The 243,793-nt window shown below is 37.4% G+C and overlaps 7 protein-coding genes, 1 long non-coding RNA gene and 1 pseudogene across 24 annotated transcripts; 2 read left to right on the top strand and 7 right to left on the bottom strand.

The window, feature by feature from the left end:
• Window positions 1–6,338: 6,338 nt before the first annotated feature.
• Window positions 6,339–39,069, bottom strand: LOC139959614 (uncharacterized). Of its 8 annotated transcripts, XM_071957359.1 has the most exons (14): window positions 38,936–39,052; window positions 31,293–31,316; window positions 26,587–26,710; window positions 17,644–17,722; window positions 16,557–16,639; window positions 13,983–16,253; window positions 13,538–13,626; window positions 11,800–11,967; window positions 10,475–10,864; window positions 9,823–10,278; window positions 8,646–9,029; window positions 8,163–8,285; window positions 7,921–8,005; window positions 6,339–7,717 (listed from the first exon to the last, which is right to left on the bottom strand). In XM_071957359.1, the coding sequence occupies exons 4-14, from the start codon at window positions 17,661–17,663 to the stop codon at window positions 7,053–7,055; spliced, it is 4,734 nt and encodes a 1,577-aa protein (XP_071813460.1). In that variant the 5' UTR covers window positions 17,664–17,722; window positions 26,587–26,710; window positions 31,293–31,316; window positions 38,936–39,052; the 3' UTR covers window positions 6,339–7,052. The 8 variants fall into 8 exon arrangements, with proteins under 8 accessions (XP_071813460.1, XP_071813458.1, XP_071813456.1 ...); XM_071957357.1 differs by lacking the exon at window positions 26,587–26,710 and having other exon boundaries at window positions 38,936–39,069; XM_071957355.1 differs by lacking the exons at window positions 26,587–26,710; window positions 38,936–39,052 and adding an exon at window positions 38,146–38,908.
• An 11,949-nt stretch (window positions 39,070–51,018) lies between these two features.
• Window positions 51,019–52,222, bottom strand: LOC139960008 (uncharacterized). The gene is made up of 2 exons (XR_011790279.1): window positions 51,322–52,222; window positions 51,019–51,281 (listed from the first exon to the last, which is right to left on the bottom strand). It is a non-coding gene; the product is annotated as an uncharacterized lncRNA (long non-coding RNA).
• Window positions 52,223–58,380: 6,158 nt separating this feature from the next.
• LOC139960107 (rhomboid-related protein 3-like) lies at window positions 58,381–175,676 on the bottom strand. Of its 8 annotated transcripts, none has more exons than XM_071958219.1 (10): window positions 175,498–175,676; window positions 167,281–167,567; window positions 145,467–145,490; window positions 121,394–121,558; window positions 111,157–111,390; window positions 84,755–84,939; window positions 81,635–81,747; window positions 74,939–75,039; window positions 69,740–69,794; window positions 58,381–67,796 (listed from the first exon to the last, which is right to left on the bottom strand). In XM_071958219.1, the coding sequence occupies exons 2-10, from the start codon at window positions 167,533–167,535 to the stop codon at window positions 67,549–67,551; spliced, it is 1,380 nt and encodes a 459-aa protein (XP_071814320.1). In that variant the 5' UTR covers window positions 167,536–167,567; window positions 175,498–175,676; the 3' UTR covers window positions 58,381–67,548. The 8 variants fall into 8 exon arrangements, with proteins under 8 accessions (XP_071814320.1, XP_071814317.1, XP_071814316.1 ...); XM_071958216.1 differs by having other exon boundaries at window positions 175,373–175,676; XM_071958215.1 differs by lacking the exon at window positions 175,498–175,676 and adding an exon at window positions 172,597–172,619.
• LOC139960725 (U2 spliceosomal RNA) lies at window positions 75,459–75,670 on the bottom strand (annotated as a pseudogene).
• An 8,757-nt stretch (window positions 175,677–184,433) lies between the features above and the next one.
• LOC139959554 (histone H1.0-like) lies at window positions 184,434–185,617 on the top strand. Its single transcript, XM_071957267.1, has one exon. The coding sequence runs from the start codon at window positions 184,546–184,548 to the stop codon at window positions 185,023–185,025; it is 480 nt and encodes a 159-aa protein (XP_071813368.1). The 5' UTR covers window positions 184,434–184,545; the 3' UTR covers window positions 185,026–185,617.
• A 4,730-nt stretch (window positions 185,618–190,347) lies between these two features.
• LOC139959557 (uncharacterized) lies at window positions 190,348–204,665 on the bottom strand. Of its 2 annotated transcripts, none has more exons than XM_071957271.1 (6): window positions 204,485–204,665; window positions 200,433–200,578; window positions 196,823–196,894; window positions 195,545–195,664; window positions 194,151–194,269; window positions 190,348–193,226 (listed from the first exon to the last, which is right to left on the bottom strand). In XM_071957271.1, exons 2-6 carry the CDS (start codon window positions 200,511–200,513, stop codon window positions 192,707–192,709), a joined length of 912 nt encoding a protein of 303 aa, XP_071813372.1. In that variant the 5' UTR covers window positions 200,514–200,578; window positions 204,485–204,665; the 3' UTR covers window positions 190,348–192,706. The 2 variants fall into 2 exon arrangements, with proteins under 2 accessions (XP_071813372.1, XP_071813371.1); XM_071957270.1 differs by lacking the exon at window positions 204,485–204,665 and adding an exon at window positions 204,166–204,392.
• A 2,961-nt stretch (window positions 204,666–207,626) lies between these two features.
• Window positions 207,627–237,440, bottom strand: LOC139959555 (TWiK family of potassium channels protein 7-like). Of its 2 annotated transcripts, none has more exons than XM_071957269.1 (3): window positions 236,973–237,440; window positions 209,516–209,911; window positions 207,627–209,002 (listed from the first exon to the last, which is right to left on the bottom strand). In XM_071957269.1, exons 2-3 carry the CDS (start codon window positions 209,892–209,894, stop codon window positions 208,251–208,253), a joined length of 1,131 nt encoding a protein of 376 aa, XP_071813370.1. In that variant the 5' UTR covers window positions 209,895–209,911; window positions 236,973–237,440; the 3' UTR covers window positions 207,627–208,250. The 2 variants fall into 2 exon arrangements, with proteins under 2 accessions (XP_071813370.1, XP_071813369.1); XM_071957268.1 differs by having other exon boundaries at window positions 209,516–209,908; window positions 236,973–237,439.
• On the top strand, window positions 223,208–229,232 carry LOC139960429 (uncharacterized). Its single transcript, XM_071958773.1, has 5 exons — window positions 223,208–223,347; window positions 223,674–223,736; window positions 224,162–224,230; window positions 225,546–225,617; window positions 226,258–229,232. The coding sequence occupies exons 1-5, from the start codon at window positions 223,287–223,289 to the stop codon at window positions 226,479–226,481; spliced, it is 489 nt and encodes a 162-aa protein (XP_071814874.1). The 5' UTR covers window positions 223,208–223,286; the 3' UTR covers window positions 226,482–229,232.
• Window positions 237,441–239,094: 1,654 nt separating the features above from the next.
• Window positions 239,095–243,247, bottom strand: LOC139959558 (alpha-(1,3)-fucosyltransferase C-like). The gene has a single exon (XM_071957272.1). It carries the CDS (start codon window positions 242,847–242,849, stop codon window positions 241,380–241,382), a length of 1,470 nt encoding a protein of 489 aa, XP_071813373.1. The 5' UTR covers window positions 242,850–243,247; the 3' UTR covers window positions 239,095–241,379.
• Window positions 243,248–243,793: the final 546 nt, after the last annotated feature.

Genomic DNA, 243,793 nt, shown 5'->3' on the forward strand with positions numbered 1-243,793 from the left:
GGGGCAAATTTTGACAACAGAATTCTAAATGTAACACCCTAGCACACACAATCACACATGCGGACAGCTATTTCCCCTCCCAGATATGAAATTCCGGTCATCATACCATTGCCGGGATCCTGTGAGTCCCTCCTCATGAACACAAATATACCAAAATATACCAACCAATTTGCAGTTCAGATAATAGGTTCCAATGGCCAGCCTACTACGACTATCTTATACTCCACATAAAGAGCAATTTTAATGGTAGGGAACCGGCATATTTGAAACATGTATTCTAAACGTCGATAAAACCAAACGATGTGACAAACCCGTGACTATATCACATTTTTACTCTTGTTACCGCCAAGCTGATCAGATAAAGAAAGACTGAATTTAAAAAAAAAATGTGAAAGCAGCGGACATAGTTATATTTTACCTATTCTTGATCTGAAAAGATTATTTATTACAATATACTGCATCAACCAGAGTCGTCAAAATTGCAGGCATGATATTAGTGCTGTTTGATCATGCAAAACGCGGGCACACGCACCTCGAAAACAAACAAGGTTAGTGGAGACAATACAATTTAGGTATAAACCAACTTGAATGGCTAGAGCAGACGAGCATAACAACGTTGCATGGCAACAATTGATTGGCAACGATGACAAAGAATCCCACACAAAAGAATCGTGTTTCTGTTCATCTATAAGAGAAAAGGCCCCGAAGCAATGTTAATATGGCTCAACTTTTCTATGCAACTCAATATATTGCATTAATCGGACCCCGACAGAGATTACAGTAAGCCACGTCGACAAACGAAATTGGAAACCAAAGGTTATGATTTTTGCTGGTATAAAACAAATGTTCTTTCCTTGTTTTTCTTATCATAGAACCTACGTCTATTTTGGCTATTATAGTGTAAGATGAATGAAACTGGACACTGCACCGCCCGTGGGAATGTTTGGTGCATACGTGTTTGGTGCACGCCCTTAACTGTGTGATTCACTCTGATAACTGGTATATTTTCTCAGAAACTGAGCCCATCGTGCCTAAGCATATAACTAAATCAACGCATTTCATTCACCATTGGACAATTTAAACCAATCTTGAGAAAAGGCCTCGTCAATTTTCAGTTAAGAAAGAAGTGATGATTATCCTTTTGGAAGCACATATCTTACTGTAGATTTACGCCCATAGCAACCAAGATAACCTGGTATAATTCTTGTCCCTTGTTATTTAACAAATCATATCAAATGGTTTTATAGTTAACATATTTCTCTAAAATATTTGTAAAATTCATTTTGATTGGACAGGAAAAACCCTCGTTATGTTGATATCGATTTGGAAACCGGCTTAGAAATCTCGAACCCTCTCTTTGTATTTCTTCGTTTTGGGATTAGGTACTACCTCATCCGCGTGCCCTTAACGATGACAAACGTAACCTGCATATTCCCCAATACTCTGCTCCGTTGTGTTAACCTATGATTTCATTTTCAACGCTGTTTTATTAACAAAATCGCTTTTATTCAATTTAGCTCTCTTTTAAAAGAGGAAAAAGTTGATATCAAACACTTGTTGACAACGTTTTTAAATAAGTTAACGGTCAACACCACTTTGTCCAGGGACTTTAACATTGGAGACGGTGACTCGTACACTTGTGAAACATATTACTTGGCATTTCCCAGAGTGAATTTTTTTCTCTCCCGTTCATGAATCTCTTAGGACAAATTTGGCAAGGCAGTTAATATTTGGGAAAGAAAATTTTGAACGAAAACTACCATAATCCTTCCCTGTGTTATAATGGAATTGTCCAACATCTTTGTTACGTGAGTTGCAACAGAACGGAGTTGTTTTTTTACGCACGATTACCTCAACCTCGCCAATTCACAGACCGATTCCGCGAAAAATCCTGCCATGCGCGATTTAGAGGTAAACATTCCAATAGAGGCACCTTTGTGTAAGAAGTACAGGTAGGCCTACTGTAGATGGCAGATAAGTTTATCCCATTTTTCTCAGAGATTACTAAATACGGCGGTCACCGCCATGTTATGAACAGTATTTTCTTCATGTGTAAATACTCATGGGTTTATGAGTATAGAACAAGGGCGTAGGAACCGGGGGGGGGGGGGGGCTGGGGGGGGCGCCAGCCCCCCCCCCCCCCAGTGAAAAATGTGGAGGGGCGGAAGTATCATTCCGCCCCCCCGCTCCGCAAGTCTGAAAACCCCTTTTTCATTTCCAAATGAGAAAAAAAATCTCATTTGGAGCACCAAATTGCATCTAAGGCCAGGTGAAAATACAAAATTAAGTTTACAAAATGGAGTGGGTGTTGAAGTGTGCTATATTGCACCAAATTGCATCTGAGGCCACCTGGAAATGCAAAAAAGTCCAAAGGGGAGGGGGACACCCCCTCCCCTTAGACCCCTCCCCCAGGCCGGCCATCAGTCTTCAGCCCCCCCCCCCACTCAAAAGTACCTTCCTACGCCACTGGTATAGAATTATGTGGTCTCAAACTCAGCTTCCAGTGTACATGAATGGGAAGGATTTGAGCACCGCGAGGTGTTTCGCATTTTAGACTGGGATGAATCCTCACCCGCGTACCTTCATTACAAAGTCATTTCAACTTGGTCAGAAACGAACATAGCTACTGCGAGAACGGTTGTGCGAACAGAAAGTATTTACCTGTAAACGTTCGGCGACTACAGCATACAGGAAGGAAGAACGTAAACGACGAACATGCCGAGCGAACATCGGTATACCGTGGATCTTTATCACTTAAGTTCTGACATCCCTCCGGTACATCAAGTAAGAAGAACATCGGTAGTCAACAACGATTTTGTAGGGCTTCTTCGGAGAGGCATATCATCAGGGATTGAAGGGGGAAGTCCTGGAGCTTTAGGTACCCGTAGCCTTATTAAAACAAACAGTGCACGTCAAATTAAATTAAAAATGTGATAGGCAACATGCGGGGACTGAACCTCATCGCACTAGTGTGGTTTCTCAAATTCTCGCTTTGGTGGCACCAATTACTTATTGGTCACCGGGCCCCGAGGTAATTGTGACGCCTCTGGATCCTACCATTTGAAAAGAACCCTCCATTGTATAAAAGCCGGGACTGAATTGATAAGTAGGCCTACGAGCATTCCACTGTTTAAATTAAAAGTCGGTTTGCAATGAATTACCAACGTTGGTTAATGTATTGTCTGCAATGAGGGCAAGGCCCTAAGGACTAGGGGCCAATTGGGCCACTGTCTAGGAACTATGAGTGCCATTACATCGGAGGCGCCAAGGTCGTGTCAGGTTGAGGATTGTATCCTCATGGATCGATTTCTGATTACCCATTGTAAATCAGTATGATTTGCGAAGCATCGTCTATAGCTTCAGCGTGTGTTTGTCCAAATCCTATCCGACCCTCAGAACTGTATGGCTCACCACATGAACGAAGTCTTCTTGAATGTTTGTGGCCAGAGGCTTCTTGGCCTTTTGGCTAAGATCATGTGTAGTATCTGTTCCCTTCGATGGAATCGTGATAAACACCTGAAAATGGTCACACAGTCAGTCTCGATGCAAGGAAGGGGACTAGGGTTGAGAGCGAATCAGTCATTCGGTTGTTTGGTTTTTGTGCCGAGGTTCTTTCCTGGGTGACTTTTTCTTATGAAGTATGTTTGTGACCAAGTACAGAGTAGTCTCCACTGCAATGCCGATGGGAAGTACTCCGTTCCGGTTATTCAGATTTGACGAGAAAATACCGTACATGTTGAGCTAGAGGGTTAAGAATGGCTCGTTAAGCCAAGTGTTGGCAAATGTCCCCATATATGCTGATATGTCACACATGTAGGTCTTTGGACGACCATACCTTGCAGTGAGCATTCGCTAGGGATGGGCCGATTTAGGTGGTACCCAAACTTGGTGGTCAAGTCTCAGCAGAGGGTTACAGGGCTTATTACATGTGTTCATTCATGTGAGTATAGAAAGCTCTACTTTAGGGCGCCCATTTAAGTGGTAGTAGATCCTCTATTCGACCAGTTTGGTACATGGTAAATCTGAAGTTCACACTGAACACATGAATGTGCTACTATTTTGGTTGTGGTGTTAACATGTTAACAAACGCAGCTTTAGGACACCTCAATGACGGGCTACAAGCGTATCAGTGAGGCAATCGGTGTACTACTTTCAATTCTCATCTGTTGATCGCCGGATGGCTATTCCTCACTGGCACGTGACACGCCGCGGAGAACAAAGAGTCAATGAAAACATTGACAGCAGTTTGCTAATGTAGCCATTGGCAGAACTGCAATATTTTATTGACATGCCGGCCTTGTAGTTTGGTATCTTCATTCGCGATGTTAAGAACACTGAAGTTCGTTTATGATAACCCAAAATAAGCACCACATAATAATCTGCAACCAATGTGCTGTCGAAGTTCATTACAAAGCCTAACGTCCCAAATAATGCTGCACACAGCGGTTGTAACTCCATCAAACAACTCTTGTATTTAGACGGACCCGCAGTCAATCATCACTGACAAAACGTTAGTCGGATGTCACTAGTCCTGCACGCAACAATCTGTCATGTAATTCCCTAGTGTTGCAATGGTATCATCTCAATACTACATGATATCGACATGCTTGGACGATATTCGTGTTGTAGACTACCCTATGACGAAGTGACTGCTGTTTAGCTGATCGGGTTGCAGAGGATGATGCTCCGTTCTCTGCAATGTAATCTTATACATGATCGCTTCTCGGCCTTTTGGCCAAGATCATGTGTAGTATCTATTCCCTTTCGAGGGGAATGGTGACACACACCCGACGATGATCACACAGTCACAGCCCCGATGCAAGGGGACTGGGTTGAGAGCGGACCAGTCGTTCGGTAGTTTGGTTTTCGTGCCCAGGTTCTGTCCTGGGTGACTTTTCTTAAAAAGTATCTTACATTAGAGCTATTCTCAACCCCAAGATTAGCAATGTGAGCGGCAATTCGGATATATTGACCGTGCAACAAGCGTGTCTGTCTGTACATAATGTCGACACTAAGACCGGTATCGAGTTCTTTCCATGTCCAGTATGATCTGTCAATAGTAGTTGCTGCTGGCGCATACCGGGGAGGTTAATTTGTTTAGTGGTAACCTCAATGATGAATTGGATGGTTATATTGACTTCAGTCATCCTTTCCTTACGCATGCGATGTTATAGTGATGTATTCAAATAACAATCATATCACATATGAATGCATCGTTAACGTGGACTTCCTGGGACTTGGAACAGCAGGTCCGTTTCCACATTCGACTCTCAGTAGTGGGGTTCAACTAAAGGAAAAATTGGTAGGAACTCACTTTCTTTAAAAAATGCTGTATCTGTGATGAAGTGCTTACACAAAGTTATCTTCCAAACATATTATCCATTACCAAACGTGTCATCCAGTATATGCGTACCGCCAACCTATAGACTAATCCAATGATCTTTGAGGGTTCGATTTTTTGTACGAAACCGTAGCACGAAACAAACAGCAGTGTCCAGGGGACACCTTCACAAAACTGACCGCGAAGACAAGGTACGCTATGCCCAAATTTCCATTTAACAGTGTCACTTACCACGTGTCAATTCAGTAACAAACGTGATGAGAAAAAATGTGTAACACATTGTGAACTTGGAAACAGGCAGTGACTCCATATATCGAACTTTCCACAGAGAAGCCTAGTCACGTTAGAAGATTAGAGTACATTAGTTTGGTAGTAACGTGATCCTGGATTCCAGATCACCGCTAGCCTCACGGCGTCTGTTCACATCCCATCAAAATTATGTTGCCATATTTGGCATCAGTGTTGTTAAAACCATAGTCCACTTATCAGCTGCTTGGTGTCATACTATCTTGTGAAAAGAGGAAGAATGGTCCTGTGATCTAGTTGCTGCTTATAACGATCTGCAAGTCAAGTTTCAAAATAAACTTCATTGGAGATTCCAAATTATATCAACTGGAAGGGATTTGTTGATGGCATACCATTCGCAGTAAAAGTGCCTTGGGTTATGGCATGCTATTGTCAGAAACAAAATGCATATTTAATAACCTCACAGCACTGCAATCTTACATTAACATCTTTTCACTGAGACCATGGGGTTTGTTCACGATTATCAGATCTTCATGGCAAAAATAATCTTACCATTGTAAGTGGAGTAAATTGCAACATCACAGGCAAAATTCCAGGTTTTGGGGTACTTGCTTCCAAAGTTGAATCCACTGCAAATCGATTTTAGTGTGCATCAGATATGAACAGTCACCCATTCATAAATACTCTTACTTTAAGCTAGTTCACTTCAAATTTGAAAGGTGGTTTTGAATAAAGACAAGACAATGGTACATAAATGTTCTAAATATATTTAAGAAACTATAACATAGGTCAAAAACTACAACATTGTAACTAAAGATATTCACAATTGTACAATGGGATGTAAAATCCTATACGCTAAACTCTTTAACACAAATTATACAACATGAAGCTGTTACAAACTACATGTTGTGAAAGTTAATAAATATGGTCATTGCTTATAGGAAACCCTGAAAGTTCTGTTTGGTGCTGTAGCGTCACTTAATCACAATGCCTTGGCTTGTATAAGTTATTCTATACACAGCCCCTGAAGCTTAGTGACATTCACTGTGAATTTTTCTGTGTAATTGAAACACACATACATATAAAAACATATGTCCAACAATAAGCATTTCAAATACATAAGGTATTTAAGCACTGCATTGTATATCATCAAAAGTATCACAACAGTGAAGTGCAATCTCCAAATTCTTTGTGCATACCAAAGTGATCATCCTGGCAAGTAATTATTATGATTCTGACAACAGATTCTGACTCATTTGTAATTTAAACACCAATACACCTGTGTCAAACATTCATATGAAATGCAGGCTGTTAAAATATTGTACATCATCTTCATACAAAAGAATTCAGTGAGGATGGCTTGAAACCACCATCATACTTGCATATTAGTCATATGATATAAATTAATTTTGGCACTTAACCAAACAATGAAATAGCTATTTAATTTTTCAGTGCACATTTAGTACTATGAGCGAGGGATAACAACTTCTTCTGTTTTACTAAAGTAGCCAGGCCTGTCATATACATCAACAGCACAAATAGCAAGGAAGTAAGTGCTACCTGGCTGAAACTGGTTAAGGGTGCATGCCATTGGAGGTGGCAGAGCGCCAACTTCACCAATACGTTTCCAATGTGATGTGCTTGGCGGTGTATTCAATACTTGATAAGCATACAGAAAATACTTTTTAACAGTTGGATGGTCCTGAGTAGTGGTAATATTCCATGACAACACTACACCCTCTGGACTATGAGATATACGGATACTTGGGGAAGGTAGGAGAGGACCTTTCTCTGCAACAGATGAAGATAATTGGAGTATTGGTAAAGATGCTGGGTGCTTAGCATTACCCTTTGAAATGATCTGATGACTAGGGGTTCCTTGGTTTTGCCCTGCTGCATCTCCTTGTCTGGAGTTAGGAAACCATGTCCTTCCAGTGATGACTTGTACACCTTTTCTAGGTTGGGAACTCAAACTTGTCAGGGGAACAAACTGTTTCACACCATTAACAACTTCCCTTTGTTGCAATATATTTGTTGACTGTGTCCGAACTGTGGATGTATTGATGTGATTAACTGGTTGTACTGTTACAGGAGCTGAAGAGTGTGCTGGAGGTGCTTGGTATCTATGAGCTTAAAAGCAAAGGAGAATTAAAACAAAGTCGGTTAATGATGCAAACAATGCACCTTTCCCATCTGAACTATACACCAGGACAGTCAGGAAAAACAATAGTGTATTGGCAAGTGCTTCAATTTAAAGCATTAGCAATGGGAAGCTATAGCAACATTCGTCATATCATTGAATGCTTAGGTTGAACGTGTGATGGGACTCTTACCTTGAGACACCATTTCAGATGGAGCAGATACTTTAAAGTTCCTGAAAGTCTGCATTTGCACTTTTTCACTTCCTTCCATTTCATTCTGAGAACAAGGAAAAAATCAATGAAAACTGAAACATTCTGAGGTATGACTGAATGATGCCTGCAATAAGATGGATATCAACTGCAAAGTGAACAAACACAAGTAATGTTTACTTTAAACATTGTAATGTGTAACTTCTCAACAACTTGAAACTCACCAAGCCACTTTTAAGCTGTGGAGCTTTTCCCACCTGTTTCTGAGCATTACTAAGTTGGTACGTTTGCTGGAACTGCCGCGACAGACCATCTCTTTTGTCATCAAGCATCGTTCCTTTCTTTTCCTGTTGACGAAATAAAGGCTATCAAAATTCTTTATTCTGCACTTGCTATCATACTTCAAGATTTACTTACCAATTACCACACTGATAACTGGAATGAAAACAGTCATATCAGCTAGTAGAAAGTTTCCCCAGCAAAAAATGGTGTGCAAGAAAAAAGACAGCAGCCAAAGAACACTCTCTGACAAGACTACTAGAGTTAAAATTCTAATGCAAACCCTCCCGAATTTCATTGCAAATTGTTATTGCTTGGATTTACATCTGTCTCTTTTTGTTGGCTTGGTTCCAATGGGAAAGTTTACATTAAACCCTCATTAACAACTTTATTTATAACATACTTAACATTACTATTACTTTACTCACCTGTAGTGTTGACTGCACCTGGGGATGGGCTTGGGGTAGCCTTAATGGTAAAGCTGTCACCTGGTGGGAACCACCAGGTAACATAATGCTAGCAGATCCTTGATAAGTTGAGAGGCCAGGCTGTAACATTCCTCGTTTGAACTCTTCAATGAGAACACTGTTTTTAACTTGCTGTTGTTGCAGTGGTGTAAGTCCATGGTGTTGAACTGCCTGTTGGGAAACCCTTGACAACACAAGATCTTGTCTTTGCTGTGGTTGAGTCCTCATCAATATGCCAAGGGTGGAAGATAACAATGGCATGTGAGAGGTCTGAGGTTTGCTATACACAGAAGCAGCAATGGTTGGTGCAGGCTGAAGGGGAGGAGGTTGAACACTTTGCTTTGACTGTTAAAAAAAGAGAAATGTGTCAACTCTCTAAGATTAACTTCCAGAAATGTCACTTATCACCACTAGTAAAGCTCTACATTCTGCACAGCTTCATAAAAGATTGATCGCATTTCCGTGCTTTGAAGAACTATGTGTAAAAGTAAGTGCGCCTGACGTTTCAAGCCTAGCAGATATTCTTCAGAGGCTGATTGAAGAACTAGCTAATAAAACATAGTAAAACATCAGATACTCTAGTTGAGTCTGTTTTGTTATGATAGTTCCAACCTGCAGTAAAATTGCCCATCTTCACGATAGCATTCATGTGTTAAGTTTTAATGCCCAAACACTTCCAATGTATACCAATATCTTGTGTTTAATATTATAGCTGATTTCAAAATCAAACAGGAAAAAAAAGTGACCTTCTTAGTACATGCAGTGAGACTTGCAGTGAGTCTTGCAGTGAGTCTTGACTTGCAGTGAGTCTTAGACTTGCAGTGAGTCCCAAACTTGCATTCTAGCATAGTTGCATGTACTTGGGTAATTCGGAATTCTAGCATAGTAACTGGTGCAAGATAACATACTTGCACTTGGAGTTCTTGCACTTGAACTTGGTTTTCGATTTGGCAAACAAACCAAATCTGCTTGTATATTGAACTCATACTGTTGAACTTGTAGTACATGTCTGCTTTCAAACGTGGAAACATTTACTTCCCATGTTCCCAGTGTGCACTGTCTCCAATTGAATTCCACAAAGGCAGATATCTTTTAACAAAGAATGCATTTTAACAAAACAATGTTTCAATGCCATTACCTGAGTGGCTACCAGCTGGGTGATCACTGGAGCAGCAGAAGTCCTATTCACAGAGGTTACAGGAAATTGGTTTTGCATTTGTCTGTGTGGCATGGATCTCTGCATGTTCTGCACAGATGGTAGAGATGTTCTTATGATGGCAGGCATGGTTTTCTCTGGTTGCAATGAACGGAGGGACGGAACCTGGGGAATACCAGCTTGTGATACAACTGGCCTGATGTTTGCTTGTGGTTGGTCTATGGCTAGGGATTTACTGTTAACCTGTAAAATATTTGGCTTGGATAACACAGGTTGTGAATTGTGACCTGAAGTTTGTAAGCCTCGATGATTTGCTACAAGCTTCAAAGGGGATATTGATTGCACTGGGGACTTTTTGACTTGTATTGTAGACTCGGATGGATCTTCTGAGTCAGTCAGGTCTATTACTTCAGTTGCTTCTGATGACTGTTCCGTAACCTACAACAGGTAATTAACAGAAAATATCTCGATAGTCTCGATGCATCCTGAAGTTTCAAGGATAAGGAAGTAACTATAATGAATTGACTGTGTAACATTTCATTAAAATGAATTCAGCAGGATATCTACATGTTATGATTAAATTGATATATAATGCAAATTACATCAAGCTAAGGAAAGGAAGTTATTCATTTACCTGTGTTCCATTTGTCATAGCTGTATGTAAACTCTGACTCTGCACTGGTTTGGTAAGGTTCACAGCACCATTTGCAACTGAAAGATCAGTTTCCTTTTCTGAAATGACCTGTGACGATGGTGATGCCACAGTTTGTGTTTTCATTGGCTCATGGAGATTTGAATTTGCAGCTGAAGATACAGCAGAACTTGTGCCTTGTTTGCCAGTGTTTTCATCAATGGCTATTGCATGTCCTTCAGTGGACTCTTGATATGGTTTGGCTGAGACTGTGCATGAAATAGCAGGGCTTTCACATTTTTCTGTCTGTGTAGCTTGTGTTGAAATTATCACTGGAAGTGCTGATGTTTCAGAAAATGTATTAACACTGGCATTCCTGGCATGCTTTTCGGGCTACATGGAAACAAACAAATTGATTATAATTTCTACTGGAATTACCTTGCATTATGTAAATTAATAAATATAGAGTTATTTGCGTAATTAAAACTTGGAACTATTTAACACAAGTTTCAAAATAATTCAACCGTAAAAGGCTGCTAAGCAATATATCATCCAATACTCGTAACACTCATAATTGTCTGCTGATATAAGAGCATTGGCATTTGTCCTTTTCATCACATCTCCTTTACAGTAGTTACATGATATTGACTGAATTGTAACCTTGCAAGCAAAGGTTTTATTCTAGTGAAGTTATCAACTTGCAGAATGAGTTCCTGCCTCTTGAGGGGCTCATCTTTACATACACACAGTCAGCATTCCTTCTTTTAATTGGCATATTGTCAAAAGAAACTGTTTGTTCTGACCACTTACTTCACCATCTTGGTGAGTGTGCCAACCCTTTAATGTGTTTGAACTTAGTGTGTATGAATTTTGCATAGTATAAGGATCTGGGCAAAATAGATGATGTGGCTGTCAGAGGCAAGGAAGAACAAATATCTAGGGAAGATGTCAGGGCAAAGTAGGAGAGGAAGGTTCATCAATTCATAATACAATAAACCTCAAAATAAGTTGCAGCTTTCTTGTAATACAATGACTACTGCACAGTCTTAAGCTGTATCCAGTGAAACTGTTGAACAAGCCAAGCATATCCCAATAGCATTTTACCCATAAGCTCTTAGCATTTAACTTAGGCCACTACTCAAAACACACTTTCAGCACCTCATATCCAGATCAGAGCATTTCTTTCCTTACTGGTACCATTCTCACTAACTAAACATTGAAAGCTACTTTACCATGGCCAGTATCAACCAGTTTTACCCTATCAACATACATCCTCATCAAGAGGATGGTAGACTATATCACACACAAAACTTTAAGACATTGCTTACCTCTTTCTTCTCAAGTTGCTGACGTAATTCTCGCAGCTGTCTACACAAGTCCTTCACCATGTTGCGCCATTTCTCTTCTTTCCCAATTTTTTCATCCAAAGCCTTCTTTAGTCTCTCCTTTTCCTCACATTCACTTTCAAACATTGCTGTGACAATTGGCGTAATTTCCTGCGTATTATACAAATACCTGAATTAATATCAGTCTTTAGGCCTTCCTTACAACACAGGGCTTACCATGCAACAATACCATTAGCTCAAACACATACACAAGGCCATTTTAATTCTTTCCACCTTCATAGGAAGTGTCTTCACCTCCACAGAAACCACTACAATCTCCCCATGAATATGGCTAGGAACCATGAAAGAAACACCATCATGCAGTGATACTGATTAACCTACTGATTACTGGACTGTCACCTATGGTTAAGTGATATAAGATCAAGCATGTTATTTACATCTTTGTTGAACAAATCATGGACTCTTGATGATGCCTTGAGGTCAGTTCTCATAAAATACATGTGCAGAGACACTTTAAAAAAAAACAAATGAACCCACTTTGCACATGAAACAAACTCCCCAGACATGATAAGCAATTCTATTGAGGACAAGTCTGCTTTTTTCAACCATTGTTTTGAACATTCTTCATGCACTACTTCTGCCAAGATATGGTGCCGAAGGTGGTCAGTACTATCTTTGCAGTAAGGGAGGCTGTGTTAATCAACATTAGTTTAACTATAACCAGAAAGCCAGTCGGCTTTGTGAATCCCTACCGTATAATCTGCTCATAATTGTAGAGCAAGTGAGTTGAATTTGTATAAGAATTAAGTGAGAAGCACAAGAGATCAGAGATTCCATCTACTATTGTAGCACTCACTTGTGGAAATTAATTAATTCACTGGTAAGGATTTTACAGTAAATACTTTTTATTCCAAAAAGTTTCAATATCCAGAAAGAACAGTCTTTGTAGGTGAAATATAGATGCGAGCAAATGGGCATTTTCTTGTAGAGTGTAACATGATATTGTTTATACACTGTGAAATAAGTTTACAACTCACTGCCAAAATTATCTAGTATGAAACAGAGAATAAGGCCAAATTTTGAGATTACCTGTTGACCCCTTGAAGCTGATAAGAGCCACTTGAACCTATTTAAAGCCCCTAACACAAGAATATCGACTCTCTGAAGCAGATTTCTTTTCCTGCATGACTACAAGTATTTTTGAAAAACCAGTTGAGAAACTGAACTGAAATTGACCAAAATATGTTAATTACCAAAAGAAAATCATGGCATGGGAGAACTTACAAGTAATTGCAGCTTTAATTTGAATTAGCATGTTTACAAGGATAATATACTTTGACACATGTTGACTTCATGTGACCTTTGACCTGTACAAACTGTGATATGGTTATTGCAATCGCCAAACTGGATCTACATACCAAGTAGGAAGTTCCAAATGTGTACTCTTTGAGTGATCATGTTTTCAAAGTTTCAGACTTTGACCTGTCGACCTTTGAACTTCACAGAAAAAAATATACCATTCTTGTACTCAATAAGATGGATCTAAATACCAAGTATGAAGTTAATCCACCAAGAACTTTTTGAGCTACCATGTTTACAAACAAGTGTCAAATACAGACACACACATGCCATCACCATCGCATCGTTCCTTTCGCCTATGGTAAGGAATAAAATACAAGCTCATTCCACATGCCTCAAGAAAGCAAAAATTTTAAAATACCTCTGGATCAATATCATTAGTTATACTGCTGAATTGCACTGATTGGTCCTTCATGTCAGGCTTCAATGACATTGTTTCGATGGCCACATCTAGGGAAGCAAAGGCAAATATTTTCAATGCTAATACTGTTAGCTCAAAACATTGATGAACATCGTTAAACTGATGAAATAAACAAACAGATATTCATTCAAGAGTATGCTTTGGATGCTCTACTACACAAGTTAAGTTTAACAGTTGGTATATAATTTCTAGTAATATTTGACACTTACATTAGTAAATGTATAAAATATCCAGGAACCATTTTTACGTGGTACCATCAGGGTTTGGCATGCATACCCAATAAAGAACAACAATAACCACACAAGCAGAACAATTCTCTGTTAAATCTCTCAAAGAACAGTATCTGCTCAATTTAGATTTTTGACATAGGAGAAATTATCTTTACCTTTCTTCTCCACCTGATCTTCAGTTTGTGTGAATGTTGTCTGGGTGTTTGCAACTTTAACTCTGGTAGAAACATTAAGTGGATTTCCTTCTTTGGCAAATACTTTGACTTCCACTGCAGCCTGCCTTTGTCTCATTTCTGCATCTTTCTCCTCTTGACTGGCAACTGGCAGTGCACACTTATTCTCTGGCAGGTCAAAAGTGCCCAGCACATCATCAGAAATTTGCACTAGTGATGATTTTGGTTTTGAAGCAGCTATTTCTTCAACCAACTTGTTTGAGGCATTTGGCGACTGTGTATGTCCTACTTCAGAGGAACTTACACTCTGTGATGAATTACTTTCATCTGGTGTAAATCCAACCTCATCCACAACTAAGAAGTTATCTTTGGAGGGAGTTAACTTTGCTTCAGGTATTTTAATAGATAGTTTAGAAGATTGCTTTGCTTTACTAAAAAAAACATCTCCAGTACTAGGTATGTTAGATGCTACTTTAGAACTTGAGACAACATGTGGGTCCTGAGACGTTTCAAAATCTTCATCACTAGAAATATCTTCTGGTTGTAATTTATTTATGTCATGAGAGACACCTACTGTCTTTGTAGAGGAAGCCTTTTCTCCTGCAACTTTCTGATCAGTTTGCTCTAAATTGCTCACAACACTTTGTGTCGATTTACCATTTCCTAAGTGTCTAGAAGTTTTCTTGGAAATGTACCTGAGGTTTCCCTTTAATGCTTGAGTTGAAGCTTTTGTCAGTGAAGGTGAAGACATGGCACTCTGAAAATCTTTCATCAATTTTGTTAAACCATCTTCAGAATCTGAGGATCTGGAGGTAGCAGTTAAAATATTTTCACACAAAGGTACTTTCAAATCTACTGAGCTGGTGGTTTTCTTCCTTTTACCAGGTGGGAGATCATCTTCAGAAATCTGTTGTCTGCTGTTTCTTTGGGCTTGTGTAGCTTCATGGGTAACAGAGCTTTGAACTTCAGTGGAATGCTTCACATGTGCTTGGCAGACGTCTGAAGCGCCCTTTTCCAAACTGGTCTTTTCCTTCCTTTGACTTATAGCATTTTTACAAGCATTTCTAACTTTTTCAAAATTCTTAGAATCCAATTTTATTGACTCTTTGCTTGTTTTAACAGGTTGATTGGCAACTTTCCTTTCAAGTTTTTTCTCAGATGACAGGGCAGGTACTACAGGAGAAGCACTTCTGTGTCTTTTTCTTGAAAGCCTTCCTAATACACTCTTCTCAACAAGAGATTCAGGGGTTGGTGTAGATGCACGCTGCCGTTTTAGGCCTGTCGTCATGGCCACCTTTTTGGGAGACTGGTTTTCTGTCATTGATGTGAACTTTTCTATATATTTGGAGCTTCTGGTGATCAATTTTTGGTCATCAGAGAGCCTTGTGACCTCAACTGATGGTGCACTGTCAGGTGTAGAGTTAGAAACATCGGGGCGAATATTTGTTGTTACTTCAATTTCATTTCCATCAGTAATAGTTCTTTCTCTACTACTTCCTGAGCTTGCAGTAGATGTAACTTTCAATTGCTTAGAAATTGCTGTTTGTTCCTTGCTAGAAAATACTGTTGGCTCCATTTTCTGTTTTAAAGAAGCTTTACTAGAAGGATGCTCCTTTGTTATTTGTACATCCTTCAGCTTTAGATGGTTTTCCTTGTTACCTACATTGTGCTTTCCTTTTTTCAAATCTTTGGCAACCTCAAAGTTAACTCTCTCTTTCTTCAAACTATCTTTAGACGGATGAACAGAAGAGTCACTCCTTTTATTGACAACTCTCTCAGTAACATTTTGCCTTTCCTGGGCATGTTTACGTCCAGCATCAGATGCTTTACCTTTCTTGGTCTCCTTCAATGTTTGGGATCTCTCAGACGTGTCATCATCTCTTTTACTCACACCCTTTGCTATTCGGAAGTCTTCTGATTGCACACTGCTAAGATTTCTGGCCCTTTGAGTTGAGCCTGCTTGGTTGACATTGTCCAAAGAATTAGGAATACTTTTCTTGGCAGTACTTGATACATTGTGTTTAGAATGTTGCTGGCCAGATTTACCGGCAGGACCGCCTTTCAGACCACTCACTGTGTGCCTCAAATTATTGCCTGTAGATTTCTTTGCAAAATGACCCCTCCTTGGTTGTGTGACTCTAGGCTGCAAGTTCTTGTCAACTACATGTTCACTTTCTTGGCTATGGTCATTCATACCTTCTAAGCCGTTCACAAATTTGGGGAGCGAAAACTGAAAGTGTCTCTTGCCAGATCCTGCAAAAAGACAACCACATACATATGGTTATGCTCAACATTCAACAAGTTTTCAACAGAGACGATGCAAAATGATTGAAATGAAATAAGGCAACAACTGCATGCATGATTTCCACTGCTTTTATCCATGCAATTTTATGTTGGATATAGAGCTATCTATCAGCTCTGGGTGTGCCAATTTAAGATGAATTTAATGCAGGTTAGTTATTTATTGAACTATATTTCAGAATCAAGCAAAGAAGAGTATGGCTGAAAGAAGTGAAATGATGATCAGCTTTGTGAGGGATTAAATTGTAAACTCACGGGTAATTCCTGTTCGAGGTGTTCCTTTTTCTTCAATAGAGTAGACAGAACGGCTGCCACCAAGAGCCTTTAGCATTAAAAGCCTGCAGCATGAAAATGAAATGCAAACAGTATTTCATTTTGCATACAAAAATGTTACACTGCATATGTGCCGTTCCATTTCTAGGCATACAGTTTCAAATTAAATTATAGTCAAAGTGATTGGAACTGGGATTTTTTATTTTTTTGTAACCTGTAAGAAGTTCAATACATGTCATCTACTTAAAAAAGAGAAGCACAATATACTGTACAAAGATAAAACTGTGGGGCAAAAATTTCAGCTTTTCTTCTTTTTTTGTGTGTGTAATTAAGAGTGATTCTTGGTTCACGTACTGTATATATTGGTAGTATGTATATACATGAAAGTTAAATGTATCAGGATGCCCAACAGATAGACTTTTGTACAAGTGCGATTTTAATAACCAAGCAATCTGTGCACCTGAAGAGATGGCAAGGCTATACATGATATGAGATTGGTGCTCTTTAAAGCTTTGCTATATTTAAAGTGAATAATAGCTCTTTATATTCACATAAAAAAGAGAGAGGAAAAAAGATAAAACCATGACAAATAATATTGAAGTTAATGAGTATAAAGGGAAGCTCAAAAGTCGAAAAGAAAGCATACAGTGAAGATGGATGGCCAAAAAAGAATTTAACATAACGGAATGATATAAAGCCATACCAACCTCAATAATCTGGATCAATGCAACCACTTTATGATATTAATCCTTTCAACAAATGCAATCAATGTAAACTTGAAAAGTTCTCTTCTGTGACAAATTCCAATTCTCAATTTACATGACTTGCTTTAACAGTAAACAAGCCATTCCACATGGTCTTGAATATGACCATTAACTTATGTGCTTTTTGGTTTGGGTCCTTGTTCAGTGAATTTCAAAGACCAATCCAGGGAACTTTTCACATTGACCATGATCTTCATTGAAAGAAGCCAAGACAAATGCCACAAGTCACTTGCAGTAACCAAAAAAAAAAAAGAACTGCGAGTGCGCATCTACTGTACAGCCAACAGGTTTTATTACAAACTTACTGCTTTCCGTCTCTTATCATGAGAAATTTCCGTCCCACTGGCAGACTACTTAGTTTCACTGATGATCTCCTTACTTGGTCTGCATGTGAGAAAGGTGAGAGAAACAAACAGCCAGGTAGATGTATTCATTTGACAACAGCTCATAACCAAACAAATGAAAGAAATCAGAAAATAAAAAGGTTTATTGGTTCCGATGCCCAAACTTATCCATAGTGTGGTATGCCATAAATGGTAATATGAACTCATTCAATCCAAAATGAAGGGGGATTATCTATTGACTAATGCGGCAACATATAAAGGAAGGTACCAGGAATTAGTTGTCATGTTGACAAAGTCTATTAGTGACATAGAATAAAAATAGAAACATGCATGAATGTTAATGAGGTCAAATTTTATGATCTCATAAGCATGTATCTATGGATCCACGTTCATGTATAATGCTAATTAGATATATCATTTCAGAGATATATGATGAAGAATTTTATGTTCACTGATTAACATTCCTGATATGTACACAGAAAACCACACGGTTGATTGTATGAATGTAGTGTGACAAACATAATACTGTATATGCCAAGGATGTCTTGTGTTTCAAAGCCTTTCTTGGAATTTGCAGAATGTTTATGATGTAAAGTTTGAGAGGACATGAAAATGTGCTTATTACGTATGAACATCACCATACCAGTATGAAAAAAGTTTATGTTAGTCCCTGCCCATGGCACGGGAACAAAAGCAATCTACTCATCACAGGGCATCTACCTACCAAGTTTAACATTGAATTCATCTTGTGGTTTTAGAGATATTGTGTGTAATAGCTGTTTTTGACTATTTCCCATTAAGCCTCACTCAGCATGCATTTTATTGCGTTAAAAATTGTTGTTGCTAAGAACATGTACATACTATGTAGTTACATCACCATATCAAATTTGAACTAAATTGAACATATATGGTTGCAGAGATATTGACATTAAAAAATGTTACATTGGTAAGTCCTGCCCACTCATCAATATTCATGAGAAGGGAACCCAAAAATTATCTACTACTAATGGGGCGTCTACCAACCTCAAATGACATTGATTAACATGTGTTTTTTTTTCAATGTCATATTTTAAAAGCTAAGCCGTCATATACACATGCATAAACACACACATTTTGGAAATGAGCCTTTGGTATCATAATCAAACAAGAGCATCAATGATGCAGTATCTCAATACTGGAAGTTTTAATTTTGATTCCTAATTTCAAATCTTTGCTCTGTCTCTACAATTATCAATATCAATCATGGTACAACAAATATATAACTTGCATTTTTGCTACTTTGCCACAAATAGTCTCTGCAGGTTACACTTTATCCTGCTAGTCTTGCCTTTAGCGCTTATTGCCTGTTAGTCGAAAGAACGACGTTGCAAGGTTTAGTAATGTCATAGAATATTTAAGAACTTGTTTTTCATGTGGTATCCTTCATCTTAGGTCAGTCTCTGTTGGACTTTTTGGTCATATAGTTTGATGTCAATGACAACAGCCAAATTAGAAGAGGCGAACAACTCGACCATATTCTTGATGCCTGCCTTGAGAGCTAGGCCTATTGACCTACTGTATGTTAATGTAGACTGTAGTGGTGACTACCATCAAAACTGTGTCCACTTCTAGATATCAAAACAACCCACGTTTTTCCATCTCAATTTTTCGGACATGAAGATTTCATGGATTTATGACTTGGAAAAAATAATGTAAAAGAAGATTACAAGTTTTTATATGCAAGTGATGGGTGGCCTCCTCTTCCCCTAATAGCCACCTCAGTTCCTCTCCATTTTGTTATTTTATTTTAATTCTTTGTACATTTGATGTCAAACATTACAGGTTCAGAAGAAAGCTAAACATACTTCTTATAACCTTATACATCTTAGGCCTATATCCTTATAAATAAAACATAACCTTATACAATTTTTATTGTCTTATCAAAGTTGTGATGCTATGGCCGGCTCCTCTTTTATACGTACCCATCAAACAAACTTACCCTGGTCCTTCCTAGGAAAAGCTGTCTGAACACCAGTACAATGCTAATGTGGCTATCACTGAAAGCCTAATAGGCCTAGTGGCCTATATATATATATTTTTTTTAAATTGCACTAGGCCTACAGTAAATAGCCTTCAGAAATACAAGAATGTGTATACGTAATTATACAAAATACATGAAGGGCAATCAAACAAACTTATCATGGCCCTTGCTCTGAAAAGCTACCTGAACACCATTATAGTGTTCAACCGATTATGCATAACAGAAAATACCGATTACTGATTATTTTTTCATAATCGTACCGATTCCGATTATTTGAAAATGAGAAAATATCCCGTTTATACGAAATCGGCAATAAAGTTTGACAGAAACAATTGTTGTGATTTTCCCCACTTTCCTTTTGCTTCGTTGTTATACAAGGCTCTAAGGTACCATTTTGTATGTACCAAATTACCTCTGGAGTTTCTCGGAAAGAAATTTTTTTTTTTTAAATTTCCAAAATACGGAGATATGACATCCTACCTAGTCAGCACTGTGCTAAGCGAATGGCCTAACCACCTCGACGTAAATGTCACCTGTTAATGGCTTGAAATGGGCTACGAATAGTTACTCAAAATATCCATCTCAAAAAGTATCTCAGACAAACCATCCATCTGCAATCTTTACCAAAGTGTAAATTTTAATGACATATTGCCTTCATTCCGACAATATTTTGTACTTATTTTCAGTATTATACCGTTTATGAACAAATAGAAATGTTACGAACTTGAAGTTAAACATACCTATTCGTTACCTATATAACTCCATTCAGGTTCAATTAGAATGTGTAAGCTTAGGCCAATCAAACTGAAAAGCAAATTGTACCATCGTAACTTGTTTAAAATTACTCTAAAATGTAATACCAGATTGATGTAAAGAAATAATAACAACTAGAAACTACTCCAATATAAAATATAACATTCCCTCTATAAGACATATCACTTACATTACCTTCCAAACAAATGCCGATTTCCAGCAAATTGAAAGTTGTAAACTAAGCTACGCAATTTTTTTTTTTTTTTTGCAAACCGATGGTTAGGCTACATTTCCCATTGACTTAGTGTGGTTGTTAGGCTAACATGTGGTCGAAGATTGCAGTTTCCGTGGATATTTTTAGTTTTAATTTGCGACACAACTAGAGCGAATAAACAGATGTCAAGTTCAGATTTCCATGCAGTTGATTTAGTGTGAAGTAAGGCTACTATGTGGTCGGAGATTTGTGAGGATTTTAGGTTATTTTCGCTGGTACTGCAGGCCGTAATTTACCACGGGAAGTTCCCGGTGATTGTGCGCGACCCTCTCGCACTGCTTCAAATTTTGATGCGGGGTGAGAAAACTGCGCGATTCGCGATGCAACTGCAATTCCTAGCTAAAGCAAACGCATGTCACAATTAATTTTACACAGACACCTGATATAAAGAGGGCGATTTTTTTATATTTCATTTTTCTTTTTCGCACTCGTAATTGTGCTTTAGGAGGGCTTTTTAGCACTTGCGAGGGCGAATCGCCCGTTGCCCCCGCTTATTTCCTACCCTGTCCAGCACATTCCTGAATTCGCGAAATTGCTATTGCTGCTATGCTTACTGTGCCAAGAAATATGCAGCCAATAACCACGAAGGAAGCAAAATCGGCGACCCTGGCAGCCTAATTTGATGAAAGTATACACTGTGAAAGACGTATAGGGGGTGCCTTTTTTTAATATTTCGTAGTAAAAGAACAAACCTAATTCATCAGTTGATATTTTCAACTTCCATATGTTTTTGAATAATGATATTTTCACCTTCCATATGTTTTTGAATAATCGGTATGACATAACTGGTACTCCACGTAATTTTTACCGATACCGATTATGTACCGATTACGCAATATTCGTACCGATTCCGATTAGGTTAATCGGTTGAACACTACACCAGTACTATCCTTAAATGGATGTTACGTAGAATTCAGCAGTACAGAATGTAATTAGCATGCAATACACTAACACCTCGCGTACCTAACTACAGAACAGAAAATTGTTCGCGAGGGTAGCCATTTTCGTATATCTAACATGTAGCTGTTATGAGTCATAGCCAATCTGCTACAAAACAGACTTGGGGGCGGGGCTTAATCATCAAAAACGGACCTTTTTACTAAAAGTAGGGGCGGCAGCTCAGTGTTGTTTTAAGAAAGAAAAATCATTTAAACATCAAATAAAGCAAATAAAAGCCATTAAATGTCATGTAGTAAAATTCTTATTAATACCTACCTGTAAACAACAAATGGAAGTTTAAAATTTTAATAAAATATATAATACATAGGACCCTATCTTAGACGATACCACTGTTGAAAGACAGTTCTATTCTATTCTCTTTCATAAAACATAAGTTTTGGAGCGTGTGCAAAACAGGTCTGACAAAGTGTGTTTTCAGTCCAAATTGGCCAGATTTGGACATAAATCGGTGAAAAAGTCACAGAATGAGATACAATTCTGGAATAAAAAATAGTAACTTTTGTTGGTCTATATGATATATTCTTGCTCTGGAAATTCCAGAGAAAAAGAACTTTGTTTGAAGACGCTGAAAAATTTTTAAGAGAAGAGAAAGTCCCACTTACTGTTACAATATCTCTATACATGTAATGTATTGAGATAAAAAGGAAAGCAGAACCAATTTTTGGGTACTTGTAAAGCTCTCTGGATCAGGGAGGGCAAACAATTTTTGACCTGAGGACATTCCTCTGAAATCTCAATTTTGATTGGTAAAACAATAACCTATCATTACTGAAATTAGTCCAGCCTTCAGCTGGAGCTAGTTGCAGAAGAGTCACTTAGTTGTGTGATCAGGGCTGTACAATTCTTGAGCTTTCATACATGGTTCACTAAGAGGGCCAGAGAAATCATTAGTTAGAGCAAAGGGCCATAAAGAATCAAATCTCAGCATTATACAACAAGATTGATCAACATGCAGATCAGGGAGGTAGGTGCTCAAGATTCAGCTTGCACGGAAAACAGTTTTAACACAGAAACCAGTTTTTGCCGACCAAATATCGGTACTATATTTTATTGTAAGAAAACCTAAACCCCCTCCCCCAAAAAAAAGATCAAAAGAAATTTGAATTACAAATACTGAAAAAAAAAAGATAAAGCTTCCATCTGTTATGTATTCATATTGGTTTCTCCTATTTACTGTTCTTTTTGCAATATGAAAGTAAATTGCAACAAGAGAAAGGTTTTCTGCTAGACGACATTCGCTATGATCGACACACACCATACATACAGTGCTTGAGAGGGATAGCTAGGCCTAAAATTAGGCGATGCAGCCCTTATACAGTATGCCTGCATCAGTTAGGGGAAGTTGTAGTATTGAACTGACCTTGTTGGCCAACATTAGTAGTAGTGAGAAGTACACACTCAAATGACAAGACGCAATTCAAAAGATATTGTTATATCCAATGTGTTTGAAGAGACTTTCTCCATATCCTCTGCGTTAAATTAAAGTATAATAAATAGAACAGCACAAAGCAGAGCATAGTTCGTGTTCAAAGAATGAACGTTAAAACTTGTAATTAGTCTTGAAAGGTACATTGCACAATCCACAATACCTAGTACTGTATGTACAGCTGTGCATGCAGCCGGCCCAGAAAAGCTAGCAGTGAGAAAACATTTGAGCAGGGCTCTGTGAGTTGAAAAACAAATGATGCAGAAAGTAACATTAGACCAATTACAGTCCATTATTCACAAGATACACCTTGCATCAGGCTTGAACCAGAAAATACTAAAGGAGTAAAAGGGTTGAATATTCTTTTTTGGCTAACAGATTTTATTATATTTTGAAGTTTACTTTCACTACGCATTCTTATCAGTTATCAGATTTAGGCGTCTTTCATTTGGCTGTTTGTTTATGTTCATGGACCACAACTTATTATCTTTGCTACCTAATCCCCGCTTTTGCTAGTGGCAGTTTTCAACTTGTGCTTGAAAGTGTAGACGGTAGTTTCTCTTCACTCTTTTGAGAGAAATTTCTTTTACCACTAAGACAACCCACCCGCAAACATGGCTAGAGCCTTGTGAAATTTCGTACCTTCTAACACCTTGTCAGCCACTATTGAATTTATTGGACCAATCATATTGTTAAGCAATTTTTTACAATCTCCTATTGGTCATAATCGAGTTACGCTCAGCCGAAGCCTCCGAAAATCCCAGCATACTCGTCAAGGGCAGCACCTGAACTCAGACTGTGCCCCCCGAAAAATTGATTAATCGCGCATCCAGTTTTTCACACCCATGAATCTGTAATCTTTTTTCACCCAGCTACACTGTTTACATATTTCTCTCTGGAATGATAATAATTGGTTTAATAGCGTGGATAGAGCAATTGAACAGAATCAGGGTAGAGCAATTGGGGGTAGAGCAATTGAACATATTTTCTCGGGAGGGGTTTTACAATAATATCTACATTTAGGAAGATTCTCTTTCTGGGGCAAAAAAGTTTTTGTGTTAACTAATGAATGCTACTTTGTCGTCATTAGCAGGTTAAACAGTAAGCAACCGACCTAGTTGCAAACTCTTCCTTAGTTAACAGAAATTCTTAGATGGTAGTAAGTACATATTTATTTGAGAAGTTATCTTGATGACAAGATCATCAGTTGATCGGGACGATGGTGAATGTATTTTTTTTCTGAACACGAACTTGAACGTGAAGTACAGTAAACACAAGACAAACGATAGGTGTACGTGATGTTAACACATAAGAAAATGTATCACTAACACATCATTTCTTTTCGCCATTTGAACAGTTAAGTTAACATTGATCATAGAAAGAGAGTCATGGAGACAGCAACTTTTCTTTAATTTTTTTGGGAGGGAAAAAAAAAAGTTTTTGAGCCAGATGCAGATATTTGGCTAGAAAGAAGGGTTTTTAGATTCCACGAAACCGTGCAAGCTTACTGTGCAAGATAGAGCTTTAAGGGTCTGCATGCCTGATTATTGATGTTCCGATTGTGGGTTGATTTATGCAAGGGCCTAAGTTAAATGTTTCATGGGACGTTAGCATTGGGCAGCACTGTAGAGAGGATTAGGGAGTTATCAATAGCTCTAGTAGTAAAGCAGTAGATGTAACCATGGAAGAGACCTTTCAATATAACTTTCTCTGCATCATGCAATTATGAAACTTGAAGGTCAGCAATAAAAGTCTATTGACACCACCTTAAAAGTAGTGTCTCACATTTCTTACTTGGACATGGTCAAAGTGTGAAATGTGACAAAATAGGGTTATTCACACTCCAATTGTGAGGATATGGTAGAACAATCACAACTTGGGTACATCAGAGCAACGTGATAAATTGGTCGAGGGAGGCAAAACTCCCTAACTATTTCATCACTGTTTCACCACGTAAAAGAACTTTCATTGCCCACCCACAGTGTATTCTATGTGCATGCATATATTGAAGCTGCCTACTACACACAAACTACAAAAACCCAACAACTTAAATATATGTTATCTGTAACAAATTGTCCAGAACATTAAAATCATAAGTTGATGCAATTAATTGATCCAAGTATGAACCATAATATACATTTGAAGTAATGATCAAATTTAAAGCAGCTTGTCAAAACACCTAAAGACTACATTAATTTAAGTCTAACATTGAGCACCTCAGACTTCTTTGTATGCAATGCTCAATTTGAAATTCACAATGTGACAGTATCATTAAACATGATGACTGCACCTATTTTGTCAGACAATTTCTTACAGTAGACAGGAAAGCACTTAAGGTTACTTAGGGAGGCCGTTAACCAGACTGTATTGCTAAGCCGATTACAATTTCTCTTATTCATCCCTATACCTCACTAATTGCGTGACCCCATGATCCGGTACTTCTCTTGTTCATCCCTATACCTCACTAATTGCGTGACCGCATGATCCAGTACAATTCTAACACAAGAAACTTCTGATGCTCCAAAAGAGAGCAATTCCTCACCAATGATCACACCAATTTGTTTCTCTTAATCTCATTAAATTTCCTGATCTTATTAATGTTCACATTGCTACTTTTGCCCACGGTTCTATTAATTATCATAAATCATCCTGTTTTCACAGATTATTTAAAGTACAGTAAAGATATACATAATCGTAATACAAGGCAGGCTGGTAACATGCAAAAACATGTCCTCAAACTAATATTATATATGCAGCTTGCTTAAATGTTATCGAAACTTATACTTGTTGGAATTTCTGACTAACACCATGAAAATTCATGCTTCACCGCATTTTTGACCTGTATCGACCTCAGATGAACTTTGACCTTAAGAATCAGTGATTTTTTTTAATCCTTAAGGTGCATCTAGCAAATATAGTTCAAAGTATAATTTTATTGTTATTGTGTTTAGAATGTTTTCAGACTAATACTTCTATTGACCTCAAATGACATTTGACCTCTACACAAATATGAGGATTCTTGTCCTCACCAAAGGTGGATGTTTATACAGTACAGTACAGTACCTATCATGCAGCTCATTCAAGTTTGAAAAGAGGAGTTGTGTTTATAACTTCTTCAGATTTTGACCCTCAAATCACCTCTGACGTCACTAAGAAACCACAAGGTTCCATAACTCACCAAGATGAATCCACACACCCAAGTGTCAATTGCATACAGACTTCAACTTTGGAGTTTGTTTAAAAGTATTCAAACTTTCGACCTATGTTGACCTCAAATGATGTTTGACCTCCACAAGAAATTAATAGGCTTCTTATGCTCATCATTACAGTAGATCCACATACCAAGTTATGCAGACCATCCAAGCTTGGCTTTCATAGTATCCATAATTTGCAAGATTTTTATAGACCTATGCTAAGGTCAGCCTGCATGACCTGTGACCTCCACCAATTTCATTATGTTCTTGTACTTACCAAGGGAGATAGATACCAAATATGAAGTTCAACCAAGTTGTCTGTTTTGAGATGTCCTGTTTACAAGGTTTTGACCTCTACTGACCTCAAATGACCTTTGACTTCCACCAATTCCACCAGAGTTCTAGTATTCAGTAAGACAAATGCACATGTATACCAAGTATGAAGTTCAGGTATCATGCAAACTTTTGGAGTTACTGTGTATAAAGGGGGGTCACGTCCACCCACACACACCATCATGACTGTATATATTACTTCTAAAGGCCTTTTGGCAAGGCATCAAAAGCACTTCATTTGACTTTCTTCACAGTGTACAGAGAATTAGTTTTCATTGCAAGTAAACCGCAAAGGTTGTAAAATGCTTTATCATACTAAATCTGGTAAAATGAAGTAAGATTAATAATATTACTAGTGTATTACAGGAGCACCAGCTAATACCTCCCTACCTGAAATGTAAATCTGCAAGCACACAATTGGCACATTTAAGGAATTATGAATGTACACAAGCTCTATTTCAGCATTTCACTTGTTAACCAAGTAGCTGCTACTGTAAGTAGATTTAACATATATGTGGTTAATTTCAGTTCTTTTAGATGGACTTCCAGGAAGGAGGCAGGTTAACAAACCACACACTTGGCACAAAACCAAATTTCCCAGCTTGAAGAACTACTAAATTATTGAGCATTGATGTCCACTTAAAGGTCTATGGACAGCTATGAACAGCATTGTCCTGATCACTCTAATAGGCATTAGAAATCATGAATATAGCTGCAACTCCCATCAAATATCTACCATTTTACAAGTAGCTAATTATGCACATTGATGAAAGCAAGGGAGTGACTGCCTTATTTTCAGTTATAATGTTATCCCTTTGTTTTTACAATTTTCGTTTCAAGGACACTAAACACAGGTTTGTGGCCTTTAGAAGGTGATTCTTTGAAACATTTTATTGTTTTCTTTGAAAAGAGGAACATTACATTATTCAATGATATTTTAAGGAACGCACAAGATGACTGAATGTCGAAGTGAGGAAACTTTCCGCGAAAGTTGTAATAATAAGTTTTAAAACTTTTGATCAAAGGTGACCATATTTGAATATCTAGCATATTTGGGGCTATTACAGCATGACTCTAAGGCAGGGATGGGCAACCTTCTTGAATGGGCCAGATATAAGGAGTGAAAAATTGACAGGGCTGCACCTAACCAACGACCTGCTGTTGATTTTAAACCTTTGATTCCGAGGACTTCAAGCAATAGGTGTGTGTACTTAATCTTTATTCACAAAAATACAGTACAGTTGATAATTAATGGGGATAATAGGCCTGCCTGACAGCATCATTAGAGCCGATAAATTCTAAGCAGCTAGCTCATATTTTGTGATGATGTAAAATAGATTGATTTTTTTCCTTTTTCTTGAGGCATCTCACAGGGCCGCAAAAAAAGTCACTGGAGGGCCACATGTGGCCCGTGGGCCATAGGTTACCCACCCCAGCTCTAAGGGCTAAAAATAAGAAATTGTGATGAGGGCAACACTCCACGTCATAGTTTGCACATATTTCATGCATCGTCACAGACTTGTCAAATCTTCAAATGTGTGTATGTCTTGTTCGAAAAATTTCAACAGATTTTGAATAAGCTTATCAAACACAACGTAGACGCTTATAAGGTATACTGTACTGTAGTAGTACTCTTATGTAGTATTGACTTAGGTTCACAAGTTTGATACATACAATAGCAGTACATTTCCAGCTATAAACCTTACTAAAGCAGTATGAAATGGTACTTGGAGAATTCCCTCAAGCATGCACAAAGCTATTGTTTCAAAATTATTCCTGTAAATAACTTAATGCCTGTAGGGCATGTATTCTTTATGAAAGTGATCCTGTTGCTCTGACTACTAGTGCAGCCAACAGGCACACACCAAGTTGTTAACATGCCTGATCAGGTTGCTGAAATTAACAATTCCACACTGCCAGCAGTGTGTTACTATGTTGCCTGTGATTTAACTACTGCAATAGGATGATAACTTCTTCCATACCAACAATGACTGCAAGATTTGCTCAGAACAGCTAACACAAATGATTAGTGCCTGTTCTCATGACCTTGGTGGGTTGTTACCTTAGTAACAGATCATCTTTGTGTGGTCAGGTAGACTGCTATGAAAGCTTTGTGGTGGAAATACTACCGTGACTGTCAGGAACATGTGACATTTATGCTGTTCTTCATACATGCTCACCCAATTACTGTATATATTACAAGCTAAAATTCATAAAATGCAATCAGCACACTGTAATAAAAAAAATCTTCAAAAGCTCATTATATTTACCTTGTCCTGGATTGACAATGGCCCATGTACAAACAAACTGTCACATACATATGAAATTAGTCTGTGAAGCAGTCTGCATAATGTATGTGTGTACACCACCAATCCACAACATATATGTACTGTATGTACTAGTCTAGATGTGCATGCTACACTGGGGTGAAATTTAGATTTTGCGGTGAATGAGCCAATTTCTGTGAAAGGTAGCTCCTAGGGCATGGGTGCTTTGGTAGACCTGGGACCCACTTGGTGTGAACCAGGCGCCAGTCTGCAATTTGTTTAAAGAAATATATGTCATCATCTGTGATTTGACAGCGTCATCAGTAGTTCCTAGAAATATCAGTTTTTCTTTCTGCTTAGCGTATGGGTACATCCCGGCAGGGTGGGTTTGCCAGGTCTGGAGCAACCTCCAAAGTCCAAATATTAGTAATAATACTAAGTAGTTACCAGTATTCAATAATAAGCTTCCAAAATGTATGTCTTGCTTGTCTTCCTCACCAATATAAAAATTCTATTGTCTGTTATGATTAAAAAATATTATCTAGCTAACCTGCAGGAGCTGTGCCCTTCACAGCTCGGTTAGGATTTTTCATTCTGACCATCATCACAACTTGCATTCAGATGTCGAGCCAGACAAAAGCACCTGCTGTGACACTAAATAATAAGGATACTGACTGGGCGGCTAATAAGGGTTGAAATGGTTCCACATATATGCAAGCTGGCCACTTAAACTTTCCATCGAGAATCTTAATTATTAAAACAATACCACTTACACTAATTGGTACTATCCAAACAGGACAACAGAACACAGAAGAACAGTAACAACCTTCACATTCAGTAAATTTGGTTTAATATAATTTGTGATAAAAACTGAAAGCAAATATGTGCCTGCAGTTTCATCAGTTCAAAAGCAATGCAGCAGTCTAAAGCAGGAATTTGTTAGTAAAATGACAATCTAGTAATTGGTGATATGGGAACATACACAGAGTTTAGTCTATGGAAAATACAGAAAAAATGTTTTTGACGGAATTTGGTTAGATACCACTTGAACACGTTTACAAACAAAAACAATCACAAAGCAAGCAAACAGTGAAAAACTCTGAACAAAGTCTGCAGTAAACTAAAATAAGAAACCACGTAGTTCTGAACAGTAGATTGGGAAAGAGGATTAAGTGGGCAGTGCCCTAAAAGTGGGGATGAAGTGATAAAATGTTCCAGTTATGTAGTTAAGCTAGACAGGAAAGTGAATATGTTATGATGCAGAAAGATATGAGTGGAGCAAAAGTAAATTCAAGAATGTTATGCAGCGGAATGGATCACAACGATTTGGTCACCCATGCAACAACATGTATGCAACACTGACACACACAAAAGGAAGGAAGAGTGTTGCTGCCCAGATGTTGGGAAGATGATGACAATAGCTTGCACATTGAAGGCCTAAATGTCTGATTTATAACAACAGAAAGCAGAGAGCAAACATCACCCTTGTCTTTTTAAGGTATCCCTCAGGGAAGGAAAACCTCTTTTTACCAGTATCCTCTGCAAAATGATCTTACACTAAGAGGATAAGAGTACAATCATCATGGTGAACAATGCACTGTTGAAGGATCATCATCATCATGATCTCTATTCCCATTGTAATCTTTCTACTTTTGTCTTTTAAATGATGTGGGATGATGATTGCAACAAATATATTTTCATTTATATTTTCAGTTGTGATTCACTACTCATGATACTGCCAATAGCATAAAGAGGGGGAGGGGAGAGGGGTGTTGTAGCATTAGAGAGATGGTGTATTAAGTGTCAAAACTATTTTAGCACTAACAGTGTTGAGAATGTTTCAAACATTGATGGCACAGTAAAACAACTTTTACAGTTCAATTTAGACACAAACAGTATGACTTCACACAGAAGACAATCTATCGAATTTGAGCACCTGCTCATGTTAAATAACTTGCAATGATGTGCTGTCACCACTTTTACTCAAGTTTAAGACACCCAAGATGGACCTAAATTTATTAAATTTAAATTTGTGTAAAAGTAAGTGGGCCTGACATTTCGATCCTAAAAGGATCTCCTTCAGAGGCAAAATGACAATTTTTTTCTTATTTTTTTTCTTTAAGTTTATATTTATAACTCCAAAAATGGTCTTTCTGAATCTGAAAATGCCTTCTACTGTACTGGAAAGGAAGTGGTTGGAGAATCAAGAGTTTGATGAGTGCCTTCACTAACGTTAGTATAACTAATGTGAACAAACGATGTCATTATCTGCCCATCACCCTCTGTATATGGTAAAGCAGTGTACAAGACGAAAACACCAATAGCGCAAGAAAACAATCACTGAAATGTAGCATAAGTACTGAAGTAAAGAGAAATTACAAACCTCCCGGCATTATTGGTCTGTGACCTGGATAAAGAAATGAAAACCAGTATAAAGCATTTAAAAGTAAGTCCCATAGGGCACTAAGCTAGTAGTACCTGTGCTGAATTACATTACGTACCACATATCACACTGTGAAGCTGTAAAGGGTACAATACATCAAATTATTTCAGTGACAGTGTATGACAGTATTTTACTATCAGATTTACTCTCACACAGGTTCACCTTTACAATATATGTGCTACTGTTGGCACACAAACACTCATCCTTGGCCTTAGTTTTTCTTCAAATAAATTGGAAAAAAAGGGTAGAAAAGATTTTCTTTAATGTTTTTCCTGTAATATTTGCTTAATCCCATATCATTAATGTGTGAGTGTCGAGTGGAGTTAACATTATGGATACCATTTTTCCCCAGGAAATTCAGGGACATGGTATTGATATTTTATTCTCTTACCCCCGCCCTCCCACAAGGCCATACTGACATAAAGAGTTATTCCCTGCAAAGTACATTTACGGGTGCTTTTAACACTAGACCCCGATATGATCTCCTGATCCTCCCTGTGCATTGTGACAGCTTGAGCAAAAGGATGCTGGTCATTGCCAAAGTTTGGAACACCTCATTCAGAAACATTAATTCCGAATTTCCAAGAAATGTAAAGAAAAAATAATCAATCCCAATAAACTTGATGGTAATTGGAAAACTCAACATTCATCACTTCAGTAATTATGTAACTAGAGAAAAAAAAAGTTTGCCTCTCGGTGACGCATGCCCCCCAAAAAGTTTGCGTCCCATAAAAAAAAAACTTGTGTCCCACTCGATCCCCAATTGTGTTTATTGCATGACCTACTGTACTTTTACTAGTGTAAAGATGCTATCGTACCACTGCCTAGATACTTTGGGAATGTTCTACACATAGGGAAGATGGCCCAGTGCCATAGCTTCTCATTTTACAGGGGCAGCCCGGCCGCCCCTATTTTTCGCCAACTCTACCCTTTCAACCAATTTTTACCCCAATCCCCCTCCCCCCACCCCCGTTTTTCATCCGACCTTGTACTTCCCTACGAGCCAACTCTTTCGTAGCTCGATGCTTTGACCTGCAGTGATTCCAACAATAAACTCTTCAAAAATCCCTGATTCCCTGATTCAGGAAGGAAGATGACTAAGTTTCAGTAAGTGTAGGCCTACTATGCCTGTCTTGAAACCAAAGGGCCAGCCACTTCATGTGAAAGTACAGTATGCAGGCCATTTACATTACAATATGTTATCAAGTTAGTACTTTTTGAATATTTTATGTGGGTAGAAGTCACAGTTACTGTACTATGTCCACATAGAAGTTGGTAGTTGGGATAATCTACAGTACAGTGGCAAACAAATGTGATACTCGCAGTGAGGCAGGGTAACATTTTCCTTACTGCTACTGTACCTGTAAACCATTCCGAAGAGTTTCTTTTTAACTCTCTATATTTGTTGTTTGACAGAAACTTATTTTCTCCAGAAAATGAAAGCACTTGCTGCAATAAATGTGTGGTCTGTGTTGTGATCATGTTGATATCTTTTCAAAGGTTCAATTTCTTTACATTTTTAACTTGTTCCCTGCAATGTGATACTTTCGTGGCATACTTGGTTAGCATTAAACTGGGTCAAATGTAATCCGATTTCAAGGCTCTTTTTAATGGTATTCTTCTGTGGGAAATTTATTCTAAAGTGCAAGCATATACAGTACATGGGCATTACATTCAAAAACAGCACTTTCACATTAATTGTTAGTCGTATACTAAATATGTTACAGCCACTTATATGCTGCCACGGAGGGACACATAAAAAATGCAAACTAGAATATAATGTCAATGGATGAGGAGAGGAAGGGGGTTGGCAGATCTGGGGTAGGGGAGATTGGTTATGGGAGATGAATGTATCCATTTCTCCCACTGACTAGTGTAAGGTATTTATTCTGCGACCACTTTGTTTTTTATAGGGGGGGAGGGGTGGAAGTAGGGAGGAGGTTGTAGATCCATAAAATTTCTATTGCAGATGACGCTCGTAACATATGGAGGAAGATTGTTTCCCTTTTACATAGACAATTAATGTGGAAGTGATGAACAACCATATATTGTGTGTGTAAATATGTTGCATAACATCTCTTTGAAATTACTCTCTATTAAACATGCATACTGTATCTGCTCTCCCTGTGAATAAAAAGTACACGTATGAGTATAGTCAGTTTACATTCCATGATACTGTCCAAGAATACCTTTTGCCAAATGATCTGTTGAATCTGAGACCGTATAATAGGCTTCTGTAAATTCCAGTACTACACACATTTGAACAGGTTCTAGAGCATAGAGCACCCCCCCCCCCCCCACCCACTGCTTTGCAGTTGTTAAACCATAACATCACCTACTGGGTACAAAAACATGAACACTGAGGCATCAAATGCTGTAACTGGATGAAAATTTGAAGAACTTGATTTTGCTCACAAGTTACCCCTAATGAGATATAATGTTCCATGGCTTCCAAAGTTTGCACTAATTGCAATGACACAAAAAAAGTTTTTTGCAAAACCTTGCATTCAGGGCAACTTCAAAAGACCTAACTGTAAATAGCCAAAATGTGCCTTGCAATGCACCATTTAAGATCTAAATTTAAAAAAAATCCTGTGCAGACCCCCAACCCACCCTCTACATTTCAGTCCCATACTTTAATCAGTCAGGAGAATTTTGAAAAATCCCCCCCCCCCCCCCACCGTTTGAAATCCTCTTCATGCCACTAGGCAAGACCGAAGTGTTGAAGACAACTAACTACCGACCGGTACACAATTGTGACCCAAATTGAGTGACTATGAGTTTAAGTCTTTTACTAAGAAAGAAATGTACTGTTAGTGTGCTTTAGTTAACAGTATGAAATAAGAAATCTAAAATTTTATAACAGACAGTATTTTACAGAGATATGAGCTGACCCAACCCCTTATCCTAGCTTCTGTACTGTAGTAGCTCAGACAGGAAGCCCTCCTATATCACACCCTTCCCAGAATGATTCCTTATAATATGTGTATTTCCTAGTTGATACATACAGAATGCATCATAAAATAATAAATACTTTTCTAACTTCTAAGTCCCAGTAGAACAATTACACTTTCGACCTCCACAGTAACCATCATTCTGCAACAAAACCTTACACCTGTTTGCTCATCTAATATTTATAAAGATCTATGACACAGATCTCTACCAAGAAAGTAACCTTCAGTATGATGTCATGTGTATGATGTCATAGTGTTGTCATTTCTTAGTAGCTCAACACCTTTTGTTCAAGGAGAAAGGTAAATAAGGGGGGGGGGGGGGGCGGAGTAACTTCTTGTCCCATTCTCTTTAATACTTTTGTCACAGAGTTATTAAGATGTTACTTTCATCAATTGTATTCGGTAGCTATACGCCCTGTTAAAATCTACATTTTTTTCGCGTCCTTATTGTTTGCTCACATACTGCCGTGACAAATTGGTGGAGTGCTGTGACGGTTCATACCGAATGGCTTCAATGACATAATTTGCAGTGGAAACACAGTGGTTTGAGTTATAACTGAATTTTCTAAATAAGACATACAGCGCTGCAAATTGTTAACTATGGACACTGATATGAGACTATGGTGCTGAGGCACAGTGAGAGAACTTGCATGTTCTGTCATGCACTTTTGCCAGTTTCCCATTCCAGTAATTAGATACATAGTTCCAAACTTGGGTTGTTGACATATCAGAATTTCCATATCGACATAGTAAATGTTGGTCCCCTCCACCAATGATATTGCGATATACTGAGCAAGCAACTCCCAAAATTATGTAATACAGTGTGAAATGCACCCATGGACAAATCATATCCATCGTAATATAGACTTGTATGTAATTTAAACTGGCAATCCTTTTCCAACTGACCTGCAGGAAACAGAAGAACACTTCATTTCAAAAGCATCACTTTATGTTTTTAAGTATCTATTTTTGGTTAAAGACCATCAGTTCAAAGCTTGCAAAAATGTTTCCGCTGATTTACATGGCAAATGAAATCTGAAGCAAACATTCATATCGATAAATATCAGTGATATTGGAACATCCCAACAATGCTTTAAACTCATGGAATAAATATTCTTTTTTTACAGTGTTTCAAACACCCACTAATCCACACCCTTGCAAGGAAATAACCATAGGGAATGTTGATCTTCTTAAAGGATATTTCCGAAGGAAGTGTTTTTCCTTTATACATGGAAACACAATTTCTATTGGATATACTTTTTACCAAATTATTGAAGCCCATAAAGTTCTGTGATAATAAGATGCTTTCAAATTAACAGTTGGAACACCTGTCACATATTTCATGAAATAGTCATCTTGATTTACACTTGTTAGGCTAAAATACTTACAGTACCTAGAGTTGATTTTAACATGTTCTATAGAATTAGAAGCATTCAAGTGGTACCGTATAAATATTAGCTCTAGACATGCTACTGAAGGTACGGTATTAGCCAGTTCGGAGATACCAGCAGTTTATGATTACGTAACAGGTCAAAGGGTCAACTGTAAATCGTGGCGTCACTTGACAGCTTGCTGACGCAATATATGCACACTACAGCGTATTAACTCCAAATGTCGATTATATGTACTGAAGTATTTTTCATTTTATTCGCAATGGCATATGAAATATCCATCGATGATATTAAGCTATGGACGGTTAAGGCTTCGAAGGACTTTCTAAGGGATCAGGGACTTAAATTATCGGGAAGAAAAGCAGAACTTGTTGCACTTGTTTTCGCTGCAAACAGATTGCCTCAGCTTGCCCCACACTTGCAACAACAACATACTCTAAAGTAGCGACATACGTGCAGAACCTATAGTATGCATCTAGGCCTACTGCATGAATATGATCTGCACAGACTGCACTGGTTGTAAAGGAGAAGTATTTGAAGTCAAAAATTGATCCAAATTTGTCATCTCATGATCATTCACATACAAATAAATCTTGGAGATGACTTTTTATCGGATTATCATGTTTTAGTAACAATATGACAAGCTATGACGATATTTCCCATACATGTATAATTCATTGGTGGTATCTTTCTATATATTCGCGTAAATACTGTGCGACAAATTACAAACTAAATAATCTTAGCTTTCATACTGTGAACGCAGTATCATTCTCATCCCCCGATGTCTTTAGTCGCAAAATTACATCTTTCCCAATGTACAGTAGGGAAATATTATTACTTAAATTTTTGGACTACCACAATAGAAATAATGTCCATTATCTTGACAATTTTCCCAAAAATTGTAGGCTTAATCTTGTTCGTTTTTACTACAGTATGCTCGCAACGACAACAACACAGATTGTATTCACAAATGACCCAATGCGTAAGTTGCATCTCCGAACAGGCTTATTCATAAATCCCATTATTAAAGGATTTGGAAAAACTATCATAAAAAAAGTGGTGTCAAACAACTACAAGCAAATAGCTTCTAGTCTCCATGTCTTCTTATCTATTTTTCCACTTGATAAAAGCAATAAAGGAGAAAGCAAATATATGCCATTTACAATAATGTATTCATTAAATGAAATTTCAGTTAACAGTACATTGGCATCATGCAGATGAATTGATGAAAAAGATTCAAAACAGGTGAATGTACTGTAAGTGATTAAGAGATTTCTCCTTGTGAAATTTAACAAAAGATGTGCCATTGCAACAACAATAATGTAGTGTTGCCAGAGTTACGCAAAAACTGATGTACACTGACTTCAAGCATTATCAGCTATCTGTAGGCTGCACAGGTCAAAGTGGACTCAAGCTTTGCCATGCAGCATTGCCCTCTAATGTTAGCATGCAAAAACATGTTCTGTACATAAGTTAGTTATCAACTCATATGCAGCGACTGGATCAAGGGTACTGGTATGCTGAATCCTAACATGTAATTTTTAATACAGCCTTGAACTTTAAAGCTAAGGTCAACATGGCTCACCTGAAGGACGGTGTCAGAAATATACCCCGCCTTATGATGAAGACACACATATATCACATGTGACAACTACCCTAGTATAAATTTTGTATGGAATGGAATTACTTTCACAAGAACGTACATAACTTGCTGCTGTAGTTGGCATAAGTTTGTCATACTGTACCTTACCAATGTTGCAACATTCATGCTACAGAACAAAATATAAGTTGTTGTGCACAATGGTAAATACTGCATGGGGTGAGCTTTGGAGGGCTGACAAATGAAGCACGAATGCCTGCCTTGGTCACCTGTAATGCACCAAGACTACTAGAATCACAATATTTCAACAGTGAGTGTTACTCATTGAGGAAACACGTGAGTTTGAATCAGCTAAGAAAATTATTGGTTGTAGGACAATCGTTTATATGTAAAAGAGTACAACAGTAATGAAAATATCTCTTTGATATGCATACGGTAATGTTTTGTCATTCAACTAGGTCGTGTGATTTCAGATGGCTGGATGGCATCACGTCAGATTGATACTAGTACTTGAAAGACAAACGAATAATGAAAGGAACGACTTTCCACAGCATCGCTTTTTATGTGTTAAAGCTTAGGGGAAAATTTGGGTAAATGTATTCAATTTAATGATGATGCGGAATACAAACTTGAGGTTTCTTTTGTACAGTATATGCTTCAGCCCATTATATTAGAGGCAGTGCATAAATGCTTTTGAAAAAAGTTATAACTTCATTCTTTCAATCATGGCAAGTAACAGTAGAGTCTATTAGAATTAGTGCAGCTAGCCAGTATAACACATGATGCCAAGTTATAGTACTGCACACCAACAAACTGAATGGTTGAGGCCATGAAAAGAGGGATTTCACCTGATGGTATCATGTACTGCTTGCAAAAGTGAGCGATGTGTATAACAAACATCACAACATGTGTGACTACAGCTTCTGGTAAGAAGTTGTGCATTCACATAGAAAAATGTTCCATCATGTCAGTTCACTCAGCAGCACTGTTCCACATGCTTTGTGTGTGCTAACCGGTATAAGTGTACGCTTGTCATATGCTATGGAACAAACTCGATTGAATGATCAATTCTGGCTGACAAAGCCTAGAATTGACTAAGTCCTGCGCTAGCGGCTTAGCAACACCTCAACTTGAGTTGAAGAGTAACATTTGACTCAAGAAGGTTTTAAAACTAGGCAAAAGTTAGGCTAATGTTTGGGTCTAACGTTCATCATAGGGCCTACATAATATCACAGGAAAACGAGTACGCCAAAATCCAACCTAACACACAAATACAGTCGCAACAATCCTTCGCTAGAACTCGAATACAATTTGCTTAACGTGAATACACGACAGCATAATAATCTAAACATTAACACCCCACACAGGTGATGCAGAAATGTGTTTCGCAGTGTCATGTTATTTCAAAATGTCCGATCACCGCACACATTCACGAATTCTTGTTATATATCCTACAATACAGAATGAAACCTAAATGTCATGTTTCGCAACTTTCTCAGCGTCCAATAATATCATTCCACGCATGGTGAACTTTGCACCTAAGCCCTACGGAAGCGGTTGATTATCTATTTACTTAGCGCTATCACGATGATTGCACTATCTCGTCTACCAATCAAACAAAGAAGAGACTTCACTGACCTTTCAGAAAGGAAACCCTTTAGCTCTTCCCTAGCACACGAAACTGTTCAAGGAGCATGCATAATAGTTGCTTGCGCTACGCTGACTCAGTTGTGAAGAGCAGGTAATTGGAATCTTGATCCATTATATATCACAATGATAGCGGCAAGCTCCGCCCTTGACGGTTTCTAGACCTCCAAAACCGCCTTGTCAATAATGCAATATATGCAGGCCTTTGATACTATGCCACGGGGCTGCTATTTTCCATAACGTGTGGGAATGCGTGTGTGTATTTGCAGCGTCAATTAATGGACGGCTATATCGACAGGAAAGGGCGTTCACAAATATACAAACGTGTTGCCTATGAGAACGTGGACGTAACGTCGGTATCATGGTCGGGATCCTGATCCACTACCGGGCGTGACCTGTACACGGCCATACTGCTACAGCAGCAGTAAAAGCCCAGGGCATGTATCCCCTGACCGTAGGTCGTGTAAGTGAGGGACCCCAACACAGGTTTGAGATGGGGGAGGGGAGGGGAAGCAGCAAATAGAATCACTGAATGCGGTACCATTTCCACATGACACTCACACGAATTATTAGAGAGAAGGGCCATGGCCCGCACCCCTCCTACCCGCGGTCGGGGTACTCTATTTGTGGCCTGTATATGCCGCTATTGTGCAATCTCAAATTTCTGCAAATTTCCAACAATATCGAACGTGTCATTGGCCAGCACTAATGGGGCCGCTATCAGCAGGACCAGGATATTTTACTCGGGGCCTCCAAATGGAGAGTAAAATATACGCTAACTGCAGGGCCAGGTGAATATATTCTAGTATGTGAAGCCACCCTATTACAGCAAGGTCATACCTTGCATGGCCAACACCTGTTGTAATATATTTTCTTATTTATATCCGTTGTCAGTGGAACTCCGGGAACTGACCCAATGCTCTATATGTCTATCGGTGAGTAGTCGTTACACATGCAACTGCATGTAGGCCCACATGGAAGCTGAGCTTGCTATTGCCACTGGTTCATTCTTTACCGGGTGTTTTCTTTTTCTACTCTCTCGTTTTCATTTTCTGTCTATGTTCGGTTTTACTTTAGTCCTGCATTTTCGAAATATCAGAATAATTCTTGCTACTGGTAATGTTCAACATGATACTGAATTTGCACGTCTGTTTGGAGAAACCTGTAACAGAATCTGCATAATAATAAATATAAAAAAAACCTGAAGATCATATGAAGTGTGTTATACATCAACTCTTTTTTTTATTACATTAAAAAATATATATATATTTTATAGAAAGCGCTATAGATCTGTTAAGTGTGAACATGTCAGGAACTTGTAAATTCCTTGCGGTCCAATAACACTATATGCAACGCAGAAGTCTCGATCTTTTGTTGCATGTGTGAATTATGAGGAGAAACCGCTTTGGCTGTGAGCCAAGTTTTTGAGTCGCTGGGTTTTGTTATCGAATAACGAACATCCTTGTGTTTATAAGTCTAGAAACCGTCTGTGCCTCATCAAGTCATTCGACATAACACCATGCGTTGTGGCCGTGATCGAAACTCTTTCTCATCGATGATTGGTTACCTGACAAGCGTGTGGTAAACGTCGCGATCAGGTTTCAAGCTGTTGTCTCGTTCCAGCAATTGATTTATACTGTAGATCAGTCTTCAATTCATGCAGGGACCTGCTGTATAAAAGGCAAATAATGCCATAGTCGATAACAAGTACTGTGTGTCGTAGTCTCTATTAAAGCCCATTGTTATTTCAGGTTGCGTATGAATGCAGTGGATGCCGTCTTGTTATGTAAATGATGCGGGGGTGCGTATTGTTTTCCAGAAAGAAGCATGTACGGTGGGGTTTGTGGGTTATGGCGAAAAATACTGTGTAACGTGCATATTCGAACAAAGAATGAACAAATGAATACGGACTAGACAAAATTCCGTTATAGCCTATAGTTGCGTTAATTTTGTGGATCGCTGACCGGAGTAACAGTGTGGAAAGAAGAAGATGGTGTAATGTTATTGAATATGCAAAAGATACACTTGTGCAAAAATTGCACTATACATTGTAGAACCTGCACCTGTTTGTTATTGAGCTGTGCATTTGCATATCGGTATATAAGTTAGAGCATGCCGTCTGCTCGTCCTTGTTCACCCTGCGTCTCCATCTGTCAACATGTAATCTTGGACATGTCGTCCTATAACTGTCCTGTACAGTATGACTATGTTACGCAATAAAATATAACAAGATGTTAATACTCAACGTCGACTGTGTTCTACTTGATTGCGCAAAGAAACATGACAGAGGGTTAAGGTGATGTCCTGAAGATGGGGCTAAGGCAACGATGGGACAAGCGATAACCAGAGAAAGGTGGTCGATGGGGTAGGCCCCGATGAAGGGCACAATGAAACACCTTAGCAGAGCAAGAGTTGAGATGAGTTACAGCCTCGAGCAGACACTGTCATTGTAGCATGCTGATGAGTTTCTTGCGAAGCTTCAAGGATGGGTATACGGACGTGAGCCTATAACATACAAAGATACACATTTAATATACAGAAACATTTATCATACTTAACCAATAAAAAATAACAGCCCCCATTGCAAGTGCACCTATGAATCACAAAATTATAGTTGTGTCCAAGAAAGGGGGGAAAAAAAACCCAACACACTTGCTTGTGACCTTGTAAAGTATCATTCCTGTGGCTAACACATCTATATATTGGCTACAGAACCTATCACTAGTTCTGAGCTCTAAAAATATGGCAAAAAGCTGGGGTATTACAATGATTTTCAGCTCTTCTATCCGCCCTAACATGGAATCCTATAGGTATTGTAGATTTACGTGAACCAATCTGATTGATCAACTTACGGCAGTCTACAATCCAAGACTTTAGAAGGCGGAGGCTTCGAGTGGTTACATCTTTATATTCCAACGTCTCTATGTTTCGACAATAAGAAATAATTTTTGGACTCCCTAATTTTTTTGGACCAAAATTTTTTCGGACCCAACTTTCTTTTTACCCACATTTTCATTCACCAACATGTTTTCGGACCCAAATTTTTTTTGACCAAAATTTGTTACCAACAATTTTTCTGACCAAACTTTGTTTGGACTCCAAAAAATGTTGACCAACATTTCTTCGGACCAAATTTGTTCATGGGTGTGTACCCAAGTACCCAATTCCCCTGACTGGTATCCCTTCCCACCCCACCACCACTCCCTTAACTTGTTTTCAAATTTCACCGACTGAGCCCCGAGGTTGAGCGGGACATGGCTATTCCCCCCCCCCCATTTGCGCAGGCCACTGCCCCCCCCCCCCCGCAAATACAATTGTAGGGCTACAACATATTTTATTCGAAAACTGATTTGGCCCAAAACGATGTTAATCCCAAAATATTTGAGTACAATCAATTAAATTTCGGATCACAAGCATTTATTGGGTCATAACAAACTTAGGCCCCCTTTTTTTCGTTAAAAAAAATGTGGGTCAAAAAAATTTGAGTCCCCCAAAAAAATTTGGGTCCGAAAAATATTGGTCCCAAAAAATAGGGGTCACAAAACTAGTTTTCTTGGTACAACCAAATTTTTGAATAAAAAAAAATGCTCAGAATTTTTTCTTTTTGTCGGAACATAGAGACGTCGGAACATAGGGATGTCACCCTTCGAGTTTCTAATGTCAATCAGGAGACACCAGGCTTCCCTAAAAGAAAAACAAATGGTAGGATAAGATGATTTTGCGTGTCCCCTTTGTCGCTGCACTGAAAGATAGCTGAAGCTGCATGCCGTGTTTGAATGCTAAATTGTAACGATTGTTTCGAAACACTTTTAAGGTAGCCTTTACAAGACCTTACCGAAAACTGCTAAAAATTGCTATACAGTGAAATAAAGGGACATCTCTCCTGCAATTTGAAGGTTATTCATTCATGCATGATTTCATGTTGCGGAAGTTGCGCTGCTTTAACGCAACCACGGCAATTATGGGAAACATGTATTTTTGTGTAGTGTACAATGCGCGTTGGCTGAAGACCCTGACAAGTATAATCTCATTCTGTCGAAATTTAATCAAACATCGATGTAATCACTACTGACGCAGAAGTATATCGTGGGGCACGACACATTCCGTTTCCGTATAGTGTAATGCAATGATGCAAATGGCCAAATTATGTCTAAAGCGTTGATTGCTATTGCTCTCAGTGAACTAGATTCTAATGTAAAACAAGCTTCAAGAAGATTCAAACTGCATATATTTCTTACAAGATATCTTGAAAGACTCTCGTGAAAACAGCTACTGGACAGTATATCTTTCAGATCTTTTGTAGCAAAGGCGCTTTGTTTGACAATAGCAGCCTGTACCATGGCCATGGGGAATTGGAGGTCAAGGTTTTGATGTTTGTAAGGTCAAGTGTGCTCAAGTATAGTATGTCAGAGTGAATTACCATGTATTATCGATTCTAAAGGCACTATTAACTGGGCTTAACTTGAAATTGGATAAAAATTAAATTAGCACTGTAGTTTACCTGTAGAATCTTAAGACATGTGTTTTCAAGGGTTTCAGGTGGAAGCTTTGCTCACCTAAAATAGCCATTGACCTGTCCAGAATTGTGCAAATAGTTATAAATTAATCTATGGGACATGTTGTGTCTCTGGATGTTTAGGTTCTGGATGTCTACTTTCTAAAATGTTAATGTTTTCAGATCTGCTGATTCCAAATGACCTTTGAACCCAACCAAAAACCAAATATGAGATCTGCTGTTGTTCCCTACCTGGAGAAACTGTGTATACAAGATTGTCGAGATTTGACCTCTTCTGACATTAAATAAACTTTGACCTACTCTACAGCTGAGTTTCAATGCTATGCTATATTGCCCTAATTATCTATCATGCCAATATGAACCAAGCCAATATGAAGTCTGTGGATGCTCAGGTTCTAGACATTACAAATGTTTTCACGATTCAAACTTTCAGCTTTGACCTTTAGTAACCTTTGACCTCGGTCAAAAGCAAAAGGGACCTTGCACTCAATTCACGGAAGACACATGCTACAAACGAGATCTACTTTTGTTACGTTTCTTGAAATATCGTGGTTACAAAGTTCTCAAGATTTGACCACTACAGACCTAAAATAACCTTTGACTTCTCGAGAATAGTGTAAAATTTTTACACAGTATAACACTAACCTACCATGCAAATATGAGCTTCCTTAGATGTTTGGGTTCTGGAGATAAAGGACATTTGCGATTTTCATGTTGTGGCCTATGCTGACCCCATATGACCTTTGACCTCCGCTATAAACAATAAATAAATTTGATGAAGCCCCTTCAAATTAGTGTTCATCAATTTTCCCACCTCCTTCAGATCCACTTAATAAGTCTGTAATTTTGCTACCGAAATCACTCCTCATCAATCATGGTCGCGGCGACTTCCGCAATTTTGATATATCCCCCCCCCCCATGAAAATGGGTGGAGGGGATGTAATACACCATATCCCCCCACCAAATGCCAGGGATAAGTATATTTATATGCCTACATTTATGCATCATCGTGAATGTACGGCTCTTTTTTAGCTTCATTTCTCGCCTACCATAAACGCAGTGCGATCTTTTCAAATAAAAAGTCTTTATCTTTATCACGATATTGATATAGTACATATATGCACCCTCATAGTATTCATATAGGGTGTTAATAAAACGAATGGCAATTGCGTTACACATTGTCAATGAAAATATGTTGTATACACTAAAAATTGCGTTGACTAAAACGAATGACAGTAATGACAGCACAGGCATTTGCTTCAACCGGATATCACAGTTCAGATTTCGTGGGTATCTAGATCTAGTAAAGTACGGACAAGATAAAAACGCACCTTATAGTAAGCGAAATTGTAAGTCTGATTTAAAAAAAATAACTTTAACGTCATTTTTCCGATATTAATTGTTAGAAACTAACAATAATCTTGAAACGGCTTCAGATATATTTCTATATAAATCTACAGAGGTAAAAAGCACAGCACTCAAGCGCATTCTCACACACAAACTTTCCCTGTGGTTTCTATCCGTAAATTACACCCAAACCCTGCAACCACGTAACATGCGATATTCCTCAAATCATTTTTGCGCAGAAAACCAATAACCGCATTTACTCCACTCCGTTAATCATTCTATCTCCACTCAACACTGTCCTTCGTTGTCCTTCGTGGTCATTCGTTGTCATTCGCTGTCATTCGCAAATGATAATTAACCCTGTACAAAGTCAATTGTCATTCGGTAATTCGCTGTCATTCGTTTTAGTTTGTCCCTTCATATAGGCCCTATATAGTAGGCCTACACACGTACATGTTAACTCGAACAGCTGAGAATCTCATGTTACCAGGATGCCCTAGCAATCGGTACCTAGTAATGTAACTATGTGTTATTGTGTATTGCATGTGTATAGGCCTATAATAGCCTGCATGAGGTCATGGAATAATATAAAAGAGCTCTCGAACATTCTAACGTAGCGCCTGAAACAAGATTGACAGGGGCAATTTTCCCAAAATAACACCCGAAATTAAAAAAAAAGTATTTTGGATCTTGATTATGAGATATTTCGGACATGACATCCCTATGGGTGGGTATATGCCACTTGGAAACCTTGGGAAGTGCCGTTTCCGGCCATCTAGAGGGTTTGTAAATGCCAAAATTTTCTTGTACGCTTCGCGCCAACCCATGGTGGCGCTACGCTTAGATAGTCAACAAGGTCATATCCCCCCCCCCACTCGGAAGTACGGATCGCCGCCCATGATCACGATCAATAACTGTTACACTTACGTCGAAGTTAAGTTACTGTTGATCTAATTTTACAACCAGACATAAACGTGTTGATTAATCTTAATAGTAATTATACGACTAGGAATAATTTCACAGGATGGAATGAGAAAATCAGTGGCGTAGGAAGGTACTTTTGAGTGGGGGGGGGGGGTTGAAGACTGATGGCCGGCCTGGGGGAGGGGTTTAAGGGGAGGGGGTGTCCCCCTCCCCTTTGGAATTTGTTTACATTTCCAGGTGGCCTCAGATGCAATTTGGTGCAATATAGCACACTTCAACTCTCACTCCATTTTGTAAAGAATTTTGCATTTTCACCTGGCCTTAAATGCAATTTGGTGCTCCAAATGAGATTTTTTTTTTCTCATTTGGAAATGAAAAAGGGGTTTTCTGACATGCGGAGCGGGGGGGGGGCGGAATGATACTGACGCCCCCATATTTTTCACGGGGGGGCTGGCGCCCCCAGCCCCCCGGTTCCTACGCCCTTGGAGAAAATAGAAACATAAGAAAAGAAAAGAAAATGAAGATAGACTGAAAAAGTTTATTCTTATTCTGGTTCCTCTACCATTCATTCTCTCTGTATTTTGGAATATATACTAGAGACAAACTCACTTGCTACTATCAGTAAAATTCTTAAATGATGTATTAGTTATGTTTGACAAGGATACCCTTATGCAAATTATTTTCTGTATTATGTGATAATGTAAGAAATAACGTGAATCGTTTCAACGTGATTTTTGATTTTGGCGTAGGCTACGTAAATATACCACTAATCCCGTAAGCGTATGTGTATGAAGGCCCCACGGTTGGTTAACTAACATACAGGTGGCTCCTTATGATGTCCCTACTCCAGTTTTCAGTAACTAATTAGTTTCACAAACTACATACTCGCCGTTTTAACGACTTAATTCAGCATCTTCTAAGCTCTGCAACGTGAATAGTTACACGCGAACATTGGTACGGGGATGGGGTGGGGGAGGGGTGGGGTGGGTTGGAGGGGCTAGTATTTATTTTATTTTCCATATGTAGGCCTTCATGATGACGACAAATTCATAACAATTGGCCACTACAAAAACCAGAATAGCGTGATTCTTCTACACACCAAATATGAAATTAGTCTGACCTTCCCTCCTTGAGATATCGTGTTTACAAGCTGGGCGTCACAAACGCACTCACACACACACACACAGGTGTGTTTTACATTCAGACCGAGGACCCCATTGTCTTTTTCCATTGTTCAAGTCCACGTACCCTAACTCTAACAATACCCCATAACAATAAAAAATTTTTAGAAATCACAACCGAGGACCTGGAATTCTTTGTTCCAAGTCCCCGGTCAGAATACAAAACAAGTGCACACACACATACGCCATCGTGAATGCAAAGGTTACGATTATCATCGAAACCAAGAAATACAATGAATCTCAAAGTACTGTAGTTAATTAAACCATAGGCCCTTACATCACTTGCCAAGAATGTCCACTCTAGCAGATACGTAAGAGCGGAATTACTGCATTAGCGTAATGTGTATAGAATTATTTGATGCCAACATGGAAAGGCGATATTTGTGTTCGGGTCATCAACTTCCGATGCTCCCATTATTCGTAACTACGTTCTTAGTGTTTTTCCCTGATTCTCATGAGGACATGTTGCATTTTGGTAACTACACTTGCGGTATGACGTAGACATTCTGATTCATTGAGAGTATGACAGCCTAAGCCATATTGATGACGTCAGAGAGGAACATTTTCCGTGTGGTAGACTTCCCGTGGAAAATATTCAGCTGTTGTTGCTAGGGCTAGAACTTGTGAAGGCCTTGCAATTTCCTATAAGCTCAACGCAGTTTAAAATATTAAAAAGGCACCTGAAGGTCTTGGTTACGAAAAAAAATCAAGATTTCTCTTTTCTTAAACTTTTCGCTTAAAAAGAAGACCTGGGTTACGCTTAACAAGCAAACTGAAGCTAGGCCCACGGTACGCTAAACAAGCAAACTGAAGCTAGGCCCAGGGTATGCTTAAGTAACAGTAAAAATGTAGGCTGACTGTAACGGCATACAGCATGCCTTGCCAGACTTAGGCTTTACTTAATTCCTATCCAATTCAAATGGAAGGTTCCTTGTGTGGCTACGGATGTCGTTCCTCATCAGTAAGGTAGCTCTTAGTACCTCTTTATTTTGGCAAACGGTTTCAAAGTCTGTATTGACTGTTAAACAGCCCGGCGTGGGATAAAAGAAGCTTCGCAAAAGTATCCACATCGTGGCAGCAAACACACTCCACCTCCGTAGACAATATCGCACAGATGCCAAACGATCCTCTTTTCCCTGTTAACTCTTACGTTTTCCTTGCCTGTAATTCCTGTGCTGTTAATATCGGATCAAAATCATAAGGTTGCGGCCCTGCCATTGAAACTTCTTTGATTTCCTTCGTTTTGGTTGAGAAATTCTAATAAAATTATTGTTTACTGATTGTGCTTTAGTCAGCGTATGTACGGAAAAGCGCAACTGCTCGATTGAGTTGTTCCTCCCTGACGTCATCAATATGAAATTTTAAGCGTATTACGTAATCAATAGCGGCTTACTGTGTATTGTGGTGAGGCCTTAGGAGCCAATTTTCAAAGCAAGCGTATTCAGTCAAACAGGAAACGGTTAACTTAAAAATCCAATATAAGGGAGTTTTGAAGTTTCTGATCAATATATGCCTTCGTTATTCATTTAACATTTCCAGCGAAAGAAATCGCCTTACCTAAGTCAGGGGTTCTTAGGCCTAGCTCTAACAAAAGTGCGTCTGTTCTTTCTCACGTTGTCAATCTCTCTTCTCCTACTAGTGTTGCCCTCGTACTTCCGTAACCGAAACCAATTTCCCCAAATTTCCCATGACAACTTCCAGCATGATCATAACTAAATACCCACTGTACCCGATACGAGCCCCTCGATTTAGGGATAACAAATAACCTCTTAACCTTCGTGTTACCGCCATAGCTTCCTGTCCTGAGGCTTTGATTTTACGGTCTAGTACACGCACGGAGACTGAGAACAGAATAATCTAAACAAAAGCAAGGTTAGCTGAAGTTCGCTCCTGATACGAATGGGTAAAACTAAATTTCTAAAGCTAATTGAATAGTAGGCAGGGCAGATCTACTGAATAAATTGCACAACGAATGGTATCATCATGCGTCATATCTGTGAATAGCCAACTTGTCGATATCTCGAAGAATCTTCGTAAAAACCAACACATGAACTTTTTTACTACTGCCGTTTTGGATGTCAGTTCATGAAACTATTCAAAGTGATACTGTAGGCATGCGAACAGTTCTCCAACGGAATCGCATCCTCGCAACTCTTCCAGGCTGCATCCCTCCCACTCCCCGTCTTCTTTCAGTATTTCTCTTCCTATCTCCAAATCCTCGCACATCTATCGTTGTCTTACGGCTTCGTCATCTACCTTCAGTCTGTTCCACCCTCCCCAAAGCCTCTAACGATCCCGATCTTATGGAAAGCCATTTTAACATTTAATCGGGAATTTTAGATATCTGAAATTGTTTCTTATTTCAGATATCTGAAATTGAATTCGAGATATCTAAAACAGATTTCGAGATATCTGAAATTCTAATTCAGATATCTGAAATTGAATTCGAGATATCTGAAATTGAATTCGAGATATCTAAAATAGATTTCGAGATATCTGAAATTCTAATTCAGATATCTGAAATTGAAATCGAGATATCTGAAATTGAATTCGAGATATCCGAAATTGAATTTGAGATATCTGAAATTCTATTTCAGATATCTTACATTTAATTCGAGATATCTGAAATTGAATTCGAGATATCTGAAATAAAATTCAAGATATCTACAATTCTAATTCGAGATATCTGAAATTGAATTCGAGATATCTGCAATTGAATTCGAGATATCTGAAATGCATATGCATAAATTCCCGATTAAATGTTAAAATGGCACGTATGGAAAGCCATTTTAACATTTAATCGGTAATTTTCATATATCTCTAATTGAATTCGAGATATCTGAAATTGAATTCGAGATATCTAAAATTCTATTTCAGATATCTGAAATTGAATTCGAGATATCTGAAATTGAATTCGAGATATCTGAAAATGAATTCGAGATATCTGAAATTTTATTTCAGATATCTGAAATTGAATTCAAGATATCTGAAATTGAATTCGAGATATCCAAAATTCTATTTCAGATATCTGAAATTGAATTCGAGATATCTGAAATTGAATTCGAGATATCTCGAATTCAATCTCATATATCTGAAATTCCCTGGTATTTCGAGATATCTGAAATTGATTTTAAGATATCTGCAAATATTTGTAGATATCTTAAATAAATTGGAGATATCTGTAATTTAATTTGAGATATCTGAAATTATTTCGAGATATCTGAAATTCGTTATTAAATGTTAAAACGGCTTTCCATACGATCTGCGAATTCTGATTCGTCTAGTATAAAACCTTCAGTCGCTGCATGAGAAGCCTACTTACCGCTACTAATGTAGCACACATCGCCCTCCCTCTGAAAATCCCCAAAGCACGGAAGATGACGGACGAGAACGTACATCTAACAAAACTTGGAGTTAGCCAGCCTGTCAACCAAATCCCTATCAAAGAGACTTTGCCAAGAGAAATCATTTAGTCTTTCGTCAACTTTCTCACCATACTGTTCTCTGACAGTTAACGGTCTAAACTAAATAGACATCGCTACGGAGACACCGTCGACGTAAGCAGCAACCACATCGCTTATCAATGTTGAAATCAAATTAACGAAGTTTCTTCACTGATACAGCGTCATTTCTTTTGACCTAATCAAATTTGAAGCCAAGATAATGTCTCCTCTAATCTTATACCAAAAGAGCGGACGTAATGTACGATATTAATCTCGAAGGAAGTTCCTTTCAAAACTGCATATTCATAATTAGTAAATAGCAAATCAAATTGTAGAAGAAGTAAATATCAAGCTATAGTCAGGGGCGTGTCGTTTCCGGGAGCCTTTTCACTGTCACCTTCCAAAAGTTGTTGAGGACAGAGAAAATACCGCGGCGTACGATTTGATTGAAAATGGAGGGGGTTATTGAAGAAAAAACAACAACAATAAACAATCCGTATAGTCGGTGTTCGTTCGAAGGAACGTGGTGCAAATTGAAGTGATGTAACCGTATAAAAAAAGGAGCAACGGATGGAATCAATTTACCTTGAACATATGTGTGAAATGAACAATGTGTTATATATATATATATATATATATATATATATATATATATATATATATATATATATATATATATTAGTGTTTACACGGGTCCAAAAATCGGGAACCGGGTACCCGAGGGCCGTTACCCGTCGGGTATCCGGGTACCCGGAAAAAATTGTTTACCCTCGTGTATCACGATTTTCAAGAAATTACATATTGGATGCTGTAATAAATGCATTATATTCTCTACTGACAATGTTTTCATGTTCAAATACGTAGGTTTAAGATAAGGTATAAAACCTTCCTCAATAATTTTTATTTGCTTTTGTTTCTTTCATTAACTTGTTAATGAATTAATTATTTCATTATAATTAGCATTACTACTAACATCGCACTGCCGCCGCTGCTTATGCTTGCTCGTGCACGTCTATTGGATCAAACCATATAAATATTCAATTTAGCTCTTGAACAGTTGTTACTACTACTATCTATTATGCAGGCCCAGGGCTCGCATTAGCCTCGAGATTGCGCGATTCGCGCAATTTGATCGCATTTGGAAGAAACGATTAGTAAAAAGCCACTTGCGATTACTATTTTTTAGTTATCCCGTCTATAATCCATAAACATCTCGTAAAATTCCTTGTCAGCCTTTCCTTCTATGAAATAAACGAATGAATAAATAATACTGGGCCACATGGTAGCCTAACACCACACTAAGTCAATGAGAAATCTAGCTAAGCCTAACCATCTGTTTATTTGCTGCAGTTGTGACGCAGTTATAAGACATCCATGGAATACTTTCGTTATTGCTGTTACGTTCGACCACATGGTTGCCTAACACCACACTAAGTCAATGGGGGAAATGTAGCCTAGCCATTTGTTTATTAGCTGAAATTGTGACGCAGTTATAAGATATCTATTATCTATGGAAAGCTTTCGTTATTGCTGTTATCTTCGAACACATGGTAGCCTAACAACACACTAAGTCAATGGGAAATCTGCCTAACCATCGGTTTGCAATTTTTTTTTTAAACAATCACACTTTGCGTAGGATTCGGGTATTAAATTAGGAACCGGGTAGTATTACGTCGGGCGGGTACTTTCGTTATTGCTGTTATCTTCGACCACATTGTAGCCTAACACCACAAAGTCAAAGGGAAATCTGCGTAACCGTCGGTTTGCCAATTTTTTTTTTCTTAAATCACACTTATCGTAGGATTCGGGTAATAAATTAGGAACCGGGTAGGATCGCGTCGGGCGGGTACCCGGATAACCCGTGCAAACACTAAATATATATATATATATAATTGAAATCGTAATGATTTGGAAAATCAAGAACAGTGAAAAAACTTCCAGCCTCCATCGGGATTCGAACCCGGGCCTCCCGCTTTATATGAATGTGGTGGAGGCTATGTGACAGTGAGATCCCGAATTGTTTAATTAGAACAGTTGATATAATTCTGTTTTGCGATAACAAATACGAGAGTTACGTCAACGTGCATTATGAAACCACACATATTTTATTCCTTCAATTTCTGTCTTAAATGCATCAACTTAACCGGTTATGATCTTGAGAATGTCATGTCGAAATTGAAATCAAAGTTCACCTGAATGTCTTGCAAGTTACGAGTTTGTTCCGTTTTCATCAGTCAAAAAGTTTTAGGCTCTGCACTCCCTTTAAAGAAATCCTTGTAATATTACAATTAACATATTGTCCACGGACGGATTCCAAACTATTTGGCCTTCATAAGTTAGTGGAGCGTTACCATATTTATTTCTCAGATTGTCTTTCGTAATTTCCCCGCGTGTTGTTGTGGCACTTGTGGGAAGCAAACTATAAGAGTGTCAAGGGCCTGTTCGAAGTTGTTGATAGAAACGCAAACTAATAATTGCAGCTATTAAGAAAGTTTAGTCAAATTGGGAAAATTTGACTAATTAAAAAAAGGGAGAAAAAAAGACAAGTTTGACAAATTGGAAGTACGACAAAGGTGGGTAAAAAACCAACAAAAAAGCAACATGAGAAACAACGATATGAGATAAACAAGGAACAAGAGAACTAACCGTTAACCGAGGGATGGAGAAGCTGAAACATCTTGGAGATTTAGGCATGCTGAAATCAAACTATGCCGATTCATTACTTTATTAAATACTGAACATATAATTATGCAATTATACAATATCTCAAGGGCAATCGACAGCTTTACTCAGAAATTTGCGATATCGTTTAACATATATCCCATTTACTCAGTATTAACGTCAAAACAGCCGTATGAATAATGTTGGTTTTGTTTATACTGTTTGCCAAATAAATTTCGACAGCAATACTTCTCCGTATATATATATATATATATATATATATATATATATATATATATATATATATATATATATATATATATATATATATAATGCTTTCACGCTTCTTAAGGAATTGAATGAAATTATTAATTACAGATCAATTCAAAAAGAAATGGTGAAAAACAAAATTACAGATTCTCTTAAACTTGATTAATTGCAATCTCCTTTAACGTAATGCTGATAGGTGAGGCAAAACCATGCAAAATACTGTTCAGTCATTAGTCTACTATATGATTGATGAAGTTTTTTTCTGCCGACAACCAGTTAACTTATATAAGTCTATAAAAACTACGTACGATAATGATTATTACAACAACTATATAAAAAACGGTTTTGTTTGTGTTTAACTTATCAAGATTAGCTACTTAATGAATAACTAATGGATGAAAAATGAAATAACTAATTTTCCAATAAACATACCATATATTCAGCTGCAAAACGTGATATTTCTGGGAACGAAGATTTGTCAGCAACGAGGAAGGTCAATTATGTGAAGTCCTACACTCAGATAGACTGACTTGTCTGCAAAGGTTACTTGGACAATTACCTAAAAGGTCCATGTCTTAAAAATCGAATTTTGGGGTTGGACACTATTGACATTTTGTTTGGTATTGTTAATTATACAACGAGAGTCCATGATTTGATCAGAATAAAGGGATTTCAAAGACAGAGATCTGCGACAGCACTTGTCAATTTTATTTCCAAAGTAGTGGCCTCAATTAGAAAGTGAAGACTGCATATTCATAATTAGTAAATAGCAAATCAAATTGTAGAAGAAGTAAATATCAAGCTATAGTCAGGGGCGTGTCGTTTCCGGGAGCCTTTTCACTGTCACCTTCCAAAAGTTGTTGAGGACAGAGAAAATACCGCGGCGTACGATTTGATTGAAAATGGAGGGGGTTATTGAAGAAAAAACAACAACAATAAACAATCCGTATAGTCGGTGTTCGTTCGAAGGAACGTGGTGCAAATTGAAGTGATGTAACCGTATAAAAAAAGGAGCAACGGATGGAATCAATTTACCTTGAACATATGTGTGAAATGAACAATGTGTTATATATATATATATATATATATATATATATATATATATATATATATATATATATATATTAGTGTTTACACGGGTCCAAAAATCGGGAACCGGGTACCCGAGGGCCGTTACCCGTCGGGTATCCGGGTACCCGGAAAAAATTGTTTACCCTCGTGTATCACGATTTTCAAGAAATTACATATTGGATGCTGTAATAAATGCATTATATTCTCTACTGACAATGTTTTCATGTTCAAATACGTAGGTATTTTTAGTTATCCCGTCTATAATCCATAAACATCTCGTAAAATTCCTTGTCAGCCTTTCCTTCTATGAAATAAACGAATGAATAAATAATACTGGGCCACATGGTAGCCTAACACCACACTAAGTCAATGAGAAATCTAGCTAAGCCTAACCATCTGTTTATTTGCTGCAGTTGTGACGCAGTTATAAGACATCCATGGAATACTTTCGTTATTGCTGTTACGTTCGACCACATGGTTGCCTAACACCACACTAAGTCAATGGGGGAAATGTAGCCTAGCCATTTGTTTATTAGCTGAAATTGTGACGCAGTTATAAGATATCTATTATCTATGGAAAGCTTTCGTTATTGCTGTTATCTTCGAACACATGGTAGCCTAACAACACACTAAGTCAATGGGAAATCTGCCTAACCATCGGTTTGCAATTTTTTTTTTAAACAATCACACTTTGCGTAGGATTCGGGTATTAAATTAGGAACCGGGTAGTATTACGTCGGGCGGGTACTTTCGTTATTGCTGTTATCTTCGACCACATTGTAGCCTAACACCACAAAGTCAAAGGGAAATCTGCGTAACCGTCGGTTTGCCAATTTTTTTTTTCTTAAATCACACTTATCGTAGGATTCGGGTAATAAATTAGGAACCGGGTAGGATCGCGTCGGGCGGGTACCCGGATAACCCGTGCAAACACTAAATATATATATATATATAATTGAAATCGTAATGATTTGGAAAATCAAGAACAGTGAAAAAACTTCCAGCCTCCATCGGGATTCGAACCCGGGCCTCCCGCTTTATATGAATGTGGTGGAGGCTATGTGACAGTGAGATCCCGAATTGTTTAATTAGAACAGTTGATATAATTCTGTTTTGCGATAACAAATACGAGAGTTACGTCAACGTGCATTATGAAACCACACATATTTTATTCCTTCAATTTCTGTCTTAAATGCATCAACTTAACCGGTTATGATCTTGAGAATGTCATGTCGAAATTGAAATCAAAGTTCACCTGAATGTCTTGCAAGTTACGAGTTTGTTCCGTTTTCATCAGTCAAAAAGTTTTAGGCTCTGCACTCCCTTTAAAGAAATCCTTGTAATATTACAATTAACATATTGTCCACGGACGGATTCCAAACTATTTGGCCTTCATAAGTTAGTGGAGCGTTACCATATTTATTTCTCAGATTGTCTTTCGTAATTTCCCCGCGTGTTGTTGTGGCACTTGTGGGAAGCAAACTATAAGAGTGTCAAGGGCCTGTTCGAAGTTGTTGATAGAAACGCAAACTAATAATTGCAGCTATTAAGAAAGTTTAGTCAAATTGGGAAAATTTGACTAATTAAAAAAAGGGAGAAAAAAAGACAAGTTTGACAAATTGGAAGTACGACAAAGGTGGGTAAAAAACCAACAAAAAAGCAACATGAGAAACAACGATATGAGATAAACAAGGAACAAGAGAACTAACCGTTAACCGAGGGATGGAGAAGCTGAAACATCTTGGAGATTTAGGCATGCTGAAATCAAACTATGCCGATTCATTACTTTATTAAATACTGAACATATAATTATGCAATTATACAATATCTCAAGGGCAATCGACAGCTTTACTCAGAAATTTGCGATATCGTTTAACATATATCCCATTTACTCAGTATTAACGTCAAAACAGCCGTATGAATAATGTTGGTTTTGTTTATACTGTTTGCCAAATAAATTTCGACAGCAATACTTCTCCGTATATATATATATATATATATATATATATATATATATATATATATATATATATATATATATATATATATATATATATATATATATAATGCTTTCACGCTTCTTAAGGAATTGAATGAAATTATTAATTACAGATCAATTCAAAAAGAAATGGTGAAAAACAAAATTACAGATTCTCTTAAACTTGATTAATTGCAATCTCCTTTAACGTAATGCTGATAGGTGAGGCAAAACCATGCAAAATACTGTTCAGTCATTAGTCTACTATATGATTGATGAAGTTTTTTTCTGCCGACAACCAGTTAACTTATATAAGTCTATAAAAACTACGTACGATAATGATTATTACAACAACTATATAAAAAACGGTTTTGTTTGTGTTTAACTTATCAAGATTAGCTACTTAATGAATAACTAATGGATGAAAAATGAAATAACTAATTTTCCAATAAACATACCATATATTCAGCTGCAAAACGTGATATTTCTGGGAACGAAGATTTGTCAGCAACGAGGAAGGTCAATTATGTGAAGTCCTACACTCAGATAGACTGACTTGTCTGCAAAGGTTACTTGGACAATTACCTAAAAGGTCCATGTCTTAAAAATCGAATTTTGGGGTTGGACACTATTGACATTTTGTTTGGTATTGTTAATTATACAACGAGAGTCCATGATTTGATCAGAATAAAGGGATTTCAAAGACAGAGATCTGCGACAGCACTTGTCAATTTTATTTCCAAAGTAGTGGCCTCAATTAGAAAGTGAAGAAACTCAATTTGACAAACCTCAATTAGAAGTGATGAGAAACTGTGTTTCATGTGCCATTTTATTTATACATCTACACATGGGAAAACTTTTCGAGAATTGTTATTTGCTTTTTGTCTATGTTTCAAGTTCAAATAAAGTATGGACCTTCAATGTTTGGTTAAGTCTGTTTTTAGAAGGTTTACTATTTTGAACATTTTAATGCGATTACATTATGACACGAATACTGAAAAATGTGCTTAAATGCCAGACATCGCAGGCGTATATCTAGCCATTTCTTCGTATATGTTGGTTAGGTATCTATGTGATGGCTTCAACTATTTTGTCAATGATTATCACAATTTTCATGCAAGGTGACTTGAATCAGCAAGGAAGGCTCTATTGAATTATGGATTTTTGATAAATTCGTTCCTATTACCAAGGTTTTGTATTTTTTATGAATTACAAGGTGTCAGGAATTGTCGAAAAAGTCAATCTCGTTCCATTTTGTGTTGGAGGGCAAGTTCCAATACCCAAACCAGGACTTCTGAACTACAAATGGAAAAAAAAATGCCCAAGGAATTTTCAAAAAGTTCCACAAATAAATTGCTCCAGATGGCCTTTTGTGTTTTAATTTAAGCATGAACTGTCACATGTAACTATATATGTATTTTAGATCCTCCTGCAAGCAGGAACTTGCGAAGAAGCCTCATTGGCTTATCAAAGCCGCAAGCTGACCGAAGTCAGTCTCTTAGATTCATATTTAACGTCCATGATTATGAATTGTCAACAACTCTGTAACTGGACGACATACATTAATCTTGGAGTGACTCGAACCGGGGACCTTATAATTGGAAGGCACCGGCGTTAACCACTGAGCTAACACCCCGGTAATGTAAAGAACTATTGACTACACACGACTACATTTTGGTTAAACAATACTAGTCAATGCAATGTATCGCAGATAGCTTTAGTACGTACAGCCATGCATGCAGCTAGTATGACGCCATTTTGCTTTCTTGCAAATATATATACTCAATTGTGAGGACAAGTTCAAAATTCACCTTTCCAAACGGTTTTGCTCCCTTTCACTAAATAGAAATACAACTCTCAGGTCACCGTGGCTACAGCAACATATCAGGATGATGGTCACCTTCCACGTCTGCCATTAAAGGGAAACTCTGCAGGCAAACTTCAGTAAGATCTCTACCAACGGGTTAGTTGTCCTCCTCTCCTAAAGCAATGCAGGGATGCCAGGATATATGGATGCATATTGATAATAAAACGAATAAATGAATTAACAATAGAATGTTCCAATTGTTTCACATTTATTTTTGATGGTCAAATTACACAAAATACGAACAGTTTCCTCCCTAAAAGGGATGACATCTCTTCCCCTTTCTGCGTGACTTGAAACTGAGATTCCGGAGGAAAAGCATCATGTACATAAACCCATCATACATCCCAAACAGCTGGAAAGCAAGCAACTGATTCACCATATATATAATAATTATATCATTACAAAGAAGCATCCAAAAAATTATGAAAATTTACAATCTATCCAGAAAAAAACAAAATTGCTCAAAGGACCTGCCCCTGGCATCAGACCAATGAATTTTCTTTTTCATACATTTGCTTAAGCTATGGGTTCGTTGTCGGATGACTGTTGCGTTTCACCATAACAAGTCTCACAGATGACAAGAAAAAAACTGTTGAAAACAAAACTGGGCTGTTTCGTTTCACCATAACAAGTTTCATAGATGACAAGAAAAAAATGTTGGAAACAAAACTGGGAAGTTCCATAACTTCGTATTACAAAAAGTTTGTGAGGGGAAAAGAAAATGAAAAACAAAAAATACTACTAAGTGAACTAGATTTATAAATATTGGTCAATACTGATAAATTATTTTACTCAGGGTATAAATATTGGTGAATGGTCTTCTTCACAACTGATGATGAAAATATTACACAATACTAGCTTTATAAAATAGCAATAAAATAAAAGAAACCTTTCGTAATTGATTGTTTCAACTCTTTATGAGTGGTGTGGTGCTGATGCCCTCTTCCATGTCTTGCTCTACTTCATTTAAGCTGATTATGACTTTATTCTTCCAGTTTAACTGTTTCACTTTCTTTCATTCTATTTTTCCTTTACCACTTACTAAGTTCAATGTCATCATCAATTTTGTGTTTATATAATTTGTAAAATGTTACCAGTCTCTAACACTTCACTTTAACACGTTTCACACGGATGACAAGAAAAAACTGTTGAAAACAAAATTGGGAAGTTCCATAACTACGTATTACAAAAAGTTTGTGAGGGGAAAAGAAAAATGAGAAACAAAAAAATACTACTAAGTGAACTAGATTTATAAATATTGGTCAATACTGATAAATTAATTTACTCAGGGTATAAATAATGGTGAATAGTCTTCTTCACAACTGATGATGAAAATATTGCACAATACTAGCTTATGAAATAGCTATAAAATAAAAGAAACCTTTCGTAATTGATTGTTTCAACTCTTTATAAGTGGTATGGTGCTGATGTCCTTCTCCGTGTTTTGCTTTACTTCACTTAAGCCGATTATGACTTTTTATTCTAGTTTAACTCTTTTTCACTTTCTTTCATTCTTACTAAGTTCAATGCCATCATCAATTTTGTGCTTGTATAATTTGTAAAATGTTACCAGTCTCTAACACTTCTATGATCATATAAACTTAAGAGAATAAAATTAAAACTAAAAGCTGCACTCTCAATCATTACCAACATACGTCTTGCAATGGGTAGATGCAAAAGAGAGGCTGATCTAATTCTGGCCAGTACATGTGATGTGATTACCTGATTGTACTAACACATATCCTTTTCTAATGTAGCCATGTGATCCATGTGCAAAGTCTACGTTCAAAGTTGAAGGTATTTACAGTAGATCTATAATTACCAATACAACTAACATAAGACCAACATTATTTCTGGGCTTTGAGGTACAAAATTGAAAAACTGCAATTTCCTAATGCAAACTGTAGCTGTCAACTGTAATAAATAAGAATGTCCACATGCATATATAAACTGCATATTTTATGGGATGTAATGATATTATCATACTCCTTTTATCACAAAATAAACTGTAAGGCATGCTTTAGTTAGTGAGTACTATGTTATATGCGACCCATCCACTTTTGCAAGCTGTTAAAATAAGTTAAGAGTGCCAGTTTTTAGAAGGAACAAAAGTATATATTTTCCCTGCTCTGAAAACTCAGTGTTTAACCCCACAGGATCCAAATTAGGTGATGCTTAAAGGTAAACACACAAAGGGTCCATTACAAACTGATATATGTTAACGATACATCGAAAACTGACGGGTAAATTTTAGACAATGGAAAAGAGCAACAAAATTTATTGAATCCTCTTGTAGCCTCAGAAAAGTAAAAAATTGTCTTTCGTAACTTAGGGCCCTACTCAAGTCTGAACCCTTAACCCTATTGAAATTGTTGTGTTGTACCCCACCCCACACTACACACATCTGTATTTTGCCTCATATTTGCAATCCTATTTATAAATTTAAAGTATTTGCATATATTCATACTGGAAAAAAATAAACTGAAATTGGCAGTAACTATAATTATTTCACAATAGTGTGCTACCTTACATTCTGCTCAAAAAACTAATCCCTACATGGCACTATTTCATACCACTCAGGGCTGATATTCAATTTCCTCACAGAGTTGAAACATTTGTCAGAGCATATTACAAAGAAATCTGCAAAATAAGTTGGCAAGACAGATGACCAAATGTTGAAAGAATCAAATGATCACATGGAAGTTAAGAGAGAAAAACATCTAAAAATATCTGATTTACCACAAACATCTATCTTATTGTATATCGGGAAATTGATAAAAAAATCCCTAGTTTGGTCCAAAGTTTGATTCCTGGTTGATTAAATAGATTGCCATTTACCTCCCAAAAGAATCTGTGAGGAAGGACAGACAATATGTTTCCTTTTCCAACAAATTAGCATACACATTGACTTCAATGATAAACAAGAATACAGCAAGAAAAAAGAAAAGAGATTATTCCAACTTCTTAGAGTCCACCAGATACAAACTGCAATTGTAGTGTACCAGTGACCATTTCATGAACATATTTTAGTTTTTCTGGATACTTAACATTCCCTGCATAGTCTCTGCAACATATTTAAGACAGTTTAGCATATTTTTTTAAACCCAAATTCCAAGTTTACATATTAACAATAGACTACATGAGATGGTAGTCACATCTTGATCCTGATCAATCATGAATATTGAACATATTATTTACCTCCAACACCCTAAAGAGATGGATGAACCCATGGTAGACAATAATAATTAGGAAAATGATCACTACACACTGCCTCTTAACTCACTACTGGTACTTACATGGCTGGCACATTTGGCACAAACTTATGCCTGGATTGGTAAAAAGGTGACTGAAGAATATTTTTGACTGATTTGTTTGTAGATAAGTACCTACTTTGTGTAACATCATAGCAACTAGTTGTTCTATTACTTTCTGAATATTAACTACTTTAATTACTGGATCAACAATAGCATAGTAATTCCTTCTACTATATCGACAGTATAGCCACTACTTACTGGATCAACAATAACAGTGGCCTTCTACTATATCTGCAGTGTAGTCACCACTTGCTGGATCAACAATAACAGTGGCCTTCTACTATATCTGCAGTGTAGTCACCACTTGCTGGATCAACAATAACAGTGGCCTTCTACTATATCTGCAGTGTAGTCACCACTTGCTGGATCAACAATAACAGAGGCCTTCTACTATATCTGCAGTGTAGTCACCACTTGCTGGATCAACAATAACAGTGGCCTTCTACTATATCTGCAGTGTAGTCACCACTTGCTGGATCAACAATAACAGTGGCCTTCTACTATATCTGCAGTGTAGTCACCACTTGCTGGATCAACAATAACAGTGGCCTTCTACTATATCTGCAGTGTAGTCACTACTTCCTGGATCAACAATAACAGTGGCCTTCTACTATATCTGCAGTGTAGTCACCACTTGCTGGATCAACAATAGCAGTGGCCTTCTTCTATATCTGTAGTGTAGTCACTACTTACTGGATCAAATAACAGTGGCCTTCTACTATATCTTCAGTGTAGTCACTTCTTACTGGATCAACAATAACAGTGACCTTCTACTATATCTGTAGTGTAGTCACTACTTACTGGATCAACAATAACAGTGGCCTTCTACTATATCTGCAGTGTAGACACTACTTACTGGATCAACAATAACAGTGGCCTTCTACTATATCTGCGGTGTAGTCACTTCTTACTGGATCAACAATAACAGTGCCCTTCTTCTATATCTGTGGTGTAGTCACTACTTACTGGATCAACAATAACAAAGGCCTTTTAACATATCTGCTGTGTAGTCACTACTTACTGGATCAACAATAGCATATAGTGGTTCCTTCTATTAGTCCTGAAGTGTAGTCACTTCTCATTGGATCATCACTGGATAGTTGTCAGTTCTAGTATTTCTGCACTACTTACTGGATCAAGCCCACGTTATTGCAACTCTTAAAATTTCCTGTGGGCTATATATAGATACTACTTACTGGATGAACACTAGCATATTTGCATTTTCAGTATTTCCTGTTTATTGATTCCTTGATCATCATTGGCATAGTCGTTTGAGTATTTCCTTTATAGTCCTCTGTCTGGAGCAAACTAGCATATATATAGTTGTTTCTTTTTGCACATTCTGTGTAGTTGCCACTAATATTCAATCATCACTAGGATAGTTGTTCCTGCAAGTATTTCCTGTATAGTCACTACTTCCTGGATCAACCCCTAGCATCATTGCATCTCTTAGTATTTCCTGTAGGCTATCTTCAGTACTTACTTATCCAACACTTGTATAAAGGTCACCTCTTACTGGATCAAAGGAAGCATAGTTCTATCTTTTAGTATTTTGTATAGTCACCACTTTACTGGATCAGCACTAGAATATAATTGCCCTTTTTAGTATTTCCTGTGTAGTCACTACTGTCACTGGATCAAAACTGACATCGTTGATGATTTTAGTTCTTCCTGTATAGTTGTCACTGCTTATTGGATCAACACTAGTGCATGTAGTTGCTCCTTCTAGTATTTCTTGTATAGTCACCAATCAATGGATCACCACTTACCCTAGCTGCATATCTAAGTATTTCCTGTATAATCACTGCTTTTACTGTAATTAAACAGTGGAATAGTTTACTTCTAATTACTGAACACTCACATGGCCAAATTGTTACATCTTGATTCACTTTTGAAATTAAGCTCATCTAATTTGATGTCTCACTACATCAATAATACAGGAACTTCATGCTCAGGCAGCAAAACAGCTTGATTGCTAATAAAAAAGGCTACAAAGTTACAATGAACATATTATGAAAATTCCAGAAATACTATTTGCATGATAGTCACAATTTTGTGACAACCATTGTATTCCCAAATCATCATGGTAACGATAACTATGTAAGCCAGCCATTCTCCACTGAAGGTAAGTAGTACCAACACGAGATGCTTGCTTTTCCACCACCTCACATTTTCTTTGAGTAGCATAGCTGCCTCTTGCGGAGGTGCTTTGACTCCTACCTTTCTTACCTCTATACTTTTATTACAGCATCTCTAACATGAGGACACTATTACCACTCATCTCTAACACATATATTTGCTCCTAAATTTCTCCATTAGCAAGTAGTCAAATTTGAAATATACCTCTAATAATCAAGACACTGGTGAATCCCTGCACAAACCAATTTTGCAGAGATGACATATTTACTTTCTCTCATTAAAGCATAGACATTAATCTAACTTGATGAGAAGTGTTAATGCATCTACTTTTTTTTAAGTGAACTCTTTTGTACAATAAATACAAAGTAGCACATGTTTATACAAGACACTTCTGGATCCATGCAATCTCGATATTAATTCTCGTGCTATGAAGCTAAGCATGAAGCACTCTCTACTCATTGCCCAACCTGAAACCTTGAAAATCCATGATTTATACTCATCATACCATATTCCACCCAAAAAAAATGAATAACATCCAACCTCAAAATATAACAAGGCAGCTATTGCAAGAATTGGAAGAAATCAGAAACACTTAACTTACTTAATTACAAACCTTCAACAATAAGTTATGGTTTTGTGATTTTCAAATTCTCTGTGTAACTCACAGCTGCATATATCCAACCATTAACTGTATATCCAGTGGCGGAGCGTCCATACAGTCAGGGGGGGGGGGCGGATGCCCCCCCTGACGGACCCAAATGGACTGCTGGCGCCCTTTTCAGCTCTTTAACACTTTTTACTTATTCGCGATTATTCACTTTTTTATTGCGCTCTCATCTACCTATTGACATTTGTCACATTTTGTTGGTGTAATTTGGCGATGACACCTATTTATTCTTCGTTTATCTGCAAATTAGCCAGGCCCGGAAAGGGTCATTTCCGGCGATCTAAGGAGTATCTTTACTCAAAAAATTTATGTATGCTACGCGCCAACCTGTGATGGCGCTCCGCTTAGATAGTGTCGAAAGCGCCCCTACAGACCATTCTCGCCCCTCCTGACCAATACCCCTAGCTCCGCCACTGTGTATATCCAACCATTAATGACATTGATAATCTGTACCAGTTGGTTTTCATTTTGAAAACAAACATGACACACTGTCTTGAGTCACACTTTACTTAGTGAGTGCAATTAGTTTGATGGAGGCATTGATTAATCCAATAGTCTAAGGTATTGATTAATCCAATAGTCTAAGGTATTGATTAATCCAATAGTCGGAGGCATAAATCTGTCACTCATCAACTGCCTTCAATGGTAACAGCCGTCAGCTGCAATTACAGCTTGGTTGTACCTCTGTGTCACCAATTAAAACCAACACATGTCATATCTTCATATAATATTGGATATTCATCAATCTGATGATGTGATACAAGTGTAGACATCCATTTGAATACCCACCCATAAGAAGTGAGTTATTAACAGCTTTCCAGAAGTGTCGAAAATCTTGCATGTAGCGCAAAATTCAATGTAGGTCTAATCTTTAATACCATATTTGGAAATCTCTGAAATTTTTTCATTTACCCAATAACATCAATATGGTGCAACTAATTAGTGGACAAACTTGAGGAATGGTGCTTATCCTTTCAAGAAACCATATGTCAATTTTTCCCATTGTATGGTTGAAAAACTTGTCCTAGCAGACTGACAAAACAGTGTATCACATTTGCATGACACACAGTAAAACCCAAGATGTCTTAAATCAACAACAAGTGTTCTAGTAAATGCATGAGCTGGACCGAAGCCAAGACTCATTCTCATGCAAACATCAATGATTTGAACTTATCAAAGATACTAGTTACCAAGGCGATTCAGCAATGCGCTAAAACTTCTTTCAAAGACTTTTCTAGCACATATTAGCAAATGTATATCTGTCTGTACATACCAAGCACCAAACCCACACAATTCTTTGCTCTTTTCAAATTTGTTTATAATTTCCAAGTCAGTTTTTCATATATATATATATATATATATATATATATATATATATGTATGTATATATATATATGTACATATATACATGAAAAGCCAAAATTTCTTTTGAACCACCTTCCTGTCACTTTCAGGGTTTTTTGGAATGAATATGTAAGCATGTAAGGCTTCTGACGGGCAACCCCAGCAAAGAAATGGCTACATAGGAATCACCACAAACAAAGGCTTGGTGAATAGTCATCAGTTGGTAGCACATAGAACTCATAATATTCATGAGGTCACTGGTTCAAATCCAATTCTAGCCGAACATTTCTTTGCTTTTTTTTTCAGTTTTGGTTTCTAATTTCACAGTCAGCTCTGCATTGTTCATTTACTTGTAAAGAAATAATGACTTTTATCTCTGAAAAAAAGCAAAGTTTCCAGAGTAACCAGTCTATTCCCATGAACTACATGAGTACAGCTGTTACCTCATGATGCATCAAAACCTTTTTGAATAGCATTTACTTACCTTAGAACTCTCTGCAATTATACTACATGCAAAACTCAACAGTTACAACACAAGGCCTTCATGACGTCCAGGTTGCTAAAGCCAATTTCTTTTTACGATCAATATTCCGTAAGAAATCTCCAAACATATTTTCCACTGAATTGCCACAAGAAGATTGTCAAATTTTACTTAAAATGTGAAGATTTTTCTTCAATTCAATCAGATAACAAATAATCTCAAACAAGTACATCAAGGTTATTAAACATAAAGAATTTTTTTTTCCAACAGAGTATTTGTTAATCTAATGTTTAATGAACACCAAGCTTCAAAATGCTTTTCTTTAAATTTGTAAGATTCATAAACCAACAAAATAAGAGCAAAACTAATTGACAATTTTTGAATGTTTGTTTCAACTCACTAAACAACAATGGAAATTTGACATCAAAACTCCTTATAAAGCTTTTTTTTCTGAACGTTTGTAATCCTCAAAACAATTTTTACTGACGGCAAAGTACAAATAATTGTTGTCTACTAAGTATTCATAATTTGTTGTCCACACGATCTGCTTAGTCCTCTACTGTACACTCTCATCACATATATTTTACAGAATATACCTTAACTTTTTCATCGCATACTGTCTGATTTTCAGCGACGCTATCTTTACAATTTCCTTGGTATCGATAAATGTATCTATCTGAGGACATTTTAAACCGTCCTATAAGCTATGTTGTCTTCAGCTGCCATTTACAAATATATCCCTTCCCAATTCCTTTTCTTCCATCGTCCTTTTGTCTCATAAAACTTTTGCAGTATTAAAAAACAGCATAAATCGCAGAGTAAAATTCTCTTAGTCTTTCTTATTACATTTTGACATAAAGTACTTTGTTTTGTTTTTTTGTATCAGATTTTCTTTTCTAAAATAAACATATTTAATTATTTCCAACAGAGAACATATTTCAACATAAATTCAACCAACACAAACCAGCTTAGTATCACAAATAATAATAATGTTAGACTCTTCTTCAACTTTTGATTCATTCTGCACCTTCAAGTAAGTACCTTATCTCTTTTTTTCATTTCCTTTCAAACGGTTCCTCTTTCAATCTACAGTACCTGGTGCTCACCATTTAGAATTTGCTGCCAAGGTCCCACACAACAACTACACTATCTCTGGCTGCTACCTGTTGATCACAATTAATACTCAGCATAATTTTTCTTCGTAAAGACTTAAATTCCTCCAGATGTACCTTCTGCTTTCTTTCTTTCTATTTGATTTGTCTTTTGTTTTGGAAAGATCTTGGATTTTATCTGAATAATCAGAGAGTCTTTCGATGTCAAACAATACTGGCAGGTCTTTCTGGTAAGTCTTTGGAAAACTTGGCGATGGACAACTTCAGAGAGTCAAGACATCCCAGATCTTCAGCTGCCTGGGATAGAGCCCACTGGATGTATGATGTTAAATATGACTACCAAAATGACAAAAACTATATACAAAGTGATAGCTAACCACAAACCTAAACTATCATGCAACTTTTGCTTGTAGTTCCTCAAGACAAAAAGTCCCAACGTGGGTCCGACGAGCAATCCTATGATGTGACCCAGGTATGAGAAAGGAGGGTCGTACCCGCCGTAGCGACGATAAATCCCGCAGGCAAAGTCCAGCAGAGCTGAGGAGAAAGAATGAGAAGGCTTAACTCGGGTTCCTAAAAACAATTTAGCAGATTGTTGTATAATAATATGAATATTAATATTAATAAAAAAAGTAATAATAGTCATAATCAGCAGTTATTTTTAAGACGCTCAAGCGACCACAAATGTGGGAGAAGCCCACAAGGGCTCATGGATTACAACTTACACGTTGGGTAACTTCCAATTCAACATTTTAACTCAAATTTTGAATCTTTTCAATTTAAGAAGTCGTTTCAGATGGGAAAACCGTATATTGCTCTTGGATAAAAAACCCACCTTACTATGACCGAGCTAGGTATCAAACCCGGAACCTTCCGATGGCTAAGCCTCATTACTTCAAATGCCACCGCCTTTATCCACTCGGCCACAGCACCGGTTCTCAAATATTAAAAATAATTATAAGTATGACTAAAAAATGATGGCACATTCCTATTTTGCAGATATTATGACATACTATCTGGTATAACCAAGATGACAGCTTTGGTTGAGATATGTTACAATACTCAACCTTATATCCACTTGATGTACACACTGACAATGTCCCCTATATTCAGTACTTCGTAAATAAAAAAAAATTATTAGTAGAAATATTATTCTCCACTGGAAATAAGTTAATTCAAAACTATAAAAAAAGAAAAAGGTTTTTAGTACAATGCCCTGAGCATGTCATCCAATCTGCTGTAGCCAAATTCGAAAATAAATCAAATCTTTGCCATACAAAATACTATAAGGATGTGGTTTTACCTAACAACTAAGTTCCAGCAAGTTTGTTGACCAATCAATTTTAGCCACTGGAGCATCCCTTTAAACGATTGCAGATGAAAAGCTAATCAAAGATCTCCACATTATTGTTGTTATCTGTGCCTGATCATGACATACAAAGGTGCCTACCAAGCAAAAACCACAGCTATGCCAAGGCTTGGAATAAAACAAGGAACTATCAGTAGCTCAAACTGTAAAGCTTTTGCTATACTTGAGACTATTATGAAAGCAGATTGCTTATAGAGTAAAAAACCACTAGGTTGCGGCTTTATAAAATGCTTTGCTGCACTTGCTGATTGAACGGTTGAAAGGGATACTCTCCTATGGAAAGGACAAGTCCACAGATGAAGGTGTATGAGCTTAATAATAGAACTATACAAAAAATGGGTCCATGGATGAATGTGCCTAAGCTTTAAAGTGACATATATACTCACTTATTGAAAGAATATGTTGAGTACTGTAGGTCTCTGAGCTTTCAAGTTACATGCATACTCACCTCTTAAAAGAATGGGTCCATGGATGAGAGTGCCTAAGCTTTGAAGTGACATATATACTTACATATTCAAAGAATGGGTCCTAGGATGAATATGCCTTAACTTTAAAGTGACATACATACTTACCTTGATAAGTATTCAATGGGTACTAGGATGAATGTGCCTAAGCTTTAATTTGTCATATAAACTCAGCTATTCAATGGGTCCAGGGATGAAAGTTCCTAAGCTTTAAAGTGACATATATACTTACCTATTCAAAGAATGGGTCCTAAGATGAATATGCCTAAACTTTAAAGTGACATACATACTTACCTTGGTAAGTATTCAATGGGTACTAGGATGAATGTGCCTAAGCTTTAATTTGTCATATAAACTCAGCTATTCAATGGGTCCAGGGATGAAAGTTCCTAAGCTATAAAGTGACATATATACTTACCTATTCAAAGAATGGGTCCTAGGATGAATGTGCCTAAGCTTTGAAGTGACATATATACTCACTTCTTGAAAGAATATGTTGAGTACTGTAGGTGTCTGAGCTTTCAAGTTACATGCACGCTCACCTCTTAAAAGAATGGGTCCATGGATTAATGTGCCTAAACTTTAAAGTGACATATTTTCTTCACCTACTGACTGTGCAGCTTGGTGTCTAAACTCAATGTACTCACTTATTCCATAGACTATTCCCAACCTCACAAAGTTCCAGTTTGCTGTCTGGTAATTCTGATGAACCAAAAAAACAAAAAGAATTTACTACAGTAACTTTCTAAAAAATACATTTTTAACAACTGAGCAAAAACAAAAACAGAAGTAGAAATGGAAAAAGTAAGAAATGTTTATTTCTGCATCTGACTGTAATATGTGACCATACTTAAATTGGAGTTGATGAATATGAAATTGTATTCCAATGCGTTGAAAAAAGACACAAACAGTTTTAGAAACAAACAAGGGGGAATCAAGCAATCAAGCATTACTTTACACACTGGAAGCAAATTGTTCTCAAATATCTGCCTCTTTTTTTTAATTTACCTGCAGAGCAGCTGTTTATCACATTATAAAATATGTAAATATGAAGGACCTTCCAGCCATCGGAAGTAAGAGTAATAAGCTTAACAGTATATTTCGTGAATTCTTCAAATGGAAGTCTTTTAAAGATTTTAGAAAATCTTCTGGTTGGAGACTCTGAAGCTTTAACTTATGAAGTTTATGTTTACCCTCAGCCTTACAGTAATCAGCCTTACAGATTAAGGTAGCTCTTTGTGAGCTTTTTTTGATTTATTAATTTTACCCAAACTACAAAAAATACTTCTGTCATTTATCATTTTCGATGCTAGCACGATCTTCTTCAGAGGCTAATTTCAGTCGAATAAAGTTAATGAACGACGTTTGGTAAATATTTTTTTGTTGAGGAAATATTTTAGTCTGTGTTTCCTTTTCCTCATCAGGACTAGATCTTGTATTGCAAAGTTTCTCAATTGGAGCTAAATCTTCAACAAACTGCCAGCTCATGCCTGGAATCAATAACACTTTGACAACAATAGCCTCTGCATTTCAAACAGGGCAATCAGTATATATATATATGTATGTATTGTATTGTATTGTATGTATTTTAGATCCTCTCCAGGCAAGCAGGAACTTGCGAAGAAGCCGCAAACTGACCGAAGTCAGTCTCTTAGATTCATATTTAACATCCATGATTATGAATTGTCAACAACTCTGTAACTAGACGACATACATTAATCTTGGAGTGACTCAAACTTGGCACCATATAATTGAAAGGCACCGGCGTTAACAACTGAGGTAACACTCCTTAATATATAGGAAATAAAGTCACCCACTTCTATAACGGATGCTACACAATATTTCTTACTAGTCTTTAATTTGTATAAAGCAAACAAGTGTGATTTCATTGATGCATGACTGCAAACAATATGTCATTGTGTTTCTTTAGAATATGAGTATGGGTGTATGCCAATATGAATTCACTCATGCTTATTAGTATTGTATAAGTTTCACAACCACTGTAGCAAATTTGGAACCGTGCTAAATCCAAGGTCAAAACTGTAACAAGTATGCAAAAATCTAGAACCAGAATGCAAAAATGCATTTTGGTTTCGATGATCTAACATGAGCAGTTTTCTTCATGAATACGACGTGAGGGTGTACATGTTTACAAGGGTTTCACGATTTGACCTCTGATGACCCCAAATGACCTTTGACCTCCACCAAAAACAATAGGCTTCTTTAGCTCAATGTGGTACTTCTAAACACTACATTAAAAGTCGGCCCAAGCTTCCAGTATTGAGATATTGTGTTTACAAGGTTTCCACAATTTCACCCCTGGTGACCCCAAAGTACCTTTGACCTCCACCAAACACAATAGGCTTCTTTTACTCAATGTGGTACTTCTACACACTAAATATGAAATTGGTCTTCCCTTCTTGAGGTATCGTGTTTACAAGCTGGGCGTCACAAATGCACTCACACACACATACACCATCATGAATGCATAGGTTACGATTATCATCGAAACCAAAGCAAATCATATTCATGTAGTTGCATCTCTAGGACATTAAATCTGCTTGCTCTAATTTCAGATTTACTATGGCAGGGCCCGTAGGAATGGAAGGGAAAGTTCACCTGAAGGCCTAGGTTGAGTTCCCCTTTCTACAAGCCAAAATATATTTAACTCTGAATTAATTTATTCCTCCAATATGTGCATAGCATGGAATATATCTATGTTTTAAGGGACCTTTTCTGATTAAAGTGGAGTTGAAATCATCTGTTCTTTTTCAGAGCCCATCTTACCTCACACCTATAATCATCTTGTATAACTTTCTGCAGCATCTAGCTAAAAAAAAAAAAATCAAATCAAGGAGTACAAAGTTCCAGAAGCAAAGCTTCAAAACTTTTCAGCAAATTTGAACACGGATGACCTTTTTTATGTCAAAGTTGACCTTTATTTCAATGAACTGTTTTATGCAATGTTGCATATGATGCCAGAATATGATTTATGAAAATGCCACAGGAAGAACGGAAAAAATTATATATTGAGGGAAGATAATCAAACCACTGGTGAGTTCTATGTATGATATTGTATGTAACAGACACCTTTTTCGAGTATTTTAAATCTTCTATTCAATGGGACTGAGTAATGCATTTATGTATTAACAAGTGGTAGCAACAATAAAATAAAAATAAAATAAAAAATGCATGGCCAATATTACATCAGTAAAAGCTGTATATTCTATTTGAAATCTATGCTATTGGTGCCACACAGGCCACATAGTTAACTACTGTAGGCATATAGAGCTTAACCATTCATATTTTGTCAATTAATATTCAACCTAATTTAAACAGTGAGTTATCCTTAATTGTGTTCCAGATGTTATTATTCGATGCTAAATTTCAAAGAAAGTGAGCAAATCCAACTCATGCTGATAGATGACCAAAGATGGTGGTAGAGATAATGTGCTCTAGTGTTTGTTCAGTTGTTATTATTGCCATAGCACAATGCGCCACTTGTTTTTGATAAAGCGTTACTTGCATGAAGATGTGAACAAAACTATATCCAACCTGCCTGCCCCCATACAATTAATGGTAATATACTTCTGTACCCTTGCCAGTCGACCCAAAAAAAAAAAAAAAAAATGAATTTAGGTAAAGATTAGTGAGCCTCTCAATCTCGTATTGATTATTTATTGCATAATTACACCAACAATTCTCTTCAATTAATTAATTAAACTTTGTTTAACTTCTCTAACATTCTGTGAATTCTTCATAATTTGAAAGTCACACTAACTTTATGTATGTTATAATGGTCTGATATGTTTGTTAACACTGCAATGTCTAGGAAGGGATTTTTTGGAAACAAGACCCAGTGATGGAGGCACTTGAAATATTTGGGCAGTCCAGACAAATTCACTCCGGGAAGAACACGACTATGTTCGTAAGGTTTACAAGTTTTGGAGATTGCGGTAAGTTTAAAAAGTTATTCCCTCTCAATTAACCTGCAAATCAGATAAGTATATGCTTTGGTGAAGTGTTGTTTTGTATTTTCAAGTCATCTATGCTTAATATGAAAAGCCTCACAACTATTCTTTTGCTGAACAGAACAATTCACACTGTACAAATGTAGGCGGCATACTTTTAACAGATGGTATTGAAAGTTAACTATTACTAGCTTGAACTCAACCATGACTAATTGCAAACAGCTCAGCACACAATAAGAAATATTTCACTTTTATTAAGTGCAAAAATAGTTTATCGCATGACCAAATAAAAATAATAAATTGAAAGGTATTGTGTATGCTGTTTATTATGTGTGATTTTATCTAAATACGGGAATTTGCTGGAACACTAGCTTTTGGTCTTATACCCATAGCTGCTGCCACATATGATAACCATTCAGATGAAACTTCTCCCCTCCCATCTCCCAATTACAAATAATAGGGGCTATGGCAAAGAAATAAAACCCTGTTGGTAAATAAATCTAATTATGGCAATGGTCTACCTGTTTGTATCCTGGCACCCCCAAATTTACCACTGCTTTTAAAAGGGAAACATATGAGATGTTTTCATTTTCATGTTGACTTTTAGTCATTTCTGAATACGGCTTGTAACCTTAAAAATTGTACCCTACAAGCAACCTATCATTGCATTGACGAAAGGTGTAAACTTCTTGTAAAGATATCCTTTTGCAGGATTGCAGAATTCTTTAAAGGGTGTGAAGACTCGCTCAAAAAGAAACGTCTAATTCCGGTAATCTGACCTAGTTTCGAATGCGGTGTAACAGAAGTGTTAGACACCACCATCGATCCCAGAAAATACGCACACAGCTTGCTACCTTCGGTAATTAGACACTAGTGTACAGTCAGTACAATCAGCTGCGGTCAATACCCACAGCAGTGTAAAAACGATACAGCGATGGACATCTCAGGTCCAGCTAAAGATAACAAGGTATCACGTTTCATTACTGTCTGCATTTTGAAGCGACAAGCAGAAAACTTCTCTTGCAAGCAACGGAAAGTTAACTTTTTCAGAGCGCGGCACACAGTTTGGGGCGAGTCTTCAATGCCTTTAAAGTATATGTTGGGGTATATTTTGGACATGATTTTCAGAAATTCAGCAATGGGGGAGTTAAGATTTATGCCCCTTTTAAGTACACTTGCATGATATACTTGTACCAGACGTTCCTATCCAATCTATTCTCTCAGCACTGTACTCAAAAAACGGTAGTGCTGCAGGAAATCAGCCAGGGCTGCGTTAAAATTGAGACTAAATGTAAAAATCTTTAGAAGCTTTGTTAGGCACCAATCTAATTACTACATGGTTTTGTGATACACCAATTACATTTGGCTGATTCCTACACTCAGGTGTGAAATGTTTCTGTGAAACTCTGGTTTGACAGTTCATTTTAATTTAATACAGCTAGGAGGGCATTTACTTTTGTTATAATTGGCTTGTTAGCTGCCTGGGAGTACAGAGGTCATGCATGGTCATTTTATATACACTGACCTGTACACTCATTGCCAGAAAATTGCATGGGGTTTCTCGGGGTACTACTTGCATGTATTTGATCAAATTTTCCCGCGAGGTGATTCACAACGTATCTTCATCAAATTGTACACTAAAATTCACTAATATCAAACATCAAAGGAGGAAGGGAAATATCTTTGAATGATGGAATTGTTTCTCCTTTTCATTATTTTGAAATAAAAAATGTAACTGAAAATGGAGAATGATGTTAGCGATATGATTCCATTCATTACAAATTATTTTGACTATTGCTTGGACTGGTTAGTCATTTTTATTGTCCCTCGGGTTCCCTGTTTCCATCGCCGATTTAAGTCCGTCTGAAAACTTACTGATAAGGAATTGGCAAGGTGAGCACTCAAAAATGCGTATGAAATTGTTGATGACCCGCAGAGATATCCATTTCTATCCAACAGGCTTGTACCCATGGCCCCTGAAGAAAAGGAGAGAAAAATAAAAGTTTCAGGAGGATGGTTAAACAATTAGTATTACTTAACCTTGCTACAGTATTTGATATGATATGCAAGCCTCCATAAAATGCACATGACTCTTTTTGACTACCAAAAATAAAAACATATGAAAACTTGGAGAAATACCATACTTTGGACAGAATTAATAAACAGTGCTTTACATTTCATCAAGGTTAAAAGGCACACTAGGCTAGATTTGACTTAATACAGTACATACTTTTTGCCTCTGTGCCAAAATGTGCCACTTCAACTTTGTCAAAGGATTTGGAATTGGGTGACAAGTTTTTGAAGAGCACTACATTGCATGTCGATCTATGATTTTTGTAATGACTAATTTTTACGAGAGAAAAACTGACACCATGACTCCCTGAATAAATCTCAAATATATTGTTACGTAAAATACTTTTTATGAAAAGTCACCCAGGAAAGAACCTGGGCACGAAAACCAAACTACCTAATGACTGATCCGCTCTCAATCTTAGTCCCCTTGAATCGGGACTGTGACTGTGTGATCATCGTCGGGTGTGTATCACCATTCCCCTCGAAAGAGAACAGATACTACACATGATCTTGGCCAAAAGGCCGAGAAGCAATTGTTACATAAAATGTTCAGTTGTTTCCAACTTTATAATCCACTATCTTGTGTTTCTTAAAAGTGTCATTCTATATTTACACACAAAAAAAACAACAAAAATACTATCTACTCTGTTCTCATTGTAGTAGTCATTATCTGCAAACAGCAATTATTAGGCATCATTTGAACTGTGAAAGTGTGTGGGTACTAAAATAGCTTATTCACCATTCAATGCAGGCTAACTGAATCCCATGATTCTGTCATGTGTCACTCTTTGTCCCTCTACAGTTTATCTCCTACCTCTCCTCTTCCTCCTGTTGGTTTCTTTCTTCTCTCCATCCCTTGTCTACTAATCCTCTTACATCTATCTCTTTTGTGTTCACCCTGCTCATTAACCTGTCAGTATTCTGTGTGTGTATTTTGTCCCATCTGTTTAAAACTGTTACTTGTCATTCAGCCTTGAAGAAGATCCTGCTAGGATCGAAATGTCAGGCCCACTTCCATTTACACATGTGTAACTGGTAATTGAGCAAACCTGAACAAGTTTGAGGGAAGTGAGGGTGCTATGCCACAATGGGCACAGTGAACAGAACTTGGCAATTAACAACCAATGTCATTGGGAATGAAGGGGATCTGGATATTTTAAGTTATTTGTTTAATACAGACATGTAACATGTGACATATTAAATTACTCTAATTTGTGATCAAATTAATTTAATTAATTATTTGAAATTAATTCACATTTTGGTTTCACTCATTATTTCTAATGTGACAAGATGGAAACTATGGAGCCAGACTTGCAAATCAATTCCAAAACTTATCTTCTTTTTGATGCATTTAAGTATATTCCCTTCTTGTATTTTAAATGTTTATCTTTATGTGCAATTTTTTGTTTGTATGCAGATGAAGATTGATATCTTGCCGAATAAAATAAAATCAAATCAAACTGATGGCTGATCTCAGATTCCGGAATAGGATAAAACTTAGCACGAGTACATGGAATCAGTCATTTGGTATCAAGTCCAACATGGACTCAACTGAACTGAGCGCTCATCTCCCAAAGTAAAAAGCCACAGGTGAATGACTAGATGGACTTTTGGAGTAGTTTTCTTTTGATAATACTGTGTGATTTGTTGCCTATGATTGTTAATAACGAACACCATTCAGTTACTTCCGGCTGAACAATACTGCCCAATGTCTATGTTCAACATTGTTAGCGTTTTGGCCCCACTGCAAAACTTGATACTAAATATCTTATAGGTTTCTCTCAATTAACTTCTAACAGGAACATGTAACACTCTCGTTTTAAACTTATAAGGTAGTGACATTTCACTGCTTGCTACATAGATGATGAATTGGAGCTTTGCTGAAACTAATCAATGGCGGAGCCACCTGATGATGCTAGAACGGTATACGACTACCATCATTCTAGCAGAAATTTATCAGCCAAGGTTGTATGAATTGCTCTAGTTCTCAGAGTATACAAAAAAAATACATTTGCCAGCTAGCCCAGCAACTATATTCCAGGATGAATTGTTGCAGCAGCTTGCAAGGTTACGATAGGGTAGCGCTCTTATCACAAAAGTAGGTGAAGCAAGGAAGGCCCAGGGAAACGGAGCACAGAGCAGCATCGCTCCATGGAATCCAGATTCGTGAGTTTTTTCTGTGAAATAACGGTTTGCTCAATCAACCTGTCAATTTGCCCACATCTGAAATAGCTGTTTAAAGTTCTTTCAAAGTTACAAATATTACACCTATAAATTACTAATTCCTCAAAGAAATTCTAAGAGAGTGTCATAAAGTTTGGAAGTAGAAATGTGACCATTTCTACATACCTAGCACTTTTAGAGTGACAGTTAGATATAGAAAGCCTTGCAAATAAGTTATTTTTTTCTTCAAAATTTTACAACAGATTCTCCCAAGGAAGTCAATCACAGTAGAGCAATCTTTCATGATATTCAAATTCCTGAGTTTAAAGGGTGTGAAGACTCGCGCAAAAAGAAATGTCTAATGCCGGTAATCTGACCAAGTTTTGAATGAGGTGTAACAGAAGTGTTAGACACCACCATCGATCCCAGAAAATACACACACAGCTTGATACCGTCGGTAATTAGACACTAGTGTACAGTCAGTACATACAGCTGCGGTCAATACCCACAAGGTATCACGTTTCATTACTTTCTGCAGTTTGTAGCGACACAAACAAAACGTCACTTGCAAGCAACAGAAAGTTAACTTTTTCAGATGGCCGCAGGCGGTTTGGGGCGAGTCTTCAATGCCTTTAAGGTTAAATCCATTTGCAGGATCAGCCTGTCACTTTGGTAACACCTAAAACAGTTTTGACGTTCCTTCAAATTTATGAATTATTACAGATTTAATTATACAAACAAAGACAGAGAAATTCACAAAGTGTGGTGTAAAATGTTCATTTAATGTGAACAGTTTAACATATCTAGCAAAATCTTGAAATGAAAGCCAGATAAAGTTAGAGTTTTCTTGCAAATAACTTTTTTCCAAAGTTTGTCAGCAGATTCTCCTCACAGTTTTCTGCTAATATTTTCATAACAACAGCTTGCCAAATTACGATAGAAAGTGTTGCATGGCCATGCATGATGACATCAGCATTTTGATGCATGCATCCCATGGATAAATTAGGCTGTAGAGACAGAGAGAATGGTTGATAAAACTTTGTTGATTCATACTTAGTAAAAATTCCTAAATCCTATTGGTCCATTCAGGTCAGCTGACCATGGTTAATCCTGTGAGTAACGCACGGTAAAATTACGGGGCATCACTTTAATAAATCTTTGGTTATATGTAACCAAAAATGTTTTGTTTTATGATTTTTCCCCCACACAAATGGTAGTGTATGAATGAACGGGGTTAATCAACGGTCTAGCGTGCATTACTCACATGATTAATGCACTCCGGGTGTTAATGCTATCGCTGGATGCACTCGGGCTCCGCCCTCCTGCATCGCTTGCATTATCCCCCGATCGTGCATTAATCCTGTGAGTAACGCACGCTAGACCGTTGATTAACCCCTTACTCTTCTTCAAAGTTCCCAGAATGGAAATGACATTTGCCAGTGGATTATGACAGGACCATCTGTTTCCATATCTGAAATAGCTATAATCACAGTCAACAAGCCATTATTCATCCTGCTATTTTCTCCTGTGTCATGACAAGCCCTCTGAATACAACAGTTACTTCTAATCCATCACTGGATGCCTGCATCATCATCATCATCTCATCCGCATGTGTGACTATTTCATTGGATAAACAATCTTCAGTTAATATGAGAAAAAGATATAGACATCTTCCCGGCAGTACAATATATTTACACGTTAAACATTTCCCTTTTTGTGTCTGGTTTTGGTTATGCACAGACCGCAAAGAAAATGATCCATTTTTGTTTCTTTTTTTTGGGGTGGGGAGGGGGGTGGGGGAAGGATGATATCTATATATTTTTTTAAGTAAGAAGGTCATCTCCGTCCGTGACAGGCCTGTAGACTGAAATCAAGCCAAAAGCATCAATTTTAAGCCAACTGGCTGTGAGGTTTAACGACAGTGCCAAGTTAAAGGACTAAGATGAAGTTCATTAATACCAAAGATCAAAATAAAAATAAATAAAATAAAACTGGTAGCAAACTGCTTATCCACTAGAGAGCCAATTTAAAAAAAAATTTAATACCAAAGATAACATTTCTATTTATAGCTGCCTTTCTTCTTTTTTTTCCCATTCATCTCAGTATTCATATCACACTGTGCCTTGTTAAAACATTTTTATTTTACTTTTGCTACTCAGCGACATCATTTTGCTTTGTTTTTTTAATAGATAATCGATATTAAATCCTCGGCAAGTGTTTTTTTTCTGGGGGCTTGGGAGTGCATGGTTATGAACATGCCACAATGTTTTCTCCTCTTGACATATTTGTTTTTATCTCTGCATCTATAGTTACTTTTTCAAATTTTAAATTAATCATCAGAATTATCATCATTATCATCATTGAATCAGCTAGCTATAATGAAGGAAGTTTGGTTTATGAGTAATCCTGTCTCTAATTGATCGATGATAATCAAATTACTCATTCCAACATTCGGGAAACTCATGAATAGGTAAAGGAGTTATGAATATTTTTTGCTGTGAAATTACAATAATTATGATTATTATTAAATTACCACATGATGACTTTAATACTTGTGTCAACTACTTGTGACTGCATGTGCACATATAAGTATTTTTGATATGATAGTATTTGTTAGTGGAGTTCATAGAAGTGTTTTGCATTTGGTCGGTTACATTTCCAACCTACTGTATTACGCAATAAAATTAATTACTTTAATTGTCATAATGACCTTAATACTTGTTTAAAATACTTGTTTATGTGCATAATTCTCTTCTATATGCTAGTAATTTAGCTGAATTCAAAGGAGCATTTTGTTTTGTAACTGCAAATTTTCCAAAATATTGTATAATTATATGAATAAAGATTACCCTTGGTCTAGATAAGACTCATGCAATATTGACCCAACAAAAGAAGGGTATATCAGCTTGTAATTAATGAATCCTTTTGATCCAGAAGGTTTTGTTACATAGATATTTTCATGTTGTTACTATAAACTCATGTACAGAAAGCAAATTTGAACAGTTTTTCAAAACCTTTAACTTCTTCCTGATTTGAAAATCACATCAAAAGGTTTATCAAAATCAACTCTGGATAGAGAGAGCTGCTTTATGTTATAGTCCAAGATGAGGGAAGGTCTCTCTGCTAATTATCAAATGAATAAAGTGATAAAGTATCGTGACAGTTGAAGGCTTCATAGATCTATAGGAAACAGATTAAAGTATCTCTCTCACACTTTCAAGTTTATACATCATGGTTGTTCTCCTTTAATGCAAATTCCATCCCCCCCTAACCATCCAGCTTATGCATCTGGGTTCTCCTTAATACTAGGTGCATTCCCCATCCCCACCTCCCTGCTTATCTTCTCCATTAGTACTATGTCTTGCCTTTCCCATCCGCATATGTCCCAGCTTATGCACCTTTCATCTCCATCCTCTATACACAAGCAGGATCACCGCTATATCAGAGCGAGAAAGATATAGAATATGAATATTTGCCTTAAAGATCAAATTCACTGCTCAGAAATAACGAATCTATTAAGATTCTCAAGTGACTTTGCAACCAAAACAGGAAATTAAGATCAAACGCCAACCAGCCCAGAACCACTAGTTATAATTATCTGATAATTTAAGCAGCTTCCAGGGGTTCTCATTCATCAGCTGGTTCAGTTCTAGAATCTTGCTGCAGGCATAAACAAGAAGCGAGGAGGACTATTAGAGGATTTCCCTGAACGCCCTCTATGTAATCAACGTGGAGTTGATTTCCTAGTTGTGCCTCTATACTATATATTACTATGTCTGGTGTGCTGGGTAAGTGATATACAGTTGGATATTCTGCAGTATATATATACACCTCTATGGAAATGATCATTGTTATTAACGACTCACTGCACATAGAGAAATTATACACACTTTACCTGTGACTGATGTGTACACGCTTGATATATAGGTTACTGTGCATACTTCTACACTAATACAACCCACATTATGTGGACATGTTCCGGGGACTGGAGGATGTCCACATATATGGAATGAAGAATCCAAATCTCATCTTCCCTGCGGCATATTGTACATACGTTACACATGATGATGCAAAATGCCAGATGGCTTTTGTAATCTTACCAAGGGTGACATATGGACATCATGAATGCCTTCTATATTTTTTCCCCGAACCTATTACAAAATGTCAGACCCATCGATCAGCTTTGCTATGTAACTTCCATAACCTGATACTGACAGGTATTTTTACTATGCATATGGATGCATATATATCTGTTCTCCAATATGATTGCAATACCCTGTCGGCGCACAATCCAGGTCATATAATTTAACCCATGTGATCGGCAGTAAAGCTTACCAAGGGTGACAGCTGCGACGTACATGCCACCTATCCTCCTGGAACCATGTATAATTTCAAGCGGAAAGCCAATCAGCAAGTGGATGGACAAGTTGAACAGTAAATGCTCAATTCTGAAGAAATAACAATGAAAAAAACCCAATGTTGATGAATTCAATACGTCAGTCAGATCAGCATGGTACTTGTAATCAAAGAGTAGCATGTTTATGTTTAATATGGGAGATTCAAGAAGATCCCAAATAATTATCTTCAGCAAATATCATAGAGCTGTTTGTGATCAACAGCTCCCCTAAACATCCAAGGGAAATTTGTCTGTTTGCATTGGGAGATACTGGGGTTTCAAAAGTTGTGTTGAGGCTGGCTGTTTATCAATTGATACATGTGTGATGACATATGTAGTGAAAGGCCTAACTGTGTGTGTTTTTTTAATTTTTTTATTAATTTACAAATCACAACATTTTCTACAAAGAAATAAGGTTTATATTTTTTTGTAAATAGAAAACAATTAAACTGGGAATACCTTAAACCCTAAATCAATATTTGATTTCATCACAATTCAGGGAGAATTTAATTAGAGAATAAAGAGGGAAAGCAACAAAAAAAGTGAAAGTAAAAAAAAGATGCATTTGTCTGAACTAACAAAAGGTACATCAGATTTTTTTCGGTAAATTTGTGATAAAATCGAAAAGGTAGGTGCAAATTTTGTCACTTAAATTTGCAAGAAATGGATGACCTGAGATGGTTGTGTGACTTTTTAATGTCTATAATAATCTTCTGTATTTGGCGATAATTAACAAGTTCACATGTTCTGTGCCATTTTGTTTTTTTTCTCCTAGGAAGAAGCAGTTGATATTGCGATCAAAGCCTCCACCAAGGAATCATATTTCATATATTTATTACCTCCATGGTTCGATAAGAAAAACAACAACTGTCGGTCATTATAGCGCCAATGTGCTCGATGAAAACCATTAATGAATTCTTATCTGCCAAAGAACTAGAGCAAGACCAATTTTAAAATCAGAAAGTTGAACAAAAAAAAAAAAAAAAAAAAAAAAGGGGGGGGTGAAAGAAAATAAAATAAAATTATACAAAACAAGTCAATTCAACTGGCATATAGAAATAATAAAGGAAAATAGATTTCACAGCTGCAAAATAAGTTAGCGTGGATGCACACACACACACACACTCACCAACAAGGAGAAGAAGAAGGCTAAAAACATATAAACTCTGTACTCTTATAAAACTACCTCCAGCCAGAAATGTGCATTTGAATTTCAAATGAGGTTTATTTCTAGATTTCTGGAACCCAAGATGTGCACTATAGATGTATATCTACTGCTTGCTTCGAGTTAAATATGTATGATTAACATTACACGACATGATTGAAACCATGTTCACAACGATATATCTATGTCAAAGGATTAATTATGCTCAAATTACAAATTTAATAATTGATCATCTTTTCGATTAGAGGTACTGTGGTCTAACGAAGAAACCGAACAAAATCTCGACATAATCGTGCAATCTTTTAAGATGTGATTTGTAAAACCTCCGCTTTCACGGCTTTACCTCCAGTCTCATAATAAATTTAAAGACTGGGGACCTATATATATTAGCTGCAATAAGCATATTATCTGAAAGGGATTCCAAGAATTAAAGTCGCATGCTTATCACACTGATTGCAGACATTCTGCCAGTAGAGTTGCTGATGGTATTAGTTTCCTTTGTGTAAACTATACATTTAAAAATAAATCATAAATATGTGACAAATATTTATTCCTGGCGAATCTTGATTTAGTAGGGGGTTTGGGTTTTACCTGCTTAAAAGGTGGTCATCAACTATCATCCTCAAATTTCAGCATGCAAAAATTGCTTACAAAAGCTTCTAGAGCCACTTTATTGGAAGTTCAGACCGTCTAGGTTCAGTGCCCTCCCAAAAACAAATTGTGCAATTTTTAGAGTTAAAAAAAACAATACTCAAACAAAAACTTTTCTTACAAAGGACGAAACTTATTATGTTATTGCACCGACCATCACAATAACCAGTTGTTTTCTCACTAACAAGGTCACATGAATCGCTAGTGCTTAAACTTCACCACTATCCTGCATGAATTTCAATTTCATATTTCAACACTCTTATTAAGATAACATTATCTAAGCAAAAGGATTTTCAAATTTCAAGTTTTTGTATAACTTTTTCATCCGTCTCAATTAAAAGCATGAATATCGGACAGTTTTTAGTCCAAAAATTCTTGAACATAAAGGTACTTCAAGTTACAAAATATAGCACCAGATTGCATCTAAGGACCCTTAAGTAATCATAAATTTTGCAATGGGGAGGGGGACACCACTCCCTTTAGACCCTCCCCCAGGGTGGCATTCACAAATAAACATTGTGCCGCCCCTAATTTAGTGCTGTGCCCTCCCTGTGCCCCCCAGTTTGAAATGTCTGGCGATGCCACTGTCTAGGTAACTGAAAGACATCAAGGATTTATCTCAAGTCGTTAATATAATCACCATTCTGTCTTTGGTCTGCTATTTTTAGAAAGCTATCAGTATTCTTCAAAATTAGATTGCAATTGATCCAAACTGTGAAAGACAACACCTAGATTTCTTTCATCAAATCAAAGATTAATGTGGCATAAATTAATGTAATAATGTAATAAATAATGCATGTAAATTTGACTGGATCCCCAACATGCCCTCACCCAGACAATTTTTATTGTCAGTACGAGACCAATTAAAGAATAGATTTTGCAACTTTTATTTCACTAGACTTTACTGATCAAACCTTACTATGATATACATGTAATACAAAATGTACATATATGGGATGGGATATATCTGACAGGTGCAAGATTGCGGTCGAAATTTTTTTCCCCCACGCTGAATTGAAAACTTTTGTGAGATAGATATGACCCTGTGGGCTATTGAGGACCACCGTTGCAGTGTATTCGGGAACTCTACTGATTACCTTTGAAAAACTTTCTGTTTTTGTCTGTGAAGGATAAAACTGTGTTCACACACAGGATTTAATTTGGAACAGGGCTACAATGAGATCAGAGTTAAAGGTTGGTATTAAACTTACATAGAGCGAGTGTGAACCCTTGTGATACTCACCCAGCGTGTATTAAGCAGTGAGTTGCAAACCTCCAAAACTGCAACTGATCCTTTGGTGAGTAGATCCATAGACTTGAATTAAGTACTGGACCAGCCAGTACAAATTCCCCCAAGGTCACGTTGTGGGTCGTATTCAAACGTCGCTTGCTGATGTAGTCTATGGTGGAACCTGTATAAAATGCAAACTGTAAAGAGAGAGAGAGACGAGGAGAGTAAAAACAAAAAGTAACTGAAATGTCTCGATCCTCTGACATTGTGTTCTAGCTGATAGTCATATTTTCTTCAATAAGTCTTCTGTTCTTTGTTATTAAACTGATTCCATTGTAGGAATCAACATCCAGGCATGATATGTGGAGGCATCATTCATGTAAAACTCAAGAGAACTATATATATAATACAAATATTGGATTTGTGAAAATACAAATATGATGGACCAAAAAAACTTAATTATGTACATAAAGCAAGAATGCAATATCACCCTGAGGTATATTGAAAGTTGAAATCTCTTCAGTTTTTGACTTTCACTAAAGTTTAGTAGGAAAATTTAGATAACGCTCCAGAGTGGGCTCCTTAATGGCAAAATGTTATGAGAGCATTGTGTAAAATAGTTATTATAACTGTATGTGCCAAATGAAGATAGAGTGAGCATAAATGAATGTTAAAGTAGCCTTGTAATATATTGCTCAAACAGCCCGCAAAATAAATTAATTAAATATGTAAACTTGTTTCAAGACATTCAGGGGGCTAGGAAGCTCCAAGGGGGGTGGGGGCAAAACATTAGAGGGGCACTGTCTCATTCCACAACCGCCACTTGTTATGCTATAAACCGATACACACCAGCCATATCACTTAAATATGTATCATGTGTTAGTATGCTATCAATGTTATTATGGTGCGCTGCAACCTTGATTTTTTATTTATTGAGTTTGTTTATTGTTAACAGTGCTACAAAAAGATATGGGATGCCATTTTAAAAATAGCATGTACGGACTAAAAATAAATTGTTAAATAAAATATTAAAATTTACAAAGGCTTAAGATATATCCAAAAGACAGTTCTTCATCAATGGGGCACATTTTATTTGCCAGTAGGGCACATTTGCTATTTTTGAAAAAAGTGTGGGGGCACTTCGCCCCCTTCCCCGGCTCCTGCCCCCTGAAGACATTGAATTTCTTTCAAAATTCCCAATCAGTACATGCAATCAACAATACTCTTAAAAGGTGCAAGCTGTTTAGTGTCCAAATGCCCCGGTTACCGACATGCCAGAGATCAGTGTTTCAAATTTTGTAGCAGTTCTGAAGTCTCTGAATTTTGTCCCAACATTAAATAATACATTGGTTTCTGTACACAAAAACTGCTTTACATCTTTTACACTTGTATAGCAAGTTGCCCATGGATCTTGCACATATATGCATTGTGTGATCTGATATCGGATGTATAATAATTCACAGCTGACATGGACAAACCTTTTATAACTTTATTCCTAGAAAACAATATTTAAACTGTACTCATGTATATAACTCTGATTACATCAGTAAACACTTTTACTTATAGCTGGTAGCTCTTCTACATCATTTACATTTATCTCATGCTAAGCTAAAACTTTCACAAACTATATCAGTTCCCTGCTAAACTATTAAGTTGACTCATTATTGTCTGAGAATTTCCAATTCATCAGACACACAAGGAAAGAAAAAGACAAATTGAATCCATTTGATCAAAAAAAAAAAGTCCAAAATATTCATACATGAAAGGGGCATATATATATTTAATCTGACTAGCATTTCCCTGGTCACAATAACTGAACAGCTGGCTTTGTGAATGATCCTCTCCAACTACTGAAAGTATCATTCTATTAGGAGGTGTGTAAACTTTCTCTCTGTATCTGTGCTTTAGGCCATTTTTTGTAAAACCAATTAATTAAAATGATCTCATAAATATTTCAGCATCTTAATTTATTGCAACAACCATTGGAACATTATCAAAGCAACCGTTGAAGAAACATTGAACCAGTGAAAAGTCTTACACATGGTAATTTAATAGTTTGATAAGCGAACTTTCTTTCTTTTTTTTGGTTGTGAACTTATGTAACTTGATTACTTGATACATAGACTATGTCCTGTTTCCTGTTAGTTGTCATGAGTTCATTGTTCCATTCCCACCCCTCCATGTCGTCTAGAAAACAGGGCAGGTTTGGATGGAGCAGAAAAGATACTTCTCTTAGACTTTCATAAAAATAATTTCTTTTCCAGATCTTTTGTTTTCATTAAATATTTTTATTTCAATCCATGCGAAAATGTTGTTCAAAGTCACACCTTGATGGATAGCATTGCCAATGCAATGAAACTATTTATTTGATGATATGCTGGTTGCTATGGTATTTCTTTAGATGATAGCTGCTTGTAAACAGGTCATTATGTTACATATTGAAAAGTTAAGCTTTGTTGCAAACATGATCCTTAGGAAAAGAACTTCATGAGCAAATGGACCAATCACCAACAATCATGGCACCACTGCAATGATGGGCATCATCGCCATGATGGGTGCCCCTGGCATGATAGGCACCATTGCCATTGCTGTGATGGGCACCACTGTTATTATGGAACATCATTGCCCAGATGGAGCGCAATTGTCATTGCTAAGATGGGTACCACTGCCATAATAGGTGCCAATGCTGTGATGGGCACCATTGCCATGAGTCTCATTTTCAATGAACACCATTGCCCTGATGGACTGCTTATTTGCCATTGCTTTGATGGTTATTACTGCCACGATGGAGTGAAATTGCGATGTCCTTGTAGAGTTATTGCTATGATTGAGTGTACCATTGTTTTATCATGGTGGATGCCATTGCTATGATTGGGGGACACTGCTACATTATTGGAGACAACCATTCCCATGATGGAGTGCACTTGCCATGTTCTGGTAGAGTTATTGCCATGATTGAGTACCATGTTTTTGTCATGGTGGATGCCATTGCTATGATTGAGTACCATTGTTCTGTCATGGTGGATGTCATTGCTATGATCGAGTACCATTGTTCTGTCATGGTGGATGCCATTGCTATGATTGAGTACCATCATTTTATCATGGTGGATGCCATTGCTTTGATTGGGGGATACTGCTTCATTGTTGGAGATATCCATTGCCATAATGGAGTGCACTTGCCATGTTCTTGTAGAGTTATTGCCATGATTGAGTACCATTGTTATATCATGGTGGATGCCATTGCTATGATCGAGTACCATTGTTCTGTCATGGTGGATGCCATTGCTATGATTGAGTACCATCATTTTATCATGGTGGATGCCATTGCTTTGATGACACTGCTACATTGTTGGAGATATCCATTGCCATGATGGAGTGCACTTGCAATGTTCTTGTAGAGTTATTGCCATGATTGAGTACCATTGTTTTGTCATGGTGGATGCCATTGCTTTGATTTGGGGACACTGCTACATTGTTGGAGATATCCATTGCCATGATAGAGTGCACTTGCAATGTTCTTGTAGAGTTATTGCCATGATTGAGTACCATTGTTATATCATGGTGGATGCCATTGCTATGATCGAGTACCATTGTTCTGTCATGGTGGATGCCATTGCAATGATTGAGTACCATCATTTTATCATGGTGGATGCCATTGCTTTGATTTGGGGACACTGCTACATTGTTGGAGATATCCATTGCCATGATGGAGTGCACTTGCAATGTTCTTGTAGAGTTATTGCCATGATTGAGTACCATTGTTATATCATGGTGGATGCCATTGCTATGATCGAGTACCATTGTTCTGTCATGGTGGATGCCATTGCTATGATTGAGTACCATCATTTTATCATGGTGGATGCCATTGCTTTGATTTGGGGACACTGCTACATTGTTGGAGATATCCATTGCCATGATGGAGTGCACTTGCAATGTCCTTGTAGAGTTATTGCCATGATTGAGTACCACTGTTTTGTCATGGTGGATGCCATTGCTATGATTGAGTACCATTGTTTTATCATGGTGGATGCCATTGGGGGACACTGCTACATTGTTGGATATGTCCATTGCCATGATGGAGTGCACTTGCCATGTTCTTGTAGAGTTATTGCCATAATTGAGTACCATCGTTTTTGTCATGGTGGATGCCATTGCGATGATTGGGGGAAACTGCTACATTGTTGGATATGTCCATTGCCATGATGGAGTGCACTTGCCATGTTCTTGTAGAGTTATTGCTACGACTGAGTACCATCGTTTTTGTCATGGTGGATGCCATTGCTATGATTGAGTACCATTGTTTTATCATGGTGGATGCCATTGCTATGATTGAGTACCATTGTTCTGTCATGGTGGATGCCATTGCTATGATTGAGTACCATTGTTTTATCATGGTGGATGCCATTGCTTTGATTGGGTACCATTGTTTTATCATGGTGGATGCCATTGCTTTGATTGAGTACCATTGTTTTATCATGGTGGATGCCATTGCTATGATTGAGTACCATTGTTCTGTCATGGTGGATGCCATTGCTATGATTGAGTACCATCGTTTTTGTCATGGTGGATGTCATTGCTATGATTGAGTACCATTGTTCTGTCATGGTGGATGTCATTGCTATGATTGAGTACCATTGTTCTGTCATGGTGGATGCCATTGCTTTGATTGAGTACCATTGTTTTATCATGGTGGATGCCATTGCTTTGATTGAGTACCATTGTTTTATCATGGTGGATGCCATTGCTATGATTGAGTACCATCGTTTTTGTCATGGTGGATGCCATTGCTATGATTGAGTACCATTGTTCTGTCATGGTGGATGCCATTGCTATGATTGAGTACCATTGTTTTATCATGGTGGATGCCATTGCTTTGATTGAGTACCATCGTTTTTGTCATGGTGGATGCCATTGCTATGATTGAGTACCATCGTTTTTGTCATGGTGGATGTCATTGCTATGATTGAGTACCATTGTTCTGTCATGGTGGATGCCATTGCAATGATTGAGTACCCTTGTTGTATCATGGTGGATGCCATTGCCATGATGAAGAGACACTGCTACATTGTTGGAGATGTCCATTGCCATTATGGTTGTGCAATTGACATGACAGAACTTCCTTCCATTGAAGCTTCATTACTATGATGGAGTGGCATATAAATTGCTATCTTAGAGTACCATTGCCACACTGACCTCATTCTCATATTCCTTCCATCAGAAAGTTTGAACATGCTGTTTGCTTGTAGCAATTGATATAAAATTATGCAACATCTGCCAGAGCAGATCTGTAGAGGGGGTGAGAATCTTCAGGATAAACCTTTGGCATTTTTCAGCGTGCTAACATTCTAGTCCCAATCCTGATGATCTATAAAGGGAGATTTTGGGACTGGCGACATACTCATATGTTATTAATAGAGTAACATGATATTTTTCTTTTCATTTTATGGAATAACTGACTTGAGTCACCACGCCTTAATGGTGCGGAATAGTAAACACCGTTCCCATATGAGTAAATCTGCTGGAAATTGAGAAAATGCATATGATAATACCGAATACAAGAAAATGAAACGTTAACGTTAACCATATATGATGTACTCTGCCATCGATGCCCATCAATCATTGTCTGTATAGGGCGATCTGGCCAGTTAATCTGCCAAACAAGGAATGCCATATGTGTAATCCTTCAACAATTTATGGATCCTCCCACAGTTGTGTTCGACTTGGGATGTTTTATGGTAAACAATCATTCATGCACATCTCTTACCTGTGATTCCTACCTGGAAGTAATAATGCCGCTGTTTATGAAACTAATAATAAACTTCGCCGGGCCTCCTCGTTGTGGGGATGAATCGCTCATCATATAGTACCCTTTACCTAGCTGGCATAATTGTTACAACATTCTGATGTATATATATATTTATCCAATCCCTCATTTGTAGAAGAATTGGTCAGGGCTCAAAATTTGGTTTAATTTACCTGCTATGTGCCGGTGGATTTCCTTGCTTGCCAGTATATAGAGGGAGCAGTTGCAGTTTTCTGCGGGCAGAGACATTATTGAACATATAGACACATCACAAATCAGCTGTCGCAGAATGTTCATGATTCGGCGGCACTTACATTAAGGCCCAGGTTACCTGAGAGCTTTTATCATCAGCAAAGATTCTCAGGCTGCTCCAATAAGCCCATACAATGTCACTGATAATGTGAATGTCTTTTATTCCGGAATATGCCAGAAACTTGATTCTAACAGGTAGGAGTTTATATGTAAAAGTGCTTGCTTTTGTAGCAAGTGGCCTAAAATTGTGAAAATCTAGGGGCTTGTTGGTCGGTACACTTTCTGTTTTCCCCAATGGGTCATTTTGAAAAGGGTTTGTATGGAGAATAGTCAAGTATAGAGAGTGGCAATATATCAAAGCACAACGGTATAATGTACTGAACGTACAGTAAAATGCCAGCTAAGATGGTTATAAAAGTCAATTATTACTTAAAGCAACTGAAGTCTGAAAGCTACAGTGTGACAGCTACAAGCATGTTATATATGGTCTGTTGATTTTACTGGTACATATGTGAATATCAAATCAAACATGCTATCAATCGGATTTTGAAGGTTTTCGCATGGACATCCAAAGTTTCATTTTTGCATTTTTATCACTTTTTTGTAAAAACATATCCAATAAAAACAAATGTACCTCAGTGTTGGATAGCAGGGACGTATTTCTGGTGATGGAGCAATGCATCCGTTCGTTAATGTATACCTCGTATATATACAAGATAAAGCAGAGTTAACCTGCTCCAAAGGACAAACAAAGCCTGATTGCTTCAGCTTTCCGCAAATTTTTCATCCCTTCCCCCCCCCCCAACCCCCTTTCTTCTTTCAGGTTTCTGCTACCGGCACAGCCACCAAATGGATTAAGCTATAAGAGCTTGCCAAATTGAGTAACCAAATGACTTGTCTCTCTGTTTGCTGAAGAGAACGATAAATTTGAAAAAAGAAACAAAGTAATCAGAACATCCAGCTTTATAGGCCTACAACTGTATATTAATACTGTAATCAAATACATGCAGGTGTCAGAATCATGATCCTTCACAGAAACCAATATGCCCAGCTAACTTCCTAATGAGATCATATTTTGAAATGCTTTCAAACTGTTCTTTAAAGGGACTATCCTAAAGATCTATCTTGCATTGGATCGGCCACCATTTTGATGATTGAACGAAGGAAGAGAACAAGAGTACATGCAGTATATAGACACAATCAATTGGCATAATGATTGACTTGCGGGCCCAGCTGGGTCAAGGATTAGATGGGGCTAGTCCTAAAGTGAGCAAAGCGAACAATTGCGAGACACATCAGCGCAATGAGATTTGGTTCCCCACATCTTCTTGATGTGACATTAAACCTCTCAATTTTGAAAGCTGGCAATGTGTTGTGTGCAACTTTTTTTCAGGTATCAGGGCCCGGGCCCAGGCAAGTCCCTGGGGCTACAGCCCCCTCTCGAACCCCTTGTGTGCATAGTACTGAACACAATGTTCCTTTACTCCACCAAATTTGCATCAGGAAAGATGAAATTATATTGGCATGATTTTAATGTTTGTGGATGTAGTATCATTAAATATGTCATAATTGGATTCAAGCTACATACATATATGCTAATGAGCGACAAAATTATTGTAATTACCTTCCACATGGCTCCGAAGGAGGGATTTCCAATTATGAGTGATGCATGAAGTATCTTGCGCACATTTGAGAATGCAAGCGAGAACGGACGTTTAACTTCGTAACTATAGTTTGAATTCTTGCATACTCAGGGTTAAGTCCCTGCAATCAAGATACCCCATTTGTAGAAGATCCAGTGCTCGATAGGGTCATCAAGAATGAAGTCTGAATGTATGAGGAATCATACATGTGACCCAAGAGCTCTGGTTACTTGCCGGCTTGTCTCTTCCTGATTTAAGAACAGACTGGCTCAGGTCTACTAAAGTTGGGCACACTGTAGAACTGAACATTACTAGCAATACATTTGTAAAAACTCATTGTTACCTCTTCCTGCTGACATAATTAAAGCACTTGTTCGACTTTAATATATAGCTTACTTACTTCCTCCCACCCCCCCCCTCCCAGAAGATCCTAATTCCTCTTGCATTCTCAAAAGTGGCCAGATGGTGCCAAGTTGCAACAAAAGCTTCAGCTCTACCGAACCTCAATTTGCTAGAAAAATATAGGAAAATAATTACAGCACATTTTAATTTAATCTAGCAGTTTTTTGGAAGAATTAGTTTTTGGGATATTCTTGTAGCTTTGAGAGAACCTCAATTGTTTTCCAAATGCTTGGATACATAGCACTACAGTAAGTGGTTCAAGAGGCTCATTGGACCATGGCCCCCAATGTCTGGGACCCTCCAAGGTTGGTTCAGATATTTTGAACCAATGGATCACAACTGACAGTCAAGTAAGATACTATAGCTAGACTGAACTTATGTGGTTCCTACATTTATGGTTTTGTGTCAAACAATTTAGATGAAGGGTTGAACGGTGGCCCCTGAAACCCTAGCTATGCCATTGCAAATACTGTCCATCTATTTAGACACTGGTTGATCAAGCTTTGCTGTGATTTGCATAAATACTTCTATACCTCTAAGCATATCTCTCTCTTTTATGCACTTCACATTTCCCTTTAAAAGTGAAAGGTTTTTTTTTGGTTCTAATGAACCTTGGAAAGAAATTTTGATGATAACACCTACTGACTGAAAAAGAATCATGGTTACTCATACTTGAGATGAATGAATTAATTACTAGATCTTGAACAAGACCTGTCAAGGCAATTAGCTGTACTGATAAACATGCATTTTAAATTATTATGACTATAACTCAGCAAAATAAAGAATTCTTTGACTACATAGCCTTCATAGTTCAACATAGAGCTTGGATAGAGCTGTCCAGAGTAGAATGTATGTTTGCATAATGAAAGCAGAACATATACTTAGCATCCTGGTCAAATCTTAAAGCAATTTCTACATCCAGTTTTTCGAGCTATCGTTTGTACCCACGCATTTCGTATAGTAATTGTGTATAGGTGTGATGTCATAGTTGCACAGTGACAGCAAAAAGTTTTGTTTTTCTTTATTTTTTGACCTTATTGGTTTGACCTTTGGATTGGATAGTGTTTCAACTCTGGTCAAGCGGGTGTGAAGTTATCATGCAATATCCCAACTTTAGGCATATATGTCAATCCTACTTTATGAAGATGAATATTGGATGTACATTTCATAGAATAACATCACACAAATTTGTCAGTAAGCATCTTTGACATCACACCTGTTTGCTTCAAGTTCACTAAATGGTGTGAAAAAAGGCAGCTTCAAAACTGTTGTCATCTTGAAACCCGATGATTAGACAGTTACTCTACATATTTTCCGTGTTTGCAGACAATAAATGAAATACTTGGTAGGTATGTAATGAACAACTTCACCAAGAGTACAAGAAGCATTTGCATATTCTTATTACTCGATTCAGACGGCAGTGTCGTCTTCTGCTATTGGTGCTCTTCAGTTTTGCAGACAAGTGACCCCCTTCCTCCCCCCCACCACTTCAAGAATTATCCCAACCACTTGTGCCATTGGTGCCAAGTTTCCTATTCAATCAAAATTTCAGACTTCAGAAAACAAAATTTGTTCAATAGAAAAGCATGCTTATTATTTCTAAGTCTAAGTGCCTATGAGATCTAGCAGAAAAGGATCACTCAAGATTTAATAATAGTTGGCAATGGACACCTGAAAATTCTAGAGTTTACATTGTTCTTTTCACACATTTAAAAAATTATAGAGGAACTCGCAGCATCCGGAGCATCGTTGGGTGCCCTTTGAAAATTTAAACTTCATTTAAAACATCATCACCATAAGTTAACTGACATGGGTCATGCTGGCATCCCCCCCCCCTCACACCCCTGCTCCCATAACTGGTGGCCCAACAATACCATACCCCTATTTCAAAATATGTTTTCATAAGTAGTTCTCATGCATGGTGACAAAAACTCAGCAAAGCAGCCAATCACTCAATTTTGGTATCACCAACTTGTGTGCTTCCGTTTTGCTCTGCTTGATTGTCCTGTTAAACTCTTCATAATTTTACTTCATTCACACGATATTCTTACATCTCATTTGGAGGTTTAAATCTAAGATTGCTCCATTAGAAATACATGCAGAATATGCTTGCACTCACACAATGTAAACTGTAATTGTAATGTTGATATAACTGCAATCAAAACACTGGCTGTTTTGATTCTCTCCCTGCAAAAGTACAAACCAACTTGGATGCTGCAATAACTTTAAGTTTACAGACAGATATTCCTTTCTGCAAAATGTTTGTAAATTATTATCCTCACTTCTGGACAGATGAAGTTGTGAGGGCATATAGTCCCAAGACTGATCAAATACAGTAAAACTACAGAATTTTTGCATTTTCTGCCACCACACATCATAATTGGGGAATTCCTGTATAAATAAACTGTTATGTATGAATCAAGGTGCCGATCGACAATGTGGTCTTTTGCTTTTTCTAATGCTCTCAACCCAAGAATGTTGATCAGATTGTACAGCAGATACGATCCAATTCTGACATTTAATATTCTGACGACGACGATCTAACGAGTTCTTAAAGGATCATCATCGAGAAAGTCTCATGATTGTCGTCCTGATTCAGGTTCAGGTGGATATGACTCAGTGGTTTATATGTACATGGTACAATTACTACCCCACGTCCTCGATGGTCATGAATCGATGACCACCAACGATCTCATTCGGTATGACTATCCTGACAGATGGTAACCTTCTCACCCAATAAATAATTCAGCCACTAAAGTCCGCAGCATGTACATCTAATCTAGCCGAGAGAGAGAGATAAGTCACTCGCACGAACAGATTCATTCCAAATGTATGAATGCATCCAGATAGCACAATATGTGTAAACCAGTACAGTGACTCAAAGTTCCTTCTCTCTCCCCCCCCCCCCCCCCCCCCATTCAACCGAGCTTTAGAGTAATAAAGATCAGTTCAATTTAAGGTAGATCTGCTTATTCTCATCTCGTGAATTTGTAAGGCAATGTCAGAACCGAATGGGGTAATACATATTTCTTCTCCACTGTATTAAAGAAAGTAAAGTTTTATTTTCTTTATATCTACTTTTCAGCACGAAGATAAGAAAAGGTTGTATTAGATTGGCTGGTATATATTCAACCTGTCCATGAGTCAGTAACATGGAAAAAAAGTAGCCAAGTAGTCTAAGGAACCAAGTAAATATAAATAATTAAACAAGGATGACTCAGGTAACAATATTGACAGATGTAATTAACTGAGAGATCAACAACACCTACTGCCTCTTAATTTTACTTCAAGCTGAAATTGTTCAGTCTTTTTTAAATATTATCTTTCTGAGGAGGTTCTGACCTGCCAAAAAATATTTCCAAATATTGAGGAGGGGGAGGAGGAGGGTAGGAAAAGGAATAGGAGAAGGCAAAGAGGGGCAGGGGAGAATGAGGAGGGGGAGGAGCAGAAGGGGAAGGATAAATAGGAGGATAAGTAAGAGGAAGAGAAGGAGGACGGGAAGGAGGTGGAGGAGGAGAAGGATAAGAATTAGGAGGGAAAGGAGCAGAAGGAAAGGAGAAGGGAAAGGATAAGTAGGAGGAAGAGGAGGAGAGTAAGGAGGAATGGAGGAGAAGAAGCATGTAATGTTTAAGGAAAATTAAAAGTATCTGTGTTGTTAAATTTATGTTTTGATATTAAATACTGTATTTCTTGCCCATCCATTGAAATAGTTGAATGGTCCACATTGGCAGCAGATCCGACGGGATGACTCATGTCCCCCCCCTAACCATCCCCCCTCCCACAGATTTTTGAAACGAAAACAAATATTCTGTTTCAAATTCTGTTTCATAATTAAATTAGAAGTGCCTATATTTATTAATGTCAAATACTCCAATTACCTCTTTTGTAATTTATGAAAAAGTGACAGTTTGATTATTTAAAAAGTGACCTTTTGCTGAGAAATGACAAAAACAGTAATAAGAGTGTCTTTTTGTTAGGGATGAAAAGAACATTTGTAATTTTAAAAGTGAAGATATTGATGAAAACTATTTAAATACTGGAATTTGTGTCACAAAATGCACAGAGCGTCCATTTTTTTTGGATCAATGTTCTGAAGTGGTCTTGCATTTCGCTTTTCAAATCAAAAGTATCATGTTTCTGCATATTCAACACTCTTCACAGCTAGCTCATTCCATACTCAATGGTTAATACAAAGTCACTAATAAACATTTGATTTAATCTTTGCTTGAAGAATTCAACCATCTTCACCTATGTGTGTTTATCAACTTTTGGAAAAATTCAGTTTTCTGGGTCTATAAAGTGTCGCAAGAAAAGACATGTGTAAACTACTTTATCTGACAGGTTAACAATCCTTGTAATGACATAAGATATTCACAAAGATTGACATTTTCTCGCTATCTTTCTTTAGTAAATCCTTATTTAACAATTGAGCAACTAAACTGCCGTGCAAACCTTTAAAGGATTGGTTCAGTTGTCATACATGTTTATGTTATATGAAAGAGGACAATAAAAGAAACACAATGGTGAAAAAACTGTTCAAATATCTTTTCGGTTAAAGAGATATTCACAGGCGCGGATCCAGAGGGGGGTCCAGGGGGTCCGGACCCCCCTGCTCTTGGCCCAAAAAAAAAGAGAGAAAAAAAAGAGAAAAAAAAAGAGAGAAAAAAGAGAGAGAGAAAAAAATAATTAAATTAAACGCCAATTTTAAACATGTAGGACGTCAGAAGGGCGGTTATCCTTACAAGTCAGCCAGGTGTGTCTTTTCTGTCAAATGAACTATAGTGTGCACACGTGCCAAAAATGCCTAAAAATCTCAATTTTCAGACCGAAAAGTTTTAAAATTGAGGTGGTGTTCGATTTTTTTTTGGGCGGTGAGGTGGCAGAGCGGTAGGCTGCATAGGATGCGCCAACGAATTCTTGAGAGATCGTGCTCTGCGGTGAGAAGGCATAAAACTGTTCTCCGATCAGCAATGGGCAAGGAACGTCTCACAGCCCTTGTTCTCATGAACACGTATTATAACACTCCTATCGACACTGACGAAGTGGTCCAAAAGTTCATTGAGCAACATCCACGGCGTTTTTTCTCTCCAATCTACCATGAATAGATCATCAATAAAACTAGCTAACTCGTACTGATGCAGATACATTTCGAGTGAGTTTTTGTAGGTGCTTTGACTGGCTAAATTGAAGGGGGTTCCCTGTTGTACTTATATATCCAAGAATTTCACAATGGATAGAGGGAAACCCACTCCCCTTTGACCCTAGGATCACTGGAGGCCAAACCCCTCACCCTCCCAGAATCCTGGATCCGGCCATGCATCAAACAGTGGTGACGGAACGGGAGGGGGATTGGGGGCTAAAGGCATTATGATTTTTGTATCATCTCAACTCATCTGATATGTATTACCATATTTCATAGATTGTTTTTTTCTCATCAATTGAGAAATTGCAGACATGAGATCCATATTTTCAGGCTAGGTACATGCAGCTTAGAATACTCGGGAAGTGTCGTTTCCGGCCATCTGGGGGGGTTTGTAAAGCCAAAATTTTCTGCTACGCTCCGCGCCAACCGATGGTGGCGCTCCGCTTAGATAGTCTTACGTTCAGGCGCGGCTGGACCAGTCAGACCCCCCCCCCCCGTCACAAATCCTGTATCCGCCCCTGATTCAAGTGTATCAGATTGTGCAGAAACTGCTGAAATCTGACTAGCTGTGATGTTACATCCTCACATTCCTGAAAAGTCTTTGTTTTTTTTCTCTAAATATTTTGTGAGATTTCATGACTTTCAACCAAAAGATATGTCAGGAGATCTCATATTTGTCAAAGGAAGTATTTGAGATTAAACATCTGAAGAATTTATTGATTATATTATTTTCAAATGTGTTAAAAAATGTAAATAATATTTAAAGAAATATATTCACAAATGTTAAGGAAGTGAGGATGTGACGTCACACCCTCACAGTAAGTCTTTCTACACCAGTCATTTTCAAAGAAATTTTGATATCTTCAAAGTGTCATATCTCCTTAACATACCATGCTATCATGGTAGTTTCTTCACTGTTCTTTTTGTCTTTTTGTGCTCTTTCATACAAAATAGACATGTCAAACACCTGAACCAATCCTTTAATTAGTAGTTTAAATCCAACTATGTTGTAGAACTGTGCAGGGAGATCAATTCTTTCATGTTTGACATCTTCTCTTGGTTTATAAAAAACTAATAGTATGCAGAGTTCTCTTCAAAACTAGTCAATTCAAAAGACATAATTAGGACTTGACAGGTAGGAGAATATTTCACCATCTGCATAATACATTAACACATTCCCATCACAAGTTTTGCCCAGAATTTGCCTCATCACCTGGGGTTCCCCTCTCTGTAAGAAGTTACCAGGTTACACAAAAATACATTTGCCATTAGTTCCTATCATGATTGTCTTCATATCACTTAAAGACAGACACATAGTAAGGGTTAATTTCTACAAAGAGGCCAGCTAAAATAAACAGCAGACAAGTTCTAGTACATACAACTAAAAAAAATAAAAAATAGAAGCTATGAGAAGCTATATGCTATGCATGGAATTAGCGTTCTTCCCGGCCAGTTTCGATTATTGTAAGATGCTAAATGCAAAATAGAAGAAGCTTGGGTCATAGCGTCGTGAGGCCACAGAGACTCGTATGATGCCAATATATATAAGCATATATATGAAATCATTTCGCATTCAAGGACGTTTAAATTCTTTTTCTTCTCTCGCGAGTACCGAAACTGGATTTTTTTTATCACCTATTCACACTCATGGTAGCAATTTAGTTCCGTTGAAATGGCTTTTTTCATTTGATCGACCATTTCCGGTAATTTCAAAACCTTTCGAGTATCGCTATTTATACAGTATTGCAAATGGTCAAATTTAGTCATCATCTTCCCAGACTTTGTCACCGTAGCAACATCATTTATTATCCAGTAATGAATGATTCCACGCCATGTAAAGAAGAAAATCCTCAACCAGACACTTTTCCATAATAACCACAAGTAAATATCAAATCGATGCGTTTCAATCTCTCCAATCTTTTATTTTTTTCCCCCTCATGTTACGATATGAAACTTGACTTATATCATACTAATACAAATCCAGATTTGTTGTATTTTAGTGTCACCAGATATGTATCAAATATTACTGAATAGTATATTCAATCAATTGTATTATGAGTTGATTTAAAGAACAATTGTTGCTAGGAGACTGAGAATAATTAATGCTCTCAGGATGTTTTCTTGGTTCTGGAAGGAGTTTTATATGCTATATAAAAGGCTGAGAGTATCAAATACTGAATGGTTTATAAAATCAATGCAAAGAGTAATTGCTTTTAAATACAATTGTTGCTTAGGAGACTGAGAATAATGACCAATCGAACTTACAATTCTGACATTTTGTTAGTTCAGAAAGGAGCTTACTTTATAGAAGTCTGGAGATTGTGTTCAATTTACTTCACGTGAACATTAAAAGAGCAATGGCAGAGCTAGGGGTATGGTCGGGGGGGGGGGCGAGAATGGTCTGTAGGGGCGCTTTCGACACTATCTAAACGGAAAGCCACCACAGGTTGGCGCGGAGCATACAGAAATTTTTTGGAGTAAAGATTCTCCCTAGATCGCCAGAAATGACCCTTTCTGGGCCTTGCTAATTTGCAGATAATGTGACAAATGTCAATAGGTAGCTGAGAGCGCAATAAAAAAGTCAATTAATCGCGAATAAGTAAAAAGTGGTAAAAAGCTAAAAAGGGCACCAGCAGTCCATTTGAGTCCATCAGGGGGGGCATCCGCCTCCCCCCCCCCGACTGTATGGACGTTCCGCCACTGTAAAAGAGGTATGTTGGCAGGAAAGGTAGTAAATATGCAATTTACTTAATTCATTGACTTAAAAAGTGTCAACATGTACAAGTCACTTTGATAACAAATGATGTATCTAGTCTCAGTCAAAAACTTAAAATTTCAGAGAACAAACTGGGCCAGAAGTTACTACTATTATCAGGAATTTAAAGCTGATAAACAACAAGTAGATTTCACAATTTTGGACAAACTCATAGCTGACTTGTGTTCACTGTAAATTGCCTCATGACTTTTTAAAACATTACAAGAAAAATATAAAAACTGTTTGTTTTAGAAGTGTAAGCAATTAAGGTGTTCAAGACAAATTTACTGTTCGACAAATATTGGTAAATCTGCATTTTGCACTTTGTTCAATTTTGGACCCATTCCAATTTCAATCCTAATAAGTAAGTTTAAAGGAATTGTCTGGTGGAAGATTTGATACATTGCCCTTGTAGTTCTCATCTTTCTCTTTCTAACCATGAAAAAATGTCCCCATTCAACGTTTTTTTTCTTGTTGAAATCTGGTTTTCAAATTCACCAGTTTCTCACCAAAAGTACCGTTTGTTTGAACGCATCAATTTGGTGATTGACCTATAGGCAAAACAGGCAACTTGAAGTTAGCACTCCCATTTCCGCAGCAAATACACTCTTACGTGTACACGCACAGGTGATTGCCTATTATACGTAGATATATCGTGAACCTATCCAACCATGCCCAGTTGGTATACTTGTATAGCGTTGCACATAATACACTTTCACACTCAAACCACAGTTTATATTAAAACTGTTCTTCGAAATCGCTGAAATCAAATTCAAGGATCAAATTTACAGTTAAAGGAAACTTAAAGTTTATGGCTTAGTTTAATTCTATCAGACGTGCTGAACATTTCTCAAACTCACTTTTGCAATGGAACAAACTAACACATGAAATTAATATGTTTTTGTATTAATGTTATGTTAATTAGTGAGTTATTAATGATTTCATTTAATCATATATGATTACATCTAATAACATTCGGAGACTTTCACAGATAAGAATTATAACTGAACTTCTTTCAAGATAAATGTGTTTGTCTTTAGTATTTGAATGAAACATATCTTAAAGAGACAAATCAACATTTTGTGCCATTAATTTTGATACTGCACCCATACCGAATATTCAGGGAACCAATTGAGAAACAAACATTTACAAAAACTGAGAGAATTTAGCCATACTAGCAAGTGAGTTCCTTTAATAATTCAATAACTCAATTAAGTTTTAAAAGAAAAAAATACATAAATAACATGCAAAGGAGGAAGGAGGATATGAAAGTTTATTGCACTTGTTAGGAAAAGAGAAAAAAAATTAAAGAACTACATCCGGTATTTTCAAGATTTTTGAATTATTTTCAGTAGTTCGAATGAAACACACATTGGACAAATCAACATTTTGATTTACCATTGTCTTGATACTGAATACCAATACCGAACAACCCAAAATATTAAAAAACAAATGATCAAAATATGCGAAAACGGATGATGTGAGAGTTGATTGCACTAGTTTAGGAATAATAACAGCTAAAAGCTAGAGCTATCAATCCTCAGAAAGTACTAATGACAAAAACATCCCATCGAAAAATTTAAAGAGCACCCATTAGATCGTTGAACCTTTATAATTTATGCGACAGTTTTAAGGATATACTGATAGATAATTATAGTTCATTCATACTTAGTAAAGATTCCTAAATCCTATTGGTCCATTCAGGTCAGCTGACCGTGGTTAATCCTGTGAGTAACGCACGGAAAAATTACGGGGCATCACTTTAATAAATCTTTGGTTATATGTAACCAAAAATGTTTTGTTTTATGATTTTTCCCCCACACAAATGGTAGTGTATGAATGAACAGGGTTAATCAACGGTCTAGCGTGCGTTACTCACATGATTAATGCACTCCGGGTGTTAATGCTATCACTGGATGCACTCGGGCTCCGCCCTCGTGCATCGCTTGCATTATCCCCCGATCGTGCATTAATCCTGTGAGTAACGCACGCTAGACCGTTGATTAACCCCTTATTTATGTTTCCAGGAAGGTTTGTGTTTATTTTAAGATTGATTCTGAAAAGAAAAGGTTCCAAAAGTGCAGGCAACTAAATGAAATCTTACTACCGTAGTTGCAAATTTGGGAGCAAAATAACGTTATCAATTTGATAATTATGCTAGAATAGCACTCAGAACATTACATGTACATAGCATGTACAGTTCATGTACACAGCATGTACAAAGCATGTACATTGCATATACATAGCATGTTTATACAGTGCATGGTGCCATAGTTCATTTAGTGTCCTAATTATTTGGAAAGTGACTTAGGAGAGATGAAATGGTTTTCATTCATACTGAGTAAAGATTCCTAAATCCTATTGGTCCATTCAGGTCAGCTGACCATGGTTAATCCTGTGAGTAACGCACAGTAAAATTACGGGGCATCACTTTAATAAATCTTGGGTTATATGTAACCAAAAATGTTTTGTTTTATGATTTTTCCCCACACAAATGGTAGTGTATGAATGAACGGGGTTAATCAACGGTCTAGCGTGCGTTACTCACATGATTAATGCACTCCGGGTGTTAATGCTATCGCTGGATGCACTCGGGCTCCGCCCTCGTGCATCGCTTGCATTATCCCCCGATCGTGCATTAATCCTGTGAGTAACGCACGCTAGACCGTTGATTAACCCCTTATTTAAAAGCATAAATCAAACGTGCAGAACATTTTGAATTTAATGGTGTAGCTTTTAGCTTTCATGAGACTTTTGATTACCCTAGTTGCTGTATGATTTAATTTATGAAATGGTTGTGAAATTAGTAATTGCATTGTGTATGCCTTTCAGCTATAATTCTGGTATCTGTTACGTTGAATCATCAGACACTACATGACATTCATAGAGCAATATAAGATGCACCATCTCGGCACAGCAATCACTGCATTTGATGTTGAATATTTTAGCCATATACCGTTAGAATTAGTGAATAAATTTCATTTGCGACATTTTTTCGGACACGATAATTGACTTCCTACCATTTTCAAACTCTCTCTGTTTTTGCCTTTCATTGCAATGTTAACAAGCATGCGGACTATTATTGTTTCAAACGTGATTGTAATTGACAAACATAAAGGCCAATGATCAATAAATATTGTCAAATTTTATACCACCAGACATTTGACTAGCAAGTAATTTCTTCTATCAAAGGTGACAAAAGAGAGGTTGTAATGTGTTAATATGTAAAAATGGAAAGATGTTAAACTTTATTGATCTGAGATGACTGTACACGATCAAAGCAATTTAAGAGAAGGATAATTCGTCCATCACATAGTGGCATTAGATGCCTCTAGCGCTTCTCTAGTTTTAGTGCCATGTGTTAATGGATTGTACAACAAAAAACTGAAGAGAAGGAGGATCATCTTTACGTCAATCAATTCATCAGGGATCAATTTGGTGTTCGAATTGCAATGAAAGTGAAATGGAAAATATTATAGAGCCTCTGGCTGGAAACAGCAAACACCAATGGCACTGAATGTATTGAATATGGAGTGTAGCAATGGGTTGCCTATTAGTTCCATGCTGCAATGCACTTCTAAACAATACTTTGGCTAGTGACTCATGCAGGACCGGAAAATTGTGGGTAAAGTAACAACAATAAAGTAGAATTTGAAAATAAATCAAAAAAAGTTCAAAATAAATAAACAACTTTCACACACCATTGATACAAGTCAGCCATGCCTAACGCTGAGCCAAAGGTTCAAACAAAACGGGATATCCATTTAATACGAAGGGATATAGAATTCACAAGATGTCAATGAGAAATGACCTTGGATTTGACTGCTTGAAAAGTTAGAGCAAATGCGCCTCCATTTTGAAAATTTTAAAGCAGCAGTAAGCAACATCCCCTTACAATAAACCCTTCGGACCAGTAAAATTTGACACCTAGGTCACAAAATGGTCGCCACAGCTTCTCTTATGTTTGGTTAATAGCCCCTGGTACTAACTGAACAGGTAAAGAAAGCTGATTGTGGGGCTTGCTACAAAAACATCAAATTCCAAATAAATGCTATAATAGCAAAAAGTACATTGCTAGTTTGCGATTACACACAATTTGAGTTCTATAGTATACATGTTACTAAACACAATGTTTGTACTCTGGTATGTGACTACACACAATGTGTGTACTATAGTATGTAACTACACAGTGTGTGTACTCTAGTAGATTCCAATTAATAGTCAAAAATATCTTCTGAAGAAAAACCTTCCGATTATTTTCACAAATATTGATGCTTAGGTAAGCCACCATGAATTTCGCTCCGCTTATGTTAAACTTCTATAACATGTGGAAAGACCGGAGTTTCACACACTTAATTCCCATTGACATTGGTCAGGAAACCTAAGCTGGTCATCAACATTCGAACTTGCTTAAGTTCATAGCATCATGGGCACGACACAAATCATTGCACATGATGGTACATTTTCCTGCCATCAGGGTCCAAAGCTAAACTCAACAGTGTAAATTTCCAGGAAATGTGGGCGAGTTAACATTGACTAATGACAGTTTGGCGAATGAAGTTTCATCAGTCGAAATATATGATTGGATGCTGTTTTCATAAAATGTTATCGTTACACATGAGCATAAGCGACCACGAATACTTTTCCTGTATGTTAGCGTTCCTATTTTGCACTCATGGCACGATGCCAAACAAAATATTTTGGAATGCAGTTTATTGCTTTTTCCACATGGGCCATTGCTGGTTATTTTATATTGAAAGTACATTGGCCTAGCCATTCAGAAAGTGTTGAAAAATCGTGTAAGGTGAATTGAAGATTTTTTTTTTCCGGTCAGAAAGAATCGCCAGGTTGTGAGCCATTAAGATACATTTTTTGTGTTATAGTCATCGTCCTTTATCTTTTAGTTTGGTCGTAAATACGGGAGTTGGGTGGTTTGTGAGGTGGTTTGCACCACAGGCACTTGTTACATTATCTAGGTGTATAGTATATATAAACAGGGAAAGGTAGGACACTCAATTCAAAACAAACGTTGCAAAGTCACCATTTTCAGAAAAAGTTACGTTCCCGTTCTGTGCCCGTCTTTCCTCCAATGGGATCATTCGTGACCAACCAGTGACGTCATTCAAAATGGCGAGAAGTGGATTGTCGTGATAATGGTACAGCTCAGCATTTTGACCGTAAATTTACGAATCATCTGTGCTACAGGAGTCTAATTGGAGTCAGATTTACCGCAGGTAATAATCTTATACTCAAGCTAATACTTACGCTGCTTTTGGTCAAATTGGAACGTAACTTTTTCTGAAAATGGTGACTTTGCAACGTTTGTTTTGAATTGAGTGTCCTACCTTTCCCTGTTCATATATACTATACACCTAGATAACGTTACGAGTGCCTGTGGTTTGCACCCCCCTGGCATTTCCAGACGGAATGTATTGATATGTCCAGGATAATGATTCTATTTAAGTATTGAAATATATACTATGTTATTCAGCATGTCCCCCGATTAGGACTTTAACAAATTATGCAAGTGGGTTAATTCTTTTGAGTGAAATGGCTTAAGAACATTTTTAAATTTATATATGGTTTTTTTTTATCGCATAGTAAATTACATTCAATCCTAACACCTATAGAAATGTATAATTCTTCACTTTAATAACACAATGACCATTAAAAGGAACATTTATCTTTTTATCATTCATCGTATGATGCTTTTCTTTTATACCTATCATCCATATACTATAGGTCATGTATTTGTGTATTCTAATGTTACTGTGAGTCATATTTATCGCACGCCACCCATATCACTCATACAAAAAAAAATGATATGAACACAACAGTAAGGGCAGCTCTACACTTTGTGGAGCTATTAAGTACTGTCTCAGCCCTTACATTATCGAATCACTTTCCTCCGTCTACGTCTTCAATGAAACTTTGCCAATAGAATTGATAACGAAAATTAACAACTCGCCCATATCATGTAGGCCCTACAGCTGCTATGAATTTGAAAAAAAAAGTTGTCTACTGTACACTTTGAATTGGCAAATCTCACACTTAGTGAATTTGGCTCAACAACCTGGCCACGTCAAAAAAAAATGCGGCTAAAAAAAGCAACGTAGAACGATAATTTCCCCCAAAAAAGATCAGATCGATCAAAACAAATGCAATGTTTTACAAAACACCCGCGTCTTTCTGTAACCAAGCAAAGTCTGTCAATCACTCCCGATAAACAATTCTTGTTGGCCGTCCGTCCAGGGTACATCATTCAGTGCACCTGTTGCTACATCTGAATCAAGGCAAAGGAATGCCTTCTTTAGGTGTAATATGCAAATTATGAATGATACTGTGTTGCGGGGTTACAACTTAATTTGCGACACACAAATTTTGGGAAGCTGTTGTAGAAGTAACTTTTGTATCAATGTAAAGTACTGTATGTTCTATAAACTATCAAAAGACATTTTTTTCCTCAGGTGGTAGGGAAAAGGGGTATTTCGCTGAACTCAATCTCTTTGTATAGTATTTGAATACTTAAATTGATCATGTACAGGCAGTTTTTATTTCTCTATAGTAAGCTCTACTTAGCATTTCTATCCTTTGTGGATCTTTATTGGATAAATACGAAATGAATTGTTTGGCGTCAGCATCTAACGGTAAGCCTTGCATTTCTTAAATTGTTTAGCTTCAAACACTTTACCTGCGTCCTCTTCGCTGCTAGGTGAATATCACGTCTTAAACTATGATGTAAGAAATGGCTGTTTCAAACATCTCACTAATTCTTTTGGCGACTTTCATCCCTATTCATCGAGCACAATAGCATTTCCTTAGTATAAAGTTGTACAGAGATTTTATGAGGTGTCTACGCAGCAATTTTTTGGTCAACATGTTTATACATGGTTGTATACTTGTTTATACGTCTTTATACGATCCTTTGCACGTACACATGTCCAGTTATACGTGAGCGGTACTGTATGTAAACTACACACAATGTGTATACTCTAGTATGTGACTATACACAATGTGTGTACTCTAGTATGTGACTACACACAATGTGTGTACTCTTGTATGTAACTACACACAATGTGTGTACCTAGTATGTAACTACACACAATGTGTGTACTCTTGTATGTAACTACACACAATGTGTGTACCTAGTATATATGTGACTACACACAATGTGTGTACCCTAGTATGTAACTACACACAATGTGTGTACTCTAGTATGTGACTACACACAATATGTGTAGGCCTACTCTATTATGTAACTACACTCAAAGTGTGTACTCTAGTTAGTGACTACACACAATGTGTGTACTCTAGTATATTACAACACATTTATAAAACTATGTACATAACATGTGCTCAAGCGTTCAAGAAAGTCACAAACCTAAAACATTTTCACATCTGCAAAAATGTGCCCAGGTCTAATTTAAATAATATTAAACTCTAAGGAGATGTTATTGTCATCAAGAACCTTTGCCATCCGGATCAATGCATTAGCTAGTCGAGTGAGAAACAGCTAGTCCATTGGGATCCAGAGGGATGTACCAGGTACCAATGAAAGTTATAAAACAGCGTTCCTTTACTTTGTCAAAATATAAAAACTTGCATGACTTTTCCATGATAATTCCATCAATGATCTTATTCACAAGACTTTGGCTGTGCTTTCCCTTTTTTTGCAAATCTTCTACAAGGAAACAATGCAGGTTGCATAGTCCCTTCTATATAGCTGCTACATATATATTAGGGTACTGTTCCAACATAAATGCTATTTAACATGTAAAACTTTCATGAGTTTCACAGATCCCACATATATTTATTGATTCATTTTTCCTATGTTAGAACCATGCAGTCCCAATCATGTGCATGTATGTATAGAGTCTTAAGACTTGCGAGGTGATACAAAGGAACAACTTGACAGGAGACATTATCTGCTTTCTTCAGTCGGAGGGGGGGGGGGGGGGAGATGCCCCCCTGACGGACTCAAATGGACAGCAGGCGCCCTTTTCAACTTTTTACTTATTCGTGATTATTGACTTTTTCATTGCACCAACCTGTGGTGGCGCTCCACTTAGATAGTGACGAAAGAGCCCCTACAGACCATTCTCGCCCCCCCCCTGACCAATACCCCTAGCTCTGCCACTGCTTTCAAATTAAATAAATTACATCATGCCTGTTCTTGTTACTGGCTGCAGAACTTGTGCATTTCAAGGTGTCATCTTTTAAAACCACTCAGCATTTATATATATCTACATATACATGTGTCCGAAGATTTTTCATCTACCCCTTCTACCCTTTGACTTAAGAACTGTATCAAATGTACGAAAGAAAATTTTATAGCTAACTAAATTGTCCTTCTACTCGTTGCTGTACCGAAGGTTTTCCTTGACCTTCCATGCGCCAAGGTTGCACTGAGTACAGCCTCGCGAAAGAAAAGTACACCTAACATATACAGTCTACTAATTCATGTAAACGAAAGGATAGGCTGCCTCATTCGTTGTGTCAGGTCGGTCACCCAGGGGATTTCTTGCAGTCAAGAAATACAAACTATAGTATAGATCGGGCAAGACAGAGCTATTGCAAATGTGCAATGATCTATCACATATTAAACAAACATTAACAGCCTTTATCATTCGTCTCTCCAGTTCAGAACCGATCATGCAGAAATGTAACAGTCACTGAGCATACCAACATGCAGTAACCATGGGGACGGGTTCCTTTGGATGGGTGTAACTTCAATAGGCCAAAGAAGCATTCCGTGCCACCTCGTGGTTGAAACTCCACAAAGTATATCGCATGGCTGATTAGATACGAATTATGACTAAGACTTTGACACATTCTTGTTCCTACGGTTAATTTTAATCAAATTCCATCTCAAATTTGTTTTTCGTAAGACCCCTTTAAAGTTAGATTTTGTGTTTGAATTTGTTACAATTTATCATGCACGACCAATGAAGCACAGATACAGTGACCAACGTGACGATAGAATCTGGTACTTTAGTACACCAAAATCACAACAGGAGTGATGTGGCAGGAATAAAGGCACAATGTTTGCAAATGAAACCAAAAAACAATTCCATTAAAATTTGTGGGACACAAAAAATCATCTCTGTATTAGACAAAGCTGTTAATAACTCTCTCATTAGGACACTAAACCACAAGGTATTGAACTGGCTGATCTGATACTAAGGTGGCTGGTTTTTCCTAAAACGCAGGTTTCGATCAAACAGTCTAGCTGACTGTGCATCATATTACACACTGGTTATACTGAGAAGGCAGTACCTGTGTATAGAGGCTAAATGTCAAGTCTTGCAATAAGAATCTGCATTTATTACAGGGAGGGTAACTTCATAAAATGTTAACAGACGTTTTAACTTCCCACTGCTTTATGGGACGACATGATTAACGAGACTATGTGTCATCAACAGAAAAGATGTGCACAGTAAAATTATTGATTGAGTTTTATAAATTGGCTAACACACTATATTGGCAAATGAAAACCTCAAGAATTAAACTTTGCCAAGGTTCATTTTTATAGAGAAGGCTCAGTCAAGCAAGATTGTCGTTTTTTTCATGGGCCCAAAACTTGTAACGTAATTCAGAGCATCCAAATGATTGCACGTTACAACCGCATAGAAATATAGATTATGAACATGATTTCCAACTTCATGAGTTCAATCCTGCCCAAGTGGAAAACTGAAGCCTTCAGTGTAATTTTAAGGAAGTGGAATTCTAAGAGTTATGTAGACACATACCCCCTCCAGCACACCCCACCCCACTCCACCCCCCCCCCCAAAGAAGGAAAGAAAGAAACAGACATTGACAAAACAAATTCATTGCTGTCTTGCACCAACCAATGTTCCCTATCTACTTTAAAGGATATTTTAGATTAACTAAATTACTGAATGCGATATGGACACAAAAGCTATTTAGCCAACTTCAAAGGGGCAGAGAGTGTAAACGTTGTTGTAATAATTAAAGAAATCGTCCTTTTATGGCTACGGTTTTGTCACAACCCCTTCCCTTCAAAATGCTACTTCTCATTCTTTGATTCAGAATACCTTAGCTAGTAACCATATCCAACTACATGCATCTTTAAACATCACAAATGATTGTGCTTCTAAAAGGCAGGTACTAGAGTACACTTTAGAATTAATTACACATTGGAAAACAATAACAAATTTGTTTGAAAAATGTCTTACTTTCTGTAATCCTTTCAAGAAGTCATCCATCTGGTGTTTGTTGGATTTTGGAATAATTAATTGTGGATTTAATAGTTCAAAACAGAAAAAAGTGGTCCTGCTGCCAATAGAATAAATAAGGAACTTGCAGCTAGATGTCAATCACATAAACCGATGTTTCTTTCTCTTTTACTCTCTTATAATTTTTGGCAAAATACAGAAGAAACAATTGTGAGCTAACCTGTAAAATACACATCAGCAAAACGATGACAGGAGGGAGGCACCAAGAGCAATTGTTGAGGAAGCTTGTTCTGTCAGTCTCCTTGGGAAGGTATTCATCAGCGATGAAATTTAAAAATCTTTGGTGTACTGGGAGCTTCTTGATGATTGGTGTCTGAGAGCCGATGTTTACTGCAAACTCATTGGTTGGTGGTCTTATTGCCATCGAAAAGCTGAGAGATCTCTTTTCACTCATCTGTCAAAGCAAGAAAATGATGTTGATTTTTATCTAGATGTAATATTCATAATTAGCAGAGTATCAATTTTAACTGTAAGTAAACACCCACAAAATATTAAACATAACAGTAAAATAATCTTGAAAACTTTCAAAACTACAATTCTGTTACATAAATTTTGATATGATGAGCCACAGTAGGAAATGTTCACCACTTATGAAGGGAATAAACTGTAAATGGAATGAATACCACAATTATAATCAAAGATAGAACCTTCAACCTTAAAAATGGGAGTATACTGGCAGAGGGGAAGGGAGGGGGGGATGGAGTAATTGTAGAGAAGATGCCTGGATGCCTGCGTCTATTTTATATTCAAGACACACTTTCTGAGAAAAGTGAGAGAATACAGTGGTGTTCCACTCTTCATAGTTTTTCTAGTCAGCCATCATGCAGTGTACCCATAATGTAACAGGGAGAATGGTTCCTCATAAATTTCTCGTCTCCTTGTCCAATGAGGATTCTCTTGACAGTATCTGACTTGACATCTTCAAGGTTATTGGTGACTTTCCAATGATTTTATGGTCTCATAATTTGATAAGACATTTACTTAAGCTTGTACCAATGAAGGTATGGACAACTGGATATATCACTGATGATATGTTCTAATCTGTACAATTGCATGCAAAATGACACAAAAACGGGTTTTAATATTTTGATACCTTAAGTAGGCTCTTCGCCATAGACATGTAATTCTCCTCTCAAACAGGTGAAACAATACCGAAATGTAGACGAATCCCATGGGAGAAGGGCAGAGGGACATGGGAGAGGGAGATGGGAAGGTGGGCATGGGAAGAGGGGGGACAGAAGAGGGAGGGAAGAGGGGGGCAGGAGAGGGAAGAAAGAGGGCCACAGGAAAGGGAAGAAATAGGATAAGGGAGGAGGTGGGGAAAATGACTAATGAGCAAATTTGAAGAAAAAAACCATCAGTAGCACCATGTGACATATGAAACCACTGCTGGAGGATGGTGGGTTATATTTTCTAAACTATTCTACCAATGTAAATCAGTTTTGTCTTACACCTGGCCAGGTTATTTATCTATGACAACTAATTCTCTTGTTAAGGTGAAATCATACCATAATTTAGATTATACCATGGGAAACAAAACTTTGGGAAAGGGGAGAGGGGGAATGGGAGAGGGAAGGAAGGAAGGGAAGAGAGGGGGGGGGGACAGGAGATGGAAAAAGAGCAGAAAGTAAAAAGAGTGGGGAATACCACTATAGTTGGCAAATAGAAACAATTATTCAGTAACACCATGTGACATATATGAAAACACTACTGAAGGACTATGAGCTCTATTTTCTAACATGACTTCAACCATTGTTAATACAGTTCTGTCCAACAACTTTGCTTTCAGAAAAAACGAGCTAAACAGTCATTCTTTGCAAATGTGTAAGTCTGCAGTAATTCACTGTTAATCATAGTTGATTTAGCATCAGAGGATAATGTCCAAGATCCCTTCACCTATACGTACACTCTGATGAAGCTATAGTCTTAAAGGATCATGCAGCCCTATTACTATAGATTATGACGTTCCATAACCATACTGACAGTATGGTGTTTCCAAGGTTTTATATAATTGCAGAATTTTCTTGACTTCATGGGACATCGGCCATGCGGAAAAAAAGAACTACCTTGACTGTTGCAATGCTACACTGGATACAGTACTAGCTAGCTAGCTGTTATATAGAGACATAGATTGAATGGATCGACTAGAGGCTGAATCTCTTCTGACAGTTCATGTACAGGGCATCAAGCCACAATTCCACTTCACAAGCAACATGAGACCCATAAGGATCGAGGAGGAAGAATTCAAGCTAGCATTGAGATGGCAATGATGCATGTGTGTGGTCTATATTCATTGTCTGTCAGATCTGTGAATCAAAGTCATGAGCCATTTGCAGACAGATTTCTTATTCCATGTTACATATATATTTATATTTCAGCTGCGATGATTTATATACCTATAAACTGACATGTAGACACACGTACAGCTTGAGACTCGATCTAGACATCAGAAGAAATGACATCAAAGTAGAGGTTTGCCTTGATCTTTGGTAAATGTCGTATAATAGTTTACTTGATACTTTCATCCCCAAAAACGTGCAGTAAGAAAGATTACGAATATTTACCGATAAAAATATCTCAGCGGAAGGGCGGGGGGGGGGGGGAGATACTTTGACAGATTATGGAATCGATGATTACTTGTTAATGAACAATCTTTCAGAGGGTGTAATAATTTGATCAACTCCAAGATCATCATCTTATTGATTAGTAATCCTCCATATATTTGCTTTAGTTGCCAGAAACTGGCAGTCAAGCAAGCAAGTGTGAGGGTGGGATGGGGGTGGGGGTGGGGGGAAGGCAATGCATCCATACAAATTAGTCCTCCTAACCACCACCTCCTTGACTTCCTCTTCCCTTCATGCCAATTACAACAGCCTTCAAGGGATTATGAAATATATAATTTTGCAATACATATGTGCATATAAACATCCTTCAACAGCTCAACAAAATGCTAATAGCTTTTGTTCATTGTACCAGGGAGTTATTGTACATCCGGTAATATAGATGAGAGGATGTTTCACAATATGCAGCAGTATACAAAGCAAAATCAGTTAAATGTAGCCTTCACCTTTTTAATTATATACTATATCACCTTCACATTATCATGAATACCTGCCGGTCCTGGTGGAAATTATACAGTTTGCTGAATAGATGTCAATCATATCAGAGTTGGAAAAAAATGAGATTCTCAAATTAGCTTGAAATTATCTGGCTAAAATTTCAATTTCATATCATTTGAATAAATGACAAGCAATCAGATGATTGGGGCTTTCACTAAATTATAACTGGTTCATAATATTTCTATAAATATGTAAAATTACTTCACGGAATATTCCCAGAAGTGTCATCAATTTCTGAAATTATAGCTTCATATTATTTTGACTAAAATGCTTGTCAGTGTACTGCACAGCCTGCCTGTAAGTTGAACATACACAGCAAGTGGAAAGTATTCGTTCCTAAAGGCTGGCAAACATGCGGGTTGTACGTTTGCTGTAAAGTTTCCTACTAAGCCTAAATTAAACATTTCCACAAATTGTCAGCTCCAGACATCTCATGCCACAGCTAATGGTATAGATATGAACGTTAAATTACAACCTTTCTTATTATTATATTTAAAGCAATGATCCATTAACTTGATAAATAATCCAACTTGTTATGTTAAATAAATAACACCTAGGAAGCCCTGGCCATCAAAACAATTGAAATGGCAACAGGTTTACAGTGCCTCACTCTTAATTTATTGCAACATGTTGGGTAATAGATGCATGTATGTATTAGGCCTAGGGTGCATACATGTGCATGCGAATAGCACAAAAATGCAGCTTGAGTCAGTGTTAAACATGAAAGCCTGCAACCTAGGCTGGTTGCCTGTTCTCAAAGTCTGTCGGTTAAGATGCACAACTCCTCAGATATAGATACTGTATTATAAATACAGTTTAACATTTTCACTTCCAAATTTTACAGTTCAAAACATCACCATGAGCAATTAGTACAGGTTATATAAACCCAAATCAACAATCTATTTTTGACGATATTGACTGCCATCCATTAATTCGATAAAATATAACGATCCATCCCACTGATATAAAATAACCAAAGATGCATAAGGGCCTTGTAATGACCTTGAAACATCAATTCTTTATTGAATGGGCCGCCAAATTACGACAGAACCTCAACGAACCCGGTACCTCGCTTTATGTTGGAACAGGTCTTAGGGAAGGGATGCGTACATGTGAATGATGTAATACTCATTGAAAATATTAATGCCAAGTAATGTCCTAGATACGGCAATGACTATATCGGTTGTGAATCTTTTAATTATTCTGTCCAAAAGAGATTATGATGTTTTGTGTTCATTTTTTCATTATTTTTACAATGGACTTAATTAATGTACATATTGTTTTGTTTAAATTTTATGTAACAGTAGCCTATATTCCTCTTAACACTTCATTAATAAAGTTCTTGTTGGGATAACTGAATTTTGATGTGAAGTTTGATGTGAATTGAATATGGTCTGTTTGAGGCAGATTGTTAAGTACAGTGATGTATTCAAAATACTGTAACACTTTCCTCTGTGAGTAGTGCGGACCAGCTGATTCAGGGTTATTGGCCTAAGATGTAGTATTGTAATTGGCCAGAGAATGAAGGTGAACACAAAATAAATCCAGAGAGGTGATGGTATTTTTAACAGCGATATATTGAAAAGAGCTCTTCTTACAGTAAGGTTAAGTGTGTTGTACTGGATATGTGGTACAAACTTGAGGCTACTTGGCCCTGAAGCCTACCATCAAGGGTGTTTCGTCCAACAGCTCCCAGGTAATGCATTTTATATAAATCCCTTAACAATACGTGGAAATACCACATGTATACAAATGATGAACTTTACCCTACAACTTAGCTTAAGACATAATACACAAATACTACAGTGCATTCCTACCATCCCCAAACAATTGTACTCCTTTACAGAGATGAATTTGATCACAAGAGTATCCCTAGAAAATATCACAAGTGTTACATCACAATCCCAGGATAAGCCTGATGGCACATGCCGAATCATAGAAGCAGCCCCAAAAGCCATAATCTGCCAACAATTAAAACTGGTTTACTTAATGCCAGGAGAGATATAACCCCTATATAATTAATTCCAAGGGGATTTAAACTACCACAATGGTTCCACACCATCCACACAGAACTCCCATTGCTCCACAACTTTACAGTAACAGCGTTCCAATACAATAGTAGGTGATTGAGAACAATTGTACAAATTTTACCTGAAATGAAGTTAGGTCCACATAATTTTTTTGGAGCAGGGGGGGGGGGAGGATTAAAGGGATATTCCAGGGGCAGATAATGAAACACTTATCTTACAGAAAAAAATATTCTACACTGTTGCCTGAGAATTCCACCTCAATATCTTATTCCTTTCTCAAGAAATCATTGATTGAATGTATCACATTTTGACAACCTTAATTAACCCTTGATTCTTCCAAGGAGTGTGGCATCACAGAGGTGCATAGTCTGTGATGTCATATCACGCAAATATTCTGCAAAAGCTTTACTTTCCCATTAATATCTCCCTGTTGATTAATTGAATTTCTTTACTTGTTCTTTACATTGCGGTTGAGTTGTTTTGTTAAGTGCCTAAAGCAGCTAAGTTCTTATTTCTGATTTGGCGGTATATAAGTCCACTGTATAATTATTGTTAACTGCAATCCCATTGAATAACTTGCATAAAAGTGATTTTGTTAATAAAACACATTAAAAATGGAATTATTGGTCAACACAATGGAGCAGAGTTTAATGCAGGTTACATACCACAACTATAAGACCTAAAGACTAGAAGCCTATTAAAGAAATGCTATAGGGTCAGGTACATTCAACGTCCAATGATCACAATTTCTTGCCCCTTAATTGACTAGTACACTAAAGTTAGCTCTGACACGATTAAATTGCCATGAAGCACTTTTTATATGAAGTTAATGATGCATAAATTCAAACACTGACCATCGCAATTTAGTGCATATAAGGAGGACTTCTGTGTATAGTGTTAGCGTCCATATAGCAGCTAAAACTGATCTAAAATAACCGTTGGCCAGCTCAAGTGTGAAATTATGGCTAGATGCATGTGGGAATCAAAGATGCGCACTAAAGACCAAAACTGTAGCAAACTTAATTGTGTGGCTCTGTAGGCGCTTTGTAAACTGAGGTCGGGACCCCACAGTCAAGGATATAACATGCGTAACGATAGCCTGATGTGAAGATTGGTATATGGACAATTTCTAAGCATAAATCCATACCTGCATTGCAGACAAAATCTGATTAAAACATAATTTAATAACTGCATTGTTTATCAAGTATTCTAATTTCGAGTGTGTATATGAAACCACACTAAGTCTATACCAAAACACCAACATTTCATACGATATCACAGAACTTATTGTTTAACAAATTTGGCGTAAATCGCCATGGTGACATGTAGACACTAGTACTGACTATATGCATCTTGATCTAGCTGTGGTATTCTGTACAGGGTACATGAGGCTAATTGTAAGATTCTGAAGATCCTTCCAGGATCCAAACATGGGTTATATTATGGTATAGATTACAATCAAGATTTTGTTAATATTTTGGGTTGTCAAACCCAGAGCTGGTAATGCACTTTTTCCTGTTGCAGTATATATTGGCATATATACAGGCTACCCATGTCCACCCACCAACTTGGCTGTACCCTCCTTGGATATAACCCACAGATGCCAGGACGATATACTCACTTTAATAAAAAAATTAAATTAAAAAAATTATTGTTGTCCTGTTCAGTGCAGAAGCACTGTTTTCCAGGGGAGCCCTCAAGATCAAAATCAAGATCTAAAACAGGGCAATATGTTTAACACTTGCCTCAGCTTCAGGTATCCCGCTGTCAAGTACATTTACAAAACCAAGACAGTGTACCCAGTAGAAATATACTCTGTGCAACAATGACGACAACTTTTTTTTCAAAAATTGTGAAAACAGAACAGTTGAGGCATTCCAGCATGTATCATGATACTGCTGAAGTTTTATAGGGAAACCAAGAAAACAAAATGTGGATTGATTTAATTTGTCCTATAACTTGCCTCACAGTATTGCTTAAGTCTGATGTTGTATGGTATAGCCTAAATATGGCGTTGTATAAATATTCAAACTTTAAAACCTTTTTTTTAAACCGCCTACATTAGGAATAGTTTATCTGGTACTGCATAATGTTGCTAAAAATGCTGTACAAAGTTGGCAAAATGCACAACTTATGTAAAAGATGAATTTAACAGACTATTCTGCTAACTATTTTGATTGAGAACCCTAAATACAAGATTAAATTCCCAAACTGCTACAAATTGTGAAAACTCAAAATTATTCCTGGACCTTACTTTGGTGGATGAGCACTGATCCCCCTACTCTATAATTTCCCAGACTATCTTGCTACATATTTATTATTATTTTTTCCTTGTATCATATTCAATTTAAAGAGTCAAGAAGGAGAAATTCATCACAGTTATGAGTATAGACTGATCACTTCAGCAGTGCCAACTTTAAGGATGTGGTGGTTATATTTTATAGAGAGGGGCCCAGCTTGTCTGTAGGGTTGATAACCATCAAATTTAGATGTTTATTTATTCAATTTATTTTTTTATCTGTGGTAAATATAGCTAACCCTTCCGAAAAACATAAATATTTTACAAAACAGCACCTTCAAATATCAGAGTGACCTTAATAGGTCAATCTCTCTTTCAATTTCTCTCCCTCTCAAAAGAGAAAAACAGATTAAACAAGTAAGAAAAAGACAAGAAATTTAGAAGTGAAATGTCATAGAGATCTTTAAATTCAAAGGGCAAAAAATTGGATCGAAAAAAGAGACGGGGGGGGGGGGGGGAAAAAAAATCAAAATGCCACTTTTATCTCCATAAATGTTACACTGAGTGACACCTCAATGCATTATAGATGGCTTCAACATTTAGAAGCCTTTTTTATGACTGAACCCAAAACCCAAAGACAATCATTTGAGGCAAAGGAAGTATATTTTTGAGGTAGGGTGAATTTCAAAACAAATGTTTTGCTATCTCTCTTGGAAGAGAAGTTCTCTATAATATAAGCCCCCCAACCCCCCCCCCCCCCCCCCCCAAAAAAAACACAGCATTAACAGTTAGTCAGAAAATTATTCCAAAATTCTTCCCTTTTCCAACTGGGATGATATTTATGTAAATACTAAACATGGGCTGAGAATTGTCAAATACACAGCTATCTTTGTCAAGCTCATATCCCAAAAGGAGACTGGTGGTGTATTTAAAGGGAAGCCACAAGAACCCTCAGAACTAACGGTGAATTATCCGTAATAAACCTCCAAGCTTCTGAGGTAATTCTCTATGCGGTCGATACAATATATCATTCTTCTGAAGAAAAATGGGCCTCTCTTAAAATACTCATGACCGTTCACATTTTGTTCTTTTAAAATACTTCAATATCTTATCATCACCTATGAGATATTTACTTGTCATGAAACTTATGGCAAACAAGCCAAAGGGTGACCTTTTCTACAAACAAAAAAATAAAAATATAGAAAATATAAAATAGATGACAAATGAGGGGCTCTTTAATTTGGCAGTCAATCTTCTCGGATCAGGTAAGTAAAAATTAAGAGGAGGTATTCGTGGAGGAGGAACAACTTACAAATTGAGTGACTGGTGTTTTTCTTATATAGTGATCTAATACACAATCATTTTTGCGACCTGACGTGTCACAATTTGATATTCATATTTGTTGGATTGACTCTACCAGAAACTTTGCGTGACTGGAAGAGACAAAGCCTTAATTTCTTTCTTTTTCAATTTGGAAGAAAAGTTTTATTAATAGAAAATGATGAACAGCAAAGCTGGGAAACAATCTTCAAGTTCTAATGATATGGCAAGCGAATCTCTTTGTATTACAAGGGTAGGTGTACAACTTGACTTGTACATGAACACAACACACTAGTATTGAGTACAAGTAGATTTTCCATTGGTATGAGTTACAAGTATGATCTTTGTCTATATTTACAAGCTTTCATCTCCCAATCTGGCCAGAGCATTAGCACAAATGTAGAGTGTTAGCTCAGTGGTTAACGCCGATGCCTTTCAATCATAAGGTCCCGAGTTCGAGTTACTCCAAGATTACTGTATGTCGTCAAGTTACAGAGTTGTTGACAATTGACAATTCATAATCATGGACGTTAAATATGAATATAAGAGACTGACTTTGGTCAGCTTGCGGTTTTGATAAAACAATGAGGCGTCTTCGCGAGTTCCTGCTTACAACTACAGGTCCACACGGACTAGATTAACTGTATAAGGCAATTAATCTAAAAACTGCAGGCTTCTTGGTGCACATATTGTCTTATTGCCTCTATACTAATTATTAACACATTAGTTTCATTGTTCTGGGTATCCACTCTCTTGAAAAGTTTAACAATTAAAACCAGTTAATGATAAGATAACAGTTCATGATTAGTATTCAGATTCATCAGTACAATGTTGAAAATACACCAGTTATTTTCCTTTTAGATTTTCCTTTTAGTGTTACACAGAGATCAGTCTCAGTTTTATTTTTCTGCATGGGTACTCGTCTTGTAATGCTATATGACATAGAGTTTGTAACAATTAAACCAGTTAATGATTATTTACAGTTCATGATTGGTGTTCCGATTGCAATCATTTACCTGTGTAAAGTAAGTGGGCCTGATGTTTCGATCCTAGCGGGATCTCCTTCAGAGGGTGAATGACAAGTGTCTCTTGTCAAATGACAAATGATTGTTATGTCTTGATTCAAGATTTAACGTTTTTGGAGCATGCCCAGAATTGAGTGCTCTTGTACTGATATTAAACATACTTTAAAAATGAATAGCTGATTATCGCAGATATATCAGAAAATATGTAACATTAGCTAAGGGTAGGACACTTCAAACTTTTTTATATGTTGGCATAGAATGGACCCTAGTTACATCTTGTTGAAGGAACAGTGTCTCACCTGACTGATCCCACCACCACTCTCCTCCCCCCTCCCCCCAAGCTAGGAAACTGCTGCACATAGGTCATCACCACAAAGTGACTGATGGATAGCTGCTGAGGACACCGTTCCCAGGACTTTTAACCTTTAGTTCACTAGTGTTTATAATCCAACATTTCTTTGCTCTTTTCAAATTTGCCCATAAACTCCCAGATATTTTTCCATTGTTCATTTAGTTATATACTTTTAAAAGGCTTCAAATGAAATTCTGCAGACCGTGCCTACAGGGATCTGCATAAACAGTCTTGAGATATATAATCATTTGTTTTTGTATCCAAAATGTCTGATGTATTAATAAGGAAAAAGAAAATATGGATGAATCTTACTATATTTACAAACTCTGTGTAGCTGATGTTACCACCAGGATTCTCCTCTATCGTCGTCTCCAGTTTTTCGAGCTTGTGAGGCGAGAGAACGTCTTTCAGGCCGTGCTTGTAGAGGATGACCTGAAAGGCCTCCAGTGTGATGACCCCTTTGTTGGCAACATCATACTACGAGAGAAAGGAGGAGACATTATCATCATAAGCAAACATGGAATTCCATGAAAATTCAGCCATCCGTCAGACAAAAATTTGCAATAAAATTGAAGTGTTTGTCATCTCGATTGATGTTCATTCATGGGGATACTTAGCATCATTTGTTGTGAACCCACCCCATCCCCAGATTTGAACTTCCATTGGACCTCACAGATCATGTGACCAGTTGCTGAGAGAGGTTTTTAAACTATAAAGATGATGTTATAACACACCTTATGGGCTTTCCAATCCTTATCCCCATACACTTCCACTCTCCCTGAATCCCTTCAAATTCAATAAATATATGGTATTTTATGTCTAATGGTATTTTATGTCTAATGGTATTTTATGTCTAATGGTATTAACCAGTAATACTTTTTACAACTTACCAACTTCCTTGATTGATTTTAAATTCTGTCATGACAATAAATTTCATGTTCATCTGTGAAGTGCCTCCAAACGGTGCTAAATAGTTGATATTACCAACATTCCTGTGCCCCACTTCCCCCCCCCCCAACATTCTAGATCCTACATCCTTTACCTGTCATTTGTTCTCATCTCCTCTCTGCCTTTCTCTCCTATCCATAATCCCCCTCCCCCCTCCCTCCTCATCTCTGCCCTCACAATCCCCCATCTCATCCTGCTCACCAATACATATATAGCAATCATAAACACACAATAAATCGCCGTGGACATGCTACACCATATATACCTTCCCTTAGCATCCCATTACATGACTGGAAACCCGAATTGCTATAAAACATCTTTGATGGCAAATTTGAGACTGTAAACTGGGAGGTAACATGTACTGTTGTCATCATGGAACAGATTTTGATATATATATATGCAGATCATACAACAACTTGACTAAATATGTCACCAATCACTTGGAGAAGTGACTGACTTTCTTTTACTTTGGACCGTTCATGCACTCAATCACTCACAGATACAAACTAAATTTGTAAAAGATCGAGTAGTTGATGTCCAATATCGTCCTCATTGTGAACAAATTTTTCAAACTTAAAAGCAGACATTTTATAACATTAATCATCGGCTATAGTGACAGACCTGCTAAAACAGAACTTTATATTGTGCTTTACACACTGCTTGAACAGAGCGTTCATCAGTAGAAACACATTCTTGCAGGCTATGAGGGAGAAGAGTGGGCAAAGAGAGGCAGAGTTGAGGATCAAAAAAGAGGTAATACACAGGTGTGGAGGATCAAGCTCTGGAAAAGGATAATCCTGGTTCAGCTTCACTTATTCCATTAACAAGAATCAAAGCATTTGCTGAATGTGATTATTTCAATCTTCTCAACAACAAAAAAACAAGAAATGAGAGAGAAAAGAGAATACAAAACTAGAAGAGATACTGTCTGATATCTTTCTAATGAATATTCATATACATCATATTATGGACAGCCAGTTGGGACAATTTCCTAATGCTAATACCTCTCTACTACTGTACTCCAAAATCATGCTCTCAAAGCACTGGTATTGACAGTACAAACAGTTCCTAACCTTGATCTGATAGAAACATGATGTTCATACTGCTCGTACTGACAATACGAGTGCTCTGAAGCGGGATATAACAATACAGCATAGAAAAAAATGTCCCAACTGGGTGTTATAGAATAAAGGTTATACTGTAGATCCCAATCCAGCCTCTTTTTTCTTTTTTTTGGATGAGGGCTAACACACAACAACTTTGAATCAATGGACATGACCTGCAGCAATTATAATAATTCAAAAAGACAAAATCAAAACCAAAAATAGGAGGTAAGAACCCCTCTGAGATTACTCAAGTGCACTTCAATGGCAATTGTCAGCAAATGTGATATTTCTTTACTGATATGTTGTGCCAACTGACAAAATTCCACACACTATTACTATATTTCCACGTGATGCTATGACAGACAAATCGGTTGCCAAAATAAATAGTGTCCCTGTTGGCAGGAAGACACACTAATCGGATCAGTTGTCTGCAGTTCAAGATTAGTTTGGAAAATGTCAGACAGTGATGATTCTCCATAATCCTCCATGAAAGACTGGTGGTCTTTCATTACGTTGATATAAAATATAGACATAAATACAAATAAATAATGAACCTGTCTGTGGGCAGAGAGTTGCAGAGGGTGAACAATACTTGTTTGTAAACCCACAAAAACTTAAAACAAACATTGAATGTTAACTGATCTTGACACCAGCAGCATGAATGTGGGCTAATGCACCGACATATATCTACTGAAATATTAAAATGATAACAGATGCTTTACATTGTTAGCACATAGTTTGAAATTATAGGAGCGAAACTTGGTCAAAGAGGCTTAAATGTCAGTCAAATTATCTAAGTTCGGAACTACTGTCATTGTGTCCTTTCTACTCCGAGCTTTGCAGGTAAACTGATACGGTTGTGCACAGCTACTGTCATTGAGTCCTTTCTACTCTGAGCTTTGCAGGTAAACTGATACGGTTGTGCACAGCTACTGTCATTGTGTCCTTTCTACTCCGAGCTTTGCAGGTAAACTGATACAGTTGTGCACAGCTACTGTCATTGTGTCCTTTCTACTCCGAGCTTTGCTGGTAAACTGATATGGTTGTGCACAGCTACTGTCGTTGTGTCCTTTCTACTCAGAGCTTTGCAGGTAAACTGATATGGTTGTGCACAGCTACTGTCATTGAGTCCTTTCTACTCCAAGCTTTGCAGGTAAACTGATATGGTTGTGCACAGCTACTGTCATTGTGTCCTTTCTACTCTGAGCTTTGCAGGTAAACTGATATGGTTGTGCATAGGTACGTATGCGTGACCGCAGGATCAACCCTGGGACCCTTTGCCATTTACACTCCGACGCCTTCCACTTCCCCATTGTGTCCTTCAAGCTTAACTTTTACACTACTCCTGCTTATAGTAAAAGTAACGTCAAAATATAAAACAGAATGAATATTCTACCCTTCGGATAGAAGGGATTATAATACGGCAGCACCTGCAGGTACCTGAAAGTGATGCTCTGACATTCTGTCCACATAATGCAAGTTCTCATAGGTATGTACCTGGTATGAATATTACAGTCTTAAGCCAAGAGTATTCTGTCCACATAATGCAAGTTCTCATAGGTATATATAGTAAGTACATGTACCTGGTATGAATATTACAGTCTTCAGCCAGACTTATGTACCCAGAATAAAATGTAATTTGCCAAATGGGCAAACTGCTACACAAAAATCAGATACATATATAGCAGTTTTCTTGTTCTCAAAACCACATCATTTTCAGTATTTTATGAGAAAAGTCATAAGCTCAAAACTGCTATATTTATACACAATGTGAAGACTAAATTATATCCCCTGCAAGGCCTCACAAGCTTTTTGAAAATTCTTGAAGTGACCATGTAACATTTACAAACAACAATTATCGACAACAACAGCATAATTTTGTAGGTGCACTTGAATGGCATGGTCGATACATAAGACATGCATACACAACATCCTCCATCGTTTTCAAAAGTTCAGAAATATTCACATCCAATTGCTGTCTCTTCACTGACACAAATGTTGTTCTTTATGATAAAATGTTTTTTTAAGTGTTATTGAGTGGTGACCGTTACATAACATTGCATAAACACAACATCCTCCATTAACATACAGGCCCTTGCATCTAAGTACTCACTACACATCGCAATGCTTTCTCTCTTTACACAAATGTTGTAATTTAAGTATTTTATGATTACAGCTCAATAATATATTCTTCTTCGTTTATTCTTTCCTAGCAGCATTCCTAGTATCAATCATTAGCTATGACAAACAAGAGTGAACTAAACCTATCATTTCTAGCTGTTTTTCCCCTATGCATACACTCACTACAATTAAATTGGGATTCCTTCCAAAAAATTGTTACTAGAATTATTCATGATGGTTTTGTTTTGTTTTGTTTTTTTTTCCCTAGAAATTCTGATATGATGAATCAATGAATATCTTATTGACTGCCATGGATGAATTGTACTCGTTATGAACACAATTGGCATATTATAGTACCAAAAATAACCATTACGCAACGGTGACTTTAACGATTCAATTACCATTGCAAGTTCTTTTGAATTATATAAGAGAGCAAATACTTTTTTGGGTAGAACAGGACTTAAAGAAATGTAATCATTCTTGTACTCATTTGCTAGCATAGTTACCTAGCTGTACTCATTCCTGGCCATGTGGATATGTAATCATTCTTGTACTCATATTCTAACATATTTACCTAGCTGTACTCATTCCTGGCCATGTGGATATGTACTGATTCTTGTACTCATATTCTAACATAGTTACCTAGTTATACTCATTCCTGGCCATGTGGATATGTACTGATTCTTGTACTCATATTCTAACATATTTACCTAGCTGTACTCATTCCTGGCCATGTGGATATGTACTGATTCTTGTACTCATATTCTAACATAGTTACCTTGCTGTACTCATTCCTGGCCATGTGGATATGTACTCAATTATTGCGCTCATATTCTAGCATAGTTACCTAGCTGTACTCATTCCTGGCCATGTGGATATGTACTCATTCTTGTACTCATATTCTAGCATAGTTACCTAGCTGTACTCATTCCTGGCCATGTGGATATGTAATCATTCTTGTACTCATATTCTAACATATTTACCTAGCTGTACTCATTCCTGGCCATGTGGATATGTACTGATTCTTGTACTCATATTCTAACATAGTTACCTAGTTATACTCATTCCTGGCCATGTGGATATGTACTGATTCTTGTACTCATATTCTAACATATTTACCTAGCTGTACTCATTCCTGGCCATGTGGATATGTACTGATTCTTGTACTCATATTCTAACATAGTTACCTTGCTGTACTCATTCCTGGCCATGTGGATATGTACTCAATTATTGCGCTCATATTCTAGCATAGTTACCTAGCTGTACTCATTCCTGGCCATGTGGATATGTACTCATTCTTGTACTCATATTCTAGCATATTTACCTAGTTGTACTCATTCCTGGCTATGTGGATATGTAATCATTCTTGTACTCATATTCTAGCATAGTTACCAAGCTGTACTCATTCCTGGCCATGTGGATATGTACTCATTCTTGTACTCATATTCTAGCATAGTTACCTAGCTGTACTCATACTCAGACTTAAGGAAATGGGCTCATCCTTGTACTCATATTCTAGCATAGTTACCTAGCTGTACTCATTCCTGGCCATGTGGATATGTACTCATTCTTGTAATCATATTCTAGCATAGTTACCTAGCTACTCATTCCTGGACTTGTGGATATTTACTCATTCTTGTTCTCATATTCTAGCATAGTTACCTAGTTGTACTCATTCCTGGCCATGTGGATATGTACTCATTCTTGTACTCATTTTCTAGCATATTTACCTAGTTGTACTCATTCCTGGCCATGTGGATATGAACTCATTGTTGTACCCATATTCTAGCATAGTTACCTAGCTGTACTCATACTCAGACTTAAGGAAATGGGCTCATCCTTGTACTCATATTCTAGCATAGTTACCTAGTTGTACTCATTCCTGGCCATGTGGATATGTACTCATTCTTGTACTCATATTCTAGCATATTTACCTAGTTGTACTCATTCCTGGCTATGTACTTGTACTCGGGATATATTCAACAGAAAGTATCAGGGAACTTGTGTAAACTTTAGTACTCATACTCATGATTAAACCCTTGTACTCATATTGAGGAAAATTCTACTTGTACTCAATACTTATTGTAGGGAACGTATAATCATAAATGCAGTACAAACATATACAAGTTTATGTACACGTGTGATGTCTCTTCAATCATATTAGTGAATGAGGATAGTAACAACCTTGCTATAATTGTTCCTAATGGCTGTTATTTTTACATCACACATCATATGTGGTAAATAAGATACGAACTGCGCGCCGAAAGTTTTTGTAACAATTTGAAATGCAATCTCAATAGTTAGTTTAATGAACCACATTTTTATGGGATATGCTATATGGAAAGAAAAAAAAAGGAAAATTGTCCATAAATCATTGCAAAAAGCTGCTTAATAAACCAATCAGGATCCAGTGTCAGTGAAGATTATACTATCCCTACTTTTTTTAAATGTGTGGTTTTCAAATCAGGGAAAAAAATTAAATGACGTATGATTTGCAGTTTCGGTTTTATTTTCTTCTTTTCATTTTCATTTTCAAATTCTTGTTTCTTTTCTTTTCGTTTCTCTATTTCTATCCTTTTCTCTTTTTTCATTTGTAGTTTTCTTTCCTTGGTGTGCTTCAAAATTGTCACAATTTATATTTTGGAAAATATCTCCCTAGAGAACAAAGTAATATAGTCTGATTGGTTTTTTGTTTATGTTTTATCTAGTATTAAGATTACTACCGTAAACAAAATCTGATGTTATGTGTCCAAGAAGCGCATCTGTAAAAAGAACCAAAAATATGACCCTATCAAAAGAGTTTACATGAGCAGGACAGAAACTCATATTTTTCCCATTTTTATGGTCTTGATATATATTCCAAATTTCACGAAGTAAATTCTACTCCTTGCACTGCGGCAACTTAAAAAACTATGGTTACAGAAGCTTCCAATACTCTGGGTCTTATCTCTGGAACAAGTTACCAGATCACATTCGAACATGCTATAAACTTTCTACTTTCAAAAGTCTACTTAAGACCCATTTTTTCACTTGTTCTTTTGTAAATTAATTTACTTTCTCTGTAAAGCGCTTTGAGCAGTAACTTTTGTTTACTGATTTGGCGCTATATAAGTCTCATTTATTATTATTATTATTAAAAAGAGGGTAATATGTACCACATCAACTGATATTTGTACTTGCTTGCGAGTGCATGCATAAACAAGACTCTGGTGATATGGAGGAAGGAGAGGGTGAAGGAAGGGTGAAGGGATGGAGAAAGGAAGATTGAGGAAGGGGGAACAAGGGTGAAGGGATGGAGAAAGGAAGATTGAGGAAGGGGGGACAAGGGTGAATGGGTGGAGAAAGGAAGAGTGAGGGGGGCAAGGGTGAAGGAATAGGATAAGGAAGAGTGAGGGGGGCCAAGGGTGAAGGAATTGGGAAGAAGAGTGAGGGGGGACAAGGGTGAAGGATTGGGGAAAGAAAGAGTGAGGGGTGACAAGGGTGAAGGCATGGGGAAAGAAAGAGTGAGGGGTGACAGAATGGGGAAGAAGAGGGAGGGAAGGACAAGGGATCCTTTCCTTCTTACTGACATGGTAACATCCTCCAACAATATGTTCAATAACTCCTAATGTGAGACAATCACTCTGTACAGTGCAGCACATGCTAGTAAATTTTCCCAAACGTTTCTTAAGAATGGATTTTATGACAGTATTTTTCATGAGGTTACTAATCGTTGCCATTGAGAAGGAATATTTAGAGATACTTGAATCAATGCAGAGAAAATTTCTCTAAAGGTTGCAGACGAGAGGTATTAAAATTTGGACCAATTTTTTATTTCCTAAAATATTTGGTTTATAAAGTGAAATGAATGGGATCGCCACCAACGAAGGGCTGGAGAGCTCAGTTGGATGAGCCCTAGTCTCGTAAACCCAGAGGCCACTGGTTTGAGATTCATACTAGCCGTGCATTTCTCTGTTTTTCCCTTTGTCTACAATATCCCTGACAGTGGTTCCGTTATTCATTTATGTACCTATATAATGAAATATAAAGTCAAATTTCTCTTGAAATCCCTGCCATAATATTTCTGGGTTGTATCAATTGAAACTGTGGCACTGTGAATTCTGAATTGCACCCCTAGAATAAAAAAAATCGCTGTGTAAGGATCGCCACCAACTAAGGACTGGATAACTCAGTTGCATGGTCAGAGTGAAAGTCCTGTTCAAGCCGTGCAAGGCACAGCTCCTGCAGGTTAATTGGAACTGCTTTTTTTTTTTTTTATGATTGGGAAAAACAGCCAATCGAGGAGTTTAAAGTAACAAATGAGATTGAAGACAAGCAGTACAAAAATTTGGAAGCTTTAAAAGCGAGAAGGGAGCTACTTATGAAAAATAATGGGATGTTGCCCCAGAACTGACAAACCCACCCTGCCGGGATCAGGGAGTTGTTATGGAATAACAACTCCCTGCCGGGATGTACCCTTATGCTAAGAAAAAATAAAAAGTTAAAATAAAACATAGCTCCCGGTGACTGGACTGTTCCCCAGTTGGTAGAGCATTGGGTTTTATTTGAATCCAGAGGTCATTGCTTAGAATCCCATTCTAGTCATAAACTTCTTTGTTCTTTTCCTGATTAATTAAAATACTTGGGGTGTCAATATGGATTCAGAGGCATATATACTGTATATGTGAATACTAAGAACTTGGATATATGCTTGAGATTACAATTCTTTCAACAGACTTGATCTCCATAGAACTAAATAAACGCAGATACACCAGAACTCCTTCCTTAATTAGACTCAGAAATCCTTCCTTAATGTGGTCACTGGAGTCCATTAAGCGTGGCCCCCATGAGTATCCATCCCAAGGGAATCTTAAAACTTGGGCGAATCCGTTTACCATCATTCGAAGATGTTGTGTGCTGTGTGAACTGTATTTACTGTTAATAACAATCACCTTATTTTTTTTTACTATTTTTAACAAATAAAAATAGTACTATTTACATAAGGATAACTATTTATGATGATAGGCATCAAGGTAAAAAGCAAAAATTTACACTGCATTTGTACTTCCCATTCCCTATAAATACTAACAGCCCGAAAAAAAATTCTAGGAAAAAAAAATAGGAAAAGAAGAAAAACATGTTCTTTTATCTACCAAGTTCTTGCTATGTAGTTAAAAAACCGAGGAAGTGATATTCCCTTGGTAATGTGAGTAAGCCAGCTTCACATCTAACCCATAGATATTTAATCACTAAATCTATTTGGAGGCTCATTGATGCATGGCAAGCAAGAAACGAAGTGGCCTATCCCTGGTGATGCCCGCAAAATAGCTTGGTTGTAGTCATCAGCTGATGGAACACAGGGAGAACGACAGAATGAGAGGAAAAAAATATAGATAGGAGAAAGAAGATGAAGAGGAAGAAGAAGAAGGAAAAGAAGATTGGGGAAAAAAAAGAAACTGCCAATGACAGTGTTCTTAATTGGATTGCAGCTCCCACACATGACTGTCTGACAAAGGGGAAGAGTTATATACAGGTGGTTGGCTTCATTAAGCTAGCAGCCATTGCCACCTGAGAAATATATACGATAGTTCAGCGGCCATTAGTTGGGCATCACCCCATACAGTGCTATTTATTGTACATATCAGCCTCCTCGAGTAGTTTGAGGATACAATCTATCTTTCTTTGTCTAATGTGCAGATTTAAATTAAGAATTGCCATGCCAACGTACGGAAAACAGCTAAAATGCTGCCTTTTTCTTGTTTTTCTTTTAAGGATATTGCTGCCCCCAAACCATATATATTCGTTTCGAGAGAAGGATGAAGTATGTTGTATACCAACGCATGGTCTAAAAGTATATGGGTTCATAAGAATAAGTATTTTAATGTATTATCATGTATAATGTTAAAGTATATATGGGTTCAAAAGAATAATTGTTTTAATGTATTATAATGTATAATTTAAAAGTATATGGGACGTTCCAAAGAATAATTATTTTAATGTATTATTTATCATGACTAACTTTTGTAAACAGTTCACATCGAATGTGAAATCCTAGTAAAATCCTGCTTAACATGAGAGAGATCACATCAGATTTTAAATTATTAATGAAGTCTGAAGAAATTTAAGCTGGTTAATTAAAAAATACAAAGATCCTCAGCTTTTGAACCAGATCTCAGCTCTAGTCTGCTCGTTATGATGATCTCCTGAGGATTGAGGATATGTAATAAACTCAATGGAAAACAACATTGTTGATGATGAAGCAAAACAAAGATGGAGAAAATTAAAGAAATAAACAAAATAGATATAGGAAAATAAATTGAAAGTTGTGTAAACTTGACGTACTGTATTTGATACATTGATCCTTGACACCACAATTTTGATGATCATGAAATAAAACAAGACAATTTTTGAACTTTTACTGTAATTCTTTTCACATTTCCCCTTTTTCTTGCTGCTAGTGTATGTTTTTCTAGCTCACTGTATAGTCTGAGTTGTTGTGCTATGGGTGCATGCAGGTATTATTTTAGAAGTCTACTTTGCTATGTCAGTGGTGGAATTGAAACTCATTCCTACTGCTGCTGTGGTTTTTTCTCCTTCCTTTATTGCCCTGTATTTTCAATTGCTGTATCAGAAGGGACTTCAACACCCACAGTATGTTCTCTCGTTTTTAACTTCTCTTAGGGGTCCCCCTAATCTCTCCTTACATTTGCTTGTTCTGATTTCTATCTTTCATCATAGTTGTTTCTAATTATTCTGTAAATTCATCCCTTTGAAATGATTGGAATGAACACCACAGTATACTATTAGTACCACTCCAGAATACACACCAAGATGGGACAAATGTTTTCTATACTAAACCTTCACTTCCTACTTCAAAGTACTTGTAATTGACTACATGTTTGGATATCCTGGTTTCTCTCAGATACAGAATACGTACTGTTCATACTGTTAGTAAGAGTGCTTTGAAGCATGATATGAGAGGACAGTATAGAGTGGTATTAGCATTATAATCATGTAAAGGTTAGGAACTGTTCATACTGTCAGTACGAGTGCTTTGAAGCATGATATGAGAGGACAGTATAGAGTGGTATTAGCATTATAATCATGTAAAGGTTGGGAACTGTTCATACTGTCAGTACGTGTGCTTTGAAGCATGATATTAGAGGACAGTATAGAGTAGTAGTAGCATTAGATAAAGGTTACGTACTGTTCATACTGTCAGTACGTGTGCTTTGAAGCATGATATTAGAGGACAGTATAGAGTAGTAGTAGCATTAGATAAAGGTTACGTACTGTTCATACTGTCAGTACGAGTGCTTTGAAGCATGATATGAGAGGACAGTATAGAGTGGTATTAGCATTATAATCATGTAAAGGTTAGGAACTGTTCATACTGTCAGTACGTGTGCTTTGAAGCATGATATTAGAGGACAGTATAGAGTAGTAGTAGCATTAGATAAAGGTTACGTACTGTTCATACTGTCAGTACGTGTGCTTTGAAGCATGATATGAGAGGACAGTATAGAGTGGTTATTAGCATCAGAATCAAATAAAGGTTAGGTACCGTTCATACTGTCATATGACAGGACAGTATGGAGTGGTTATTAGAATTAGAATCAGATAAAGGTTAGGAACTGTTCTTACTGTCAGTACGTGTGCTTTGAAGCATGATATTAGAGGACAGTATAGAGTAGTAGTAGCATTAGATAAAGGTTACGTACTGTTCATACTGTCAGTACGTGTGCTTTGAAGCATGATATGAGAGGACAGTATAGAGTGGTTATTAGCATTAGAATCAAATAAAGGTTAGGTACCGTTCATACTGTCATATGACAGGACAGTATGGAGTGGTTATTAGAATTAGAATCAGATAAAGGTTAGGAACTGTTCTTACTGTCAGTACGTGTGCTTTGAAGCATGATATGAGAGGACAGTATAGAGTGGTTATTAGCATTAGAATCAAATAAAGGTTAGGTACCGTTCATACTGTCATATGACAGGACAGTATGGAGTGGTTATTAGAATTAGAATCAGATAAAGGTTAGGAACTGTTCTTACTGTCAGTACGTGTGCTTTGAAGCATGATATCAGAGGACAGTATACAGTGGTATTAGCATTATAATCAAAGGTTAGGAACTGTTCATACTATCAGTATGAGTGCCTTTGATTATAGTTCTTTCCATATTTTAAGGTTTCTTCAACAGTATAGTTAAAACTTTCCCCATTTTTCTTCGGAAAGTTCTAGTCTTCTTTACAGTCCACTTTCAAAGACTGGGAAATAATTACTGGAAGATATTTAAGTAGTTGAAGTACCGACTTTGTAGAAATATGACACACTATGCATCACCTAACTATTGAAATTGATACTGATAATTAACTTCTAGCACACATGGAATTTTATTATTAAAAAAAAAAAAAGACTTACCACAATATCCCACTCAAATTTTAGAGTAACCTGCAGACCCAATTATAACAAATCCCTTCCTCCCAAAACCAGGTTCGTATTGCAAAATGTTCTCGCAGGACTTTTTTTTCTTTCCCGCCACCGGTTTCTCTTGGCGGTAAGCTCTTCCGGTTTTACTGATACAGCCACTAATCTATAATTTATGTGTCCTCTGGGAGCAATAATTCAAGGCCAAAACCGACCTTAGGTCACCAATTTTAATTGATATCAGAACCTCCATAAAATAGTTACTTCAAATTATTTTTGCAAGACTCTTCAAACTTCAGTAAAAGATGTGGTTAGCTTTATCAACAACAAAGTAACAATTCTCATTTGGCAAACCACATAGGGACTCTTTTTTCTTTTTTAATTATTAGTCTGTTGACAGAGAGAAAAAGATACCTGAGTGAATCACTGATCTATACCAAAAAATGACAGGTATGAAAATGTCATGATTTATTATCTGATGATGTAAAAAGAATTCTAGAAATTATCTGGTTGTCCTATGAGTAACCTCTAAAAGAAAATGACTCCACTGTCTACGTTCTGATTAGAGCAGGGTTTCCCTAACTTTATCCCTCACGAACCTCCTGTGGACGTCAGAGTTGTCAACGAACCCCCAACTTTTCGAGACACGATCTGAGTAATTATTATAATATAATACTCATAACAGTGCTCCGTAAAGGCTCAAGTTCATAGTGTAATATTGTAATGAAAAAAAAAACAAGAAATGAACAACTATTTATTTGGAAACTTCAAGATCAGATCAGCTCTTTATCTTCCCGACGTACTGTCTTGCGTACATCAACCTTACCAAAGTCATGCGGCCTGTGTCTGTTTCATAATTCAGTTATTTATCATTGCACAGTACCGTATTACTATTGCAGCATATGCGTATGTAACGCGAAAGGAGTTTGTCGATAGGTATGACTTTTGTACATTAATAAACTATATGATATATCAGATTTTAGTTCAACAAAAAGTACTCTAGTTTTGACTTTCAGAAACGTCTCACGAACTCCCTGGGATGGACTAACGCACCCCCTGGGGGTTCATGCACCCCAGTTAGGGAACTCCCTGGATTAGAGCATCTGTTCAAGTTTTCAATCTCAAGCAAATGTCTCGTTACAGTCGCATTTAAAACTTCCATTTTGCTCTTACTCTTCTTCCATGTCCTTCTATCGATCATGGCAAACTTTTCTCTTCCTTTGGAGAAGGTCTTTTCACTTTCCACAATTAGAATGAGAAAATAAATTAATTCATGAAGATAAACAAATGGAACACTCATTGTTTAGAGAAGTCATCCTTCGTGAACAGAACTCCTTGGTTGTATTTTACTTTACAACACACACCTCAAGCCTTTAATACTGTACATATGTAGTCTGCCAGAATTAAAGGAATTGTCTGGTGGAAGATTTTGATACATTGTCCTTGTAGTTATTAATTTTCTCTTTCTAACCATGTAAAAATTGTCCCCATTCGACGTTTTTTTCTTGTAGAAACCTGGTCTTCAAATTCACCAGTTTCTCACCTAAATTACCGTTTGTTTGAACGCTTCAATATGGTGACTGACGTAGTGCTGGTAAATAGGCAAAACAGGCGACTTGAAGTTAGCAATCCCATTTCCGCAGCAAATACACTCTCACGTGTACACGCACATGTGATTGCCTATTATATGTAATGTACATACTCACGAACGTATATAGCCTACTGTACCATGCCCAGTTGGTATACGTAGTGTTGCACATAATATACTCTCACACTCAAACCACAGTTCATAAACTGTTCTTCGAAATCGCTTCGAAATTCACGGATCAAATTTACAGTAAAAGGAAACTTGAAAAGTGTTCGGAACACTGAAAGATGAAACTTGGCGGAATCGATGTCAGAGCAGAATGTAGTACCGAGAAGCTTAGTATTCGCAGAACTGTCCGATTGTAAACGTTACAGTAGCCTACATGCGAACATTCTTTGCGTTGGAGCTGGATAGCGTGATGTATAAACAACGAAGAGCACTGTTAAAACTTATCTTGTGTTACACAAAGACCACGAAACCACCTATCTACTACATATATGGCGGCTTAAGGAGGTTTTGAAAACATACCTAATTTATAAGAAATTTCACCGAAAATTAAGTCCTGAAATTGATGTGTATACAAACGCGGTTTTTGTTGTGATTACTGAAGGTACTGTACGGAGTGTGGGTTATGTCGCAATCTGCATTAGCGTAGATGACGTAACGTTCTGTACTGTTCAAATCATATTGGAAATGTCCATCCTTAACGATTAAAAAATTGTTTCTCTGTCAAACGCAACATTAGCGTTCTCATACTTTGACAACATGTTTGGAAAATTATTTATCATTTTTTAAGGTAACTTCTTTGGGCCACCAGACAATCCATTTAATACAACAGAGTTGATCTACAATTACACTCAGCCCTCCCCATGAAATAAAAAGAAAAACAGAACTCCAAAGAACATGACATAAATATTCTTCTTACTCTACGTTATCGAGAAAACCATGTAGTTCAACTTTTTTTCAGAATCTTACCTACCTCTATATTTTGTGGCAACAAAACTGAAAACAAAATGAGACCGCTTAAAATTAAGAATTGCAAAACAAGTCAAACGGGACTTGCATATAATGGCCGGCAAGTAAACCCTTTTCTTCATACTATTACTCTTTTTTGTGGTATTATTTTCTTTGGAGGAGGGAGGAGGTGGGGGAGAGATGGGATGGGATTTTAAAGGAAATATGTAAAGGAGTATTAAAAAGGGGAGGTAGAAAGAGCTAGAAAGGGGAAGGGAAATGCCAGAGGAAAGGGTTTATTAGGGAAATGCCAGGGGCAAGGGGGGAGGGGTAGAAAGGGGCAAGGGGAGGTAGAAAGGGGAGTTGGCAAGGCAAGAAGCAAAACCATATGGAATGGGAATGCAGACGATATAGGAGGAAGAAAGTGACATAATTAAAAATGTAAACCCCCTAACTCCCAAGAGTTATTAATAAGATGTTTTTTCTCTTCTTTTTTATTCTCTTCTTTTACTTTTAATTTCTTTCTTTTTTGCAATGTCCATCGTTTCGTCTCATATCCTTCTTCCTCATTCTCTGTTTTTCTTTCATCTGAGATGACTAAACCACCATAAAATTTGTCTATAATGTATATCAAATTAATACTGAAATGCAAATTTAAGGATACTAGCAGATGCAATTGCTGGAATTTTGCATACCTTCAAACCATTAGATTCTATTTATGAGCAAGAGGCCTACATTGAAAATGTAAGATTCAGCAGGTTTTGGAAGAGGCGAATTCCCTTGATCCTTCCTTACTTTAAACAATTGTCTCGAATGGGACACACTTCATTTTTCTTAATGTGACTGGTCTGACCCAAATATTCTCATTCCTAGACTTTGGTTGTTATGTTAGCCACCCTACCCTCTGTTAGATTATTTCAGCCTGGCAATCATCATCAAACCCACATTTTAGTCATGTCATTATCAAGAACAGGCCACTTTAAAAGAAGACATTTAAAAAAAAAAAAAAATCCTGGTTCTGGTTGAAATCCCTTGCCTGATTTTTGAAAGCCACATTTTTTTTGCAACTCAAATATGATTCTATTTCATATTTCCTTGCTATAACTGCATACTGATGAGGACTAAATATGGTATCTGTTTCGTCCTTGAAGCTTCCTATAAAAATGTTAATTTATCTAAATGCATACAAAATAATAGCAGAGATATGTTAGTAGGGGCGATATTCCTGTTACTGTGATGATGGATAAAAGATTGAAGTTGGGGTGTATCGTGGAATATTGTGGATAAAATTCCGCACAGTTAAAGCGAGCATTTTGCAAAGGTCTTAAACTCACTCCAATTTTACATTTATCCCACTAGACACCAATTTTGTTATCATAGTTTGTCCTTTTACGGAATTTTCGTTGTGATTTCTACATTTCACACATAGGCTCAAGAATGATTTTATGAACCAAATTATGACCATTAAAAACAAAATTCTAAAACAGAAAACAAAATGCCAACTAGTAGTACAGAACGTATCAAATTTATGATTTTGCAAGAGCACAGATTACAATTAATCTATGACGGAGCTAAAATATATTTGACTCTCATGGTCTGTTCATCATCTTGCAATAGTTTTACATGCATCCTGTAAAAATTGCTCAAAAACCCTGAAAAATTACACCCCCATCCTAAACAATGAAATGATGTAATAATATAAATGTGCCATGATCATAGCCTATAAAAAGTTCACAATAATTAAAGAAGGATTGGAATTCTGTTTTCTTTGACTTCCTGTTGTGCTCATAATAATGAACCGTTTTATATTGAAAATATTCTAGAAATGTCATTATTGTTGTTGATATGTTTAGCAGCAGTATATATTTATCAGTTAAGTTATTAAATTTGGTAACTAATACTTAAAATAAAAGTGTGGACTTTGGCAACAATGGTAATTTTCATTCATCACACAAAGTTTTCAATCATTAAATTAAAAAATTAAGAGAAAACTGATTCTAAGCAAAAAAGAGAGAAGACTGTCACATTTCAAGGTTTTTTTTCTTTTACCACATCTCTTTTAATCAAAACTTAAGTTTTAAGAAAAGAGGTAAAGAATTAATGTTTATAGAAACAGTTTTATGTATGATTAGGTTGAAAACAAAAATTTTTGTCTCTGATCTGTGAATTCATCTGCTTTAGATAATTTAGAAGCTATGCAAAGTTGAGGATTGAAACATTTCCAAAAATTTCTGGAAATTAATTGGGCATTAATTTTTTAATGTTTTACTAAAAATTACTTGAATAGGGCGCGACAAGCTTGTTTTGTGATTTCTCACTCGTCAGGTGCTAGTATATATATGTATATATATATATATATATATATATATATGTAGATATATATATATATGTAGATATATAAGCTATATATACACTAGTATATCTATATACATATATATATTTATATGGGAAAAGGTCTGCCCTGCCACAAACGCTCATCGTTCATTGAAACGACGATATCTTATTATGAAGCGCAAAAGTAGGTAAGTAATATTCACTTCTACAATGAATTGTACTATATTAAGTTATATTGTGCATTGAACATAGATATCCCTTCAAACTACCCATCCTGTAGATCCCTGCCTCCCACAGCTTCCTTAATGATCAGCAAATTTCCTTTCCGTGTGGATATATTATTTCTTTTATGCTACGAGTTATCTTCGATAGAGATCTTAAAGGGGCACGCTGAATGAAGAGAGGTTATAACAGTGCTCAGACGATGATAACAAGAATGATTATGATGATGATCAATGATGATGATGTGTGTATCAATATTGCTTTAATGCACAAAATATCAACTTCATAGAGCCTTGAATTAAACTCTCTTATTGGTCAACCAATTTGATTAAAAATCAACTGTAACTGTGGCAAAAAAATTCTCTTTGTTTTTAAATTATATTGTCTGATTCTTTTCTCTCTTTTTTTCACTATCTATTGAAAGCTCACATCAGGAACAAAATTTTAGAGAAAAAAACATTACAGGAGCTCATGGCATCAACATTTGTCCACCATCCGAGACTCCCAATTAACAGGCCATTATCAGTCAGACATTGTAAATACTATACAGTAGAAATCAGTCAGTATAGACTTTTCATTTTTCAACTGTTTTCATCACGTAATGATAATTAACTAGAGATGTGAACAAATTGAGCTTTATGTTTGCGTAAACTTTAAACTATCAAAGTATCTTTATGTACAGTATTAAATTTAACTATAAGTAAACTTTACTCTTGACTGCAAAATCACAACATTAATAATTGAAGACAGTGCACAGATTTTTGTTTGATGATAATTGTTAGCTTAAAATTTAGATCTCAACAAAACTTAAAACAAACTCAACTTTCTTTATTGACAATATATGTAGCCCACTTAATAATATGACACATTCAGTGGTTATTGGAACATGTAGCCCACTTAATATTAGCCCATATTCAGTGGTTATTAGAACATGTAGCCTACTTAATATTAGCCCACATTCAGTGGTTATTAGAACAATTGTAGCCTATTTAATATTATCCCACATTCAGTGGTTATTGGAATATGTAGCCCACTTAATATTAGCCCACATTCAGTGGTTATTGGAACATGTAGCCCACTTAATATCAGCCAACATTCAGTGGTTATTGGAACATGTAGCCCACTTAATATTAGCCCACATTCAGTGTTTATTGGGACATGTAGCCCACTTAATATTAATAGCCCACATGCAGTGGTTATTGGAACATGTAGCCTACTTAATATTAACAGCCCACATTCATTGGAATATGTAGCCCACTATATTAGCCCACATTCAGGGTTATTGGAACATGTAGCCTACTTAATATTAATAGCCCACATTCAGTGGTTATTGGATCATGTAGCCTACTTAATATTAGCCCACATTCAGTGGTTATTGTAACATGTATCCTTTATATTAGCCCACATTCACTGGTTATTAGAACATGTCGCCCACTTAATATTAGACCACATTCAGTGGTTATTGGAACATTTAGCCCACTTAATATTTGCCCACATTCAGTGGTTATTAGAACATGTATGTTGATGAATCAATACATGCAGATGAAGCACACAAAGTAAACCGGCTGTTATAATTGCAACAAAATTGTTTTCTATCAGGCTGCAAGAAATACTGGCTTGAATATCTCCTGCACATAGATATCAACTGTTTCATATACTGACAATTCCTGGTTTGAAATGTTCTGTAACAGAAAGATAGATGACCTCATAACCCAGAAATGATCTGGGGGGGTGGTAGGGGGGGGAGTCTCCACATTTATATCGTAATTCTGAACATATTTAAACACTGTGTTGAAAAGTAACATATATAGTAACATGATATATTATCCACATAAAACTGAACATAACTTGCAAATCTTTTTGTTGGCTCTGTTCTATCGATTTATTTATTTTGGGGGGAAGTGGGAGGGTTTATTGGGGGATTTTGTTTGATGGAAGAATGGGTGTGTGTGTTAGAAGGGTTTGCCATATTTTATAAGGGGGGGGGGGTTCTTATTTATTGATGGAATATGTATAAGCAAATTTAATACCCCTTCATTACAAGATCATTAACTGGGGGTGAATGATATGAGATAGTTGGATTAAGACCTACATGTACATACAGCAAGAGTTGCTGAGAGTTGCTGAGCAATCAGCAGACTTTACAGTGCCTGAACAGTTACATTTAACTTCAGCAACTATAATAAAATACATCAGTATTTCTGTAAATATTTAAGAAAAGCAACATTTGGTATATGTAAGACTGCACAGTGTACCAACAGCAGTTGGTGCAAACATTGCTTCCAACATTGCGTCTTTGGTATTTTATGATAAATTTACTAAAATGAACCTTAATTGTACATCATGACAGGCTGCAAAATTTGTCTATTGTATATAAAGGCTGTAAGCCCATTAGCATATTTAGCAATCATTAATGCCATTAACTTCTGTGTGGAATTAAGTTTTAAAGAAAAATGACTATAGAAAATTATATATTTACAAAATAAGAGCAACAAATTGTCTCCAGTTTGAAATCCCCACAATTAAGTACATACAGCAAGAGTTGCTGAGAGTTGCTGAGCAATCAGCAGACTTTACAGTGCCTGAACAGTTACATTTAACTTCAGCAACTATAATAAAATACATCAGTATTTCTGTAAATATTTAAGAAAAGCAACATTTGGTATATGTAAGACTGCACAGTGTACCAACAGCAGTTGGTGCAAACATTGCTTCCAACATTGCGTCTTTGGTATTTTATGATAAATTTACTAAAATGAACCTTAATTGTACATCATGACAGGCTGCAAAATTTGTCTATTGTATATAAAGGCTGTAAGCCCATTAGCATATTTAGCAATCATTAATGCCATTAACTTCTGTGTGGAATTAAGTTTTAAAGAAAAATGACTATAGAAAATTATATATTTACAAAATAAGAGCAACAAATTGTCTCCAGTTTGAAATCCCCACAATTAAGCCAAAATTAATATCTTTTGCTCAGAAATTTAAAAAAAAAAAGATTTCAATCCTGAATAAATATTATAACAGTAAGAAGTAGCCATGTTTAATGTTTTCGGTCCTGTGTGGTTTCGCTTTAAACTTGTGTTGATACAGTTAGCCTGTTAGCGAGCAAGCTACATTATGCATGCTTGCTCAAGCAAGGAGAGGCTGGCAGATTGATGCCAACTGAAATTTTCATGAAAGGAGAAAAAAGTTCTTTTTTACACATCTTTACAAAATTGATGAGTTGAAAACACTACAACTAAATTGGGTCTAGCACAGATTATTAAATACACATGATAAGTCTCTTGTCGAGCTAATGGTTGTCTAATGAAGCCAGAGATATATATGCTTTGATCATTAGACAATACGTTCCCTTCGGTTTGGATGTAGACTCGGTATGCTTTGCATCCCCCTCTAAACAATGTTTTACAAAAACAGGCCAAAGCGATACCTTGCTTAATCACCAGATCTCTTGATGATAAGTAGTCAGTTTATACAAATCAGTTGGGACTACAGTTTGGTTCCTCTGTGAACACAAGTTTACACTTGAATTACGTCGTTTATGATACAAGTGAAAGGGTACCATATGGTATGATCTGGGCAATACATATATTATAAACTCTTATTCTTTGGGAGTGCCTCTTGTTGCATCCATCACATATCTATGACAACAACAAATGACTTCCTACATGCAAAATGGAATAAAGCCATAATTTGAAATGAAATTGGTGAGCTCTACAGGAAACCACCTGTATTCAAAGACACTTTCCTATTTTTTTTTTTTTTAAGGCTGAGTGAGATACGATGATCAAATGATGTATACATTTCAGGTAGCTATGGAAAGACGATATAATGGAAGTGACAGTGATTATTATCAAATTTGTTGTAAAATCCTTTTGGCAGGAAAAGCGCTCTTATTAATATGTGGCAAATATAACAAGGAACGACCAATATATATGTAAACTGTAGGAGACATGTGTAGGTTGGTGAATAGAATGTACACCAGCTTTGGGCCAGTAAGACCTTCCCTTTGAGGGGATCATAGCTAGGCCCATCACTGTTTTTGTTTATTTCAATGACAACAAACTGATGGAGGGCTTATCATATTTTCAACCTATCTTGAGCCTGTATTTACAATGCAATCTAGAATTTGATTTAAACAAGAAGTCATCCGTCAGACAACAGCCACTTGGAGTCTGGTTGTCCAAAGAAAAAACAATCGGTCCAAATAGAATGATCGGAACTCTGTTAAATAATTTGTCGTGCTTGTGATGCATGGGTGCTCAATTTTCTAAACATTGCACGTCTGAAGGCAGCTTTGGTAATACAGGGCATTTTTTTAGAGTCAGTGTTTCCATTTTAGACAGTTTCAGCATGGGAAACTATACTTCACACAGCAACACAACTCCGGTGCAATTTTTCAGTTGTTAAATGTGAAAAGTTGAAAAGGGCTGGCTACAATGTTGATTGCAAAGTATTATTACTTACACATGTGACTTTAGTACTAATACTCCTCTGTGCTTTCTGTTGACAGTATGTGTCAAGTTTATGCCGCAGAATTTGTTTCACTTTCACAAATGTACTGCCTAAATAATCGACAGATCTTTTTTCCGATGATGACTTGATCGGTCTATCGTGGTCCTCTTACTTTTCTGTGCTCAGTAACAGCCGAGCACTTTGTAGAGCTTTAATGGTGAGAGGGGGAATTTATAGGTTGAAGTCAAATATCCTCTTTGCAATGGGGGTCTTGAAGTACTCTCAATCCAAGTTATTAGACTATTATTAGACAATTCATGAGTCACAAACAAGCATGCAAGTTAACTGTATTATTGGACAATTCAACAAACAGGCATCCAACCATTTTTTAAAACTTGTTGAGTTCCAGTGAGCACTTAATACTAGCAGTAAAGGTAATGTATTCAGCTTACTATAGGGAGAAGCCATTCGCTCAGTTGGGATGTTCTTACTGATCTGACCATGGAGGTAAAGCAGATCTGTTTTTACCTCCATGATCTGACATGCAGACAGAATTAACGACATGCTACGCTAGATCATGTCAGCTAACTTGCTAGAAGTTCATGTCAGCTTGCAGTGACAGAAGTTAGCAGTTTTGTTGTAGCTACCATATGTATACAGTTCTCCACACTATCAGGAAATGTTTTTTTTTAGCAAATATAAAAACATTTGAAGCTCATTTTAGGGCCATAACTTTCTATAGTTTCCTGTCAGCTTGCAGCAGAGAAACAGCAAGTGGTTAAACTGCACGTCAAGCCCATTAAACATCAGCTACCGGTAGTTCATAGTATGTTATATGTTAGGAAACAGCCATGGCTACCATGCTTGGTTGATTGTAACATTTGTTAGTATATAACTTTCAGAGGAATTAGGTATTCATACAGACAGAACTCACATTAACTTACAGACTTATTACTGTAATTACTGCCAGCCCATGCTAGCTGGCTAGGAAGCAACTGGTACATTCAGTAGTCTTACAAATGATTAATATTAAGTTACTATTAATATATGGCCATATGGCTGACAATGTTACAGAGATGCTGATAAAACATTTGGAATGTGTTAATTAGTCTCACAGAAGCTAGATTGCTGGCCACTTACATGCAAGCAGATGAAGACAATTTAGCTATTTATTTTGTTGTTAAGTAAGTAGCTGGTTGCTTAAATCAATTGAATGCAAAATTTAAACAGGATGCTGAGAATATGTTTGTCATCTTTCTTCAGTCCAAAAAAAATGTCACCCTGGATTGTCCTTTAAAATTAAGAGAATATTTCAGTGCAGGTGAAGATTTATATTTGGCTGGTGAAAAGAGGCATTTATTCTAAGCCTCCTGGTGTGCAGTTATGGCAAGATACCTGTTTACCTCAAATTCACATACTGTACCAACAAGCTACGACAATTTCAACCGTTAATACCTCGTAATATCTTGTAAATACTTTGTAGGAATTGCATGCAATTTTCACATTCACCAGGTTTTTGTTACTCTTTTATCCTTCAAAAAATATAAACTGTTCCTGGACTATCCTTTCAAATCAATATCCAAGTCATACTAACCTAGACGATATATGTATGAAATGCACAGTATAATTCTGCAAAAAGTCCAGTGATGACATTGGATCACATGTTCTTACTTCTTTGAATAACAAAATAAAAATAATGCTTTCTGCGTGTGTATTTGTACCTTCTGTTACTGTAACTTGTCATTCAGCCTCTGAAGAAGATCCTGCTAGGATCATAACGTCAGGCACTCTTACTTTTACACATTTTTTGATTAACAATAGGAGTGTTAGCTCAGTGGTTAATGCCGGTGCCTTTCAATCATAAGGTTTGAGTCACTCTAAGATTAATGTATGTCGTCCAGTTACAGAGTTGTTTACAGTTGACAATTCATAATCATGGACGTTAAAATATGAATCTAAGAGACTGACTTCGGTCAGCTTGTGGATTTGATAAGCCAATGATGGCTTCTTCATGAGTTCCTGCTTCAAGGAGGATCTAATATACATACATACAACATACACACATACACACAATCCAAGACAATCCAACGCAAGACAGATAGAACACCAGATATATAAAGCAAAGAAAATAAACAAAACATCAAAAACTGATGAAACAAAATGAAAGCAATTGTAATATAAAAAATATAAATATATATTCAACAAAAATTTCGAAACGAAGATCTTTCAAATTTGACTTACTTTATCAAAAAGGGGTTTCCATGTCTGTTCAGGCCGCAAGAAATAGGAACAGAAAAATGATGCACTGTTAAAAGAATATATATGCAAAAACCATTTATATAAATAACATTCATTTGCTTTGGGGTTAAAGGGCTATAAATATCAATGATAAAATTATGTATATTTTTAAAATTATACTCATAACATGCTATAGACTATTAACTGTACATAGAGAGATACAGTTACCGTGCACCTTTCAATACTATACATGTATTCAACGACTATATAACCTTAAAGGCCCGGTCACACTACAGCGATATTTTATCGGAATACTATCCGATTTTCCCGGAGGAATCGAAACTGCCAGTTTTTCGTTCGGGTCTTCTAGCCACAGTGATAAAGGACCTGATTTGCTATCTGTTGAGCCATTCCGATGTGGAATAGCCCTCTCCTAACTTTTGATATTGACTCCGTTTCCTTTTATCGGAAAGCTATCCGATTTCTCTTACGATTATTATCGTTTTTCGATGTGACGTCACTTCAGAATGTAGTTCGTTCCAGAACCCCTCAGATTTGGAGTAGGTATTCGAATATTCCACTGAGTTCATTACATTCACTACCACAAACCTCACTCTTCGGCCTAAAATCGGAAAAATCGGACCGTATTCCGATAAAATATCGCTGTAGTGTGACCGGGCCTTAACAACAGTCATCTGCACTTTGCAAAAACATTCTGTTTTCTTAATTCTTTTCAGTCACAAAGAATTGCCTCAATGTCTATTTATTCATATCAAGTTTCATGAATATAGTTCCCCAGAATTAGCTCCCGGCAGGACAAATTATTATTCAGTCGTAATTTCACCCATGGAGAGAAGAATTTGACTTTGGCGAATGGATCAAATGCGCTGTTTACTTTAATACCGCAAGTTGCTTGATCGAACTTCCAGGTGAAAATTTTTACTTAAATTGATTGGTGAAAGAGGAACACATTCTAGGCATTCCTGGTGTGAAAAGTATGACATCATAAAAGTATGACATCATACATGTTTGCTTCAGAACCAACCAGCTGTGACAATTTCAACCAACAATATCTCGAATATGTTAAATGTAAGAATTGCATGTAAATTCACCAGGTATATTGTTTATCCTCTTTTATTAGTAAAAAATTTAAAGAAAATTCCCTGGACTATCTGGCGAGTAACTTGATCCCGGCCAATCTAAATAGTTGATCAGTATATGATCCTTTATATATTTACTGATCCTATATCAAAGCAGACTGGTGAATAAGTACTTGGCAGGATCAAAGTCCAAGTTAACTGTGTTCAAGTTGGGGTCATTTCAGTCAGAATTTACATTCTATAGTTTTAAGTTGTGTTATTGTTGTCAGCAAAACAAAAGTATATAGCATAAAGAAAACAGTTGTATTATTTTTTAGAGCTATACTCTGAAACCATGCATGCAGTCAAGAAATTAAATTATGACTTTTGGGCTATGAGGTTATGGCATGTGTCTTTCTCCTATGGATCTTTTAAGACAAGCAAAGTACAGGATTTTAGCTGTTTACCAGCACGAACTAAATAAACAAACATTGTGACACAGAACACACACGCCTGCACACTCTGAGAGAAAAATGAGAAAGACGTTGTTATTTTTGATGCCCCCCCTGACGGACTCAAATGGACTGCTGGCGCCCTTTTCAGCTCTTTACCACTTTTTACTTATTTTAGATTATTTACTTTTTTATTGCGCTCTCATCTACTTATTGACATTTGTCACATTTTGTTGGCGATGACACCTATTTATTCTTCGTTTATCTGCTAATTAGCAAGGCCAGGAAAGGGTCATTTCCGGCGATCTTGGAAGTATCTTTACTCAAAAAATTTCTGTACGCTCTGCGCCAACCTGTGGTGGCGCTCCGCTTAGATAGTGTCGAAAGCGCCCCTACAGACCATTCTCGCCCCCCTTGACCAATACCCGTAGCTCCGCCACTGATTGTAAACAAATATTTATCATTGCAGGACTTTTGTTCCATATACTTTATATCTATATATATATATATATATACATATTAGTGATTACACAGGTCAAAAAATTGGGAACCTGTTGACCGAGAGCCGTTACCCGTCGGTTATCCGGAAAAAATTGTTTACCTAAGTTGTGTATCACGATTTTCAAGAAATTACATATTGGATGCTATAATACATGACAATGTTTTCATATTCAAATACGTAGGTGTAAGATAAGGTATAAAAGCTTCCTCAATAGTTTCTATTTGCTTTTGTTTCTTTCACTAACTTGTCCATAACTTCATATAATTAACATCACTACTAACATCGCACTGCCTCCGCTGCTTATGTTTGGGCCCTCCACTCTATTGGACAATACCATATAAATATCCAATTTAGCTCTTAAACAGTTTTTACTACTACTATCTATTATGCAGGCCCAGGGTTCGCATTAGCTGAAAGATTGCGCGATTCGCGCAATTTGATCGCATTTGGAATAAACGTTTAGTAAAAAGCCACTTGTGATTATTAATTTTTAGTTATCCCGTCTATAATCCATAAACATGTCGTAAACTTCCTTGTCAGCCTTTCCTTCTATGAAATAAACGGATGAATAAATAATAAATGTGAGAATTCTTTCAATTTCTTCCACATGGTAGCCTAACACCACACTAAGTCAATGGGGAAATTTAGCCTAACCATGTTTATTCCCTGAAATTGTGACATAGTTATAAGATATCCATGGAATACTTTCATTATTGCTGTTATCTTCGACCACATGGTTGCCAAACAACACACTATGTCAATGAGATAATCTAGCCTAACCATCTGTTTATTAGCTGAAATTGTGACGCAGTTATAAGATATCCATGGAATACTTTCGTTATTGCTGTTATCTTCGACCACATGGTAGCCTAACACCACACTCAGTCAATGGAAAATCTTGCCTAACCATCAGCTTGCCAAGAAGAAAAAATCACACTTTGTGTAGCATTCTCAAAATAAATTAGGAACCTGGCGGGTACCCGGGTACCCAGATACCCCATGCAAACACTCTTGTCCCTATAATATTTAAACTTGCATAATATAATACAGTATTCAACATTTGCATATATTGTGCATGCACTGAGAGAAACTGACTGACTGATAGAGAGAGGAAGGCTTTACCTAGAAACATGAATAATACATATCACCACATAATGTCATGATAACATTACTTAACGTTAAAAAGGGCATCACTATGCTCTCATGTAACCTTTGTTACTATACCGCTTTCAGTATCCCTTTGATGAGTCTTAAAAACTGCTTATAAAATGATATAACTGAAATCTCAAAACAAAAATAAAAATAAATATCTTGGCTATGTAATGTGTTGTTCATGTAAATCCATGAATTTCAACATTTTGAGGAACTGTATACTCGCTAGATTTGATCTGCTGCCTTTAAATGCCTATCGCACAAGTACTGTATCTTCTGCCACACAATTTGGTGCCACCGATCAAAGCAATAAATCACTGGCCACTGTACTTAGTTGTACACTTGGTTAATACCTCATTCCACTCTGGTCCAAAAGATACCCTTAGGATCTCCATGGAACAAGCTGGAACATGGAAAGAAACATGCATCCTGTAAATCCACGAACACATTCAGCTTAAATTCAATTTCTTTCCCCCGCCTCTCAAGAGATAAAAACTGATGAAAAAAAAAGAAGAAATTCCTAGCAAAAGTCGAAGCTGAATTCGTTGCCGAACTGAAACAAGCCTTGCTGTGTGTTATACCTGACCTGACTCCAAATAACACCGCCGAAAGAATAATGTGGGTCAGCGCTTTCAGAATTCTCTTTCAATTAAATCCTTCTATTATACCCACAAAAACCTGCAATTCTCCCAGGAACCTTAACGCTGACAACGTTGATCTCCGAAATGTCACTCTCTCTTCCTTCTCTCAAAAATTACAGACACGGAGCACATTAAGTCAAAAGAATTGGAATTCATGGAACTTGGCAGGGGTAAAGAAATCATAGACATCGGTACCAAAAAATTTTGATTAACTTTTCATGCATATAGAAACGGTTCCCTTTGATGAATGGCTTTGTGGATCGCTTGCACAAACGGCAGCCGTGGGAATACTTTTAAGGCATACCTATGAATTTTTAAGGCTTATGAATAATTGTAGTTATAGTAGGAAAAATCTTTGGCTTCCCATCTTTGGCAGAGAATACATATATTTGGATATATGTCAGTTAAAATACATGTTTTGTTTGGTCATGGAAAAAGTTTCTTGAGTATAAATCGTCTTGTTGGACCAAATTCTATTATTACTTAGAATTTTGTCCTTGTTTTTTTTTTTTCTTTTTCATTTAGAGGCTAGGGGTCGTTTATATCATTGCAAAAGATGAATGACACACGTACCGAATGTCATACAGGTCCTATTTCAATCATAATCCATGCATTTTCCATGGGCACCAGAAAAACAGGGTGTTATTCCCACTCGACATGTAGATCGTGGCATTTAGCTACACTTAATTACATTTCCGTTTTTTTGACAGTCGGTGTGAACTGGAGTAGGATAAGGTTTCTGAGCAGTGACACTAGACAAGGATCGGAGAGTGGTTCGTGGGCTAGACCTGAGTAACAAATATCTCTGAAGCAAGAATAGACAGAGCCTCAAAAAACATAAAAACGTCAATTATTTATATGCATCAAGGGTTTCCAAAGATTTTGCTTGAGTTTGTTTGCAAGATGATGCTGTTCTAAGATAGAGCTCTTTTACTGTCTTTTGCAGTGCTTTTACCTAGTAACGACGAGAAAAGTTTGGACAAAATTGTCTAGATGGTCTGCTAGGAAAATCTGTGACCCAAATTTAGTGCTAAGTTAAGGTGGATTGGATTAATCAAATTTTGTATCTCATTATAAAATTAAAAATTGAAAATTCAATTAGGTCACTTGGTCTGATATGTAAGTTCATTAATGCAATCTTCCAAAGTATTTGTAAAATATATAGTCTTAGAAATAAATACCATTGGTAAAATTATTCAGGTTGGAAAGTTGTACATTGTTGAAAGGCTTAAATGGAACCATATATCCCACCAGATTGGGTTAACATGCCTCATATAATAATGTAATACCATATTCCACATCTAAAATTGCAGGTACAGTCTTTCATTTCTAACATTACATAAACCTCATTCCCAACCAGATTGGGTTAACATGCCTCATATAATAATGTAATACCATATTCCACATCTAAAATAGCAGGTATAGTCTTTCATTTCTAACATTACATAAACCTCATTCCCCACCAGATTGGGTTAACATGCCTCATATAATAATGTAATACCATATTCCACATCTAAAATAGCAGGTACAGTCTTTCATTTCTAACATTACATAACCTCATTCCCCACCAGATTGGGTTAACATGCCTCATATAATAATGTAATACCATATTCCACATCTAAAATAGCAGGTATAGTCCTTCATTTCTAACATTACATAAACCTCATTCCCCACCAGATTGGGTCAACATGCCTCATATAATAATGTAATACCATATTCCACATCTAAAATAGCAGGTATAGTCCTTCATTTCTAACATTACATAAACCTCATTCCCCACCAGATTGGGTCAACATGCCTCATATAATAATGTAATATTTAACCTTATTCCACATCTGAAGCAGCTGCAGGTATAGTCTTTCATTTCTAACATTGTTTAAAATCTCATTCCCTACCAAACTGGCTCAACTTGTCTCATACATGTAAAGAGTGTTGGCAGTGTTTCGAAGTTGAAGATCCTAAGTTTACAGTGTACCATAATGCCGTAACCTTTAATGGAAATTTACCCAGAGATTCTCCTTTGTTTTAACTCTCATTACTGACTCTGCATACAATTGAGGTTCTGTATCATTCTATGGAACAGTTCTTTATCTTTCCAAACTGGTGCAATCAGCTATTAAATTTATAAGGTCACCATTCTGAGACTGAAGATTTTGAGCATTTTCTTCATGCTCCATCGTTGTGACATAACAAACCAATATAGTTTGACATGTAATATTATCCTTTCTAATGATAAACTTGAAGTCAGACATTTTTCAAGGAGTTTTCCAATTTGGGATGCATCATGTGATTAATTACTAGTTATGGAGATAATCTTAACGATGAAATACATATATGTGTGTTTGTTCCTCATATGTTTATTTATATTATTATTTGTTTTAGTTTGATTGATTGCTTTGTATGAAACTGTGTTGCTTTGCTCTTCTGTAATTTTGAATCTTTCTATTGTGTATATGAAGTGATTGAAGTAAATTCAATTCAATTCAATTCAACTTGTTTTGAGAAAGTTGCATTTTACTTTTCCTTAGATTGGAAAAAATATAATTACTTCCTGTGACATGGTTATAAATTATGTAACCATTAAACACTGCCCTTTTTACGGAGTACCTTTAAAGCTACGATGTTTTAATATCAATTGGGAGGAAAACTATGCAAATGTAGGTTAACGACATTTACACTACCCGAACAAATTGCTTGAACAAGTTAAATGTTTTCCAAACTTTTATTCTATGCATGCATGAGCAACATAAATACCAACCATCTGTTCATGTGGCTATGGTAACTATTGAGGCCATGTTTCATGTGACTACAATATTAATTATGTTTCACAGCTTCTAGCAAATCATTTTATGACATTCATGACAACAATGCTCACAGACTTGCAGTAGAATTACGATCATGAGAATTCTTTCATATTTTGTTGGAATATAAAATCTTCTACAACTTTTAAACAAGTGGGTTATACTTTTCTTCTGCAGTGAGTGGTCATTCAATATATTATCCTAAAATAACATTCAGTTGCACTCAACAGAAAGTATCAAAATATCATTTGTGCACTGTACATTAATTGTACATGTTATAGGATTCCAAAAGGTGTCTGTTCTGGATTATATATTTTGTACTTTAATGCAACATTACAGTACTAAACAAAACTTTGAGGGTTTCTTGCTTGGTCAGTTTCATATGGTCATACTATTTTGACAGTCAGTACCTATGGTATATAACCTGCGGTCAGGTTATTTGCAAACACAATTGCTGCTCTGTCATATGAGCTTAAAGGGGATACAAATATATGTAAATTGCCACATATTGTATTCTGCATATAAAGTATCTTATATATAATTTCATAATGTTCAGTACCTAATAACACTAGTCCTGTAGAACAGATTTTAAAGTTATTAAACATCTGCGATTCTGTGCACAGCAAACAACTTTTGTGATTGCCCTTGACTGTCTAGATCAATATACAAAGCATCACAGGTCGCTGTTTGCTGATGACTATTAAAGAGAAGCACAAAACTATATGATTGACATTTTGATTCCTATTGTAACAGCACTATAGTTTCACAGACCCCCCTGACACAGGTGTCAGACTGAGGGGAGGGAGAATGGTGGGGAAGGGAGGGAGGGGCCAGTTCATGGTGCATAATGTGTTGTGAACATTGTGAACAAGTGATACAGTATGTCATTTACAGCTATGGGAAACTTAACCTATTGTACAAATATATGGGGTATATACAACTCTTTCATTGCGATAACTTTGTGCACTTTTGCAAACTGTTAGCAATTTTGTGTTATAGAACTAGCTAAGTTCAACTGTAAAACTGAAGACCTTGATTAATGTAATGACACCACGGCAGACTTGGGATGGAAACGGGAACAAAAACAGAATTATAGTAAAAAATGACAAGTAACTTTTAGCATATATTATATATACTGAAAATTAAGAGGTAAGATTGTGAAGTCACTTTAATAAGTTCTTACTGACATGACACCAGTGGTGGTGTGGAAATTATGGGTACAAAACAACATAAAATTGTCTGTAGTCATATAACAAGTGAGGCATCATTATACTTCATGACCTAAATCACTAAATCAATTTAGCATGACGTGTTGCTAAGATACATGGGTTATAACCATTTTGGATCGATAAATAATTTCTTTAGTTTACTTGAGAAAGAAAGGTGACAAAATCACATGGTAACAGAACTCTGTTATTAATGTTAACCATATTAGAGAAATTATTATTATAGGTGCATATATATACAACAAATTATGACAGATAATGATGTGCAATCTGAGTCAAAAATAATTTCATGAGAAAGAACAAAAAGTATTTACACAAAATTTATACAGCAAGGTTCTTTGAGCCAGCCAGTAGTTGGGTCAATTTCTTTACGTGGCATGAAAGTACAGTGTAGGAAAAATTGTCCCAACTGAGTATTTAAGCAACAAAATCCCAACTGTTAGTGCAGTGTGTAATGAAAATTTAAGATCTTGTACATGGTCCTTTGAGCCAGCCAGTAGTTGGGTCAATTTCTTTACAAGGCATGAAAGTAAAGTTTAGGAAAAAATGTCCCAACTGAGTACTTAAGCAACAAAATCCCAACTGTAAGTGCAGTGTGTAATGATAATTTAAGACCTTGTACAGTGCAGTATTGCAGTAGACTGGTTGAACATTGTTTAGAGCATTCAATTGCTGAGTTAATCAATAAAATATCCATCCATAGGCAGTTTATACTTTATGCACATCTACAGAAGAAAGTATGAACTACCTATATGGATCGAAAGATATAGATATGTACAAAGAAACTTTTCAAGCTAGTCATTTAGTAAAATTGGGTACGGGAGAGGAGAGGTAATATGAAAAGAAGGAAATGAGCGGGGGGAGGTGGAGGGGGGCGGGGAATCAGGTTTCCATGAGATAGAATAATGTGGGAGTTCTTCGGCATAATTTGGTAACAGACTGCACACCATATCCTACTGTATGTAAATGTGTACAGTTTTGATACTTCATCACCTCTTATCAAAGAGTCTTCATGCAGCGGGGCTGAGAAGTGAAGAACTGCAAACTCTGTGTAATAAATTGACTTGATGGATTGTGCAGAATTTATGTTGGATTTTAACAGAGTTAGAAAGTTTCCTTATCTTAACATAATTAAAAAGGTAATGCTGTTATTAAAATGATGTATGAAAATGACTGACCAATAATCAAATTTCCAGCATATGGTATTTGAGGGGCATATAAGACCAAATTACTGTTGACCTTGTACCTAACAGACAGTTTAAATGGAAATCTGCAGAAGCACAACTTGCTTCAATCCATCAATGACCTTAACTGACACTGCAGACAGACCACAGGTTGGCACGGAGCTTACAGAAATTTTTTAAGTAAAGATACTTCCTAGATCGGCAGAAATGACCCTTGCCTGGCCCTGCTAATTTGCAGATAAACGAAGAATAATGAGGTGTCATCGCCAACAAAATGTGACAAATGTCAATAGATAGATGAGAGCGCAATAAAAAAGTCAATAATCGCGAATAAGTAAAAAGTGCTAAAAAGCTGAAAGGGCACCAGCAGTCCATTTGAGTCCGTCAGGGGGGGCATCCGCCCCCTGACTGTATGGACGCTTTGTTACTGTTCATGAATATTTACGGCTTTACTTTGAATTTGAGTTAACGACACAAGTACATGATCAGGTGGAAACTTCAAAAACGATGGTCAGCTGATGCATAGTGTTTACAATGCAATTAACCAGTAAAAACTTCTCCATATATTTGCCCTTCAAACTTCCATGAAAACATCCATATTTATACCTGCATGTGCACATGTGTTTTCTGTCCTTCTATTTTTTCTTTCTGTGTTTAACCAATGAACCATATATATGCATGATTGGGTTGCAGTACTAGGAAATTGTCCAAACTTTGGGCACTTTGTTGCCTAGATGGGTTAAGTGTTCTCATTTTGGCTAAAATAGGCTAATATACTCAACACACACAGCTGGTGCCCTTGTGTAGAAGAGACAAAATGGCTGCATCACTCTTGCAGAAATCTGGCCAACGTATTTGCCTCGTGCTTGTTTCATGCATGTTTGCCTTTGAAGTGCGCTTGCACTAAAAGTATATAATTGCACTGATGATGGCCATTGCTAGTAAATGCTCATGATCATCCCATGATACACTGTGCGCAAACAAGAACACAATCTAGCACAAGCTTGCTGAAGGTTATATTAAATTTGACTATTTTGATGCAATGCTTGCTTGGATTATCCACCAACTCGTGTTACCTCACACAAGCAAGGTTGTAGCCTAACATTAATATTACACTTACAGAAACGATTTGCAAGTTAATTTTTTCTTTCAAGTGTCTCTCTTCCGCATCTGTCCAGCTATACTGAATTACCTTGACAACTTCCACTATGAGACTCCTCTTTTAATATCCCAGTCAATTACTTGTAAGAACCTCTGTTAACTAGAATCTTGTCACGGCAAGCTTCTATATACTGCAACAGTGGGGGCCGGCATGGATGTAGAGAAATGAACAATGTCTGTCGAAAAAGATGCATATTGCATTCTCCATCCCATTTTATCCAAGATGGTTGATAGATGTTGTCAAAAATTGAGGTTCAACTTGCCCCTCACCATCGTAGTTTGTGCTTTCCATCCAATACAGGTGTGCAAGGCCTCGCTTGGTTAATTCTGCAACGAGCAATTCTTTTGTCGAAGGCCATTGCAGAGGTTGGCGAGTTGAATGACACATAACATATAAGACTTGTTTCTTTAGCAGTCCTTTTTCAAAAAATAAGAGGGTAACCAAAAACTAATTTTGCACATATTAGGCTTTGTAAATCAAGATGAAATGTGTGGAGTCTGGAAAATATTTGATGAACATGAACCCATTCATACTGTAGGAGAGTAAGTTATCTGATATCATAAAGCAAAATGCTACGCACAGAGGTTAAATTGCTAGATACAAGTCTAAAGATGTATAAACCAAAATTTTCAAAACTACTGTACGACACAAAATTTGAAATTTATTCCCTGTGGTGTAAATAATGGGGCAGGATATGAACTTTCCTAAGTTTACACAAAAGGTCTTACAGCGGCTATGTTATACATTTCATTCGCAGACACTAATCAGTACTAAGCTCTAAACTTGAGCAAGTAATATAACTTGCTGAAAGTTTTCAAAAGCACTTTGCTGGTGGAATTCTTTTGCATTCACCCTGTCCTAGATATTTGATCATATTAAACAACTGAATGTCTCAGAGGGGATTAAATGTTGACGTCTGAAATTTATATGAATGACCATTATTGGGCTTTTCTAGCTATATTTACAAATATATGAGACATAGTACACTTCAAAAGAATGAGTTCAGCTGTACCTTAAGCTAATACTTTAATACTTAATACTAAGCTAGTACCTTAAGATAATACGCCGGTGCCTTCTAATCATCAGGTCCCCAGTTCGAGTCACTCCAAGATTAATGTATGTTGTCCAGTTACAGAGTTGTTAACAATTGACAATTCATAATCATGGACGTTAAAATATGAATCTAAGAGACTGACTTCGGTCATCTTGCAGTTTTGATTAGCCAATGATGGCTTCTTCGCGAGTTCCTGCTTGCAGGAGGATCTAAAATACAATACTAATTCTATTTTGGCTTGGTGATATGATAAAACTGAGTTTAAAAAGCACACCAATGTGTTGCTAGTACAGTACTTATCCCTTTCAGATTACACTTTTCATCTTACCAGAGCAATATAACTTCTGTTTATAATATTGATTGTTTATATTTCACTGCACTTGAGCTACTTTCAGGGGTTTATGTTTGCTCTTCAATATTTCATGCTTTCTTTTCTAGATTCTAGATTCATAGATATCTCACAAATATACTAGGGGCCAAGGCTTGCTGCACAGCAATTGATGTTAGGCTTATTTACATCCCTGTTGCATACAGCAGTGGCGGATCCAGGATTTCGCCGAAGGGGGGGCCCAGATGGGAAATGCCTAATCGTCGTCCTGGGGGAGGGGTCTAAGGGGAGTGGGTGCCCCCTCCCCTTTGGGAAAATTTCACAAAATATGGAGGTCCTCGGTGCAATCTGGTGCTACTTTTCGTGAAAGTTTGGAGTAAAATTTATTTCCAATAAATCATGTATTCATGGTTTGCCGGGCATATATTTGCAATTTCGAGCAATGAGCTGGGATTTACGTCTTTGGGGAGTAGGTGGTGATGAAAACTACTTTTTACCAGGCTACTCCAGGCCATTTCATCTTGGATGCCCCCTTCCAGATGGAGACTATTGATGCAGTCAGAGTGCCCCTCTCACCTTCACTTTATCAGAATGATGGTGTACTCTTTTTGCAAATTTATTTTACAAAAAATTACACGCACAGTGGCGTAGCTAGGATTTTTTGAGTGGGGGGGCACGGGGGGCTGTTCTTTCTTGTGGGGGGGCGGAGTTTACTATCTAAGCGGAGCGCCACCTTGGTTGGCGCGGAGCGTACAGAGAAAATTTGAGATTTCAGCACCCCCCAGATCGCAGGAGATGGCACCTGTGAGGCAAAATAGCAACCAAAATGATGTGCAACTTTGGTGACAAAAAAAGTTTTTTCTCTTTCATGCTGACTGGCCTTGCCAACTCAGCCAGACTTTAAACTTGAGGGAAGTTGGCATCATTTGTCGTTTCAAGCTGTCAAGGCCTTTCTCCCAACTCAAACCCCTGTGGGCTACCGGTAGATTTGCAGGATATGCCCACATGTGGACTTAAATAGCATTAGAGGAAGGGGGTGGAAGACTAACACGCATCGATGTTTCGGTAATGGTCCACATTGATGGCTCGGTGCTTATTAGGCCATTTATTGGGTTTCTTGAGGCAGCTGTCATCAGAATCTGGCTTTTTGTGCCAATCGATGACCGATAACATGTATTGGTATGTAAATTTCTTCTTCATATATCTAGCAACACTCTAAAAACAAATGAGTGGATTTCATTCCATTGGAGTGATCACTCGGCGCACTTCAAATTAAGAGTAAAATTTAACTCTATTGGAGTTAACCCTCACTCCTAATATGAGTGAATATAACTCTATTAGGAGTTAAGATTTACTCCAATGGAGTGGAAATTCACTCTTATACCGGAATGTGCTCAGTGATCACTCCCATGGAGTGAAATTCACTTATGTTTTTATCAGTACAGTACAGTGCATATCATCATAGACGTACGTACGTACGTACTACGTACGTTCGTATATCAGACGCACTCGATACCCACGATACGATACGGTCCTGGAGAAACTATTTCCACTCATCATTTTTTAAGGCGATACAGTAGTGAGTATTGAACAGGCACAGCCGCATGTTTGCAGGAAATTCAGAATTCCCAATATTTTATATCTCTACCAGTAGTGAAAATCATGTTTCGACAGTTTCGTGGACATAAAAAGTTGTTTTGTGGAATATTCAATGACATATCAGGGGCGGATGCAGGATTTGTGACAGGGGGGGGGTCTGACTGGTCCAGCCGGGCCTGAACGTAAGACTATCTAAGCGGAGCGCCATCATCGGTTGGCGCGGAGGGTACAAGAAAATTTTTGGCTTTACAAACCCCCCAGATGGCCGGAAACGGCACTTCCCGAGTATTCTAAGCAGCATGTACCTAGCCTGAAAATATGGATCTCATGTCTGCAATTTCAGGCCCCCCGTAGCTACGCCACTGATCACGCATGGGGCACTTTCCCTCGAACGCGATAAAAAAAAATCAAAAAAAAAAAAAAAAAAAAAAAATCAGGATTTTCAAAAAGGGGGGGCCCGGGCCCCCCGGGCCCCCCCCTGGATCCGCCCCTGTACAGTATGTATGATGGGAATACATACAACGAATAGGCCAGAAACATAAACCTGAAAATACAAAGGGTTAGATTATGGATATTCGTATTGACTCATCTACGGGGAAATATTTAGTGTTCAAATTTTGTGTAGCATTTCCAAAGGCTCTAAAGTTTTTCTCTAGACGAACGCTATAGGGGTTACTGCTATACATCTTAACACTTGTACAGCAACTTTTCTGTTCTTGTTCTCAATTAGATGAATACACACATCAAGTACAAAATGAACCACCATATATATGTTGAGCTGAATGTACTTAAAATTAAAGGCCATATATATCACAAACTAAAGTACACACACAGTAGATTCCTTAAATTGCCCTAAGCAAACATTCATTCATCATTCATCCAAACATTTTCCATCATTGTGCATTTAACAGACAAAATTTAACACTCCATAAATCTCTGGAAATACAGTACTTTGAAAGCTCAAATCAATCAGGGGATCAATTTTGATATAAACGTGCAATTTTTACCAGTCTAAAATTTAGGGGCCAATACTGATGACACGTATGTTACGATAAAATGTTTACAGATTTTAATCTCTTTGGCAGCATATCCTGAGTTGATTCTGGTCATAACTGATGGCTGGCTATGCAGTTCATAAAATCTCAATAATGAATTTCATGCTCAGGCGAGATTCAGTCAAATCTCACTTCATTTTATGAAGTTAAACATAAAAATAATAATTAAATTATTAATATATAATAATATTAATATAATATTAATATATAAATTAATATATATAAATTAATATATAAATAATATATAAATTATTAATAATATTATAATTAATTGTGGCAAACAAATAAATAAAGAAAAAAAAAAGAAAAAAAATAATCTGCTTTTTCTAATTCAATATATATAGTTGATGAAACAATATTGAGAATAGAATAGAATAGAATAGAATCAAATTGAGTGGGTCATGAATGATCCAGTCCTAAGGCACCTAAAAATAATTTAAATGAGATCAAAACTCATTCATTAGATCAGAGTTCAGAAAATATTACTGAATTTCCCACGAACATGTGACTACAATTGAACACTCTACTGATGTCGTCCCCTTAACGGCTCTCTGCAAATCTTTTTCTAGTTACAGTATTGTTGTTATTTTTTTATGAAAAACAATATAAAATATAACTGTTAGCAAACTGCTTATCCACTACAGAGCCTGTGTAAGAGAATGTGTAAAAGTAGAGTTGGCCTGACTTTTCAATCCTAGCAGGATCTTCTTCAGAGGCCTAAAGAAGATCCTGCCTCTGATCCTGCCTCATTTTAGCCTCTAAAGAAGATCCTGCTAGGATCGAAACGTCAGGCTAACTTACTTTTACACATATTTTTTTTATGAATGGTGAATTTCCACTAGGACCCTTAATTTCCCACGAACCCGGTTCAGGTGGTTTCGCAAGTTTTTCTGGACAGTGCTGTAGTGTAAAGTCTGCCTTTATCATTTGCAGCGCCCTCAAACTTTTGAACAGACTTGACATATATTCCAAACATTCGTTACGGTGAAGCTTTGAACTTGTGGCCGTCCCAAGGCGAATTCGATAGAATAATATCTGATTATAACTTTTAAACAACTTCAAGAAATATATGACCATGAAAAAGGGAAATACATTTAACCTTGACTTATTAACTCTTCTACGAATAATCACTTAAATAGGATTGTGACGTTAATAGACTTTCACTCTGCTTTCACCAGCCGCTGATGTAAATAAATTTTCAAGATCATCTGCAAACTGTAAGTGAACCACAATTTTCAAGGACAGTAGAAAAGAAGGGGAAAAAAGGAGAAGTTGCTAATCTCTCTACTGTAGATGCAAGTGTGACAAAACAGAAAATCTCATATAAAGTGGCATGACTTTTTTAATCAAAATTAAGAACTATAAGTACTTTGCAAAACTTGTAACATGTCCTACATTAAACCCGAGACTCTAAAGAAAGTTGTATTCAGTGTTATCTGTAAACCAATCAAAAACCTTGGGGAAAACCATGAATAGTACGATAAAAAGGATTTTAAACAGTGTCACAAAATCTTGGGATAACTGCAATTAATCAGATCCATTGAAGCAAATGCAATTTCTCCCTTTTAGAACCAATATATATAAATATATATATATATATATATATATATATATATATATCTGTTTCTTTATCCTTTCTTTTTGATTGGCTAAGATGGTACCATGTGATCAAGTCTGACGATCCATCAAATTACATTCTAATGGTATCCATACAGGCATCACACCATAACATACAGATTTAACAAAACGTATGGAGGAACTGAGAGTCCATGCACTTGTTGCTGAGCAAACAGAGTATCAATGCAAATTATTTTAACAAACATTGAAAAGAAACTGGCCAAAGGTTCTGTAAGTTTAACATGTGGTCAGTATCTAGCATAATTGATATTACAGCCTTCTTCTCTCTTTCTTTTATTTGATGCCCTTCAAATGCTGCATTTAATTAATGACTTTTCTTAACAAATAAGACATTAACTGGAATTCAGCAGAAACTTCATCCATTCACATTCTCATTTGTCTTGTCTTCTTTTGTTTTACTTTACCATCAATAAATGTATAATTTGACATTTTTGCTCTTAACGGCATAATCCAATCTCACATAACTAGCTACACCCAATACAGAAAATTGTCAAAATGCTTTTGGCAGATTTGGAATACCTATTTAAGAAGCAAATATGGGTAGCTTCACTTATCCATATTTTATTTATTTCTTTTTCAGTTTATAGCGCACTCTACCTGAGAACTTCACTCTCATAATATATCAAATAAAACAAACAAATATGCTTACCTCATTTTCCATTCTTGCCTCAGTTTTCTGACAGTTTTTTTTGTGGTTAACTTTGTTAATGATTAATATCCACAAAATCAGCCACACAAGGCTGACAGACCATACACGTAGGAGGTATGATTCACAGGTTTTTCAATTACTAAAAAATGAACTAGTTTTGCAGGCAATTACTTGTGGGTAAAAAACAACAGTTTCAGATCAACTAATGGTTAATTAAACAGGTTAATTTGCCAATCATCAAGGGGAAAAGCTTCCAATATTAGTTTTACAGATCAGAAGGCATTTGTGGTTTTATAGGGGCATATCTCCACATGGGCTACCACTGTCCAATATTCCAATGATTGTTTTACACCTTTTTTTTTCTGGTGTATGACCTATGTTATAAATGAAAATGTATGACCTATTTTATATAAATGATCTATTATATATCATAACCTATTATATTATATATATGAATGACTTATTTTATATTATGACCTATTAAAAATAAATTTTTGACCTATTTTATGAACATGAAAATAGTATCTCTAAACTACTCAAAAGTTAAAGCAGTCACAGCAGTTTTAGAACGGTAGCAAATCTTCAAAACAAGCTTCTTCAAGTTTCTATTTAAAATAGGCAATTTCTATTTCTTTGAAAACACATATAATCAGTGATTGGTTGTGACAAATGTGTCCAGATTAGTCTGTGGTTCTTGTAAGCTTGATGATAAATACAGTTATAGTTATACGTCCAATGATCACACAGGTTTCTTTTAAGCTGAATCAAAATAACATCATGATCAGTAAGTATTATTTAGTAATCCTTATATTGCACTATAACCTCAGTAAATTTTCACTTTCTGAGTGCATTTTAATATGTAATCCTCTAAATATCTGTGATTCAAATCACTGGGGTTACACATACACTTGCATGATGCAAAAATCGATGTAAAATTAAATTTCGATTTCATTATTTTCCACTTCATGAACAAGAATGAAACTTTCTAATCATGTATAATAATTCGTTCCCTACCTAGAAGATACAGTTTGCTAGATTACATGTTCTAATAGAACAAGTGTTACAGTTCCAAAAATCCTCAACACTTACCGAGATCTGTCTCCAACGACAGAGGCACGATATACCATGTAAATTATTAATTCATGACATCGTTTGCATTTCTGACGTAGTTCGATGTAGAGTATGTACATATTTTTGTTTGTATCCTTGCTTTATTTGGAACGATTTTGAATATATGCATATTTGGTGACATAATGTTAAGAGAACCATTCACAGACTTGGATGCCTATTTTTGCGGAGTTTCTGTAACAAGCACTTCCGTGTCACGGAGCTCTGGTCACAAATTTTGCAATAACGGTCACATAGCGAGGTCAGACTCCCAACTGCTTTAAGGCATAAATTAAGAACACAATGTTTTCAAAAATTGTGTTCTAAATATTGGAAAATATATCAAAAATTAGGTCAAAAGTCTGTCCCTTGCGTTTTGATACACGCAAGGTTAGTTTTCAGATGGTAAATTTGTTATGATATATGTGAAAGTCTCCAAAGTATAAACAAATTAAACCCTTAACACCTACAACTTCCAAAAGAGAAAAATAAGCATATATGGTGGGGGGGGGGGGGATTGTTGGATAGCATTGAGAAATGTTTGCGAGTGACGGAAGCTCAGGGGGAGAGATGGAATTTAGGTGCGATGGATGGAATTTCAAACAACAGTTTCATGTGTCATTGTAGCAAGGGATTGCCAGGTGACCACCCCAGACTTTGCCACTGAAACTTAGTTCAATTATACACATAATGTAGTCACATAAACATTTAGCTCTGTAATTAACCAAAGTTGTCCAGATATTATGCTCTCCAGAACCTGTTGCAGATACAGTATTTCATGGAAATGTTGTCATTTGTGATTCTTCCCAAGTTTGGACACTACTAAAATTCACTGCAATAAATGACAAAGCTCAGACCTATTTTGTTGGGTTAATTTTTGCTAATTGCAAGCATTCAGAATCTAATTTTCAAACCAGCAACTACTATCTCAGTTTCAAAGCTGAATGCACCTAAAAGTAACAATTTTCACTTCAAGAATTTTTTTTTTTGAGACGCATGGTCATACAGTATCTCAAACCAGCAACTGATTATTTTTTGGCCGTAGAGCTAATTACCAAGATCAAATAGTGGCTAAATGAATTCACAAATGATGGAAGTTGGTCCAATAGATATTTTTAAATGGTCCTAACAAAAACTTGGGAGAACTCAGATAAGAAACTTTGACCAGAGCAAGATCCAGGCCTGTTACTTATGCGTGTACAATTTAAGAAGATGTAACTAGTTCTCCATGACGGTGTAGGCCCCTATGTACAGTACAAGTGAAACACTATATGAAACGTAAAACACAGTTTAAATTCTCGTGTGAACTTGTGAATTTATCTGCAAGGTTCACAGATGGCCCTCTCATATTTGGATCAAACTTGATCAGAATAAGGACATAACCTGTAATAACTAACATCATCAAAAATTTAGCTCCTGGATACACTTTGATTTTTTTTTTTTTACATACGACCATCTGATAATTGGTTCAAAACTCTTTTTTTGTCTTAAATTTGTTACAAAAATTTGTGTTTGTGTGACAGACTTTTTCTCTGAATTTGAGAGATCATGATTATTCATAGTTGCTTCAGATTGCTAAAATAGTCAGGTGTTAGATTTCATTAATGCCCTTAAACTTTAAGAAGCATGTTATTGGCAACTAAAATAGCTAATTTTGCCAAAATACAAAAGTGTTTTTGGGGGTTATTACTGTATGGGCTACATACCATGAGGGTCACATTAATTCCACATCACATACAGTATTGTGCAGTGACACATGTCTATAGCTAAGGAACACTTAGAATAACCCTTTTGCAGAGGAATGATAGGCATCAAAATTTGAGTCATGAATGTCAAATTGAACATGTCACATTTCATATTTAACCTGTCAATGGGCAACCAAGTGGCCATGCAGTTTATAGTTGTTTGAAGTTTAAACATGTGTGATATTATACTTTCTCACCAAATATCAAATTTTTTTTAAATTATTCCAGATTAGCATTTTTCAAAATTTAGAGGATATTCAATTTTATATACTTAGCTCTGTAAATAGACTGGAAATGCAACCTATGATGCGATCCGAATACTGTACCCTTCTTGTTTTTGTCGACAGGATTTTCATCTTTTTCAAAGTACTGTAAAATATAATAATCAATATTCGTACAGCCTACTAAGGTAGCCACTCTCATTGCTGCAGATACCTTTTGTTAAGGTGTGTCCTAAGTTTCCCAAATATGATAGAGGTACTAGATGATGAGCTTTGTTTGGTCATTTGAATGATTTGATGCAATTTCAATGTTAAATGGGCTGTAGCATGTTTGAAAATCCAATTGGTCAGGTGGGACTTTATAAGGCGAAGATTGAGTGTTACTCAAAATTTTGACCAGACAGCAGCACACCTACCACTATCCCCACACCCTCCCTCCTCCACACCTCATAGGATGTAACCGTGAACGGTTCTACCACTAACCCACATCCTCCCTCCTCCACACCTCACCTCACCCCACCCCTACCCTCTCAATCTACCCCTCCACACCTCATAGGATGTAAACGTGAACAGTTCTACCTCTATCCCACACCCTCCCACCTCCACACCTCACCCCATCCCCTACCGTTCCCACCCCTCCCTCCTCCACATCTCATAGGATGTAACAGTGAACGGTTCTACCACTATCCCACACCCTCCCTCCTCCACACGTCACCCCACCCCTACCCTTCCCACCACACCCCTCCCTCCTCCACACCTCATAGGATGTAACCGTGAATGGTTGTACCACTATCCTACACCCTCCCTCCTCCACACCTCACCCCAACCCTACTCTTCCCACCTCACCCCTCCCTTCTCCACACCTCATAGGATGTAAACGTGAACAGTTCTACCACTATCCCACACCCTCCCACCTCCACACCTCACCCCATCCCCTACCGTTCCCACCCCTCCCTCCTCCACACCTCATAGGATGTAACCGTGAGCAGTTCTGTGACTTCTCTTTGATGATTGATGATTTTTAGTGGCTTTATCTCCATCTCTAATGACAGGGAAAAAATTCTGTCCCACGCATTCCGTCTTTCGCGTTTCTTTTGTTTGCAACGGTGCATAATACCTCAAGTTATCAGTGAGAATTTTAAACACCATTTAATTTATGAGAGAAGGGGGATTGAACTTGTTATAAATATTGGAAATGGCATGAAACTCCATCAAATTGATAAATATATGAAGTCACGTTTTTGCATTTCGCTTCCCTCGGGCCATAAGTTTTGTTGCCAAAGCAATATGCTACATCTTAACTATGTTTTGATTCTATCATTTTGTTCATATATGCATCATTTTATTGAATCAAGTACTTACAGTAACTTATTTTACAACATTTAAGCAAACACAACTGAAATGTCCCTCAAATTCGGTCATTCACACAAAGGAAGGTTTTGGCTTTAACCAACACTTTAGAATAACTGCCATATGGTCAGTTATTATTATTATTCTTCAACATAAACATCAAGCAAGAAAAGTGCCCATGTATTTCTACAGGTAAAAGGAACTTTCTTTTATTGAAATACTTATATATTTTTCAGTATTTATGTCCTCTCAACCTCAACCTGTAAGCTACTATTAATGCACAAGGCCCCAAATTTGCCACGACAGTTTGCTGTACAGTTATTAAAGATGAAATAATATTCATTCAACCATCTCATTACAGAGAAACAGGGTGAAACTTAATATCAAGTTTATCCATATAGGAAAAGTGATATTGAACTAAGTATACAATCTAGAATGACTTTTGCTGGTTTTATTTCAGACCAGCAATAAATGCCTTACATGAACGTCTTGATATGCTTCTAAAGTAAGTGTATGCACTACATTTAGATCATATCAACATCTCAATGGCTAAAATAGGTACAGTGGTTACTGCATGGCCAACAAAAAATCCAGGAAATGGATTTCAGATTAGTAATAGTTTGCTTATATGTTACAAGTGGCTGCTTGTGTGTTTGCATTTAACTGGTCATGAATCAATTTACAGAATTTCTGAAATATATGTAGAATATTGTAGAATTTTGCAATGTTTGAAAACACACCATGAAGTACATCATTGTAGTATTCAGTGAAACTGGAGTAGAGAATCAAAACTTGACTAAAATTAAATTTACATGATACGAGGGGGACGGTGGGTGGGTGGGTGGGAGAGGGGGAGGTAGTATTGTACTGACCTGGAATAGCAGCTTCTCCTTGTTGCCCAGCTTGCGCCCCTCAGCCGGTGTTAAAGCCTGTTTTATCAGCAGTCTCTGCTGCTCTTCTTTATTGTGAGGTTGGACTTGGTCATCTTCCACTCTGTGGCACTCCAAGACATCTGGGTTCTCCCTATCCTTCATACCCATGTCAGCAGACGACAAAACCACAATCTTCGGAGTCAAATGGCGGAGATCTGCGTTGTTGCACACAGGGTCAACAGCCATTGTTCCCATCTTCTGACTGGGAAGGTTGTAGGTAACAAAGCCTGCAACAGAAACAGTTACCATGTATTGCATTAAAAAAAGAGGACAATATGCTTGAAACTTCTCAATGATGTTTCTCAAACAAGTGTGACTGATCTTTACTAGCCTAGCCTAACCAAGCCTAGCCTAGCCAAAATATATGATGGAATCACACCAATTAGCCTTGTTGATCTTCTCCAGTTAGCACAACTAATCCCGCTGGTCGTACTGTGGTTCCTCCTCTCACTGGCCCAACTGATTGCAAAGCCAATCAACTGGACCCTTCTCATAATCGACCCCCCACACACCAAATTGCTATAATGAGCACATTCTTCTGTTAACATGTTCCCTGTTGACCACTCTGCTCGTTGACATCGCATGCAACATTACCTTCCTGTGATCAGATATGTGTTACGGCTGCAAAATTTTATTTTGTGAAAGGCCACACACTGATGACTGCCTGTCGGGGAATGGTCACATGTTCAGTTTTAGGATACAAAATATTTGCTACTGCAGTCACTAAAAGCATTACTTTACGAAAGTGTGATATTTTTAATTGAAGCATATAGTAAATTAAGGTCCAGGTCAACATTAAATTTGATACTGTATTTTAAATCTATTGTCTTACGGTAAATAGCAGTATTTCGGACTATTTTCCAAACAGTAACACATTTGAACCTATTGGTCAACTAAAGGGATGGGGCATGCATGCCTCACTGTTCAATGAAAACCTAACAGACCAGCAATTAACACCAATTGCTATCCACTTCATGCAAAAGAAATTCTCAATTTCTGATACTTTTAATACACAACACATTTGGAAGAGGGACAAAACAATTATAACTAATATATTATTATCTGGGGAAAAATAAAACTATATGCACCCTTTTATAGAATTTGAAAAGTATGAGGTACCAATATAGGCACCTACATATATAAAACTGATAAAAGCTAAATTTACAGTTCAAATGAACAGTTGATACATACTATACTAAATAACAAAAAGATTTGAAGGCAGCTATACAAGATTCTTAATGGACCTCACTTCATGATCAAACATATTTTTTATATATATCTCCTAACATTAGATATAAAATGGCTCAATCACTTGTATTATAAGTTTCCTTAATAAGATACTGAGAGTAAAATACATTGCCTTTTAACTGCTAGGGCATAATAGCTCTCTATGGAACTCAAGTACAATATTTTATACTTTCACTATATGAGTGAAGAGGCTATACTTTGTAAACAGATCTGAATGCTACAGGTAATTGGAATCCCCAACTCAATTACTGAGAAATTTGGATAATAATTAAGAGAAAACCACAATATCAACCTAAACTTCAGTGAAAAGTTGTTATGTGGCATTTACAGCAGTTGGCTTCATATACTGTAGCAGCAATCCACGATCAAGAGCTGTAAATTCAATGCATATTTTGATAGGCCAGGGTTTCCTTTAGGGGATGAGAATAATTCTCCCAGGAGTTGGCGGTGTCAGTTGAAGGATTATGGAAAGAATATTTGAATGACAGAAACAGCCTTCTACGTTCATGAGATCATAGCATGTACTAGACAATTATCAGTTGCGTAGGACTGTAAAAGATAAAGCTTCAAGATGATTACATTTTGAAATAGACTTGGGTTAATGATAAGAAAATTAATCCAATTTTTGCAATGGGGGTGTCTGGGAAACTAAGTCACTCAATGGTCTGTGCTGGTAGATGTAGCTTATATAGTACAATCAGGAAGGTGAAACATTATCTCCTTCTTGAACTATTATTTTCTACTTTTTCATTCCTCTTTTATTATTTGTGTTTTGCTTTCATGTTTTGAGGTAGAAGGGAGATCGTGATGATTTGGTTGTTCTTCTTCTTATTATTGCGACTACTATGAAATTTCTTTGGAATGCAGTTTGATGAGCTAGTGCATGTTTGTAAACTGATAATAAACCAATGAACAGTAAAATGCAAATACTGACACAGAAAATATATACCAAATTAAATATCAACATGAGATGCAGCTCTTCAATTAAAGCTGCATAAAATCCAAGCTTTACTTAATAATAACTAAAACATAGCTGTTGGAACTATCTATACACATGACTGTGCCTTTTGGACAGAATTTCGAAGGAAGATTCTTAGCTTCAATGGCATTTCTGTAGGATTCAAAGTATACATGATAGTATAGACTGCAGTACCCCAAGTAAATCTTGTACTCGACATGTCAGCCTGTTAATAGACTGTAGTTAATACAGAGCACAAGTACGTTTGACAGACCTATAGGTCTTATTCTATATTTGGTTGTTAGTGTACGGATGAACTGTGACTTTTCAAACCGTTCCTTTTGTTGCAAAGATCACTCAAAGATATGAGATATTATTTTATTATCTCCCTCTTTTGAAAGCATAACAGGCTTTTCACAATTAAATAAGCCTTATAGGTGCCTCTGGGGCCAAACACTTGGCATGTCAACATATTGCAATCTCTGTTACAGAAGCGAGGCAATACTATAGTTAACAGCAAAAAAAACTTACTCAAAATGAATGTACATGTTTAAGTGGTGAAGTTGGGGTAGGCCTATTTTTTCTAAGGTACTTGGCCAATACATGCAGAGTGTTCAATATATGTAACATGGTTAAGTAATGCAATATTTGGATAAATGATTCAGTTGACTTGATTATATGAAGAGTGGTTGACAACTTTAAAGGGAAACATGTATGATATCTCAAAGTTGTAACTTTGGATCAAATAAGACCATTAAAAATAATTAAAACAATTATCAGTTAAGAAGGTGTTCATTCTATACATGAAACCATGTACAAGTACCATAGGCAATTAACCTTTATCCAGTTCAATGGAGGAAGTCCCATGATAGCAATGATTCCATCACCTACGGACCCTTTTTCCCCTTTTCTAGTTATAACAGGGGGTAATGGATCTCAAAGTTGTAGCTTTTGATTAATAAACCCTAGAAATGTGTATCAGTTAAGACTGTGTTCATTATCTACATGAAACTATGTGCATTACAATAGGCATTAAATTAAGTTAACCTTTATCTAGTTCAATGGAGGAAGTCCAAAATGCCAGGTAGCAACAATTCCATCACATATGGACTATTTTCCCCTTTCCAAGTAATATAGTGCCACGTAATGGATAATGGTAATGGCAAGTTTGCCTATGTCTTTCAAACAGTGATTATGAGGGATAGATATTTTAAACACATAAATTGCAAATAATTCAATCCCTTGTAACTACTGCCACTGGTGCCAATTATTAAATGACTGCCATTTTCTTAATTAACATCCCACAATTTCACTCAACATTTGAATTCAATTAGTGCATATAATTCATGCAAATGATATGAAGAATTTCTCCTTGGCCTAACCAGCTAATGAGGCCTGATGACATTACCTTCAGTTTCTTTGGAATTGTATAATTAAGATTTTCAACAGTTTCAATGACATGTATTTTACAATGTATGCCAGCTGCTAGGTATCACAGATGCTTGCATCATCCAGAACATGCTGCAATTTATAGCATGACATCGACAATGCTTGGTGACCAGATTTGCTAAAGTCTTGCCAGCCATGTCTGCTTCAGTTATTGAACAGAGCATCATATAGTACAATCATTACAATTTGTAGCCATTTTATTTGGCTGTTTAGTAAACTGGTTCTGGCTATCATACTTTTCTAAATATAGTCACATTACCAATACTAATAGGGGCCCATACTGTAGTTTGCAGTTACTTGTGTGCAATCTTTTACCTTTTTAGTACAGTGTGTCATACCTTGGGAGTGGCTATGCTCAGACATGGGGGGAGTTGTAGTCTAATATTAGTCTTATGGTAATGACAATGCTGGGTAACCTCAAATTAACCTTAATATGGCCAGCCAAATTTAGCTCATCTGTACGTGTACTGTAAGAGGAATCGTAACAAATAACATAGGCCTACTGAAAAAAAAATTCTTCTAGGCCTAGGCCTAGGCCTAATTTAACATATAAACTTTATTACCATTTTGCAAGTTTTTGAAACAATGTGGTGTAAGTAATCATGTTTAATAAAATAGGGGTTAGACCTAGCAAAGCAAGTTACACCCGGCGATTATTAACTAGCTAGGCTACGTAATGAGTTACAAATACAAGTTCATGGATAATGCTTGGCTTTACCCGGGTTAGGCTACACCCTCAGGCCCACATTGCCTAACATTATTAAGTTCTTTGGCCTAACCTTACCTAACATTATTGTAGTTTAGGCAACTTTTACTCTGCAATTAACGCCGTTACTAACTGAGAGGCAGTTTCGGAGGGATGAAAGACATTTACATTGAACTTACAAGATATTTTACCGTCCGTCCGTCAACAGCATTATGACCCTTTGAAGTACTGTAGGAAGATCTTACTCTAGCTTGAGTGTAGACTGTCGTTACCTAGGATAGGCCTACGTTCATGACCCCGATCATGCGAGAAGAAATTACAGGGTCCCCAATGTCACACAATACTTGTGTGGTACACGCCGGGACTTCAGAGCGCCAATGAGTAAAGTCTGCTTCACAACCATTCTAGACTCTCACTAAATTTAGTTAAAACCCAACCTCAATACATTTTTCCAAACAATAGATAGCCTTTTTTGTTAGTGTCAATTATTTTTACGGCATAAACCCTTCCTTACTCCAGTAACTGTATCATCGTCAGCGGTCTCTGAAGTGTGATGTCATCTTGATAGAAGTAGCCTACTTCCTATAGTTATAATACTGTTGTTGATTTGTCAGTGGAATATCATCGTTTAGAATTGCATTCACTACGCAACATTTTTAAAGCATAATAATAAATAAACAATTATTTTACGTTATAAAGAAACATTAAAGATTTTTTTATCTCGCTTTCATGATGGCGTCACTAACTCTGTTGTTGCCAGATGCATTCATAAACTTTCAACAAATTGCAGAAATGTATCTCCCCGGACACAAAATGCTCTTACGATTTTGTACAACAATGAATGTTAGTCATCTCAATATTCTCTAATTTTTACATCATGTAATGTTATACTCACTCATTTCCACATCCAAATATAGAAAGTCGGGAGAGTACCTGCTTTTGTTCCAAAGTCCCACCAGGGAGCTGCTACTCTAACAGTAGCAGTTCCCTGTTCCCACTGAATGGAAAATAATTGTGTTAGACCTACATTATTACCTGAACTTTTAAAACTCAAAACCATCATCGCATCTGTCATAATTAATAAGACTAACGTACCTAATTCAATGTATATATAGTTACCTTTCACTGTATACATGAATCTGGTCGGAAGTTTATATGTTTGCCATAGCTATAGGCTACTTATCAGCATATTCCAGCCTGCTTGACAGGAAGGACCATGGGCGGGATTACGGGGGGGCAAGAGGGGGCATTTGCCCCCCCCCCCACTTTTCCCCAAATCTTAGTTCACTTTTTTTGTCGTTTTTGCAGACAAATGTGCTCAACCCTAATCGAAATTATACCCCCACAACAGCCCTATCAAATAGGCCTATTTGTTTCGAATCTAAGTCGAATTTGTATTTAAGATCGTAACATGTAGCATGCAGAATAACTGGAGCTGGAGCTAGCACATGGTTCGCAGCACAGGTTACGAATCCTGGAGCTAACACACTAGCGATTCAATTCTGCATGTGATGAATCCGCGGCATGTGCTACAGTGCTAACTTCAGGAATTGATTTTCAACGTTGCTGCTCTACTGAATGCGTTGAATAACTAAATCCAGAGAAACGATTTACGAAGGCCAGATTTGCATATTGGGTATATCAATAATTAAATTCAATATACTGACACATGACACCCCCCCCCCCTCCCGTGTCATTCAACAATATGCAATGGCAATGCCGATGTAATTTCTTTACTGCTCGAAATCACCCCTCCTCGACTTCGGTGGCGACGGAACCGGTGGACTTGAGGGGCTTATCCCCCATGAAAAAAGTGTGGGGGGGGGGGGGGTAAAGGTATGTTCAGCCCCAATATTTGCCAAGTGCTCCAAGAAGTGGGGAGAATTTCGAAGTGGGTGCTGAACATATTCTTGATCGGTCCAAATGCACAATATACCAATAATTTTAGGGGGAAAGAACTGTCTAGATGCGATTTATTGTTACCAGAGGTGTCATTTTTGCTGATCTAGGATTTCCTTTTTGCTTAAATTTCGACGCGCCGCGCCAACTGATGGTGGTGCACCGCCTAAATAGTGACGTATAAGCTTCAGTTGTACATCACCATATAAGTTCTTCTATCCGTCCTCCCTTAATTTCAACACGTTCATTAATTGTTTAGATGCAATTTAAAGCCTACATGGGTGTTAATTTAACCGATCTAAGGGTACCTTTCATCGAAAATTTCGACGCTCCTTGCCAACCGATGATGGCGCTCCGCTTAGATAGTGACGTATAACAAAAGTTGTACATCGCCATCTGACCATATGTTCTACTATCAATCCTCTTCAAATTTTTAAACAATAATTAACTATCTAGATACAAATTGTAGACATGAGATCCATATTTCAAGGATGGGTACATGCAGCTTAGAGCACTCGGGAAGTGCCGTTTCCGGTCATCTGGAGGGTTTGTAAAGCCAAAAAATTTCTTGTACGCTCCGCGCCAACCGATGGTGGCGCTCCGCTTAGATAGTCTTGCTGGCAGGTTTGCCCCCCCCCCCCCACTTTCACAACTCAAATCCCGCCCCTGGGAAGGACCGTAGGAAACTTGATATAGTTAGAGTTAAGATTTTCACAAAATATCGCTAAAAGTGCATGCTTTGGTTTCAGCCATCGTTGGGATTGCGAAAATATCATGGATGATTTTGTTGGGTGATTTAAGTATACAGATATGCTCACTATAAATTTGTTGATGTTTAATCTATAGCAACCTGCGACTTGATTATTTTCTAAATGGTCCATACATCATTCACTGGGCAAGTTCATAAACGGTTAACGGTGCACGGCGGGTGGGGGAGTATTGCAAAAACTTACGTCCAATCACCAACTTGATACTTTATATTGTGTTTGAAGATTTTGTCTATGTTTTTTCTCATTACATGGTAACGCTTTGGAGCCGTGATCAGCTTCATCACAATATGGTGGTACCATAGCATATAGGCCTATAGGCCTAGGCTAAATTTAAGACAATTAAAGTAGGCTACATGGAAACCAATTAAGTTATCGGTTTATAGTTAGTTTACAGACACTGCTCCAGGCGCGATTGTATCAGGCACAGATTTCAAAGGTTTTGTGGACACCGCACATTAAAATAGTGGAAAGCAAAATTCAGCGTATACGGAGAGGTCACGTGGTCACCAGTGTAAGCTTGTGTGGCTTGAATACCCCAACACATCTCGCAACTTGCCAACCCAGCTTATATGCCCTGCCCGCAAATACACCTACGGCTCACTTTCCTTTCTTTTCTTTTTGTGGTACAGGAGCTATGCTTAAGCGAAGAGATGGGACGCTCACATCAAATTCAATGGGGCTACTTTCAACCATGCGAGCGTAACGTCTAAATTGAGACTTTGATCCGAGGTTTCACTTGGGTGGCGCCGCTGTTTCTGAATTATAGTTAGCTTTGACCCACCAGAGGTAGCAGCCACTGTACGGCTCTAGAATAATAATGATCCTGCGATTTATCTATATCAATTAAATAAATGTTTCCCAAATGAATGGCCCGCTGCATCACATGTTATGATATCAAGCACATTCTCTTAGACACTATTTCTACTATATGTTGTGACGCAAAGTATGGTCCCGTCACAAAACGCTAACATGCCGTACACGACAAGCCGCCAATATACTCACGTGCTTGCTTATTCCTTGAGACCCTTAGCACTCGATGCGTTTTCTCAGTCGGTAAGCAAAGAGGACTGTCCTATCGGAACTCGGAGTTTATACTCCTACAGTAATGTCAGGAAAATAATATGTACCTGAAATCGACGACGTTAAGGTATCCTTTTGTTGGTCTAACGACGTTTAATGTGTCCACTTACGAGCTCCCACGTAGAATAACACCTCCCTCATAGTAACACCATACTAAAGTTTTTAACGCGAACTTGGCTACGAGATTATCAAAGCAATTTCTTCCGTGATAAATTTCACGTTATAAACTCCTCCACAGATGCGCACTTATGTATCCGCTGGTGCGTGGATGCATGCGAGCATAATGCCCTATTTCCGGTTACTCTGGAAACTGCAGCTCATCGGTTGCAGTGCATCAGTTCACAGAAGCAATTTTTTTGTATTGATTTACGTTATATATTCATTCGATTTTTTTTAAATGATTTTCTGCTTAAAACTAAAACCACTCTGAAATTAGTCAAGAATACTCATTTGAGTGACTTCTTTGGTTTTGATCTTGAATTAAAGTGAAAATTTATCTTGTCGATTAAATAATTAAATAATAATAACGATAGGCTGTAACCTTTTACGATAAGGGGTGGCAGGAGTAAAGGAGTAAATGTGTGGGAGTAATTGGGGTAAGGAGGGGGTGGGGTGTATACGTTGGGGGAGAGGTGGTTGAAGAGTTGGCAGTTGCTGCAGGATGAGGGGAAGGGGTGGGTCCAAAGATGAGATGGTGACATATTGGAAGAGGGGCACCGCCATTCACATCCCCGCTTTCAAATATCCACAGGAATTGTTCTTGTTTGTGAATGATATATCCTAATGTGTTTATTTGTTGTTTGTATTATACACAGAATGCGTTTTGCTTCGAATGGAGCTTTAGATTATGCGTTCAGGGTGGGGGTGGGTGGGGTTAGAGGGGATGACGGGTGAGGATGGTGGATTGCTCTTTATTAGAGTGTACTTGGGCCTTTTCGCTTTTGTGGTATGTAATTGATGACAATAATAAAGACAACTGAATGGCTTACTTCTTGATGAAATTGTTTTATTATTATTATGTTTTATTATGTATTTAGGTAATTTGCAGGTAAAGTATAGTTTGGTCGCAAACTGCAATATTTTGTCTCTCCAATAACCCTTTGTATCATGTTCTGTGTAATTGCAAACCCTTTTGTTATAAAATATATAATTCGTGTTGCGGTATCCACGGGATAAGGCTAACAGTATTTAAGAAATAAGCAAAACAGATGTATATATATCATTTTCGGAATCTTCCACCCTTCCCCATTTTTCTTCTTGGCAAAATTTTCAAATGAAACGATAGCAGTCATTTATTTGGATCTGAATGTATATATAAAGATATATATAGAACATAATGATTGCATCAACATGCCCCAAATTTAACCCCTTTAGATCTAACCTATTTACATGTTAAATATTCTTCTGATGACTAATTATCAGTTGTATCTCGCTAAATAAGAAAACAAAATTGGCCTATATAGTGTTGTCACCTGACAATTACTTTTGCATTTGAAATTGAAATTGAAAATCAGCTTTTGTCATAAAGTCTGCATGAGTTATCGAGGGGAGAGGCCTTGCAGCTATAAGATATGAATTTGAATTTGAATTGCCTACGTAGAAGTTTGATTTAATCATGTCTATTTTCTGTCGACATACATACTCTCATAATTTTTCCACTGAAGTCTCCCTTATAGGTTTATATATATACCGTCGAGAAACCGGTTCGGTCCCCGCTGTAATAACTTCACTGGGCCCCTTGTTTGAAGTATCATCCCTTTTTCTTAAGAACATGGATATACAATATTCTTTTCTCATATTTCACAGGGCCCCCTGGATATTCCTCCTTGACCCTCCTCTCGCCAGGTCTCCTCTCACCCCAAATATACTGAAGGATCAAAAGTTGTCAGCGATGGTCAAACTTTCACTTTACACACTTTCTATCACATGCAGCCTGCGTCTATATCTACAGTTGATATATCTAAGTGTTATTTGATATTACAAAATCACATAATTGACTAAAACTATAGGCAGCTGTTTGCGTTTACTCAACAATTTAACAAACCCCAAGTTGTTAACTCAGTGTATTTATAAGGAGTTGTAATTGAGGATAACCAACAAGCTGTTTTCACCAAATGAAGTTTAATGTACAAGACATTAATGAATTTGATTACAATCCAATCAGCAATTATCTTAAAAGCTGCGTTAATCCCATGCAGCGGCGTGCACACGATTTCAAAGGAGCTGGAGGGGTGGGGGAGGGGGAGGTACCACTGATTATGAAGAGGGCGTGACTTTGGGGTCGTTGAAACTGATACCCATACAAAGGGTGTAGAGGTCTAGCCCACAAAAAACATCCCCCAGAAGAAAAAAAAGTTTCGACGCTTAACAAGGCATTCCGAGGCATAATTAGACTATAAAGTAAAGCTCTTTATAACTCTTCTTGATGTTCTTGGAGACCCCAAGCTTTGGAGAGAAAGAATCAACCAGAAAATAATTTATTTGAAATTTGAGGGGTATTTCCGGTGACCATAAATGCAATAATATCTGCACTTACTCAGGGCGGGTCAGGAGAGGACAGGTTAGGGGGGGGGGGTGGACTCCACTTCTGAAATGTTTGGCACTACAATCTTACCTTAATACACAGTTATTCACAACAAGATAAATAGTTAAAAACTTTAGTACGCTTGCAGCAATTTCCCACTAATTACCGTTGTTTTCTTAGATGCTCCGCTATACTTCTATACTTGTCTTGATCTCCCCCTCCCCCTACCCACCTTCCGAGTTATTCCGGATCCATCACATTTTCTCTCTGTTGACGCGAAGACGTGCGGGTGTTTGGATTACCGGTATTATCATCTGGTGGCTTTGGAGACAGAAATTCGTGCTGCCTGTCATGTATGGACTAATACCACAAACTGATTTTGGTCTTCCGTTAATGGATCACTCTAGGCACATAATTAAATTTAATTATGTTATACAGACCTTTAAAAACTACTGCTATCAGTTCAGGTTGCATTTCTATAACACTATTAGTTTCGAGATGTGACAGATGAGTGTGACTCAAAATGACATATATTTCTACTTTGCAGTTATGTTTGTCATGTATATAAGTCGTATACAAAGATGCGTGCTATGTTGTTTATACCAAGCTAAAAGACCATGTTCTGCTTCAGATATTAAAATTTATAGAATAATATATTCATTAAGGCCTGCACTGAGGAGCCGACATCATCAGCAATTCAGCATTAAAGGAGCATTCCACATACATTTAGCATATTTTAAATGTGAATATCTTGAAAACCAATATAGAGCAAAGAAAAAAAAGAAGGGGGGGGGGATGAAGGGAAATTACATTAGTCGGTTAATATTTCTAGGATATGAAACTTAAGAGAATATCATAGAGAATGTCATATATATATATATATATATATATATATATATATACATATATTGTTACATTCTACGGCATGGTACACACTTAAGTTTCATATCCTAGAAATATAAACCGACTAATGCATTTTCCCTTCATCCCCCCCCCCCCGTTTTTTTCTTTGCTACATACATGTATACGTTTCATTAATTATTAGTGCTCCCTTTTTCGTTTGAAAGTGCTTTTCGTTAATAATTAGCAAAAACAAACGTAAGTACAGAAAAGTGCCCTTTCCTTGGAGAACATTCAAATACTACATAAGTTGTCGTATATGTAAAGGTTCATTTCGTCGGAAATGTTTAAAGTAACTACGTGATTTGCCTCATGAAACCAAAGTCACATGTCCCGATGCCCTCGAAGTTTTAACCTTCCTCCCCCTCCCTTCTCGGGTGAAACCACTTATGCCATGCATCGATGCGTAACGGTATACTGCGATATGATTAGTCGTTATTTCTATCCTCTTGCGGTTACCGAAAAGTTTGAAAGCCAACGGAATTGGTAAAATATCGAGGCGCTGTTTTGTTTTAGACTTTAAGGAATTCTCTGTCATTGAACTACTGAAATGTAGTTGACTCACACGCTCAAGTCATAATTTTGGAAGTTTTTAACAAGGATGTAACCTATTAAATTTGATGAGTTCACATCATAGAAACTTGACAGCTTAATTAACAAAAGGACCGTGAGAGAAAATAATTTAAAAAAGAATATGTTCGGTACGAACAGAGAAGTACAAAGAAACCCTTTCTTTTTTGGCTTGTAGTCCTTCAAATCTGACAATTCTGTCATTCGTCAAATTAAAAAACAAAATTAACAGACAAATGAAACTTGATATATGTCTTTTATTGCTGTTAGAAACTTGTTGTTTGAAAATTATCGCTGTCATGTTATTTATAGCCTTCATATTAATAATGGAGACGTTACAACCATTGTATTGGATTTAATTTTAAGTAAGGAGCTCATCAGACTGGTTTTAAGTTGTCGCGGATCAAATTTGATTCGATTCTAGTCAGATTTGATCATCTTAATTTAGAGTATGTGCCGCCTTTCTTTTCTCATGATCACCCAGTGTTTATGACTTAGCGTGAACTTTTGGCGTAAGGCATGCGCTCTCGCCTACTCCCTTTCAATCACTCCCGAATTACGGCAGGTGGGCCTGATTAAAACTGTCACGATATGCTAACCAGTATCGGGCTCCTCTATAAGGAACTTTTCATAAACTTAGAATATCACAATCATAGCGACACAGTTACAATAAAATAGAGGTCGCTCTGTCAGAATGAGTTTCATCGAAAATTACTCCCTCTATTTCTCCAGTATGTTCAAAGTGAGGGAACATCAATAAACCAGAGGGACATGGGAACCTCTGAATGTTATTAAAATAGTGCAAGCGTATATAGTTTTTTTCAATCAATTTCATCATGCCCAGAACGATGCAGATAATCAGTTATTTTAATTAGCATTACTTGGCTAAAACAATAGTAATCCTTATTCGCGTTTTATATGCAAATTGCAGTTGGCTTATTGCCAAAATTGGCTACGAAATCTTTAGGTTATACATTCATATGCTAGCCTTTTAATGGTGACATTTATATAACTATTGAAACGGCCAGACATTTTATGAGTATACTTTATATTAGCCTCTTGTTACAAATTTACTAATGCATCAACAACCGATACAACATTTATTTGTTTATTTTGCCCTGGATTGTAATTTCGTGTAATTGTGATATGTACGTGGATACTCGGCATCAACTTAAATATGAAATCTATTCGGATCAGTCCCTCATTATATATGCAACATTCCTCGATCATTATCTCTGAATAATTTGGAAAGTCAGACCCTCTACGAAAGTATCGTATACTTTCTGAAAGTTTTAGAAGTTTTAAACTTAATTTAACAAGTCAACTAAAATGTTTTAACAATATTTACTTACAGTAAAGGCTTTTACGTGGCTATATATAAATGATTTGTGATGACTAGCTAGTTCAAGGTACTTTTCAAGGATCATTGATAGCATAAGGGGCTATAGGTAAGGAAACCTGTATTCGATGCAACTTGGAGGGGAGGGGAGGATGACGAAATATTTTATAACCTGACCCGGAATTGACACAGATTTATACTTAGATAAGAATGCACTTAGCTTTGAGATACACATCGAGACCACCATTCATAATATTGTCGTAATCACACGCTCCACGTAACGTTAACATGATATTGTAACGTGGGCAGAGGGAGGGGAGGGGGGGCAATTAATATATTTACCCCAACTGATTTAGGTATAGGAGCATGAACCTATATATGGACGGGTTGAAATCGGATACAAAATCTTGCGGATGATCGAGGGGTGTGACTTTGGGGTCTGGGTCGTTGAATGCGGCTCCGATGCCAGCGGATCTGGGGGTATAGCCAGCTCTACGTACGACACTCGCCTGTGTCCATGTCTCAAGCTCCTGTGACTCATCTGTGAGACATAATTATGCACACTATACGCAATACTTAACATTAAGTTTTATGATTGTGTGATTTATACGGGTGTTTGGTACCATCATATATACTGCTTGATCATATCGATAACATGCGGATGAGTTTTTTCACGGAACAAATTCACGGGAATGTCTCATTGAAGGCCGAATCTGTTGAATGAATAACGAGATGTATGTATAGGCCTGGCGGATGGGGACCCAGTTCGAGCTGCACGGTGTGCGGCCATTTTTGGAGGCCAAAATTGTAAGTATAGGGTACGCCCAAAAAAAGAAAGCATATGATGAAAAGAATAACGAGAGAGTAAAATAAGGCCTATTTATAACTTATAAACATGCACGGAGTCAGGCCGGGGCAGGCAAGAAGTAAGTGACCGCCCCCCCCCCTCTATGGAGACTATACATTGCCCCATCCTCCTGTGCCTACATATGTTACAGGACGCGATTATTGTGTCCCCGTGTCTCCTTAAATTGTTGGTACCCCTCCAGCATGGAATTCCTGACCGTATAATTCTACAGGCGTGAACTTGCTTTATAATATGCTGACAATGATACCCGTTTGAATTTTAATTGTGAGTATATAGGCCTATGTATAATTTCCCATATCAGTGTTTCCCAAATGAAATTTATTCACTACGTTTATAGATCCCATTTAATTTTATGCTACACCCAATAATCACTGTCGAACATCAGGCAAGAATGAAGTGATACAAGCCCCACCCCACCCCCCCCCCCCCGACCCCCGACCCGCCAATAAAAATCAATATGAATTTGGCAGTTAAAAACTGTTTACAGTATATATAGGCCTACTAAAGAAATAGAAGTCATGCTGATGCAATACCATGCACACCTATGAATAACTTTACCATATTATTACCGACAGGAAATGAGGAGAGAGCTAATGGGCATGGCTTGCTACGTTGCTGACATTTAAAATCCCATCCAGAACCGGGACCGTGATCAGCGGCCATATAGGCTATAGTGTAAATTTAAATTTTCAGTTCGGGATCATATGATGATCGGAAAAGCATATATTCGTAGGCTATATACACTGCTTCCGAAACTGGGTTCATTATAAACTGAGTGCGTATATATAGATGTTGGCCTTTATCACGTCCATATGCAGTATCGAGACCCGACCGCCTAACGGGCGGCGATCATGGTGATCGGCCCTGTCGCGTACCTTATACATACAAATCATGTAATTCTGTTAAAGTGACTCGAAAATTTCATTTGGGTTGATCATGACATGTGTCGGGCGCTCGGTATATATAAGTGACGAGTCGGTTATTTTTTGGACAACACCGATATGCACTTATCACTAACATTCTGACAGAGGCCTGCATTATGAGCTTAATTGGTTCATCATGGTACCGTACAATATCCCGCGTAGGTCATTAACGTTCGCGAGAGGTCGACGAATCGATATGTGCCGGGTAGCTGCGTTATTGTACTTGCACGTACACTGCCAAAAACGCCGTTCCTCGAAACGTCAAAATAATATGCGTTCGTACTTTTGTCTCGAACTATATATCTGTGTGTGTAACTCAAGAAAGCGCACAACTGTTGATGGTTATTGCATGTACCACATGACGACCCTAATGTGGAATTTATATTTGCCATTAAAAATGGCGTATATGCTGACTGTCGGGGCGTCAGGATGGGAATTTTCCATCACGTCGATCCCGCTGACACAGTGCGCAACAATTGACTCCCGCGGTCTGTGTCGAACCGACGCCATCGTTCGCTATGCCTAAAGATTGACTTACCTTGGTCGCTGTAGAAATTATGCAATGGCGGTTCCGATCGAGCATAATTAGTTGCGTTCCCCAGTAAAGAAATTATAGCAACATATTTAGAATTGATTTTTTTGATTTCCTAGCAAGTTCGCAATAAAACCGCAAAACTGATCTTGTTTCGCTTCCCATTCCATTTAGAGATTTAGAGACTCGTGAATTCAGACAGTTGCACGATCGCACGTATCGTATATACATTGCACTTACATCATTAGTTTCATTTCAAATTTACCAAATGTTAGGGAATGATGTTACAGAATGCACGTATAGTTGGTTAATAAAAGTGAATCTGAGTGATTTTGTTTGTAATTAGAATGAAGAAAGACGCAAGTCGATACTGTTTTAGGACGTCAAATGAACCTTTCATATTGTTATTAAGGTTTTAATTTTGACGTCACGAGTTCGGACTGAGTCTGCCATTGAAATCTATAAATACACACGCTTGTTATGACAAATTCATTTGGGGAAATGTGTCTTTTTACTAGTTACAGAGAAAAGAATAGCACTGAATACTGTTGGGATCTCTCTGAAAGATAACGTTTCGTGTAATTTACTTCATCTCATATACATAGCAGCATATTTGAAAGGAAAAGTCTAGGTCCGCAATAGAAACAGACACAGCTGTATATACGAGACAAGGTCAATTCTGAGAATGAAGTGCGAACATGAAAAACCTTGTAAAAATGCTATTTTTAAGTGTTACGCTCAAGTTTGAGGTGAACTTTGTAGAAGATTATATTCATTAAGCTTTGCGGTTGCCTTAAGTTAAGAAAACACGTTTTAAACAGGTGAAATAAGAGTATATCTTACGTGACCTGGCTGTGAAATGACGTCAGCGCTGCAAATTTTGTGCTAGTTGACTTCTCATTAAGTCTTAATATTTACAAATGTACCATTAAAACAGCAAAATTAGATAATTTCTTGGCTATTTTAATAATTTCTCAATGTATTGCTTAGCATTTTACGTTGATTATTTACTCAATGGTCTCGTAAGAGCTTCTGTAATTTGCTGACAAGGAATTGTTATGTTTCTTCTGTTCTAGTAGGTTAGGTCACTAACTAATTGAAATATTTTTCCCAGATAAAAAATGAGATCATCAAAAGGAAAAATTAATATTCTTTGCAACTGAGTAGTTTTTATGCATGCAAAAACGAGACTAAGTAAGGAAAATGGTAAAAGAAAATGACAACTAGCACAATTTTGTTCGAAAACCCCTTTGAACGACTAAAGCAAGTTTATTGTTTGGTATTCTCTGTCACGTCCGTTAGTTTGCATATATATAAACGCGTCACCGTGAACTTCAATCGTTAACGTTTGTATTCTGTTAATTGCTACGTTCATGTACATTTTGTGCAAATACCTATACTGCTATTAATCTTGTATACATTGACCGTGAACTTTCAAAATGTCTGACGATCAAGCAAAGAAGAAGACTGCGGCGAAACCGCCACAACACCCTAAATATAAAGAGATGATAACTGCTGCTATCGAAAGCTTGAAAGAAAGGAATGGTTCGTCAAGGCAGGCAATTTCTAAATACATAAAGGAAAACTATACAGTTGGTGATAGTTGCGATGTACATATTAAAGTGGAACTGAAGAGGCTCGCTGCAAACAATGTGTTGGTGCACACAAAAGGTACTGGCGCATCAGGGAGTTTTAAAGTCAACAAGAAGGCCCCAGAGAAACCTGGAAAGAAGACACCGCAAAAGAAGAAGCCGGCTGCTAAAAAGACAAAGAAACCAGTCGCGAAGAAAGCAGCAAAGAAGGTTACACCGAAGAAGACCGCGAGGAAGGTTGTGAAAAAGAAGCCAGTAGCAGCTAAGAAACCAGTAGCGAAGACTGCTGCAAAGAAGAAGAAGGTTACGAAGAAGGGAAAGAAATAAGGGACATCACGTTTGTGTTTTTTTAACCCGGAACAATAACGTGTACAGTATAACTGCAGACTGATTCCGCGCCCCGTGGAAGTAGGACTTTCCGTATTTTTTCTGAATATGTAGATATGCTTGTTTATATATAGATAAATTATACGCGATTTGGACGTGCATCGGGGAAGCCCCGAAATTTCACCTATAGGACTACACGACCGAATGGACCAGAAACATTGCAGTCTTGGAATTCGACATTATTGTTATCTTCAATTCACTACAAACTACGCACCACAGTTTAGGTTATACCATGTATACGACGTCTTTTGCAAGGTTACAATGATGAATTAAGCTCGGAAATTTGACGGATTTTGTTGAACAGGTGAAGTAGCTCGATACGAAGTGCTGTACTGTGGGATTAAATATTTTTTAGAAGTCCTTGCCATTTATTTTCGATCGGTCGTTGGTGTAATGGTCATCCGCTGTGGAAGTTACTACACATTGACTTTGTGTTCATCGATTCAGCCGTTTGTGACTCCCATTTCTTATTGTTCTCACTTTGAAAATCCGAGAGACCTATTTTAACAATACATATACGATATAAATCCTACTTATACCTTGTGTTTGTTTTGAACCTTTGTCCAGATGCTTCGAGTTTCTCTTTTCAATTTTACTTATTTATTAATAGAACCGATTGTCATGATTGACTTAATGTAGCTTATTAAATGACTTTATTGCTGAATTTCAGGGGATACCTAGGAAAAGTTGTAGTTTTAACATATTCTAAGCATCCTGGTGAGATTTATATAGTGCTTTCGAATTATCGGTACTTGGAATTGACATAATTTGTACATTAAGTGAACGTCAAGGAAACGGATTTGTTGTTACATTTTGACATCGCTTCTGTTTTTTCTCAAGTCCACTTCTGCTACAAAAGTGTCAATTTCAAAGCGATACATTTGAACTGAATGAAAATTTCTGTAGGGGGTGTGTAATTTTTCTGCTCTGTTGATGGTTGGGAGATATATTTGATCTGAAACATCCTCTTGAACTTGAAGTGATTCGTTTAGTGCGTCCATTTCGTGGTCAACTACCATTCATGTACCCACCCCCCCCCCCCGCCCACCTACCTCCACTCATCATGAGCAAGTTAAATTTAACGAACTTAAGACAAATTATTCCGTCGGGCAAAATCTGTTTTACTATACTTGCATAGGAATCGACAATTCGACAATTGTTTTTAAACAGACCATTCCGAACTGTAAATTATCATATTAAAACATGAACCTTCCCCGTCCCACACCACATTAATTAACTGCAGGTTACTACCGCTGTCCCTATTGTCTGCACTACCAGAGTGATGAGGAGGTGAAGTGGATAACAAGCAAACAGTTTCTGGGAGGTGTTTTGGAAGTGCAAGATCGCACCTGTACCAAGTATGCGTATCACGGACAAATTTAGTGAGGGGGGTAAGATCATTGGTGCCGTCACAGTCTTTACTGCATGCAGCAAAACGACTTCCGTAACTTATTTATTTAAACTTAAACTTATTCTTTTATTTGCCAACATTTACTGCAGCAGAATGACAAAAGCACTCGCCAAAACGGACATTTACTTTATGCGGCGGCGACGCTGTTCAAGAAACACGGGATTTCTGCTTTGCTGCAATTACACATCGATATGAGAATTTTGTATGATCAGCATTAATGCGCAACGTAGAAACACATGCTGCCCCATATTGAACCTAACGTCCTTGTGTAGTCTATGCCTTCGTGAGTTCTCCTGTGGTTGGCCTGAGGTATCATTCAGGTATGAATGGGCTAACTTCGTTAACCATGAATTCTAAACAATTCACATATATGTATAGCCTACTGACATCACAAATAAAATGACATTTGACATCAAAATTAGACAAGTAGATTGTCACCATTTACTTTCGAGAGATCCCTGACTTATGCCCCTCCCCCAACCTTTAGATCTGACCCTCCTATTCACACTTAATTTCGTGGCCCGACAGAGTATATCGATCATAGCGGTATAGTTAAGTGCAAGACGTAGGCCTAATGCACATACAAGACACTTGATATAAGCTAGGCCTTAGGGCCACAGTCGTTACGCCAAGTAGGACTTCTACATGTAACCGTAGAGTAAACGTCTTTCATACGCAAGTCATTGGCCTTTCTGTACCACTCAACCGTCTTCTGCGATACGCCAAAACGTCTTGCTATTAGAGCAGGCTTTAATCCTATTGAATGAAGTACCATACGGTACTACATGGAAAGGCCATTGCTAACAGGACGCCCGCGACTTTCGTGGACCTATTCAATATCAATCGCTGCCGTTTTTAAGGTCGATGATTGGAGAGTAATTCGAGAATTCTTGCGCTGATTTCTGAGATATTCTCCTAACGTCTGCATTCAACAAATAAACAACTGAGTTGTCTTGAACAGCGTCGCCGTCGCATAAAATAATGATCATAATGTGACTGTAAAAATAACCGCATAATGACTACAATTTTTCGTGAAGTCATTATGCGGCAATAAAACTGCACAATAAAGACGAATTGTCCGAATAAATTGTCCGAAACGGCGACCTTTCTGTGACAGCTGACAAACTGCGCAATAAATATTAAAGCCTTGGTCACTGTGCTGCGTAAAAAGAACCTCACATAATGACTTGTAATTGTTTATCATAATGTGACACAAAATTTACTACTGTAGAAGCATATAAGCTGCATAAAAAGTTACTGAATAATGTCCGTTTTGGCGTTCCATACGAAATCGTTAGCAAGGAGAGGGGGAGGAATTACGACAATTATATATATAGATTGGATGCGTCGTCGCCACTGATCTGTACACTAACTCCAATCCAGTTAGTGTACAGATCAGTGGTCGTCGCATGCGTTGAGTTTGGGTTACTTTTCGACGTTCTTCAATATCGCCCTCACTTATTTTTGACTGCGACGTTAGTGTGTAAATCAGAATGTCTATTATTACGGATTCAGTAACATGTGTTAGGTGCTTCAGGGACCCGAGTAATTCTCAACATATCGCGGCCTTTGGGCAGTTCGCTTCTTCACCCAAGCAACCGCTAGAATCGCGTGTGTAGGTCAGGTATGGTTGAAGGGGGCGGGGAGCCCAGGGCGTGCCAATTATGACACATTTCAATTTGTTTTGTCGCGTTTCAGGTACAACTGTGCGCGTCCTTCGAACATGCAAATCCCGTTCAATGGAAGATTGTACAGACATGAACTTTGGGGCGCTCGTGTGATGTCGTGCATTAATGATATTATTTCATACATGGATTTTCATGTACACCCAAGTGTACACTACTGGGGGAAAAGAACAATTTAGCAATGAAAGTTGTACATAGGGACCTGGATGGATTTCCAGGTCATGTTTTTTCTACAGTAAACAATAGGGTTGAACTTTTGACCACGCGGTGTTAATTAAACTGTCTGGATTGACATAATAAATGGCCGACTGAATACGTCATAGTGTAAACTAGCCAATGATATCATTTTGTTTGCATTTCCGACACTCACACATAGGGATCTCACTCAATTAAACACCCTTGTAAAAAACGCCCCCCAAAATCACTATTCATAGATCACGCGCACTCCCCAATTAGTAGCATGCGCTTGAATACCCGTGTACATTGCATGTGCGTTCGTACAGTGCAGAGCCGTATATTTAGACGGCTCTGGTATACCGTGTACGTAGGTGTACACGCGCATGATATCAATACTGCGTACGTACATATATACATACACAACCGTACAAGCCCCGCCCATTCAACCAATCGGGATACAGAATGAGGCAATAGACACATTATTCACTGGGTTGGCAGGACTAATGACAGCTGTGACATTGACAGTGAACTTGCGAATCCTCCATTGAAAAAAATTGATATGTGCACCGATTGATAGTACAAACACTACAGTCTGGGCGTACATAGCTGCTGTCATCGCATTTACCTCCCAACCTCACCAGAAGTGCAGTAACAGCAGTATGTTTAAAGTCTGCCACAGGGGTTCTATGTGTATCCCCGAATGCCTGCACACACAAAATGACACACAATATTCGCAATGGGATATATGGACCCTTAAGGCCTAAGCTTAGACTTGAACGCCCTGTTGATTAACATGCATGCATGTGGCTTACTTATAGGTTATTAACCTGGAATAGCGGTGTGATTGTAATCTATCTGATACTTCGTTTACCATCCAATCTTTTCTCTGGTCATAGAAAATTCAATGAGAATTCCCGGTCTACGAATATAGCGGCTATTCAGAAATAACATTCTTTTAGCGGCAGATTTATCGAACAACACTAAAATAGAATTTAAAAAAGCATTTTGTTATAAATCTATGTATAGTATGTACAAGCAATACAGCTCTTTCGTTTTAGTGTCGTCTATCCCAGTGGCGTAGGAAGGTACTTTTGACTGGGGGGGGGGGGCTGAAGACTGATGGCCGGCCTGGGGAGGGGTCTAAGGGGAGGGGTGTCCCCCTCCTCTTTTGAATTTTTTTTGCATTTCCAGGTGGCCTCAGATGCAATTTGGTACAATATTGCACACTTCAGCCCACCCACTCCATTTTGTATATAATTTTGCATTTTCACCTGGCCTTAGATGCAATTTGGTGCTCCCAGCCCCCCGGTTCCTACGCCCTTGGTCTATCCAATGTATAGGGATAACGTCACGCAACCGTATTGCTGCAAAACAATAGGCCTTTCGTTTCGGAGGTGAACAAATGAAACGAATGCAATCAGTTATTCACATTATGCCCCTACTTCCAGTTCCCGGTTTTATAAGGTTGAAATAATGTGTGGATCTTACGGTTGCAGCTATTATATCTATACGCAGCCACTGGAGGTTCTTGTGGCTATGTTATGCTATACACCTCCATTAGTAACGTTAGTACGGCTAGGCTATGTAGCCTATCAAGTAATTACTTCGTTCATAAAATGAACTTGCTTTTGGGATGTAATCTATTTATGATTATTTTGTTGTTGTTGTTGTTAGAAACGGTTTAAGCAAAAGGTTAATTGATGGCTATCAAATTGCTCCTGACGTTTCATGTCAAAATTTTAATAATGTTAATAATCTTAAAGTTTTGTTGAGTGTTATCTCATTTAATTTCAGCCGAACTTTTGACGTTTTATCTCAAAAATGTATTTCTTTTTAGGCAATATTCCAAATTTTGACAGATTACGAGATTACAATCGGATCACTTGATTGTTCAATTGCTCATGGTCCGCTGTCAGCTTCATGAGTATTTTTTTATTATGGGAAATTCGAGACTTTGTCTGAATCTACACACATAGACCATTCGTATCGTAAAATGTTGAACCATTAAATTTTATTATTATTATTTTTGAAACAATAAACCATTTATATATGATGTTGCGTGAAACAGAGTTGTATTTACATAAATTATAGAAGCAAATCAATATATATCTACAAAAATAGTGAAATCGGACGAGGCTCTCTTCATAAGAAGAGAGCAATACACGAAAAAACATCTACCCCGTACCATTACCATTTTGGTAAGCAGTTTGTTAAAAAAAAATATTAAAAAATCTCTTTGATATCCCTAAGAAAATTATAGTTTATTTAATTACCGATATAACCACTTAGAACTTTGTTTGTTTTCTTAGTGTAAATTTACAACTTAATTATTTATGACTTGTTTATGACAAATTGTTTAAATATTCCTTCATGCATATTCAATTGAAACCCAAATCTGTAACATAGCTCGCTTAAAACTATACTTGAGCGATGCCTCACCGTGTTCTTGACGGAACAAACGCAGGCTATTGAGAATTCGTCGGCGGATTTGAAAAGGCTCCTCCATCAGTATCGCACGTAGGAAATATTTCACCCCCATCACCCCCCTCCCCCACCCGCCCTCTCAGTTGAAGGGACATAGCCAGGGGGAGCAATGGAAGCAACCCCCCCCCCCTTGAAGTATCACGAAAAATAACATTTAACTAAAAGCAGGAAATATTATTAACTCTACAGCCTTGCAGTATGACCCACTTTAGCAGAAAGTGCTTTTCTTGGACTCAATTTACATCAATTCAGAGGAATATTTTGTAAAAGAACATTTTTATCAATGGAAAGGGTAACAGTTGTTGATTTCATATCTGATAAATTTAACTAATTTTGGGTAAATTATGTATGCAAATATGCAAACTAGGTGCCAAAATAGCTTATTTTGGAATACATACTACTAATAGTAATAAACTTTTTAGCTTATTTGGAATACAAACTACCAATAGTAATAAACTGTTTGATTTTTGTGTATTTTAAGATATTTTAAAATAGTTTTATCTAAAATATTTTCTATCATTTGAGGCCAAATTTGTGGAAATTGGTTGGAAACTGATCGAGATATAAGGATTGGCATAAGAATTGGAGGAACGCCCCCTTCTCCAGGCTATACCATACATAAACAATACACGTATATGGCAAGCCATGTGGGACAAACACCGCATAATATATCCGCGTATTAATTCGAATATATACGCGTATTAATTGTACATGTGTAAAGTTTCGCTTTTTGAAGCGATCTCGCGAACCCGCCAAAACATTTATCATTGGTATATGTACACAGCAAGAGCGGAATTGTTTTTTCGTGTATGTTCTAATTAATCCGTGCATATATTGGATTTAATCACCATATGTATTTTATTTAATACGTGTATATTTTCGAATTAATACGTGTATATATTCGAATTAATACGTGTATATATTCGAATTAATACGTGGATATATTGGAATTAATACGCGGATATATTTAAGCCATATGATTGGCTCATAATATATTCGCGTATGCATTCCAATTAATACGCGTATGAATTCCAATTAATACGCGGATATATTATGCAGTGTTTGTCCCATATGGCTTGCCATACACGTATGTACAATACACGTATATACACACATAATGTGCCCATATCGAAAATATTTCTTACAACGGATTGGTGGCGCTATGCCGATATTCGTTGCTTTATTTTTGTAAGGAAGCTTGTAAAGAACTTAATAATTATTACATTATTGCAAAAGGGTGTAGGGTGACCGACAAGAGCTTTTCAACTTTTTTTCGGTTTTTGGACGGGTTTTTGGCAATATTCCGATGATAATTTAAATTTCCAACTCTCCGTAGCCATAGCTCATCGCCAGGGTAGTTTTTATATGTGTTGGGCTTGTTCTAGAACATTTATGAAGGTACTGGCCTGTTTCTAAGTGGAGCCTAGATTTTCTTAATAAAAAAAAAGTTCCTTTGTAAATTTCTTTGTACATAATGGCGCTCCGTTAAGTGTAATAATGCTCCCGTTGTGAAAGTTGCCCCTTTTAAAATTCTCCACCCACCCCTCTTTCAAAATTCCCGGCTTCGTCCCTGCCCAATTGAAGTTGGTCGAGCAATGATGTGTCACAACGTCCGTAGTTTTGCAGTTTATGAAAACAACTTTACTCTACCCTATTTATTTACATGATAGGGCAGTTCCTCCAAAATCCAAGGTCACTAGGTGACTTTGTTCCATCAGTTCCCAAATGACACCATAAAACATTGATCCACATTAATATTCTCCATCGCTTTTGTACATACAATATTAAATATTTAAAGTCCATCACCTCTGTAGTTAGTACTAGTACTGCTGATATTTCATAATGCTTTGGTCATCGTTCATACTCATGGCATAGAAGCTAACAGTGCCCGTAATTCTTCAATTCCCTTTACTTCAGCAGTCCCAGTGTCATCATCGTTCACCTTCTCCTCAAAATGAACAAGTTCTTTTAATTCTTCAATTGCTGGGCTCGATTTTCTCCTCAGTTTTTCTGGCTGTCTGAAATTTTCATACATTGGGTCATTTGTTTCATCCGAGTTCGGTTCTCCCGTTGTTTCACTGATGCCTTCGTCCTCGCTGTGCGCATGCGTAGCAGGGACGTCATAATCTGGTGACTCATCAACAGAAGTCGAGTCCACACCGGAACTGGCCGAAATTGGCCGAGCGTCTACCATATGGTCTGCTAAATCTTGATCGTGGTCTCCATCATTGAATACATCCCCCTCCTCCTCCTCCTGCTTCTCCTGATTAGCCAGAAAATCGAATGAATTTATCGCATCTTCTTCATCTGAAAAATGTCTCGATGAACTCTGTGATGAATTTCTCCAGAATTTAAGATTTGACTTCCGTCTCTGTAGTTCATCTCTGTAACAAATAAACATAGACGTTACCATAGAAACCTCGAATACAGAGGTGGTATGACAGAGGCAAGTTCGTGTCACACCTTTTTTTTGTTGCAAACATAAAGTCAGAAAAATGAAATTTTTGACCCTAAAATGGTCAAGTCCACCTCATACATACCTTATGGTCCAACCCATCCCCATACACACACACACCAACCCATATTGTTAGCTCAGTAGTTAACACCAGTGCCTTTCAATCGTAAGGTCCCGAGTCCGAGTCACTCCAAGGTTAATGTAGGCCTATGTCGAGTTGTTGACAATTGACAATAATAATCATGGACGATATGAATCTAAGAGACTGACTTCGATCAGCTTGCGGCTATGATAAGCCAATGATGGCTTCTTCGCGAGTTCATGCTTGCAGGAGCATCTAAAACACATACATACATACATACATACATACATACATACATACATACATACATACATACATACATACATACATACATACATACATACATACATACATACATACATACATACATACATACATACATACATACATACATACATACATACATACATACATACATACATACATACATACATACATACATACATACATACATACATACATACATACATACATACATACATACATACATACATACATACATACATACATACATACATACATACATACATACATACATACATACATACATACATACATACATACATACATACATACATACATACATACATACATACATACATACATACATACATAACACAACACATTTCAGTTCAGTGCCCCCAAGGGATATGAGGCGGGTACCAGTTCAAATACCATATAAATGTGCAATAAATGGTCCAAGAATTACAATATCTCATATCTCTCTTTCTTTTCCTTGATTAATGCTAAATCTAAACATTTGATAATTACTCTATTTTCTTTGTTTCTTCTTCTTTTTCTGGTAATTCTGCTGTGTCTGAAAATCGTTGCATCATCACTTCCTTCAAAGCGTCCAGCCATTGGAGTGACTGCTCCTGGGATGGTGATTGCTGTATGGACAATATATAGAAACCACATGAAAGTATCGCTACCATATGATATTACACAGTTATCATGTCACAGTTGCATTTCGTGTTAAACATAATACATAGAACAATTTGCATAATGCAGTTAAACTTGCTCAATGTGTATATGGTCATTTACATAGAACAATCAAAAATCAAAATGACTATATAGACTACCCAGTACGAGCGCAACCACGCATACTTCTGGGGGGGGGGGGGCTTTAAAATAATTTCCTCACTGACAGACAGAATATTACAAACAATCCTAGTGTACAATACATTCGACCCTGAGCCCTTCCCCTCGACGACATAACACCTTAGCTCCCCCTCCCCCAGTACAAAAAAGTGGTTGCGCGTACAAAATTTAGCTATGCAGTCCTTTCATCAAAAGTAACAATGAATTCGACATGAAGTCACACGACTGCGCAGTTTTCAAATAACATATTTATATTGCATTACAATTGTCTGCATGTCACGGACAAAATGATGGTGTAAAAATGCCTACGTTGCGTGATCAGTTATTGAAATGAAGCTAAACTTAGCCGATGGCTGAGTTCGTGCAACATTGGAACATATAGTGGAACATTAGACTTGAAATAAGGGAGCTGATGTCAACATGAAATTGGTGTAAAAGGAGTGTTCCATATATTTAACATACTCAAAAGGTGATACATCTGACAAACATTAACAGTTATCACCTGTAATTAATTTAATAACGTTAGTATACATATCAATATTGAAACTGCCGAAATTTATTGTGAGGTACGTTGGTTTCAATGTAACTCCCTGGCATGAATTATCTCGACGTGTTTATGACGTCAGAGAAATATTAATATATAGAGTAGAACCTAAGAGAGGAATCTTTATTCATTCTAGTATTATACTAGAGGGCGTTAACAATTAATTTACATGTTACTGGTAAACTGTGTAAGTTGTATGACAAAAGTTTTAGTATTGAGGTTACGGAATGCAATAATGGGATATGGGATAGGGGAGGGGGGGGGGTGTTTAGCTTCCGTTAAAATTCTCGCAGTTGCTAAATTACTGCCAGCTTTCACTTGTAGATGCAGTATTTGCTCAAAGTGACCTTTGATCGTCCAATTTACAACGTGATTATTCATTATACCGAGAAAAAAGGTGGGCATAATATATTCATTATAACGTAGGTGTACTGACATGCGCAGAGAGATAAAATTGACATATTTTATGTGAGATTAAATGTGAGACAGTTCCGTATGTAGTAAAGGTGGTAATACTTACGAAAACTATTGATTTATTCATGGTGACGATTTCGAAAGCGTTCTTAGCATGCCCCTGAGAAGTGAGAGCTCTCACCGCCTGTAACTGCATCAGGTCAAAACAATCTATGAAAACATTGTCCTATGCAGGAAAAAGGAAATAAAATATTTGAAAAATACACCTTTGTCATGAGGATTAGAATTGCCCTTTCAAGTATAGAAACCCTCTGATGGCAATTTTATTGGTGAAATTTACATTGAAATACTTTTCAGTCCGTAGCGTGGTCAGTTTTTTTGCAATGAGGAACAGTTGGAACGGGTGGTGGGTGAAGATGGTGTGGGAGGGGTCATCAAACGGGTTTGCCGTGTTGACATCACCCTGTTTTCGTGTGGATGTCTCTATACATGTGACTATAAGGAAGAGCCATGCGTGTGCTATGTTCTTCAGTAGTTAATCTTCCCTACATCATTTTAATAATCTGGTTGTTTGACGTCTGCCAAGAGACTTTAGCCCTTTCTTATCAAGTAAGTATTTATAGTACTGACTTTATTATATGTCGGGGAATCATCGATGTTTAGTAGAGGTAAATAATATTTCTAATCGACAGTAAACATAATCTATTTAGATATCAGGCTATGGGCTTCGTAACGCTGTAGAACTGAGGTAAAAGAGGTGGTCCCTTGGGCTGCAGGAATTCACCGGGATAGATCAGCCAAGTCGATGCTGTACGAGCGAATAGTACGTGGAAAACCGTGTAGGTTCGTATAGAACGTGACAGTGACGAAGGGAATCGTGATACACACGTGACAATGATCACACAGTCACAGTATCGATGCAAGATGACCGGGGTTGAGAGCGTATCAGTCGTTCGGTTGTTTGGTTTTTCGTGCCCCAGGTTCTTTCCTGGGTGACTGTTCTTAAAAAGTACATACTTCGTGACAGTGGCGGAGACAAAGGAATAGGGGGCGTAGTGCTAAAATGTTACAAAGTTAGTTAGTATACGTTAGGTTTAGGAGAGGTGAAGTGCGTAAGCACACTGGAGACACAGATAAGAGGGTAGCGAGGTAAAACGTTTACTGCGACGCTATATAATCCTCACGTATATAAGGAAGTGATAATTGGAGTAGGCAGTGATTGTTGGAGCAGGCAGTTGTTCCACAACAACTCCCTGGTTGGAGTAAACAAACGACATATTTTACTGCAGGTAATAAAAGGTCATTTATGATCGAACCAAGAAAAGGGCTGTACTGATATAGTTTATCACTATGTACAAATACTGGTATAGATCCCGGTACTTACGTTTTTGAAAGCTTGTTCGCTTTTGAAACTTAGTAGCCGCCTTCCTGTTAAGACGAACCACTTTTTCTTGCTCTGCAAAATATAAAAAAAATTATACAGGATGTGAATGCCAAAATTATTGCATGGGGGAAAATCATCGAGAACTTAGTGCAATTGAACCAACAAAGTACCAAACATGTGCAAATATACATTATATACATGGACTTTGTTTCGATATGATCGCACTTTCTGAACGAAACATCACTTAGGACCGTACAATAAGAAGGTTTTTATAGTGAAATAAATATACAATAAATACGATAAATTTGCGATCAACACAAGCCATTCGAAGCCGTTAATTCATAGGCATGTTCAACAGTTTAAAATGCAGACGGAAAAACCACCACGTATGCCTATTTATTGGCTTTTAAATGATCATTTCTGGCCCGGAATTAAGTCTTGAAATGTAGTAGTTCAAGAGAAATGTAGAAGGAAAAAAATGGCAAATGTTGAGTAATGCTTCAACGGCCATTCCATATTGCGAGATACGGCTCTAAAATATTTGCGTCGTTAGGCGTCAACAACACCCTACCCCCCTCCCACCCCCACCCACCCCCCCCCCCCCATACACGTACGCCATCACCATTGCAAAGATTCATTTTGCCTCTTGCAAGCAATAGAAAACACACAAACCAAAACAAGCCAGGTTGTAACACTTTCTATTCATACAGTTCACTTCCTCATATTTGCTGGTTAACGAATGACTGAATACGGTACCGTAGTTTATAACTGTTAAGTTTCTCTTGATTTACGATCGACCTATTGACAATGCGCAAGAATTATTAGTCACAGGCCATTAACCATTAACTCGCCAGAAAATATGTACATTTTTGTTCAACCCTTTTTTCAACCGATCCCAGTCACCGGTCTGGAAAATGGAACAGACCTTGGGAGAAGGACACGAGGATCCGTCTGAGTGAACTTACATTGTACTGCACTCTGATACATGTGTCATGATGTGTGTACATTAATTTATGTAGTGACGATTTCCTCGTGTAGTTTGATACAATGATCTAAATGCATTAGGTCCTATTTCCAGAGTAATGTTATCCCAAAGTGTGTTTGTTTTAACCTTTTACATCGCACAGTCACATAGTAGGCTAGAAATGGATGTTCATGGGGTCATACCAGAGAAACCAATGCTTGTTTTGGGGTATGGATGGTGCCACTGCAGGGTATAGGCAGTTGTAGCAGGTGGTAGTGTAGGCTATTAGTGGGAGACCGCACAGGGTGGTAGCATGCAATACAACTCCTCAGTGTGTACTATCATTGCTTTGCAGACTAGTTGTATGTACCTGCAAGCAGGAACTTGCGAAGAAGCCATCATTGCGTATTGACGATTCGATTTCATCCTGGTTTTGCCCCATGTTTTGCCCCACGGACAATCAGGGGTAGTAATATATATATATATATATATATATATATATATATTACTACATATATATATATATATATATATATATATATATATACATTCTAGGTAAATGGTTATTCTTGAACTGTATTTAATCTGCACAAAATACTGTACACACCCAAATTACTTTACACACCCAATGTGTGTACACAACTCCTCCATTAATGACACACACATTTGGTACACACCCGCATACAGTTCAATAGAACCTATTGTTATTTTGGCTTGTCATATTTTCAAGTGAATACTAACAGTGTTGACACTGAAACAAATGCCAGTATTACGTCATGTTTACGACAATGTTAACGTCATGTTCACGTCAATATTTTAAATTCCCTATTTGCATAGTGGTTAACGCCGGTGCCTTTCAATCATAAGGGCCCGAGTTCGAGTCACTCCAAGATTAATGTATGTCGTCCAGTTACAGAGTTGTTGACAATTCATAATCATGGCCGTTAAAATATGAATCTAAGAGACTGACTTCGTTCAGCTTGCGTCGTTGATAAGCCAATTATGGTTTCTTCGCGAGTTCCTGGAGGATCTAAAATACATACAATACATACAATGTAACCTGTACTATTACCTATGTGATTTGTGACATTTTACGTAGTTACTGTTAACCCACCCCCCCCCCTCCACCTTGCAGCACGTTAGACCATTTTCTACACGGAAAAATTGTGAATCTTTGGAAACAAACGCCCCCCCCTCCCGCCCCCCCCTCTTACCTTACCCAGCGCTCGAGCCTGTGTGTTGTCATGAGCAACAATCTGAATGCCTTAAACCAAAAAAAAGCTCGGTTGTTTATCAAATTAAACAAGTTAAAAAAAACACAAGTAACTTTGGAATCGACAATTAAAGTCAAACATTAAAAAACTAATTAACACCTATCTAAAGTCCTGGGTTTGCCTAAATAACACCATGACTGTATGACGTTTTGCGATCGTGACATTGAAGGCACTTGCTTGGATATATGATACGCTAACACGGAGTACGTCACGTGCTCCTTCGTGGTTGGTATATGTTTTGTGTCTCTTAGTTGATATAAACGGCTAATTCTTTTATAAACATGTCTATAAATATGCCATACAAGAAGTTAGTACAACAAACCTTTGATCTATAGGTCACGCAGGCCGAGTATCTCAACGATATATATGAAGTGTTTTCTTTTATTATCTTTTTACTATAATCTTTTTAACTGGGTAATAACTATTAATATTTAGATTTAATATTTCTTTCACTTTCAAAGACGTTGTTATGTAGTTTTCTTCATCCCCTAAGTCATATAAGTTTATAGCGTAAAAGGCGAAGAAAACACGACCACAAGATAACCCTATATATTCATATATATTCATATTGCTCGCCCCCCCCCCCTCCCGACTTCCCACACCACCCCCCCCCTCTTTTGCTAGAGAATCAAATTGTTGTCACCCGACAGTTCCTCTAACTTTAACACTGAAACATGCAGTGTCCGACCCTCGACCTAGCATTTTCCAGCACTGATGCATTAAGAAGTCTCATTTTATCTATCTTATTCGCTCTCAACAATGTAGAGGATCTGAACATGTTTGCTAGTTTTTAAGATCCATCTTGCATAGCGTTTTTAGCAGACTAAATTTACAGGTAATCCTGATAACCTTTGACTACACCACCCTATAAGACTACCAGTATAACTACTATACATCTGACTATACGGCTCTATAAGACTATACACAGTGGCGTAGGAAGGTACTTTTGAGTGGGGGGGGGGGCTGAAGACTGATGGCCGGCATGGGGGAGGGGTCTAAGGGGAGGGGGCGTCCCCCTACCCTTTGGATTTTTTTTGCGTTTCCAGGTGGCCTCAGATGCAATTTGGTGCAATATAGCACACTTCAACACCCACTCCATTTTGTAAATAATTTTGCATTTTCACCTGGCCTTAGATGCAATTTGGTGCTCCAAATGAGATTTTTTTCTCATTTGGAAATGAAAAAGGGGTTTTCTGACTTGCGAAGCGGGGGGGGGGGGGCGGAATGATACTTCCGCCCCACCATAATTTTCACTGGGGGGCTGGCGCCCCCAGCCCCCCGGTTCCTACGCCCTTGACTATACATCTGTTTACGTAGCCTATGTTTAGTTAATATATTGTATATAGATAACTGCGTTTCAAAGAAGACTTACCTTCATGCTACCGCCCATTATGCGTCGACTTAAGAAACCCTGCATCAAAGGACCGTTTGATTTCGTCTGAGCACCTTCCATTTTGGGAAAACCCCGAACGAAGTTCGGCAACTTTTAGGTTTAATAACAGCTCTGACTTCTTCTCCCTGTAAGTAAATAGAGTCACACTTAATCGTTTTGTAATGGATGAACTTCCGGCTTCAATTTTAGTATTGTTCATGAAAGTTTATTGCGCTTCGGTAAATAATACTTTAAAGTACATATAGTGTATACTCAAAACTTCCCAAGGATACTTGGAGCGATAGGCAGTCATTGCTATATTTAACTAAATATACGTAGACAAGAATCTAACCAGTGATCTTTGGCTAATAAAAACAAAATTACCTCTATTTGCGACCAAAATAATTAAAACCATGTGTCATGGCTCATGGAGGCAGACGTTTATTGTCCACTCATTGTTGATCAATATTTCGGGGGAAATCCCAAAATTTTGCGATAGATGTGGAATTACAAGTCACCGTCTGATACCAAAAATAGGAAGTTTCGGGTTTTGATGTGGTTCAGTGGTTGTATATATGACAATGGTACTGCAACGTTGTAACGATCTCCTGCAACAGTCCACTTATGGTTAACCATTATAGACTTGGACGAATCGTCACATCATGTATTGTTCATTTCATGAGTTCTGAGACAAACTTGTGACAGTGTCTCCTGCGTGATGCATCTATATACAAATTGAATCAGTAACACATTTAACTATAGGAATATAACCTTAATAATACAAGTAAGTGGAAATGTCTCTCAACACAACAGATATTCTCATTATATAGTGATGCAATAGTGATCATAATTTACCAATTTTCAATTACAATGGTAAGGCATGCACAGTCGTTAATGAATGTCACAAACTCGGCCTCCTTATTTCTGTACTGGAAAATGACTTATATCTGTACAAATGCCAACGATAAGAAAACTATAGCACCAAAAATTTAGCGACAAGGCGCACATACATGTAAGGTAATAATGGAATCACTGTATTGCACAAGCGCGCGAGAATTAGCACGCGCACATACACACAGACACCAATACTTCTGTCACACTTCTGCGTTAAAAAATATTTCCTTGTTCTCTATAGGCTATAAAATATGTAACGGTATATTCAACAGCGTGACGTCAAATTCTTCAATGCCATTTCGCTTAACTTAATAATTTCACTCGTTTTAAAAAAAAATAATTACACAGCAGTTTCGAATTCATACTTATTTCAGTGAAATTATAAATGAGCGTTCAAAGCAAATGCAATGAATACTCTCATCGAGTTTCCTGGTTGATAAAGTCACCAATTTAGGTATTACTCATCTAGTTCGAAATTGAAAGTTTCTATACATGTGAGGTCAACAATTATCTGATTATATAGCAGACAAAAACACTACTTTCAAATTTGAACAAAAAGGGTTTATCTGAAGCTCTTTACCGACGCGGAAAAAAATTACTGAAAAACATGTTCTATTTTACTCCATATCTTTTAAAGACCTCTTATTTATATAAAGTAGCGACGGATGTCAACTTTCATTTATTTGGTTGTTTTTCTTTCTTATTGGTTCTGAAATTTAAAGCAGGGGGAACAGTTCCGAAAAGAATAAAAAGATCCATTCATCTCTAAGAGGAAAAACTAACGTAGAAAGTACACGTACAGCAGTAGTGTTTTGTTCATAGATCTATGTTCCATGGAACACACAGATATAAATCACCAAGGTATGGGTTTGATGGTTTCATTGTTAGACGAAAGCGAAACCATGATGCAGATAACAAATGTAATTATTCCAAATTAAGAAGATATTCTGAATTCATAGACTGCGTAGAGTCCTATAGTAGTTTAAACGTGATGGTAACTTTGCTGTACAGGCTAGCTCAGTATGTCTAGTACAGGGGTTTTATCACTATAGGTGAAAACTATTTTCTTGTATAGGCTATAAAAAAAGTCTGAATTATGAACGTGGTAATTTTTGTGGAAATACTCCATACTGTGTGCACTAAAGTTGAATTTATATATTTAATGTTGTGATTTCAGTATAAACCGTAGAGGTGAACTATATGTAGTATGAGAGCGAGCGTTAGTTGATCCGTGGCTCTATAGTTATTATAGGCTATAGCCTATACTTTGTAGGCCAACAGGAAAACCAATATATCGGAAAGCCTTGAAAGTGACACGTGGAAATGGTTTAATAAGAAATGACCGGTCAAATTTTCACAATGTCAGTTTCATTACCCCCCCCCCCCCAAGAATAAGGAGGAAATTATTACTATAACGGACCGCAGGCTTTTGTATTTTGACGGCCGAAATGTAACAAGCCACTGCATTCATACAATGATACCAAGAAATGGACATTACTTAACTTTACAATGTATATAATGAAATGAGACGGCAAATCCTGCCTACAAAAAATATGACCCAGCAGGAAATTACTACATATAGGGGCAAAGCAACGGTCGTGCTAATGTGTAGTGCTAGATGTATTGTGACGCATATAACTGTATAATATTCGCGTATAACGGGATAGCTTTATGAGCATACGCCATATATATACCTATTGCTAACAAAGTGGTTAACTTATAATAATATTAAATAATAATAATATATTATTATTATAATAATAAAATGATTAATATTTGACAGACTTAATTCTAAAACATTCATCATCATTCTAAGAGGCAGCTACTTTGGTAGCGTGTTCACCATATATAAACAGCGTTTGCAATTCAACTAACGTATACAAGTATGGCCGTTCAAATGTAGGCCTATATACCGTAGGCTTTCTACAGTAAAACATGTGGATTATCTTATTATCAATGTATATAGAGGAAAACATAAATAAATAAAAGAAGTGGAACTTTTCAGTGAATAATCCAAAGATTTGAGATGTAGCCTATACAAGTCCCAAAGCTAGGGATAAAACAGCCGAAATCTAGACATAAAGTATCGAAATTGAAGTCTAAGCACCAGTCATTTTTTTTATTTCCTATATATTATATCACAATATAATTAAGCCAACAGGTAATTTGAGCAGGTAATTTAACAAGTCTATCATTTCCATTATCCACTTGTCAAACACGGTATTTCCGGGAATATTAATTTGAAAAATTACAATGTATAAACTGTAGGTTGTTTATTATACGATAACTCGTCCTGCTGTGAGGGTGCATGCTCCTGAAACTTACAAGTGTTATAGTATGTTACACATATGCTACTGTAATAATAATATAAAAAAAAGTCTAGCTGAATGAGTCTGCAACCCCGTGCCGGGGTGCATCACGGATTTATAGTCAGAAAGAAATGAAAAAAAAATTCAGTTTGTCTTTAGGTTAGAAATTTGGACATAAAATAGTCACAATTTGCGGTGTCCCGTCTGGGAAATCGTAGCATCTACAAACCTAAAATTCCCTCGGTGAAGATTTCAAATCCCTTTACCCGGGTTTTTCTGCCCCCCCCCTCCCCTCACTTTTTGAACAGTGCTAGATGACCGCGAATATATATATTGTAAAGTTCGAATGCTCGTTATACGGTAGGAGGACCATACATAGTGATCCTAATACCGCTATAGCACTTAACGAATATTTCATTGAGGAAGTATTCGCAACGAGCAAACAGTATTCCAACAAATTAAGCTTACTTCATGATTTAGTCAACTCTTACAATGATACCATAAAATCAACGAAGTAGAATAAAACTTACAAGGATAAACTGTGAACGTATTTTAGTGTCCGATAAAACTGTTACCAAATTGAAGTTTAAGTGACTGCTGATATGGATTCCACAAAACGTCCTGCTACGATGAAGGCCTTGTTGCTGTGATAACGCGACTAAGTTCATATCATGTATATATAGCTCAACCGCTGCAGTTGTCTGGTGTCAAACAGGTCACAATGTGTCCCGTTGGGATGACGGATATAACCTGTACACGGTATGGGAAGTTATAGCCCTGTGTTGTAAAACCGAAGAGGAAGTTCAGAAAATCTGGTAAAACGCAAACAAATGCGATCAAAGTTCTTACCACGTATATAATGCAAAGTTGAATTGGCTGATGTGCTTCAGTAGTTATGTATAGGCTAACTGCACGGGTAACGGTGACCTTCAATGCCTTGCACCCGAGCTCAGACTGTACGGTGGCTGTTACGAAATGCATTGACATGCGAAGCTACCCAAGCAAACGTTTCCTTGTTACTAAACACGAAACAGCAGCTTGGAAGATTACAGCAGAGAGGAGATGATTATTATTATTATTATTGTATCTACTATATCCTGCATTTCTTTTTTTTTATAAATGATCTTGGCTCAAGATCATGTTCTTCCCAATAGAATTAATGCACGGTTCTGCACAACAGGTCTACTATAGACAAACTACAGTACTCTGTCGGAGCCAATCTGTCGGAGCCAAATACATACATACACACATAGGCCTACATACATGCACATAGGAGTAGGAGGCGGGGGGGCTGGGGGTTGCAGCCCCGACCAAAACTTTTTGTGAAAATTCGGGCAATATGCTGAGAATTTTTCGGGCACCTACTGAAAGAAAAATTATTTGCAATGTGTTTTTCAATGGTTAAACTGATATTATTATGATCATTAATATTGTAACGACTTGCCTAATAATTATAACCAATATAGAGGGGTAATAACACGGCAAATGATTGTATGTTATTGGCATGCGATGTTATAACCGATGCATGCCCATATGATATGCACATTAATATGCTGAACGCGCGCGGAAGGCGCGAAAAATTTGGGTTATATTTTTCGGGCAAGTCGAGACCCCCAAATCAAATTGGGCTCCTACGCCTATGTACATACATACATGCATGTAAGGGACTGACTCGGGGTGTTGAGGTGGGGGAAGGGGACGGGTTTGAGTGACAAAAGGGACGTTGTGGTGGGCAGTGTTGGGATAAATAAGTCACCGCATGCAATGTTTAAGCTTATATGTGTACGCAACCACGATACGTTGACGTCATTCATTGTTTACCAGAATGTTATTTTTACCCAGAATTCCATGTGCCATCACTCAAAAAACAAAAAAAACGCACCGTGAATAAATTGTTGTGTCGATAAATAGAACAGTTAATTTACTTATTTACTTCTTTCCTGCAACATAAATGGAGTATGGCTACAAATTCAACAGGAAGGGGTTTTGGGGAAGGGGAATGTGTTTGGTATAGGGGAAGGGGAGGGGAAGTGTGTGCAAGAGCCAGCTGGTTAAGCCCCTGAGGGAAAAAGTCACCAGGAATAAATTCTAAGATCAGTTTTCAATTTCTTACTTATGTTATGAAAATGCTAATAAAAAATTTACCTCACATTACTCAGGGTCCCTAATATTTTTTACTGCGGGACCAGTAGCAGTAGCTCCTGAATCCAGCGCATCATCTCGTCAGGCCTAGGTCAAGGTGATATGGCGCCCACCAACAGTTTGGTCGATCATAGATTTTCCGTAAAGGAGCCACAAACCCAATTAACCGTCTCCATCAGGTAATTGTTATGAACAACAACCCCAGACAGCTAAGGAAAATGATATTCCATTCGGGAGATATTACAAACACACGGCTAAAGACTTAATCAAGTCTAAATATGACGTCATCGAGTCATATATGCTTAAATAGGCTGTTTATTTTCTGTAATGAAGATGGGGTTTTTTGGCAAATGGTGAAGCTAAGTTTATACATCACGATAACGATGGTATTGGTTTCAGTATCAACATTGTTAACATAATAAATGGAAAACTGGACAGGAAAAACAAATATAAAATAAAAGGTTTCAGAACTTAATGGCAATATGACATCACAGGTTTACAAAATGTCAGCCCCCAGATATAAGTATATACGATATCTCTTTGGCACCTCCCAATAGACCACCATGGATCCGCTATCAACCCTCTCTAACCAGGGAGTTCCATAACAACTCCCTGTTCTAACGGTCCTGTTCTGGACGGGTGACAGTGTCGGTTCGTAAAATGATGTTTTCTTTTCCTTGGCCAATCTCTAAATTGACGATTTTGGATCGTGTTACGTCATAGTAAACAGAATTTCCCCACGTCTTTGGTAACAGACTTTGCCCGGCTCTACGACGACAACTCAGCACAGCAGACACCGTGGTTGTTTATTAATTATTTAATATCCGCCTTATACAGAGATCATATGTATCTGTAATATGTATTAGATGGACTCCCTGGAGTGACTGTACAATTGCATCCTCCCCCAGCCACTCTTTGAAGATTCTCTCCGGAGGGATTCCTAATCCTCCGACCCCCCCCCCCCCACACACACCCCAGCATAATTTACCTACCAAATGGATATATATATATAATTATCTAAAATCGTTAGATTCTAGATGGAGACTTTGATCTATACTATTATTTTTGATGACATTCAGTGACAGTTTCTTGGCAATATAAGCAGTCCGTGTATGTGACATAGTTCGCTATTTATATTATGTTCGATCCTTTCCGTCTTGTACGGAAAGGAATGTATTTGTATCATTTGATTTTCAGAGAAATATATATTACAATGTACTCGCACAGTCGCACTCATGCTGTTGTACTCTTGCTGTTGTTGTTCAGTGTACTATGCAAGTCTTGTAAATACCAACGCTGAATGTGAAGAACCAAATGTTGTTTGTTGGAATGAGAGGACGAACGGAAGGGGAGCGGGTGGTGGGGTGGGGGGGGGGGTAGGGGGTATTGTCCATACAATGACTTCTTGTCTTTCCGTTCCGTTGTCTTGTTTTCTTTCCTTTCTATATAATATTCCAGAGACGTTCGAGCACACAACTCTCTTCGATCTAATTATCTCATATATTTTCTCCTCCTCCTCCTCCTCCTCCTCCTCCTCCTCCTCCTCCTCCTCCTCCTTGTTTTCTAGACATCTAGACTATCATTAGTTTGCCTCAGGTTCTTCAAGGCGTACATAATTGTCTCTATCTTTCCTTTGCATTCTGCTAAGATTGAAGTAACTTGATTTGCATTAAAATTGAAAAGGTCATGTCAGTAAAGTGTAAGATATAACTCTCGGTGAAAGACACTGGCATCCCACCCCTCCCTCTCCCCTTCCTTTCTCCTAGTAAGTTAATTGCAATCGGGACCTTTGGGTGCAAAGGTTGGGATGACGTCACTGGAAGTAATGAAGAGGAACTATAGGTCAACGCATGGCTACATAATATGTTGCTTTTATTACCTTCTGCATCTCTGTGTGTTGGTACTAAATTATATTGGTATATATGATGCAAATATCTATACCAAAAGAAAGAAACTATACTTTAGGGATTAAATGAGATGTCTGACTGAATGAGCTGTCTGTGGCTTAAATGTGGTGTTATTTTATTCTAACTCCACGTATACTCATAAATAATTACGAATATGTATATAAAGGTCGCTCTTTTTGTTATAGTTATACACACACATCATAATTATAACTTTATAATATATATATATATAGTTATATATATATATATAGTTATAGTTATAGTTATATATATAGTTAAATATAGTTATATAGTTTGAGTCATATACATAGTTATATATAGTATATACAACTATACATATAGCTATATAAAGATAGATATAGTTTCTCAAGTAAATCCTTCATGGAGAACTTGGCGTAAATACATAAGCCTACATATAACAAATAACCTTGATGAACCGGTAACTAGGTGATACTTCCATGCTGACAGTATAGTCCAACAGAACTACGTACTCTGAATCTAAGTTTACCATTCAAACGCCAGTCTGTATCAACTGTATCAAAGCATTCCTACCTCGACACTACGAACTATGATGAATTTATACCGGCTTCTCTTTCGGTGCTAAACTTTGTTATCGACAATGCATTGGATTTGATATTTGTAACAAGTTTAATAAACCTGGCCTGTAACAAGGTGATACACATTGACAAACAGCAGAGACCTACCAGTGTGTATATCATACAAGGAAACAGAGAGTTATTCTCGATATGTTTTATGGGATAAAAGTCGCCGAATCCAATCGTAGTCAGCGTGATAAATGTGAAATAAAACGCTTCTAGGTAACTCCATCCTTCAGAGAGCGAAAAACTTAAAGCACCAATGCACATGTAACTCACTATGAAAAGAATAATGACCGGGAAAGGGACGTTCCCATTGTCGTACTCTTCTAATACGCTTGCCAAGTAACTCGGTTGTTTCTGAAGGATGATCCGCGATTCCCTTTTATTCACAGGAGACGTTGTAGATCCGTCGAATATCCCGTCGTCATTTCCTCCCTCCACGGCATTGTTATCACCTGCAGTGTCGCGATAAACCGCATGAGAGTCTTGGTGCACCGCGGTAGAATCACTAGACTCGGTGTCCCCGAACGACATGAAACCTGCCCGAGCCATCTTACCACGACACCTCAATCGGATAGATGAAGCGATGAAGGAGGCCAGTCGGGCGAGCAAGCCACCCATATCGGCAAAGAGGAGAAAGGAAAGGGGTACCCCAATAGCGCTATAGATGACTACTGCAATCTTTCCCATTGTCGTCGCTGGAACCGATACACCGTATCCTGTATGAGAAAATATTTCAGAGTGTAACAATAACAGGCAAATTATTCAAGCATGCCATAACTTGAAAATTATCAAATTTAAACAAACCAATGTTATCTTTCCCACTGCTAAACTGATAAAGCCGTTAAACACGCAAAATAATTTGTGTCTGTCTTAGTGCTTACATTACGTTTACATTAGTAAACATATTCAGTCTCGAAATAATGTTGATCCAACCTTAAGTATAGCATGATTTCAAAAGTAGTTCCTACTGAATAAGGTTTTACCTAATGGGGTCCCTGCAGTCACAATCACTCCGAAAAGTGTATAGGAAAGGTATAACATATCGTACGAAACTGTTCAAGGTATCCCATGGACCCCACCCCACTCTAATATCAGAAGTCGTTCAAATTGCAGTAATGATTGATTATGTAATCCTAACGTGGTTATTAAATTTCTGAAATCACCAGGCTTCGACGTAATCTGTTCAATGCAATTTCTTGTTGTAAATATTTATCATATAATAAACTCACCTATGGTTGTGATCGTGGTAAAACAGAACAGCAAGGACGAAGATATCGACCACTCATTGCCAGATTCCATTACATCATAGCGCCCTCCTTCCCAATCGGGATGGGTTACAGTATCCACTAGCTCCTGTAACAGAGTATCTAGTAGAGTCGCCTGCTCGGGTGCTGCCTCGGAGCAGTTCATGAGCAGTGTCTTGATCTCTTCACGTAAGGACTCTTCTCTATTGTCAAACTGAGCAACGGCCTTTTTTTCCGATGTGTTCTCCAGGAAGTGGAAGAGCAAGCTGCCTGCGAACAGGTAACTGAAGTAAAAGATGACCAGCGCCACATGAGGGACAGATAGCTTTAGAAGGGCCGTCGTCCTTGGAGATAAACAAGCCATATTTGTTCCGCAATCTACTTAGAATAAAAGGAAAAGAAAGGAAATACGTCAAGTCAACTTACATACAATGCTACCGTGACCGGACAAATACCCCCCAGACAAATACCCCCCGGACGATTACCCCCCAGACAATAACCCCCCGGACGATTACCACCCGGACAGATACCCCCGGGACAAATACCATCCCGGACAATTACCCCCCAGGACAACTACCACCCGGACAGAAACCCCCCGGACAATTACCCCCGAGGACAAAAACCCCCCGGACAAGTACCCACCCGGACAACTACCCCCTCGGACGAATACCCCCTAGACAATTACCCCCCCCCCCCGGATGAATAACCCCCGGACGAATATACCCCTGGACATATGCCGTTAACTTTAGGAGACGGATACAGCGACGGATACGCCCGTCTTTTTTCGAGTTTAGTTTCCCGCGGGCCTCAGCATATACACTGGTCCCTCGGGCAACTCCGAGAGCATATTTACAATTGGGTCAGGGTGACGGTTAAACTGGCACCACTAGGTCGTCGTGTGCCCTGGCCCTTATAACCTCCTCCCGACTTTTAAAAAGATTCGAGCTTTTCATATATAAGCCCCCAAAACTCCTGGATAGGGTTTGACAATGGACCGAGGCCCGGGGGTTGGGTTGGGAATTGCTCACTGCTGGTAGTAACCAGGGGCGTATCCAGGATTTTCTAACCGGGGGGGCGCGAATTACTATCTAAGCGGAGCGCCACCATCGGTTGGCGCGGAGCGTAAAAGAAAATTTCAGGTTTTGATACCCCCTAGATCACCGGAAATGGCACTTCTCGGGCTTGAAAATGAGCAACCAGATGTACACTTTTGCCTGAGAACCAAGTATTTCCCAATATTTTTTTTTCCATCCATAACCTTTTTGAAGATTGTAACCAGTCACACATCATGTTCGACCTCATTGCATGTCCTGTTGATCATTGCTTTTGTAGGTGATTCTACGTCACGGCCCACAATATCCGAAAGCCCCACTTTTCAAAGTTTAAAGCCCATTATTTGTTCAGAATTTGAAAATTCACATTTCTCGTGAAGAAAATCATATCAAAACATATACATAATGTTGCACAAAATTCAATCTATGGATAACCAATATAGAAAAACCTCCTTCAACCCCTAACAGACCGGTCAAAATTGCTACGAGTAGAGGGAAGTATGATGAAGAATGTTGGTCAGGAAGTTTTCGAAAATTCAGACACAGTTAATTTATTGGTGTACAAATATTACAACCTCTTATAACGGCAATTATAAAACTTCGTTGAAGGAAATGAAAAATAGCAGATATTTCCGATATCAGATATTTCGAAACCGAACACTACACACATAGGCGTAGGAGGCGGGGCTGCAGCCCCCCCCCCCCAACCAAACTTGTTCCCCTGAAAATTCGGGCAATATGCTGAGAATAAATGAATAGTTTAAAAATGATCTCCTTGGTAATTAAAATAAAGTTCTAGGCTTGGCAGACTAATTCGCCATTACTACTGTAAAAGAGAGTTTTGACATAATTGGACCTGCATGCTTTTTCTCCATCTACATAAGACATTTCGTTGTTTACATTAGCATCCTGCGGATGACTGCGCAACTTTCACGGACCGTACGGTACACGATGCCATGCGATGTAATGACCTATGCTTGCTTATATGATATTGTATGTATGTATGTATGTATGTATGTGTGTATGTATGTATGTATGTATGTATGTATGTATGTATGTATGTATGTATGTATGTATGTATGTATGTATGTATGTATGTATGTATGTATGTATGTATGTATGTATGTATGTATGTATGTATGTATGTATGTATGTATGTATGTATGTATGTATGTATGTATGTATGTATGTATGTATGTATGTATGTATGTATGTATGTATGATTAAGTGCCTTATGGAGACAAATTTGAGCATACAACTATCCTTATGGCGACACAAATCCTTGTGGAGACAAAAAGTAGGTCTCCACAAGAAATAGTTTTCCCGCTAACTTCTCAGACCACCACAAACCTACTGGAGACGTTTGAGAAAGGTCACCATAGGGATACCCTTGTGGAGACCATCATAGGTATGCAGACGATGTATACAAACAAAAACAAATGTAATGTAAGTGCTAGGGCGCCCTCATTTCTTAAGCCTCCACAAGGCTGTTTAAAATACTGCACAGTGAACTGTGAGTTGGAGTCTCCACATGGTCAGTTATACCGCCCTTGAATACTGACCACAAAATGAGGAAGAGAGAAATGGTCAAGATAGCTATCACCAAAGTGAGTACAATGTTTAAGCCTTTTTTTGTACCATTTAAAGTTGCACCATTTTTGAAAGTTTAGTTTCGGAATTTTATATCATTCTGCAAGGCCGAACAACATGACTATACAGTCAGTTATATTAAGTAGTAAGTACCAGTTCTGCGAAGGCTACAACAGTTCCACAGGATCTTGGATTGAAAAAAAAAGACCTAGCCTACTGTATTCTTCCCTTGATTAAACCAGGAACAACAGCATTGCATTGTTATTTATGCCCAAAGCTATATTTGCATGTCGAGGGTGGGAGGAGGGGGGGGGGGGGGTCTTTCATGTGTAACATTATTCCACTTATTTCTGTGCTAACTACATGCATTGTAATTTGTATGTGTCTCGATTGGCTTTGGACATAATCTGATTCGCTCTTTAACAACTGTTCAGGTTAGATAAATTTAAAATATCAAAGAGTGTTTGACAAAGCCATGTCAACACATTAATAACTTCAATGGAATTGAGCAGAAATAAAGACTCAATACTAGACCATTCTTTTTTATGTTTTTTTATTAACTGCAGATCACAAGTTTCAATTATTTTTTGAATTTGTATCAAGTCATTTTCTTTTTCTTTTCAGCCTTTCTTGCCCCATCCTACAGTATTAGCTGCATTCTCCAGAGGGATTACCCTGTCAAAGTAAACCAAAATACTTATTCGTGAAAGATTGCAAAAGATGCATTAAACAACTTGTATTACAAACATTGTTGGGAATAACTTAGCATGTTAATGAGGAGGAGAACTTCGGTTAAAGCAAGTCGCATGTTAAAACAGACACTATGAGGCTGTTTGAACATTACAATCAGATATTTGATAGTGTGTGTTAACATACAGTGGCCAAATACTGTATTCATTACTTCCTACTTACACAGTTAGGGTACATGTAGAATGCTCCAAACCAAATACCCAAGACTAAAAAGAAAAGTGAAGAGGAGAGTTCCAAGTACAACAGCGATAATTGCAACATGTTTTGCATCTCTTGGTTCTGTGACTTGCACCAACGAAATTGTGCGCCTCACTGGATTCACTGGATTCATTCTTGCTGTTGGAATGGACTAAGGAGATAAAGTATATAACAAAATGCTGAAGTTCATTACTCGTTGGGAAAAGAGATTTTTTTACCAGGGGCTAATGTGAGTTTGTACATATGAACATTCCAGATTGAAAATTGTGTATCCGACATTCAAGAGTTTGCTTTCTGTATAAGAGAGTAACTTCCCATTGGACTTGTGAATGCAAACTGTGGGAAAAGAAGATGGTAGGGTGACAGATGCAACATGTTAGGGGCTTGCTGTTTCAGCACTTATTGATGAACTGTTAGAACACATCAGATGATTAGTGATTTGGTAAGCAAGCTATCCAATAACTGAAAATATTTAATTCCTTTTGTTAATAACATGTGAAAACTATATGAAGGGCACATAGCAGTATAGCACAATTATTGTGAAACTTTGTTCAGGCTTGCAACCACTTGGTTTTGGAATTTGGGTTTGGAGGTAAATGTTTTACTTCAGTGATCAGTTCTTGTGTGTGTGTGTGTGTGTGTGTGCAGTTTAAGGATGGTTTACCGGTTATCCGAGTAAAATATTTGACTGGTTATAATTTGATGTAAATATGAAACTGCACATATACCTACTGCATGTACAGGCCTTTGAGCCACTACGGTTTGTGAGCATTTAGCTTTGTGAGATGCACACATGATTGTTTATACTTCTTTGCCTCAAATGCAGTTCAGTATTAATTACATAGGTATTTTTATTTAACATGGGATTTAAGAATGCAAACAATTTGTAATATTTGGTATAATTAAGTGGCATTATTGTGAAACAAGATAAATAAGATTACAAGTTAGGTAGAGTTTCTCTTTAAATCTTCAAATATAAAACACTACCATTACTATTGTTATGGGTTGTGCCTTTAGAAGACATTCTATGTAGTCTTAGAAGAGGTAGGGTGAGAGGGAAGATAACGGTCATGAGCTGAAATAAAGAATTATCACACATATTTTGCACCTTCCTTGTAAAGTTCTTTCTTCTTTTATTAAAACCTGTGGTCCTACACTCTGCAGCTGTACACTAAGGCCTATATAGTCTTCTATGCCTTTCAGTAATCTTGCACATAACCAGAAAATGATAGGCCAGCCACTATACCTAAATGTTATTATTTGGGCAAAACAGCTAGTTCACTTGGCGCATATAGTATTACTCAACAAAAATATCTCACTAAACCTACCTTCCAAGTCTTTAAAATGTGTACTATCTTAATTGATGAGCCAAATGTAGCATGAGAGCCGTCTGGAGACATGTATTTGGCCTGTTTAGTGCACAAGCCTCCACAAGACTGGTCTGTATAGAGTGTTGAATACACTACTGTATATGTACAGCACACAGGTCATTATAATTACTCTGAGTGGCAAAGTGCATGGGGAATCCCCTTTTTTGTGGACAATAATCTGAGAGGGCAATTAAGGGCAGTGGATATGTGAGAATAACACTTTTTTCTTTAATGCTTTCTTTTGATGGACTGCTGATATTCAAGAGAAAGAAAAAACAATTGCAACAAACAAGCACTTAGCATATAGTGAAAAGTTAAGCCTTTATCAGTTTTGCAATTTGCCCCAAATGTGGTACCACCTTTGCAAGAGTTATCCTGCAACTTTACCTCAATTGTTAGCCATGCCAATCCCAAAATTTCCAATTTTTAAAAGTGAAGGTTACTCCTTGAGTGTCTCCATTTGGCTTGTAAACATATGGGCAACATCTGGCAGATGTAGCCAATAAATTACTTTTATTCCATTTAATTTCCTCCTCAGTCATATATGGCTCTCCCTGTCCTCTGGCCACAGTTTCAATCTTGTCATACCATGTAGGCCTGTGCATGGACAATCTGAACCCCCCCCCCCCCACCCTTAAACAAAGAAAGGAAACATCATTGAAATCCTTACATATGAGTTTGAATTGTTCGATGGATTCAGCTGCCAATGACTCAAGCTCAGCTTTGACTGTGATCTATACTGTAAGTTGTTGACTTGTCAAGAAGAAGCAGAATGCACAGATAAATACATTGCTTTCGTCTTTTGATGATATGAATATTTTTTTCAATCTGACATACTAATGAGATGCAGCAGTACCTGCATGGTGATAGCAAGTCTTCAAAAATTACATATAGGTATATATTTTATTATGGTCCCTGTTGACCCTTACAATCTTTGACCAGCTTTAAACGTAAAAGGCTCATGGGGCTCAAAGTAGTACACCCGTACACACCAAGAATCAAATTCTACCAAGCCTCACTTCTTGAGATTTATTTTTTGCAAGGTTATTTGACCCAAAAAGCACCTGTCCAAAAAGCTAGCAACGCGCTTTGAGGCTACGTGACCATATTTGAATGGGGATGATAACTGTACTCGTACCGACACTGTTATTAGTTTACTGGCACCGACAGCGATTTCAACAAAATGTGTTCATCAAATTCGAGTGATTGATGCAGATCGTACTGTTCTGTACATCGCATTAAAAATCCACACGTGTATAATAGATGTAATGTGCTAGTACATAGACTGGTATGCTGCAACGTTACACCGAAGAGGGAACTCCAGCAGGTCTCCAATAGGAAAACCCATAGCAATTCCCCCGCGCTCTTCCTTATGTAGCGACGGAATGTCACAACAGTTACTTCCCATACCCCCGTTGACTTACTGTTAGGCCATGTTTTTCTTCACCGATAACAGTTCTTTCCTCATTTCATTACACTTTGTCTTAAAATCTTAAGAAAGGTGGAATAAATCTCTTCATATCTCAGTGGTTTTCTAGTTTCTATTTAGTATGGCACAATCGGACTTTGGGGGTTAAAAATGTAGAGCTACGCAATTTTTGAAAACCAAAATTCACGCGTAAAACACATTACTGAAAGTTCAATTGTGTCTCTATAACACTGGCCCTCCTCTTTCTCTGTATTGAATATGCATTACAAATGAATGACAGATTCTTTACATTTAAAACTATTGTGATTGGTTAAAATTCTCAATCGGACCTAGAGGTAACAAATGAGAGTTATCGTTAGAAAATATCGACCTTCGTGCCCAACCTCGAAAGACGCTATTGTAAACCATTGATCATTACTATCCTAGCTAGGTAACAATGAAGACTCGTGGAAAGAGGGTGAGTAAATACATCAATCTGTAATATTTTCAATTTAGCTGTCCATTGCTTAGGCATATGAGCCAGGGAGTTGAGGGGGACTGCAGCCTCTTCCTCCTTGGAGTTGGCCAAAGCAAATTTCTCTGGCAAATTACTGGAAAAGCCAGGAGAAATCTCAATAGTAATAGGTGGGTGATGATTTCATTTGTGCTTTGTTTCTTCCCTACTGTTTGGCTGTTATGTAGAATTTTTTAGGTTATATTTATATACAAGTGGGTACAATGCAAGAAGAGAATTACCTCTTCGGGTTGTCATAAACCAAATTTTTCACCCATTTGAATGTGAAGCTTTCGGTGTAGGTCAAAGGGCATAGGGATCAACAGGAGTCAACATGTGAAAACGTTTGTTAATTTAATATTCCATGAATGTATCAAGGAGGAATTCTCATGTTTAGTTGCTGAGGTACTAAATTGAGTTGAATCATCTGTATGGGTTATGGTTTACCCCTCTCATGTATTGACCCTGAATTATCTTACAGTGGTAGTATATTACATAGTTTGCCAATTAGTTAAATTTCACAATGCGTCTTGTGCATTCACCTTGCTGAATGTGAGAAAATTGAAGTATGCAAAAAGAGAAATATGCAAGAATTAAATATAAATTTGACCAGATTGCTAATTTTGAATCCCTTGTACATTAAATTAGCTTTAGGGCCTTTCTGTATACTTGCACCTCTACACTGTGTTCTGCATAAGCACAAACAACTTGCAATAAAGTAAACTGGCATGGTGGCTGGAGCCCATTGCGGTGCACCCTAGCTACTGATTGTACATGCAGTGCAATGCACATTGTCTCTCTTGACACTGACATACTGTTACATGTATCCATATTGTTGAACACATGTTAGAGCTTTAATTTGCAGTATTCAGTAATTGTGTTGTCACTGTGTTAACTTTTGATATCTTTTAATCTTCCCAAAGGATACAGATGTACCCAACTATGAGCAGGATCACCCTGGTCTTGAGAAGAAGTTCATCAGTGAAAGGATTGGTGAGTGCTTTACTAGTAATAACATACATGCATGGCTAAGCAACAAGATATTTTTAGTGGTATTAGAGAAATTATATATTGGAGAGTTGTGTTTGCTGTTATTCATTTTTAAAGGAAATTGTTCATAGTTTTTCATTTATTTTTTTTAAGATATGGAGTGTTTGCAACACAATCAATTGAGAATGGGGAGTTCTTGCTGCAGTACAAGGGGGAGAGAATTACAACAGAAGAGGCAGAGGAAAGGGAGGTTGATTACATAAATCGTCAGCTGAGGCACTGCTATCAGTATTTTTATTCTGATAGAGGCAAGACATTATGGTAAGTTAAATTTCTTTTCGAAGTTTCCTGACCATGTCAGCCAGGCTGATCTGTCAGTGAAAAGTCAATTAGTCTGCTAGCCTAACATCATTTGTCAGTTGGATTAAAACTACAATTCTGTTTGAGTTAGGTGTCAAATAAAGCTCACTTGATGTAGGTTGGTGCAAGTCAGTTTCCAATTTGTACTTCATACTGAAATATGCCAGAAGTCAAACAGAAGTCTCTAGAACTTTTGCTAATGGATCAGTTACCTTACTTCATCCTTTGAACTATGTTGTTGGCAAATTTTGGGTCGAATTGTGAAAACCTTGTAAACACATTATCTCAAGAGGAAAACCTTGGGCATAACTCATATGTTAGTGTGTTGAAGTACCATATAAAGGACAAGGAGCCTATTAATTTTGGTAGAGGTCAAAGGTCATTTGGGGTCACCGACGGTCAAATTGTGAAAACCTTGTAAAAACAATATCTCAAGAAGGAAAGCTTGAGCATACCTCTTGTTTAATGTGTAGGAGTACCATATTGAGGACAAGAAGCCTATTGATTTTGGTTGAGGTCAAAGGTTATTTGTGGTCAAATTGTGGAAAACCTTGTAAACATGATACCTCAAGAAGGAAAGCTTAGACAGACCTCATACTGTACTTAGTGTGTAGAAGTCACACATTTAATACAAGAAGCCTAGTGTTTTTTAAGGAGGTCAAAGGTCATTTGGGCTCACCAGGGGTCAACTTGTGAAACCTTGTAAATGAGACATCTCAAGAAGGGAATCATGGGCAGACTTCATATTTGGTTTGTAGAAGTACCACATAAAGTACAATAAAGCCAATTTGATTTTGATGGAGGTCAATATCATTTGGGGTCACCAGGGGTCAAATTGTGGAAACCTTGTAAAATGTTGCAAGAAAGGAACCTTGGACAGATCTCATATTTTGTTATTAGATATGCCATATCAAATTTAATTAACTTCATTCCCCTCTTACCTGCCTCTCTTCACTAAGGCACCTTCCTTAACATAACATCACAAGGGTAGCTTTGGACATGTCTATCACATATTTGGTATGTAATTGTACCACATTGAGTACAAGAAGCCTAATGTTGGCGGAGGTCAGTGGTTGAGTTCATGAGGGGTGAAATTGTGAAAAGTAGGACATTAAATTTAGTTGCTGATGTATCACTCTTAGTACAAGAAGCCTGTTGTTGAGGTCAATGGTCATTTCAGGACAGCCCGTGCCTTTGTGAATTTATTGTTTGTCACAACACAATGCGTTGCACTGTAATACAAAGATCAAGTATGTTGTACACCCTCAGTATACATTACGTCAGATTCATGAAGAAAAGTGCTCATATTACATCATTGGTAGCACAATGCATTTTTGCATTCTGGTTAAGGATTAGTGTTATTTCACTGTGAGTTATTAATGATCATGATTTTGGAATAATCATGTCCTCCATGATAAGGTACTTGTTGGTAGTAATTGTAATGATACAGGTATTTATAAGTAGAGTGTTAATATTATATTAAAAGTAAGGTATTTATCAGTAGTAGAGTACTCACCATTCCGCAAGATCGCGCTCATGCTTTGTAGCGCCTGTAAATTCCAACTGAGGAACACAATTAGTAGCTCCTGTCAAGAGCTATCAAGGAAATTATCTACAGCCATAATACAGTGTGTAGTGTGCTAAAGCCACTCACTTCAGTACTACATAGGGGTGCTACTGAAGCAATACATGAACTTCTTTAAAACTCAAAAGAAAATCTTTGTCAGTCAAGCTTTAACTCATCACATTGCAAACAAGGTGAGATTTGTAATAACATGAATCTCTTACTTGTTGACTTTGTAGTTTTTGAAAGGAATTTGGAAGGGATATACGGGAAGGGTTTTGCTTATTTTAATTTTAATTAATTGGTCAGGGGATAAGGCTAGGAGAAGCTTACTGTTGGGTTTGGGCAAGAGTAATGGTAGTGACAGGTCTATAGGCATTGTGGGAGTTACCACCACAAAGAATGAGATTTTGAAGGAAGATATTCATGGGAGACTTTTCTCTTCATTTTGTACATGGAGAAAGTTTAATTCATTGGGCATAAAAGGTTGCCTTCCTTTAATGATTGCAATCATTTAATGAAATACACAATAATTGTACATGTTTTTTTTTAATTTTATATCTTTCAGCATTGATGCAACCCATGTGAAAAAGTCACTTGGAAAATTTGTCAATGATGAAAAACCCCAAAAAGCAAACTGCAGAATGAAGAAGATAATTCACAATGAAGAAGTTATTCTTTGCTTGTTTTCAACAAAGGAAATTAATATTGGTGACGAGATACGGTATGACTATGGTTTAAAAAATCTTCCTTGGCGAACAGACAAGGATGGCAAGAGTACCCAACAGGAAGTTCAGGACAAAACTGAAGACAAACTGGATATAGAGTGTTGTGAACAATTACCTAGTATGATGGTGCTCAACACAACTCTTCACAGGGAAGATGATGAGGAAATTGTTGAGGGATCTTCCAATGAGATGTTGAGAGATGTTGGTTGCAGTAAAGAAGATCAAGCTTGTGAACAGAATAATAATGCAAAAGACCATTCACAGCAAGAAATACTGACCACTGCTAAAGACCCTAAAGAAGAAACTGGTGACAAACCTGATAAAGATGGTTGGGAACAGTTAAACAACATGGCGATGCATAATACAGCACTTCAGAGAGAGGATGATGAGGAAATGGTTGAGGTATCTTCCATTGAAGATAGTGGTGACAAAATTTCAGATCAAGCTTGTAAGCAGAATACTAATGCAAAAGACCACTCACAGCAAGAAATACTGACCACTGCTAAAGACCCTAAAGAAGAAACTGGTGACAAACCTGATAAAGATGGTTGGGAACAGTTAACCAACATGGCGATGCATAATACAGCACTTCAGAGAGAGGATGATGAGGAAATGGTTGAGGTATCTTTCATTGAAGATAGTGGTGACAAAATTTCAGATCAAGCTTGTAAGCAGAATACTAATGCAAAAGGCCACTCACAGCAAGAAATACTGACCACTGCTAAAGACCCTAAAGAAGAAACTGGTGACAAACCTGATAAAGATGGTTGGGAACAGTTAACCAACATGGCGATGCATAATACAGCACTTCAGAGAGAGGATGATGAGGAAATGGTTGAGGTATCTTCCATTGAAGATAGTGGTGACAAAATTTCAGATCAAGCTTGTAAGCAGAATACTAATGCAGAGGACCACTCACAGCAAGAAAAATTGACCGCTGCTGGATACACAAAAGAAGAAACTGGTAACAAACCTGATAAAGAGGATAGGGAACAATTACCTAACATGGCGATGCATAATACAGCACGTCGGAGAGAAGATGATGAGGAAATGGTTGAGGGATCTCCCATTGAAGAATGTGGTGACTGGAAAGCAAATAAAGCTATTGAACAGAAACCTAATGCAGAGGACAGCTCACAGCAAAATCAGACATTAGACACTAGGTCTGATCTGGAGAAGGAACTTGCTAAGATAAGATCCATTCTTAGAGATACACACGTTTTTCCTATTATGGCAGCAGAGGTAGACTGTGAAACAGCCCTATTAAGTGATATTGAAAGTACTCATGAATATGAAGTTGCTGATGACATGAGTGATGCTTCTGAACATGAAGCCGATTCAGATTATCATCCAGACCCTGGTGATTCAGAAAAGAACAGTGATCTTGAAAAGGATGATGACACATGTGACTTACCCAAAGATGTCCCTGGGACTTCAGGGACATGTTACAATAAAGTGATTGATGCTAAAATGGATGCAGGCTACTGTGAAGATAATTCATCAGGTTGTGAACGGGAGCAGTTGGATGATGAAGAACAGGAGGAAGAAGAAGTCCATGTCAAATGTGCTCAAAGGAAACAAACAGAGAAAGGTTCCAAACGAGTCTACGATAAAAGAAATGCATGCTTGTTTTGTGGGAAGTTGTTAAAAGTTGTTATCGGTCGACACTATCTAAGTCAACATAAAGATGAAGTTGCTGTTGCACAGATAATGGCACTGCCTGTGGGATCAAGGGAGCGGAAAGTTAAACTAGACCTTCTGCGAAACAAAGGAAATTTCTTTCACAATGAAGAAGTGATACAAACACAGACTGGAGAGATAATTTTGATGCGAAGACCATCAACTGGAGCCTACTTTGACTTGGATGATTACGGCCCCTGTCCACAGTGTTTGGGATATGTTAGTAAGGATGATTTGTGGAGGCATGTGCGGTATAGATGCATTGCCAAAGAATCAGAATCCAAGGGAGAAAGTAAAAAGAGATCACGAGTTCGCATGGAAAGTGACATCCTTATGAAACGGTACAACGGAGCAAGTGACAAATTGAAAAGAATGGTCTTATCTTCAATGAAGAGAGATGAGCTGTTTGATGTTCTTAGCAATGACATACTCATACTTGAATATGGAAACCAAGTGCTTCGCAACCAGCAAACCAGAAAGCATATTGTGTCCCAAAAAATGAGAGCACTTGCTAGTGTCTTACTAGAACTAAGGAAATCTGATCCTAATGGTGGCCAGAACATCAGTGATTTCATAAAACCATCCAAGTTTGATATGGTAGTTGAGGCAGTGGAAAAAAGATGTGCCATAGTTGAAAATGATAATGGTGGAAATTGTCAGTATAAGTTTCCATCATTCGCTATAAAGTCAGGGCATGACTTGGTCTGGATCACAAGAATCAAGCGTAGCCAGGCAATAAGGCAAGGTGATGCTAAAGCTGAAGAAGAAGCAAACATATTTGCAACTTCATCAAGCAGAATGGCATGTGAAAGTTGCTTCAGCAGCTGCTTCCACATTGAATGTAAGAAAGTGTGAAAAAGTAGTCAGCCTCCCAAGTGCTTCTGATCTGAAGAAAGTTTCTGAGCACACACGATCTCAGATTAAAAGTTTGACCAGTAAACTGATGAGTGCTAAACCTGAGTTCAGAGATTATCGTCTATTGCAGAAAATGACCCTAGCAAGACTGATCGTCTTTAACAAACGCAGACCAGCTGAAATGGCAAAATTGCCTGTAGCTTCCATCTTAAACCGGCCGCAGTGGGAGAAATGTCAGATTGATGAATTAGCTCATAATCTAAATGCTTTGGAGAAAGAGCTGTCTAAGCGGTACCAGCTAGTTAAAATTGTGGGAAAACGTGGCCGTCCAGTCGCAGTTATTATTCCACCAGAATGTTCTGAATCTCTTAAGTTGATCATTGATCAAAGGGAATCATTTGGCATACCAGCCGGCAACCCATATGTGTTTGCTAGGTCTACTTCAGCATCATTTCTTGATGGAGGAGAGTGCCTTTCTGAAGTAATTACTGGTCTGGATTTAGAAGCACCAGAGACCATAAAGAGCACCAAAATGAGACAGTATGCTGCAACTGTCTCACAAGTCTTAAGTCTTGGTAGTCAGGAGGTAGAGTGGCTGGCAAGCCATCTTGGTCATGATGTGGCAATTCACAAGCAATATTATAGACTCCAGGAGTCAACAGTTGAACTGTGCAAAGTTTCCAAATTGCTCCTTGCCATGGATCGAGGCAAAGTTTCTAACTTAAGAGGAAAGACGTTGGATGAAATCAGTGTTGATGGTAAGAATTTATTTAAGTAGTTCAATTAGCAGGAGTAAGCTACTTATGACAAGAAATGTAAAGAACATTTAACATCTTCTCTAATAAAATGACTTAATATGCCAATGTTACTTAACTTAGGTTATGTTCACAAACTGGAGTTATTCAGCATCCATGACTCTAGGTCAGATCAGTGCAAGCATATTAGTACCTTGACCATTTCAGTAAAAAAAGGCTGGTTTTGGCTGGCATTCTACCTAATTTCTCTAAAGGTTGCCCCAAGATTGCTTTGGCTACATTTTGTCATCAATTATAAGACAAATTTTTTGAACTTCACAATCCAACAGACATTCCTGTGTTTGAAGATGAACAAATTGAAGAATCTGTTGCAATGCATCAGCTTGAGGGTGGTGAGTCTCTTTTGTATTATGTTGCATGTCTTATCTAGACATCTCATATTAAAGGGTAGATATATCAGAGAAACAAGGTAAATTATTTCTTGGGTATACTTTCTTGTAACACAAAGCTTACTATATAGGGCTGAAAAGGAATTGTCATGTTGGTAAACATGGCAAATGAAAGTACCTGTAGAATTGAACGGACATAGGCATCATATTAAACAGATGTTCAAAGGTATTGCCTGTAATTAAGGAAAAACAACAAACCAACTCTTACTTAACTCTCCAGCCCCCATTTGTTCTCACGTCTTTCAGGGAACATTGGATGATAGATAACATGTTCCGAATAAGTAGAATTGTTATTACTTTTAGTTGCGTAAACTTGTGACCATTGCTTATCAACTAATCTACACATTTGGCATTTGTCTGTCTTATAGATAACCATTCAGATGAGGAGGGGAAGCAGAGCCATCATGATCCACCTGTACTGGAAAACACTTCCTCTGGTGAGTTTTTTGTGGAGATAATGCAAGTGATATCTGAGACTTATGTTGTATTCCAGCCCTGCCATTTAAGATAAAAAACATAAGTATGTTAACCTTGATCTATATACCCCTGGATGAGTCCATATCTTTGTTTCTTTCATGGGATTCAATTGCAGCCAAACTCACATACTTGTCAAATTGACTCCCTAGGTATGTTCCACCTTCGGCCAATACCTTTATCTTGAATTAGTGCCAAATCAATCCTTACCAAAATAGGTTTTATTGATACAGTTTTTAATATTTTAAAAACATTTACAGTGCAGTTCAGTTCAAAAGGGACTACAGAAAGATGAGTGTGATTTATTACCTTAAGCTGCTTTAGTGTGCTAGGCCAGGATCCTAACAAAGGATTGTGTTAGCTTGCACTCACAACAATACCGTAGAAAACTGATTAATAAATTGCTATTTACAGTCATCAAGGAATTTATGTGGCCTCACAAAAATCTGACAGGAGGACATTGATACAGAGCAAGCATTTCTTGCAGTCCATTGTCCCGATAAGACCACATATTTTGATGTTCAAATTAGGTGAAAGTATTCTTAGAATCAATGTTTAGGAAGATATTTTTTAGTTATTAACTTATTGCCCAGACTTAAACCGTTCCAAGAAATGAAAAATGTTAATACCATGTAGACATGTAACATTGATGGACTTATCAAACGTAATATGGCACCCTTCTGCCTTTTATTTATAAGTTTCTCTGCTATAAGCTAGAGATCATGATTGAAAGAGTGAAAGTTGGTTTGAAGTTTAGCCTTGTATTGTATTGGCACCCATTGACAATTACTGCAAGGCAATTGTACAATATTGGCCATTTTTGTTGAGTAACACCGAATGTTGGTATCTTCTGTCTAAAGTTGCCTCTCATTTGCAAGGAATCACTTAGCTATTTGATTTCCTGGTTTATTTGGTATCATATTGCACTTTTTGTCTATGATCTTATATAAAAGCCAAGGTATCAAAGACACAGGGTAAATTATTAAAAGCAATTTGCCTGGAATACAAAGAAGCTACTGTATCAGGCTTCATGAAGGAAATGTCAAGTAGATGCAATTTGGTAGAAATGAGGGAACATAGGCTTGATATTTAGCAGATTTTCTGAGGCATTGTCTAAAGGGAAAAACCACAAACCAATTTGACATCTGTCCTGTTACTCAAGTCTTCATTCCCCCACATGTTACCTGATTGAAATAAAATTGCTAGTACTTTTGCCATGCAAACTTGTGACCATTGTTTTTTATTAACCTAATCATTTGGCATTTGTCTGTCTTACAGATAACAATTCAGATGATGAAATGGGAATACAGGGCTCTCAAGATCAATTGGTACTGGAAAACACCTCATCTGGTGAGTTTTTGGTAGAGATAATGCAAGTTATATCTGAGAAAGATGAGTGTAATTTAAGACCCTAAGCTGGTTAATTGAATGTCCATTTTTTGGATCCCAGTTGTGAGGTACCCTTCTCAATGCAAGTCTTTGTGCACTACATGCCAACATGCAGTCACTCCAACTTCGATAGTGTCAAGGACTTTCAAATCCCCGCTGGATTCCATCGCCTATATGAGTATTATCCAGCCAAGGGTTCCTGTTTGGAACCAACTGGAGTCCAAGATGGCCCCCACTTCTGCCCTGACTGACAATTCACATCTTAGCTAGGCTTTTGCAACATCATTGTGCTTGTTTTGTTGTGAATTTGTAATTTTGTGATTGAAGGCATACTTAAAAGAGTTACAAATTCCAGTGTGCATCAGGTATATCTAGTCAAACTTTTTATGTCATACATACCGACAAGGAAGTGTTGTCAAAGAGAAGCCCTTGTTATAGCATTTTAGAAGAACCTATAATTACTCGTTAGTGGATGTGTATATATATTTATCATTTAAAAAGCACTAGAGGGAAGGAAGCAAGTTCACAGAAAATGTTTTTTATTCAATAAAGAGTTTAACCAGGTTACATAAACTTTGCGTTTTACTATTACCTCCTGCAGGTAAACGATTTTTCCGAAAGCAAAAGAAAAAAGTCCCTTGGACAGCTGAGGAAAAAAAGACCATCTTCAAGCATTTTCAAAAGAACATAAAGCAAGGAAAAAACCCTGGCAGAGATGCCTGCAGGTCTGCTGTTGAAAAATTTCCATGTCTCGCCAGAAGGACTCCTGACAACGTAAAAGACTATGTCCGGAACCAAATTGTAAGATTGGCAAAAGGAATTTAAGTGAGTTCCTGCTGCATATGGTCAATAAGATGAACATTATTTTTGCAGGCAAAAACAGGTATTGCATGTTAGGCAAGTGAAAAAGCTAAATGATTCAATATAAATCAGCCTTTTGTGTGAAACAATTCAATATTTTTGATTGCATATGTTTATTGGCCTTGCTTCCTTCTTAAGGTTACTGCTTAATCTTTTTCAGCTGAAGAGCTCAGTTTGTAAGGCAATATTCATGTCTTTCTTGCATTCTTAATCTGTTCCAAAAGAACATTAGGGAAGGCAGAGTCCCTGACAGATATCACTCCTGCTCTCCCTACAATACAAAGAATATGTTTAGAGGTAAGATGTTGTAAGGTAAGATGGTAAGATTACAACGAAAGGAATATAGGGTTTCAAGCACATTAACGGGAGAACAGTTTCCGACTGAAAACCCTGCTGTATCAGGTCCATAATGCAAAAAAAAAGGAATGATTTTATCCAAATGACCTGTTTGTGTTAAATGTAAATGTGTTTCTGATAGAAATGTTTGTTTAGTGTGGTTATTAGGAAATGAGGTCAAAAAGAGATACAAATCTGTATCATAATTTTTAAGAATTTCTTTAGATTGAGGAGAGCTTTTACAGTATTTTGGGAAGAACATATAAGTGAGGAGATTTCCTGGTGGATAGGCCTACTACATCAGGTCAGTCAGATGTATTTTTACAAGCAAAGAACAGTGTGAGTTATGCAAAAGAAAAGTTAAAGGGTTTCATTTTAATGAATTTTTTGTGTTTAACAGTTCTTTACTTCCGATAGCAAATGTCTGTTAGTTCTTTTTAGGAACTGAGATTTTAGTCAGAAACCAAACTTCAAAATCAGTTTAGCTTAAGTGCTTCATTTATAAGAAAATTTAAAAACTTCTTTGAGAGGCTATTTAACAGTATATGTTGACAAGAACAAAGTTATTTTGAGAGTAAAGGACAGGCAATATCAGTTATCAAAAAAGAGACATGATCTTCTTAAAATTACCTTTTTGTGTTCAATATTTCTATGTTTTAAAGCAGGTGTTTGTTGAAACTACTTAGTAGATAGTGAGATCATCAAAAAGTTCCAAGGTTTAAACTCATTTACTCATAAACTCAATAAACTCAGCTAAAAAGCTTCATTTCTGGGTAATTTTGAAATCATACTTTGTTTGTATTTTGGTTGTGTTATCAAGTTAAACAAATGGCTTTCCCTTTTAATGTTACTATTGACAGTATTACAAGGCTTAGTTTCATCAAGGAGAATAAATAACAGAATTCATTTATGTTCCAATTCGTACAGCTAATGATCTTTGAGAGTCAGAGGGTGGGTGAAAAAGATTTGAGATGTTAACCACGTGTAAAAAAATCTGAAGAAGAAAATATTCCAGATGCCAAGTACCTGATAATTTCGGACATCGGAAATTATGTTGGTTCATATTTGCTGTACTAGTGCATGTGCTCCTTCTTGTTATATTCAGTGAAAGGTTAGCAACAGTGAAGATATTTTAGTTTTGATGCAACTAATACACCAATGCAAACATGATGGAAATCATGTTCCATTATCAAGACCAAAGTACATATTTGCATTCTATTTTCTTATCTCTAATAGAGTAAAAAAGAAAATGGTGTCCACTGTCATTTTACTTCTGTACATTGATTCAGCCCATGTTGTGTTGTCAGTATTACTGTTATTATGTTACTAGTTGTAAGTTCAAACTTGCTTAAAATTTTTAGAAATAATTTGAACATTTGTTAACATTAATTTAACATGTTGTAATGTTTACTTGTTTTAATTAAATGGTGTTCATATAATGTCTGTCCCTTTTCATATTTGTATGCATTTCTGTTGAAGGACCTGAGAGAATATGCCGGATGATCAGGGCAATAAACTGTAGTTAAAAACTGAACTTTGTTGTTTGAGATAAACTAAAACTTCTATGAAAGCTTCACTTGGCTTGTCTACTGGAGAAGTGGGAATGAATACATGTAAAAAAAGTAATGAAAAGTAATAACTTTTCTAAAAATTTAAGCATGGCCAACTGTATTTTTCTTGATAATTCCCTTGTGAAATTTAAAATGCAGTCATTACAAGCTTGCAAGGGGCAAGATGAAATAATAAGAACAGTACTGGACTTAAACCAAGCAGGTTGGGTATTACAGCATTTGGAAGGTTTGGTTTTTGAGAATGTATAAAGTGGTCTCCAGAGGGATGATTCATAAAGATGGTACTGAACTTCGGTCCAATACCAACTTATGTAAACTTGTCTCCAGAAGGAAGGATGATTCATTAGGATGGTACTGATCTGCAGTCCAATACCAACTTATGTAAACTTGTCTCCAGAAGGAAGGATGATTCATAAGGATGGTACTGAATTGCAGTCCAATACCAACTTATGTAAACTAGTCTCCAGAAGGAAGGATGATTCATTAGGATGGTACTGAACTGCAGTCCAATACCAACTTATGTAAACTAGTCTCCAGAAGGAATGGTGATTCATAAGGATGGTACTGAACTGCAGTCCAATACCAACTTATGTAAACTAGTCTCCAGAAGGAATGGTGATTCATAAGGATGGTACTGAACTGCAGTCCAATACCAACTTATGTAAACTAGTCTCCAGAAGGAATGGTGATTCATAAGGATGGTACTGAACTGCAGTCCAATACCAACTTGTGTAATCAAGTCTCCAAAGGGTATGTTTGATAAGGATGATGGGAGTCTCACAAGTTGTCTCCACAGGGAAAGTCTCCATTAGGCCCACAACATGAGTATGTATGTATGCGTGTATGTATGTATGTATGTATGTATGTGTGTATGTATGTATGTATGTATGTATGTATGTATGTATGTATGTGTGTGTGTGTGTGTGTGTGTGTGTGTATGTATGTATGTATGTATGTATGTATGTATGTGTGTATGTATGTATGTATATGTGATCTTCCCGCAAGCAGGAACTCGCGAAAGAAGCCATGGAGGCTTATAGACTCCCAAGCTGACCGAAGCCAATCTCTCGGCACACATCCATTTAACGTCCATGTCGGGAAGTTGTTATTGAACAACACCCTTGCCAGACGACACACCTTGCTGTCGGCGGGGAATCGAACCGGGGATCTCATGACTGGGAGACGCCGGCGTTAACCACTAGGCTATACACTCCGCCTATTGACATTAACATGTTGAACGCGCGCTGTGCGCGCGAAAAATTTTGGTTATATTTTTCGGGCAAGTCGTTACAGCCCCCAAATCCAATTGGGCTCCTACGCCTTTGACTACACACATAGACAGTTTTGAGGCTGTTCATTTTTGAACATGCATTTTCATGCTCACTGATATTATGTGATGTCTGCTCTTTGCTTTACAAATTCGAACAGGCGTGTAGCGAGTAATTTGCCAACGGAAGGGCGAAGCCTGTAGGCAAACTATCTAAGCGAAGCGCCACCATGGTTTGGCGCGAAGCGTACAAGAAAATTTTGGCCGAAAAAGCCTCCCAGATCGCTGGAAATGACACTTCCCAGGCCTTGTAAGTTGCATTTAAGCATTGTCTATTTTTAAATTACTAGCGATATCATAGAGAAAATTTGCTCGGGGGGGGCGGTCGCCCCTTCCCGAAATGCGTCATGTTCCCCGACGACTCGGTCGAGTTCAAGACCAGCCACAGTTGGTTCCATTGCACAATTGAACAATTGTTCAAGGCGTCCATACACACACACGCGTTATGCTAGACCATATATAGTATATATATATAGATACATTAGTGAGAGAGGAAAAATGGAAACGTCAACTAGAGCACCAATGGTGCAGAAGCTCATACCTTTTCGAGCTTAAAAATGTAGGGCCCACAAAACTTTATGGCCCACCAAATTTCCGGCCATTTTTCAGATTCCACCAATTTTGGGCGCATGAGGGATACCCCCCCCCCCCCCCTCCGTTAGCAGAATACTGGCCACACCACTGGCTATAATTCCTATTTCCCCCCTTTAAATCCTGTTTTACCCACTCTCTCAAACAATACCACTGACATACCCTATTAAACTTTCTCCCCTCTACCTGAGCAGACTTGAAGTATGGAACGCGAAAAGGTCAACCGTATTTCGTTGCCTAAACTAAGTTTGTTTCGTTGCCTAAACTAAGTTTGTTGCTGTCTAAACTAAAGCTGTTGCTGCTAGTTTACCATGTTGCTGTTGTTCGTTGATGTCTAAACTTACGTTGATGTCTAAAGTCACGTTGACGACTAAACGCGCCTTAATGTCTAAACTCACGTTGATTTATAAACCTTACGGTTGATGTCTAAACTCACGTTGATGTCTAAAACTTTCGTTGCTAATTTAACTGCGGTTGATGTCTAAACTCACGTTGATGTCTACACTTTCGTTGCTATCTAAAGTTCCGTTGTGAACACATTGTGAACGAACATCATTCTTTCTTTTCAAAAAAATTATAACAATCAACCGCAAGTTGCTTCCGTGCAGTGCTAACAACATATCTATTACAGAGATTTTCATGCTAAATACAGCCAATGATGTTTTCTCAAATTTCCCGAGATTTGTTTGGTTAATAGTCCCTTATCCATTGTCTGCAAACATGCTTGCATCTTCAGTGCTCAACGAACGCAAAGTATGATGGTTTAACTATGTAACGCGAAAAAAAGGGGGGGGGGGGGTAATCGTTAATGTCATGCCGGATTTGTAGCAACAGCCATGTAAATATCCTTGACAACCTGATTTGTCGAACAAAATCACGTTTTTAACGATATTTACATGATAGTTGATACAACTCCGAGGACGTTATTTACATTTATATTGTTAATGTCATATTTAAATAATTGTTTTATCACATGCAGAAAGTTATGAGTTGAGACAATCTATGAATTTTGCGGGAAGCTACCACAACATCTCTGATACTGAAAAGGAATTTAAATCTCACAGTATGTTTTGTTCTCTCCATATTGAGAGTTGATAATGTAAAATGTGCATTTATACCACAGTTATTTCTTCGTTGCAAACTTGCGTAAAGTTTTGCGGTCCCTTTGACCACGTGCTTCAAGTCATGATTCTGGTGCAACACTAATTCGTGTGCATAAACTACTGCAGTCATACATCGTCAAAAGTAGTCATTGAAGTTTCGACATTGCGTAAAAATGTTATTTAAATACTATAATTTTCGTGGAGTTGGTTGTTTCCAAATACTGAAAAGCATCCAGGGTAAATGTTGGATCAGTTGCTCTATAGTTGGATGTAGTCTGCGCTTCGTGAGTAACAAGAGGGGCACAGTATTGAAGTACGTAGGCAATATGACTCACAGAACTAGTTTACTAAACCCGCCAGGCAAGTTCATTCGTAACACCAATCCAGTTCGGAGTTTCGATTTGCGAAATGGATTGTGTTGTAAATGGAATATACACAAACCTCGCTCAGCATTGTTAAGAATTTTAGACCAAAAAACCCGCTAACATGTTATGCAAGAAACGAATCATCCAAGATACACTCGAGTTTTGGCTAAGGCTATGTGTTGTAGGTAAGGTGATATGATCTTTTCTCCACAAATTTTCAGGATATGCGCATGTGCAGTTGAAACTCCGAAGTTTGAACAGGCCTAATACAAATTGCGTGGAATTTAGCGAGATATGCACACTACATTTGCGGGGATATTTGAAGAGTTGGGGTAGCTGGTGAAATCGCTGCAGGTCAAAGCATCGAGGTACTATATACGGAGTTGGAGAGGAGGAAAGAGTGGCAGGGCAGGCGAAATGAAGGTCGGACGGCCGCCCTTGTAAAACAGCGAAGCTAGGGCACTGGATGGCATCCGCCATATATATATATATTGTGTAGAGAATTCACAAAGTACAGGCAGTGATAAGATCGAATCTTCTCAACTATAAACACTAGTAAAAGTATAGGTCATATAATAAACGCAATTGGTGTTCGATCGGGACGAAAAGATTTGTCTTTAGTAATATTACTGTCATTCGTTTTACTTGATTGCCGACATTCACAACATATCCAGACATCATGTAATGGTTCAATAATTCAATTTTAAGTACAGTATTTTATGCTGGCATTTTGTCTCGACACTCGTTTTACTTGATTACCGACATTCCCAGATTATCTCTACACATTGTTGGAGGCGCTCAATGAAATCAGTTTAAAAATGCAGTATTTTTATGCTGGTACTTTGTCTAGACACTCGACGTTTTACTTGATTGCCAACATTCACAACATATCCAGACATCATGTAATGGTTCAATAATTCAATTTTAAGTACAGTATTTTATGCTGGCATTTTGTCTCGACACTCGTTTTACTTGATTACCGACATTCCCAGATTATCTCTACACATTGTTGGAGGGGCTCAATGAAATCAGTTTAAAAATGCAGTATTTTTATGCTGGTACTTTGTCTAGACACTCGACGTTGTACTTGATTTCCGACATTCACAGCGTATATGCATAGCCTATAAGTATAACATTATAACATTTTAAAAGTTGTTTACCGTGCAGCCTCCTATTCGTATGAGTTGTACTAACGCACATGTTATCTGATAGGCTGGCTGTGGGAGATACGGTAGCTTATAAAACAAGTTTTCCACAAGTTTGCGTTTGGTGACTCCAAATGGACTTGGACCTCCAAGACCCCTATTGTTTTTGGTGCAGGTGTGTATAGCCACGTACAATAGACTGACCTGTGTTTATTTAATGTATCAAAATGGTGGTTCGGGCCATTTCTATAGTAACAGCTAGTTCTGCTTATACTAACACCTTTCTAGTGTATTCATACACAATCCAACAATCATCAGTTCAACTTTGAATATGATCCATCAAAATCTTGAGGAGATTGAGATATTTGAAAATATTACAAAGAATGACCCCTGATGACCCCCTAAATGACATTTGACCTCAATTTTCCGAACACCCCTCATAACCCTCATCCCGAGGAACGTTGTGACCAAGTTTCATTATAACTGGCCATACACTGTACGAACAGGAGCAATTTGAAAATATAGGGCGGCGGCCCGGGCCACAAAAGACCCCTAGTTGATCTTTGATCTCAAATTCATGAACACACTGAAGGTAAAACTTCCATAGTACTATCGTGACAAACCCTCAACATTGTACCATGGAATCTGTAGGAGAAGAAGCATTTTGCGTATTTCCACAAAATGGCCCATTACGGCCCACGGGTGACCATTGACCCCAATTTCGGACCATCTCTGATGGCCCTATACCCAATGGTCCTTGTGTCCAAGTTTCATGAAATTCCATTAAATACTGTGTGAGTGGGAGCGGTTTTACCAATTGTTGACGGATAGAGTGATAGACGCCGCACTGTAACAATAGCTCACACCAGCATGCTGGTATGAGCTAAAAATGGAGTTGTCGGTGTAAGGGGTAGGGTGAGGCGCACGTCCCCTCTGTAATCTTCGATCTGTCACTGGCTACCCTGTGTATATAATAGGGATCAGCGCTGTAATTATGACTGTTCCTCTTTCTCTTCCCGAGGTCTTGGCGTTAATCTTCTACTTCCTCCTTTTCTCCTGTTTCTCTCTTTCTTCTTTTTCTTTTCCCTTCCTTCCTCTCCTCCTTTTCTTTTTTCTCCCTCTTTTTCCCTTTTTTCTTCTCTTTTTTTCTCTCCTCTTTTCCTTACCCGGGGGGCGCGCGCCCCCAACGCCCCCCTGGATACGCGCCTGGTAACTATTAATTTACTATTTGTTATAGTGACACTATTCTGTATTATTAATCTCAGAACAATTCAGGCTTATTGCGGCTTACCATTTTCAAGTTTTCTTCTGAGTAATTTTACTTGATGATTTGTTATGTTATGTTAGTTTTTGTATAGCGCTTTATATGGCACAGCCATCTCATAGCACTTTGAATCCCTGGTCATCAGGCTGGCTGCTGAGAATCCAGCGCACACAGCTTAGTTACCTCACAGGTACCCATTTATACACCTGAATGGATAGGGGCAGTCGAGATAAAAGTGCCTTGCCCAAGGACACAACATAACAGGATTATATATAAAACAAAAGCATTAGCCACTCGGCCTCCACGCTCCTCTTGTTTTGCTTATTCTAAGCTATTTTTTCCTGTAAGTGCACGCCATTTTAGGATGGGAGGAGCAGAAGGGAGGGGCGGGGCAAGCACAACCACGGTCCACCCCTCTAGTTTAGTGTGCATGATCATCATCCATACCCCCATGCATTGTTTCATGGACCGCTGGGCTATCATAGTCAAACCCGGTTACGGTGTAGCCCGTTACACCAACAGAATTGCCTGTAAGGTTTCATAATAGTATGTACGATTGTATGAAACATAAGTAAGGAAAGAGGCTTGAGACCACGACGTCAGTACCATTTGAAAAAACCTATTCTCTGGTCATTCTGTTTGCAAAAAGAATGATGATAATCTAAGAAATCAATTTAATTTTCCCTAGTTATAAAAACGTTTCATATCAGAATAATAATCTGATATACCAGATTAAGAAAATTGTCTTTCATGGCCCTAATGGGCTTTCGTACTACGTAGTTCACCAGCTAAAGGTCCGCTTGGTTAACGGGCTCGTAGAGGGGGGGGGGGGGCTGGACGTATTCTGGTTTAGTTCGGGTAGTAACCTGGGTGAGGAATCTGTGCTGGTGTATTTGTGCGGGAAGAGTTTTCCCGGAGGTAATTGCTAGGGGTGGGGTTAATTGTCCTCGGGGGTATTTGTCCTCGTTGATGTATGTCCGGGGGTAGTTGTCCCGGGGGTAGTTGTCTGGGGGGTACTTATCCTCGGGGGTATTTGTCCTCGGTGGTGTATGTCCGGGGGGTATTTGTCCGGGGGGTAGTTGTCCTCGGAGGTATTCGTCCTCGGGGGTTTTTGTCCGGGGGGTGATTGTCCGGGGGGTACTTGTCCCGGGGGTATGAGTCCGGGGGGTATATGTCCGGGGGGTATTTGTCAGGGGGGTATTTGTCCGGCAACCAATGCTACACACCCTCGCTATAGGAAACATCCATAGGAAATGTTCTTGTCACTAAAGGTTATACTGTAGTGTATTTCAAGTTTTGTTCGTGGAAATGCACTTTGTATTGGATATACTGTTATACAATTAATCCTTTAGTGATAATTAAGGTGGCATCATACAGAAGGTTGATAGTATATAATTATGTTATTGCCCCCAATAATCAACGACATCTTTCTGCAGGCATGTCTTAGTTTACATCTGCCCCCAAAAAAGTCATAAAAGTCACAAAAATTACTTCAACTTTCAACACAACCTTATAGGCAGATTTGTTGAGGTGATGTGTCGTTACACGCAGTCCAGCCTAAAGGAATGTTCGAGTGCCAGCACATGCATTTATTATGTATTCCGGCTTTTCACATTTAAAATATGATACATGTCTAGAATGCTAGTTTAAAGCAGCATTTTGCGTTTGGTCGCCGTTTTCTATTTTTTTTTGACATGTCCATCGAGTTTTTCACATATATCAATCACAAAACAGCAAACTAAGATATCAGCCAAGTTTTTCCCTGCCAACATCGTTAATTGGCGAGTATTTAAGGATATTTGCAGAGAATGAGAAAAGTATCCACGACAAAATTCCTAATTTAAAATTAATCGCATACAGTACCCCAAACCCACTAGTTTGAATTCAACCAGAGATGCAGGTTTAGTTATGAGCCGTTGCTCAAAATAGATTCAAGACTTTGCGTTGGCACAACCAGGGAGTTGTTATGGAACTCCCTGGTACAACTGCCATATAGACTGTACACAAATCAAGCTTGGTGTTGGATTACGTATTAGTCAATGACGTTCGTAGTGTTTAAATATTCATATTATGGGCGAGGTTAATTGGGATCCCAACGGAAAATATCTTGGAGAAAAAAAGTTGAAAGTTGCAAATATTTCGACTTTTATGCCACCATTTGAAGTAAGATTTAAATAGATAAGCTAGTTATGTATGTCGTTATGGCATATTGGAGTCAATGAGGTTGAGAAATATCATAGAAAGGGACGCAAAATGCTGCTTTAAGGCTTAATCAGCTATTACAGTGCTCCAGAAACTTGATGAGTATAGTTGACGGTTAGGGCGTCATTTCTAAAGAAACTGTTTCTAATTTTATTAAAAAAATTGTGCCTAAAGTAAATTTAAAACATGAAAGGGGTACAATTCGAGGATGTCTTGTATTCTCGTCCCGAAAGGGAACCGAAATTTAAAATAAAAAGGGAGAAGGAAAGATGATCATAGTAATATAGCTAGCACGACTCCCATATCAAATCGCTACTAAAGGGTGGATGAGAAAGCGGAGGTTGAGGATGGTTATAATATATCCTTATAAACTTTATTAGTTTTGCAAGCCGGTTCTAAATGAGTATAAGTGAAATCAACAAAATATAAAATCGAGCAGAACATGGCGAATCAAATATAGTTTGAGATTATTTAAAATCTGGACCACGAATAGCGGAATAGCATGCATTAATAAAAAGATTGGCAGAGAACAAAGAACGAATTAACCTTACCTTGTCACGAATATGAAAGCCACACGTTCTGATTATCCAACAACAAAGCAGGTTTGTATACAGAGCTTTCACTCCTGTGCAGGTAAATCTCTCCAAGATACTAATTAACGTGCAAACTATAGACGATCACTGGTGCGAAACCACATAGACATGTGTGGATTCTGCAAGTTTGGTTCAACAATTGAATTTGCAAGCATCGTCAAAGTGTATGCAACACACTGTCTATAGCTGAAAACTATATAACGTTATACCTCATGATACAACTTGGATGGGTCACGTAATCATATACTTCAAGTTTGTCGGAACTCAATCACGTCAGATGGTGATCTTGAGGTGGGGGCACCCCCTGGAACTTGCGACGAAAGTAAATGCACCTGTGCGTATATCATATACTCGACACCCATTCAACTGGAGGAGTTGCTGACAAATTAAATCTGTCGTTTCTCGAACTGTTGAAAATGATGTAATCAACTAAAGCGTATATAGGCACTTCACTGTCCACTCAAGCGTAGCGATTTCTTACCCCATTGGTTGTCGTTAACCATATATATATAGGCCTACACGTAAATGACATACTAAACACACGTTCAATATACAATCATTTGAAGTTACGTAATGTTATAGGCATTGAGTACATAATATGAGTGTTTTGGCATTGTTAAACAAGCCTGTGAACAGGTTGATACAGGGCCCAAACCAGTGTTCAATCCCGATAATTAACTTATCGGTTTTAAAACGAGGGTAATTTAATCGGCGAATTCAGAGAAGGTCCATCTCTAGAAAAGTTAGGTCCCTGCATTATCATATACAGGCAACGCCCCCATCACACATCATTACTTAGCCTGCATATATGCCTCTCCATCAGTGTAAGGAAAGTATACTGGCGTTTCAAATAAAGTCGTAAACTTTGTCCCGCGGTCCTCAAGGAAACAAAAACATGTTGCCGAGTCAAAAATTCAATTCAGGAGAGGGATTTAACTTGGTCTGCGACGATGGTAGTGTATGATATTTATAATGATCAATATGCATGCAGAGAAACTGAAGGTTCTGAAATCAGGATTAGACGGCAAGAACTCAACCTAAAAGCATGCATGTCACTGTGTACACTATTTAACTTGAGTATGAAGTATTGAGATATGTCAAGACATCTACTCGTATATAATTAGGTTAAAATGCAAAGTAATGCTAACAACATTTGAATTTTGTGTAAAGTTGAAAGCGGTGTATACACCTCCAACCCACTCCCCCTCCCCTTCCCCTCCCCCACACACACCATTTTGATCGCGTTTATGGTGGAATGTACACTGTAGTCTTAAAGGGATATTCCGGAGGTTTAGGTTGATTGATTGGTCGTTATTGATTAACGCCAGGGGGTTGAAACGGATGAAGCACAAGCCTCGGAGCATAAGAACAGTCCACAGCACGTTGCATTCAAAAGTGACAGGTTACATATTGTCAAGAATAAAAGATGTATAGGAACCGAAATCATAACGCTAGTGCGGTCTCGCCTTTTCTCTCTTCAGGGACCCCGTCATCTAATTATGGGCTTCGTAACCTTCCCCTTCCCCCTCCCCTACCCCCAGAAAACATATAAATGAATAAAATAAATTTTAAAATTGTTCCGCCGATGGCATTAACCCCTCCTAGTAATTTACTAAATAAACAAGCATAAGAAGGAAATACATTCCTAGGAAATGTCGGTGTAATCTATTTTTGCAGTTGAAAATTTCTACGAGAAAACAGAAAATATGTAAAAAATGTTGCATTTTTGACGGGAGGGGAGGGGTCATGTTCTTGGGTAACCTTACACCAAACACCAATATATCTTTGCAATTACCTTCCCCCTCCCTCCGTCATACCAACAAGAGCAACAACGCTGCAGAAGCTCAGCTAAGCTTCTATTTGAGAAACTTGTTTTGATTGGCAATATTTCTTTATTTTATCCATTTGTTTGTGTTAAATATATATAAGATATTGGCTAGGAGGGATAACACGTGTGATTTCCTTTCTTCCCATCTCCTTTTCTATTGTAATTTGCTCCTTCTCAGAAGATATAGCTTAATGCAATGTTAGAAAGTTGAAAACATGTGTTTTGAAAAATGAATTCAAGATAAATGTAATTTTTATATTTTTATTGAAATAAACAATGATGATTAAAAGTTTGAAACAAATTTGAAAAGTCAAAAGGCTATAATTACCGCTAATTTGTGTTCTTGAATACTTAAAATACAGAGCTGCATTTGTTGTATCTTTAAACCAGAATGCAAAACTGTATTGAGGTTTGATGACTTTATTGTGACAGGGGTGAGGCAAGGTTATCCCTGTAAGATATCTTGAAAAAGTTTTGTTTATATGACTTCTGCAGATACTATTGACCCTTGATGAATTTTGATCTTCACAAAAATTAATACATTTGTACTCAAAATGACACCATCTCATGGAAGTAGGAGACTTGTCAATGTTACATTTCCTAAGCTATGGTGGTCACAACGTTTTCAAATTTCAGTCAGTGGACGTCAGACGACCTTTGGCCTTAACTAATTTACCAAGGGATTTGTCCAACTCAGAATGGGTAGGTTTCCGTTTCCATTGTTTTATCCTGTTGACTTCAGATAACTCTTTACATCGAATAAAGTCAATAAGGTCCTTATCTATAATATGGGCAACCTACATGCCAAGTATAAGGGTTGCCAATGATTCACTTTTAGAGATATGGGTGTTACAAGAAGGCAGCGCACACACATGCACAGAGCCGTATATCTATGACTCTGCAAAGTCTGCATATACATAATCACACACGCCATAATGAGTTCATATGTTTGATTTGTGATTGAATTTTTAACGTGCAAACTATAGACGATCACTGGTGCGAAACCACATAGACATGTGTGGATTCTGCAAGTTTGGTTCAACAATTGAATTTGCAAGCATCGTCAAAGTGTATGCAACACACTGTCTATAGCTGAAAACTATATAACGTTATACCTCATTATACAACTTGGATGGGTCACGTAATCATATACTTCAAGTTTGTCGGAACTCAATCACGTCAGATGGTGATCTTGAGGTGAGGGCACCCCTGGAACTTGCGACGAAAGTAAATGCGGAGGAGCATTTTTTTAAGGCTTTCAGAAAATGAACTCTCGTGACCTCAAATGACCTTCAAAATTACAAAAATATGATCACTTGTATGCAACAGTAACTCAAACAAACCACTGACGAAATTTCAGCCAATTTGACTGTAAAATGACGAAAATGCAGTCATTCAAACACGGCGGCAAAAAGTGACAGAAGTGTGGCAGCATCGCCCGATAGGCTCTTGTAAAACTGTTCTCGTATACATGTACGCTTCGCCTCGCCAGTCTGCCGCAGTAAACTGAGTACTCGGCACTTTATAGCCACTCACTGTATATTAAGGATGCATATGATGGCTCTGATGATAGACTCCCTCTAAATATGAGAAAGCAGAGCTCACGTATGTTTTTCTTCAAGAGAGAGCCTACCCGTACAAACTGATTTTCCTGTTGCATAAGACCCACACTCTTCTTTTACACCTAGATTTAAACTGCTGTCTAATTGAACCAAGTCTATCACAGGCCGCGTATCGTTCGTCAGCACCCGTTCTATACCCTTCTCTTGTGTGTATGTATGTGTGTATGTGTGTAGATGTGTATGTATGTATGTATGTACTTTAGATCCTATAGATACAAGCAGGAACTCGCGAAGAAGCCTCATTGGCTTATCAAAGCCGCAAGCTGATCGAAGTCAGTCTCTTAGATTCATATTTAACGTCTATGATTATGAATTTTCAATTGTCAACAACTCTGTAACTGGACGACATACATTAATCTCGAACTGGGGACCTTATGATTGGAAGGCACCGGCTTTAACCACTGACCTAGCACTCCTGACTCTTCGTCCACTTTAATGATAAATTTTAAATAACCACAAAATCCACATTGGTCACCAAACAAATGAACAGAAGTTAAAATCGACGAAGTTAATTTATACTGCACTGTACACCCCTCCCTATATGTTACCTATAAGCCTACACACTCTATCTGCAAACCGTGCACAAGGTTATCAAACTTCAACATGTGCAAACATACGCCTCTGTGTCCGCCCACGGGCCGGATTAAAACATATGGAGGGCTTAGGGCTACTGGGTCTTACTATATGCAACGTGAATTCATAAACTGCAATAGCACCGTGACCTTGAAAAATGTAGTTTTATTTAATTGCTAAGTAATTGACTAAAGCGAAACTAACCAATGCGACTACAGTATATAAACGTCTATGCAAGAAAGGAGGCGAAATTTGATTATACCTAGAACCACTCTCAACACTATATGTACGTATCTGTACATATATGCGCGTAAAAAGTGTTGTCCTAATGCTATGACCTTATCAGCCTTGCACTGGGTGAGAATGCGCAAATGGCACGCCATATAATGAAGAATTAGACAAAACGGTCCGAAGGTTTGGAAGATACGCGTTACTTGCAATGTCATAGGCAGTCATCCAATCATGTTTACCACATAATCCACAACTGCCTAACCATTCTGATCCAAATGGGTCAAGGCCCGTGCTCAATGAATGGTTCCCCTTCCAAGCATTCTCTTCCAGGAAATTTAGAAGTGCGCACGCTCCTTCGGTCGACGAAAATGGATAAACGCGAACACTCTTGTAAAGAAATGCTTTACCCATCAGCCGCCAATGATGGTATTGGTTGTACAGAGTTGTATTGGTAGCGACTTTACGAATATATCTTGCTAAATCTCTTACAGAGTCGAAATCGTCAGCGAAAATGAAAGAATTCGGTGGAGCGACTCGCTCATAGTCCGTTTTCGAAGCTCCAACCACAATTGGCACCAGCTCGTACTCAGTCAAAGCCTGCCAAAACTTCTCGGTGATGTACTCAGAACAACAATAGTTTTCAAAAGCAATATAAAATTTGTATTTCTGAAGCACTGTTTTAGCAATTTTACTTTTATGAGGTATACGCAGATTAGTGCCACAAGATCCATAGATTTCTACTGGGATCAATTTGGCAAGACCATGGACGAAATTTGTTCGGTTCCAAGCTTTCGCAGAACAGTGACTGCTCACCCAAGCCACCATGTTTTGAAATCGTGGTTTTGCAGCTATTACAGTTGTTTTCTTCGTGGCAATTCCCTTTTTAAAGGGAATGTACTCCCCAAACGGAGCTACGACTTCAGATTTAGAGTGGTAAGTAAATGACATGTTGAAGCCATACCCACTGAATCCCAATGGGGTTCTTTTATGCCCCCCTATTTTTTCTCCCACCTGAGGAGAGTTTCCAGGGCTCTCGGCAGTGCTGTAAACCCACACTTGATGAGCCTTGCGGACAGCCATAGCTCTCTCCCAGGTAGAGCTGTTTACACCAGCAGCAAAGATAACCACATCTACATCTTTGATAGCGCTTTCATCTTCTATTGCGGCAATAAAAGTTATTCTTTTATCTGTATGCGGACATTCGAAGGTTCGCGGAAACCGTTGCTGTTCACCTTTGGATATCCAATGGAGATTACAAGAAAATATGGCGGCAGTTATAGTATCGTTAACCAAATTGTCATGTCCTGTGTGTTCACGGTCAGATCTGTGATTTGGTAAAGGTTGAAGAATTTGCGTTTCTTTTAATTCCCTCGTACGTTCCGTTTTTTGTACATCCGTTTCAACTGATTTGTTGAGGGCATTCCACGTCAGTTTTTCAATATATCCCGTTACCAAGGTTGCATTACCTTTGCGATATCTCTCATAGCTCAGAGTATGATATCTCCAATTGATTACCGCAATTTGGGACACCATCACTACAGCAAAAAACGTCATTAGGGAATATATTAGTCTCTTCATCATCGCTGAGTATTTTACTTATGCACCTTCAATTGAAGACCAAAAGGTACTTTTGCAACCGATCACAAAGGATACTTAACACACAAAATGATCCCTCGTTGACTGTGCTTCCCACTGACGGCGTTGGTACCAATCTATATATATATACAAATACATATGCGCGTATAACAGTATAAAGTACAGCTTGGGCTGTTGGAGGTTCAGTGCTTTATTTTGAATTATCGTTTCCCTTATAGTCATATGAGCAGACAAACATATTCAAAACTCCGAAAGGGAATCACTGAGTTTCACAAGGAGGACACCATCTTGTTGAACGTCAAGTTACAGCCAGCACAAGAACGGACTATTCTATACTTCAAAACGGTATGCCACAGAAGTGACTGACGCAATATACTGGCTTAACAAATACTCAGCCGTTACGTGTTTCTTTAACAATACGGAATTGATGTTCATCAAAACGGTATGCCACAGAAGTGACCGACGCAATAAACAGGCTTAACAAACTTACTCAGCCGTTACGTGTTTCTTTAACAATACGGCATTGATGCTCATAAAATTTATAGTTTCACTGCATGGGTGGGCAACAAAACAATTTTTGCTGATAGGTATATAACCAGGGAGTTTCCATAACAACTGGACATAGGAATTGTCGGTGGCGCCTTTCTATGACGATACGGCTTACAGAAAAATTGATTTGCGGTCTTTTAAAGTTCGAAACAACCGAAACATAGCTGGCTACGTGCTAGTCACTGCTGAGCGAATGAGTCTCACTACATAAATATAGGAAAATGCCACGGCTGTTATATTTTCCTCCCCTTTCTACATACGCCTCATACAAATATATATATAATTTAAATCGGCCACGACCTTGATGACGACGATTCTCGGTCCGTTGTACCGCGAAATTCACTGGTCCTCGACGAAGTTTCTCGCGATCCCAGAAACAG

The sequence above is a fragment of the Apostichopus japonicus genome, chromosome 19 (genome assembly GCF_037975245.1).
Source record: "Apostichopus japonicus isolate 1M-3 chromosome 19, ASM3797524v1, whole genome shotgun sequence".
In the NCBI taxonomy this organism is placed as follows: Eukaryota; Metazoa; Echinodermata; class Holothuroidea; order Aspidochirotida; family Stichopodidae; genus Apostichopus; species Apostichopus japonicus.

Bases quoted from the DNA above. Each gene is read 5' to 3' on its own strand.
- LOC139959557 (XM_071957271.1), bottom strand. From the start codon at position 200,513: ATGGAAGGTGCTCAGACGAAATCAAACGGTCCTTTGATGCAGGGTTTC. The intron at 195,665-196,822 runs GTAAGTACCGGG...TTTCCTGCATAG, and splicing joins GCGAACAAGCTTTCAAAAAC to GACAATGTTTTCATAGATTG. The intron at 194,270-195,544 runs GTAAGTATTACC...TTGTCCATACAG, and splicing joins TGAATAAATCAATAGTTTTC to CAATCACCATCCCAGGAGCA.
- LOC139959558 (XM_071957272.1), bottom strand. From the start codon at position 242,849: ATGATGAAGAGACTAATATATTCCCTAATGACGTTTTTTGCTGTAGTG.
- LOC139959554 (XM_071957267.1), top strand. From the start codon at position 184,546: ATGTCTGACGATCAAGCAAAGAAGAAGACTGCGGCGAAACCGCCACAA.
- LOC139959614 (XM_071957355.1), bottom strand. From the start codon at position 38,239: ATGCACAACTTCTTACCAGAAGCTGTAGTCACACATGTTGTGATGTTT. The intron at 13,627-13,982 runs GTAAAGATAATT...TTGCTTCCCTAG, and splicing joins AGATCAGGTGGAGAAGAAAG to ATGTGGCCATCGAAACAATG. The intron at 10,865-11,799 runs GTAAGCAATGTC...GTTTCCATGTAG, and splicing joins AGCAACTTGAGAAGAAAGAG to CCCGAAAAGCATGCCAGGAA.
- LOC139960107 (XM_071958214.1), bottom strand. From the start codon at position 167,924: ATGCGATGTCAACGAGCAGAGTGGTCAACAGGGAACATGTTAACAGAA. The intron at 84,940-111,156 runs GTTAGCTCACAA...CTCTCTTTACAG, and splicing joins TGCTGATGTGTATTTTACAG to TTTGCATTTTATACAGGTTC. The intron at 75,040-81,634 runs GTAAGCTTTACT...CCTTTTCTTCAG, and splicing joins CGTCGCAGCTGTCACCCTTG to GGGCCATGGGTACAAGCCTG.
- LOC139960429 (XM_071958773.1), top strand. From the start codon at position 223,287: ATGGATCGAGGCAAAGTTTCTAACTTAAGAGGAAAGACGTTGGATGAA. The intron at 223,737-224,161 runs GTGAGTCTCTTT...TCTGTCTTATAG, and splicing joins AATGCATCAGCTTGAGGGTG to ATAACCATTCAGATGAGGAG. The intron at 225,618-226,257 runs GTGAGTTTTTGG...TACCTCCTGCAG, and splicing joins ACTGGAAAACACCTCATCTG to GTAAACGATTTTTCCGAAAG.
- LOC139959555 (XM_071957269.1), bottom strand. From the start codon at position 209,894: ATGGCTTGTTTATCTCCAAGGACGACGGCCCTTCTAAAGCTATCTGTC. The intron at 209,003-209,515 runs GTGAGTTTATTA...TTTCTCATACAG, and splicing joins TACCACGATCACAACCATAG to GATACGGTGTATCGGTTCCA.